Source organism: Phoxinus phoxinus (assembly GCF_949152265.1).
Source record: "Phoxinus phoxinus genome assembly, chromosome: 20".
NCBI lineage: Eukaryota > Metazoa > Chordata > Actinopteri > Cypriniformes > Leuciscidae > Phoxinus > Phoxinus phoxinus.
In genome coordinates this window covers 21,008,505-21,292,975 of record NC_136895.1, presented here as the reverse complement: position 1 = coordinate 21,292,975, position 284,471 = coordinate 21,008,505, and the positions used below count along the sequence as shown (strand labels likewise).

Here is a 284,471-nt window from a genome sequence, read left to right as displayed (position 1 = left end):
TTATACCACATTTAGATAGAGAAAATATATATTTTTCTTAATACAGAAATGAAACAAAGATTTGATCAATTATTATTTTATTTTATTTTTTCGACGGCCTTTTCATTAGGCTGCTAAACCAAAAAACAAATACGCGTCTGTTGCTGTAGTCTACTAAACGGGCGGGGTCTTCGGGGTTTTCATGTTCAGTGCTTCACACACACAGTCGATGTTATTCCAGATATGCGTTTATAATGAACGATTTGAGCCAATCGGACGTAATCGTTTGGCTCGGTTTGGATTAGATTCTTATGAAAGTGGGATTTTTCTGTTTTCTTCTTTTTATCAGTCAGTTGACGTCGTCATGAGGAGTTTAAATATCTGCTCGGCGAAATGTTGAGGAATACTGTTGGCAGATTAGCTTGCTTTTACCTGTTCCTGCAAGGATTGAAAGGTATATTATTGTTATTTGTAACCGACATGTATCCAATTTCTTGTTTAATTTTCTTTCTCTGCAACAGTCTCAAATGACCTTAAGATAGCCATTGAAGCTTTTAGAGTTTTAATGGATTAAAAAAGTTAGGCTAATAACTGTATTTTATTGACAAAGTATCTTACTTTGTCTTGTGTAGGCTATATATATTTTTTTTTTGTCTTTATATTTTAATTTTTCATATGGTCATGTTACAACATGACCAACCTATGGGGCATGTTGTCACATTTCTCTTCTATTCTTTAGGGGTAAATCAAGAAAAAGTATACACTGCTGTATTAATGAAACAAAACCACATAATTGTACTAGACGTGTGAAATTAATGATGGAAAAAATAAATAATCTGAATCCTAAGTGAATTTACACGAACTGAGAAAGTAAAAAAGTGTTAGGTTGTGCCCGCTCTCCAGTACGTCTGTAAATTATGTTATTAAAAATACCCCTGAGTTTCTCCTATTTGTGTTTTAGGAGTGTTTGGCGCGGGTACAGAAGAAGTGAAGTCAGTGACTGAGGGAGATTCTGTCACTCTAAACACTGATGTTAAAGTACAGAAAGATGAACAGATACTGTGGACGTTTGGACTTAAAGAGACTCGAATAGCTGAAATTCACAGACAGAACATCTATATAGATGACACTGATATGATATTTGAGAAAATACTCCAGATGGACAATCAAACTGGATCTCTGACCCTCAGAAACACCAGAACTGAACACACTGGACTTTATAAACTAACCGTCATCAGCAACATCAGAGAAACTTCATACAAGAGATTCAATGTTACTGTCTATGGTGAGCAAATTGAAGTGTTGCATATTATAAATGTATATCTGAGTCAGACTTACTACCTATGATCAAATTAAACATTACTGAGGACATTTAAAACAAAAATGTCAACTACCTATTAGTTTACATTAGTTTCTAGTATACATTACTTTAATTACAGAACAAATTGACATTTACGGTTACTAATGTTATTTTTGTTTTCCAGCTCCTCTTCCCATTCCCGTCATAATCAGAGACCCTTCAAACTGTTCATCATCATCATCATCATCATCATGTTCACTGGTGTGTTCAGTGGTGAATGTGGGTCATGTGACTCTCTCCTGGTACGTAGGAATCAGTGTATTGTCCAGCATCAGTGTGTCTGATCTCAGCATCAGTCTCTCTCTACCTCTGGAGGTGGAATATCAGGATAACAACACTTACAGCTGTGTGATCAACAATCCCATCAGCAACCAGACCACACATCTGGACAACATCACTCAACTCTGTCACACATGTGCATTTAACAAAGGTAAATCAATAGTAATTAGTGTCTAATTACTAATTACTAATTTTTAGTAATTTTTTTGAGTTTCATCAAATATCACAGATTAAACATGTTCTGCTTCTGTCCAAATGGCATTGGTATGATATGAGTTAAGTTAATGACCCCTTTCTGTTTTAGAATCTCCAAGTGGACGTGAAGTCCTGGCTGCATGTATTTCTGCTGCACTTCTACTTGCACTCGCTGGTTTGATGTACTTTCTCTACAGGAAACACAAAAGAACGGCACAAAAAGGTTTGATTTTCCTTCAGATTCTATAGCAGTAAGAATTGTATTAACGTTTTTGCATGAAGTGTTTATAGTTTATATTAAAAATTGAGAAATTAACCGTCTCCTACCCTAACTCTTTAAGAAATTGTTTTGAACCATGTACACATACAGTAGAGACAGCTCAGTCAGAAGAAGACGAAGTACAATATGCTGAAACAGGATTTTTTCAACAAAATGGACAAAACAAGGTATGATTTTCATGAAACAACATCTGTTTGCATGTCCATCCTGATATTTGACCAAGAAATTGGATGCTTAAAGGTTTAGTCCACCCAAAACATAAAAATCATCATTTATTCACCTTCATGTCATTCCAAACCAGTTTGACTTCCGCCTGTCGAACAAATATGATCATTTTCAAAAAGTATCCAGGTTACTCATTTCAGTTTAATTAAAGTGACTGAGAATGGGTGCTGTCAAGCTGTAAACTGGCAACAAAAAAAACACCCTAAAAGTATATAATTTTTTGATAGTCCAAGTCTTTTAACGTCAATACAATATCTTTGTGAGGAACAGACCCACGTTTGTCTAAAATTGTCTCTATTTCTTAAAATGTTTTATATAGGAGATTACACTGTAATACTGTTAGGAGTGTAATTATTTAATAAACAAAATATTTAACACATTTAATTTGAACTTTAATGGGGAAACATGAGGCCATAGATATTTTCTTCTCTGCATGTAAAAACACCACAGTGACAGATACTTGGCTTTTTTTTGTTGTTGTCATGTTGAAATTAATGTCTTTAACTTAATGACATGTCTCGTATGCCTGCTAGAGCTTGTTCAGGGATTTGTTTTTTGTCTGGTTTTTGGACTGCATGCTCTGATTCACCATCTCTGTGCTGTTTCTTGCTATTTTTAATGTGTGTTAATCTCACAGATGTTCACCTGAAGAGTTTCATAGTTTGTCGCATTTGTCTTGCAGAAAGCTAATGAGACAGAGGAAACGATATACTCCAGCATCATCACATGAGACACTGATGTATTTCAACAGAATGCTTTTGTCTGGATTTGTCAGCTTTAAAACAGTGGGTTGAGAAGAAGAATTCAGAATGACATCCATATAGTAGTTTTTATCATATCTTTGGTGAAATAACTAGTCAGTCTGACCCAGAAGAGGAAGATCGAAGAGCTCAACTGAATGAATTTGACTGATGTTATGTTTTGTATATGCAAATATTCCTCTAACGAACACATGTTTGCTAGCACCGCAAGAGTCATAGTGAGTACAAAAACAAGCTAAACCTTACTTTAAACCCATTGACCAAAAATGTTAAAATAAAATAAAAATTATAATAATTTAGGTACTCAACATTCACATTTACATAACATTTTGGGCCCTATTTTAACGATCTGAAACGCAAGTATCAAACGCGAAACGCAAGTAACTTTGTGGGCAGATCCCGGGCGCTGTTGCTATTATACCGGCGGGATAAATGACTCTTGTGCCCGACGCAAATCTAAAATGTGTTGGTCTGAAGTAGCTTCATTATTCATAGGTGTGGTTTGGGCGTAACGTGAAATAAACCAATCAGAGCGTCCTCTCACATTTCCTTTAAGAGCATGCGCGCTTGTTCCATGGCGGATTGCTATTATAATGGCGGATTTGCCAGGCGCACACCAGGAGCGGTTCACAGCCGAGGAGACCGACGTTCTCGTCAGGGCCGTAAAATGGGGATGGGAGAAACCAACCCAAATTAGCTTTGGTTAAACAGGCCTATAAATAAATTGGATACCGGAGGCGGCACAAACTTTTACGGATGCGGCCGTCTAGTAATTCTCTAAGCAGGAAAAACCCAACCCTTGCTGTATTTGCAGTAATTATTACCTATCTGTCCTGTATCATAGCTCAGCAAGTCATTACATGTCCCATCATTTCATTTCACTATCATTTCACACGCAGGCTAAAGTCTGGCATGCCTCTTTATATTTGCAGTATTTTAAAGTTATGGGGATATGTTGCACTTAATTTAATAAACAGTTTTATTGTACAAGTATGCTGCATTTCCAAATTTGTTCATTTCTATGCAAAGTCTTGAGGGAAAACATTATATTTATCTAACAACTCCTAGAACTTCTGTTTTTGTTTTTTTAGGAAATAAAGGTGTGGTCTCTGCATTTTAATGACGAGATCTAGTCATAATCTCAAATTAAAGCACTAGTAGTTCTTCAGCATGTGCATATGTTACTGTAGACTGTACTCCTTGAGGTGTGTAATCTTATGTAGGCTACAGTGCATTTGTACATTTAGATGAATTGCTTGCATTTTCTTTTTACAGGGGAACTCTTGAACAATTACAAGTTACTGCCACCTAGTGGCCACACTTCTGTAGTAGTGGGTAAATGTGTAATGAGTACAGTAGCCTACCGCCAGTGACGTTGTTTTGAACACAGTAAAATGCAAGCAAAATCTATACGCACAATTCAAATAATAAAAAATATGGTCATCTTTGTTATAGCTTGGTTTGAAAATTAAACACACTAGAGAATCTAGGTTGAAAGTTCGAGTCCCATTGTGACAGCGAATATGCTTACTGTCATTTTGCAAACAAAAGTTTTTTTTCATAGACCCTAATATGTAAACCATAAATACAATTTACCTTACACCTTAAATAGAGTATTCAAAAGAAACATTATTTTAAAAAAAACTTTATTTAACACAAGCAAAACATAATTAGCCTATTTTTATAAATGATTTTACAGAAGTAAAAAATATTTCAGATTTACACGTTGATAACACTTTATGTAGCAATACTTTCCAAACTATTGTGTTATAATTGCTGCTTGTAAAGTCTTTCATGTGGTGCTCACATCCCCAATAGTATATGGCGTCTAGTAATACGCAGAGCTTACGTCTAGCTCCCCCTTGCTAGAGAAGCTGCTCATTGCAAAACAAATGGGAGGAGCTTACGTCCAGCTCCTGAGTGAATGTAGAGTGAATGTAATTCACGTCAAGAATGAATGTAATTTGAGCCTAATGGGTGAAGCTAGAATATCCGACCACACTCTAACCCAGGGGTGTCCAAACTCAGTCCTGGAGGGCCACTGTCCCGCAGAGTTTAGCTCCTGCCTGCCTCAACACACTTACCTGGAAGTTTCTAGTATGCCTAGTAAGACCTTGATTATCTGGTTCAGGAGGAGACGACGAGGGATATTGAGAAGCACCCTTGACTCTGCAGTGAGCACCACTTGGGATTATGGGTAGGGTTAGTGTGTTGTTGGATTGTCTAGCTTCACCCATTACATCCAACAAGGGGGAGCTGGACTTGACGTCAAGCTCCACCCAATTGGCTCACAGTCTATCAAGTCTTTGGCTTTGTCAGTCTCACAATACTGTTGTTCTGGTAATGAATTAAAAAGCACTCATTTCCTCTCACTGTGCGCTAATGGACTTGTACGTTTGTCAACCTGTCTGGATCTGACATGAAAAAAAAGTAGAGCGACAGCAGTCATGCCCAGCACAGCATACATCAGTGAAGGAATCACACTCTCAGAATGAACATATGACTGGACCGCTTCTGTGGAAAGAAAACACTAATATCAGCTCATGAGGAGTCTTCCTATTAAATGCATGCTGGTGAAAGTTATCTGATAAAGAAGATGAAAAATGTTCCTCTGAATACATTTTAAAATATTACTGGGAAAAAAGTAAACACTTATATCAACTGCAGGCAAACCTGAACAAAGCTGAGTGATGTTGTCCAGATGTTTGGTCTGGTTGCTGATGGGATTGTTGATCACACAGCTGTATGTGTTTTTATCCTGATATTCCACCTCCAGAGGTAGAGAGAGACTGATGTTGAGATCAGACACACTGATGCTGGACAATACACTGATTCCTGCGTACCAGGAGAGAGTCACATCACTCACATTCAACACTGAACACAGCAGTGAACATCTGGACTCCGATGATGATGATGATGAATAGTCTCTGGTGATGACAGGACCAGGCAGAGGAGCTGGAAAACAAAAATAACATTAGTTAATCGTAAATGTCCATTTGATCTGTGATAAACGAAAGAATATTGAATACTATTGTAAACTAATAAGCGGTGGCCATGTTTTGCCTTAAGGGTAGTGTAGGACATTTTTGAGAGGCTAGCAGCAAGTAAGCTTTGAAAGCTTGAGAGCCCTTAAAGGGTTAGTTCATCCAAAAATGAAAATTATGTAATTAATTACTTACCCTCATATTGTTCCAAACCTGTAAGACTTTCATTAATCTTCAGAACACAAATGAATATATTTTTGATGAAATCAGAGAGCTTTGTGTCTCCATTGACAGCTACAATGTCACTTTGACACTTCAAAAAGTTCATAAATAGATCGTAAAACTAATCCATATGAATTGAGCGGTTTAGTCCAAATTTTCTGAAGAGACTCGATCACTTTATATGACAAAAATATGATTTAGGCTTTTATTCACAATTAAGCATTGATCAGCGAACAGACAGAAGATCAACCGAACCTGCTTGACGCGCGAGAACAAACCTCATTCTTGCGTAAGCTCAAACATGCTGCATAACACGAGAATGAACCTCATTGCTTCTCACACGTCAAGCAAACATGATTGAGCTTCCATTTACCACAACTGATGTGTGAGTTGATGAATATGAATATGTGAACAAAAGCCTGAATTAAATCTTTTCATATTGATATTGAGTTAAAGCGTTAAAGCGATCATGTCTCTTCAGAAAATCTGGACTAAATTGCTCAATTCATATGGATTAGTTTTACGATCTCTTTACTAATTTTTTGAAGCGTCAAAGTGGTAGTTGCATAGCTGTCAATGGAGGGACAGAAAGCTCTCAGATTTCATCAAAAAAAAAAAAATTTGTTCTGAAGATGAACGAAAGTCTTACATGTTTGAAACGACATGAGGGTGAGAAATGAATGACATAATTTTCATTTTTGAGTGAACTATCTCTGTAATAGCGCTCTCCAAAGCCACACCTCCTTCAAAACACACGAACACACACAGCCAGAGAGTCAGCAAAGCGTCACGAGACACGGCGTTAAATTACCTCGTGTCTCAAAGCACATAACATTACAATATTAATAAACAATTTGTACCACTTCTGCTGATTCATTTCAGCATTGACAGTGTTGACAGGCAGGTAGGACATCCTATTATTGCATTTGAATAAACTTTTTTTTATTCTGAAAAAATCCACAGAAGATAGGCTATGTAGATAGATATGTACATTATTATTTTAAAATTTAGACCACTTCTATTTTTGATTGTTATCAGGATGGGAAGGGAGTTTCAACCTGTATAACTAAAAGTACTTACGAAAACAGTGCCTATACCCTACCTTTAAATTTCACCATAAGTTTAATTTGATCATAGGTAGTAAGTCTGACGTAGATATACATTAATAATATGAAACACTTCAATTTGCTCACCATAGACAGTAACATTGAATCTCTTGTATGAAGCTCCTCTGCTGATGACGGTTAGTTTATAAAGTCCAGTGTGTTCAGTTCTGATGTTTCTGATGGCCAGAGATCCAGTTTGATTGTCTATCTGGAGTATTTTCTCAAATATCATATCAGTGCCATCTATATAGATGTTTTGTCTGTGTATTTCAGCAATACGAGTGTCATTGGGTCCAAACATCCACAGTATATGATCATCTTTCTGTACTTTAACATCAGTGTTTAGAGTGACAGAATCTCCCTCAGTCACTGATACTGACTTCACTTCTTCTGTACCCGCGCCATACACACCTAAACACATTGAATTATATATTTATCTGAACCCACAGATCTGGAAGTTAACCCTTAAAATGTTAATATTGAGCTTATTTGCAATTTAACAGTTTAGCACAGTGATATGACAGGATATGGTTTCTTTCAATGTCTTTTTCCGCTGTTCATTGTTGGCCCGTTATTCTCTATAACGATCTGATGAGTTTTATTCAGTGATTTCAAATTAACCAGTATGCAATATTATATTATGGCACAAATCTGTAAAATTAATATTGAATAATTTTATGTGGTGACAGCTATCAATGCTAATTGATGCTTGGCAACCTCTAAAAAGATTAACAAATCTAAAAAAAAAATATTAGAAAATGACGAATCAAATAAATAAGTAGCAATACGCATCTTACCTTCCACACAAATGAAGAGCAAGAGTAAACAGCACATGTATGTGAGCATCTTAGAAAAGTGGCTGTGTTACTGTGGTTTCACTTCACAAACAGAGCATGTGCTGAAGATTCAGCCAACGCTCACTGTTATGAGGAAGTAGCAGAGTTGACCAAAATGAACTTCAGTTTCTTTCTGAAGTCCAAAACACATTGTTTTTTAGCATCTTCTTGGTTGTTTAAATATAGTTCCATGTACCAATAACCTACATGTTTACATGTCCGTCTCATCAGGTTACTGGTGCTCTTTTTGAAAACCTTTCTCATGCAGTTTAGTCTAAGTTATTTATTTTATTATTTGAATTCAAAAAGTGTGAAAAAGGCATCAGATGAATTTTTGTTGCTAAGCAAAACAACATCAATGTTGGTATTTTGGGTTGAGGTTTATTCGTGAGACGTTTGTAAGTGCGTGCAAAGGCCGAAGAACATCACCAGCATTGTGGTTACAGCTCTCTTATACCTTCCGTTCACAATACCACTTTCCACTCCATGCAATAGAGACCTCTAAGCTCTGTCTATAGTACTTACAGGATCCACTGATTTCATTACTGTAATACTGAGGAGTTTGATTAATTTCAATGACACGAATCTTTTGAATTTGTTCATCAAAAAGATTTGTTCAGTGACTCGTTTAATGTCACTTTCTACATGTCATATCGTGGCAGTAAGTCAGAGCAATTGGCTTTTTGCCCGTTTCTTTACCAGGGTATTGATAAGATAGTGCTCGTGATTAAAAACCATAGCTTCGAAGCTCTTATCTTGTTTTTAGATATTTAAGTCTTAAAAATACTTTTTTTTAAGTCGCTGTTTTAAGTCTTTTGACACCGTGGAGCACAATTTCAGCTTTACGTCAATTTGGTTTTGGCCCAACTTTTACAAATATGATCCACACATTTTAATAATAATATCTCAAGTAGTGTTTCTTTATCGGGCGGTACATCCTCTCGTTTCGTTATCCAAAGAGGCATTAGACAGGGGTGACCTATTTCCCCGTTTTTATTTTTATTTAGTATCTGAATTCTGAAACTTTACATCTTTACACCGTACATTGCTCTCAAATCTCAAATAAAGGTATTGAGATAGGTGAGTTAGGGATTATGCAATGATTGCAGGTTGTGAGTTTGCAGTGACTATGAACATGAGTGCGTGTGTGTTTGTACTAAAAATGTATTAGAAACAGAGGTGGAAAGTCCAGGGGTCAGAAAGTAAAAGTCCTGCCATATGTTTATTCCCCATGAACTCAGTCAGCTGATTTCACTAATCAGTTATATCTCCTGGCTGAAAAACTGTGCTAATTAGCAAATCCAGGTGATTGGAACAAAATACTGAGGAGGACTTTTACTTTCTGAACCTGGACTTTCCACCTCTGATTAGAAATAGTTATTTTTGCTGACAGATGAACACAGTGTCAGGGTTCATAAACATGGAAAATGTCATATATGTATATATTATGTTATAATTTGATATTATTTTATAGTAGCCTATATATGTTTAATTTGTGGACACAGTCGTCAATGAAAGACTGTAAATATTAGGGGTGATTAATCTGTCTGATTTCCCGATTCGATTCGATTACGATTATTGAAGTCCCGATTCGATTACAGTCGATTTTCGATTATTAACGATTCTCGATTATTGATTTTCCATTTCACAACAGTAAATTCACTACAGTAAAAATCACAACAATAACAAATTATAACAAACTTCAACATATTCTGAATCTCTATTAACATAAAATACGGATGTCCACGCATCACATGTTACAGCTACCCTACCCGCTTTCTTCAGTGATTCCATGACTTCGGTTTTGGTCTTGTTGTAGAGTGTGGGGATCGCTGTGTCTGTAAAATATCTCCGAGATGGGACGTTGTATCTCGGCTCCAAAGTGTGCAACATAGCGCGGAAGCCCTGGTTCTCAACGACTGGATACAAATCCTTGGCAATAAAAGTTGCTATTGATTATGTAATGCGCTTTGCCCTTTCCGAGCCGGGTGGAAGCTTTGACAATATTGTTTCCACGCTTCAGAGTTCCGTCTTTTGCGTTCCGTCAATATTACGTTATTATCGATTTTCAACAACAACAACAACAAAAAAAACTTTTTTTAAAGTTTTTTTTTTTTTTTTTTTTTGAAAATCGATTTTTGGCATTTGTGAATCGATTCAGAATCGTCCACGTCCGCATCGCGATGCATCTAAGAATCGATTTTTTTCCCCACCCCTAGTAAATATGTACTTCGTGTTTATATTGTGATTTCTCGAAGTGATGCTCTGTCATTTATTGACATGTGGAATTGTGTTTGAACCGTTTTGAATGGTTGTAAAATAAAAATAAAAAAACACTCTCATGATTGAAGCAGCAGCAGCTCCGTGTCCTGTGTTAATACATATATCTCCCCTCATCAGGCGGTGAGGGAACTACTAAACAAGAAAATAATTAAACCAAGGATGATACATAAACATCAGGGCCCGTATCCCTAAAGAATTTTTGTGCAAAAAGTGGCTCCTAGCGGCCAAATTCTAAGAAAATTCTCAGAGTCATGACGTTTTCTTAGAATTTCCCCTAAAAGTGACACGAAAATCCCAGTTAATATAAAAGCTATTCCTCAAGATTCCTAGTGCTTAAAAGGGCTCCTAAGGCGAGATCTGCTAAGAGCAGGGAAGAGGACTTTTAGTGGCTTAGGAGTTCCCCTAAGCAGCTGCACAAAATGGCCAACAGAGGCAGGAGAGATGTCCTGCAAACACTGGACAATCACAGACATTGATAAAAGCTGAGCCGTGGACCCTCGTTAAGACCACACTGAGTTGTAACGTTGCAATTTCTACTTCATTAAGGACAGCCCCTTGAGATAGGCCATCTTGTTTTCAATGGGGTCCATATGGGAGTGAAAGTACAAAATATGCCAGCTAGGATATTAATATGAGCAAATAAGACACGAATCATTATTTGAACAGGGTGTAATGAGCTTAGGTTTTCACATATTTTAGATTCTAATGTTATAGGCTATAACCCCTACAGCTTACTATTCATTTTCCAGATATTTTCTTGAATGTGAAATATTATTTACAATTACAGTCTGCATAAGATTAGAGTGTATAATTATGTTTATTGATTTGAGGGTACATCCTTTGCTCATTATCACCAAAAGTTCATTTTCATCAAACTTGTAGGATCAACCAATCACGGCTTTTGAAATGATGACTCATACCTAGCAACGGGGTCAACCACACCTCCTCACTAAGATAGGATTTTCCATCCATTCCTTGCTCAGAGTTCACTGAAAATGTTCTGGAATCACTTCTAAGCTAAAACTCCTGGCAAGGAATTTTTAGGTTAAGTTAGGAGCTCTCTGAGAGGATTCTCAGAATCTTTAGGGATACGGGCCCTGATATAAAGCAAACACTAGTTGAAACATAATACAATAATAAAAAGGCAATCAAACATAATATAAATTATAGTAATGTATGATATATAAATGCACACTAAATTATATAAAAAGAGGGTATTAAATGCAAAATAAAATAACAATACTTGTTTTGGATTTTCCAATTCATTTTATATATTTTAATTTAGTAAATATGTTAAACATCTTTAAAGCATATTGAATCAATATAAACAGTAACATTGAATGAATCTGATGTTTCTGATGGTCAGAGATCCAGTGTGACTGTCCATCTCTGTTTTTAAATTTCACATTACTGTTATATGAATATTAATGAGGAGTGATGATCAGTGACTGGTGTCAGATCTGCAGACGGTAGATGATCTCTGTGTATTCTGACATGCTTTCCTGATCTACAAACACACACACACATGGAGATTTTCAGTGTTTTTAACATTAATATGTGATATTTCATCAGGTGACATTTCACACTGATATATTTTCTATTCTATAATAAGCATAATTTTAATTGTAGAACTATCAAAAATGTTCAACATTCAATTTAGGCTCAAGTTGTAAAACCAATTTGCATAAAAATTTTGTTTTTGTTTTTGTCTTGTCAGTTAGTAATATAGTAATACTTGCCCTCTGGTTTTTCTCGGTTGCATTTCTTGCAGCAACAGTAAAACACACACGCAGAAATTAACAGTAGCGTCACACAAACTACTGTTATAATTAATATAAAACTAAATGAAGTCTCTGTAATAAAGAAAGAGAAAATGGTCAATCCTTTCAGTCACATTTATAAAGAAAATATGTTGAAAATGTTGCTGCTGCCGTACCTGTACATATGTGACAGAGTTGTGTGATATCCAGATGTGTGGTCTGGTTGCTGATGGGATTGTTGAGCACACAGCTGTATGAATCATCCAGACACTGAATCTCCAGAGGTAGAGAGAGACTGATGCTGAGATCAGACACACTGATGCTGGACAATACACTGATTCCTGCGTACCAGGAGAGAGTCACATGACTCACATTCAACACTGAACACAGCAGTGAACATCTGGACTCTGATGATGAAGATGCATAGTAGATGACAGGAACAGGTAGAGGAGCTGGAAAACAAAAATAACATTAATAACAGTAAATGTCAATTTTATCTGTAATTAATATATATACGTTAGTCCTCCTACTCATTTGCAGGGTCCGCTTCATTGGAATTATCCACACATATTTTACGCCGGATACCCTTTCTGATGCAACCCAGCACTAAGAGTGGACACTAACATTCACTCCAATTTTATATTGTGAATATCTAAATCAGAGCAAACAAGAACATGCCAATTCCACACAGAAATGACTCCTGGCTCAGCCACGGCTTGAACCCCCTGAGCCACCGTGCCGCCAATTAGACAAATATGAACTGTTTGGTAAACTAATTTTAACTAATGTAAACTAATAGGCAGTGGACATTTTTGTTTTAAATGTTCTGAATCAGGTTTCATGTGATCAGCAGTTAAGTCTGTCTGACTCACATTTACATAAATAAAATGAAACACTTAAATTTACTTACTGTAGACGGTAACATTGAATCTCTTGTATGAAGTCCCTTTGTTGCTGAGAATCTGTAGTTTATAAAGTCCAGCGTGTTCAGATCTGATGTTTCTGATGGTCAGAGATCCAGTTTGATTCTCCATCTGGAGTGTCTCACTGAATCTCTCAATATTGAATAATTTGATATTCTGGTTAAATATTTCAGCTATTCGAGTGTCTTCAGGTCCAAACATCCACAGTATCTGATCATCTCTCTGTATTTCAGTAACATCAGTGTTTAGAGTGACAGAATCTCCCTCAGTCACTGACACTGACTTCACTTCATCAGTACCAGCAACAGACACTCCTGAAACAGATTCAATATCTTACCCACAGACCTGAATTCCTTAAAAATGTAATATTGAGTATATTTAACTGATTAGCATAGTGATATGACATGTTTTTTTGTTGTTGTTTTTTTGATCTGTTTCTGTTCATTATTGACCCATTAACTTCTTTATAATGATCCAAGAAGTTTTATTCAGTGATTTAAAATTAACCAGTATGCAATAATAGGCCTATGTTTTTAGGCGTAGCCTATATCAGTAAAATTGATACTGGATAGTTTGAGCTGGTGACAGCCATTAACAACCATTTGACAGTTGACATGACAACCTCTAAAAAGATTAACAAATTTCAAAAAAAATTAGATATAAATAGCAATCTTACCTTCCACAAAAATGAAGAGCAAGATTAAACAATATGTGAGCATCTTAGAAAAGTGGCTGTAACTGTGGTTTCAGTTCACAAACAGAGCATGTGCTGAAGGTTCAGCCTGTTATGAGGAAGTAGCAGAGTTGACTAAAATGGACATCACTTCCTTTCTGAAGTCCAAAACACATTGGTTTTTACTTAGCATCTTGGTTGTTTAAATATAGTTTGCTATATGCTCTTTTTTAAAGGGATAGTTCACTTTAAAATTAAAATTCTGTCATCATTTACTCACCCTCAAGTTGTTTCAAACCTGTATTAATTTATTTCTTCTGCTGAACACAAAGAAAGATATTTTGAAGAATGTCAGTAACCAAACAGTAGTCTGTACCCATTGACTTCCATAGTATTTTTTTTTCCTACTATGTAAGTCAATGGGTACAGACTACTGTTTGGTTACTGACATTCTTCAAAATATCTTTCTTTGTGTTCAGCAGAAGAAATAAATTAATACAGGTTTGAAACAACTTGAGGGTGAGTAAATGATGACAGAATTTTAATTTTAAAGTGAACTATCCCTTTAAATATCTTTTTCTCATGTTCTAAAAATACGATTCACACTTTAGTCCGAGAGATTCATATTTGAATCATAATTATTCGTAGGTTGTAATATAGAAATGCTATATTTGACACACCAAAAAATATTTAAAAAATGGCATCAGATGTATTTGTGTTGCTAACACAACAACATTATTGGCATTGTGGACAGAAGAAGGTTCGTGAGAGGTTTGTAAGTATGTGCAAACGCAGAAGAACATCACCAGCATTCATTGTGGTTACAGCTCATATCTTCCGCCCACAAGACCACTTTCCACTTCATGCAAACAATGTTTAGAGACTTCTTAGCTCTCTATACTATAGTGCTTAAATATGAAACACTGATTTATTTACTGTAGTAGCCTACTGACTGTTTTTTTTCTTCTTCTTCTAATTTTACTGATATGAATCTGTTTGTGTGGAAAAAAAGATTTGTTCACTGATTTGTTTAGTGTCACTTTCTGCAGGTTATATCGTTACACCAGTAGATGGCAGTAAGTCAGTGATATGGCTTTTTACCAGTTTCTTTACCAGGGTGTTGATAAGATAGTATTCGAATATAGTAAAAATCCAGGTAAATTTAGGCTATATGCTTTTTGTTTTGACGTCTATGTAAGCCACAACTTCCGTCTAATCTCTGAGGAAGAAGCACGTGATTGTGAATGCTGTAGTGCAAGTTTCAGGCAAACCTAATAGTGTCTAGTTTGGTGCACTAAATGAGGCAGATTAACTATATGTGGTGTTGTCGCCCTAATGCCAGGGCGTTGCTATGCAATTGCTAAGGTGTTCGATTGGTTTTGACATGTTTTTCGGTTGCTATAGGATGTTCTGGATAATTGCTGGGTTATGGAGTTGTAACTTGTATTTTACACAATTTGCAAGTTGTCACGTTGCAAGTTTTATAGCGAGTGGATTAATTTCTTCTGAAATGTATACATTAACATTTCAGGGAAAATATACTTGTTGGTTAATTTATTTGAAATAATTAGCAAAAACCATGACACGTTAAAAAAAATTAAAGAAAGAAAGACGCTACAAAATTAGAGGAAAATGATTCTAAGATAATGTAAAGATGTGTAAATATAATAAGCTGTATGGTTGGGTTTGTTTATTCACAAACACTGTACATTGTGCATTAATAAATTACCAAATTAAACATACATTTAACATGTATACAACACAAATTATGTACAAAAAAAACATATTTACAAATATAAAAACAGAGTGAGTTTTTTTTTTTTTATCTCTGTAAATAGACAATTTCGATAATGTGCCCTTATTTTGTTCTATTTCTGATGACATGATCTATATAGTCCCTAAAGGGTTAGTTCATCCAAAAATTAAAATGATCCCAGAATTGACTCACTCTCAAGCCATCCGTGTCTATGACTTTCTTCTTTCAGCCAAACACAATCGGAGTTATATTAAAAAAATATCCTGTCTCTTCTGAGCTTTATAATAGGAGTGAGTGGTACCTTGGATTTTGAAGCCCAAAAAAGCACATCCATCCAATATAAAAGGGGGGGGGGGGTTAATAAAATACTTCTTAAGTAGCTTATTATATATTATTCTATAGCTCATATTCACCTAGGATGGCTTGAGGGTAAGTAAATATGGGATAATTTTCATTTTTGGGTGAACTACCCTTAAACTTTGTAACATTCACACCCTCCAATGTTGAAAATTTGGATTGATGACTTCGGTCTTCTGCGTCAGCCTGGACTGCAGCTCTGCTCATATTCCTGCAGGATCTTCACCACATCATTGTGGCCGAACTGCATGGCGTCATCCCGAGGAATATTTCCCCACCTGAATTAGAGATACGGGGTTAATTATGACCAGATGGAAGAAGATGAAGGTAAACGTATAAAGAAACGGGGATCTGTACCGGTCTTTCACAAAAGGGTTGACTTTGCAGGCCTGCGTCAGAAATATCACAACCTCCACGTGACCTAAAACAGAACAGACACAAGCCAAATTGATTTTTATAATGAAATAAACTGTATTTGGCACTAAAAGATGCTTTAATGTTTACAGAAAATGATTCTACCTTCTGCAGCAGCGACATGGAGAGGTGTGCGAGAGTCATAGTCCTTTAACTCCATATTCATGGATGAAAGGGAAAACCTGATGGAGGAAAAGAGAGACTAGTACTGTAAGTAATCTACATATCAGTAGCACTCAAATTTTGAGGCAAAGCGAAGACATTGTGAACTGTATAAAATGACCTTCTCAGAGCCGAGACATCTCCACTGTGGGCTGCAAACATCAGATTCACCACCGACTTGTTCTACAACACAGATTTGATGCGTTCGTTACTGGAACTAATAAGCCGACTAAAAACAATTTCCACAATGTTTTGGTGTTTAATGTTATAGTTCATGTGGTTGGTTTGAAAGCTGTTTTTCAAGTGTAAGGTTTACCAAGTCGTCACCAGACTGTCTGCGAGGGTCTTGCTTCTTCACAAAGTGCCTCAGATTGTCGTAGTTGTGGAAGTTGAACAAAGACACCAGTTCCTAAATACAGAAGGGTTACAAAATGAGTTATTTATACTAAATGTATGGTCTAGAATTAAAAAGAGGGTGATAAACCAACAGGACGATGACAGAAACACCTGACAGAAGTGGATTCCACGGACGCTGTTTCCGATTTTGTCCACTGGGGGCGACCAGCACATGATGCCCATCACGTTCGGCACCACCAGAAGAACTGAACCCGACACACCGGACTTCGCAGGTAATCCAACCTGACACGTATCAAAAACTTTAGATATACAAAGATGGTACGCTGCAACTGGCAATATAAGCAACTGGGTGCCGCCTTTTTTGAGATTTCAGGATTTTCCCCATTCAAATAATAATAATAATAATACATTTTATTTAAAAAGGCGCCTTTCTGACACTCAAGGTCACCGTACAGGCATACATAAAAGTTACAATAAACAAATAATAAAGTTATACCAAAAATAGATTAAAATCAATTTCAAATCAAGTATAATTACAGATGAGTGGGTGCTACAACGAATAGGCTTGTTTAAACAGAAATGTTTTGAGTCCAGTTTTGAAATGAGGGAAAGAATCCATGTTTTTGAGATGAAGTGGAAGGGAATTCCAAAGGCGGGGAGCAGAGCGGCTGAATGCTCTGCTCCCCATTGTGGCGAGACGGGCAGGTGGGACAGACAGGTGTAATGTGGATGAAGATCTGAGAAAACGAGATGGAGTGGAAACATGTAGGAGATCTGATAAATACGGGGGAGAGAGGTTGTGGATGGCTTTGAATGTCAGTAAGAGGACCTTGAACTGGATACGGAACTGAATAGGGAGCCAGTGAAGCTGCTGGAGGACTGGAGTGATGTGATGGATGAAGGGGGTTCGGGTAATGATTCGGGCAGCTGAATTTTGGACTAGTTGAAGTTTACGGAGGGATTTGTGAGGGAGGCCCAAAAGAAGTGTATTGCAGTAGTCTAGGCGGGAGGTGACAAGGCTATGGACCAGGATGGCAGTAGTGTGGGGGGTGAGGGAAGGGCGAAGACGATTAATGTTGCGTAAGTGGAAGTAGGCTGACCGAGTGATGTTATTGATATGTGGTTGAAATGATAGTGTGCTGTCAAGGATGACACCCAGACTCTTAACCTGAGGGGAAGGTGTGACGGAGGAATTATCAATTTTGATGGAGAAACTGTTAGTTTTGGCTAATGTGGATTTGGTACCAATGAGGAGAACCTCGGTTTTATCACTATTAAGTTTAAGGAAGTTGAGGGTAAGCCAGGATTTTATTTCTGCAATGCAATCAGTGAGGGTAGTGAGTGGAAGAGTGGACGTGGGCTTTGTGGTGAGGTAGAGCTGGATGTCATCCGCGTAGCAGTGAAAATTAACATTGAATTTACGGAGAATATTTCCAAGGGGAAGAAGGTAGATAATAAAAAGAAGGGGCCCCAGGACAGAGCCCTGGGGCACACCTTTAGTGACGGGAGAGGAAGTGGATTTGAATGACTTAAGCTGAATGAACTGAGTGCGGCCAGAGAGGTAGGATGTGAGCCAGTTTAGTGAAGTGTGGGTAATACCAATGGATGACAATCTTTTGAGGAGGGTGGTATGACAAATGGTGTCAAAGGCCGCACTCAGGTCAAGGAGGATGAGGATCGTGAGTAGTCCAGAGTCAGCTGCCATGAGAAGGTCATTGGTGATTTTTATTAGTGCTGTTTCTGTGCTGTGGAGTGGGCGGAAACCAGACTGGAACTGTTCATAGAGATTGTTGTGAGAAAGGTGAGAATGTATTTGAGTTGCAACTACTTTTTCAAGAATTTTGGAAATGTAGGGTAAGTTGGATATAGGACGGAAGTTGTTGAATATGGAAGGGTCAGCACCAGGCTTTTTCAGGATAGGTGTAATGACAGCAGTTTTTAAGGATGTGGGGACAGTTCCAGTGGTAAGAGATGAGTGAATGATGGCAGAGATGATAGGGAGCAGAGAAGGGAGGCAGGATTTGACAAGATGTGTAGGTAGAGGGTCTAGTTGACATGTGGACGATTTGGATTTCTGGATGAGTTCGGTGAGTTCTGAGAGAGAGGGCAGGTGAAAAGAAGAGAGTGTGTGTATGGGTGGATGGGGGTCAGAAAAGCTGTGTAGATGGTGTGTAGTGTAGTCAAGGTGTTGGTGAATATTGTAAATTTTAGCATTAAAGAATGACATGATGGAATTACAGAAGTATGTTGTGTACAAATGGGGAGGCAAAGAATCCTGTGGTTGGGTGTTTTTGTTTAAAATATTGAAAAGTGACTTTGAGTTTCCATGATTAGCAGTAATTAAACTGGAATAGTACTGAGTTTTAGTGGTGGCTATGGAATCCTTATACTGCAAAATGTGGTTATTGTATAGTTCTTTATGTATGGTGAGACCAGATTTCCTATACAGTCTTTCCAGTTGTCGTACTTCTGCTTTCATAAGGCGAAGATCAGCGGTGAACCAGGGGGCGGAAACAGTGAATGAAACAGGACGAGTTTTCAACGGAGCGAGGGAATTGAGAATGTTTAAAAGTCCAGTATTGTAATGAGAAACAAAATCATCAGGGGTGAAGAGATTGTGGATGTTTGGGATTGGAGACGAGTCAATAGTTGTAGTTAGAGTAGCTGGGTTAATGTTTTTTATATTGCGAAAAGTGATATGACGTGATGTCTTGGTGGTTGAGAGGGTAAGTTCAGCTGTAAATGTGATGAGAAAATGATCCGTTATGGGAAGATCATCAACTGTAATGTTGATGGGAGTGACTCCAGAGCAACAGATCAGGTCTAAAGTGTGGCCTTTGGAGTGTGTAGGACAAGTTATATGCTGAAGGAAACCAAAACTGTCCAGGCAGGAGGTGAAGTCTTTGGTGAGAGGCAAATTGGGTTTGTCCATATGGATATTGAAATCGCCCATCAGTATTATATTTGATGATAAAGTGGATAAATAAGTAAGAAAAACAGCAAAGTCATCTACAAAGTTACAGTTAGGTTTAGGTGGGCGGTAAACAGTGGCGATAATGGTTGGAATTTGACCAGAAAGTTCACAGACCATATGCTCAAACGAGCTAGAGACAGGTGTGGATACTGGTGAGACTTTCCACTTCTCGCGGTAAAACATCGCGAGACCACCTCCCCGACCGGTACCACGGGGTTGCGATTTGTAAACAAATCCGGATGGTGCAGTTTCATTGAGTAGTGAAAAGTCATTAGGTTGTTGCCAGGTCTCAGTTAAACAAATAAAATCTAACTCACGGTCAGTGATAAGGTCCCGGATGATATGTCCCTTATTTGACAGAGAGCGAACATTAAGAAGAGCGCACTTGTGTGGAGTTTTGTCAGAGCTGAAAATGTTAGCCGACCGGCTTAGGCGGGCTAACACGTTGTGGTTGACAGCGCGGCTGACATAGCGCGGCTGACAGCGCGGTGGACGTCGAGAGCTGGACCAGATGGTCTTTATGGCTGTAGAGCTGTTAGAGTTAAGATTCCGACGGGAACCTCTGTGGTTGTATCTCCGCCGAGGATGGTAGATGATATCCGGGTGGAATCGGAGTACAGCTGGCGGGGTGCCAAGCGAGTGACGTCGGAGCTGGATCAGGTCAGTAACAGTGTACTGGTATAAACCCATCACTGGCAGGTGAACGGATAACAAGAGGAGCCAGACACAAACGAACCATAAAAACAGTTGTAGCAGCATCTTAGGTTCAAAATCCGTACAAAATTGGATAATAGTTCAAAGTTTTCCGAAACGAGCAGCGGCAGTAGGGAGTCTTGCCAGCGTTCGCTCGAGCGGAAGGAGAACACTGATTCCTGGAGTATACATAGGACTTGGTCTTGGACGCCCGTAATACCTGCCCGGAGGCATTGCAAAAATGGCTGCAGAGTGAGCAGACTTTTCTTGAAAAGGACTTTGCATGTATTGAGATGTAAAGAGAAACAACAATTGTTACCCCACAAAATGTTTTTTTTTTTTCAAATTTTCTACTAGAACCTAGTAAAAATCTTTAATGTCAGATTGTTTAGATGTTCTTTGAAGCCCTCTTGCATATAACATGTACACACACACACACACACACACACACACACACACACACAGACACATAGGTCTATATATATTGTCAGTAACAAGGTAATCATAGCAACAGTAGGCAGTTTGAGCACTTGGGTCATAATCGGACAGGATATTTTCAAAACATAAATACTGTAATACTGTAATTATCGCTTAATTTTACTTAATTTGTGTCTTACATACCAAATATATCATAAATCATTTATTTTAAAAAATCTCTAAAATAGTTAACGCTAGGCTTATATAGCTATAAACTGAAACCATAAAATTTCTATTAAAATTTTGTAAAATTAAATAAAATAAACTATTAAACTTATTACGTTTCTAATTGTCAAAAGCAACATTTCTCATTTTCATTTAACTTGATTTAGTAAAATAACTAAAACTGAAATTAAAAAAATGCATAGACATATTAAAAAAATAACTACTAATAAAAATGGCAAAAATAAACTCAAATATTAAAATTGTATGAATTTTAAATATTAATAAAAACTATAATAGTATCTAAATGACACTAAAACAACACTGGTTGACACTTACTAACTGAACCTCAAAAGATTGTGCACTTAAATTTACTTCTAAATAAGCAACTCTTTAATTTAAAAAAATATATATTTTCTGATGAATAGATTGAAAGTCATATTATTTGCACTCTGACTAGTTCTGAATGTACTCACGTGGAAGGCGAACTGTCCCGAGTAGTCGTACATCCCGCAGGAGTGCATGAGGCTGAGTGTGTTTCGTACGGCTTCTGTGCTCAAAACTCTCTCTCCTGTGATTGGACAGATGCCGCCGTTAGCCAGTGTGGCGGCCATCACACTGCCGGACTCGCACGTGACCTCTATTGAGCACAACTGTGAGGGACAGAGAGGAAATTCAGTCGGCACCGTCAGTGATTAACATTTGAATAATTTAACGGATTAAAACAGGTGAAGAATCACCTGACCAACCTGGAAATAAAAGTCCAGTGCGTCAATCATATCCGCCCCATCCGGAAAACACTGTACAGAAGGACATCACAGTTGTATTTGCGAACAATCAACAACATCCTGCTAGTTTGCTCATATAAAACTATGTTCGCTGAAGTACAAACCTTTTTTTCTTTAAGGTAGTATCCTATTGCGTAGTTTCTGTCTCCTGTCTCCTTCTCTGACTGGAATCTGTCCAAGCGAAAATCAAACGTAAGTCAATAGGAATTAAATTGCGTGTAAAACGAGTGTAAAACGCCAAAGCGAAAGACATACGTTGCGTTGCTGAAGCCCACATACTCCCTGCCTGTCATTTTCTTCACAAACTCCATCACCTGGTGAGGAAATGCAACAAAAAATTATTTTCTTTATAGAGACACTATTAGCAAACAGCCAAATAAAGAGTCTGGAATCACATCTGCTCCGTTTTTGGGATAAAGGCATCATCTATATCCAAAAAGCAATATTTTCGAGGAATAACGACTTTGATAAATACCGTAACTAATTTCATGCTTTTCATTAAAAAAACCTACTGTATGACTTTATAATATAGCTGAAAAGTTGTATGCACTACTTTTGGTGCTTTGGAGATTAATAGCCAAATAAACATTGTTCCATTTAAAGGAACACTCCACTTTTTTTGGAAATAGGCTCATTTTCCAACTCCCTTTAGCATAGCTTAGCATAGATCATTGAATCTGATTAGACCGTTAGCATCTCGCTCAAAAAAATGACCAAAGAGTTTCAAAAATTTTTTTCATATTTAAAACTTGACTCTTCTGTAGTTACATCGTGTACTAAGACCGACGGAAAATTAAAAGTTGCAATTTTCTAGGCCAATATGACTAGGAACTATAGTCAAGTCAGGTCAAGTCAAGAATATTTGTATAGCGCTTTTCACAATACAGATTGTATCAAAGCAGCTTCACATTATTAAATTAAAATAATAATAAAACGTCCATGTTTGGTAATGCTAATCAATAGTATTATTTATTGATTAATTAAATTGAATATCCCCAACTGAGCAAGCCAAAGGCAACAGTGGCAAGGAAACGAAAAACTCCATCAGGTGACCTAATGGAAAAAAAAAAAAAAAAATACTCTCATTCCTGTGTAATAACTCTCATTACTGTGTAATAGCCCAACTTTTCATTTTCTGTCTGTCTTCATACACGCTGTAACTACAGAAGAGTCAAGTTTTAAATAGGAAAAATATCGAAACTCTTTGGTCATTTTTTTGAGCGAGATGCTAACGGTCTAATCAGATTCAATGATCTATGCTAATATGCTAAAAGTGCTACCGCCAGACCTGGAGATCGGCTGAATGGATTCGAAAACGGTAAAACTCAACCGTTTAATTCTAGGGAAGTTGGAAAATGAGCCTATTTCCAAAAAAAGTGGAGTGTTCCTTTAAGGCAATTTTTTCTATAAAACACATTTTGTTATACAGCTTAAAATGCTCTTCACATCTTCAATTAAATAATAGAAGTGTCTAAAAAATAAAACATGTACACCTCTTCTGTGAAAGTTTGAGGACAAAAAAAAAAATTTGTCCAATCATAGGATCTCCTACCTGCTAGTCAGCGTATGTATTTACATATTTTTTAAATGAAATTTGAAATGCCAGCATCCAACAACTTACATAGTCAAACTTCTCCGCTTTGTTGACACCTGGCTGGAGAGAAGGAGAAGAGGAACAGTAAATTTCACCGACGTGAGGCTTTTGCCTATTCTAGCTTGTAATGGAGAACCTAGGAAGCACAGATCACATACATTTGGTCTAAAGGGCACTTTTAATAGCCTGGATTCAGTCCAGACCAGTAATAGTCCTGCTCATAGCTTCACCACAAAACAACACATGTAGCAGATGCACCGCCGCGTCTGTCCACACAGATCTGGAATTCTGGGTCAGAGGTCTGTTAGCTCAAATGAATTATGGCCTGGCAAGCATGTCAGTGTATATCAGTGTTTGTTTTGGAGTTGCAAGCAGAGTTGATTATCGGACAAGTAAATAGTGCAAACACAAACCTACTTGACACTAAACTCCACAGTGAAAGTGCAGGTTTATGTTTACCTTGATAAGTGAACTGATGACAATCGCTCCAGCGTTGACCATGGGATTGTGAGGTTTATCTAAGAACAGAAAACCAGCATCAGCTCACAGATTATTTCATTTAATATGGATTCATATGAATAAGTTACACTTCATTTTAAGGTGTCCATGTTAAAGTGTACAAAGTAATATCAATTAAGTAAATGTACTTACTATAGGGTTAGGGTTATGATTAGGGTGTGTTTTAGATTAGTTGCATATAATTAAGCACAATGTATAGTAATTACTATAGTAACTACATGTAATGTGTGCAACAAAGACACTGTAAAATAAAGTGTCACCAAATGTATTATATGAATATTATATATAGAGTAATATTAAAGGGGTGGTTGAGTATGATTTCACTTTGCTAACTTTAGTTAGTGTGCAATGTTGCTGTTTGAGCATAAACAACATCTGCAAAGTTACAACGCTCAAAGTTCAAAGCAAAGGGAGATATTTGCTTTTAAAGAAATCGTTTTTTAAGGACTACAACAAACGGCTGGTAGGGACTACACGACATTCCTCACGGGTTAGTGACATCACCAACCCTAAAATTTACATAAGCCCCGCCCCCGGTAAGATGCAGTCCATGTTGAGAAGAGGAAAAGTTGTTGTAGTCGAGCACATTTGTGAGTCAGCTCAAACTTTAGCATCCATCTTTTCACATGCAACAGAAAGTCACTCTGTGTGCATCTCACAACAGTTCCTATACGAGCGATTTATAGATTACCGTGACAGAATATCCTAATTGAAGATAGTTAACTCGACATCATCAACATAAATTCATCAACTAACCATTCAGAGACGTCCTGTTGCATTCTACATGTTGTCACTTCTTCTTGAGTCTCTCCATCTTTGTCTGACTCCGTTTAAACATAAAAGGCAGAACAGTTTCTGTCATTTTAGTGTGTCTGCATGAGGTAATCGGAGCTGCTAACACACACAAGCTCTTGAAGCTCCGCCCTCTGTGTCAGGAACAGCAGCTCATTTGCATTTAAAGTGCTAGACACAAAACGGTGCGTTTTTGCTAACCCTCAAAAAGTGACAACTTTAACATGCTATATAAAATATCTGTGAAGTATTTTGAGCTAAAACTTTACACACACACACCGGGGACATCGGAGATTTATTTTACATCTTGTGAAAAGGGCATTTTACCACCCCTTTAAGCAACTACATGTACTTACTATAGGGTTAGGGTAGGATTAGGGTTTGGTTGAGGTTTAGTTGCAGGTAATTATTTTTATTCTTACTACAGTGAGTACATGTAAGAACACTGTAAAATAAATTGTTACCAAAAAAATTAATAACTTAAGACATTTTTAGGAACAAATCTATTGTGAATATGTCCATTGTGTATATGTATTTGTGTGTGGTGTGTCCATTATGTTGACAGCCGATTTAAAACCTTGTGAATAAATGAACACTGTAAAATAAACTGTTACTGGAATTTGTAAGTTTTTTGTTATGGGCAGTGTTGGGTAAGTTACTCTAAAAAGGTAATGATGATACTTTACTATAAGGTTTCATTTGTTAACATTAGTATTATTAACCAACATGTACAAACAATGAGCAATACATTTGTTACAGTATTTATGAATCCTTGTTAATGTTAATTAATAAAAAATAGTCGTTCATTGTTTGTACATGTTAGTTCACAGTGCATTAACTAATGTTAACAAATACAACTTTGGGGTTTAGTAATGTATTAGTAAACATTGAAATGAACATTAACTAAGATTAATAAATGTTGTAGAAGTATTCTTCATTCATGTCAACTAATGAAACCTTATTGAAAAGTGTTACAAAATAATTAATTACAAGCTACTAATTACATCTTTGAAAGTGTAATTAGATTACTTTGCTACTTGTGTCAGGGTTCCGCCCTGGCAGCCATGTCTGTTTTGTCTTTGTTTCAAGTTTCTATGTTTGTCTTGTGTTTGAGCACATGGCTCTGTCTTTGTTTGTGTTTGCCATGTGCTCCTCTTCTCCCACCTCCTTGTTTCCAGTTACCACGCCCCCTTGTTTAGTCCGTCTTGTCCTTGTTTCACTAATTGTGCTCACCTGATCCTCATGTGCTCTGCTCCTTTTATATTGTGCCCCTTTCCCTCATGTCTTTGCTGGTTCGTTTTGTGCGTGGTCTGAGTTCATTGTGTGCATACGGTTGTCACAGAATCTGTCAGTCAGTGCTAGATTTAGTTTTCCTTGTTTGATTGTTTCTGCTTTGTTAAATTCTAGTTTCTTTGTTCCTGTGTTTTTAGTCTAGTTCTAATCCTTACTTGCTTCTAGTTCCCTCAAGCCTTGTTTTTGACTTATCTTTAAGTGATCTTTATTTCTTTTTCTCTAGTTCTCTGGAAGGTTACAGTATTGTTTGCAGTATAGTAAGTACCAGTTACTTATTTTGAGAATTTTTTTATTTTATTTACTTTATTTTCCCTTTTTGCTACCTCCAGTTATTATTTAGTCTGTTTTGTTTTTCTAGTCAGTTGTCAGTTTTGTCCTTCCCTGGTCAACGAGACCCCTATCCTGGCGAGCCACTCTAGTGCGGTTTCATTTCACCTATGCCAAGCCTCTGGTTCCTTGAGCTGCTGTCAAGTTTCCACTGTTGCCGAAGAGCCTGGAGTTGTCTCATCCGTAACCTGCCTGTTCTCCAGCTGTGCCCTCGACCTACCTGTTCTCCAGCTGTGCCCTGCCTTATTGTTTGGACTGTTCCTGCCTGTGTCTTGTCTGTCAATAAATATCACTCCCTGTTCATTCTGTGCCTGGGTCCTCCCTTCTCTGAATCCTGACAACTTTCTCTTTAAAAATGATTGATTAATTACTTTCTAAGTCCCATATCAACCTCAACCAGTTGAACAACACAAGTACATGAAACTGCTCTTAATTCTTTCAAATAAATAATATAAAATTGCATAAATTATTCTTGAACTGACCAAAACATTTAAAGGGAGATCACATTAAAATCTTAAATTTTTATGTTAAATCCACTGTTATTTTATTTAGAATTTTTTGTATTTAATGCAATTACATCAGAAGTAACTGTGATCAAATTCCAAAACAAATTAAGGGTGTATTCACACCAGGAAAGTCCGATAGTTCACTTGCTTTGGTCCGGACCAAATAATTTTTTTTGTTTTTTTGTTTGGTACGGTTCGCTTTCACACTGCTCTTTTTGCAAGTGAACCAAAATGTGTAAACAAAACCACACGTGTGCTAAGGTCGTCCATTCATTGGACAAGGATTCTCAAGTAGGGAAATCAGGAAGTGCAACAAAAAAAGGCTCGGAGATATAAAAAATATAAAAATTAATTAAAAATAAATTTGGAGATATTTCGTAGGCTACTGCAATATTTGTTATTTTACTGTCTCGTTATTTCGAAATAATATGTGTGCGTGCATCTGTAAATCCGGTGACGCGTGTATTGATTTTTATTAATAAACAAGTGTTTTCTCTAAAAGTGTCGACTCGGCTGCAAAGATGAAGTTGACGATCGCCATCTCCGTGAGAACGCGCTTATAGAGAGAAATGCACATAAATAGGCTAAGCCTAATAATGGATTACATAATCAGAGAGTAGCCTTTTTCTTTTTTCGTTTTGAATTATTTCGTTTAAAGACATTTCAAGCTTTGTGTATTTGATGTATTTGTCATGTCTGTGTGAGGCATACACTGAGATTCGTTAAGTTAGGATGTGCTCAGTTCACGTGCAATGCAAGTGAGCGCGCGGGCGCCTCCGTTATATTTGTTTCGTTGGCCTATTCATTAAATACAGGCAATTGGTTGATGAAAAATGTATTAAAATTAAGATACAATTTATACAAAACGAAATTCACTTTAAAGAAAGGCTTTCTATAACAACTTCAACTTCAACGGTCAAAATCATGTCTGACCCGCTCCATGTCTCATATTGCGCATCCTATCTCGGTCGTGCTGTTCACTTTTCATTAATCAACATAAATTAACAAATATGAAACGCGCTTTTTTAAATGGCTACAACAGTATATTAGGCCTACATATCCTACTCTCTATTTGTACAAATTTCTGCACATTAATTTAATTCTGAATTTTGCACACACAAGTTGAAAGGCATTTGTTCAAATCAAGTTCACGGATAATTGTGCGTGCATTTATTAGCCTAATCATTATGATACTAAAATCCTAACAAATAGGCAAATATGTACAAAAAAATCAGATGAGTTCTCTCGAAAAATCTCTCGTTCACGTTTATTGTATTAAAAGTGATTCGTTCAGCGTTCGGCGAAAATATGAACGCGTTCAGTGAACGCGTTCATGCACAACACTGCCAATGATGCACACACGACGCGCAGAATGACGCGCAACAGTATTGTGTGGCCAGACAGCGCGCCGGAATGGAATTCTCTTTCGCACTTGAATGAACAATATTGGGTCGATATTGATATTGGGCCGATATTGGGTCGGTTCATGTTCACATCGTAAACGAACCGTACCAGAGTTCGTTTGGAACCGTACCGAGACCACCTCTTCAGCTGGGTCTCGGTTCGATTGTTTGGTCCGCACCAGAGTTCGATTGCTGTATTCACACCTGCCCAAAAGGTCCGCACCAAGGGGGGAAACGAACTAGAGTTCGATTCAATCGAACCAAACAAGGCAGGTGTGAATACACCCTAAGAATAATCCCTTATTTTACAGTAAATTACAGTAATTGTAATGCATTACACCCAACGCTCCTCTATTTTCGGTAGCCTATGTGTGTATATCTATTGCATTTTGCTCGACATCAAGAACATCTGTAGGTTGTTTATGATAATCTATGACATTTCCTCACCCACCGTCTTCATCCAGAGAGAGTTTGTTGAATTTGAATCCGCTGGGCTCCTTCCCCACGTAGTGGTGCACTCTCTCCGTGCCGTGCTCGTGTACAGCGATGGCGTATTCCAGCGGCTTCACGCACGACTGCAAGCAGAACGGCACCTTTGTGTCTCCCACTGAGTGCCTGATATTCAAAGAGTTGATTTGAAAATCATCACTTCATATTATAGAACAGTTGAGGGAGCTTTTTCTATTTACCTTTGACCATCCACTGTGCAGAGAGAGACGCCCCAAAGATCAGGACTAAACTTGGTGAGATGGGGAATGTATTTTGTTACCTAAAAAAGATTCTAAGTGAGTCCCAACTATACAAATAAATGAGGAAAAATTATAAAACAAAAATACAGTTCTTACATATCCATCATGTTGCAGTTTTGATGTGTGGTAAATATGATTGATGATGCCAACAAATGCCTCAAATTCAGGAATGATAAATTTCCGTCTGAAAGCGAGACTCAGCAGAACGATGTTTCCACCCGCACACCTGACACAATGTTGGAGATGTTAGAAACTAGAACTTCATCCGGATAAATATTCCTCTTTATGCAGGAAATTCGCAGATATTTTTTGTCTAACTATGCCGGAAAGAAAATGTACTCACTTTCGGAACAGCTCACGGTCCATCATGACTTCACCGGCGGATTCCCGGATAGCTTCGCGAATCTTTTCCATGCAGTCGCGCAATCTAGGGTCAGAGGTCAGAAGGCCGGTGCTTTTCACTGCCTGTTAGATGGGAAAAATATGGTTCTATCCTTGAATTTGTAGTGCAAACTTTAATTAAACAGTAATGTTTAGAAAGATTACTCTAATTATACAATAATCAAACAAATCAAACATGTTTCAACTTTAAAAAGAAGTATGTTTTTGTGCTTGATTTAAAACATTAAGTTTAATTAACTTTAGTTTAGTTCGATATTTAAGACATATCTATAACAAAGTTCATCAAATGTCATTTAAACTAGGTACTGGGGTGTATACTGACCTTCTGTATAAATTATTACACAACCCATGACACCAGTACCACACTAGATAATAGTGTGTGAGTTTTACCTCAGCCCTCCCATGACCGAATCAGATTTCAGAGGGAAAATGTAAAGGGTGTTGGTGGTAACTGAGCTCATAACATACAACTGAGTCAATGTGTGGGGCAACTCCCAGCTGTTGCCCATATACAGTGATGTTCAGTTTGCAGACTTTAACAACTGCTAGTGCAAAAAAAAGTCTTGTAAATAATATTTATTGTATAGTGTGTATATAAATTAAAGAACTTACAGCAATGAAATTAGATACAGGAACTTTCTCTGCTCCCTCAGTTATAGTATAGAAAAGCAAGTCCTCCAGTCCAGAGAATATGCTTTTATTGGTCATATTTCTGCTTTAATGAAAAAAGATTAGGCCTCCACACACACTAACACCAAACAATTGTAGCCTACTTTTTCTATTTTTTTAAATCAAACATTTTTACAGCTATACATTTTTTTTTTATATATGATATTATTATTATGACTCACGTTTTCGATTTTGGTTTATCCACTGATACAGGAGCAGTAAATTCGCGGGCTGCGTGAAAAGTTAAATTGAACGATCTCCTCGCCACATTCTGACACGCTGAGCTGCTTTTTGACACTTCCTTCGCCAGTAAGCCAATAACTCCAACGTTAGGCAGTCTTAGGGTCCTGAAAGAAATCATTTTCCTGTATCGCATAAGAAATAAATTACAATTTGAAGCGTAAATATGGGTATTTAGACTAGTCCAGGTCGCAAATAACGGTCACTCTGGAGATCCCCCTCTCTCGCGTGCGGCTGGTTTGTTTTTGAGTCGCGTCAACAGGTGCGCGTGGAATCCGGTGAGCGCCAGAAGCACTTTATCAACACTGACGTTTCATAAAAGTTCACCGTCACAGATAACTTTCACTTTTAAATCATCGAGGGGCGAAGTGATCGCATGTCATGATACTGAGACAGCACTTTTTGAGATGTTTATAAGCGTAAATTAATGTATTCTACAACAGTCGTTGCAAACGATATACTGAGGTAAAAAAAGAAGCTCCGTAACTCGTCTTCTGACAACTGTTACCCTAGTAGAAAATATAACAATACATTAAATAATATAAATGTATAAGATTTGAAGTAGCCTAAATGTAGCATACAATTTAAAAAAATTAAAAAAAATTACAATAGCATTGTAGAAGAACGATGACGTGAGCAAATTCAAACGATAGGCTAGCCTACTACTAATGTTCTCGCGCTCGACGTTTGATCATTTTAGCCAGATTCGCTTCAGGGATAACAGTTTAATGATTTATTCGTCATGGGACTGTTTAATGAATAATAAATGTTCATGGCTCGTAAGAAATATTTGTTGATCAATTAAATGGTCCACTCACCTGACAGTATATCATTTGACCAACTGAACAAAAACATCTAGCCTATTTTAACTAACCGCCAAACCATGCTGATTTAAGCTGTCCTTTCTGGGAAGAAAGTGGTTCACAGATGACAATACACAGAAAATATTCTTATAAGATTTATTAAATTATATTTATACAGTTATGTTACCTATTCCATTAAAATATCCATAATTTGGCAAGTCAAGCAAACCAGTAGGCCTATGACAGTTTCATACAAATATATAATGCCAAAAGTCAGTCAGTGGCTCTCTATCAACACATCTACAGTAGGCTATATGACCAACAGGCACAAATTTGTGATGCATATTCAAGGCAAGTTCGGGCAAATGTAACTTATTTGGTAAGAACATGCCAATGAGAAATATTATAAATGGCTTGATGTGGAAAGACCACAGGTCAAAGGTTTGGAAAAATTCATATTTATTACAGGGAATTAAATATATATATATATATATTCCAAACTTTTGACCGGCAGTGTATATACTTTGTATAATTGTTTATAAATATACAAAATTAGACCCCAAAATAGAGTGTCTTCCAGTGTATCAGAAGGGAACCAAAGGTAAGAGTTAAAAGTATCCAGCCTAAAATTACCTTTAACCACACTCTAAATCTAGGCACTTTTTGCTGGCTTTGGCATCACCAGCTTAAGCGCAATATCTACAAAGCAAGCAGGCATATAAGACAAGGGGATCCACAGGAGCTTGGCATCCCAGCCGGCACTGTAGCGTGTTCTTGGGTGGGCGGCCAGCAGGGCGTGTTCCATGCAGTTGGTTACTTTACTGAGGTCAGAGTCGCATATGGTGTTCATGATCAGCCTCTGGATATTGATGTCTGGAGAGACAAAGAGCATCTAAATGGACTATGTTTGAAGAAATGGAGAAAATGGTAATCGTTCGCATAAATAACCTACATTTATCCAAGTATTTGTCTCCGTAACTCTCTTTCACTTCAGGGGTCAGTTGATCCCAGAGGCGGTGAAGTTCCCTCTCGATGGGCTCCAAGCTGGTCACCTGCGTCTTGAAGAAACCAGGTTCGATGATGCACACGTTGACCCCAAAATTCTGGATGTCCCTTCTGAAATGACATGAAAAAAGTTTCCTGAAGGTAGTGGTGATGTCAAAGGTCGAAACAGACACATAAAACTATTTGTTTTTATCTCAGACCTTTCATTGGCTATCGTTCTATCCAAAGGTGCAATTTCAGCTTATGCGCAAAAATGGAATATCGCATAAAACATTTGTGAATAAAGTACCATTTCATGTGTTCAAGAGAACAAAATCGTCACTTCCTGGGAAATTGGCGCAAAATATCTTTAATGAAAAACGCATTGTACCCGACCATTTTGATGACAGACTTTGGCTCAGGCATTTCAGAATGACCAAACCAAAATTTGAGATGCTTTGCGATGAAATTGGTCCGATGTCATATTATTTTTTGTTCTAGATTGAAGGATTTATTCAGCAAATATGTTTCCATCGTAGTTTATGTGCATGTCTTCTTATCAGATAAAAAAATGTCCCACCTTAATTGAGTTTAGAATGCGCATCTTGGCTTTTCCATCTAGACTTTTTTTATGTGATATTCCAAAATTTGCATACAAATAGGTAGATGAAACATAGCTTTTGAAGTGTGATACCTTAGACAGTCAGAGAAGCTCTCCACCGCGAACTTCGAGATGCAATATCCGCCGCCATTAGCTGCCACTCTACCCAACACTGACGCCACGTTCACCACTCTTCCACGGGCCTTTTTCACAAGAGGGAAGAAGTTCATGGTCACCTCGATCACGCCAAACATGTTGACTTTGAGCGTGCCTTCAAAGTCTTCGATTTTCATCCACTCAGATGGTCCCATTGGAAGAGCACGTCCGGCGTTGTTCACCAAACCCCAAAGTCCTGGAAAGTTAAGAACAAAGATGTCAAACTTGTTTCTAAAACCTTTATTTCATAGTCTCACCTGAAACACACCTTTATCTCCAACTTCGCTTTTGGTCCATTCCACAGCCTTCTGAATGCTGGCCGTGCTGGTCACGTCCAAGATGCAGGTCTTCAGGAAAGGTCCCGTCGCCCTCTTCAGATCATCCGCGCCCTTTTCCGTGAGACACCCGGCTAGGACGCGGAAACCACGTTTGTCCAGGCGTTTACACAGTAGGTGTCCGAATCCAGAGTCACAACCGGTCACAAAGACGTGCTTCTCTGAGACCTTGGAAATCTCAAGGTTGTCCCGGTAGAACCACACCAGAACCCACAGCACCACAAACGCACTCAAGCCGCACGTCCATGAACAATCGTTACTGCGAGCACACAAGTATAAACAAAATGCATCAAAAATTTCATCATATTCTTTATAGTTCTGTTGGTTTATTTGCTTGTGTTTTGATACTAGTGTAATCAGACACGTACTTACCTCAAGAACTCAAACATCGCTTTTGCCTCCTGAGTGATTCTGTGAAGATGTTTTGTAAACAATTGCTTTTTGGGAGAATGCCAGTGACGTAAAAGACAAAAAACACAACATTGCAGGTGTAATTAGTGCAGGAAGCGTCAGGGTGCAATTCCTTTAATCACCACAAGTGCCACTATAATCAAACAAAGAACATGCAGTTCAAAATGCTATTGTAAACTTAACATATGGGAACTTCTCAAATACTCTACGTTTCTAAAATGTTCTGAATATTTTATTAGTATCAAATATGGCTTATTTGTTTGTACAAATCCTCATCACATCCCCATCCTCTTCTTCAACTTCAGTTGATTTGGTTGCTTGTATAAAGCGTAAAATCAACGCATGTAAATCTGGTAAAACGTTTCCACAAATCAGTTTGAGCTGATTAACTATACTTAAAAAAACTGCATTCTTTTAATTCATCCCACAACAGCTCATAAATAGCAAGACTTGTATGCTAAAATGACGTAACATGGTTTTTGGAGGCTTATTGAACGTTATTGACTCGTGACTCAACACGTTTTTCAGAGCACATGAGAAATCTTGAGCTAAGGCTCTTATGAAACAAAGGGAGACTTTGGAATCGGCGTAGAGGTTTAGAGAACGCTGAGATCGATTGTGTATGAAAAAAAAAAAGGAAAATCCAGCAACACAGAAGCACTTTAAGCTTCTCACAATGCAAAACCTATTAGCTTCAAGGACTAATTAGCAAAGAGAAAGGTTGAGGATTCATCGGTGTGCTATGACACAACCGAGAGGACAAAACCAACCAAAGAAAAGACTTAAGCTTCTATACACATTATGCTTTGAGAAATGTATGCCAATTAATTATCAAACAAACAGGGCTTTTATCAAAGGCTCAGTTAATGGCAATTATAAATGTGCCTTCTGGTATTTAATGCACACAATATTTTACAATATGATATATTCCTCAGATGATAATGACATTGCTAAAAAAAAACTTAATTATTAACTAAAACTTCTAAACCAGTAATATCATAGCCAAAAATAAAGTGAAGTCCCATATAGAAATGACTGTTTTTACATAAATTACATAATTTACTCCAATTAGCCTGATTAATAATTCAAAATGAATTGTTCTTTAGTGAAAATGTTTAGTCTGTAATTTTAAGAGAATATTAAGCCAATTATTTAGCTTTTTCTCTAAACTAATATTTAATTCACACTGTAAAACATTTTTATTTATCACAACTTAAATTCAACATTAGAATAAGAAATTATGTGTTGTTTCAACTTAATAAAGTATGTGTTTGTGCTTGACTTAAAATATTATGTTTGGTTAACTTTAGTTTAGTTAGATATGCAAGTTATCTAAAATTTTAAGCTGTTAACTAATTGCAGTAAAAAAAAATATAGTGGCTAATTCACATATTATTGTTAAAAAAACATAAATTGAAGAAACAAATAAGTAACTCTGCTATCAGTTATAAGTAATCAATTATCAGACTTACCTTTTCCCTTCTTGGCTCTGGAGCTGCAGGTCCCGAACGCGTTTGGTGAGTGACCTGAAGTGGGTCTGCGCCTGAGATTTATCCCTAAAGCTGATCCTCTAAGACAGGGCCACAATTTCTAATCTCCAATCTCAGTGTATTGCTGTTTGGCCATTTTTGTGTGCTTGTGTAAATGTGATCCCTAAATAGTTGTTCTGGGAGGAACTTTTAAGGAGAATCATGCCAATTCAAATTATATTTAGGTTGATCGAATTAGTTTTTGGGTGGTTGACAGGGAATTTCAAGCATTGACAGGAGCGTCCAATGATGTGACATTTTTGTCTGCAACAGATTTTAACTATTTCTATTTTTGGTCATACTATTAGAGATTATGTTTTTATGACCTTTTATCAGTTAAAGGGATAGTACACACAAAAATTAAAACTGTCATCAAACCTGTACGAGTTTCTTTCTTCTGTTGAACACAAAGGAAGATATTTTGAAGAATGTTAGTAACCAAACCGTTGCTGGTCCCCATTGACTTCCATATTATGGGAGATTTTTTTTTTAAACTTTATATGCCTATAAATCACTGTAAAAGTTGAATTGAAGCCTCAACACAATCAGAAACTCAAGATGAAATCATATCATAAGGAGTCCCATGGGGCAAATATGTGAAATCTGGCATGTTGTGGACTTAAAACAGCAACACTTTGTTTTACATTTTACTTTTTCTCCTTACATAAATAAAGTTAATCCTATGAGGCTGAGATACCTTATTGTAGAAATGTGGATTATGTAAAATCACACTGCATGCCCCGCTTAAAATGGGTTAATAAAAACGAGCAAACCGTGAAATCCCACAAAAACGTATAAAATCTATTTTAGCTCCCTGTTACGTCCATAAAAGAACAGGGCAAGTGTGTAATCCTGGTACTTTACGTTCCTTACTGAGGCAGAATGGAAAACACTTGCCAAAAATTTGGAGTGAAAAACAGGGAAGCGAATCTGAACAGGTGAACCCCAGAACTTGCGGATAAAATGTGACCTTAAATGCAATAACATGCTCCACGCAACAGTTATAGAACAACAGGTATTTGTTTTTATTACGCAAGCATATTGATATTACATAAAACGAAAATAAAAAATGAACCAAATTCTAAATAAACAGCTATTCCAGCAGTTCTTTACTAGAATAAATTAGTCACGAATGTCTCAAACAGAGTCCAAGTTTCTCCAACAGTTGGAGGAAAAGCCTTTGAGTTTCAGTCCATCCGCTCACGAGGACGCGGGCTGAACCGGGCCTTTATGCACGTACTCTAGAGCTGTCGCGATCGTCCGCATGTCCATCTCGATACTTCTCGCCCAGTTCTCCACGTCTCCGATCTCCTGTAAAAGAAGAATCGGTCATGAAACCTGCAAATTTCACTTCTGAGAAACTGACTAAATTGTGAAAAGCATGAATCGCTATATAAAAAAAGCCTGTTTACTTTTAAGGCCTGGTTGAAGTTCTCCACCATGCTGATCCACTGGGCCGTCTGCTTGGAGAACTGACTGGCCTGAACCTGCAGCGTCTTCACCTCATGGTCCAGCTTGCGCTGATTGACGTAGGCCTGCGCCACCCTGAGCAGAGATTCTTAGATATTACAATTTATTACATTTATTGTTGTTTGGAGAAAATCTGCAGGCGAAATCCAGTCACTTCAAAAGGAATGTGCGCGATCGGAAGTTTCAACAGAAATCGGCGCGCTGACCAACAAAAAGCTGATTGGTTTGAAAGTCACTTCTGTGTGAGCCGTGCTTCATACATCTCTACGCTTGTTACATGAAATTTATAAATGTGAAAGATTTATTTTGGTGCATTCACTCTATGTCGTAATTATGACTTGTAAAAAATTGTTTAGTCATTGTAGAACTCGTAATTGCAACTGAGGTCTGACATGTACCACCTGAACGCTGCAGATTAATTGATAATGTTGCCATAAAAATGCATAATTATGAGTCTGATGATGTGAACCATAGATAAATATACATAGGAAATACATAGGTCACTTTTCCGCTGGAACTATACTCGTGTACGGCCGTTACCGGGAAGCAAGTGATTATACTTCATAAAGTTATAAATATTTTTATTTTTATTACAAAAACGCATCGCTTCGCTTCAGAAGGCCTTTATTAACCCTCCAGAGCCGAATGGATTATTTTGGGTGAACTATCCCTTTAAGAGAATTTACCAACATCTTGCTCTGACGAAAGTGACGTGAACGCATCTGACGTCGTTAACATTAGTTCCCACCTCGTAACTTCCCCACTAACGTTACATGAACGCACCAAAAATACACATTTTCATTCCAGCTCCGTAAAGTCGGCTGTTGCGAGAACAATACTTTGTTGCATCCAACCGTGCGTTTTTAAGCTGCTTTTGCAGTTTCGTCATAACATCAGCACAAAGACTTGGATTATTATGACCGCAGTGATCACATGAACTGACCGTAATAATCATGTGCATTAAATAACACCTTTACAAACATATAAAATGTATCGGACTCACCCCACATTTAGATGATCCACCAGGGCTTCTGTTAAACATGTTGCAGCTGTTATGGCCTCTCGTCTTCGTCTCTCTGTACAGTATACAAGTGTTTTATCACTTGACCAAGTACTGCATGACACACTTAACGTATAGGTTTTTTTCCTTTTTTTAAACAAAGTGATAGCTTTTTTTATTTTAGCAAAGTTTTATTATGTATTTCTTTATTTTACAACACTTGTTTCTGTAACAATTTAGCAGCTATATATTGTTGTGTACTTATTTCTATATTGTTTAGACGTATTTTAATGCAATTTAAAGCAACTAAAAGTGTTTAAATCTATAAAATTAAACTTGCATTTTTAGATTATAGCCTACTCCATCCATGATATACCGGTAGTATAAATAAGGTTTAAAATAAAAGCAAATTTCAGCGACTAGATGAATTCAGGATAGAATTTGCGGATCAAGTGAACAATACCAATTAACGCCATATTTTCTTAAATACATTACAATAAAACAGACAAGTATACATTTGAGTTATAGCCTACCAAAGGGCCTGTAAACTGAAGCACATACCTTGCAACTCTTTCCTTTCGTTTTGTTTCGTTTGGTGTTCTTTTAATATGCGGGAAAGCATTTTGGCTATTTAATGTAATAGAAAATGATAAATGTTGATTGAATAAAGTCAATATTCTCTCAATGTTTTGGCAATCATTGGACTCACATGACAAGCAGGTCCGAGTGAAAACATACGGAAAGCGCGGAGGGACATAAAAATACATGCGAGTATTTTAAAACGACATTTCAAAATAAAAGTTTCTTTACACTATTTTTTTTTATTTATTTTTTTATCACAGAGACCCAACAGCTCACCGACTCGCGTTGACTGTTATATGAGTGATAAAAACGTATATGATTTTATTTATGTATTTAATTCATGAAATGTGTACATCATTCATTTTGTTTTTTAACGAACATATATGTCCATGCTTGTTACCGCCAGTTTCTAGGGGGTAGGACAAAAACAAAGAAAAACAAAACGAAAAAAATGTGTTTGTTTTTTGTTTTTATTATCTTGGACTTTTATTTTGAATGGTTGCTAGGACGCCGCCTTTTTCAAATAAGACTACAACTCCCATAATCCTTCACTCACACGTAAACATTAACCCAGATGATACTACAGCTGGAGCTTCTGAAGCGATTCACATCATGAAATGACACAAAAGAGACCCCGAGGTCCCGGTTCGGTTCGGCGGAACGCACTGATTTAAACCCCTTGACATGAGTTTAAGAGACCGAAGCGACACGTGCTTTTCATTTGACATGCGTTTACACAGCTAACGAGATGATGTGGCCTGTAGGTTAGCTGTCAAGCTAAAGGAAAAGCCCATCAGCTGTTCGCATTGCATTGAAATAAAATGATGTAGCCGGACTTGAACCCGAGGAAAGGGACAGACATTAGCGACAGGATGAAGAAGTCACGCAGTGTCGGAGCTTCTTCCTCGCTCAATGGACTCGGAAAACAAGGTGTGTTTTATTGAAGTGTGTTCATTCATGACATGATGGGAGCTTTTACTGCTTTAACTGTCGATAAAAGATGAATGCTTGTTTCAGTATTACAGTTTTTACTAAACTAATTTTAGAGGTTTGTATACATTATGAGATAGAAAGTAGGTGACTTTGAAAATGGATTATCTGTCTGTCTATCTATCTATCTGTCTATCAATCAATCTGTCTCAATCAATCATACTGTCACTATCCATCTATCCATCTATCTATCATACTGTCTGTCTTGTCTATCGATATAACTCGTATATCTATAGGCTATAGCTAAATATCTATATATAGAGATGGATCAATACATAAATATGTTGATAAATAAATTATACATATGTGTATTTGTCTGATAGATATAAGAATATATTACACAGTAGTCAACATTTGAAGTGGATCAAAAAAGTGAATCAAAGTTGTCCTAAGACAAGAATGGGGATTGTTCAAAATTCATGTATAACTTTGATGAAAGGTTTTGATCCACTTCAAATGTTGACTACTGTATATAAAAAAGTATAATTTTCTTTAGGTGTGGTAATAATTTATTCCTGCCTCATACCTTTAAATACATCTAATTGTTTTTCTGTGGGAGTGTCCTATGACTTATCTTTTGCATTCACAGGCCTTGTGCTCATTATTTCATATCTTAAGTACCATTCATAACATATTTTACGATTATATTATTCATCATCATACCCAAACATGTGGCATAATAGATTATGCACTTTAAAAATCTGTTTCACAAATGCAAACTGCTTCATATGTTTGGGACGTGAGAGTATATTGTGAGCCAGACTAAAATAGTTCCCATTCAAGACAATGTCTAGCCTTTAATCTCACTGTCCCTCTGGGAATGGCTGTTGTGTCAAAAAGACTTGCGCAAAAGTAGGAGAAAGGGTAAAGATCTTAGTCAACTTGTTCATTTCCAGTAAACTCTTGTGCTGAGGCAGAATAAGACAGTGCTGTCGGAGGAAGCGCAGTGTTCAGGCGCTGACTCCAGTCTTCATGTTTGCAGATGGCGAGTCCCGACGGAAGAGGAAGATGGCGGAGATCACGCAGGCCCTGAGCGTGTCGCCCGCGGATGTGCCCGCTCTGAGGCGCATGGCCATCAGTGAAGGAGGTCTTCTGACCGATGAGATCCGCCGGCAGGTGTGGCCCAGACTGCTCAACGTGTCTGTAGACAACATACCTGAGCAACTAGGTAAGACCGATCACTTGGGACACCCGAGGGAATTCACTTTCCGAAAGCCTTGCAGATGTAAACCAAGTTTTCATTCTTCAGAGACGGTCGATCGAGACAACAACAAGGACTTCAACCAAGTGCTTCTGGACGTCCAGAGATCCCTCAGACGCTTCCCTCCAGGTGAGCTGAAGAGCAGCGCGGCTTCTTCTGGATCTGGAGCTGGTCTCTGTACATGTCTAACGCCGCTGTAATGTGTTTAATGGACGCAGGGATGCCAGACGAGCAGCGGGAGGGACTTCAGGAGGAGCTGACTGATATTATTCTGCGGGTGCTCGTGAAAAACCCTCAGCTGCACTATTATCAGGGTTACCATGACATTGTGGTGACCTTCCTGCTGGTGCTCGGGGAACGACTCGCCACTGCCCTGGTGGAGAAACTCTCCACTCACCATCTCAGGTGGGCCAGGAACAGAAAAGAAACGAGTCCAGAACATACATATATATATATATATAATATTTTATTTATTTTTTGCCAATTGTTTTGTATTTTGAAATTGTTCAATATAATTAAGTGCAATTCCCTCCAACAAAAAATGAATTCTCAAAACTGTAATGTGAAAAATGTATTATTATTTATTCTTAAATATGGTCTACACATATTTTGTTAAATGTAATTTAAATATATTCATTGTTGTTTAAACGTTACATTATTTATACATGTTTTATGTTAAAGATTAAGTGCAATTCTCTCTTTGATAATGAAAAATCTCATTTCATCACTGTAATGAAAAAAAAAGTATTATCATTATTAAATATAAGTGAATCATATTCATTATTATTTCAATGTTAACATATTTATTTTACTATTTAATTATTAATTATTTGTACTTTTATTTCTGTTAAAGATGATCAAGCTTAATTCCCTCCTACAAAAACAATCTCTTTCTCAGTGAAAAAATTATTAATATATTATTATTTAAACTTTAAAATATGAATATACATATTTTATTTATACATGTCTTGAATGTGCCCTAATTTATGCTGAAAATACAGGGAATTAAATATTTAATTCAGTTGCTGTATTATAGTAAGGTAAAACATCTTCTTAAAACAACTTTTTTGAGTAACACTTTACGAGGTTTATTAGTTAACATTAGTTCATGTATTAACTACCATGAACTAACAATAAGCAATACATTTGTTACAGTATTTATTAATCTTTGTTAATAAAAATATAATTGTTCATTGTTTGTTGATGTTAGTTCACAGTGCATTAACCAATGTTAACAAATACAACCTTTGCTTTTAATAATGTGTATTAGCAAAGATTACTAAATACTGTAGAAGTAATGTTCATTCTTCGTTCATGTTGCCTAAACGAGTTAACTAATGAAACCTGATTATAAAGTGTTACCTTTTTTTGTTTTAATGTCTAAGTAGATATTGTTCATGCATCTAACTTGCATTTCAGGGACTTTATGGACCCCACTATGGACAACACCAAACACATCTTGAACTACCTGATGCCCATCATCGAGAGAGTGAACCCTGAAGTGTACGACTTCATGCAGCAGTGAGTATACAGTAACGCCCCTTTATGTTTGCTTTGTGTGTTTGCTTTGTGTGTTTGTGTTGGAGCACAATGGTTTGATTGATCCCGTTTGGTCATCGTTATGTAACGTGTGAAAGGATGATATTCACATGGGTGGTTTGAGATAAGCATCTTCATTTTCTCAACAGAGCTGAAGTGGGCACCATCTTCGCCCTCAGCTGGCTCATCACCTGGTTCGGACACGTGCTGTCAGATTTCCGCCATGTGGTCCGGTTGTACGACTTCTTCCTGGCCTGCCATCCCCTCATGCCTATATACTTTGCTGCTGTGGTACGTTTGCGTTTGTTTGACTCTTTGTCATCATGAACACCATCTTCCGAGTCTCTGGTTTCTGATATTCAGCAGAAGTGGGTCAGCAGTTTCACTGCCACCGCATTAGCAGCTATTTTTAGGCCGTGTTGTTGAGTCTGAATAAATAATTGACACATTCTCTCATGTCGTGACTTTTTGTCTGTTGAACAATAAAGTAGTGTTCTGAATCTGCAGTCTACCTAAACTTACAAACATGGAGTTTTGATGTATGGTAACTAGATACTAATAGACTATAGAGTAGTTTTAAAAAGAAAAACTATATATATTTTGCATTAGAAAAAAGTAAGCCTATTCTCTGGACCATTAAGATTTTGTGCATTGTGACATTAATTTGATTATTATTATTTTGTTTTCCACCTAATTGTTAGTAGCCTACTGTAATGTTAAATGCATTTTTTTTTTTTTATGTAAAGGGAAGAAATTCTCATCATTACCGTGACATAAAACAGGATATTATTTAATATTTTAAAAAGCATTGGCATTACCATAACATTTAACAAGATATATACGTGTATATATATATATAATTTAAATCATTGTCAATAGCATAATGCAAAATAAAATCATTGTTGTTTAATATTTTTAAAAAATCATTGTGATTATGTAACATAAAATGAAGTATTATTTAATATTTAAAAAAAGATTTATAACCAGAATACAAAAAAATCTCAATTACCTTGCCATACAGTTGGATATTAATTAATATTTATAATAAATCTAAGTCATTACCATAATGCAATTAGATATTATAAAAAAAAAAAAAAAATTACCATAATGAAAAAATAATTATTGTAATTACCATGACATACAATTAGATATATTTTTAAAATATATTTTAAATCCAATAGTCATTACCATAATGTCATTTTAGCCTATATATATATATATATATATATATATATATATATATATATATATTTATATATAATTTTATATAAAATGCAAAAATCTCATTGTCATTACCATTACATAAAATGGGATATTATTTAATATATTACCATAATAAACAATTATTAGAAAAAAAATAGAAACTTATTTCTCATTATTGTATCTATCACATATTGTATTGTATTTAATATAGTCAAAATCTAATTTTTATTATCGTAATTGAAAAAAAAATATTCTTATGAATTTTTTTTTAGAGTATATTAATACTACCATTAAAACCCAGGCTGTAAGATCTAATAGAAATCCAAACACACAACAGCAAAGAAACTGGATCACATTTATTGGTCGTCCTTGTGTCCTGTGTAAATCTCCTGGTATCTAGCGTTGTTTTCTTCCTGCAGATCGTGCTGCATCGAGAAGAGGAGGTGCTGGACTGTGAGTGTGACATGGCCATGATGCACCATCTCCTGTCCCGTATCCCTCAGGACCTGCCGTACGAGACTCTGATCAGCCGCGCGGGAGATCTGTTCGTTCAGTTCCCTCCGTCTGAGCTGGCCAGAGAGCGCAGTCAGCAGTGAGTCTATCAGCCTTGCTCTGAAGGCCTTTCTCACAGCAACAAATATCTCACAACCCATTCTCTCTGTCCAGAACCGCCGTCTCCACCTTCAAAGACTTTGAGTTGGCGTCGACGCAGCAGCGCCCGGACACGGTTCTCCGGCAGAGGCGGATGGAGCAGCAGAAGCGCACACTGGAGGCCCAGCGCAGCACCGTAGCGGTCGTGCAGTCCACGGGACGCCGCTTCATGAGGCTAGCGGTCATGGGTTTGACCGTGGCGTTGGGGGCCGCAGCTTTAGCCGTGGTAAACTCTGCCCTGGAATGGGCGCCTAAGCTAGACTTACTCTTCCCGTGAAGGAGCCAATCCACAGCACAGAACAATAGCGTCTCAATTTGAGGATTGAATGTTTGTTATTTCGCCTTTTTTTTTTTTTTTTTTTTTTTAGTATTTCTATGAGTCAGACTAATGAATAAAATATTGTGCGTATGGTTATTCTAATTTAACAAGTTTTTTTCCCTAGAGTCTGAAATGAAAGGAAAATGTTTCCTGGATCCACAAGAACGTCAATCATTGTGTCGAGATAAATGTACAGTAGAGGTATGTAACACTCCACGGCTCATTCATGAAACACGATCTGTGCACATTTTTGTGTAAATCATCTGTAGAAACAGTTTTTTTTTGTGAGGATTTTTACATAAGAATGCTTTTACGAATAATTGAAATTCATGTGCAAAAGCAGCATTCAAGTACATTGTTCATAATTTATGTAAATTGTCAAATTAAATTGAAAACTATTTTGTAATTAGTTTTCTTTTTCAAAATTCCTATACATTGTTCGTAAAACAATTATGTCAATTGTAACATTGAATTGAAGACAACAATTTTGTAATACGTTTTTCATTTTTCGAAAGTTCATATACACTGATCGTAAACCAATTTTTAATCGAATGCAGTAATTTAGTAATAATAGTTTGTTTTTGTTGAAAAAAATGATATACATTTGAAATTCATCTAAAAACAATCAAAATGTACATTGATTGTCAAGCTATTTTTACTTAAATTGTCTCATTCAATTCAATGTGAAAATTTACATAAGAATACCTTGACAAACATTGAATTGAATGTAACAATTTAGTAATCATAGTTTCTGTTTTTGTTTTAAAATTCATGTACAAAATATTATTTATGTATACATAACGTTTTTATGAAAATTTTCAGACTAAATTCACTGCAACAATTTACTTAAGAATTGTTTTATGAACTATGTATATAATAGTTTAGGGGGGTTTTTGTTCTGAAATTAATGCACAAAAAAGCATTCATGTACATTATTTTCACACTACAATTAATGCAACAGTTTATGTAAAAATGCTTTTATGAACCATGTACATAACAATAGTTTAAGAGATTTATTTTTTATTTTTTTATTCATCTACAAAAACATTCACATTTGTCAAACTATTTTTCTGTAAAATGTCAGTGAACTGAATACAAGAGTCTACGCAATTATGCTTTTATGAATGTTGTACAAGTCCTTTGTAAAACCATCCATTTTGCGGCAATTTACAGTTTGCTTTTATGAGCAATGTATGTAAAGTTTTTGTTTTGAAATTCATGTACAAACACAACATTCAAACAAAAAACGGTTGATATACATTGTTTGTAAAGTAATTCTAATGTAAATTTACCTAAAAATGACATTACAAATGATCTATGCAGAAATGTGCTTTACTTGTGTTTCATGATTGAGCTGCTATGTGTTTTATTTAAAAAAATATATATATATATCGAGACCAAAATATTTTAGAGCCCCTGTTCATAGAATTAGCCATTTATTTGGTTCAGGGCCCCTTATTGGCAGGAATCGAATTAGTTTTGTGTACGTAAAATCTTAGTTAAGAAGCAATTATAAAACAGCAGTGAATGAAGAGTCATTTTATTATGTTCACAATTTCTATGTTAATGTTTTTGAAGTTAATTTTTTCACTACATTTCAGTTTTTTCTTCTCCAAATCACCTTAATTGCAGTATTTTTTTTGTGATAAGTGCTAATCTTGGTACATAACGTACAGTTTTCATGAATCTCAGAGCTGGAATTGAAACCACTTTTTAAGTAACTTCAACTGATCAACAAACTTGAGATATTCTGGAGTGTGTAAATGATAAACGTGAAATACTTAAAGTAGTTTCTGTAATTGAACTCCAGGTAAGTGTTGAATCATGGCACATTGTTATTTTTATTGTTTAAAAGCTGTTCACAACTGATCGTTTCCGATTAACAACATCTAAGCTTAGAGTAACATCCAAGTGGATATTTTCCATTTTTCTTATATTGCTGAATCATGATTTATTAAAATAACATACTGCCATCCACACAATACTAAAGTTTATGACAACATAATCACTGCTTTGATTTTGCATTAATTTTGCACTAAAGAACATGCTTCTTTCTTATTTGATTGCACTTTGAGAGATTGTTATAAGTTGTCTCTGGTTCGCTTAAGTTAATGTCTCACATTTGACCATGTTGCTAAATATGTTTCAATAAAAGGAAAAGGAAAACGATATGTGTAAAAGAGATTTGTTCATTTGGATAAATTCAACACATTAAGAAGTTATTTAAAGGTAATTTATTCAAAAAATCATTTGAATTGGCTCCATTTTTTGTATACCAACTTTATTGAATCTATTGTAAACAAAAGAGAACAGAATGATAATGCTTCGACATGTTTTTAAAAAAATAGGAGTATGAGGAAAAACCTGTATTCTGAAAATTATATTACAATTTTATTTAAATTTTTAATTATGATATATCAATAATAATGACAATTGAGTTTTTTTTTTTTATGTATAATTTGATTACAATCCACTCCATTTTATGCATTTGTTGTGCATTTAAGTTAATCTTCAGTGTGTTGTTTTTTTCTTCATCATGCCATATTGCATATTCTACTATGATTTTACAACAAAAAATCTTTGGATTATAAACAAAAATCACCTCATACAAAAATCACCTCATACAAAAATCAAGATACAACAATAATACAATAAGTCTTTTCTCTTACAATAGCATTGCACAAAGTCCCAGAGCATTATGTCGCCAGAAAATAGTAGTGATTAAAGACAGTTTAAAGCATTTTAAAAAAAGTCACTTTTTTTTTTATCCTACAAAGGCTCAGATACTTTTAATTTTGTAAACACGTTCTGAATCTTTAGTCCTGGAACATATCGGTGAATCTGATTGATGTGCCAGTGATCTGACTAGAGAAAGAGAACGTTTTAAAGGTACAACCACAACTGTCACATTAACCTCACCTGGGTTATTTTAAGGATTTTCGGAAGTGTTGTGTTACTGTAGCGCAGGTTTTTGCTCGTTGAAGAAACAGCGTTCAGATATACCGCCAGTGTTCAGTGGCAGTTCTGGCACTGCGGATGGCAGAGGACTCCGTTGACTCGACATTTGCAACCACCCGATGTGTCTCCGGTACCCTGAGGAGTCAAAAGCAGGTCTAGGTTAACTGTCTGATGCTTGTGAATCACTGAACGAAGGAATCATGTAGTTTAGTGTCCGACCTTTGGTCCCCATCGGGCTTGTTTAGTCACCCAGCAGATCTCAGTTTTACACATCAGACAACAGATCCAGTCACAGCCGTCTTTCTTCTGGACGATCACCTGACATTTTGGACAGTTCATCGCCTCGCCGTTCTTCAGGAGTTGCTGGAATGGAAACCGGTTGACAGGTAATGAACATTTTAACGTTAATTCTTTTTCAAAAATCTGAAACATGCAGCACAACCAATGTAGTCTGATTCCTAAACAAATTACTTTAATGAATTGGCTCTTTACAGTGATTCAAACACATTCAGCACAACAAATTTATTTTTTAAATTTCATGGCCTAATGGTTAGAGAGTCAGACTGGTAACCCAAAGGTTGCAGGCTTGATTCTCAATACCAGCAGAAAATGACTGAAGTGCACTTGAGAAAGGTACTTAACCCCAATCCCCAGGTGCCACAGTAAAATGGCTGCCCACTGTTCCGGGTGTGTGTTCACGCCACGATTTGCAGTGTGTGTGTATGCTCACATTTCACTTTCACACACAGTGTGACCAATGTAGTCTGATTCCTGAATAAATAACTCTTATCTGCACTTTTTAGTGAATCAAACATTGCTTGTGCTGTGGATGTGTTTGATTCACTAAAAAGATACGATTCATGAGAGTCATTTGTTCAGGAATCAGACTACATTGGTCACACTGAGTGTTTGATTCTCTAAAAGGAGCAAATTCATAAGTAATTTATTCAGGAATCAGAATACATTGGTTGTGCTGAATGTGTTTGATTCACTGAAATAGATGTTTCTTTAGAGTCACTCATTCAGAAATCAGACATCGCCACTTTTTAGTGAATCAAACACATATAGCACGACCAATGTAGTCTGATATATAAAAAATATTAATAGATAATTCTTGTACATTTATTTGTCAATAAAAGCCTTAATTCAATCTGTTCATCATATAAAGCGATCATGTCTCTTTAGAAAATTTTGGACTAAATCGCTCAATTCATATGGATTAGTTTTACGATCTCTTTATGAACTTTTTGAAGAATCAAATTGTCACTTGCGTAGCTGTCAATGGAGGGACAGAAAGCTCTCAGATTTCATCAAAAAGATCTTCATTTCTGTTCCGAAAATGAACATAAATCTTACAGGTTTGGAACGACATTGAGGGTGAGGTATAATGACAGAAATTTCCTTTTTGGCCGTACTATCCCTTTAAGGAAATTCTTAACGATTCCAATCCCTAGTGGGCGCTGTTTCAATAACTTCAATATGACAAATATTAACAAAAACCGTTCAAAACAAATGAGTTTTCCACCCACATCCAGCATCTGCGTGGTCTGCCGGGCTGCGTCATCATTCTGCGCTCGTATACGCAGGTCGTCCTGGTACTCCTGGCAGTTCATTTCCTTGTGAATAGCCTTGAAAAAACACACACAGTCTTTTAGGTCACCATAACACGCACCTAAAAACTGGAATTGAACCAAACAAACTTGATGGTCACCCAACTTAGACGGTAAACGGTTATATTATCAAAAAAAACTATATGAACATAAAAACAATATAAAAGGAACTTGGGATGTTTTAAATAGCCTAATCAAACAAGGATCCTCAAAGTTGACACATCCTGATCACTTTATTGATGAAAACGGTGAAGATTACAATGAGTAATGTAGCAAATAAGTTCAACATTTTTTTTTGTAAATGTTGGCCCTAAGTTGGCTGCTGATATTCCAGGAAGTGGGGTCGAAAAATCAACTATTGAACGGAATCCCTTGTCATTTTTCCTCTCAGCTACAAATGAGCAGGAGGTGACAAACACTGTGTGGAAATGTAAAAGTAAGTCCTCCACTGACTGTCATGATATCAGCATGACATTGATTAAAAAAAGTTATATTAAATATTGCAAAACCCTTAACTTATATTTGTAATTTGTCATTCCAGACTGGCTGTTTTCCAAGTAAAATGAAAATTGCTAAAGTAATTCCACTTTTCAAAAATGATAATAAACACGCTTTTACTAATTACAGACCAATCTCTCTCTTGCCCCAATTCTCAAAAATTGTAGAGAAACTCTTCAATTCTCGACTTGAAGAATTTCTCGAGAAACATCATGTAATTAATGATGGTCAGTATGGCTTTAGGTCAAAAAGAACTACCTCAATGGCAATAACTGAAGCCATTGAAGAAGTCACTAACGCATTGGAGCAAAATAAGTATGCAGTTGGTATCTTTATTGATCTAAAAAAAAAGCCTTTGACACTATTGATCACTCAATTCTATTAAAAAAGATGGAAAGGTATGGAATTAGAGGGCTGGCTGGAGATTGGTTAAAAAGTTACTTAACAGGAAGGTCACAGTTTGTTAAAATGGGTCAGTATTTATCAGATACTCTTGGCATTCTTTGTGGTGTCCCCCAGGGGTCAGTATTGGGGCCAAAACTGTTCAATGTGTATATAAATTATATGTTTGATGCATCCAAGGTACTTAAATTAATTTTATTTGCAGACGACACAAATATATTTTACAGTAGTGACGATTATAATGAGCTCGTAAACACGGTAAACCGGGAACTAAAGATAATAAAAAAGTGGATGGATGCAAATAAATTATCCCTGAATATAAATAAAACTAAGGTAATGATGTTTGGTAATTGCAAAAAAATGTATGAACAGAGAATAAGTATTGATGGTATCCAAATTGAAATAGTGAATGAGAATACATTTTTAGGAGTAATAATTGATAGTAAATTGTCATGGAAACCCCATGTCAGATATATAAAAACAAAAATCTCTAAAAGCCTATCAATTATAAATAAAGCAAAATTATACCTTGATGGAAATGCACTCCGTACTTTATATTGTACTCTGGTATTACCGTATTTTACTTATTGTGTTGAAGTGTGGGGAAATACTTATCAGAACACAACAAACCCTTTGATTATATTGCAGAAAGAGCTGTTAGAATCATTCACAAGGTTGGTTTTATAGAACATACAATCTGTTTACCCAGTCAAAGTTGCTAAAATTTGATGATCTTGTACAATATAATACTTCAATAGTCTTATACAAAGCATTTAAGAAATTATTATCCCCTAACTTACAACGTTTTTTTAAAACTTCAGTACAAACTCATAATTTGAGAGGTTTTGGACATTTTTCAATACCGAGAGCCCAAACCACACGTAAATGTCACTGTGTGTCTGTATGCGGAGTGAAACTCTGGAACAAACTGGACTTGCTACTAAAGCAATGCCAAACTATTCATAAATTCAAACTGTTATATAAACATTGGGTCTGGTTAAAATATAGAGATGAGGGTCTTTAATTTAGATTGCTGTTGTATTCTGTCTCATAGTGTGAATATGTGTTCAGTGTTTCCCTACCATCGTTGGTATATTGTCCATTACATTTGTTGGCATTGTTTATTTCTATTGCATTGTTGTTATCTGTCTCATAGTGTTAACATGTGTTCAGTGTCTCTTACCATCGTTGGTATATTGTCTATTACCACTGTTGGTATATTGTCTATTACCATTGTTGGTATATTGTCTATTATCATCGTTGGATATTGTCCGTTAACCGTGGTTTGGATTGTACTCCTATTACATTGTTGGTAACAACTGCTGTTATAAAAAACTAATCTGTTATTGTGGTAACGCCACCGTGATATATTATTTGTAAATAATCTGAGAGCACAGTAAATATGAAGCCTAAATATCAATTACAAATGGTGACGCTGGGGTGGGATTAAATAAGTTGTCTTCTTCCCACTCCCTTTCAGGCAGAATTTGATTGTTATATTTGAATACTATATATTCTTTTGTTTTTTTATTGCTTATTGTTTTTTTGATATGATTTTTACCATATTGTCTACCTTTATTTTAAAAAAAATTTGTGCTATTGCCTGGAATAAACGATTAATAAAAAAAATAAACTTCAGACATTTTGTATTCATACTCCGTGATACATCAATATATAAAAAACTATTAAACTATAATTTTGTTAATATTTTCTTAGGATACGGGATATTTCTTACTCCATTTAATTCATATAATTTTATTTCAGAGATCTCAGTTCTGTTTATTATTATTATTATTACTATTTAATTCAAACAAAGAGCAAGTTGTAGTCTGTCTTACCGTACAAGTTCTTTGAGGCCGTGAAAGGATTTGTCGTCCCTCCGGCGGGTTTTGGTCAATTTGAAATGGGAGAAAAATGTCTCCTCTTGTGATTTTATCAATAATAAAAAAGGAAGGAAAAACTTCGCCGATGAAGGGAGGAGATCCTCAGGCCTCCTGGCTGGCTCGCCAAAACTGTCGTGGAAATTCTTATTACGAATACAACCTACTTAATCTGACTTCTTCACCACGAACAATTTAAACAACTTCCGGTTGTTAAAATAATAACGACAGTATCTCAAGGTCATTCCCTGAATTCTTGCAATACAATAGAATACTTCCCTGAAGTAAGGTCTAAGCTACTATCACTACCTCAATCACACATAGATGTTCTGTTGTCTTTTGAGCGTAGAATCTTTAGTACTTCTATTACTACCTCAATCACACATAGATGTTCTGTTGTCTTTTGAGCGTAGAATCTTTAGTACTTCTATTACTACCTCAATCACACATAGATGTTCTGTTGTTGTCTTTTGAGCGTATAATCTATTTCTCAGCTGCGCAGTATATACCTGACAAGATTCCCAAGTTGCTCTTTGTAGAAATTAAGTTTTATTCACGGCCGAGAGATCATTGGTCACAACAACCAAGTGAGTCTCCTGAATAGAAAGATACATGTACATTTATATCATACAGTTGAGTAAAAATCAATGTCACTCAAGTCTTCTTCATTGTGATTGGTTCTGGTGATTGGTTTGTAATGATCTAAGCTAATCATACGACTGTTAATTCTACTGTGTCTGGTACTTTTTGGTTAAGTATATATGGCCTTTGACCTAAGCATCCTTAGTCTGCATTTCTCTGTACATTTAATGTTGAAAATACACATTACATAAAATATTTCTATCACAATGTTCACCTTGCAGAGGAGGCAGTTCGTCTCATTGCAGATGTCACACGTGAATTCGTTGACGTCATCTTCGAAGATGCACCAGCCGGCGCAGTCGGGCGTTTTGCAGTGGTAACTGTTCTCACTGCGCGACTCTGCGATGTTCAGCCTCAGTTCCAGAAACTTCTGGTACTCGTCCTGAGAGAGAAGCTGGTGGGAAAACAGTAGAGTTTGGTGTGTTTATTAAGTCTACAACATTAAGTCAAGGTTAAATGATACTGCATTTATGATCTTACTGATTTGATTTCTCGATCTTGAAGTATGCAGTTACAGGAATAAGCATCATCTCTATATGGACACGCCACCTCAGCATCGGTGCAGTTCAGAACAGTTTCCTTCAGACACTCTCTGTAGGATAAACAGAAGTTGTATTTTAGACTATGTATCACTGGCACTTCCTGTTTACAGTACCAAATGAACTGTCTTAAATGACCTGCAGAAGCTATGCAGGCACTCTCTCAGCACGGCGCCCTCTCCAGGCATGATGGTGCAAAAGCAGATGGTGCAATCCAGTGGATCCGTGTTCCCCACCAGACTCTGGGAATCTGTCTCCAGGAGTTCTTGGAAATTCCTCTTTCGTTCTTCTATCAGAGACTATGAATGGACACAGCCACATGTGTTATGTTTGTGTTATGTTTTTTTATGTGTTATTTCAAAATGCTAAAATATTTATTTTAGAATTAGTAGCATAATGTGGACCTAATGCTAAAAGACGCTATCCTAAGATAAGAATTTATCCTGTGAAAAAGAGTAAATTAAATTATTATTTTTATGTGTGATTAATAAGTAATGAATAATAATTCATACATTTAATAATTTAGATTTTATATATGTATTCATTAATAAAAATATATGTATTCTTTAAAATCCTGAAAGAGTTTATTTGTCTTCTTATGAATGTGTCGTTATATAATTACATATAGCATTTTATCCTATTGGTAAATATAAAAGCCCAATTGTGAAACAACTGATCCATGATAAAAAAGATACAATAGCAATCCTCTTTTTGATTATTTTATTTTTTATTCAGGACTGTATAAAATTAAATTGCTTCAATTTGCTTCATTAGTTTGCTTTAATGAATAAAACAGTCTTTTTTATCATTTAGTCAACAACAAAATGAAAAATGCTTTTTGTGATGCAAAGTAAACAGAAAATAATCCACTTAAACACTTTCAAACCAGTGAATTACACAACATTGTTTGGAAAGGAAAAGAGTTTGAAAACTCTCTAAATGTTCCTTGTTTTCACTTTCCATTGATCCATTGATCTCTGTCTACTGTAAAGCTTTGTAGATGCAGGCATCTTAGGTACTTTCAGAGTTTGTTCCCCAGATGTAAACCTGGTGTATTTGGAGTGGTTTTGCCTGTAGTCCAGTATGTTGTGTCCTCTCATCTAACCTGCTCGTACTGCAGACTGGCGAGTTCCTCCTGCTGGAGTCTCCTGGTTTCTGTCTGGTCCGGCTGGTACAGGTCCGGCACTGTATAGTTCTCAGGTCTCGCTGTGCTGCACATCTCGCACCCCGGACGTGTGGGTCTATTCAGGAATGTGCACCCGGGACATGACCAACCAACCTATAAAACCAAACACAATGATTATAATTACGAGATGCATCGGAAGCTAGAGCAACAGAATGATAGGGTCATGTAATGATAGGTAGAGCGACATAATGATAGATAGACAGAATGGTAGAGCAACAAAACGATAGAGCGACAGATTGATAAGAGTAAAAAAAAAGATTGATTGTGCGATGGATGGATAGAGAGTGACAGAATGACAGACAGACAGACAGACAGACAGACAGACAGACAGACAGATAGATAGATAGATAGACAGATAGATAGATAGATAGATAGATAGATAGATAGATAGATAGATAGATAGATAGATAGATAGATAGATAGATAGATAGATAGATAGATAGATGGAGCGACAGAAAGATAGATAGATAGATAGATAGATAGATAGATAGATAGATAGATAGATAGATAGATAGATAGATGGATGGAGCGACAGAAAGATAGATAGATAGATAGATAGATAGATAGATAGATAGATAGATAGATAGATAGATAGATAGATAGATAGATAGATAGATAGATAGATAGATAGATAGATAGATAGATAGATAGATAGATGGACAGACAGACAGACGGACGAACGGACGGACGGATGGACGGATGGATGGATGGAGCGACAGAATGATAGATAGATAGATAGATCGATAGATAGATAGATAGATAGATAGATAGATAGATAGATAGATAGATAGACAGATAGATAGATAGACAGATAGATAGATAGATAGATAGATAGATAGATAGATAGATAGATAGACAGATAGATAGATAGACAGATAGATAGATAGATAGATAGATAGATAGATAGATAGATAGATAGATAGATAGATAGATAGATAGATAGATAGATGGAGCGACAGAAAGATAGATAGATAGATAGATAGATAGATAGATAGATAGATAGATAGATAGATAGATAGATAGATAGATAGATAGATAGATAGATAGATAGATAGATAGATGGATGGATGGAGCGACAGAATGATAGATAGATAGATAGATAGATAGATAGATAGATAGATAGATAGATAGATAGATAGATAGATAGATAGATAGATAGATAGATAGTGACAGACAGACAGATGGATGGATGGATAGATACCTGAGGTTTAGGAGGTAGAGGAGGAGGAGGAAGATCGACTCCTCTGGCGAGCAGCTCTGGTGAGCGTTGAGGTCGGGGGCCGATGTTCTCTATTATATCTATTAAGAAAGACATGCGGTTCAGTAAACTTATGTTTCATATACAAGCTGTTTATTTTTTATTTTTTTAAATATAGTCTCGATACCATCAATCCGTCTGTCCTGTTTCTCTTTTCTCTCTTGTTCGCGGCTCAGTTGGGCAGTCTGTGCTGAACGGATGAAGAGGAAGGCCGAATCGTCATGGTTACGGACTCCATAATTATACAGGGTGTCTTTGTCCTGGGCGAGACGCTTCCCGATCACCCAGCGCTGGAGGGCCGGGTGGAAGCCGTAGTCATGATTGATCTGGAACACAAACATATCTATACATTTAGCATATCTATTATTTTGGGTTTGGGTTTCAAAGAAGAGTTTTCCTTCTCACGGTCCATCACTAACACTCTTCACCTTCTCTTTGAGCTCTGAGACGGTCATGTAGACTGGAACCAGCACTGTTATTGGGATGTGAGCGTCTGATACGGCATCCGCCACTCCTACTCTCAGTCTGTCGCCACACAAAGCCAAACACAACCATGGTTACGTATGCTCAGCGACAAGTGTTTCTCGTGTGATGGAACCGGTCTGACGGCATACCTGATGCTGTCTTTAGAGTACGCATCTGGGTTTATTTTGACACACACGGGGAGTTTCAGGTCCAGAAGTCGATCCAGGTGTTTAGTGGCTTCATCTTTGTCTCTGGAGTTGATGGCATCACTCAGCAGTTGAGCGGCGTCCTCCGCTGCCATGGTAACATAAGGAATGATGCTGTGTCAAAATATGACTTATGATATTTACATTTACTGCATAATATATTTACTAACACTCACCTTCTTCTATATTTCCAGAGGCATCTAGGGCAGCCATGCTTTAATCTTGAAAGCTTGTTAAAAAAAGAAGAAATAAGTTTAGGTAACAATTACCGGTATTTTAAATAGTTATTACAATTAAATGCATGTATGAATATTTTTTTTTTTTTTATAATATATGCATATATATATATAATTGTATATGTCCAAAAAAAAAAAAAAATCACACACAATAATATCATGGTTTAGACTTCAGAGAAAACAAATTATTAGATTGTTTTTATTTATTGAACAATAACACAACAGTGGTACTGTTATCTCACAGCGACAAGTACAACTAAAAATTAGCTTACAATCTTTAGTACATATATACATATACTAAAAAAAGTTTTAAATAATTCAAATATTAAAATAAATATACTTATATTTTTAAATAAATTAAATATTTATTTATTAATATAAAAATATATTGTTTTTGTCATATCGTATCATATTATAAAAATCATGTCCAAAAAACTGACAAAAATGGTTTTAATTTAAATAGTTAATATATTTAAATAAATATTTAAACATTTTTAAATAAAATATTAATAAATATTAATCAAATGAATTGTAGATATTGTATTATATTAACAATACATTTTAATTTTAGACTAAAATAGTTTTAAATAGTTAATTTATATAAATATATTTTAATATTTTAAAATAAAAAAAATTGTTTAAATATTAATAAAAACATTTTAAATATATTAAATTATATGAAAATTGTAATACGTTTTAGTTTCAGGCTAAAACAAATTGAATAGTTAATAGTTTTACAAATATTAACAAAATATATACTATACTATAAAATATAAAATATATACTGTATATTATATTACATTAAAATATATATTACAGTATGTCCAAAAAACAAGCAATATTTGTAGATATTGGATCACAAAAAACTACTGTTCTTATACCATGGTATTTTTATATGCTCTGCACTGTAAAAAGTGGTAACCTGCAACTGTTACATTAAAGAGCTATTTCTAACTGATTTAATCGATAACATTTAGGTTTGCTGGTATACATTTATCTTGGTTCAGTGATGTTAAATCATATTTTTGTTAGTTAATTTAGATGTTTCCGTGTGGTACCATATTCATATACCTATTTTATTTAATTACATTATATTACATGCCTATATTCCAGAATACAGTAGTGCTTTTTTTATTGACACTTTGCACCAGTGGAAATTCAGTCCATTAAAGTAGTTAACAATTGGCAATGCATATCCACCATGGTACTTTATTCGTACATGTTCAAAAAACATGGCAGCGCCAAGGTACTATTTGTTAGTGTAATTTATAAATAGAAATAAGTAAATACGAATACAACTCTTTTAGCATGTCTAAGAAATGGCATAAAAAGTGCATTATGTATTTTCTACACTATCTGTAAAAATTGACAACCGTAAACAACCGCAAACATAAAACATGCGCTCGTTCAGCACAACTGCAGCGACAGTAAAACAAATAGACGAAAAAAAACTTACCAACCATAGGACAATTGTAATAAAACACTCTTCGTATCGTTTCTGTGTGCTTTTAACTAGACGCTGTTAATTAAAACCTCCGTGGTATTATCAAAACAGGGGGAATTTAGAGGAATGAAAAGTGAAACGAAGTTGCTTCAGGAAGTTCCAGTCAGCGTTGTGGGAAAGTCTCGAGAGGTTGTGCAACTCCATCAGACACGGAAGACACTCTAGTTCACTGTAGTATTTATGTTGTAAATGTAGGCTATAAAATAAAATAATAATACAATTAATTAAAATAATTATAGTTTTAACGAATAATTGCGAATATAAAAATACAAAGAACTGAAATTAAAGTCCTCGTGAAATCAAAATGAAAGTTTTTTTACTTTTAGTATGAATTTTATCTAACGTTATAAGCTAAACAAAATATTAGTAGCTGAAAAAGCTGAATTGAAATGGGGGAAAAAATAGTCCTAACAAAAAGGTTAGCAGTAAATGTGACTGCTTTCGTTTAAATACTGTTGTAAAAATATCTTCTTCTTTTTTTATAGATTTGTGTTTTCCCCCCAACATTTGTTGACTTTTATCGAGGTGTTCTCGCGAGATTTGACAGCGTGCATGGCGCTCCGCGTGCTGTGAATGAAGGACAAACACAGCCTATAGTTCTGTGAGTTTATCTGTTTTTAGACCTCTAAACAGTTGTTTGATTGCATAATTCAATGTAAATTGTTTTGTTTTTTGCGGTTGGAGGCTCTTTAAATCTGTAGTTTAAGTATTTTTTGGAGTTTGTAGCCAATACAGACCTTGCACGTGACCTGGAAGAAACTGATCTTCCCAATAATGCGTATTACTTTAAAATAATTCACCTTTATAAAGATTATTGTGGCAGTACTATGATACAATGATTGTTTTAGATGGTAATACCATGTTGCATTCTCATATATCTGGTTGTTATTGAATAATTACCGTATTAATTTAGCATGGTTGAATATGCAACTATATTTATATAAACAGACATCTCTGTGACATCTTCTGCCATTGACATACCTTGATTCTTGTAGTAATCAGTACTGAAAATGCATCGATCTTAATGAGTTTATATCTTTTCTTAATTCTAGCACACCATCTGAAAGGATTTCTGTCAAACTACAAGTTATGGAGGAACCCTCAAAGTTTGAGCGATATGTTTACAAAAATGCTTCAGTTTATCATTATATGAAAATATCTCTGTAAGTGTCATGAGACAGGTCAGTTTTGATCTGGTTATTTTTATTGCAGTCTTTAGATGGTGAACATAAAATGGTCGAAACATAACATTTTTCTTTTCGTTATTTTTAGGGTTTTGGCAAATGGAAAAATAAATATTTCTTCTGCAGATTTCAAACAAATGATCATTCGTGGACTTAAAGAACTTTACGGAGAGGTGAGAAATCTGAAATAATATTATTTAGTTTGTTAAATTTTAATACTTTGCTAAAATTCATAATTATTTTCATACAAAATATGCTAAAGGTACAAACCCAACTCCAAGGACAAATATTTTGGATAAGCAGTGAATGCATAATATATTGGGAATTGATCATTTAATTATAAATGATTCCAAATAAATAAAATAACAAAAAATTACTTAAATTCTATAATAAATGCAGTGAATTTTTATTTTCAGATGGAGACTATTTACACCCCGAATAAAATAGTTTAAAGATGTTTTATTTATAATAAAACATAGAACTTATTTTTCTTTGTTGTATAAATATGTGCTGTAGTCAGTAGTCTCTTTTGACATGATCCTGCTTTCTGGCTGTTTCTGATGCATAATCATATTTCTTCTGTATGGCAGATTGGAGCTTCTATTCCATTTGATCTGCTGAAGTTTGATGAGAACCAATTGACCGGCATACTACGAGTGTACAACAGGTAAGTCACGCTCCTAGTACAAATCTCGAACATTTAGGCCAAATTGTTTAAGCATGGTTTAATTGAAGTGCAGAGCTGTTTATAAACTTAGGGTATGCCTCTGGGCTTGAGTTTGGGACCGTTTAAATTACGATTTATTTATTTTTTGTTGGAATAAGTATCTGAAACACAGAACAAACAGTTTTTTTCTGAAATGAATAAACACTTATGGATTTGTTCCACCCATTTTGTGTATCTAATGATGATCATTCTTATGCTGTTGTTTCTTAATCTCAGTGGCCTGGTAAAATTGTGGAGTGCATTAACGTTACTGGGATCATATCAAAATGAGGCATGTGCATTCAGAGTCACACAGGTAAGTTTTTCCCAGTATTACGTCTGAAGCTGATTCAACATTTACTTAAGCCCTGAATCTGCATTCTTTTAATTCACACTGGATTTCAGTAAAGAGCTTGTTGGTCAATTGTATCTGCCAGGAATGACTCGACATAATTTTAATGTGGCTATTGGCAGTCTGTCAGCCAAACTGTGTGTACTTTGCAATTTGCGTCAGAAAGGCGGCGGCTGTTTATCTCGTTTTAGATACTGAAACCCATTTAACTTCTAATCCATGTCATAGACATCTGTTTTGAATGCAACTCTAATGTTCTTTTTATTTATCATTGCAGGTGTCGCCATTTTTGTTAGCACTGTCTGGGAATAGCCGTGAGCTGCAGTTTGAAAACCAGTTGACATTGTGAGGTGGGCCTACCAAAAAAATACCTTGAAAAAAAAAATGACGTTCTTTCTTAGAAGAAGTATTTTCAACAGAAATATGTACCATATTGTCAACTCCGCACTGACAGTTCCTGCATCCCTCACAGTGGGGCACAGGTCGCTTTACATCGGTGAACGGGCCTCGCTTAGCAAAACATTCAGCGCCAGAGACGTCGCACTTTTTGCTGAGCTGACAGGGGACACAAATCCTCTCCACCTCGACCCAGAGTACGCCAAAACGACCTCTTTTGAGACCCCCATTGTGCACGGAGTGCTGATTAACGGTCTGATCTCAGCAGTTATTGGGACAAAGTTGCCCGGTAAAGGCTGCGTGTTCCTCTACCAGGAAATACGCTTTCCGGCGCCCCTCTACATCGGAGAGGAGGTTGAGGCGGAAGCGGAGGTTAAAAAGATCAAAATGTCCTTTGCTTTTATTTCTGTTTCCTGCGCTGTCAAAGACAAAGTGGTCATGGAGGGAGAAGTCATAGTGATGATGCCGCAGAATGGAGAGCAATTGTGAGGAATGCTGCCGTTCAGTTTTTGTGTTTATGTTCCAAATATGCTGCCAGAAATGAAATGTTCTTTCTTGCTTATTTTTGTTCTTTTGAAATGTGACGCTCACTCAAAGATTTAATATTCATTGCTTTTGTTCTCTGAGGTGCAGTTTAAATAAACTGTATGAGATAATAACTTGTCTTGACTGGTGCGGGTAAAATCTAGCTGTTTCCAACCTCAACAAGGAGATTATTTTCAGATCCTTTCAAATAGTTATTTCTAATAGTAATTTGAAAGTAGTATGGTTAACATAATAGTTTTACAATTACATTAAATTAACCAGCAAATGTCAACTTTTCTTTCAAACTAAATCTCCTGTAATGCATCCACAGTGTAACTTCAGGTTATTCACCACAAGATCTTCAAATAACTATCTTAGTTCTCAATACTTACGTTTTCCCCTTTCTCTCTCTTGTGTTCAATGGAAAACTTGTTTATATTTAATGTGTTCAAAAAGTAACATTTATTTTGTACATTGGGCAAATTGAAGATATATTTTTTTTATAAATAAAACTATATGTAGCATGTTCAAGATGGGAGAAAAAAAAATCAGGATGCTTTGCCAAAAATTTATTAAAATAAACATTGAGAATTCATTCATATTGAGTCACATGTTACTCCGACTGGTCACATGATTATTTTTTGTCAACATTTACCCTCAACGCTAGCCGCTTCGCAAAGATGCAAAGCTTGTGTTACAAACTCCAAGCAAAACTGCATAGCAACAGCCATATAAATGAAGTTTAAAATAGATTATTTGTTACTTTGAAAAGTTTAATTTTATACCGAGATTCACAAGAAACGATATGATTGAATTTAGCCGTGAGCCTTATGTGGTTTCCTGTTTGAGTGCACTAACATGGCGTCACTCACTGTGTCTCTTTCTTTTCAATGTTATTGTCAGAAAAATACAACAGAATATAACTGTAAATAAGTGATTCATTTCTGTATTTTACAAACGGGCAGGCTTAAAAGATCATTTTGGTGAATATAAACAAAAATGCGGCGTCACTCACTTTCACTCGAGAGTGCGCACTAGAGTGGACGAGCTCCTCTCAGCTAGAACATCTACGTCACATTTTACTGGCAGTTTCTGATTCGTTTCTCCCACGTTGTCACAAGCACAGTCAGAGTGAACCGTCAAGTCCTTTTACCGACAGAGGCGGGCTCTCGGTTAAACCGAACCCTGTCGAACCGGGGCTGTTTGGTGTTGTTTTGATCCGGGATGGCGTTCATGGAGCAGCAGCCGCAGCCGTTGTCCGGGAGGAAGCCGCCGCTGGACGACACCGTGCCGCTGAGCGCCGTGATCGAGGCCAGCCAGAGTTTACAGTCGCACACGGTAAACAGAACCACCCGGAGGGTCTCGGGGTCATTAAAACCTTTCATATCGATTATAAATGCGCATTGAAATGCCAGCAGATCAGATTTAATGGGGCTTCAGCGTCGATTATGACGTTCAACGTTGTTGATTCTCGATTATTTGTCGATAAGGATCAAATTAATCGCATTTAGGATAAAAAATGACTTGTAACGTTAGTTTAATATAAATTTCTATTGTCAGTTCAGACTTGAACACTTAATGTACATTTTATGAAAGGTACAAATTTAGAAAATGTTTTAAAAAAAATCTGAATGAAGAAATAGGAAATGTCTGCTTTATAACAAACCTTTTGATTTTAAACATTGAAAGATGTAACGTTAAGTTAGTAAACTAATATCAACTTTGAATTAATTGATAAAAAATCAAATATGCTAAACATAATGAAGTTTCAAAGAAAAGTGATATAGCTTGTTCATTTTTTTAATAAGATTAAGAGGGTCATTTTTATTTTAAAAAAAATTATTGGGGTTTTGAAGTAAACAATTTACAAGCATTTTCCAAACAGATCCCATCTATGCTGCAGATCTCATGTGACATTTTAAACGGTCTGGCTCTGTAGTTGTGGTTTTACGGGCGGAATTGAAAAAAGGGTCATTTGCATTTGAGCCGCACATAATTTCCTTGTGCTGCGAAACCGAAGCCACAAGACACGAGTATTTCCTTTCTCATCCATTCATCTATTCACTTCTCATGATCCATCATATGAAAGTGCAATCTAGTAATCCACTTTCGGTTCTGAAAACTTTACAACCAGTTAAATGTCTTGTTTTAAAAAAAAGACAATTATTTTAGTTTAGTTGAACTGAAAAAATACAGAATACATTAACAGCTTCACCTAAATCATCAGTTAATATGATTGATTAAATATGTGTATTGCTATTTAGTTTATCTAAACATGGCACAGTGTTGATGATTTGTAGTAATACATGAATTCTGTGGAAAGTGTTGCAGTGCATTCTGGAAACTGAGTACCTTTGCTCTTGTTTTAGTCCTATGGAAACTATCAGGTGACATTTTTAAAGGAGAGTCAAACATTAATGAGTATAAGCATCTGGACCTCACCGTAAACGCCAGGGTCACCGTGAGGTTGTTGCAGGGTTTTTGGAGACTTGGTTACGTTTTTCTTTTCACTTCCTGTTTTGACATTTCCTCACAATTCTTTCATGAAAACCACAAATCTATGACGACATGATTTTGGTCTCTTGAATTCCCAATGTTGTGAAGAAATAACAAAACAAAGATGGACTTGTTTAGGTTGGTTTCTAGTCAGGCTAAACTGGTTTGCTGATGTTAAAGATGATTTGGGGGCTGAAGACCAGCTAAGCCAGTTTTTCAGCAGGGTCTTGCTGTTGTATTTTTTTATTTTAATGTATATTTCCTAGTTTGGATTCAGTCATCATTGGTTTTTCTCTATTAACAGGAGTATATCATTCGTGTCCAAAGGGGCGTTTCCACAGACAACAGTTGGACGGTGAGTTTAGACTATCTATCTATCTATCCATGGCATCTATCATGTTTGTTATGGTCACAATGACTGATGTAGTCTTCATTTTTTTCGCAGGTCATCCGGCGATACAGCGACTTTGACATGCTGAATAATAGTTTACTGGTAAGTGCACTGTTAGAACAAGCCTGTGTTGAAAAAGGATCCTTTCCCCCTAAACGTGTTTGACGTCTGCTGCTTCCAAAGAAATACTCTTTCATCAGTGAAAGAGTAAGTATGAGTCAACCTCTCTGTGTTCATAGATTTCCGGGCTAAACCTGCCACTTCCCCCTAAGAAGCTGATAGGAAACATGGACCGAGAGTTTATAGCCGAGCGTCAGAAGGGTCTTCAGGCCTATCTGAACCACATCACGCGTCACCATGTCCTCTCCAGCTGTGAGCTGGTCAAAAAGTTTCTTGACACTAACACTTACTCTGCAAACTACACAGGTAATACAACCAGGGTGTATTTTAAGACTAGATGGGATTTTATGCATCAAATTTATTCTAAAACTCCCCCGTTTCTTATTTTTCAGAAATAGCCTTACAGCAGGTGTCCATGTTCTTCAGATCCGATCCAAAATGGGAGGTTATTGAGCCGTTAAAAGACATTGGTGAGTAAAGCTGTACAGCTGTTCGGTTAAATGCTGACCATTTCCGTCCAATTTTGTTTTATACTATATTAACGTAATATTTAATAAATTGTTTATTAATTACAATTTGAGTTGCTTTTATATTGACCATGAAAGATCAACGTCGTCAGCCTTGAGGTGCATCACAACTATAAAAGTTAATGATTCAAGTTTTATTGATTTGTTTCTCATGATGACGCGCTGTTTATATTCGCATCCCAGCGTCAGGCCCAGCAAATCACGTTGACACATTGATAGTTCCTGACAACTTGATGGATTTCAGAGGCTCATGGGACGTTTTTTATCTTCTTAAAACAGTTACATAGCCGAGACACATTTGAGAAGAAACTTACTGTTTGGTTTCTATCAGAGGGAGATTCATTAATAAAGTGTTAACAATTAGTCATTAGAACATGCTCGGGTCATTTAACTGCAAAATGAAAAGGAAAGAAAATTTAGTTAATTTGGAAATTTCATGAAAATTTTGTTTTGTTTTCTGCAAATTGTCATTATCGTAATGCAATAAATCTCATTGTCATTACTGTAATGCAAAAAAAAAAAATGGTTTCATTTAAAAAATACATTTGTAAAGTGTAGTTGTTAAATTAATGCTTGTTTGTTACTGTATTACGGTCCTGACTGAGAATGGATTTTTTTTAATGTTACGGCAATGAAAATTAAAAAATTTAATTTGTTATGAAACAATTGTCACAATGCAAAAATTGCAATGGTATTACTAAATTTTTATATGATTTAAAAAACTTTTTTTTTTTAAATTTTGGGGTGAGATTTCTATTTATTGATATCAATATTTATATTTATTCAATCACTTAATGTCTGTCTTTTTATAGGCTGGCGGTTGAGAAAGAGGTACTTCTTGGTCAAAGACAAAGATCAACCCAAAGAGAAACAAGTATTAAGTTGGGTAAGTTTCATCTTGACCCATACAAACACAATCAAAAACTTTTTTTTGTTATATTCTTGCTCTGTTGATCCAGTTCTTTGACCCTCAACTAGTTTAATTCCCATTATTATGTAACCCTGATGCAGTACATCTTGTTTGTTGTACTCAACACCACTTTGTTTGGCTGCACAAAGAACTTAACTAACTTACTAATCCCTCTTGACGTATTTGTTTTCATTCTCTTCTATAATTAGCCAGAGCATTGTGTGACCCTTGCACTCACCGTAATACGTTTCTTTACCAATTGCAGGTCGATTTGGGTCCAGATAAGTTCCTGTCCGACAAAGATCTCCAGTCTGCAATGAAGCTGCTTCCAACATTTTCTGTAAGTTTTTAAAATTGGGTTGTGGGATTACCGGCGTTGATATATTGTTGCGCAATTGTTGTGAGAGTGTTGTTATGGTGTTGCTAGGAAGTTCTGGTGGTTTTTAGGGCCTAAAATAAATTTACGACTATTCAGATTGAAAATCAATTTAGTATAAATTAGGGCCGGGACTCGATTAAAAAAATTAATCTAATTAATTAGAGGCTTTGTAATTAATTAATCGAAATTAATCGCATTTTAATCGCATATAAATATTTGACCTGAGAACAGTGAGAAGTAATTTTTTTTCACATGGATTTTTAGTATACCATTGAATAATGACTGAATACATAAGCTTAAGCAACAAAATATTGTTTATTTTTGTTTAACCAAGTCCAGCAGACCAGTGCTATTTTTGCCATTAAGTGTAACGTTAGCAATAGCCGTTCCGAATTCCTTGTTGCACAGCTTGCACACAACCATGCTCTTATAGGTTGTAAATAGTTTTTTCTTTGACACTGGTGGCTCATCCGATTTTGGTGTGTTATCCTCCTCGTCCGTCTCTCCCCCAATTTCACACAATAGATGTAAATAGAACGTTTTTTAAAGCTAGGTAGCAACTGCTCACGCTGTTTAGTCCTGGATGCGCGCGCGACCGACCGACAGCGCAGGCAGTTGCTAGGCGATAAGTTGAGCTTCCAATCAAATAAAAGTAAACGCCTGGCATTGGCCAATCCACTGTTTTACCCGTTTACGGACACAGGATTGGATGTACACAACCATGAAGAAAACAAAGTAACAGTAGACGGAAACGGTTTAATTTGAAACCAGGAAATTCTACTTTAGAAGTACATTTTCACAAAAAAACGGGACAATTCGTGTCCCGGGAAAGAATATACATTTTCCGGGACTGTCGCTCAAAAAAGAGAACAATCCCTGGAAAACCGGGACGGGTGGCAACGCTAGAAGTTATCGTTTAAATACTGTCTATGGAAGTTGTGAACGCTAGTTGGTGCTCCAGTATAATCGGTACGCCTAAACTCATCCAGTGAGAAACGTTCCGCGGTGCAAAAATAAATGCGATTAAAATTGCGTTAAAAAGTTTAACGCGTTATTTTTTGTGTAATTAATTAATCTTAATTAACGCGTTAAAGTCCCGGCCCTAGTATAAATATAATATTTTTTTTTTTTTTTTATCCATCAAAACATTGTTGCAGTGTGATGATCTTTTAGTAATTAATTGACAATAGATGTTATTTTATATAGACCGTTACACAATATTTCCCTGCAATTATCGTAATGCAAAACAAATAGGAATATAATTAATTTCACTTTTGTTTGTATTTAATTGCATAGCTGTTAAGGAGAGCCGACACACTGTAGGGAATGAACTAAAAGAGCCTGTCTTTGTGTACAGACCTGAATGTTTGGATGTTTTGTGTGCGAACACTGTCATGTGCTCTCGTTTTTTCTGCTTCCTCAAGTTCAGCAGCCGTACAGCCAGATTAAACCGATCACTGCAAGCCCATCTTTACAAAAGACTCCATTAAAGTCATGTGTAGACACCCGAACACAGTTCCATTTTCTTTTTAGTACATCGTTGTTGTGTAAACGAACCCTTATCTTTTATTTGTTTCCAGTTAGTAATTTAAGTGCTTTAACTTAAAGGGCATATTGCAGGTTTTTTTTTTTTTCAGAATTAATATATAACCTTGTATGAAAATACCATATGAAGAGTAAATGCATGATTAAAAATTGTTTTGCCAGACATAAGGGCACAAATTTAGTAGAAAACGTGACAGTTTCCTTGACCGTGTTGAAAAAGCGCTTTTTTTTCACCACCGCGTCATATTACGTCAGAATGGGGAGTCGTTTGCCGGGCGAACAGTAGGCTGGTATTATGTTGAAGCGGTCGTGATTCAGTGTGTTTTCGGTGGTTATTGTATTTCAATTAATAATTATCGTGATAAATGACTGTGAATTATGGCCTGTCAGAACATCGAGTCCACAGGTTTCCGAACAAGAAAAAGGATGGTGCTTTCTTCCGTGTTTTGTGCAGGGTAAGAGATGGGACTTCGCTTCTGCGTCTGCTTTGAAAAACGCGGTAGTGTGTAGCGTTCACTATAGACTGCATGATTATAATCCCGGCGATATGATGAGTTAACGTTACGTTATATGATGACGGCGATATGTGCACACTGTCCCGGCTCCTTCATCGGGTCGCCCGGTCCGCCGTCAGCATGTGGGTCGGCCACCGGTGGGAAACATGACGGTCACGGATCCGTCAGAGATCACTTATTGTACATTTGTTTTACAAAATGTGCCTTGTCTTAATTTATTTCTTTAACGTATCCTCCATAAACTTGTAATGTCTTGCAAGTCTGCAGCCGACACTTATTATTATTATAATATAATACAATGTTCATTTTCAATCTGTACTCCGAATTTTAATGTTTGTGTTGGCTGTTTCTACATATAAAAATTTTATACAGTAAGAAAGTTGTGATTGTGATTATTTTTTTATTCATTATCACCAAGTGGGGCCATTCAAAACCTTTAAAATGTCCCTCTTTCTCTGGAAACTGTCTCCTAATGGCTGACATACACGTGCAGGTAAGGGTCTAAATACTAGCTTTGCTATTGCCTGACACATAATTACAATATTGTGATCTGAGCATAGTGTTATACATATCGTCGGCTAACGTGAATACATCTATAAGCTAACACTGTTCTCTCATCGAGACCCGACTCCTGCCCTGTTCTCCTTACACCACAGCTCAATGCGTCTCCTCTGACCGTTGTTTTGTCTAATCCTGACCTGTCTACTCTCTTGGCTTCATATGAGGCTCATAATTATATGGCTGAGGTCCGTCATACGAGTAAACATTTAGGCTACAATTTCCACAGCGTCCGAACTGTCATTGCGATCCATTGCTTTCCTATTGTTTACTTTGACCGCGCTCCCCCATGCTACGTCACTTCCGGTTTGGCGGTTTTCAAATGCGGAAGTAAAATTTTCTCACAAAAACGACTCCAGAAGCCTAAATAGCGTTTTATAAGTATATGTTTATATTTAAATCTAGTTCCTACATTATTGTTCTATACATTGGCGCACTGGGTACTCTAACCTGCAATATGCCCTTTAAGCTTTTTTCAGTTAGTTTCCAAGGCAAAATTTCGACGTTTTTCACTTAATATTTATAAGACTTCCGTTCATCTTCGAAACACAAATGAAGATGTTTTTTTTTTCTGTGCCTCCATTGAAAGTCTATTCACCCAAAACTCTGACGGTTCAAACCGTTTATAAAGAGGTCCTAAAAGAAATCCATATGAATGGAGCAGTTTAATCCAAGTCATCTGAACAGACACTTTATATGATGCTTTATATGATGAACAGATTTAATTTAAGCTTTTATTGACATATAAACATTGATTAACGCTCATACATATAGAGCACATCAGATATGGAAAACGGAAACTCAAACGTACTTGCGTGCCTTGCAAGAACGAACCTCATTGGTTCTCAAGCTTGACCTTCTGTTTACATATAAGTGCTCTATGTATGTTCGCTGACCAATGTTTGCATGTGAATAAAAGCCTAAATTAAGTCTGTTTATCAATCCACAGTTTCAGTTTTGGGTGAATAGACTTTCAATGGAGATAAAAAATCTTGTTTTTTTTTAAACAACTTCATTTGTGTTCCGAAGATGAACTAAACTCGTATGGGTTTGGAACGACGTGCGAGTGAATAATTGATAACCGAATTTTCATTTTTGAGTGAACTATCCCTTTAATGGTTACTTCAAGGCAAACCGTCAGTCAGATGGAGGTGGACGTCTCATCATGATGTCTGCATTCCAGATGAGCAGATTAAAGCAATCCAACTGAGAAACACGGTAATGAGGAATGCATGACAAGGTCATTTCTGGCCACGAGGCTCATGGGAAAACATGCAGGAAATCTGAATTCTAGCGTCCAGAATATCATAGCAATCGTTGTAGAAAAAGTCTTCTCTTCTTTGCAAACAATCTCAAGAAGTTCCTGATGCCAAAGATCCGACTTTGTTGGTCCGGTCAACAAAGCTGCGATGCCAGCTGTATATCTAACAATCTCACTCTTACAACCAGTTTAACCAATCAACGCTCATTGGGTTATCTTCATTTTTATGAAGCCAACCTCCTTTTGTCTGCCACAATTAATTCCTTATCTTTCTGGCTTCTCTTTAATAGTGGCATTCCACCAATTGGTCTATTTATTTTTATCATCAAGAGAATATATTAAAAAACCGTATATCAAGAAAGTTTACATAACATGTACATCAAAAAGAACAACTTAATAGTGTGGGTCATAGTGACCTGATGGCAAAGTGAGGCCTAATGTTTCTTCTTTCATACAGTTTCCAGGCTTTTCTACAAACAAATTGAATATGTCTAATAAAAATATACTATATATTACCTAGCAACCAACAGAACACCTTTTGCCAACCGAATAGCAACACCCTGATAACTCATCCTATAATTGTGTCAGTGACTTTTGCATGGACAAAAACACTCAAAGAACAAGTTTACTTAGAAGTGTTTATATGTTTCTGACTTTTGTGGGGTTTTTTGTCCGTAGCATTCAAACATCTCCGCCGTCAGTTTCGCCACTAGCAGTGAATCGTCTGCACTAGTTATTAGAGTTTTCAGTGAGAAAGGAACGCTTAGGGATCACATTTGCAAGGTTTGTTTTCTTCTTGACTTGTCAAAAAAAAAAAAATCTGATTATAACTTTTAACATATTTCAATATCTTTTTAATTCTTCCTTGAATTTTGCCGGTCCTCCAGGTGAAGCCCAAAGAACCCTTTCTTAAGAAGTACTGCAATCCCAAAAAGATCCAGGGTTTGGAGCTGCAGCAAATCCGAACATACGGAAGACAGATCCTCGAGGTCGGTTACGACATGTTCAAAGATATTTTTTAGTTTTTGAAAGAAATGAATACTTTTATTCATCAAGGACAATTTAAATAGTTCAAAAGTGACAGTAAAGGCCATTTAAAATGTCACAGAATATTTCTAATGTTTTGTTTTTTACTTTCTATTTATTAAAGAATATCTTTCCACAAAAATATGAAGTAGCACAACTGTTTTCAACATTGATAATAATCAGAAATGGTTTTTTTTTTTAGCAGAAAATCAGCATATTAGAATGATTTCTGAAGGAATAATCACAGGAATGAATTACATTTTACAATATTCCAATAGAAAACAGTTCTTTTAAATTGTAATATTCCACAATATTACTGTTTTTACTGTATTTTTTATCAAATAAATGCAGCCTTGTTGAGCAGAAGAGACTTCTTTCAAAAACAATATTACCAACCCCAAACATTTGATTGATAGTATATCATTCGAGTTTGCTAACTATTATTTTACGTCAAACTTTAACATTGTTTTTTCAATGCAGTATTTCCAAAAGTAAATATTTCTATATATGTTTTATTCCAGGCACTAAAATTTCTATATATGTTTTATTCCAGGCACTAAAATTTCTCCATGACAAGGGTTTTCCGTACGGGCATCTTCATGCATCCAATGTCCTGATCGAGGAGAACACGTGTAAATTGTTGGATATTGAGAATTCATTATTGGGACTGCCATCATATTACAGACCCTATGTAACACAGTTCAGGAAAATTAATGTAAGATACCTTTATCATTATTATACTAAAATTATAAAATAATCTATTATAAAATTGCTAAATATTTATTTTAAATCTTATTAATAATGTTAATATTTAACTTTTTATTAAATAATTGCTAAATATCATTATTTAACTCATTCATTATTTTATATATTAATATTAATACGGTAATTAAACTGCTTGATGTTGAAAAGCTGATGTTTTTCCTTTTATCAGACAACAGAAAGCATAGACATCTACTCATTTGGACACTTGCTTTATGAAATGACGTATGGCCGCCCACCTGATGCCGTGCCTGTAGATCAGTATCCTCCGGCCCAGATCCCATCTGTAGGTCAGTATGATCTTCTGTTCAGCTTTATGAATGTTCTCTGGAGTATGACCAATCAGCCCACATGTAGTCAGCAGAATTGACCGTTCGCAAAACCCCGCCCTCGACCGGTTCTCGTCCAATCCTAGCTCAGCAACTGTAACTAAGGAGAAGGACCTCCGTCAAACATTGCGATTTCAGCAAGATAGTGAAACGATGCGCCTATGGCAGTGAGGTCTGCACGGGCTTAAAACTTGCTGTATTTTATGATTGCTTGCAACAATAATAAAAAAATAGGCTACATGTACAAACACCGTTTCACTACGGCACTGCGGCCCCTCATCAGTCAGCAAACAAGAGAGAAAAAGCACGGACTTACTAATTACGAAACTTTGATGTGGTTGAACAGGAACACAGTCACAAATTCATCTGGAACTCAAACATTAAACTTCAAAACAAAGTTCGCGGAGTTGCACAACTATTTACACAAATATATCCTTCTCAGTAGGCTACGAGTTATGAATGAAGAGAACAGCACAGAGAGTTGATGGTTTCAGCGCGTCCTCTGATTGCAGTGTTGTGACTGAAATAGCGCGCGCGGCGGCGGGAGCACATGCGCAAAACAGTTTTGTAAAATTATAGGCTATATGATCAAATAAAAATGATTGATATATAATTTTACAAAACTGTTTTTTGCATGTGCTCCCGTGCGCTATTCTGTCTATACTTTCTGTCGTGCTCTGGAGGATATGTCTGCTGCATTACTCCAAAACCAATCACTTAATGTATGGAGCTCAACCCAGCCATGTGTCTGGTTCTCAATTGTTTGACGGGCGTAGTAACAATAACTAAGGGGCGTGGCTTTTGCGAACGGTCAATTGTTTTTATTTAAAGTACCCCTAGGCTATTATGCTTTTCATTGAGTGTGAAATATAGCTGTTTGTGAATGGAAAAGGTCTGCAAAGATTCAAAGATCAAAGTGCACAATAAATAAATTATTATCTCCCAAAAGAAAGAACCTAATCTGGACACGTTGCATGCACTTTACAAGAATGAGGACTCTAGCTCAAATTAATACAGTAAAACCAACACCATCGTTACTGTTCGTATTCAGATCCAGAGCTGAAATTCATATATGGTAATGGTCTTTTGGTTTCCGACGCGTGTTGTGAGCAGTAGACCAATCACAACAGACTGGGCCATCTGACCAATCAGCAGACTACTCCAAGACAAAATTAGGAACCTTCAAAATAGCATAATAGGGGCAGTTTAAACTAGACTCTCATTGTAAACTGAAAGCACAAATTAAAGTAGCCATTCGTATTAGCCGAAAGTATTTCATATATGTGCAAGCAAGCAGGCACATAGTAGCACTGATCAGATTACTGTCTGAATGTGTGGAGAGCATGGATGTTGTATGTATAATAGGCTAAGTCAGTCAGTAAATTAGTTGTAGTTAATTTAATAAGTTGAACTTGCCATTTCAAGCTACAAAACATTAGCCGTTGTACAGTTTTATGCAATAGTTAACCACCTACAGCAGGAATCCCAAAGTGTGTTCGTAAAACGTTTGTAGTTAATGGTTTTAAGTAATACGTTACCTTTTTGTTTTCCATTTTCCCACAGTCTCAGTACTTCAGTCCATCCTGTCCACAGAAGCTTGCAAAACGGGAATGCCAACCGTTTCCCAACTACTACAAACACCGTGAGTTGCGATATTCAGGCCTGCTTGTGCTCAGAATATATTTTCGTTTATCTTTACATTTTTATACATAACATTTTTATTGTTTTTATAATATTATATAATTTAAATTATATTTTGAATAAAACTGTTGGCATAATTGTCATGAGTTAATGTTTATTGCTTAATATTGTTTTATTTTGTGTAATATCATTAAAATAATGTCAAATTACAATGGTGCAAAAAATTGATTTTGTGATTTCATTTTCTTTATACAACATACTATTTATTTATTTTCTGTTGATTTTTTTGGCTAAAATATGACCCGGACTTGTTCTTGACGAGTTTTGTGAGATTCATCCTATCATGAGTACAAAACATTAAGTCTTCATTTTATAACTATGTCACAATATTGTGAATCTAAAGCATGTGAAAGTCAAGTAGTAATTGTGAATTTTGACATTGTTTAAAACTGATTGAAGCACAAACGGTTTGACTCTCGTTCTAACAGGTTATTCAATGACGTGCTGCTGTTTAACTCGGAGAAACCCCAGTTTAAGGTAAACAAAGCAAACTGAAGTAAAAAATAAACGTATTTTTTAACCCTTGTGCATCAATTTAAAAAAAGTTACACATAGGTCCATAGTGGAGAAAAATGTCCATGTCAAAAAACGGTCATAAAAATGTTAAGCATAGGAGCACACACCTAAGTTTTGTCTCATTTTAAAGAAGACCCTTGGCAGATTATTGCTGTAAAAGTAAATAAAAATTGTAAAAAGTAAAACAAAGAAAAAGTTATATAGGTTTAAGTTTATTAAAATGATTTATGAACATTATTTTATATAAAATGTATATTTAATGAAACATGTTGAGCTCTAAAACGGCTAGAAAATCAAAGGCATAAATCTAAACAAGCTGTGTTCCAAATTTGAGGTTGATATCTCAAAAAATTAGCTTTCAGTTTGTTTGGGCGCAGTAACAGATTTTCCCCGTTGGATGCCAGCAAAACTCCACTGGGACACAGTGATTGGATTTGTTATTTGCAGTAGAGTTTTTCTCTTAAATATTACAAACACTTTTTTTTTTTTTATTATACGCATACAAACCACACTCTGACATCCATACCAACACACCCACACAATTATCGTTGCATGATTTATCCAATTTGCTCTATAATATGCCAAAGCAGAAAACAGGAATAAAGCGAGTAATTGCTTTATAGGCCAAACCTGAGAAAATGGCACCATCTGGTAAAAATGTTTTTTACAAATTAAAAAATGTAAGCCTTGCCAACAGAATGAAAGCCCCATAACAAAGATTGCATAATTTTATAGTTACATAGCCCTGGGATTAAAAATTGCTGTTTTAATGGGTTTCAATGCAGACATTATTGTCCAAAAGGTGCTGAGAGGAAGTATTTTGTGTACCTAGTGCAGATTAGATTATTTTTAAAGGAAATGGGGGTGAAATAGTAAAATTCCAATAAAAATAAACACCTGTGCCAAATTTGCTGGCAAAGTGATTTAAAAAAAAATAAAAATGTCCATAAGGATGCACAAGGGTTTTACAACACTTTTTTTTCTCTCTCTTTCCAAACTCCAGATCAGCTCCAAATTAAAAGAGGCTCTGAAATCGTCTAAAGAATGCTTAGAGAGGCGTCTAGTGGAGGAACAGAGGACGGTTAGTGCATTGCTTTGTTCACTTTTGGTCTCTTGTGCAGCAAATGTTCGGCTTGCTTCAGGAATGTTACGCCACAGTGTCGCAAACGCAAATCTTGTCATTTCAATCTAGAAAAGTTGAATAAAATGTAATACTGTCCTCATTTTCACCAACCCTGATATCTGACACAACAGGGAAATCCTTTCAACTTTTCTTCGAAAGTTTATGTAACCGAAACCTTGTGTGTTTTCAGATCCACCAGCACAAGCGGTTGACGCGAGCGCAGTCGCACCATGGCTCAGAGGAGGAGAAGCGCAAGAGGAAGATGTTGGCCAGAAAGGTACATGAGTTTAAACACTTTACCATAATTAGGATTCACACTTAACATCCACACTGTGATATCCTGAACGTAATGGTTCTTAAAACCAAAACGCCTATTTTGGTTCCAGAAATCAAGACAGTCGACTTATGAAAATGAGGAGGATCTCTCTGTCAAATACAATAACAACTCTGGTAGGTTTCAGTTATTATCAAACTTTCCTTTATTAATAAACAACTATAATTTAATTTTAAAATGTACGTTTTCAGCATTCAGGGTTCCAGAAGTATTTTTTTCCATAGGTATTTTGGGAAAGTCTTCAGGGTCAGTCCATCTCAAATGGACCAGTAGAGGTTGCTTGAGCATTTTAAATGTTCTTCTATTTGTGGTTAAACCAATTCAAATAAAAGTAAAATATAAATACAATTCTGTAGCTAGTCTCAAGTAAAAAAAACTGGTGTTTTTTTTGTTTTGTTTAGTTTTTTTGCAAAAACAATATATAGACGTAAAAAAATAAAATTTAAAAATGGTCAAGCAGTCACATTTACAATTTCTGGACCACTTGAGATGGATTTACTCTTCAGTAAGAAGTAATAAACCATGAACCAAACCAACCTGCACCAAGATAAATCACAATATTATAAACTTTAGTCGTCTTCAAATACTTTTTTGTTTTGAATAAAAGACTGTATACTTAATGTCTAACTCGCCCAGTAATTAAACAGTTTTTTAAATAATTAAGTGCACATGACACTCACTCACAAGAAAAAAAAGTACGAATTACAAGATATAAACTCACTCAATGAATTTTTCTCGCAATTCTAACTTTTTTCCCTTGCAATTCTGACTTTTTTTCTCGCAATTGCGAGTTTATATCTCACAATTCTGACTTTTTCCTTGAAACTACGAATTTGAGAAATTGAGAAAAAAGTCAGTATTGCGAGATACAATTACACAATTACCTTTTTTATTTTTTTATTCAGTGGCGGAAAAAAGCTTCCATAGACTTGTGACTTTTATTAAATCAAATACCGTTGCTAACAACCTTGGCGAGGTTTATCATTATTAAATCTGATTTTGAATGGCTTTTATTAACTACCAGTACCCTTCTGTTGAACTTAATTACTACCTGATCCAAGATACAGCTGTCAATGTATAAATCTACAGTAAAGAACACAGTAAAAAATATTTTTAATGGTCTTCTAGCAGGTTCTGGGGCGAGTTCACCTCCAACCTGCCCGTCCTCACCTACTCCTCTACCAGGTACGTCCCTTTTATAACTCTGTTCATCCTCCATCATTATGTAAACTTCATCAGAAGAGTTTGTTTTTCCTGGTTTGTGCATTTATCCAAACATTCCTCTACAGTATGTCCAATCAAAACAATCAAAGTTTTCCCAATAAATCAAAAGTAATTCTGAATTTATACATTTGTTGCATGATGTGGTAAAATGTTTTCAATTGTAACTCACAGGCGCATTAACATCTCCCGTTTTTCTATCAAATTGAGATAAATTATGACCTAATCTCCCTAGTTTCCATGATCAATCGCCAAATTCCTCATGAAATCGGTTGCAATCTCCATTCATCTTACCAAATCATAATCATCCGATGTGTCATCTCGTTCTGATATGATCAGTAATTTGTGTGTGCCTCTCTCTCTCTGTCTCTCTCTCTGTCTCTCTCTATCTCTCTCTCTGTCTCTGTCTCTCTCTCTCTCTCTCTCTCTCTCTCTCTCTCTCTCACATGCTGTCTTCAAAACTAGAGCATGCGCCATTTTGAACGTGTGTGGGGTAAAGTAATTCAATAATAATAATCATCTATTTCCACTATAAAGTTGCAGCTCACCCTCCCTCAGTAGTACATTCCGATTCACCACAGCAAAACTGCTACTCATTAATATTAAATGAGGCCTGTTCAGCAAGTTTCCAGCCTACTGAGAAGGGTTAATGCAACTTTAAAAGTTCACAATCTGCAATTGTCTATTTAGGCACAAAATTGGGCTTTTCTGAGGGTAAATTCTCTTTCTAACAACAAGCACTTTTTGTGGATTGTGAGGTTTTTTCTTATATATGCAATTTTTATATTATACTAGTTTTTAAGATACAATTTTTTTAGATGATCTTTTGAATAAAGAATTAAAAAAATTGTGGTCTTAAAGCAACTGCAACTGAGCCCAACCTTGCATCTTGCTTATTGGTTCAGAAGGCATGAGTCATGCTGTCAGTCACTTATTTCCAAGAAGGTGATTGGTCAGTAAATGATCACAGTATTGACAAATCAGCATTAAGTTATTTAAAGTCAACATGAAATGGACATTTTCTTTCTAATCCTCATATTTGCAAGTATTACATAATTAATAATTATATTTAAAATTATATTGTCATCACAATATATTGTATACTATATTTTCTTTACTACATAAACTTTTAGGCTTTATTTTTGTGTGAACTATACCTTTAATGTTTTTTTTATTAATATGTAAATATATATTTTTTTAATGAAATAACACTCTAAGTAGGAAACTAGAACTGTCGATGTCTAAATGAGTAAGTCATTGGCTGTGTCCGAAAAACTGATAAATGCTGCCTTCGGAGGACGCATTCCAAGTCAACCGATAATTTTTTTTTATATTACTTTCATGTTGACTTTAAATGTTGCCTTTTGTGGTAAGTGTATCATTCTGAATGGCTGTTGTACCTTATTTGCTTCCTGCTTACATACCGCAGACGATTCTGAGTATGTATCTTACTTAAAAACGGCCGATCTTGATGGACTGTTTTCTGATTCCACAGGAGCACCTCCAGCACCTCCTCTTCCTCCCCCCGCTGCTCCTCCTCCTCCTCCTCCCCCTCCTCCTGGGAGTGAACCCGTCCCTCCGTCCCTCTCACCTCCCGGTGGCAACGGCGTGGGCCGGGGTGCCCTCCTCAGCTCCATCCAATCCTTCAACAAAGGCAAACTGAAAAAATCAGATACTGTCAACCACAGCGGCCCACGTTTGTGAAAAAACAAAAAAAACACTCATTTTTGTTTTAGTGCAATTCATCCACTTTCATCAATTCATCAAAAGTTTTTTAGCAACTTGCGTTTAACAGTGAAGAGTGACTGTTTGTATCTGAACTTCTTCAATGTTTGTTTTATTCACATTAAATTCCAATGGAGCCCTGCATCTTTTTAAGCTGCTCAGTGTAACCTAAACAATTCTGCTTGGACCAGCTGTCATATAAAAAAAAAAATGGACATGCGCACTCATTCGGGCGAAAAAATTGACCACCTACATTTTAAAGTACTGACTTCTGAAGACACAAGTTGGTGGAGAATGCGGGCAGCACATTTACTTTGAATGGAAATGTAATTGGACCAATTTTACTATTGGTTCATAAAATGAGTGATGTTTGATTCTGATATTTTAATTCCAGTTTGTTTATGGTTCATTTTGGAGGGTTTGGAATGATGTTTTTTAAGCATTTGCCACATTTACCATTGTGCCTACAAAAGCTGAGAGCGTTCTTTGTTCTCTTTGTTTTTTTTCCTGCGGAAATATTGAGCTACATTGTTCTAATTTTCTTTCAGAAGAAAGTAATATTCGTATTCCTGTTCTGCAAGATCACAATCAACATGTTGCACAAATAGCAGCATTTAAACGATACGTTTATCATTTATGCCCCCTTAACGACACCGTCGCTGTACCAGAAAAACAATGGCTTTGATTTACCCACTGACATGATTATATAATGGCCATTGTTATGTCACTTACGCCATCTACTCCTATTGGTTGTCTGATCTGGTGGTAAATGGAAGAGATTTCTTGTCTTGCACACAATGAGGGAGAAAGTAACTTCTATAAATCATGTTCATCACAGGATCCTCTTGAAAACCAGATTGATGTGTAATCTAGAACGATGTACAATACGATGCGCAATATTTAATCTTTTGCTCTTGTAACAGTGAACTCATTTGTACATAGATTCATACAGACACTGAAACCATTATAGCTAAATATCGTAATACATATTCCTAGCTTTGTTATTACCGTGGGGGAAAGAATTTAAAAATGTTTTCATTTTCGCTACAGCACTTTACCACTGAATATTTAGCAGTGGTCTTGAGAAGAAATGTTCTAAAGTTTACAAAGAGATTTATGTATGTCCAAGAACAGAAGAGGAATCAATGTGGTAATGAAGACATTTGCCACTGATATTTGCCTCTGTACAGTTGCCACAAATGTTGTTAAAAGCACTGGAGGTGAACTTCCTCAAATTGCTGAAAAAAATTGTTTTCCCTGTTGTAAAAAAATTGTATTGGCAATATTTTAAAAAAATGGTCTTGTGCTTTTAGTTGTGAACATTGAAGTAAAGACAATGGAACAGATCTTGTGTGGTTTAATTCCTTCTAACTAATATAAACTAGTAAATAACTTAAGTATAGGTAGACATAGTAAATAATATATTAGAAATTATTAAATTATTAAAATCTAACAGCTACATGCAATCAACAGCTACATACGCATGTAAATGTATGTATATACATACACATTTTATTTTTTTAATATTTTAATTGATATACTTAATTAATTTCCTAATTTATTATTGATATATTGTGCATTCATTTAGAATTGTAAATATTGTAAATGTAAACATTTCAGATATTTTTTCTCAATATGTACAAATTGCATGGTGTAAAATTATACTGTAAATGTAGTTGATAGAAATTCTAGTTAATATTATTACTAAGAGCTATAAAAAAATATTTTATTTAATATATTTTTTATATATTTTAACCTCGAACTGTTTATTAATTAACTGTTTATTGTAACACTATCATGGAAAATATTTCAAATACTTTTTCTCATAATATAATACTATATACATTTAGTTAATATTTTCACAGAATTTTAGATATAATAGTTACTAGTTTGTAATGATCATATTAACAATCATTTTAAAATATGACATTATATTTCAAACATTTTAATGTAATTTATGCATGTTTAATATCCTCAAAAAAATTTACCCTATTATTTTGACATATTGTGGACATCTGGCAACTATTAAAACTTTAGCCTTCTCTCAGCATGACTATGTCCCATCTTTCAACATACATGACAACTGCGTGATTTTAACCTCTTTCAAAAAAAAAAAAAAAAGTAGTGAAGCAATTGATTTAGAAATAATCGATTTTTGTTTTCTATAAAAAGATTTTTCTCTTGCCCTTGGACGCGCAATGACAGCCTGAATGAAGCTTCCGTTGATGTCATGAGTCAGCTACACTGATTGGTCGCTGTCACTGTGTTTCCTGTTCTGATTTTACAACGCGCTCTCTGATTGGCCGAATCTTCTAGCATGACAGCCCCGCCTCCAGACAGAGGACAGTGAAACATGGCGTCTCTGAGGTGTTTTCTGCGCTCGGGGAAGGTATTTATGTGGAAATATTGAATCTTAGCAACATATTACGTTTGTATTTATACGAGGACAGTATTAAGACTGATATTGGCTGTGTTTGTTTCTCAGAATGCCGCTTCTGCTGCTTTGCGGAGGGAGTTTCACAGGACTCAGCCGGCTGCGGTGCAGGTCAGTGATGCTGCTGCTTCTCTCACCTTCAACAGATGCTGTGTCACAGTGAACACAAAACCGCCGAGAAGAGGCTTTCAAATGTGTTGATTATTAGTACGTTGGGTCAGCCGATTATTGGTCACTGTTAAGAACACTAAGAATGAAGAATACTGTTAAGAACATGTCAAGAATACTAACAAAAACACCATGGTAGTAGTAGCATGTTTTGGGTGTGTAGGCTACTACGCAATACAATATTTTTTGGACATTTAGCATATTTGAATGGAAATTATTTGCTAATGTATCATGTTAATGTAAGTTTGTCCTTGTGTACCATAGTAAAGCCATTTTATATATCTGCCAGCACTACCATGGTAATACCTTGGTGTATTGGAAATTTGCCATGTTTTGATTGACACTCCTTGAAAATATACCATGGTGATACCATATTTTTTCCATATGTACCATGGTAAAGCCATGTTTTTTTTGTTTTATATATATGTACCTTTGGTGTTTTGTTCATTTTTATCATGTTTTAATGGACATTTTTTGGCTATATACCATGGTAAAGCTATATATTTTCACTATTTATCATGCTAAAGCCATGTTGTTATTTTTTATAGATTTGTATCATACGAATACTATGGTGTTTTGTATATTTGCGTAGTTTTTTTTTACATGCGCATCAGGGTATTGTTTTATAGGAATTGTATAATAACGTGATTTTTCTTTTTTTTACATTCACCATGATTTATGGACGTCATCTACCACGTTTTTTTGCCATGTGTTTTTTATTTTTTTACCATGCTTTTCTTTGCAGTGCTTTGGCGTACCATGTAAATCTCATAGTAAATTATACAATATTTATTCAGTGTCATGTTTTATATCAATTCTATGCTATTATCATCTAATAAATGTTTAATATTGCATTATATTGTTTGAAAACATTCTGTTATGCATTTTACAATTAATACACTTGATTATTTTGTCAATTATTTCAAAACTATCATGGAAATATTTAACATACTTCTAATATTTTTTTTATTTTATATACATGTACAGATCTTGTGGTTATACTGTAAATATTGTTAATAAGAAATTATAGTTAGTTTTTTTTTTTACTAAGTTAATGTTAATTTATAATAATTATATATTGCCAATTGTTTTACAACATTAATGATTATAATTAATAACTGATATTTCAGATCATGTTTTCAGCATAATTAAATAGATATCTGATATTTATTTTGAGCTTATTGACCCTATTTGATGGCATAACATGGTAAGTTAAAACAAGTAAAACTGGTCAGGTCTCATTTTTCATTCATAAAAACCGCATCATTCTTGTATCTTAATTTTTTTAAGCAACTGATTTAGAAATTGATTTTGGTTTCTATAAAAAGATTCTTCTCTTGCCCTTGGACCCCGTTGTTTTTCTGTATATACCATGGGAAAGCGTTAAATTCCAATATTCAAATTGTTTTGCTTGTATCAGGAAAGCCATGGTGTTTTTGTTTATTCACTATGTTTTACATAGTGTTACAATGTATGTTATGTTTTATGGGAATTTTATGTTTGTTTTTTATGAGTACCATGTAAAACTCATAGTAAATGAATACGATAATTATTCAGAACCATGTTTTACCATGTGATATATGTACAATTACTGCATTTTCTGTTGGAAAACGTTCTGTATGCATTAACACGCTCTTGATTTTTGCAGGTAACGGTCCGAGATGCTCTCAACCAGGCCATGGATGAGGAGCTGGAGAGGGATGAGCGGGTTTTCCTCCTCGGAGAGGAAGTCGCACAGTATGACGGCGCATATAAGGTGAAATAAGATGAACATATTTTTGTGCTATTTTGGCTATCAATAGCGCCAAAGAATCGCTTAGGCCCTGTTTGCACCTGGTATTAAGAAGCATTTTCGCCGATTGGATGATGCTAAATACAAGTGTAAACGGGGTCTGAAACGTTTTGAGCTTGTCCACTTTCAACCACTTCCAGAGGTAGTCGAAAAACACAAGACCATCTACTGTCTGCCGACTGAATTAATGCGGAAACATTATGGAAATCCCTCTAGCCAGACGGGATTTAAAATTTGTCGGCTGAGACCCAATTTTAGTTTGAAGACAAAAAAATGCACCAAGCACAATTTTCTCTCACCATTCCTGATCTCTAACACAAACTCAAAGCTGCAGCTCTCTGTATGTTTCTCTGTATTCTACGATCGTGTTAATATGAAGTTGCTTGAGCTTATTTTATCCATTAGATCAAAAAGAACTGAAAAAACCCATACATTTACCCGCCCATAGAAATCATGACTGAAGTGGTTGAAAGTGGACAAAAGAGACGGATTAAAACACCAGGTGTAAACAGGGTCTGAAACGGTTTGAGCTTGACCACTTTTAACCACTTTTAGAGGCCTTAAAGTTGCTTGTATTGGGTTGCAGATTAGCAGAGGCCTTTGGAAGAAGTACGGAGACAAACGCATCATTGACACACCCATTACAGAGGTGAGAATGATGACATGCTTACGTTTTCGTGTGTTCTTCTTAATTATTGTTTAATGAATCTTCCTCCTTTATCCATGCAGATGGGTTTTGCTGGCATCGCCGTTGGTGCTGCCATGGTGAGTTTTTCCTGAAACGATGATGATAAATTAATCTAAAAGCCACGTTCCCAAACTAACCAGCCACATCCTCTTTCAGGCGGGTTTGAGGCCAATTTGCGAGTTCATGACCTTCAACTTCTCCATGCAAGCCATCGACCAGGTCATCAACTCGGCTGCTAAGACGTACTACATGTCTGCTGGCTTTCAGTCCGTCCCGATCGTGTTCCGCGGACCCAACGGCGCTTCGGCCGGCGTGGCGGCTCAGCATTCCCAGTGCTTTGCCGCCTGGTACGGACACTGTCCCGGTCTGAAGGTGGTCAGTCCCTGGAGCGCTGAAGACGCCAAGGGCCTCCTGAAATCAGCCATCCGAGACGACAACCCTGGTGAGTTCCTCACACGATGAGACTGATGTTCAGGATGTACCGTAGATGTCGCTCTGACGGTCACGTCGTGTCTCTTGCAGTGGTGTTTTTGGAGAATGAGCTGATGTACGGCGTGGCGTTTGACATGTCCGAAGAATCTCAGTCCAAAGACTTCCTCATCCCTATTGGAAAAGCAAAGGTTGAAAGACCAGGTGGGTTTAATATGCACACACACACACACAAGATGAGTAATTATATCACATATACTCTTTCACAACTAAAGTTGACCAAAAGAGAAATATGTAATCAATTTGAGATATTAAATAAAATATTATTGAATAAAATTAATATAAACGTATTGTTGTTTTAATTAAAAATTGAGATTGTAACTACCCTGTCACAACTAAAGTTGACCAAAAGAGAAATAATTCATAAATGTGCCAATATTTTAATATTTACTGAAACAATTACATATTTATTAATGATTTCTATTTTGGTTCACTTCAGTTGTGACAGGGTAGTTACTATCTCTATTTTTAATAATAATAACAATAGGTTTATATTAATATTATTAAATAATATTTTATTTTATGATATTGTTTCAGTAAATATGATTATAAAATTAAATCTTAATACTATTGAATGTTTCATTTTTTTATAATATTAAACATTTTCAGTGGATACTAAAATATTGAGATTAAAATGTTTTTTTGGTCCACTTCAGTTGTGACAGGATAATTTACATATAATAATAACACAACATTTTTATTATTATTAAATATAAATGAATTACCCTGTCACACCTAAAGATAAATATTTTAAATAGTTGAATATGAATGTATAATTTATATTTTAATTTTCTTACTCTAATATTTAGAATAGTATTTATCTTTTTCTATCCCTTGAAAAATCTATAAGTGCCACTGTTAATCGCTCTTATTTGAACAAAAATCAATCACAACTGTAGAGTCATTGGTCTGAGTGGATGTGCATATTAATATTGGTGGTGTGCTGTAGGAAATCACATCACTGTGGTGTCCCATTCCCGGATGGTCACCCTGTGTCTCGACGCTGCCGCTGTCTTGGCCAAGGAGGGTATCGAATGTGAGGTATGACATCATCATTTCAGCCTGGAATGGTTTTCAACACCATTTCCTCACATTTGATTGATTCAATATACACCGTTTTTAAGGAAAAGTGATTCAAAACGCATTTGATTCATAGTCAGTGAATCAACAATGTTTTTTTTTTTTGGGCAGTCATGCAAATTATAATGAAAGAAATTATACGAAAATCACACACACGCATACATTTTTTTTTCAATTTGCTCACATTTTACATTAATTTCTATAAGCTTACTGAATAGTAGTTTGAAGTGTCTGTTTTCGTCTGTAGGTGATCAACATGCGCTCCATCCGGCCTCTCGACACAGACACCATTGAGACGAGCATAATGAAAACCAATCATCTCATCACCGTGGAGGGCGGCTGGCCTCAGTTTGGAGTCGGGGCGGAGGTTCTTGCCGGGATCATGGAGAGTAAATATAACATTAATGCTCATTTGAAGTCAGATGCTATGTTCAAAATGAAATACTAGCGCACTACTTGCTGTATTTTGCTCAGATTGTACTGTATACTGGTTTATTTTATATTTTAGAATGCAATAAAATGTATTATGTTCTTTCAAAACTAGTCAGGAGCTTGTCATTACAAACACACCCAGAGTTGTGTGTTCTTCAGCACGTAGATTTATTTTTTTTCCTTTTTTTAATTCAAGGTCCTGCCTTCAATTTCCTCGACGCCCCTGCGGTCCGAGTCACGGGTGTAGATATTCCAATGCCGTACGCCAAGATTTTGGAGGACAACAGCATACCGCAAATCAAGGACATCATCTTCTCCATCAAAAAGACTTTGAACGTTTAACATATCTCCATTTCAGGACACATTAAATATTAAATACATGTTCCCTACCGTTTCTGCATCAATGTTTGAGGAAATGGATGTTATTTTCATCTTTCTGTTACATGGTTCTTCCCTCATTGGCGCTATATTAAAATTATTTACTATAATGAGGTTGTCATGACAGTGAGGTTTATTATGGCTATAAACATCCAACAACCATGTGTATTATGCTGTAAATTCTACTGTAAGCTAAAATAAACCTTTATCACAATGGGTTGTAAGAAAGATTGGGAAGTTCTCAAACAAATAAATGGTTAGATTTTAGATGAAGTTTTGGGTTTATTTCTGTGGAATGTTTAAGTAACATAAAGATGTAGGGCTTGCCATATAAAATAAAAATGAACAACTGCGAAAAAATAAACGCATAAATATTAAGTATTGGTAGTACATTTCACTTTTCAGGGCCATATTGAACTTGCACTGGAACAGATCTGCAGACTGAAGTGTTTTGGATGATGGTCTGAATGTATGAGAAAGAAAGGGCGTGTGTGTGTGTGTGGTGGGCAGGGCTTCTGTCGTGGGTGTGTCATATCCGCTAATCCCACATTGATGTCCCTGTCCTGTTCTCTGTGACTCCACAATATAAACATTACCGTTATTTTACTGCTTTCACTCGAGCAGAACGAGTCGCTTTTTAACATAAGGGTTTCAAAATGCTCCCGTATTTAGGAAAAGTCACGAAAAACCACACAGGGACGTAAATTAACGCTATCCTTGTTTAAACCCCTTATCCTCCATATTCCTGATGCTTGGGACGAAAGGAAACAACTGAAGTACACCCGACGAGGAGACTTAAATCCTAAAATTTAACGTATTTTCAACGAGGTAATGTGATAACTGAGCATTTGTATTTGTATCGATTGTAGATTATATTTTTATCTTGTATCATTTAATACGGTCTATAAATTAAACGCGTGCTGCATCATCTCGTGATTGCGTTAATATTGATAGGTCGCTGTTTTTCGTAGCTGATTTATATGATATAGTGTTTATATCTGAGACTTTGCTACAATATGTGGTGGGATGCAGGGAAACCCTCGGTGCCCTTCATATGCTGCGTCATTCTTTTCACGATACGTTTCCATGGTAATCTAATCGATATTGCACTTGAATATGCCTGAACTGAAATATATAAACTATATGTCTTTAGTTTCAGTGAAGTGTTTACACCCCATAAAGACTGCAGAGAGCGTCATTCGTCACCAGCATTGAAGAGGAACAGTTGGCCACATGGAGAATGGAGACTGGGCACACATGGTAAATATAAACGTATAATAACGCAGCGGTTCTCAAAACAATACTGCGACAACATTGTTTACTCATGTATAAATGTAAAAAAAAAAAAAAAAAAAGTATGTATGAAATCATTTTATGATGCGCTTTGCAGCACAATTATTTTCTTTCTGCAGTTGCAAGAGTGTTTTGGGTGGTTGCTAGGGTGTTGCTAGGGTATTCATTAATTTCAATTTGCTCACCGCTCCCATTAGAAAGAGCCCACTCCTATATTATTATCCTGTAAGCATTTTCAGTTAATATTTTCATGGCCCTGTTCTAGCATTACTATGGTTAGGTTAGGATACTTTGCTATGCAGTTCTAGAGTGTTTTGCATTGTTTCTAGGGTGTCGGTGGCGATGCCAACATTGTTTACTGAACAAATGTAAACAATATGCAAAACAAGAAATAATTTTTTTATGCAAAAATATTTTCTGATGCGCTTTGCTATGCAGTTGCAAGACTGTTTTCGGTGGTTGATAGGGTAGTTCTTAGGGCATTGCTATGGTGTTCCAGGTGGTTGCTAAGCTGTTATGGTTAGTGATGGGCGCTTTCGAAACGCTTTGTGAAGCTTCGAAACATCTGTGAATCATTTGTTTCGAATCAGTGATTCGGAGTGCGTATCAAACTGCCAAAGCTGCATGATTTCAGTAAGAAAGAAAAGAACGTTGTTTTTAACTCTTATACATTATCCAATTTGTTTGTTGTTTTTATGCTTGTTTTGAACGCTGAGTTTTCGCTGTATTTACACTGTTCTGACCAGCAGGGATCACCAGCGTGTGGCGTTTGGAGCACTTCGAAACAGGGAAGTTTCTCCCATCACTTGCTAGGGTGTTCTGGGTAGTTAGGCAGTTGACTGAGCATTACTAAACGGATGCTTACCGCCCTAAGAATAAGATCTCCAGTGGCTCAAAAAGGAAAAGAAAACAGGCTGTGAGGGTCGGCCATTTTGTCTTATCCCAGTGGTCCATTTTGTCTGAGACCAAGGTTTTATGAAGAACAGGGTTGAATCCGAAAACCTCTCATGTGGTTACCATACTACGGTACTTGTGTGAAACTCAGTTTACCATACTATAGTTACCATAGAAACCATTGTTCCTAAGGATTTTGTCAATGCAGCTCAATACAGCAAATGTTGTTTTCAAGCCTTATAGGTCAACCTGCTTTACAAGAAAAACCAAGCTGGGTGACATTTTGCTGGGGACCAGCATGGATTGGATGGTCCAGCAACTAGAACAGAACCAAATCAATGGATCTGCATGACCGTTTTTGGTCTATGTTAGTCTTTTCATATCAGTTCAAAAACCAAATGACATTCTCAGCAGGTACAACATACATCTTTTAATACTTTGAACATCTACAATTTATGTTCTTTGTTGTAGATAATGGATACAGTTAAGCTAGTTGCTAAGCTGTTGGTTAGCGGTTGCTAGGGTGTTCTGTGTAGTTGCTAGACAGTTGCAAGGGCGTTACTAAACAAGTGCTTACCACCTTAAAGGGATACTCCACCGTTTTTTCATATTAAACTATGTTATTCCCTTAACTAAGACGAGTTGATACATACCTCTCTCGTCTCAGTGCGTGCACTAAATCGCTCTGTCTTGCGGCGAAACTTTGTTAGCACTTAGCTTTGCCCAGTTCATTCAATAGGGGCCAAGCAGAGAAGCTACCAAACACCTCCACGTTTTCCCTGTTTAAATACAGTTACTCGAGTAGTGTAACTCGACCTAGGACGGTGACACAAAACAAATCAATGTTTGGGGGGGATCAATGGTTGGGGGGGGGGGGGGGGGGGGGGTCAATGTTTGGGGGGGGGGGGGGATAATCACGATTATTTTGGTCAGTATTGAAATCACGATTATTTCACATGACTTTGGGAACATGTTGTATTTATTAAAAAGAATAATCACGATTATTTTGGTGAGTATTGAAATCACGATTATTTCACATGACTTTGGGAACATGTTGTATTTATTAAAAAGACACCTTTCAACAATTCTTTTAAAAAAAATCTAAATTTTTTCATTTATTGTACTTTTTGAACTAGGCTATTAAAATAAATAATATAACAGATAATACTTCAAGTATTTTAATAATTCCCACAGGTCTACCACTTATAATGCGGGAAATTCAAAAACATTGATTCACTTTAGCAAGTAGATTGTATGAGTAGCCTAAATGAATCCACAGAGATTATAAAATCAAATCAATCATTTAAAAACTTTCTCCAAGACGCAGTTTCACAAACCGCGTGAGTGTTCAGCGGTGCTGCGTCTTCTCTCTCTATAGCCCCTTTCACACAGCGCGTTGATCCCAGGAAATTGCCAGAACGCCATCTGTGTGAACGCAAACACGACCCGGGATCGATGCCGGGATAGGGACCTAGTAATATTGTTGGTATCAGTCCCGGAACGCTCGCTGTGTGAACAAAAGCCGTAATCAATGCCGTGTCGTAGTGATGACGCTGAAACCGGGATCGTTCGCCAGCTTGTGAAACAGTACACGCACTAGTTTATGAGCGAATCAGAGAAAGAAATACACAAGCTTGGTTTCTCGAGAGAGAAATCGCAGCTCATAAGCAAACTTAAGACGCTGCTGAGACATTACATGTCACATCGATGTCACGTGTCTTTACGGGATGTGTGTGAACGCACTCTCTGATTCCGGAAAATCACTGGCAGTGTGAATGAACCAAAATCAAATGAACCCGGGTCAAATGCCGGGTCACTTTATCCGTGTATTTTCCGGAATCTCTGTGTGAAAGGGGCTTTTGTCTCTCAAAATGGGTTGGACAAGGCAAGCGTCGAAACCACACTCGCGTTTTTAGGAGTCGGGACATGACGGAATTGTCACTTGCACAATCTGGCCAGCATTGCATCGTAACTAAAGTTGATAATTTTCTCTTCTTTTTAAGTCTTATCAGTTTAAACATTCAAGCTGAGGGAGGTTATGGCTTCGGGAGGGGCGGATGTGCGCGTGTCATTCAGAACACAAGACAAAATAAGAGTGTTCTTGCACAACAGAACATGGCAACATAATCCATTTTTACTCGATTGTACTGGTGATCGTTGGGAGACGAAATCAAAATCAAAATTCAATTAATTGCACAGCCCTAGATGAAACCAGCAAATATTGTTTTCAAGGCTGGGCCCCAACCAAGTCTCTCTTGGTCAACCAGCTTTGCAATGAAAAACCAAGCCGGTTTAAGTTTAGCTGGAAAACAGCATGAGTTTGATGGTCCACCAACAAGAGCAGCACCAAATCAATGGCAATGTATGGACTAAATTCATCTTACTTGTGTATTTAGCAGGAAATGGTTGAGTGTTTGTTGTATCAGTACAAGTACCATCTTGACATTCTCAGAAGGTACTAAATGCATCTTTAATGCTTTGAACATCTACCATTTATGTTATTCTTTGTTATAGATGATGGATACGGTTACCCTAAATGTTGGTGGCCATTTGTACACCACATCGCTGTCCACCCTCCAGCGTTATCCAGACTCTATGTTGGGCGCCATGTTCCGAGGCGATTTTCCTACCACACGAGATGCCCAGGGCAACTATTTCATAGATCGAGATGGTCCACTATTCCGTTATGTCTTGAACTTTTTACGAACCTCAAAATTGACTCTACCATGTGACTTCAAAGAAACAGAGCTGCTCCGGAAGGAAGCGGACTTCTACCAGATAGAGCCCTTGATCCAGAGTTTAGGTGACACTAAACCCCTCTACCCGGTGGACACCTTTGAGCAAGTGGTAGAACTGTCAAGTACTCGTAAGCTCTCCAAGTACTCGAACCCGGTGGCAGTCATCATCACCCAACTCACCATCACCACCAAAGTTCACGCACTGCTTGAAGGCATCTCCAACAGCTTCACCAGATGGAATAAACATATGATGGACACCAGAGACTTTCAAGTGTCCTTTACCTTTGGACCATGTGACTACCACCAAGAGGTGTCCCTTCGCGTGCATCTGGTGGAGTACATCTCCAAGCAAGGCTTCACTATTCGCAACACACGAGTTCATCACATGAGTGAACGCGCCAATGAGAACACGGTAGAACATCATTGGACTTTCTGTAGAGTTGCGCAGAAGGTTGAGGATTGATTGATGATGCATTAATGTCTTGTTGAACATAACAGTAATTGCAATAATTTTGAGATTGCCAATTGAGCAATTACAAGTTTAATGAAGACGTGAAAAAAAATTATACTAGTTGCGACTCAAAATTATGGCAATTTCGAAATTACTTGAACACACCACATCTCCACAGCAGTTCCTGGTTGAGATAACCAAAAATGAACGCGATGAAAATGTTTTCTGTAGTACGAAATTCGTGCAAACTAGTCCTATTTCACCCCACCCACTTCAGAAGTTTATGGACAAAAGGAACCTGAAAAATTTGTGAAAAGTACTCCAAATCTATTTATACAACTCTTAAATGTAACATGTTTACATATATTGCATCAGTGTTAAATATACAGTATTCAATTTCTATTTACAATATTTCCGCAGATATTTTGTCCTGTGATTGAGTCTATAAACTGTAAATGGTTTGCATGATTCTGTGGTATCTACACTATTAGTATTTAGACATATTTCCTCCCTTGAGATACAGACAAATGATTTGTACATGCCTGTCCCCCCACTTAATACTCTTATGGCCAGCTTCTGGACCAGGCCAAATTTTGGAATTCCAACGTCCCATTTAAAATTAATTTTAGCCTCAAAATGCATGTAAGACTCAGGCAAGCATCGCTGAAGCTGAGAGCATCTTTTAAACGGTTTGAAAACCCAGATTAAATTGAAAGAGTTCATTCATGTGTGTAATGAATTTGACCTGCACATTAAAAACAGTAGTTTCATCATACATTGTGTGTTTCTGTTTGGTAGTAGATGTCTTCGTATAACATTTCATTAAAAGAATATTTTGTTTTTATTAATGAAATTTAATTAATTATTTTAATGTAATATATGTAAGTGAATTTTGGTGCCACTCTTTCAAATGCAATAACTTTAAGTTATTGTGTTATTATAAGTTAAGTTATTATAACTTTATATTATTAATTCTTTAAGTAGGATTATGTCTGATTTTGAAATATTCGATTTTGCTGTTTTGTGGGGTTGATGGGAGTGGCTTTTACCTTATTTTATGTTAAGATTGACAAAAGTATTTTACAAGGTGTTGATCTTATGCGTTATGCATCAATCATTTTTTTATAAATTGTTTTTTTTTTTTACATTGAAGTATATTAGTCATAATCCTGAATTTTTAAATATGTTTCTTTGTAAATTTGTCATTTAAATCTGCAGTGTGTGGGCTATTTCTATGCCACTAGTGGCGCCAAATGTAATTGCAGTCTGTTTGAGCGGTGTTACATAGCAACACTGACTCAACCAATGATGCATGTTCAAGGCGGTGTCTACATGTTTGTCCAACCAATGATAGGCAAACTTGTTTAAAAACAGGTGTGTTCGACTTGAAGCGGCGCTGGGCAGACCGATCGGTGTATGACATAAAAGTACAGAGAGAGCAATTTGAAAGCATACGGAGCCATCTGCTCTCGAATCGCTCTTGAGCACACTGCAGTTTTAGCATTGAAACTTATCAACAGTATCAGTAGTTAAAGGGATAGTTGACCCAACTGTTAAAACTTGGTCATCATTTACTCACCTTCATGTTGTTCCAAACCTATATGAGTTTCTTCTGTTGAATACAAAAGATGATATTTTGAAGAATGTTGGTAACCAGACAGTTGACGGTAGCCATTGACTTAGTATTTTTTTCCAAAGAAAGCCAATGGCTATTGTCAACTGTCTGGTAAACAACGTTCTAAAAAATATCTTATTTTGTTCTTATGAACAGCACATTCCAGGACCCAGTTTATGTCCGTAACAGTGGACATTTTTTCTGTCGAACTGTCCAACACATCAGATAAGGATGCTAGGACAACTGACAGACACCTTAATCACAGGAAGGACAGGACTTCTCATTCGTCCACTGGCAGTTTCTGCCCAATATCCATCATGAGACTAATCCTTAAAGCAGGGGTCGGCAACAGGCGGCCCGCGGGCCAAAACTGGCCCGCCAGCAATATTTTCTGGCCCGCCGGATTATTTTGGAAATCCGTTTTTTTTTTTTTTTTTTTTTTTTTTTTTTTAGGCTACTATAACGGTTTACAAATAGGCCCCGTGTATCAGTGATGCGCGGGTTGATCCAAAATGAGCGAGTGCCTGCGGTCACCCGCGGTTACGAGTCATCCAAAAATATTTTTAATGATATTCGGGTCGCGGTCGGTCGGGTCGTTTGAAATAAAGATGCCAATTAAACCTTTGTAATATAGTACTAGACCCAATTTTCTATGAAATACATAGGTCTACACTTTATTGGCTGAATAACATGGCGCGAGGATGACGCACGAGCTCAGTCTGCAGATAGAGATAAAAAAGTGGGAAATCCTTATTTTTTTCCCTTCTCTTCGCGGAGGACATCTAGTTCAGTCCGGACAATTTATGTTTGATTGAATGAGTATTCGTTCTGCTGGGACATTTGGTTTCTGGGGTTTAAATGTGTGTGGAATTGAGTTAAGGTATGCAATGTTTGTTTGATCTATATCGGAGCGCGGCCGCGCCTCCAGCGCTGAATATCTGTGTGTTGCCCGACGGGGTATAAACCTTATATATCTGTCAATACACGTTGTTGAACCTGGGTATTGTGGACTTTTCGTTAATGTATAATTATTTTAAGTTTATACATGTATGATTGATCGTTTATTTTGTTGATTTAAGGGGTTTATTAACCAAAAGTAAGCTAGTCACTGTCTGTAATCACCCCAGTAGGTATCAGATCCGCCCCGTTACCTTATGTTTTGCGTGACGTAGCCTACTTTTCCCTTACTCTTTTAGTGTAAGGTAAATTGTTACATGTTGAGCGCGTATACTTTTGAATAAGAGCTGGAAGTGGAAGCGGGTTGGGTACAATATTTTCTTTCTTTTGTTTGCGGTCCGAGTTGCGGGCGGGTTAGTTGAAAACGTCGGTCGGGTACGGGTTGTTTATACATTGACCCGCGCAACACTGCCGTGTAGCCTATCATTCGTTCAATCGTTTTTTTCCCCAAATTAAAATAAAAAATAAAAAAATGAAAAACGACTTGTTTTTGAGATTTGAGATTCTGAAAACGAGATCTAAATTTTTAAAGCAGGTGAACACAGAGTGTATTTTAAGCGGTTGCTGAATTGAACCTTGTGGGAGCGGGACGGAAAAAAACAGTCCCGCGCAGACCTCCTTAAACCTTAGGTGTGTAACGTTAGCCTATGTGTGTCCCGAGTAAATAATAATTTAAAAAAAGGAATAAAGTTAAAAAGTTGGACTAAATCAGATATATGTAGCCTACAACAACATGTCCAACAATCGATTTAAATAGTAGCCTACATGGGGTTTAATTTATCGTTAATAAGATGTATCCGCGTCATTTTCTCGTGTGGTTCAATGGTCCAGTGGTAGAACTTTCGTCAAGTGTGTAAAAGGTTTTGGGTTCTAATCTGCATTCGTATAGTTTTTTTTTCTTCTTCTTCATCAAAACCGATTATGCTCATCAGTGGTTGTAGCCTATATCAAGTAGTAGGGACACGTTTGTGTGCATTATATTTTGTGATTTCACCGTAACGAATAGGCCTATTCCTTGTAGCTGGCCCGCCATCTACTGGATAAAAAAAATATTGGCCCGCGGCCAAAGTTACTTGCCGACCCCTGCCTTAAAGGATAATTCCGGTATTTAACACCTTGAGTCTATATTGTAGTTTGTTTTGGATGAACAAGAGTGGTGGACAACATTTTTTTGACAATGGTTCCTCTCTCGAGTTTTTGACTATAAAAGAATTGGCCATGGACCCATTTAACATTGGAGTCAATGTGCATGTCCGAAAATGTCATTAAAACTGCCAATAATGTTCGTTTACAAAACTGTTAAACTCACCGAGTGATTAGTGGTGTTCGTTGATGTTCCAGAAACAAAAAGTGTTGCGAAATACAGTTTCTGTCGTGTTTTATTCGTCATTTTGTAAGTTACAGGGTTGTGAAGTGTCTGAAAAAATAGTTCCACTATAGCAAAATAAACGGATTGGAATCATATATTGCGACGATATATTGTTTATAATCATCAACGAACACCACTAACCACTCGGTGAGTTTAACAGTTTTGTAAACGAACATTATTGGCAGTTTTAATGACATTTTCGGACATGCACATTGACTCCAATGTTAAATGGGTCCATGGCCAATTCTTTTATAGTCAAAAACTCGAGAGAGGAACCATTGTCAAAAAAATGTTGTCCACCACTCTTGTTCATCCAAAACAAACTACAATATAGACTCAATGTGTTAAATACCGGAATTATCCTTTAAGGTCTGAGCCAATCCCCTCCTTGAACTGCCACCTTAACGTGGTGGAGGGGTTTGAGTACCCGAATGACCCTAGGAGCTATGTTGTCCGGGGCTATATGCCCCTGGTAGGGTCTCCCAAGGCAAACAGGTCCTAGGCGACGGGTCAGACTAAGAGCGGTTCAAAACCCCTTTATGAAGAAAAATACATCGAGGACCGTGACGTCGCCCGGTATGGCGCAGCCGGGGTCCCACCCTGGAGCCAGGCCCGGGGTTGGGGCTCGTATGCGAGCGCCTGGTGGCCGGGCCTACCCCCACGGGGTCCGGCCGGGCTCAGCCCGAAGGAGCGACGTGGGGCCGCCTTCCCGTGGGCTCACCACCTGCAGGAGGGGCCGTAAGGGGCCGGTGCTTAGAGGATCGGGCGGCAGTCGAAGGCGGGGGCCTCGACAACCCGACCCCTGGACACGGAAACTAGCTCTAGGGACGTGGAACGTCACCTCGCTGGTGGGGAAGGAGCCTGAGATCGTGCGTGAGGTTGAGAGGTTCCAGCTAGAGATAGTTGGAATCACCTCTACGCACGGCTTAGGCTCTGGAACCACACTCCTTGAGAGAGGATGGACTCTTCACCACTCTGGAGTTGCCCATGGTGAGAGGCGGCGGGCTGGTGTGGGTTTGCTTATAGCCCCCCAGCTCAGCCCCCATGTGTTGGAGTTTACCCCGGTGAACGAGAGGGTCGTTTCCCTGCGCCTACGGGTTGGGGATAGGTCTCTCACTGTTGTGTGTGCCTACGGGCCAAACGGCAGTGCAGAGTACCCGGCCTTCTTGGAGTCTCTGGGAGGGGTGCTGGAAAGTGCTCCGACTGGGGACTCCGTCGTTCTACTGGGGGACTTCAACGCCCACGTGGGCAACGACAGTGTTACCTGGAGGGGCGTGATTGGGATGAACGGCCCCCCTGATCTGAACCCGAGCGGTGTTCAGTTATTGGACTTCTGTGCTAGTCACAGTTTGTCCATAACGAACACCATGTTCAAGCATAAGGGTGTCCATCAGTACACGTGGCACCAGGACACCCTAGGCCGTAGGTCGATGATCGACTTTGTGGTCGTTTCATCTGACCTGCGGCCGTATGTCTTGGACACTCGGGTAAAGAGAGGGGCGGAGCTGTCAACTGATCACCACCTGGTGGTGAGTTGGATCCGATGGCGGAAGAGGAAGCTGGACAGACTTGGCAGACCCAAGCGTACTGTAAGGGTCTGCTGGGAACGTTTGGCCGAGTCTCCTGTCAGAGAGATCTTCAACTCCCACCTCCGGCGGAGCTTCGACCGGATCCCGAGGGAGGCTGGAGATATTGAGTCAGAGTGGACCATGTTCTCCACCTCCATTGTCGAAGCGGCCGCTCGGAGCTGTGGCCGTAAGGTCTCCGGTGCCTGTCGAGGCGGCAATCCCCGAACCCGGTGGTGGACACCGGAAGTAAGGGATGCCGTCAAGCTGAAGAAGGAGTCCTATCTGGCCTGGTTGGCTTGTGGGACTCCTGAGGCAGCTGACGGGTACCGGCAGGCCAAGCGAACTGCAGCCCGGGTGGTTGTGGAGGCAAAAACTCGGGCCTGGGAGGAGTTCGGTGAGGCCATGGAAAAGGACTATCGGCTGGCCTCGAAGAGATTCTGGCAAACCGTCCGACGACTCAGGAGAGGGAAGCAGTGCCCCACCAACGCTGTTTACAGTGGAGGTGGGCAGCTGTTGACCTCGACTGGGGATGTTGTCGGACGGTGGAAGGAATACTTCGAGGATCTCCTCAATCCTGCTGTCACGTCTTCCATGGAGGAAGCAGAGGCTGAGGTCTCAGAGGTGGACTCGTCCATCACCCAAGCTGAAGTCACCGGGGTAGTCAAAAAACTCCTCGGTGGCAAGGCACCGGGGGTGGATGAGATCCGCCCTGAGTACCTCAAGTCTCTGGATGTTGCGGGGCTGTCTTGGCTGACACGCCTCTGCAGCATCGCGTGGCAGTCGGGGACAGTGCCTCTGGGATGGCAGACCGGGGTGGTGGTCCCTCTTTTTAAGAAGGGGGACCGGAGGGTGTGTTCCAACTACAGGGGGATCACACTTCTCAGCCTCCCCGGGAAAGTCTATGCCAGGGTACTGGAGAGGAGAATACGGCCGATAGTAGAACCTCGGATTCAGGAGGAACAGTGCGGTTTTCGTCCGGGCCGTGGAACACTGGACCAGCTCTATACCCTCTACAGGGTGCTGGAGGGTTCATGGGAGTTTGCCCAACCAATCCACATGTGCTTTGTGGATTTGGAGAAGGCATTCGACTGTGTCCCTCGTGGCGGCCTGTGGAGGGTGCTCCGGGAGTATGGGGTCCGGGGTCCTTTGCTAAGGGCTGTCCGGTCCCTGTACGATCGAAGCAGGAGCTTGGTTCGCATTGCCGGCAGTAAGTCAGACTTCTTCCCGGTGCATGTTGGACTCCGGCAGGGCTGCCCTTTGTCGCCGGTTCTGTTCATAATTTTTATGGACAGAATTTCTAGGCGCAGCCAGGGGCCGGAGGGTGTCTGGTTTGGGAACAACACGATTTCGTCTCTGCTCTTTGCAGATGATGTTGTCGTGTTGGCCCCATCAGACCAGGACCTTCAGCATGCACTGGGACGGTTTGCAGCCGAGTGTGAAGCGGCTGGGATGAGAATCAGCACCTCCAAATCCGAGGCCATGGTCCTCAGTCGGAAAAAGGTGGCTTGCCTACTTCAGGTTGGTGGAGAGTTCCTGCCTCAAGTGGAGGAGTTCAAGTATCTTGGGGTCTTGTTCACGAGTGAGGGAAGGATGGAACGGGAGATTGACAGACGGATCGGTGCAGCTTCAGCAGTAATGCGGTCGATGTACCGGTCTGTCGTGGTGAAGAAAGAGCTGAGCCGCAAGGCGAAGCTCTCGATTTACCGGTCAATCTACGTTCCTACTCTCACCTATGGTCATGAGCTTTGGGTCATGACCGAAAGGACAAGATCCCGGATACAGGCGGCCGAAATGAGCTTTCTCCGCAGGGTGGCTGGGCGATCCCTTAGAGATAGGGTGAGGAGCTCGGTCACTCGGGAGGAGCTCAGAGTAGAGCCGCTGCTCCTCCACATCGAGAGGGGTCAGCTGAGGTGGCTCGGGCATCTGTTCCGGATGCCTCCTGGACGCCTTCCCTGGAAGGTGTTCCAGGCACGTCCCACCGGGAGGAGACCACGGGGAAGACCTAGGACACGCTGGAGAGACTATGTCTCTCGGCTGGCCTGGGAACGCCTCGGTGTCCCCCCGGAAGAGCTAGAGGAAGTGGCTAGGGAAAGGGAAGTCTGGGCATCTCTGCTTAGACTGCTGCCCCCGCGACCCGGCCCCGGATAAGCGGAAGAAGATGGATGGATGGATGGATGGTCTGAGCCAATCACCATAAAAATTCTTTAGGACTTTTTGGATGCAAGAGCCGTGGCTGAAATGAAGGGAAGCCACAATGATCAATCCAAATCCATTCAACTATGCTGTAAACTACAAATATCCATTTCATACTTATTCAGAGAAACCAGTATTCTCAGTGACAGCTATTTGTAGAGCAACATCTTACAGCAAATAAACAAATGAATGTATGACAGGTCAATCTTTTTACATCTTGTTTAGACTATTTGTTAAGAATATTGCCAAAGGTATTCAGGTGTTGGTTTGGAAAGTGAGAAATGCATCAGTAAACCGTTAAAGACTTCCAACTGTGTACTTAATGCAAATGAGTTCCACAGGGGAAAGAAGGGTGGGTCACACTGTGTGTGTCCCCTCTGAGGCCAGCAGCCAATCACAGCACTGGAATGGAGAAGAACCAAATTACAATCTCCTCATCGGAAAGGGATAAAGGTACCCTTGAAACAGATTGTCAGGGTAAGAAAACACAGGATCCAGTTGTGAATGCAAGTTAACATTTTTTTGTAAGCAAGAGAAATAAGCAAGGCAGATGTAGTCATGCAGGACTAGCAGCAGGCCTTGGCAGCAGGGAGATTGCAATGGGCTGAATTTGATGTCTGCCGATCAATGAAGTCAGTGAATATCCAGAAACAGCAGGGCAGCCAGTAACCCAGACTCAAGCAGGAAGAAAACACACATGAACAGAAGATTTGAGAGAATTCTGATGGATCAGAACTGCAAGACGTGAACACGAGAAATGATCAGACAACGAACACAGCCAACACTGACAATAATGAGCTGCAGGTGCGGCTGGTCTGATTAGCTCTTCAGCGCAGTTGGTAGCTAGGCAACGCTGACGAGCAATCAGACCAGTGACTGGAACACAACAAAAGCCCCTTTCACACAGAGATTCCGGAAAATACACGGATAAAGTGACCCGGGATTTGACCCGGGTTCGTTTGAAAATGGTTCATTCACACTGCCAGTGATTTGCCGGAATCAGAGAGCGCGTTCACACACAACCCGGGTATGTCCCGGATAGACGCGTGACGTTATGATGTGACGTATAAGGTGGCGAACGATCTCAGCTTCGGCGCGGATTGCAAGGAGCTCTCGGGTCTCTGCTTCAGTCCAGTTTGCAGACATCTTTTCGTTCTTTCTTGTATCGATGACGAACACAAACTTTCTTCTAACAGAGTAACAGAGTCGCACGATAACTAACGTTACGTCATTGCGAAGGCTCGTGCATCATCACTACGACACACCCCTTACGGCATTTGTCCTGGCTTGTGTTCACACAGCGCGCGTTCCGGGTCTGAACACGGCAATGTTACTAGGTCCCCAACCCGGCATCGATCCCGGCATTAAACCCGGGTCGTGTTTGCGTTCACACAGAAGGCGTTCCGGCAATTTGCCGGCAATTTGCCGGGTTCAAAGTGCTGTGTGAATGGGGCTAAGGACATGTCAGAAGCCCCTTTCACACAGAGATTCCGGAAAATACACGGATAAAGTGACCCGGGATTTGACCCGGGTTCGTTTGAAAATGGTTCATTCACACTGCCAGTGATTTGCCGGAATCAGAGAGCGCGTTCACACACAACCCGGGTATGTCCCGGATAGACGCGTGACGTTATGATGTGACGTATAAGGTACGCACGCTCGATCATTTTTTTTCGGATTCGGTCGTACACTAACGCATCACGTACCGTTCCACAAAGCTGGCGAACGATCTCAGCTTCGGCGCGGATTGCAAGGAGCTCTCGGGTCTCTGCTTCAGTCCAGTTTGCAGACATCTTTTCGTTCTTTCTTGTATCGATGACGAACACAAACTTTCTTCTAACAGAGTAACAGAGTCGCACGATAACTGTCATTGCGAAGGCTCGTGCATCATCACTACGACACACCCCTTACGGCATTTGTCCTGGCTTTTGTTCACACAGCGCGCGTTCCGGGTCTGAACACGGCAATGTTACTAGGTCCTCAACCCGGCATCGATCCCGGCATTAAACCCGGGTCGTGTTTGCGTTCACACAGAAGGCGTTCCGGCAATTTGCCGGCAATTTGCCGGGTTCAAAGTGCTGTGTGAATGGGGCTAGAATAGAGCATCACAGTCCCGCCCACAGCCCGAGAGAGCTCTGGTGCCGGAAGTAAATTTCCCATTCATTTCTCCCATTGACTTTTGGAAAAATCCGTATCTAAAGAGTTTTAGAGCATGTCTGAGGATAACCAGCTATGGCTGAACTCATAAGCATACAACATATCATTTCGAGTAAAAAAACGAAGAGAAAATCCAAAAAAAGGCAAAGGTACAAGACTGTGTACATATTTTCATTTCCGAGCGAAGGAACTACTCGCCCCATAACCCACCGCGCCTCACTGAAGTCGACTGAAGCCAACCGCAAAAGAGCCTTTTGAGTGAATTTTATATAGTAAGTGTGTAGTTAATAGCAGTTATTTCAGTAATAATCGTGTAAATAAAAATAATAATATATTGTGTGTGTGTGAAAGCGGTTAACGATAGCGTTAGCAACATGGTGCAGCTCAGTCATCAACACACGTGTGTTCAGTCAGTGTGTAACGTTAGTTTGTGTGTTTATTTCAAAGCCCTTTGTGACACAGGACACTCTGCTGACAGGACAGGTTGAGGTCCATGCTCATTTTCATGATGTTATAGTTCATCCTTAATTGTAATAACATTTAATGTATTTTCTTAATATCCACAACAAGTGAAAATGAAAAAGTGATGGTCAGCAAACCAGAAAGTGCACAGCGCCACCGGTCTGATGCATGGACCGCTGCATGGTCTGCTCTTGGACCGTCATATTCAGTTTATTAACTTGCCATGAATTATTACACAAATGTTCAGTAAATGCATGAAGAAGTATGCCTAGGCTTAATATTGTTTTGACAGTGGCATCATAAAATGCTTGATATGACTCATACCATATGAAGGCTACAGTAGCCTATCTAAAGTGAACGATAAGTAAGGGATAATGTAAAGGTCGTTATAGCGAATACAACTCGCGAAAGGCTGATTATGAGCCCGAAGCGGAGCCTGAAGGGAGTTGTATTCGCTATAACAACCAACTCGCTATACATTATCCCGCTTATTACATGGCTACCTACCAAATAAATAAATAATTTGACACAAAATATTAATTTAAAAAGGAATGTATTGATTTAAAAACTATTTATATGGCTTCCGCTAAAGAAAACAGTCCGTTCAGTCTCTACCAGAGAATGTAGATGGGCTCTGGTCTCTACTGTTAGAATCCTGCTTCCATGGCAACGCTCTGACCTTCGCGGGGTTTACACGACATCCACCAATCAGATGCATCACTGTGGGATTGTGGGATTGTTTAGGATTGTGGGTAATGAAGTACTTATCCAAGACATCGCGAATAAAAGGCATTTATCTCAAATCAAGGTTAGTGCCCCATGAACTTTTGGCGTTTATATGAGCATATACAATCGCTTAGTACAGCCGTTGCTGGTTTTAAGTCTACCATGTATGGTTACGTTTTTATGGCTTATACCCCAAATGTCTATGGAGAAATTGTATTGAATTTTTACTTCCGGCACCGGCTGTGGGCGGGACTGTGATGCTCTATGATCACACAGACCCATGAACTGTGTCACAGACACTACTTGTTCTGAGTCTCAGGCCTGTGAAGACTTTTGACAGAAAGAGATCAACCAAGTTCTGAGTGAGACATAACTGCACTTCTGTTCTGACCCTACGGTTCGTCCAGAGAGACAACAAAAGATTCTATGATCTGGGTCTACAGCTTGTGAGCCAGACCACATTCTGAACCTCCAGTCTGTGAGGAAATATACATTAACAAACACTACGTTCAAAGTCTTCGTCCAGCGAGACAGTAAAGACTACAACACGTCCCAAGTCTCCATGCCAGAGAGACAGAAGCGGAGTAACCAAGTTCTACGTGTCTCAAACAGAGAGGCAGAAGACAAACAGACATTTGCAACAAGGTTAAGCTCAGAAGAGCGAACCTCAACTTCAAGGTTACTTCGTCTGCGTGTTCCAGATTGTTAAGGAACTCTGCACAAACTTCAAGGCCTCATCTGCATGTTCCAGATTTTAGGAACCTTTGGTGCTCCAGGAGATCAGCATCTTTATATTCAAGGCTGTTGAAACGCATTCCAGCTCCTTTCCCCACTGCATTGTTACCCAGCAAATCCAGTGGAAGACGTCACCGCCATCGGACTGCTCACTCGACCATCTGGAACGTAAATATCACTTGAACAAACCTCTTTCCAGAGACCTTGGCATTGCTATAGACCTTATGTAGCTCCGCCCCTTTTAAGTGCTGTGCTTATTGTCTTTTGTCTTCCGGTCTGTATTTTCACAGAGATCTTGCGTATTTATGAATGAACGAGTCGTTTTAAAATCTTCCCGGTCTACTGACATTTGTTAAGATATCTGATTTAAACATAACAATCCTCATGATAACTTTCGTTAACTTTACATTAAGTAAATCCACTTCAAAAGCTAATTACTTCTGGACAATGATGCCATCGAGATACAGAACGACCGCAAAAACGGAAGTTCAAAGACAATATTCTAAAGATGGCGCACCCTCGTTTCTCTGGCGCATAAGGTCTATAATATCAGTATATTTTATTTTTTTTTTTTTTTTTAAACAGAGGTTAGAGGTAACAGCTGATGGTAGTTAATAACAAATAATCCTTAATTTGCATAAGGTCACCTTTTCACCTTATTAGTTTCAGAGAAACAAAAGTTTATCTTTCCACTAGATAACGTGAAACCTCCATAGCCACACTCAACTTAATCACTTGTATTGTATGCGCCTCATGGACTTTATTCCTTTACGCTATTCATTTAGTAGTTGTTAGTTATTATTGTTTATCTTTTTGTTAATAAAATATATTTTATTACACTGCGTCTTCCTTGAACTGATAATACAGAAGAGGCTCTACAAGTTTATAATCTCACCAATCTTTCAGATAAATCAGCTGACCAACTCCCTCCAGTTTACATTTATTCTAAATGATTGAACAGTCTCCTGTTGGGAGTGTAAGACCTTGACTGGTGCCCGAACTAAGAGAGCAGGGGAAGTGGTGATCTAATGTACTCATAACCACATCTTAAGTGACATGCAATCTAAAAATCACCACGTCAGCGGTGACGTGAGTTACAATCACTACATAAGTAGTGTCTCTGGGTGGGCAAAAGTAACTCGCTACAAACAGAAGAAAGAAACTCATACAGATTTGGGACAACTTGATGGTGAGTAATTGATGACGACAATTTTCATTTTTGAGTGAACTATCCCTTTAAATGATGTTGACTATAACCACTAAACAATCTGGTAACTGGCTCATAAGATCTAGCCTATGCTATGGCCTCTTGCATCATGGTTCAGCATTACTGGAATAGCTGGCGTGGCCAATCAGCACTGACAGCTTTTGTTAGCTAGCATTTGACGTTGTGGTTTTATTTACAAATCTAAAAAAGTTATTTCTACAAATAATGTGAGTGTGTACAAGTTTGGCTATACTTGTGAGGGCCAAATGTCCTCACTTATATAGTGAAATATTATGACAACTGACTAGTGAGGACATTTTATTGGTCCTCACTAGTTAAAAAAGGATTATAAATTGGCCAAACTATGTTTTTATTTAAATTGAGTGTTTTACACATTGTTTCTGTGATGGGTAGGTATGGGGTAGGGGCTGGGTTTATGGGATAGAATGTACAGTATAAAAATAGTTGGAATGTCCATATAAAACGTGTGTGTGTGTTTGTGTGTGCGCGCTTGTGTGAACGTGTGCAGGTGTGAGGGCATGTTGCTAGTTCTATTTTGGTGTTGTCTAATATCTTGTGTCTATATGCTGTAGTAATTTGTTTTTCTGAAGAAAAGGTAAGTGGTGTTTGCTTGTGTAAAAATCACCGGTACTATGTTAGGATGGTTGCCATGCCATGATGTTGCAATGTAGTTTTATTATATTACTATATAAAAATGAGCTGTTGCTAAGGTGCTCTGGATGGTAGGTGGTTGCTCACTAATCAGTCAAAATAGCCAATAACCATGTCTCTAATATATTCCAGTCTCTTGATATGGCCTGAGTTCTAACTTCAATTCAAGTCTACATGATTTTTTTTGTCCATTTTATCGCATGCTTCCCTCAACAAACCACATGATTTGAATAATTCAGTCACTGGTTGTTGTGCACGCTTTTGAAACACTGCTTTGTGAAGCTTCGAAATCTTTGCGAATCATTTGTTTCAAAACAGTGATTCGGAGCATGTATCAAACTGCCAAATTGAAATATTTTGAATATTTTGAAATCTACCAGTCTGCAGAGCACCGCCTCAAGTTCGAACACATCTTAAATCAAAGACTTTAGAGCCGTGTCCCATTTCAGAGATGGCATCCTTCAAACGAAAAGGCACAGACTTCAAAAGCCACACCTTCGAAGGCTACAAAGGTCAAAACGAGCGTTGTTAAATGGGACGGTCTAGCTTACGGAGGATTGTTCTTGTTGCCTAGCAACTGTGACAGCTGCTGTTGCCGAGCAGCAGTAACGTTTGTACTGGACTTATATTTTGTAAACAAAACCAAAGTAAGTTCACCGTGGTCAATTTCTGTACATAATAAAGAGTATAACCTATATAAAATCAATTGTTCAACATTTGAACAGCTTTTGAAAATACTGGAAAATACATTTGAAACGTTTTTTTTATTTTTTTTATTTTTTTTACATTTGTATTTATCATAATGTTGTAGTTAAACCCCAATACTTGCATTTTAAAAGTGTATTCAAGCAATTTCTCTTCAAAAAATCATGTACACTGATTTCTGGGGTAGGGATTTCCTTCTGCGATCCATCTGATTCACCACATTTGAAGGAGCCTTCGAATTGGGACAGCCTTCGAAGCTGTCTTCGAAGGAGCCTCTGAATTGAGACGCGGGTAAAAAAAAAAAAAGACAATGCACTCGTATTACTATGAATGGGAGAAAGGACAAGATGCACTATGGTGGAATAAGTCCTGCCTTCCTAGTAAAAGAGCCAGTATCAAATTGATAAAGTATGCAGCAAAGACTGCAGCTGCCATTAGTATCTCCGGTTGCTATAGAAACAGTCCGTTTTCTGAGACATCTTAATACTGCGCATCTGCGCTTGGTGAACAGTTTTGGAGAATTTGGTGTTTCCCCATTCAAAGCGATGAAAGCGAAAGCTACTGAAAAACCGGTAGCTGCCTGAGAGGTGTTTCAAAGATGGCCACAGAGTGAAATGGCTTCCCTTAAAGGGACTTTGCTTAAATCTGCAGTGGTCAGGTGGTACAACGGTCACATGGTACAACGGCCACATGGTACAAGTCGTAGCTCTCACAAAATGTTGTATTTACACGTTGTAATTACAAGACAGCTATAATTCACCTGTGCTTCCAGTATGCCCTCCCAACCTCCCTCTTCAGACCTCTGCCAGTTTCTTTTTCCAGTCGCCACTGTCTCCTGTCAGCCCCTCGGTTCCTCCTCTACCATTCCACTGTTGTGTGGATCCACCTTGGGTCAGCCGCTTAACAGCGCCGTCTGGATGTTTGGATCCCTCTGGCCTCGCCTCCAGCCACTGTTCCAATCACTCCAGTCATCCAGACTCATCGCCTTGGCTCCTCCCTCCCTCGGCTCCACCAGGGACCATTGGCCAAACCACTCCACTGGTCTCCCTCGACTCCCCCGCTCCATCTTGGTCGGACATCGCCTTGCCTGGGTTACGGACTTGCGAGGCGTCTGGCTTTGCCCTCCCTTCGGCTCCACCTCGGCCCCCTCAGTCAGTCCGGCTTCACCTCAGCCCTCCTCTGGTTCCATCTCGGGGGATCGTCGCCATGGACCCATTGCGGCCTCCGAAGCCTGCGGTCTCGTGCCTGTCCATCGCCTCTCCGTCTGCGCTCTGGGCCCCTTCTCCACCGGCTCAGTCTCCATCCGTCATCCCCATGGCCTCATCGAGGAGATTTGCTCCTGGCTTCCCCTGGCTCCTCCCACCCTCCACTCCACTCCACACATGGAAAGTTGTCATTGCCCTGGACTGTTTTTGTTTTTTTCCTCAGCTCTCTTCCTTCTTTCTTTCTTTCTTTCTTTCTTTCTTTCCTTCTTTCTTTCTCCCTTTCTTTCTCTGCTTCCCTGCCTCCTTCCCTGCTTCCCTGCCTACTTCCCTCCTTCCTTCCCTGCCTCCCTGCTTCCCTGCCTCCTTCCCTCCTTCCTTCCCTCCATCCCTGCCTCCCTCTCTCCTTCCCTCCCTCCCTGCTTCCCTCCCTCCTTCCCTGCCTCCTTCCCTCCCTGCTTCCCTACCTCCTTCCCTCCATCCCTCCCTCCCTGCCTCCCTCCTTCCCTGCTTCCCTCCATCCCTCCCTCCCTGCCTGCCTGCCTCCCTCCTTCCCTCCTTCCCTCCCTCCCTCCCTCCCTGCCTGCCTGCCTGCCTCCCTCCTTCCCTGCTTCCCTCCCTCCCTGCCTGCCTGCCTGCCTCCCTCCTTCCCTGCTTCCCTACCTCCTTCCCTGCTTCCCTACCTCCTTCCCTCCCTGCCTGCCTGCCTCCCTCCTTCCCTGCTTCCCTCCCTGCCTGCCTGCCTCCCTCCTTCCCTGCTTCCCTCCCTGCCTGCCTGCCTCCCTCCTTTCCTGCTTCCCTCCCTCCTTCCCTGCTTCCCTCCCTGCTTCCCTCCCTCCCTCCCTCCCTGCTTCCCTCCCTCCCTCCCTCCCTCCTTCCCTGCTTCCCTGCCTCCCTCCCTCCCTGCTTCCCTGCCTGCTTCCCTGCCTCCCTGCCTGCTTCCCTGCCTCTCTGCCTGCTTCCCTGCCTCCTTCCCTGCTTCCCTGCCTCCCTCCCTCCCTGCTTCCCTGCCTGCTTCCCTGCCTCCCTCCCTGCTTCCCTGCCTCCCTGCCTGCTTCCCTGCCTCCATCCCTGCTTCCCTGCTTCCCTCCCTCCCTCCCTCCTTCCCTGCTTCCCTGCCTCCCTCCCTCCCTGCTTCCCTGCCTCCCTGCCTGCTTCCCTGCCTCCCTGCCTGCTTCCCTGCCTCCCTGCCTGCTTCCCTGCCTCCCTCCCTGCCTCCATCCCTGCTTCCCTCCCTGCCTCCATCCCTGCCTCCCTCCCTGCTTCCCTGCCTCCTTCCCTGCTTCCCTGCCTCCCTCCTTCCCTCCCTGCCTCCCTGCCTCCCTGCCTCCCTCTCTCCCTCCCTGCCTCCCTGCCTCCCTCCCTGCCTCCCTGCCTCCCTCCCTGCCTCCCTCCCTGCCTCCCTCCCTGCTTCCCTGCCTCTCTCCCTGCTTCCCTGCCTCTCTCCCTGCTTCCCTGCCTCTCTCTCTCCCTCCCTCCTTCACTCCTTCCCTCCTTCCATCCCTCCTTCCTTCCTTCCTTCCTCCTTTCCCTCCCTCCCTCCTTTCTTCCCTCCCTCCTTTCTTCCCTCCGTCCCTCCCTATTTCCCTCCTTCCCTTCCTTCCCTCCCTCCCTCCTTCCTTCCTTCCTTCATTCCCTTCCTCCCTCCCTCCGTCCTTCCCTCCCTCCTTCCTTCCTTCCTTCCTTCTTTCCCTCCCTCCCTCCCTCCTTCCTTCCCTCCCTCCCTCCTTCCTTCCTTCCTTCCTTCCTTCCTTCCCTCCCTCCCTCCCTCCCTCCCTCCTTCCCTCCCTCCCTCCCTCCTTCCTTCCTTCCTTCCTTCCTTCCTTCCCTCCCTCATTCCTTTCCTCTGTCCCTCCCTCTCTCTCTCTCTCCCTCTCTCTCTCCCTCCCTCTCTCCCTCCCTCTCTCTCTCCCTCCCTCTCTCTCTCTCTCCCTCCCTCATTCCTTCTCTCCCTCCCTCATTCCTTCCCTCCCTCCCTCATTCCTTCCCTCCCTCCCTCATTCCTTCCCTCCCTCCCTCATTCCTTCCCCTCCTTCCCTTCCCCTCCTCCCTCCTTCCCTTCCCCTCTCCCTCCCTCCCTCCTTCCCTTCCCTTCCCCTCTCCCTCCCTCCTTCCTTCCTTCCCTCCCTCCCTCCTTCCCTTCCCCTCTCCCTCCCTCCTTCCCTTCCCTTCCCCTCTCCCTCCCTCCTTCCCCTCCCTCCTTCCCTTCCCCTCTCCCTCCCTCCTTCCTTCCCTCACTCACTCCCTCCCTCCTTCCCCTCCCTCCTTCCCTTCCCCTCTCCCTCCCTCCTTCCCTTCCCTTCCTCCCAACATTTATAATGTTACAAAAGATTATATTTCAAATAAATGCTGTTCTTTTTAACTTTCTATTCATCAAAGAATCCTGATTTTTTTTTAATCAAATTTGCATATTAGGCTGGATTAATGCCTCTTGAATGCGCGCGCATCCAGTATTGTTTGTATACAAGAAACACGTCTATACAGTAAAAACAATCTTTGTTGAATTAATTACCTGTTATCACTGTAAAGCTGTTTTGAAACAATCTGCATTGTAAAAAGCGCTATTTAAATAAAGGTGACTTGAATTGACTTGTCTTCCTCAATTGCCTGTGACCTAGTTTCTCTGTGTTTGATTAGTCATTATGTTCACCTGTCATCTCATTCATTATCTCATTGTTCCTTTTGTTTGTTCCATGCATTTAAACTTTGAGTTCTCCTTCATTCTCTGTCCATTCTTGTCAGTGTTATGTTGTGTATGTATAAATGCTATTATACTGATTATCCTTTGTCTTTTTGGTGTTTATGTTGTTACAACCAACCCATTACATTTTACAGTTAAGAATCATTACATAAATTACAACATGGCATGGACGCACCTTGATTTCTTTGAACCCATGAACCAGTGTCTATATTTCATCTACCTGATCTTGGATCAGTTTTATGCATGTACTGTATAGAAAGGAATAGTTGTGGTTAGTCTCTTATCAGCCTGATTAATTGAGCTTTCCATAAAACAAACAAAACAATTTAATAAAACAACAATATTATACAGACAATTCATATTTAATGGTGTTGTATGACTTATTTACACTTTAAAACATTTGCAATTGAATTTTTTTTATTTGTGTATTAATGCATGTTGAGTTTCCACTGCATTAAATCCTTCTGACCTGCAGGCGTCACAACAGTGAATAATTTTGTTTAGCAATTGGTTTAATTAATTCAAAGTTTCAAAAAGCTTTGTTTCTCCCATCACTAGTGCACCCTCCCAAAGACGTCTTGACATTATTGGCCAACTCTTGCAACAGAGCCAACACCATCAAGGTTTATTCTTCCGAAATATAAAGGTCATTAAAAATTAAACAAATGTGTAGCAGCCAATGTATTTTTAAAATGTTTTTGTGAATTTATGTTCTTTGTTCATTTGGGTACATTATGTAATGATCTTTACTGCAGAACATGTTGTCCTAATTTCTGTGTTGGCTGTCAATGGCCAGTAGGCCTACACCAAATCATAAAATGGCCGCCATCAGGATGCTTGGGTAAATGTCCCTCCACACACCGAAGTGAAAATGTAGGAAAAAGTGCTATACATGGCTGTTAGGATATATAAACATCAGGGTCATTGTAGTGAAATCATCTAATAAAGCCACTTGGATAATCAATATAATTGCTTAAGCGATAAAAACATATCCATTTAAGAAACATGCTACATGATAAATGTGACCAGTGAAACAAATATTGGTGGTTGTATAATCTTGTATCTATAGTATAGACTCGATATTTTCACTTTCCAACCCCAAATTGATGCATACGGAAACAATATGGCAATCCTGCCATTAGCGTTGCTGTTCATTATCAATGAAAAAAAAATTCCTAGCAGTCTAATTTCTGAGGATAAACAATGATACGCAATACTAGCTATTTTTTGTACAGGTCTACAAATATCATCAGAGAGGATAATTTGTCATGTTTTACACATAGGTCTCTAAAAATGTTTGCGAAAAGGTTTCATCGTGTATGCTGGGAAGTTTGAGAGCCACCATGCTAACATGACGTCATACAGCCACATCTCTGAGAAATCGGAGTAGATTATAAAAAAGTTATTTGTTCTTTTCGAAGTACGAAGCTGTACATTCTGACAATCATTATTGCATGTTCTTCGGGCCCATTTTTGGGGGAAGGTTCCTGCCCACCCATCCCCCACTGCTAAACTAAAATCCTAAAGGACTGTTTGTGATTTTTTTTTTTTAAATCAATAAATCAGTGGTCCGACAGTTGTCCTTATGTTTTATTTACATATACCTTCACCATTGTCTACAACAACATGAACTTATTATTTTTCACATAAAAATAAAAACACATTTTTTACATTGGCTAGCTATTTTCCATTTTGGGGGATGGGCTCCTGCTCACCCATCCCCCACAGCTAAACCAAAAACCTCTAGGACTTTATTATTAATATTATGTTTAATGTTAAATTAATCAGAGGTCCGTAGTCAGTTTTTCCTCAAACATTTTATACATATTCCTAACCATTGTCCACAACAACATACATTTTTTTTCTTTTGCACTTAATATAAACAATTTTTTAACCTTAGCTAGCTATTTTCGCGATTGGCTCCGCCCCTTCTTCCAGCCAGCCACTCCGAAACTCTCACCCTCAGAAGCTCTGAGAGCCATTTTTGTTTCATGGCAGAGAGCACGGCAGCTCTCGTTTCAATGCTCTCAGAAGGGACTCGGTAAAAGGTAAGACTCCTTATTTAAAAATTATCTATTTATTCGGAGAAGGAAGCGTGGTGTTACAACAGTATGACATTTACTTCAAGCAGCTAGGTTTGCCATAAAGACTCCGTATATGGCATATGCTCAACTACATTTTAGCCAGGATTTTTTCGTATTAGTTTTTCACAAGTAGACACCCAAAGTGGGTCTGAAAAACGTCTGTTGTTTTTGAGACGTTTTTATTCAGCGTAATTGCAAGGTAATATTAAACCGGTAAGTATTAGACGAATGTTTATCTCCCTTTTTATCCAGATGAAGGTTCCTCTATTGTGTGTTGCATCGCCATTTGAAATGTTATTGAATGTAATTCTGAATTATTGACGTTTACTGCTACAAACCCCGGGTTTCGCTGTATCATTTCGCCTCTTAAATATCATTCGATCTGTTTTAACGCTTTGGCTGCTAAGGAAGATAAATATAGCGAGTAAAGACCGGATCTGTGTATTTTCGAATGCGCTTGGTTACGTCAAACCTAGTGAAGTATCGCAGTTTAGGGGCGCTGTGCGATCTAGCTACTAGAAAGATGTGTGTGTATTCAAGCATGTGTTGTGAATTTAAACACAGACAAAGAGGTAAACTATAGATCCAATTACAAATAAGTCATAAAAGATAAGGCACAATCTGTTTTCCAGTTAAACTGTGTAAATTGTTATAAATTGTGGGACCTGTTGCGATTTAGGCAAATTAATTTTCTAGTAAATAAAATAAATTTGGTAAAAATACAGATTTATAGTTTCCCCCCCATGTTTTGGCACAATTAGAGACCAGTCATAACATATGTTGCGAAGACGTTGTTAAAGAGCGCAGTATAGCATTGTTGTAATTATTCTGAATTTAACTGAGCATTTTAAAAGAGTGGATTCGCTTTCTGTAAAAATTCAACCTTTTTAAGGTCTTTTAAAAGACTATTCACACAATGTGCACTCTTTAATGTTATCTCTGTGAAATTGTCACACTGTAAGCAGTCGCTAGTGGGAAATTGTTTTACTGTTACGAAGCATCTCGCACCATGAGCAGTGTTAAGCTTGGTATACCTAATTTTTCGCGTTCTGCTCCAACTTTCAAAGTATACTCCTTGGTCATGAGCGTAGTTGAAATATGCGTACACACTATATAGGCCTATTTTATATAGGCACTCAAATCACTCGCAAATGTGGCAAAAAATTTGGTTTTTCGCATAGACTGTGTGTACGGATGTCCTCGGACCCAACTGATGACGAAATTACGTCATGTGGACCGCCGCAGAAATCGAACGGCCAAAGTATACTTTGGTTTTTAAAGGTGAACTATGCAGGGTTTTTAAAGGTGAACTATGCAGGTTTTTTACCTTAACTGAACAGCTTCGGAGTCATTGGAATGGTTATATTACTTTTTTCGGGTTGAATGGTGGTCGTCTCACAACACCCCGCCTGTGAGCGGAAAAACCACCCTTGCAACTTTGGGCCGGCGGGCCGCGTCAGGCAGTATCGCGTGATATCAGGTCTCGCGATGTAACGAATTGCTTTACGGCAAAAAAAAATCTGCTAAAATTCTGTCATTATTGCACTCTCTCACGCTGTCCAAACCCGAATTAAAAAGACGTTGTAAAGAATGTCCCGTCTGCTTTGATCTACTAGCCTCTGAGAGTCGCCAACGAGTTTTTCGACAGTGTTGTCAAATATTTATTCCGAAGCTGTAGGGGGAGCTCTATAGAGAAACCTAAGAGCAAAAAGCGAGAATACAGCGAAGAAATTCCCGAAACTGCATAGCCCTGCTTTAAGCAGCATGGTGAACCAATGTCAGTTTAAAACAAAGGACTGATCCCATGAATTTGGGGGTTGGGTAAGCATAAGCCTATAGGGATGTGCGCCTGGATGTACGACTAATTTCATTAACGTTTAACAGAAATTTTGCAACCGAGTAGTCTAACCCCGCCTCCCGGAATGCATTAAATTAGAAATGGACTACTTAATCTACGAGCAGTCAAATCTCACACTGAATGCCGATTTAAAAAAAAAACTCAAGCCATCCTAGGTGGATATGATTTTCTTCTTTCATCCAAACAATCGGAGTTATAAAGTATCCTGGCTCGGGTTAGAGGTCACTCTTCTACCGGAACTAGACTTGCGTACGGCCTTTACCGGAAGCCAGTGATTATAGTGCTTTCAGGAAACAATACATCCCAGTGTGCATCGCAACTACATTGGCTAAAGAGTGTGTAGCATAATGTTGTCAAACATATCGCTATTTCAATATGTATCGATATCTGAAACGGTTTCAATACTCCTTTTCTGCAGTATCGATACACAAATACCAGCTGCGTGTTCTCACTATCTTTTCTCTGACGGCGATGCACACCCATTCCTCTCCCTCACTCGTCTCATCCACTCTGGTTGAATAGTGCTTGTTGCACATAATTTTAGTCATTCCTGCAGGTTTGGTGCACACACCAAAAGCGCCAGCACCACTGATCTAAGAAGCACTCTCAAACAGCACGCGAGTACCAAACTGACTTCTTTTTCGTGGCTTATTACGATTAAACAATCAATTTTCAAAATGCCCGCCTTGCCGAGTATTCAGGTAAATACAGTTCGTTTTGAAATGTTAATCGTTGAGAGAAAATGCATATTGTGTAACAGTATATTGGATCCATGCCTAAGGTCTTAAAGTGACAGCAGCCTAACAATCCTGCTGTTGTCTGTCATGTTAATCAAAGAACAAAAGACAAAGAGAAAATCACTCGCTGCTCTTGTTTGAATACCTTTTGTAACTTTAATTGTAAGCATTAATCTCTAGATATTTAATTTTTACAGTGAAAACTATCCAGTTATTTTACACTTGATAACTTTCACTTCTGTGGTATTTCTTACCTGAATACTACTGTAAGACCTACCTTTAAGCTACGTTTGTTTAATTTTTATCGGGGTTTTTTTGCTTTTATTTGCAATTTATTGTCTGTCTTTTTTTTTGTAAATGTAGGCTAGTTCTACGGTTTAATTAAAAAAATATGGTTCATAAGCTGTGTGCAAGCTAAACAAATTTACTCAAATTATCAAGGCAGTTTACCCCGTGGTATCAAATTTTATTGAGTATAGATATTTTTCAAGGTATCATATCAAAGTTGGAAATTCCTGTATCGTGGCAACACTAGTGTAGCATTCTGTTGCACATATTGTGTACATTTGTTCAACATCTTTAAATGTGTGATTTTATGAACGTGCTCAATACATTTGTTTATTAAATATTATGAAAATATCTGCTGAACAACATTATTTGTTTTTGAGGTATTTTGCAGGTTAGCAAACCTTTTATAAATTACTTCTGGGTGAAAGTGCACTGCAAACACCGAATACCATGTACTCTTATGATATGGGTTCTAGTTTTATTTTTCAATGCACAACGGATTAGCCTAAGTTAGATCGTTTGCAATGCAAAAGAACATGTCATGTGTAATCTCTTAAATACACAACAAAGTTTGTTCTTGTATGCAATGCAATGCAAAAGCTCATATGTTAGGCTATGTCTCATCTCTTGAACGCTCTATGGAATAAGTTAGATCTTGTATGCAATGCAATGAAATGAAACAGAGCATTTTTACAACAAGATTACAACAAGAGACCAGAAATATACTTTACGTAGACACGATTGTTTGGCTAAACATATTGCAAGTGTGTGGTCCGCTTGAAAACCTAAAAAGCACTGTTGTTGATGTGGTGGTATGAAATCCTGTACATAAGGGCCGATAGATTAAACTGTATACATTTTTAATTTTTCAGATAACCAACCTAGTTATAAACATCAATTTCAATTTGCTTGGCATGTTTCTTTTCATACGGTTGTTCCACCCTGACAATAATAAACCCGAAAGAGAAAATTGACTGAAGAAAGCACTCTTAGCGCTAATGTCTGCTGTAACACCCCTAGTGGTATTGCTGGTATAGGGCATACTTGTGCTACTAAGGCTGCGTTTACACTTGGCATTAAAATGCGATCACCGTGATACGATCAAGAAGATCAGATCATAAGTCAATCAGGACACAAGTGGCTTCTGTATCTGGATAACAGATCGGATCTCGCATACCCGCGAAAAAAAAAAAAAGGATGGCTAGCTCTGGTGCCAAGTCGACCTGAAGTGGTGGGTCTTTCTTTTTCAGTCGGGGTAAATTTTACAAATCTCGCAAAATGACGAGGATAAAGAGGCTGCAAGTACTAATATTGTGGATAGATGCCGTAATGGAAACGATATAGAGAGAACGTATAAAGGCCCTTTCACACTGGACGCGATTTTGACGCACGAATAATTCGCGCGATGGTTTTATTTTTTGATCAGCTGTTGTGCAATGAGTGCTTCCACACCGAACGCGAATGTGTTGCGGCGAAAAAACTACTTTTATTTTTACTTTTGCTGCGACAGAAAAGGCTTCAGCCAATCACATACAGTGGATTGTTTATTTGATTGCATGTAAACGTATCCCTGATGATTTTAAGAGGACAGCTCACCTCAGCAGACTGCCAGACGCTGCTCCAGACCGATTAGTTTCTGAAGTTTGTGGTTTGTCTCATCCGATGCGGTGCCACTGTCTGAACGAGCTCCTGAAATTGTCCCACAGACGTCCGAAAGTAACTGCGTGCGGAACCGGCCATGATGAAGTTATGTGCAAGATTAGCATAGCTACTCTCCTTCAGACTCTCTGTTCTTTAAGATTGGGTGCACCCAAAACCTTTTCTGTCTTTTAAAGAAAATGAAAAGCTCGTCTTCACTGGATGATGAAGTATCCATGTTTTCTCAGCTGTCGGCACGAAAGTTTTAGAGTGTTGAAGCTCTGAACGTCGCAAATTCGCGTCGCGGCTGATGTGAATGGTTTTGACACAAACTATTCGCATGCGAACTATTCACTTTTTCGTTTCGCCTTTTCGTTACGTGTCCAGTGTGAAAGGGCCTTCAGTCCGAGAACGTTGCCAGCTGTGTTGGGAAAAATGCGCATTCTTTACAGAAAATGAATGGTTCTGCAACTTTCAGGTGCCAACTGCGAAGGCAAACATGTCAGTTTATTTGCGATGTAGCCTACATGTACTTCGCACTCGACTGTATCGCAAAATCACACAGCTCTCAATTCCTGGAGAGAGGAGGTGGAATAATGACAGTAGGCGGGGTTTTGTGTGACGTCCACCTGTGAATGCAGACACGTTGGCTGGATTGCGATTGCATTTACATTACACTGAGATCCGATCACAATGCATCCGCGACTACCTCCGAACCTGGACACGCTGATCGGATAACATTCCGATCAGAAGCACGTTTACACTCGTCTTTTCAATGTATGTGGACAACATCCCGGATACAGATCGCATGTTAATGCCAAGTGTAAACGCAGCCCAAAGGCCATTGCACACTGAGTCCGAAATTCGCATCCGACATTTTCGCACGTTAAAAAATAAATACGATCTCACGTTATGTCAATCACACTTGCACACTGCCTCCGAAACTTTCGCCCGTCATAAAAAAAATCGAAACTGGTTAGATTTTCTGCGTTTTTCGCATCCGTAACAAGCAGTTTGAATGGTGTTTGATCACGAATACGAAAAAACGCATATGAAAATTTCAGACTCAGTGTGCAATGGCCTTTACTGTGCTCTGACATAGGCCTATTTCAGAATTTAAACATGTTCAAAGCAACAACTAGCCTAACATGAGTAGATAGAAAGTGTTTGCATACTTTCTAGTTTCCTGAAGCGTTTAGTTCCAATACTAATAAAATACAGCTGCCTCTAATGTGCAGCTAATCCTGAAGACTTTAATTACGGTAGTGTTTTCAGGTGTGTTTGATTAGGGTTGGAGCAAAACCCAAAAGGACAATGGTCTTCAGGACCGGATTTCAATAGCCCTGATTCGTCAGGCAATTCACAAACTTATTCACCACAAAACATTTTTGGATTAGAAACAATGCATTCCTATCAAGCTATTCACACCCACTATGAAGCTTTGTTTGATGAAAGACTACAGTATGATTATTTTACATATTAACAAAAACCTCACTGATTAGTAAATTCTAGCTATTTATTTGTGCTCATACCCTGATAGTTCACTTATGCCAATAAGACATCTATTCGATTTGTGCATGCATTTGTAAAATGTCATTTTAGAGTGTCGGTTATCTACAATAGTGTTTTCACCAAATATCAGTTGTACGCTTCCATTTACATTTGAAAATCGAATGGAGTAGGTGAAAACGACTGTGTCTTTGTTTGAGCTGGTACTACATTGGTTATTTACACCTAAAATTAACATCTGTCTGGTGGATGAGGCGACATGCAAGTGTAAACAGGATCCAAAACATTTTGTGATCTGATCAACCATGGCAGAAACATCATTAACTTCCTTTGCATAGGCCTAAACTTTCGAGAATGAGAGTGGTTGAAAATGAAAACATTGTACTGAACTGCAAAGAAAACAGACCAACCAATGGGATATGAACTAGCTTATTGGCCAATGTTATCCATTTTAAAATGGTTTGGTTTATTAATTAACTGTGACGGCACTGAGCTATATAATGTCTGTTGAATAATCCAACGTTTTTCTCTGGGTAAATTTTAAATGGTTGCCAAAACAAAATTAAATCTGTACAAAATACAGTAGGGCTCAACAATAAGGACTGACCGGGGTCTGCGTGAACGACACTCAACTAGTTTTTTAACCTTGTGAATAGTAATGGGCGATATAAACGATATGCGATATAAACGATACAAAATTGGCCTACGATAGAGATTTTAATCCTATTGCTCTATCGCGATAATGCATGTTGATGACGCAATCTACCCGCGAAATTTAGAGCCACGAGCTGCAAGCGGCTGAAACACATCATATTCGTCGTCATCTTGAGTAAACATGGCTGAAAGCGAAACGGAGGAGCTGGTGAAAAAGATCGGTGCAACATCCATTATTTGGACTTGGTTTCGGATTTAAGCCGTCCGACGAGCAGCAGCAAACTATACAGAGTGCGTGGGGCAACAGTTCGGTAACACACACGACTAATCTGTTCTACCACCTCAAACCGAAACATGTCACTGAATACCAGCGCGTATTCACAAAATAGTGGTGTAAACACAACATCTCTGTGTGTGCCCGATTTTAAGATTCGTTGTTGTGTTGCTTTTTAACTGAGAAGACATCCGTTTTTCTGCTCTTTGCATCTTTTGTGTCCTTTAAAAAAAATAGCCAAACTAAAACTACATTTGAAGTGCCTTCTGCACTGGTCTGCACTTTTTACTGTCTATGGCATGGCACTACTGTAAATAAACTTTTATACTTGAAGCATTTTCTTTAGTTGACGTATACAGGTGAAACGCGAAAAATTAGAATATCATGCAAAAGTAAAAGGTGAAACTAATATTTTATATAGACTCATTACATGCAAAGTGAGATATTACAAGGCTTTATTTGTTATAATTTTGATGATCATGGCTTACAGCTTTATGAAAACCTTTTCACAATATTCTAAGTTTTGAATTTGGGGTTTTTATAAGCTGCTAGCCATAATATTTAAACATTAGTTTCTTTAAACAAACATTAATATTTAAACAAAGTCTCTGCGGCTAGTGTACTTGCCTTTTATTTATCTGCAACATTATGTTGTATAATTACAGTTTTGCACAATAAATGTTCTCAAAACTACATATACACCGTTTCTTTCTTTAAAAAATTGTTTGGCTTTCCTTAGGGTCTGTGTAACCTGTTCTGAAATGGTTTTATTATAATTTATATATCGTGATGTATATCGTTATCGCAAGAGGCTGCAATTTATATCGCAATATGGATTTTAGGCCATATCGCCCATCCCTACTTGTGAATTTAAATATTGAAGACGACGCGAAAGAGAACTGATTTTTCTATCGGTGTGAAGTTTTGTGTGCACACATCCAAAGGGAGGCCCGGAAAGGCGTGTTTTAGACAATGCGGAAATACTGAATTGAGTTATTTCACTTCTAATTCACACAAAATTGTATTCATATGCTATACCTGTCTTTGCGAGTATCCTTGGAAACTCAGTTGGATGTGTCTTCAATAAACATAAACCGTTTCGAAAAAATGCTTGTGTACCAGCGTAATATTCCTGCTGTGTTTAAATGTTAATCAAACAACAAAAGAAAAGAAAAAAAGTGAGAAAAAAAAGAAAATCATTCACTACTCTTTGACTAAATAACTTTTGTAACTTTAAGTAGGATTAATGTATACTTAATAGGGCTGCCCCATAATAGTCGATTAAACGTTAGTCAACAATAAGCTTAGTTAATCCAAATTTAGTCAACAATAAGCTTAGTTAATCCAAATTTTATTAGTCGCTGATAAAAAAGTCACGCTGTCCGTGAGGGATATACTTTAAGTAGCAACTTTACATGTCTGCTCGCTCTAACGTTAACTGATAAATGTGCGCGATTATTAGGCTCATATCTAAGTGTGCGGAGTGTGAAAGCTGGGTCCACTTTTATTGGTGTAAAGTCACAATAACAAGAAAACATTGTGCCTTTGTAAAATAAAGAAAACTAACGGGATGCGCTTTTTGCTGTCTCTGTCTCCATGAACTGGAGCGCGTCTCAAAAATGAACCGAAACTCAGTGTATTAGCTACTTCCCTCACCGATGTAAAAAATGTATAGTAAACTTGAAATATCAACTTTTAAACGAACCAATTCAAATTGAAAGGAAATTCTCTCTGCTTATGTAATCTGTATGAAAGGTGCATTTCTCTATAAAGGTGCGTTCAGTAGGCTACTGTGGAGAAGGCTATAAATGACACACCCAAAATAAAAAGGTTGCTGCTTATAAGTCATTCTGAATAGAAACATAACCAACATATATTTAGAATGCCAACACTTGAGTTTACAGTTCAAGACTCAGAATTACTCCAACTGTTATAGTATGGAGATGTATAAGCTCAAACATAAAAATATTAAGAATATCATTTTTGAATGTGTAAAAATATTTGGTGGATGTTGTATAACAACTTATAACCACAATTAAAGTAAAGCCACAAGTCTGCTCATGCTTAATTTCAAATCTGAGGATTATATCTCTAAAACTATTAATTTTATGAAGCATTTTATAAGACCATGTCATGGGAGTTTTTAGAGAAGGCTGATGAGATGCTAATATTTAATTGCCCTGTAAATAGAGGTTGACCGATTAATCGGTTTTGCCGATATATCGGTGCCGATTGTTGATTGGTAGAACTAGGCTATCGTTTATCCGCAAAAATCCACACCGATAGTTTTTCCGGGTTGTGTCCGTTGCTGAAGCGGCTGAGAAGGGTGCGTTATCATAATGGCATTATACAGAGCGAGACCGGCCTCTAGAGGCCAAATAAAAAATACCACTTGCGGAATCGTTCATTGTAACGCGTGAGGCTGCACGAAAATCACAAGCTGCACGGAGAGCACTGACACTTCTGATGCACGTTTAAAACACAGACAGAGAATCGGTATGAATACAGAACACCACAGTCCATGTTGCCATATCATTAAGTAGCCTAAGTAATTTGTTGACTATATGCTGCATTAGCAGAGAAAGAACAGCAGTATCTTTGCCGTCAAGGCTGAGAGGACTAACTTTAGTAGCGACTACCTCAAGCAGTTAAAACAATGTGACAAAAACACACGCAAACCTGACCCAAATGTTTGATGTTGCAATTGTTTACCATCTATTTGCTTTAGTTTATATCCAGCTGGTCACCTTTATGCATTCATTAGCTGGCAAAGTTGCATATTTAAATCTGGTGATGTGATTGCTTTCTCAACATTGATATGTTCATGTAGCCGACAGATACGTAAACGCATCAGAAACGCATTTAATTTCAGTTCCTTTTTTTTGTCCCTACAATACTGTTATTTTGATTAGATAATCATCAACTGTTCTAAAATAGAAGCAAAATGAGAGATTATAAATGTAATATAGGCCTACATTTATGTAATTTTAATGCTCTGGCCTTTGCAGATAGGCATATTTAAAGATGGCAATCCTTAAGTATGACTCGTTGGATTTATATGAAATGGTAACACTTTACAATAAGACTCCATTTTTAGCATTAACTGAGGTTAATAAATGTTGTAGTATTGTTCATTGTTAGTTTAATTAACTTAATAAACATTTACGAATACATTTTAAATTGAGTTTAAATTTTTATTTTGTTAAATTACCTTAGTTGAGTGTACTATGAACTAACATGAATGATCAAGGTACAATTATATTGCTCAAATATTGATACATGGTGTAAAAATGTATATTGCATAGTTCATGAAAGCTTGCTAATACCTCATTGTAAACAAATGGGACTTGAGTTTGTTTCTACGTTATAGCTAAAGAGACACATTTTAATGTTTAAATTTTCTTTATAATTCGTTCTGTAGAACTTCTCATTTTAATAAATTCATATTTATATATTTAGCACATTTCAGTTTAGTGATTGTTTTAATCCAGTATCCATTTTAAAAAATATCGGTTGATTAATCGGTTATTGGCATGTGCGGTCAAACCTAAATATAGGTAACGGAAAAAATTCACTATCGGTCGACGTCTACCTGTAAACACCTACTTGCAGTCTAATGTCTGCCGAGTTGAACTGCTCCATTCATGTTCTATTGTTCTTAGTCAACGAACCTTTCACACCTCTGCCGGTGTGAGACTTCATCTCCATTATTCTTTTGTTTGTATACAGCCATTATTAGCCTTTATTCTGGCATTACATGGCTTGCCCATCTTCACCACTTTCATCCCACTATACTTTAATCTAGCCTACCTATTATCTGAAGTCTTTTTATATAAAAAAAATATATATATTCTTGGGAAATTAATAATGAAATGGACTAGCTCCTGTTGCAACAGGTGCAACTACAATTAATATCAAGCTACATAACACAATTTAAAAGATTAATATTACACTTTTAATCAACTCACTTTAATCCACGATTGAGTGTTCGATTTAACTTCTGATTGCGATCTAATGTGGATTTTAGTCGCATAATGATGATGAAATATGTTATTTAGCATTTTATTTGGAGCTAATCGCTACACCTGCTTAGCATGTATACTGTAAAAAAAAAAAAAAAAATCATATGAAAATAGCCTAAATCGCATGAAAATCACACACAAATCATATACTATTGTAATCGTGTATTCATTAGCTTCTTGTTTCACGTGTAGACATGTTTAATTGGGTTTGTTCTTCACGGAGTCCTGAATGAGGAAGTGTACCAGAATCCAGAAAGGTGGGAATAATGGCCACATAAGATGATTGACGGCTCCAGATCAAATAAGCACTCTGAGTCGGAACTGATGCAAACAAGGAACAGGAGAGACAGTCTGAATGCTCTTTTAGCTCTTCAGGTTGCATGGGTGCGCAGTGGGAAATGAATAGAAATTATATTCTTTGACAAAATATTTAGCAAACATGTGAGAATAAAACAATTTCTCCAAAATATGCACACTAAGAGGACTAACGGCCCTAACGGACACTGTCTAGTGCATCTAAACACAAATAAACCGGAGCAGATGTGACTTAATTAAAATGTGTGTTGATATTCTATTCAAAATATTTAACAAAAATTACAGATTGACTATTTTGCACTCCTGACATAAATTATGAAATTGTCACTGCAACCTAGTTTTATCGATCTTTGTACGTTAAGTAGTGACTAAAGTTCAAATAAGAGAGGAAGTGACTCATATTGGTGTCAGAATTAGCCAATAGTTATTGGTTTAAAACGGTATTGGGCAAAAAAAAAAAAATATATATATATATAGGCCTATATCTTGTCGGTGCATCCCTAGTATGAACGCTTTTGTCCTTTTTCTTGAGTCACTGCTACTACGCAATCCAGCATTTTGGCGGCAGCCATTTTGTAATTGGACTGCTGTTGTCTTTGTACCCCTTTCCCACCCAAATATTATTTGATTTTCTCTTTGGAAGTTGCGTAATGTATATGTGATGTGGTCTGGGAAAACCCTTCGGATATTGCGCTGGAACCTTTTCAGTAAGGTCTTAAAATAGGTCTAAGACACGAAACGAGCGGTTTGTGTGAGAAAACGAACGGTATTTATATCGTTTTTACCTCTTGTAACACAGCCACGACCAAGTGATCTGAGGGCGCGAGCGCGTGTGTGACGTGTGCGCAGACTGGTGCATAGATGTATACACTTGATTTCGCCTTGGCTACGGCAGTTCATTGGAACGAATGTCTTTAATTTGAAATCTAGTGTATACATCTATGCACCAGTCTGCGTACACGTCACACAGAAGGAAGTGACCGCGCCCTCAGATCACTTGGACTTGGCTGTGTATAAGAGGTAAAAACGATAAAAATACCGTTCGTTTTCTCACACAAACCGCTCGTTTTGTGTCTTAGGCCATCAATGTGTACTTACGATGGGGAATTGTTTAATTTGGACGATGGGGAATTGTTTTAATTTGGACTCTGTGTATGCTCTTTGAGACAATGACCATAGACCTGCATGATATGACTGTCAGACAAGAACGGTTTGACCTAAAAATATCAAAATTGAAACTACTGCAGAAAAAAAAGACACCTACATCGTAGATGCCCTTGAGGTAAGCTAAAACATACCAAAATTTAATTTCAAAGTGAACTATCCCTTTAAGGCTGATTTATACTTCTGCGTCGAACCTACGCCGGAGCCTCTACGCTGTTGGTTTTAATTCTGCGTCGTTGTCCGCGTTGACGCGCAATTACACATGCAGAGAACATGGTGTGACGTGAGAGCGGCATAGCTTGTCGGACATAGCGACAGTAACTAAGGGGGGCGGGTCTTTGCGAACGGTCAATTCCTTTCCTGAAAATCATAGCGATCAGCCGATTTCAGATAACCATTTATAACTTTACACAGATAACTTTTGTTAGCGACAAACGATTAAAGAAATAAAAACAGATTTGGAAAGTGCTTGAAGCCAGCTTTAATATGGTATCAAAACCTGTAATAGGTAAAATTTCACCATGTGATTGGTTTTTCCAGATCGCATCACATATTTATATAACAGTACTTTTTGTTATATTATTCTTGCATAAAAAAAGTGGGTAACGCTTTAGATTACAGCCCGGAAAGTACTGCGTAATTAAGACGAATTTACAGCGTAACTTTCTGTAATTATAGTGTACCTATGAAGTACTTGCATGCAAGTATAAGGGAACAATATGTAAAGTTTGGGGAATACATGGGTAACAACCAGAAGAATTAAATTTATACTGTAAGTATTATAGAACTAATGGGTACTTATTCTACTATCAAGGTTTCCGAGTCAGTGATATTAGATTGTGTGTATGTATTTTTATTGTATTTACTCTGAATAAGAGGGTAACAAGCACCACTTTAATTTACGGCCCGCAATGTCACACTTACCCTGCAACTACATGGAACAAGAGGGTAACAAGCACCACTACATGGAACAAGAATATCTTTCACCAATATTTAAGCAAAAGTTGCAATTGTTTTAGTTTTCAGTGCACTTTTGTTAAAAACATTACTGTATAAATGCATAGATATGTACCCTGTAATTTTTAAAAAGCCTATAGTATTGGTAAACCCATTATTTCAAAAAGGTACGCAGTGTATGTTCTTGCTAAATTGGTCCCAAATGTGATTGTTGTATCATAATAGTAGAATAAGGACCCATTAGTTCTATAATACTTACAGTATTTTTTTATTCTTCTGGTTGTTACCCATTTATTCCCCAAACTTTACATGTTGTTCCCTTACACATAAGTACTTTATAGGTACACTATAATTACAGAAAGGTACTCTGTTAAGTAAGGGTTAATGCCCGACGAGGTGTCCATTGTCAGGTTTTAATGGACGACGGCATTAAAACCTGACAATGGACACCTCGAAGGGCATTAACCTGCTTATACCATGGTCACTTGCCAAATAACACATTTTTAAAACATTAGTTTATATTTTAATTAGTTTTACAATCGAAATCTAAAGTTACAAACAATAACTTGGTTTCCTTGGTTACGCCTGACAGTTTATTTAGGTATCCTCTATCACTTTTTAACGGACACCCTGCAGCCAATCAGAATCGAGTATTCACCCAGACCATGGTATAAATGGCTTTAATTACACAGTACTTTCCGGGCTGTAATCTAAAGCGTTACCAAAACGTGCAATTTGTTTGTACAGTAAAATATTAAGTTTGTGCTTGTAGATATATGTAATGTAACATTGTACTCCTCAAATTGTACTCCTTTAGAATGCATCAAAAAACATCTGGCTTTATCTGCTTCCTATCACTGTTTCTATTGTAGTGCTATTTGACTGTTGATTCTCCATCTTCTCGGTTGGCAGTAGGGCTGTCACTTGTTGCTCGAAAATCGATTGCACAATCGATCGGACCAACCAACACAAGTTTCGAAAATGAAAATAGGGTATCGATTTTAACGGCTTTCAGGACACAGAATGCGCGGCGCTGGCCGCTGGGTTCAGCGTTGCGCTTCTGATAAAACGCAATTTGCGCGATTGAACTTTGACTGCGGCGTGCGCACCGCTTGGTCGACCCAGCAACAAAACGTCTCGCGCTATCTGTAGCCTATTGAATGGCTCAGCCATTGAACCGCACAGTCCAATGGCATAGGTCTGACCAATTGTTGGTGTGTTTTGGAGGTAAAAACAAAAGAGCTGCTTTCACAAAACAGAATGTCTCGCAAGCCATTGAAATGAATGGGTCTCATAGCGCCGCGAATGCCGTGCCCTGTCTGAAAGGCACTTTCTCTCAGAGCGCGTCCAGCTCGTCACGATGCGAACGCGCATCACACAGCAACTGCAGGTTCTGATAAACACACATAACAGCAAATTATAGCCTACTTCTGCATAAGGTGTCGCCAGTATTTAGAAAATTTCAAGCATAGGCTACAGATAGCTTACAGACTCGGGCTACAGGCTACGTAGGTGAAATTTGTTTGACATTTCTAATCGTGAAAACAGCCATGTAAAGCCTGCAGTAATGTTTTTCATTGATGTTATGGCAGTCCACTCTGCTTTTCGAGAATGCTACACTCCTGTTGGTAATTGTACACGAAATTTCATGCCAATAAATCATCAGAAATATTGTGCGTCTCAAGCGCCCTCTTTACGTTCGTCCTAATGCCTGTTAATTGTCCGTGGATTGGCCTATATTTGGCGTTGAAAATGGAAACGTCTTTAGACATGGAAAATCGATTTTACAATCGATTCAATGAACACTTATGTCTCAAATCGAAAAGGATTTTTTCACAAAAGTGACAGCCCTAGTTGGCAGACCAGTTAAATATGTTCAGGAGTGAATCTGGTCTTTATTTTAGATGTGGATTTATTTGAACCTTTGTAAATGGCTCTTTATTGTCTGTTACTCATTAAATGTGGTCTTGTCCGAGCACTTTACCCTGTAATTTTCAGTATGGAGCGGGTCATTCGGTTTGGTGCGCACACAGGGCTCAATGCTAAGGATTTTTTCTACTGTCTTTTCGGGCCTATAAAACAAGCCTAGTAGGGCTGGGTATCGATTCAAATTTCAAGAATCGATTCCGATTCTCAAGATCTTGAATCGATTATCATTATTCGAATCGATCCGATCTTATATTTTTTAAATCAAAAGTTTTAACTGTTCATGAAGAATCAAGTGTTTGTATTAAATAACATTCACAAACATACATTAATGTTGTAAAAATTCAACGTGTTTTATTTGACTTGACTGTCCTTTTATTTAATCCAAAACTGCGTTCATATTTAAAAGGCCTTTTAAACTAGATGCAACCGCACACGATACCACTTTAGGGGCCGTTCACATATCGCGTTTTATGCGCGTGCAAATTCAGTGAGAAGCACTTCAATGCATCTCAACAGGTCATGTGACAAAAACCAGCGGCCTTTCTGTAACAACATGGAAAGCTCGGCCGAACAGCTGATCATAGCTGTACAGGGCGACTTTTTATTTCTCATCTCAATGAATATATCTAGTAGTAAAGCTAATGCCAGGGCTAGAAATCAATAAATGTTTTGATGATACTTCCTCGTCATCATGGAGAGCGCCGTTTGCACTGCTTTCTCCTTTCCACAAGCGCGTGCTTTCCCGTTGCGTCTGCCGTTGCTATGCAACCATGAACAGAGGCGCGCCTGGAAAACAAATTTGCACGCACAAAACACGCGCTATGTGAACGGCTCTTTCCTCCTTTCAGAGAAACCGCATTAGCAGCGCCGCCGGTCGCCATGTCTCAGTGTGTTTATGGGGAAAATGTAGGCCTGTTATTAAATCGATCCTCTGAGTTACGGATCGATCTTTAGAAATTAATATGAAAATCGATTCAGAATTGGTGAATCGATTTTTTTCAACACAGCCCTAAAGCCTAGTATTGTTCTCGTTATTTTTGATACATGGTAGGGCTGCTTGATTATGGAAAAAATCATAATCCCGATTATTTTGGTCAGTATTGAAATCACGATTATGTAACACGATTATTTCACATGACTTTGGGAACGTGTTGCATTTATTAAAAAGACACCTTTAAACAATTCTTTAAAAAAAAATCGAAATTTGAACATTTAGTTACGGAGCCACTCCTTAGTTGCCCTGGCTGTGTGTTTCGGGTCGTTGTCATGCTGGAAGACCCAGCCACGACCCATCTTCAATGCTCTTACTTAGGGAAGGAGGTTGTTGGCCAAGATCTCGCAATACATGGCCCCAACCATCCTCCCCTCAATACGGTGCAGTCGTCCTGTCCCCTTTTCAGAAAAGCATCCCCAAAGAATGATGTTTCCACCTCCATGCTTCACAGTTGGAATGGTGTTCTTGGGGTTGTACTCATCCTTCTTCCTCCAAACACGGCGAGTGGAGTTTAGACCAAAAAGCTCAATTTTTTTCTCATCAGACCACATGACCTTCTCCCATTCCTCCTCTGGATCATCCAGATGGCCATTGGCAAACTTCAGACGGCCCTGGATATGCGCTGGCTTGAGCACGGGGACCTTGCGTGCGCTGCAGGATTTTAATCCATGACAGAGTAGTCTCTTACTAATGGTTTTCTTTGAGACTGTGGTCCCAGCTCTCTTCAGGTCATTGACCAGGTCCTGCCGTGTAGTTCTGGGCTGATCCCTCACATTCCTCATGAACATTGATGCCCCACGAGGTGAGATCTTGCATTGTGCCCCAGACCGAGGGAGATTGACCGCCATCTTGAACTTCTTCCATTTTCTAATAATTGCGCCAACAGTTGTTGCCTTCTCACCAAGCTGCTTGCCTATTGTCCTGTAGCCCATCCCAGTTGTGCAGGTCTACAATTTTATCCCTGATGTCCTTACACAGCTCTCTGGTCTTGGCCATTGTGGAGAGGTTGGAGTCTGTATGATTAAGTGTGTGGACAGGTGTCTTTTATACAGGTAACAAGGTCAAACAGGTGCAGTTAATACAGGTAATGAGTGGAGAACAGGAGGGCTTCTTAAAGAAAAACTAATAGTAATCTGTGAGAGCTGGAATTCTTACTGGTTGGTAGGTGATCAAATACTTTTGTCATGCAATAAAATGCAAATTCATTATTTAAAAATAATACAATGTGATTTTCTGGATTTTTGTTTTAGATTCCGTCTCTCACAGTTGAAGAGTACCTATGATAAAAATTACAGACCTCTACATGCTTTGTAAGTGGGAAAACTTGCAAAATCGGCAGTGTATCAAATACTTGTTCTCCCCACTGTATATTGGTATCACACTTAAGTTGTATATGTTCTGTTCACCAGAGGGCAGTTTATCAGTCAATGTCAATAGGCAGGCAATGATGTTTTCAGAAGAAAAACACTGTCACAACTTTTTTTATATATTAAAAATCAGACCCTGGATTAAACACAAACAGTATGCTTTCGACAGGTCTTATCCACTGTTCTTATCAAAAATAAATAAATTGCGGCCATCGTTTTGGTATACAAAATAGGTGCTAACCAGGGCGCTAACGTCACCTATAGGAGCCCAAATAACTAATAATAGCATTGCTAATGAGTTCGCAATTCACACCAGGCGTGAAAAAGCCTCGGAATCTGAATTGAAAACAACGTTTACAAGCAAACACGTTTACAAAAAATAATGCCCATAACCGGTTCAAATATTAAAGGCTTCCTAATATTCAATCGAATATCTTTTTTTTAATTTTTTTTATTCGAATAACGAAGTTTGGAGTCAAAGCCCTAATTCGATATCACGATGCGTTGCATCCTCACTTTTCAATATAACTGCTAGGGCTGGGAGAAAAATCGATTCACATAACTATCGTGATTTTTTTTTTTTTTTTTTTTTTTTTTTTTTTTTTTTTACAATTTTAAAGTAATTTTATATTCCAGAATCAATATTAATACAAATTAAATTGCTTTATTTTTGTCCTTGCTTATAGGTGAGGTTGACAGAAGTTAGGCACTTTTGTTGATTACAAAAATAGGGTTTGCAAAGACTAGTCTACTTTAATGCTCTGCCATGACACTTTTTAAGCTTGATGTTGACTCGTCACAAGCAATGAATCATTGTATAGCCTAGTAGGTTTGTGAATCTTTAGGGACCTTACGATCCGATACTTGATCTACTTTATATTCTTAATAATACATCTTATTAGTAAAACTTATTAGTAAAATCATTTTAATTTACAAGCATTTTGAGATGAAAGTAGCTACATTTAACCACACAGCCGCATGAAAAACTGTCCAAACTGAAAACCAGGATGTTGTATCTAGTTGAGTCATGGCACTGTTTAGACCCAAAATAGCCAATGAAAAAACAGTGTTTTACCAAACTACATCAGTCAAGACTGAGTTGGATGTTTTAGAGGGAGTAGTTTAAATCTAGGTATACATCTATAAAGATACAATCCTAAATACTTGTCTGAAACGTCTGCTGATAGTTATGTTATGGCCAACCCAGTTGAACTTCTAGTGTTTTAATAAAACACACTTAATCTTTTATGTGCAGAAACTGCTAAACATTTTGTTGCTGTTTTACAAAAGAATGTTAACTGTTCTTTGTTTGAGTAGCCCAACATATCAACATATGGCATATTGTGTTTGTGATGGTACTGCAGTTGGGAAACCTGTTTGAAAACAGTCATGTATTTTTGCTAATCCATTTGGTGCTAATTTTTGCATAATTTATACTTCACCTTTAAAATGTACACTACCTTTTAAACGTTTTTTTCATACTAGTTACTATAAACTGTAATTCATGTGCATCTATAAATCATCACCATATCCTTTTCATATTCACAGACACCTGAAGTCCTTATGCATACCAGCTGTGAAGGTGCACCATGAATTTTGAAGAGCAGGGCATGGGGAGGGTAGTCCATTCCTGGGCCAGATTTGCCCCAGCTGGACACACTGCCCTCGAAGAGGCCCTGAGGGTCTTTAACCCCATGTCCAAGGATCTGTCGAACACTGAGAGACAAATGATGTCCTTTCTTCAAGAGCTGAGGAAAGAAGGAGCCAAGCCTGTGATTTTGAGGAGCAAAGATGTGTATGGATACACGTCTTGCACCACAGAGCCAATCTCTTCCAAGATTGGCAGCAAGGTTCAGAAGGTACAGAAACCTTGCAAGAAGCGAGGACGGAAAGGTTTGAGCAAGACCAAGGATGTGAATTACTCGATGCTCAGTAGAGCAGCAAAGGACATTCTCCAAAACCAACCCAAGATTCTGCTTACCAATCTCTCTGTGGACCGTCTTAAGCAGAATGTCGCAACGGCAATGCTAGATAAACATTCTGTTCAAGCGCAACAGTGCCTCAAGCTAACAAACATAAAGGGGTTGAGCGGAGGCCACACGGCAAGGTTGCAAATTCACTTTGGTGCTGATTCGAAAAGCGCACCCAGTTTTGCTGTGGGACGGCCGCCGGATCGCTCTGGAATTCCGTACTCTCTCACAGAAAATGGCAGTCAGACATCAAACGTAGTTGCCTTGGACAACAAACGCGTTTTGTCATGTCCGTTCAAAGTAGATGATGCCCTTATTGGAGACTCTGCCCCAGTAGTCTGTCAAAATGGGTTTGGTCTTAAAGATGGTAGCATTTATAAGAACATTGAAATGGTATCAGGTAAACCTGATGTGATGACCAGTGGTTTAGACAATGGTTCAGTGAGGAGACTCCATTTTCAAAGCTTCAACTGGTCCCAGTCGACACTGACCAATGGACAGGACGTTTCTAGACTGAATGGCAATGGTCTCGAGTGGAAGGTTATAAAAGTCGACGATTCTGTCACAGACGAGGAGGTGAGGAGGAAGGCACAGAAAATCTTGCAAGTGAACTTGTCGCCTGTGATACAGATCCATCCCCTTCTTGACTCTGTATAGACTTTTGCTGGGGATTTGTTTTTGTTTCCTCTTTTGTTAAGTTTTCTTGTTTTGCAGATTTGTGTTTTTTTGCGAAACAAACCCTAGGTTAACTCTGGATGGGAGCATTACAGTTACCTCCAAATTTTGCAATTATCGTCAAGTAGTTACTGACATCATAATCCAAAGATGGGATGCTTTTTTTCCTGCTCTCACAGTATTTTGTTTCCCTGACACATCCCAACCTACTTCTTTTTTTTCTTTTTTTTATCTGACTTCTGAAGGATTGGACTGATGAACAAACCCTTATTTATGACTATGCAGTTCCCAGAATGCTCCTTTTGTTGGAATATTGTGGGCATGGACTGCCGTCTTACTGGATCATGGGAACAGACTGAATTTGTAGAGTGATTTATTACATGCTACTGCTTGAAAAGACAATGATAGCCTAAACTAAGTTGGTCTTTATGATTTTCTACATCCTTCGATCCTGTTGATGTCAATGTTGCCCAGGTTTTTTTTTTTGACATCACCAGTTTTGTAATATGTTAGTCTGCCGGCATAGACTGCATATGATATTTTTGTTTAGATTCTAACATGTTCAATTTGGGGGCACTTTTTTGAATATTAATTTAATTTCAGGGCAAAATAAATGGCCTTATTCTTTGAGAAGAGTGAAAAATAACTGAATCTTTGTACTCTTTCCTTCTCAATGTACTTGTTTCATTCTGCAATCCACTACTCATAAATTCCTCAAATTTTTTCTTTTAATGTGCCAACCCTGGTATTTCATTTCTTTAAAGTTTTGTTGGTGCCATGAACACAAGGAGTTGAAAAAAAATTGCTTCATTTTCGGAGTTCTCAGCATCCTGTCAAGCAGTGGACTTGCCCTGTCCATTGACTGAACGTACCTCAAACACTTGAATAGGATAATGTTGTTGTCCTTAATCCTGTAGTTGATTATGTATATCGTTCATTCCATACATCCAGGAGTTGGTTGGTCCATGTTTCTGTTTGTTAAATTGTTGCCATCTTGATTGCCTTCTACACGTTTAACCAGATTCTGGAAATTAAAAAAAACTGATCTTCAATACAGTGGTCTTGATCCAGCACTAATTAAAGCGACTTCTAATAGTATCTTATTGAAGAAGGCAAAATGCATTCAGGTTGTCCATTTAAGTCTTGCTCAAGATATTTGATTAATGTCAATTTTCTGTCTCACCAGGTTTCATTTGTTGAGGATGTTCATGATTTATGTGCATAGAGCAAGGCACAACGGGATGGAAATGTACTTCTTATGCACAAGAGGAGGAAGAGATGCGTGAGATTGAAGTTAGCATTCAGCAACGCCTAAGACCTTTGCTTTATTATAAAGTTTTTTTTCCCCCCAAGCTAAAGTAGATTATGGCAATGCAGCAGTTAATTGGTGCCACAAGGCAATCGTTTAAAATTTGTTCGAGATTTGAGTTAACCAACAATTGGTCCTGTTAAAAATCTGTCATCCACGGTGCAAAATACAAGCAGAATTTATTTTCCTGTTATTCCGTTTTTATTTCCATCCAGTTGAATCTGTGACACTCAAAAGCTGTAAATGTCAGTGTTGTATCTTTAGTTACTGTTATCGAGTTGTGAATTAAAATATGTTTGAGAAATGTTTGGTGTGGATTACTGGGGTCTCGGTGTGTCCTTTTTTTTTAAATGGACAGGCAATATAAAATAAAAAATGTAGTAATTTTGATATCCCCATTAGCTGTTTTATCAGGCTTGGTCATGGTTGTATAATGTCATGGGCAATGAAAAAGGAAACGAGTAGTTCCTGTCCTAAAAGCTGATATCTAATATACACACCAGAAAGCTTCACAAATTGAAATTTATATTACTACACAAAGTTGCTTGGCAACCGTAAATACTTAATGTTTGTTTAATGAATTTGGCAGATGTTAGTTGGCTGATGAATTGCTTATTCTGATTATTACTATTAGTATATTTAATTATCTTGTTTAACGTTGTTGTGTTTTGCCGTATTGATGTTACTGCCACAACAAAGGGGGTTTAGGTACACTTTCATGCCAAAAAGCACTGGAATTTAGTGAATCCATTAAAGGGCACCTATTATGACATTTAAAATGTTCCTAATGTTGTTGTGGGAGTCCCCAACAACAGTTTTACATGCATGCAATGACAAAAAACACTTTTGTTTTCGTATAATATTTATTTTTACCTGATTTGCTCACCGACTCCCAAATGATTCGTTCAACGACTCGTTTTTCAAACCCCTCCTTTGCGCGACGCTAATCTGCGTTGATTGGTCAGATGACCCAGCAGTGTTTACAGAGATAATACTTATTTTTAACACGGAGTGCAATGATGCTTTTATCAATTAAATTGTATTATAATAATGATTATAGTCCACTGCTTTATAGTTTGTAGTAAAAAACGAAAAATAAGTTAAAGAATGTAATGTTATGTTAGCGAGCATAGCCCAGAGTTCATATTGTAAAAGCACAATCAGTCTTTGTTTGCATTAGCCCGATGCATAAACATAACGTTTTTACAAAAAAAAAATGCAGTTACGTTACTACGAGGTATTACTCTATTCTTTAGACAACTCCGAAAACAACGACAAACACTTCACATATCTCAATACAATTGCCATTGAAGACCTAGAAGCTAAACGGTGCTTACACAACAAACAAAATAATTATTAAGCATGCTACATAAAATTTAAAAGCAAAAATGATTAATAACACTTACAGGTTGTGATACGGATGAGGAAGCTGATGCAAATACACTTGGAACTGAACCTTCCTTCAATATCATCCGGCTCGCGAATCCAAGTTTGATTGCATTTAAAAAGCAATCGTCTTCAAAATGGCGCGAGCAAAGCACAAGGCTCGGACTACACTTCTGTGGTATAGTTGTATATATGAATTGTAGCCACTTAGTCTTCAAATGCTCCTCCTTGGGCAGATGAAAAAAGTTTGCTTTTGAGCCGCACTTCAGAACACAGCGTCTCGTCGCCATGATGTTTCCCTGCTGGCCTTGGAGCGCAATACGTGGGCGTATCGTATTCAAATAACTTGACAAGTTGACGTCATCTAGTCAGAGAAAAAGCTTCGGTCTTCTAACGATTCATAAAAATGACTCAGAGTCGACTCTCACTTTTGAAAGACAATAACTTTATATACGGTGCACTTTCATATTTCAAACTTTGCAGGATGTTTTTGTTCACTTAGATCTATGTTACACACTACATGAAAGGTACATTTCAAAATTCCATAATAGGTGCCCTTTAAAATATGTATTTTACAATAAATCTCAAACATCAAGTTGCAATTTAATTGTGTTAGATTAACCATCTTATCCTTCCCAGTGCTTTTTTCCCAGGATGTTTTTGTCCTTTGGTCCAACCATTTTCCAGCCTTGTAAAAGAGAAGCAGCCCTAAAACATGATGCTCCTACCACCATTCTTCTCACAAAATCAGCCAACGTAGTGCTTGCCATCAAAGCATGAACGTTTTGAAAAGTCTGGTCTCATCACACCATTAAGTGTTTGTTTAACATTTCAGTATCTCATATTTTTCAGCTTAAATGACGTTGAATCTTTCACGTGCCATTGGGCAAATTCCACCCATGATGCGATATCTTTCTACAAAGGCTTTCTTCTACATTTGTGAAATACGTAGGGCATGTGTTGCCTTGTGTATTATTTCAACCATCTGTCATGGAGGACCACAGTTTCTCTTAAGTTGCCATAGGCCACTTGGTGGCCTCTATTTCACTGGCTTTTCTGGTCTTGGCATGTGAATTTGGAGAAATGCCAGTCCTGCCAGATTAAAATAAAGCTGCAAGAAGCAATAATTGGAATTCACTGTAGGGTATTTAAAGCCATATTTTTTTTAGATGTAACAAATGAAGGTTTGTAAAAGAGAAGATGCAAATAGTTCCATGTTTATCATTGTGGCAAAGAATATAAGACGCAAAAGGAATGATTTGATTAACACCAATAATTTTTGAGGCCAAGTTGTTTGGAATGAGAATAATATGAATTGCTGTCTCAGTATCAAACACTGAATAAACAGCTCTGGAAAAGCATAAGAGCCCCATACAGCAACCTAGTGTTGGGCTGACACTATGTAGTTTCTCTTGATTTACTATTTACATGTGTTTTTAGTAAAATGAACATAAATTCAAGCAGCTCGGCTTGTTTGATGGCTGGTGGTCTTCAATCTTCCTCTTGATCACATTCCTGAGGTTTTCAGTAGGGTTCAGGGGCCTCATTTATAACTTGCGTACGGACAAAACATGCCCTGAAAGGCGTACGCCACTTCCGACGCATAAGTTGTGATTTATAAAAACAAACTTGACTGGAAATTTTGCGCACCTGCACGCAAACTCTGACCCATGCGTACGAACATTTTGGAGACGGAGCAGTTTGGCGACACCGATGGTGAGCTGGAGTTAATGGCTTTTTGGTCTCTTTTAGACAGAAAGTTTAAAGAAAAGTATTCATATGCAAGATAATACAAGTATAATTTCACTCACCAAGCATCACATGAAGCAAACATCCATCCCTTCTTAAATTTCCGTGCTAGTGAGCGCGTTAGGCCGTTTAGTGAAGCTGACTGCTGTAGCATAGCCTATATCTACGGCAGATCTTCTTCATTACGAGTCCTAATCATAAATACAGTGTGCATGTTCACAATAACAGTTTAAATAAATAAAATAATGTTTAAACTATGTTTTACATCTGATATAAACATTTAAATTAAATATGCCATCCAATTAAATCCCAAATATGCCATTAATGGAGTTAAACTCTTAAATTACAAACGGCAAAATCCCTCTCAAGATCTCAGCTGAGGAGGATTAAACACCAGCACTACCAGCTTCCCTTATTACTACCCAGATAGACTTTAAGTTCTTATTGAGAATTAACAAAGGTTTAGATGGTGTTGTTTTATTAAATATCACCATTATGGTGATCAGTGTTTCTTTTAGTTGGCCAGTTTGACTCTTGGCTTTTGCTATGAGTTTGTGGTCTTTGTAACAATGTTTACCAAAACACATAATTTGTTGCAAAGAAAGTTGGAAACAAAAATGATCAGGTGATATAGTTTTCAGCATCGAAAGGTAGAATAACTCTTATCCCAGGCCAAAAGTGGTTGTGTTATTAATCAGACATTCTGAAATTACATTTTAAGTACATTGTAGAAATAATTTTGAAGAAACCCCACATACATCAAGAATCAGCACATGAATAAAAAAAATGGTGACATGCTGCAATGCATGCTGGGAGCCAAGCGTTTTATACTATGATGATTCCCAGCATGCATTGCGGCATGTCACCATTGTCGAGATTCATATGCTGAATTAGAATTTTTTTTTTTCTTAATGTATTAAACAAATTAAATTCAGAATGTCTGATCTATTGCAAGAAAATATTGTTGGATAAAATCTATTAATAAAATAATCACTTTTGGTCAGATAAAATATTAGAGACAGGAATAAAGTAAATCTGGTTAGTAATAAGTGAAGTTGGTAATGCTGTTTATAGAGTTGTTTAATCCTCTTCTGCTGAGATCTTGAGAGATTTAAAAGGAGACGCATGTGCGCACAATCTTCTGCTGACGGGTTTATAAAGGGAATTTTGAGTATTGAATTGGTTTGAATTTTGAGTTTGAGGGAATTTTGAGTTTGAATTGGTACGCACGGTTTTATAAGTATGAATATTTTTTACCAGACGCTTTCGGCGCACGTATGCTTTCAGTAAGGATCCTACGCACAGTTTTATAAATGAGACCCCTGGTCTGGAGTTTGGGCTGGCCATGACAGGGTCTTGATCTGGTGGACCTCCATCCACATCTTGATTGACCTGGCTGTGTGGATTAGAGCTTTATCCTGTGGGGAAAACGAATCCTTCGAGTTGGGGAACATTGTCACAGCAGAAGGAAGTCATTTTTCTTTCAGGATAACCTTTTATGTGGCTCGAGTCATACATCCTTCACAAAGACGGATCTGCCCGATTCCAGCCTTACTGAAAACCCCCAGATCATCACCAGTTCTCTACCAAGTTTCACTATGCTCCATGCCACATAGGCCGATCAAGGTGTGGATGGAGAACCACCAGGTCAAAACCCTGTCATGGCCGGCCCAAACTCCAGACCTGAACCCCACTGAAGAGGGATCGAGGTCCAAGCTATCAAACAAAGCCGAGCTGCTTGGATTTTTGTGCCAGGAGTGGCATAAAGTCGCCCAACAGCAATGTGACCGACTGATAGAGAGCATGCCAAGACGCATGAAAGCTGTGATTGGAAATCAGTGTTATTCCACCAAATTTTGATTTCTGAACTCTTCCTAATTGAAAACGTTAGTATTGTGTTGTTTTCTTTGCAATTCGAGGTCTGAAAACATGACATTTTTGTTGTTTTCTGCAAAAAAAAAAGCTCCAAATGACAAAAAATGTATTTCAACTTTGGAACAAATGTTGTCAGTAGTTTCTATAATAAAACAAAAATGTTAATTTTACTCAAACATATGAATAGTAAATCCAGAGAAAATTTTGCAGTGGTCTCATTTTTTCCAGAGCTGTATATCTACTTACAGACTGTGCATGAAACGCATGATAGCGTCTCACTTTGATAGAATGTTTTTGGCTCATTTTATCCAGGCCTCTGAAACCAAGAAACTGGAACTTTCTTGGGTGTACCAAAGCTTATGAAAATAACTCATTCCATTTAAGTTTCAGCCATAATAGTAGCCATACCCTCTACTTATTTGTAGTCCGGTTCAATCTTCCTGCTCTGGTGTCATTCCAATCGGGAAACTAGCGTTAGACGACTATTTTCCCAAACCAGTTAAGCGAGAACCTCACTCCACAGCGGATTTCATTGGTAAACTCGATCAAGCAATCGCCCGTCAATAAAAGTTCAGTCTTAATGGATGGATCAGCACAGTAATGCGATAGCTGATAGATATATCAGGAGGTGTACCAATGCTGTATTAGGGTTAACGTTTGGGTTTAGGTTAGAGGTTTACTGATTGAATTGACCAATTAAATCTTTTGAATTGGTTGTGGGGCAGGGTTTGTGCTTAACTCCTTATCAAGCGCCCCCCTTTTTTTGAATATACATGAAAATGCACATTCCGAACTTAAATGGTTGTAATTCAAGAATGCTTTGGAGTATAGATGTAAGATTGGTCTTGTTTTTAAAAAGACATTTGGCAGATTTTTGTAGAAGAGAAATAAATTAAGAAAGTTAAACAGAAAAAAAGTTATAGAAGTTTGAGTTTATGAAAATGTACAACGTTAAAAATTTAATTATTCATATTTTATATAAAATATATATTTTCAAAACCTGGAGGACTCTAAAAATGCAAAAAAATCAAAGGCAAAAATCTGAACAAGTTGTGTTTAAAATTTTAGGTTGATATCTCAAAAAATAAGCTTTCAGTGAGATTTTGTTTGGGCGCAGTACCAAACTTTTTCACTAGTTGACATTACTGCCCATATAAGGGCGCCTCCATTTCCATATGTTGTTTGAGGGATCTGAACCATTATTTTTACAATTTTCATACAATTTATGAAGTAGAAATCCTATTCAGAAGTAGTGTTGGAAGTTTGGCAGATTTTTAAATGAATTCAACCTCTAAGAAACACAAAAAGAACACGTATGTGCATTATAGCTCGCTGCCACGAATGGTGAATCACAAATGGTAAATCTATAATTTTTTTATTTATATTTAAAACATTTTCAGACCTTTTTTTCTAAAACAATTGAATGGATGCTATCTTTTGAACTCTTGGCATGAAAATAAACTGAGGTTTCTACCATTCTTTCATGATTTTTCATGTTCATCACTATTTCAAAATAAAGGTCTGAACACGCCTTAGGAGTATGAAAATATTCTTGTTGCAAATTGATAAATTACGGCTCCTCTGTAATGTATTTTAAAAATCAGTCACCACAAATGAAAACTAGAGATTTTAAGCTTTCAAATGACATATAGTTTGTCAAGATTGGTCTAGGTTTAGTATAGGATATTACTGTTTAAAATATATAATGGCCGCGGGCCCGCCGGCGGGCCGGCGCCAATATAAAGGGTTAACTGGTTTCGGAAAAATAATTGCGATTTTTTCACAGAAGTAGGTTTTGCTAAAAAAAAAATGTATCTATAAGCACTTGCATTCCCACTTGGTGTGCTACGAGTTTTCTGTCTCAAGGACTTATTGTTTGGACTCAAAGATGTGTTTTGGGCTAGACAGATAATAATAATAAAAATCCTGGGTTTAAACACCTCATCCTTGAAGCTCTAAAAATAACAGTTCAACACTCACACAATAAATTCGTAGGGACTGAACCAAATCCACCAAACCAACACAAGGCCAATCCTAAACTTCTGGTCTCATTGCCACATTATTTACTTGGCATTTGAGGAACTCTGTTTGGCATGACATAACTACAGATTGCTGAATTATTGAAAGGAGTGCAACTTCTTTGGAGCTGATGTACGCCTCTCTTGGTGGCTCCCGAAGGCCCCAGGGATGTCTGTTCTGGGCATGTGGTTTTGGTGGACAGCCAATTCTGGCCACATTCATAGAAACTGATGGCAAAACGTAAGAACGGTTAGACAATGTAACAACAAATGCAGTTTAGCTATTTACAGAAAATTCTGTAACACTTTATTTTACAGTGTCCTTGTTGCATATGTGACATGTACTTGCCATAGTAATAACAGTAAATTATGCATTATTACATGCAATTAACCCTCAATCAAATCCTAATCCTACCCTAACCCTATAGTAAGTACATATAGTTGCTTAATAGTACTCAGTACTTCAATATATAATTACACTGTAACAATGACACCTTAAAATAAAGTGTAACCGAAAATTATTTTATGTTGTTTTGAAAACAATACTGATCGTCATTTGCATGATTTTGTAGATGCGAGTAGGATTTTTAAAACTTCTTTGCTCAATGTGGTGCTCGGACCTCTATATAACTCTTCTTTTGCCATTTTGTTGATATTTGCTCGCTGAACAACAGGTTTCTGTATTTTGATTTATCTTACTCAAAGTTAGTTCCAGCAAGCTGCATTTCTTCTCCACTACCTGGCCACCTCTCCACGTTTACTTTAAAATGTGTTAGCTTTCACAGACAAACACCACATGCCACCTTGACTACGTTAAAGTCTCCTCCTTTCATACATTTCAAAGCAAACACAATGAAAGGTGTGACATGACAGATTTGTGTGTGACCCAGAAGCCTCTCTGTCTAGAGTGGGGATGGGTGTCGCTGCTTTGTTGCGGAAGAGCGCGATGAAAATGGGGGGATGGGAAATGAGTGGAACTGGAAGAATGGTGGAGGAAAAGCCCAGCTATGAATACACTGCAGTCCTCATTAGCCCCTGGGTCCTAAAGCCCTCGGGATATTTCCCAAATCACAGAAATTAGTAAAGAAAATTTACCTCAGAATAGTCACTGTTGTATGATCTTTTTGAAGTTGTTTATCACCACAGTCCGTTCAAAACTGTATATAGCTGTTAGGTCTGTTTTTGCTTGCCAAAAATAGCTTCCTGTCTGAGGCCTAACACACTTACTGCCAATGATTGATGTACCAAATGATTACTTCAGTATTTGCAAGGCAGTGCTGCATTGATATTAATCAAACATATTATCCTTGCAATTAATCAAACACTATGTATTTTTTGTTTAAAATTAGGATTAATTCAGCTTGAACTGCTTAACATGCACACCCGTTTTAAACTATATTTTGTACGTCATTTTTGTCTAAGTGCATTATTTATTTTGAGACTGTTATACGTAAAAATAAAATAAATAAAAAATAGAGATTGGTCTACTTTCTTAAATTCAAATACACACTCGGTTGTGATTCGTCGTTGCTTTCTAGCATCTGCCAAAACCGCAACATAAAATTTGAATTCAATTAAAGCCCAAAATGTACACTTATCTAAGTTCAAAACGCTGAACATTTTAACTTGTTTTGCCATTAAAAAACCTGAAATCCCACTCTAAAATCAAAACCTTTCCAATCCAATGCAGGCATAAATAAGGGATGTTGTCTTCCCATCAAGTAGTATGAACAGGTGGTCGTTTTCCTCTGGGGAATTTTCACTCTTCTCCCTCCTGCGTTATGCTTCAGTTGTCTGCAATATGACTGAACAAGACAAAAATACCCTTCTATTATGTCAACAAGACCTTTGGGATTGTGCATTGTAGTTGGAGACATTAATGAGACCCCAGGTTTTAGTCCCTGGACAGTTGATTTCCTTTACGATTGACCAAGTAGAGAACCCTCTCAAAAACAACAGGTAAACTAACAAATGAACCCAGTGTTTTTCACAGATGTCTTTATTGAACTGAAAGCACCACGGTAGGCTGATGTTGTCTAGGACATAATTAGGGTCTTTTATTTTTAGGTTCAACCATATAGAAAAGTGTTGTGGCAACTTCCTCCAGCCAGGTAGTCTGTAGTAGTTGACCGATAGCGGGTAAACAAAGGGAGAGGAGGTTGCTCCAAACGCTGCTGTTTGTGCTAGTCGAGGAGGTTGGGTGTGTCTGTAGCGGCTGACTCCTGAAACAAACAAATATAGATAAGGATAACTCATCTACAAATGTGTTTGACCAGTAGAAATGGTCAATAATTGCAAGTTGTTAACATTACAAGCACATAAGTTTTTTTATATTTACCCCAAATGGTTCTGCAAATGCCCTGTAGCCGCTGTATAAAGGGTTTGGGATGGATACTAAAGCAGGGTTTCCACCACCTTTTGTGGAAGCACCGTCTTCATCATCATTCTGTTGAACGATAAATAATACATTACACTCATTTATCGTCAACCAGAATCAACATTGGCTTTGCTTTTCAGAGATGATGAGAATTGAGGGATTTGAAATGTTGTGAAAGCAACACGGAGATGTCATTTTTATTACTCAACAGGTGTCAATGCTGATAGATAGATAGATAGATAGATAGATAGATAGATAGATAGATAGATAGATAGATAGAACACAGACAGACAGTTTTATGTCGCTAGAAAACGAATAGAATTAGAGTCCGACATTTAGGTCAAGTTTGTACAACGTTAAAGTGTCTTTATCAAGTCAAGATAAATATCTGAAGCTCCATTACGCCAACTTACCTTGAAGTACTGGAAGCGAAAGGCATCATTCTTGTGCTTGAGAACATAGTATGCGAGCCCAGCGACAATCCCAACAATGGCGATGACAATCAGCACAGTGGCCACTGCGACACCGCTGGACTGTGAGATCGGAAGGACTGCTGGCACCTGAAAATTAGATTGTAAATGCCACTGTATGTAACACCATTAACGACTTTTATAATTAAAAAATATTGATTGAGAATTTATTTGTGAGGTCTAGATTTTGACAAAGCTATGCATGGCTGTCTACTACTATGACTACTAGAGACAGTACCCATTGCAGAACCATCTTTCCTGTAGCTCAAACAGTAGAGCGTTGGCGTTTGCAACGCCAAGGTCATGGATTTAATTCCCAGGGAAAGCAAGAACTGATAAGAATGTAAAATCGTGTCCCTTGAAAATGCAATGTAAGTCTCTTTGGATAAAAGCGTCCACCAAATGCAGAAATGTAAATGTATACTGCTAATACTATGGCAAACAGAATGTTGACTTGATATTTTGAGATAACATTTAGGAATGGACGAACGGACAGACAGATGGATGGATGGATGGATGGATAGATGGATGGATGGATGGAAGGAAGGAAGGATGGGTGGGTGGTGGGTTATGGATGGATAGATGGATGGATGGATGGATGGGTGGGTGGTTGGATCGGTGGATGGCTGGATGGATGGATGGATGGATGGATAGAGGGACGGGCGGCTGGATGGATGGCTGGGTGGGTGGATGAATAGAAGGACGGACGGATTGAATAGAGGAACGGACGGATGGATGGGTGGCAGGATGGATGGATGAATAGAGGAACGGATGGATGGATGGGTGGGTGGATGGATGGATACTTGGGTGGATTGATGAAAAGTGCAAAACATAACTGCTGCTGCAATCTAAACCATTGGTGTTAATGCAATTTTCCATGATCCTCTAAATGAATTCTGCCTGTACATCCATAAAGCAAAGCAGTTCTCCAATATGCTCCATTGTACTCTACAAAAGTGGCCACTTACTGGAACAGGTGGAGCTCTCAAAGGCCCATCAATGACATGGATCAGACCATTGATGGCTGGAATGTTCCAGTCCAATATAACCTTCTTATTCACCAGTTTTTGGGGTTGAGAGTTCTGTGGAAACCAATAAAACATACAGATTGCTTGACATTGTCTAGAAAGTGATCCCTAAGCGGTGTAAAGCTGCGTGGGTTTGTTTACCTCAGCCTGACTGGTGGAATTGGAGGGAATCGTTACAATGAGGTCGGACCCCAGGTGAGACGGGATTACAGTGTTGTGCTTCATGTCCTCGTAGTAGTGAAGACTATTGATGCTCGATATATGATACTGCAAATCCCTCCATGATAAAGTCTGAAAGAGGACACAAGCTGAATCAAGGCCAGCAGAGAAAGAGTGTATCCAAATGGTTCCTCCTTTCTTTGTTCGTTTTCTCCCTCTTAGTTTTCTCTGACTCATCCACACTTAAAAATGTTCTTATGAGAATTCTTTTTAGCTTATATAAATAATCACCTTGTTTGCAGAGAAACCGCCGTTATGAGGTACAAAAACTGTAATGTTTAATGATGTGTCGGACAAGGACTTCAGCAGGTTCTTGCCCTCCTCTCCATCCTCGGCGTACTTCAGTAAAGTCTGTAGAAGGAAACCGACAGGAAACATGACTCCATTGTTATGAAATTACAGGAATGTTCCTTGTCGAAAAATTACTTAATTTCTATTGGCAGCAATTGAGTGACAAAAAAATCGATTCGATCGAAGTTGTTTTTCACAGCTTAATTTTTCCTTTTTTTTAACCAAAATTATAAAAAATAAAAAAATGTTTTCCGCTTTCCATCCTGTTAGTCTTTTGCTTTTAATTAGAAAAGCCAGTTCCTTGATGACATCATCCTCCAGGAAGTGGCATTATTTTGGAAGGGAAACAACAGCACAAACATCTCTAAGTTTTAGCAATGGATTCAATGAATTCTGTGATGTTTTGTTCGCTGGATTCCAAAAACATTCATCCTATTTGATCAAATTCCTCTGACTAATTTGAGCTCTTTATTTCCCTCCTTTTAATTTTCTTGACATTGGGTAATTAATCAACAGATTTAATTAAAATTATATGTTATAAGGAACAAGGAACCAGGAACATGTTTCTGAATTTTGGGGTCAGTAATATTTTTTTATGTTTTATGCTCACCAAGTTTGCATTTATTTGATACAAATTACAGTAAAATATTATTCCTGTGATGAAAGCTGTATTTTCAGCATCATTACTCCAGTCTTCAGTGTCACATGATCCTTCAGAAATCATTCTAATATGCCGATTTGATGCTCAAAAACATTTCTTATTATTATAAATGTTGAAAACAGATGTGCTGCTGCATCATTTTTGTGAAAACCATGATACTTTTTTTCCAATATTCTTTGATGAACAAAGTTCCAAATAACATAATATATTTGAAATATATCAACTTTTATAATATTCTTAATGTCTTTACCATCTCTTTTGATAAATTTAATGCGTCCTTGCTGAATAAATGTACAATTGAATGCGTCCTTGCTGAATAAATGTACAAATTTCAGTCAGAAAACCCTAAACTTTTGAACAGTAGTATAAATACTTGAGTTTACGGTAATGCACAGTACAAGTTTACTGTAAACATTGTAAACGCGACATTGGTTTCTGTAGTTTGAGGTCACTTACTGTGTAAAACACTGAAAAATTGGAAGTGGAGGCAACAACCGAGGCCAAGTCTCCATTACAGAATTCTCCGTTTCCAACGTATCCAGGTCCACATTCACAAGACACCTCTGAATAAGAGAAAAATGGCCGTCATTTCACATCAAGACTGTTTAGATCGTATAAAATGTTAAATTACATTTTAAATTAGAAGCATTTCCTGACCCTTCATCCTGTAGCAGTACGCATCGTACGGCCAACTGGCGTTGACTGGCTCTTTGTACAACACAATACCGACATGATTGTCTCCACATTTAGCAGAGGGAAACCGGATCGGATAGCCCACTTTCTTCCCGTCAATCCATCCTGCCACACATAGATGCATTCCCAACTGGAACAATAAGAAAAGCTTGATTTTATAATGGAAATTATCCAGCCATTACTCCAGTTTTCACTGTCACAGGATCCTTCAGAAATCATACTAATATGATTTGGGGCTCAAGAAACATTTGTCATTATCAATCATTATCAATGTTTGAATGTGATGCATTTTCCATTGATCTTTGATTAATGGAAAGTACAAAAAAAAGCTTTATTTTATAATAAACTAACAGTTGAGATTTTATGAGATTTATTTTGAAAATCAATTGACTAGTGATGAAGAAAAACATCATCCAAGACGTTTTGGATAAAGCTGTGTAAAGCTGCATCACATTTACCGTAGCTTGGCGAAATTACACGAGCGAAATTCAATTTCAATAGGAATCTGTGTGTTCAGGAGTTTCGCAGGAGGACGAAATGGTTCCCCATGCAGTTTTCGCTTATATTCAAGTTGGTCATGTGAAGTCACCGCACCAGCCAACAGAAAGCTGCTCGGTTTGAAAGTGACATTGATGTGTGAGCCTTGATTCATACATTGACAATAGACCTTTTTTGGCAGCGATATTTTTTGGCACCTTAAGCTCAAAAGCTGTTGCTGTTACGACACCGTAAATGCAGGATGTGTGCAGTCTTAAGTCGGGGTCAAATGTCACCTGTTGCGCATCAGACAGCTGCGAGAACGTAGCAAGAGTGGCTCCCTCAGCCTTACAAGCTTCCTGTGCTCGGATGAAATCCAGTTTATACTTCCCCTCAGAAGAGCGCAGGTGGAAAACACCTGCAGTTTTTGCTGAAACGAAGAACGAAAGCCTTTGTTTCTAAGGTAAGACACTACAGGAAAAAGCATTGTTTCATGCACTGGTCAATTTTGAGATTTTGGGCTATTTGGACAATTTTCAGATAAGTGGAATTAAAACATTTATTACACTTTATCTACTTGTGTCTGTAGATTTCAATTACAATACACATCTTTAAAAGCCGCGAGTCAGAAATCTCCACCTCAGCAACTTACATACACCAAACATTGTGTCTTGCCTTAAATACTTGTTTTCTTGTAAACATTTTTTTATTTATTTTTTAAAATCGTACTGTGGAAATGAAGGTCTTTGCACATCGCTTTGGGGTCGCAGTCACCGTTGTCCTCCAGACAGCGGTCAACAGGGGGCACCACTTTCTCCAAACACTGGATTCCGTTTCCCACGTACCCCGCGAGACATTCGCAGCGCCTCTCGTTCTGCCACAAGGTAAATGTTACACATTCCGTTTAACTTTAACACCTTTTACCAAATAACAACAATGAAAAGCGAAAGTTCCACGTACAGGTCCGGTGAAAATGCATTCTGCGAAATCGCTGCAGCCACCGTTGGCCTCCTCTACACATCGGTTGATGGGCACGCAGATGTGTCCGTCTCCAGAGTATCCAGTCTGACAGGAACAGTTAACGTTGATACCGGTCTGCAAACAGTCTGCTTCTTCGTGGCAGCCTCCGTTATATTCACTGCAAAAATCCGGAGCTAAAAAAAAAAAGTCAAAATGTAGGATCAAATTTTATTTTAACCATTGGGAAGCATCCACAATACGACTACGAATGTGTACACTTCTTGTTTTCCATTACAAATACCTGAAAATTCTCAAATCAAGATACATTTACTTGAGAAGGAAAATGATGGAAAGGAAATAAAGGAACATTTTTATATCTTTTTTTCATAAAACAAGACTTAAGACTTTATATCTTAAGTGAGTTTATGACAATAGGACATGTGAATTCAGAATAGACATCTTACAGTCAGTTAGTCCAAAGACCCGTTCACACCAAGGACGTTAACTATAAAAATAATGATAAAGATATTGTTTTAAATATAAAAGAATAGCAGAGTCCATAATACTTTGAAGAGCATTGGCATTTAAAGCGGCAGACAACATAACTGGAGCACGCGCTTAGAATAAACAGAATGATATTGTTTTTATAGTTATCGTTCTTGTTCTTAATACAACAGATGTGATTCAAAACCCACCTGTGCAGTTGATGCCATCTCCTCCATAGGGCGGTACACATTCGCACTGATTATTAGGGAGGCATACTGCGTTGAGATCACATGCGGGAGAGCAGACCGGCTTGACTTCTGTTAAATAACAGGTAAAAGAGAGTGTTGGTTAAAAATGCTTTAAAAAAAATAAAAATAAACTTGATAGAAAACCAGAAAATGTACATTTCAATTTATGAATTGCTGCAAAAAATCACTGCAAAAAAAAAAAAAATCTAAATCAGGATTTTGTCTTGTTCCTCTTCGGTTGGACAGTCGACGCCACATCAAGACCGACGAATAGGAATCTCGCTAGAGAGGTAATCTACTTCGAGTGAAACTAAAACAAGCCAATGCACATTGGCGTGCAATCATTTGCATCAGCTGTTCGGCCTCGCAGCACGGGTATATAATGAGCAGCTATAACGAGCAACGAGTGGTGATTGCACTTCAGCTTTTTGCTTCGGAGCCAAGCACTTACCTGGTGACACGGGATGGTCACAATCGCTGCCTCGTGTGTCTGGGCATTGAACACGCTGAGGCAGCTTTTGTGGATGAGTCATGTACCCACTGTGGGAAGATGACCATTGCAGAGCTGCAGTCGAGACTCTCGTTCCTGGAAAGGGGCGGAGTCCCCGTGCCTCTGCCTCGATCCAATCCTCCTCAGAGGGTTGCTTCGGGCAGCAGTGTGGGAGACCTGAGGATCACGGTGAGTGCGCTTCCTTCGGGAAACCAACCCCTAGGAACCCTCATCCCTCTCACGCTCCGCAGCCAGTTGAGCTACCAACCGAACGTGCTGGGCCATCCTCGAGATGTGTACCAGTCGTTTCCTTTGGTGCCCCCCACAATGATCAGATGTCGAACGCTGCATCGGAGGGTGGGTCAGACCTCTCCGCGGACGATGACTCGGCGCCGCTGCCTCCTTCGGGTGTGCCAGTGGTGCCCGAGTTGGACCCATAGATGTTGGCCATGCTTTCCCAGTCCGCCAACAGGATCGTGCTCGTGTGGAACCCTCTACCGTGTCCCGAGCCCTCAAGGCCTTTCTTACCGGAGGTGCATGAGGAGCTCACAGGGACGTGGACAGCACCTTTTACTGCCAGAAACTGTCCCGGTGGCTCCTCCTCCCTCACCACCCTTGATAGTGGGGCGGCTAAGGGGTACACGCGAATGCCACCAGTGGAGCGGGCCGTTGCTATGCAACTGTGCCCTAACTCCACTTGGCGCGGAGAACCGTGTCTCCCTTACCGGGCCTTTAAGTACTCGTCGGGACTAACTGACAAGGCTTACAAGGACTGTGGGGAAGCCGCCTCTGCCATGCACGCTATGGCGTTGCTGCAGGTCCATCAGGCCAAGGCACAGAAGGACCTGCAAGAGGGTGGTCATGTTCTCCAGGAACTTCGTTTCACGACGGACCTCGCGCTTCGTGTGACGAAGGTGACCGCGCGCTCTGTGGGTCGTGCGATGTCCAGGAGCGCCATCTCTGGCTGTGTCTGGCTGACATGAGGGAGACAGACAAACTCAAGTTCCTTAACTCCCCCATGTCCCAGACCGGCCTCTTCGGCGACACAGTTAGAGAACTTCGCCCAGCAGTTCTCGGCTGTACAAAAGCAGACAGAGGCCATTAAACACATCCAGCTGTGGTCAGCTGCTGCCTCTACACCGCCCGCGGCCCCTCAGTCTGCTATTCGCCAGGGGCTTCCGCAGCAGCCTCCACCTAAACAGCGTTGGGGCCCAGGCGCAGGCAGGCCGCCCTGCCCGTTCAGACCCCAGCCAAGAAGGGCGGCAAAGCCAGAGGCAAGTGGCCCTAGGACGGGCGACCCAGTGATGGAAGGGACTGCTCTCCAGGAGACTGTGACCGCATCGCTCCCTCTCCCTGAAGAGGGCTGGGTGGAAAATCCTTTGTTCACGAGCTATCATGAGCTTTGCTTCTGGGAGAATGGTGACTCCACCCACAGGCGGTTCAGTTGATCTGGAGAGACTTCAGGGAGGCTCAGGTAGACCTGTTTGCCTCTTCAGAGACCTCCCACTGCCAGCTGTTTTACTCCGACCGAGGGAACACTCGGCACGGATGCACTGGCACACAGCTGGCCCCGGGGCCACCGCAAATATGTGTTTCCCCCAGTGAGCCTACTTGCATAGACCCTATGCAACGTCAGAGAGGATGAGGAGCAGGTCCTTCTGGTGGCTCCCTATTGGCCCACCCGGACTTGGTTCCCAGAACTCATGCCCCTCGTGACAGTCCCTGCCTGGTCTCCTAGAGCTGGTCTCCTCCCGAGTTCTCACCCTAAACGGGTAGAAGCACTGAGAGGCCCCGCTCTGTTGGCTTGCTGCACCCTACTGTGCACCCTTATTGCTCCGGAGTGAAAAACCTGTCGAGTCCTCCAAACACTCTCGGCCAGGAAATGGCGGAGCGTCCGGTGCCAGGCCTTTATCCACTGAATCCTTGAGAACCGGATCTAGGCTGGGTCCAATATGTGTGACCCTACGGGGATCCCATATGTGTGTATTCTCCATGGCTGCTCCTAACGGAAGCCGTGTCTTTCCCTTGGGCTAAGTCACCCACTACTCAAATGCAATACAACCCTCAGGTTAGTCCATATGTGTATCCCCACATAACTCCTTTGAAGAATGTGGCTTCCGCATCGTTCCCCTCCCTCAGATCGGGCACGCTTTCCCAGTATTATCCAATAATCTCACTGTATGGGTATCATGGAACAACGGTGACAGATACACTCTGTGTAAGCCCTCTCCTATCGTCCTTCCAGAAAAGAAGGTGTAGAGGCGTACACAGGGTGCTGGAGCGGGTGCAGCAGCTGTGGGCCTTTGGTATGGATTCCTATTCGTCGGTCTCGACGTGGTGTCGACTGACCGACCGAAGAGGAAAGTCTCGGTTACATATGGTAACCCTCGTTCCCTGAGGGAGGGAACGGAGACGCCACATCTGGCTTTTTCAGGCTTGGCACCACCAGCTGCTCGTTATATACCCACGCTGCGAGGCTGAACAGCTGATGCAAATGATTGCACGCCAATGTGCATTGGCTTGTTTTAGTTTCACTCGAAGTAGATTACCTCTCTAGCGAGATTCCTATTCCTATTCAGAAATGTGTTTATTTTCTAGTTTTTTAGTATAAACATCACAAAATCTGGTTTCATTTAATATAGTCAAAATGTATTATAATTTTATAAAAGTAAATTTGTCTGGGTCAAAATACTTTAAGTACCTAAAATATTGAATATTTTTTGTTTGCAGAATAGACTTCCATTGTAAGTGTGTAATTGTATGAAGCACATAAAGTGACATGGTGATGGAAAAAAATATGAGATGGGGAAAGCAAACACAAAGTTTGTAGGGGGAACGCAAACATTTTGCTTGCGAATGCAAAGTCTCTTGGGGGAATGCAAATATTTTGCTAGCGAACACAAAGTTTCTCAAGGGAATGCATAACATTTGTAAGAAAAAGCAAAACATTGAAATTTTTCAACCCATCTCATATTTTTTTCCTCCACCATGTCCCTTTTAGGGGCTCCCTTTAGGGGCACCATGTTGATATCTGTCAACAATTTATTTATTTTCAGTGTTGAACAAGTCAAAAACATTTTCTGTGGTAATCTACCCAGATTTGATCTCTTATTTAACCCCAAACATATCTTAATAATCCAATACAGTTTTCCATGTGAAGCCTGCTCTTACCGATTTTTGATTCACAGGATTTACCAGTCCACCCCTCTTGACAGAAACAATTGCCATCACCATCCAGACCGTCATCACACTTGCCATTGCTGGTGCAGTTACATGCTGTGAGAAAAAAATTATAAATTATGAACTATAGCTGTTAACACAAAGTAGAGTAGTACAACTCTAAAAATACATTTCAATATAAAAAAGTCATCAGTCTCCAGTACCTCGTGAGTTTAGAAAATGTACGTTTATTTTTCTTACCTTTTTGGAAAATTCTAAAATTTTCTTCTCTAAAGCATAAACCTCTTTATGCTTCACCTCACCCTAACCCTAACCCTGACCCCTATATTTTTTGTGAGATTAATGCAAAAAATATAACAAAGTACAAAAACTATTCAAAATGTTTGAAAACTGACAATAATTTCAATCAAAAAGGTACCAGCCAACTTGTCAATAGCTCAATTTTATCTCCTTCCAAAAGCCAATTTCTACCTACAGTTCTGTTAATTTTGGACCCTCTAGTAGTACTCTGCGTAATTATTCTTACAGTTCGGTTGTCTGATTTGCCTGTTCACTTAGTCTTCACTAATGCTTGTGCATATTGCATAAGGAATTGAACTGTTTAGGAATAGTTGGTTTTAAAAACAAGGCTTAATGGGTTACCTGTGCAGTTCGGCCCAAAGTGATTCTTTTCACACAGCTCACAGCCTGTGCCAACAAATCCTACGTGACATTTACACGTTCCTGTGCCGGTGCGCCCGTCATCGCAGTCTCCATGCTCTCCACACGGCGCCTCGAGACCACCGGGACACACTAAACCACAAACCAACACAAAGTTTTACACCTACTGGCTGCATCATTTCATGCAACATTTGTTCAATTCTTACCTTGACAGTCTCTTCCGAAGTGGTTTTTACAGCACTTTGCATCCCACGTAATTTTCGTACATATCCGATTACAGCCAAGCCAATCTCTGTAGGAGTTGTATCCGTAACCGTACGAGTACAAACCGTAATAACTGGGCCGTCTGTACATGTAAGGTGAATAGGGTCGTCTACATATGCTAGTTCTGTTCTGTAAGAAGAGATCAGTCTGGATCAATGCATGCTACTTTGTATAAGCATAAGTCAATATAGTGCTGACTGCTGAAGTTTTGTTAATGCAACCAAACCAAAAAATATAAAAAAGTAAATAAAACATCATTAAACCAAAAAAGAACAAAAAGTAGGTCAATAAAGTGCTGACTGTTTAAGTTTTGCAAAAGCAACAGGACAGAAAAAATAACAAAAATTAAGTCAATAAAGTGTTGACTGCTAAAGTTTTGTAAATGCAACAAAACCAAAAAATAACAAAAAGTAAGTCAATAAAGTGCTGACTGCTGAAGTTATGTATAACGCAGCAGAACCACAAATCAACAAGAAATGATGAGATACACTCACTGTGTCCTCTGATCCGATGGGACAACGGGGTTGCACACCGCAAGAACCGCAAAGTCCCTGAAAACAAACAATGTTATAACAACGTTAGGATGGCCCATGTGTTTTAATGTTCAAATCACTTTGAAGTAGGGCTGTAAACGATTAATCACGATTAATCGAATCCAAAATAAAAGTTTGTGTTTACATAATATATGTGTGTGTATTGTGTATAATTATTTTGTATATATAAATACACACACATGCATTAGAAAAATGTGTTATTTATATATAAAATAGTTCTATTTATATATAATATAAATCATATAAAAACATGTGTGTGTATTTATATATACAAAATAATTATACACAATACACACACATATATTATGTAAACACAAACTTTTCTTTTGGATTCGATTAAACGCGATTAATCGTTTACAGCCCTACTTTAAAGCAAGTTTGTTGTATCAGATAGTAGCTTTTTTCCAATTGTGCTTTACTTTTTATTTTGTGCCATTTTTGGTGATATAAATAATCTCACTTAAATATCTAAGAGCATAAACATTATCTTAGTCTCAAATCAACAACAAGTTTTGTACCTTTATCTCTATGTTTGTGAAGTCATCGCAGCGAGCGCCAATGCTCGGCGGCTCCAGAAGCTGATCAATCCCATGAGCGATTCCTGAACTGAACTGCATGTTTCGCGCTACGATTCTGGCATTGTTTCCATTGATTAGGATGTCGCCCTGAAAATGAGACGTGAGCACATTTACATTCAAATGTCTAACAATAAAACGCCAATGAATGAAACACTTCAAATTAATTCACAATGGATGTAGTTTCCAATCTCATATTTCAGACTTTTTTTTTTATCAGGATGTGCTACGTAAATTGGCTTATGTCAAGTTTTAAATGTTCGACAAAGAGAAATTTAAAAGATAAAAATATGTACTAATATTTCTAATAATAAATATTTTGTTCCACAAACGCTCATTCCAGAAACAATTCCAGGTAAATTTTGTAATTACTTTAAAAAGACGAATATTTATTAATATACATTTTCAAATATTTAGTTCCACAATCACTCAGAGAATAATGTTGAAAATGTTTTTTTTAAATAAAATAAATCACTATAAAACCATTTATTTCTACAAATATTCATTCTAGAGATTAAATGTTGAAAAAAAGCTTATTGCAAATCTAAACATCAATATAAAAATAATAAATAAATCATTAACATTTTTACAAACAAGAAGGATATAACGAATTCTTTGCTCATTATTCCTCATCTAAATACTTACAGTTAAATCTTTGTTGCATCTAAAGGTGAGCTCTGATCCGATCAATGTTTCCATGCTTTTCTCAGCAGTAAGAGCAACAGCAACTACCTGAAAACATACAACCAAAACAGTTGTGTGACCCTTAAAAGAAAGTACTATGGCAGTACCATGGTACAGTGACGCTATCAAATGGTAACCATGGTACTTTGATATATAACTTGATTTCATTAAATGTTTTTTTTATAAAATTCATTTAGGTTTGAGTCTCATTTACCCTCTGGTCGCGGACTATGTGAGCTTTGAGGTAGGCTTGTAGTTTATCACGATGGTCTTCACTGTACAGCCATGTCTTTCTATCCTCGGGGAGTCTGTTAAAAACGTCATCCGTTGGCCAGAACATGGTGAATGGGTAAAAGGGTTGATGTTGCACCACATGCATCAAATCCGCATCCTGTTTAGATGAAGACATGACAGGCATGACGTTTTTGGAAGACGTTTGTAAGAATAATGCATCTGGATTGATAACCAAAAAATCTGAATCTACAGCAAAAATATTACCTGCAGGAGCTTGCTGAAGACTTTGAAGCCATATTGTTCAGCAGCTGCTGTAATGCTCAACTGCAACATAAATTGAGTTTCACTTTGTGGAATGATATTTTTATTAAATATTTTATACTTAGCCATTAGTTGAGTTACATACAGTAATGTTGATATCTGCCTTGCCCGTTAGTTCGTACGGAAAGAGGACCTTGTCTATAAAATGTATGACTCCGTTGGAGCATTCAACGTCACTGGTGATGATCTTTGTATTGTCATTGATGTACACAACACCCTGAGAGACAAAGGCATATGGTTAAGATAAGGGGAAATGATTTGCAGAGACATTTTTTCACCTCTGTAGGGGAAATTGTTATAATCACCTAATTAAATTAATCTGTGTTGTCTTTTATATGTAAAATTATTAGATGTATTAATTTCAAATAATCAATCAGAATACTATAGGCTGTTGCCAATCAAATTTGATCAACCTCCACAAAAGTCATCTTTACACTACAAACATGGCATTTGCCGTTTTCTTAATGATGCCTAATTATTTTCAAAGGTGAAATTGTGTTTTGTGAATTTGGAAGACATTTTTGTGGCATTTTTTCCCTAAGCCACTGTTAATTTCCAACCTTAATTCAGAGAAAAATTAAATATTGAAAATATAGAGTGTTTGAAACTTCAGGTACTCACATCTCTGACGCTGAAGCGTAATTTATATCCGCTACTGGTGACAACTTCTTTAACAGATTTGAGGTCTGATTCACGCAATTTTTCACAACTGACAATGTGGTAACGCAGCAGGTCTGACGTGTGACTTGAATTCATCCATGCTTCAACCTGTGGATTCTGTCATGACAAGAAATTATATGAAATAACAACAGAAAAGAGGTTAATCCTTTTTGATTTGTGCAAATGTACAATGGTGTACACTATTTCAAAAGAAAAAAAGTGCCTTCGCAATCTTGCATGCATTTAACTTTTAACACAACTTCGAAAAACAACATTTATTATGTAACGCCTACTTTTTTACTATCCAATCAATACCGATATATTAAAAAGTCTCAGATTAGGTAAGCAAAATTCTTAGCACAGGAGATGAACTGACTTATAATGTTATAATATTATTGTGTGATGCAGATTGTGGGAGTGCAGCATACCGAAACATTAGTGACATAATCTGCATGAGGAGCAAACAGAGTGAAAGGTCCTTGACTGTACAAATCTCGGACTCTCGTTGCCTATAAAATACACATATTTCACATTATTATTGTAAAAATATATCAAATAAATAAAGAAATTAGCTAGTTTAAACATGCACTTACACCAAAACTTCTTCGCAACCATGCTGCCTCAGGAATGCGAAGAAGCTCCTGCAATAAATTCAGAGATTCATTTTAAAAGCAGAAGTTGTTGTTTATCATGTTTGGTCAATCATTATATTTAACCTAAAATTCATCTTAAATGATACTAACTCTACTGACAGTCCCTGCACACTTAAAACCATCTCCTATGTAGCCAAAATAGCATGTGCAATTGCGTTCCCCATCACCGATGTATCTGCAAAGAGCATTAATACTGCAGTCGCCATTATTCTGTAATAAAACAAAATAAAAATGATTGCATACAAAAATACCTTAGAGATATATAGGTGTATATATACCTTATTAAAATATTTTGCCATAATACTGTCTTTGAAATCTGTTACCTTCCGACAAGGATTAACTGCCAAACATCTATGACCAAGGGAAGTAAAACCAGGCTTGCATGCACATGCAACCTGTAACAAATGTAATGCACAATATTTTAATGTTTACTTCTTAACGTTAATACTTGTTGTTAGGCATTAACTAAAATTGGTGACACAAACCCTGTTTGGTCCAATTTTCATGCATAAAGCATTTTTGTCACATCCTCCATTGTCCACTAAGCAGGCGTCCATTTCTGTAGTGAAAACACAATTACACAAGTTTAAAAAAGTAAATACTTGCAGACAATGCAAAACTGATAATTGAGCCCAATACAGAGCCCTGAGGCACACCTTAAGCACATAACGGGTCTAACCCTCTGCACAACAACAACAACACTATAGGAATCAGAAAAGTTTTAAATGCTAAACAAAAATAAAAATGTTGCACAGATGCATTGATGCACACATCAAATCTAAAACACAAATTTCATTGGATCCATGCTACCCATTTGGATATTAAAGAAAGTGAATCACTCTTTTACCGAGACACACAACCCCATCACCAACGAAGCCGGCTTTACATGTACAGCTCCTTTCACCGGGCGATGTTTTTGTGCAGTGTGCATTTGTGGAACACCCTCCATTTTCTGTGGCACATGGGTAAAATTCTGTGGAAGGCGTATGCAAAGCATTTACAATAAGACCAGGAATGTGTATTAAGAAAGTAAACAGGGTGAATATTGATTTCACTGTCACTGAGAAACAAAAACTTCAATGACAAATTTAGCAATGAAACAGACAAACCTTTGCAAAAAGTCCCGTTACCCTTATAACCAGCGGTGCAGGAACAAGTTGGAGGAGTCCCTGAATCTCCTGAGATACAGCTGGCAGAATAATATTTTACCATAAACACTGATGAATGTGTTAGAAATATAAAGTGCCTTATAGGTATATTTTACATACTTACTTAGCATTGACATCACAAACTCCACCACAGGCATCATCAACTACCGCTGCAAAATACACATTTTTATGACGTCAAGTGCATTAAGGTAAGAAACATGCAATCTGACACAAAATGTTGCCATTTGACCTTAATACTGACCAACAGAGCAATTCACTCCCTTCCAACCTTTGAAACAAATGCATTGCCCATTTCCTTCCATACCGTCCAAACATTTGCCATGTTCACAGTGACATTCTGCCGAACAAAAAACATTGCTTTACAAGGGTTTGTTCAAAACATTTTGAACAACACTAACAGAATGCCAATATCGTAGAATGGAAAATTGCTCATAGATGTTACCAGACTTGCAGTCTTTTCCGTATCTCCCAGGTTCACACATCTCACAGCTCGTTCCATGGAAGCCCTCTTTACAGAGACACTTCCCACTGCCGGACAGCCCGTCCTGGCATTGACCATTGTTGGAGCACCAGTTATCCACAGTCCCAGGACATTTGGAGCAATCATGCCCGAAGTATCCTGGACAGCAGGAGTGGTCCTGGAAAGAAAAGTTATTATGAGGTCTGAATCTGAATCATCTTTGAATCTGAATTTAAAGGTGTAAACCCGACCAGTCCAGCACACAATACTCCGGTCCAAAAAGCATTTCTAGCTCCGTAATCTTGATTTAACACATTGTATTGTTCCGAAATGTGTCCAAACAGAAGTATAGCTTGCATATTCAGTGTTGCCACAAGTGGGCGCTGTAGAAGAGACTATTATAAACTCTTCTTCTATGGTTAGTTTTTTTCTTTCAGGTCAATGAATGTCAAGACAAAGCAACAGTTTGAAGTCAGTTAAAGTTTGTTAAACTGTCTTAAAAAAATTATTTTGTCATCATTCGCCCTGATGTCATTCCAAACTTATAAGACTCAACTTCAAAACACAAATGATTACATTTTTAATGAAATCTACAATGTTTCTGTCCCTCCATTGAAAGTCCAGGTAACCAAAACTTAGAAGATCTAAAAATGTCAAAGTCATCGTAAAACAAATCCAAATGAATCAAGCACTTTCATTCAAGTCTTATGAGGAGATACATTTGCTTTATATGATGAACAGATTTAATCAAGACTTTTATTTACAGAAACCTCTCAGATTTCATTAAAAATATCTTAACTTGTGTTTCGGAGATGAACCAAAGTCTTATGGGTTTGGGGGGTAAATGATGACAGAATTGTCATTTTTGGGTGAACTAATCCTTGCACCGTCCTCATTGAAATCAATGGATCTGTAGCGTAAACTCAAGTATAAGTGCCTTCAAGTAGATAGGCTGTGCACCACAATCAGTGATGTCTGAGTTTGCATACTTGTTCAGTAAGCTTCTGACCTTAGAAAATGAAGTACCTTTGTTGTTCTCAAACACTCAATGTGACAGCCCGGCACCATTATTCTCTTTCTTCGAACTCTTGTCCTGTATTTACAGTTTGACTTCATATTTTGAGGGTACTTTGGCTGTATCTGAAGAAACGATGAGAAGAACGAATCATAAACGTCCCTTTACTTTTACCATTATGAATAACATGAAAGTTAAGAACAAACTAAAACAACAATGAACCCATCTTACAGGTTTGGCATCAAAGAGGCATTTTGGTGAAGCATTACAATCTCCACAGCGGCCCTGCAAAGAAAGCAAACGTTCCTTAACTTTGTTCGTTACGCCACTTCGAGAAAGTAACCTCAGAAGTACCAACAGAAACTTACAGAAATTTTTAAAATCACGTCATTACTGCAGTGGTTCTTGTGAAGGTCTAAGACACGTGGGATCCCGAACACTGTGCCATGCCTCGTCTCAATAAAGCTTCCGTTTATGGGAACGTCATTGGCCATCGTCTGGAGTTTAGGAATAGTTAATCACAACTATTTTCATCTAAGCACTGTATAGGACATGAGTTGTTGCCAGTTGTGCAGTACCTGATTTTCAGTGTCCACATAAAACATGATCTGAGTGCCATTTCCCAAAAACGTGTTTTTGAAGAGTCCATCGCCCAAGTGTTCAGGAAAGAGTTGCTCGCTTATAATTACATGATATCTTACAATGTCTTTGCTCTGTTGAAAAGAGACAATTTTGTCAACATTATGACTGTTATGATCAAACATTGTTTCAAAAAGTTTAACTCACCAGTTGTGTAGTGTTTGTTTTATTCAGGTACTCTTGTATGGCACTGTCATACGGGATAAAAATGGTGTAATCTCTAGTTGGGATACTGTTTTCCAAGTCGTAAAGCTAAAAAAGTAGAAACAACTATGCTTATGTAACAAAATCAGTATTCAGTTATTATGTTACTCTTTTTGAAAATATAGAGTAAGTTGTATCTCTGGGTAAATGGCAGAAACTCACCAGTGCCGCCTGCCTGAAAAGGCTGAATGCTGGCGTGTTGTTTAGGAACTTCATCAAAGTGGGAGGTGGTGGAGGAAGATCAGATAGTGCGGGTCGAAGAACCTTGCGTGAAAAAGAGATTTGTGAATAATAGGGCCTATTTTAGAAGAAAATCTGAGTGATCCTGGTAAAAAATTTGGCACCACAAAGCTAGTTTGCCAAGGTTCTGTTAAGGTGTTCTAAAAAAATGTAGGGTGTTGCTTTGATGTTGCTAGGGTGTTGCTATGCAGTTGATAAGGTGTTCTAAATGTTTTCAGGTTAATTCTATGCAGTTGCTAAGGTGTTTTGAGTGTGTTTAAGGGATTGCTATGTTGTTGCTAGGGTGATTTAGGTACAGTAGTTGCTAGGGCATTGCTATGCAGTAGCTAATGTGTTCTACATGTTTTTAGCCCATTGCTAGGGTGTTGCTATGCAGTTATTCTGATCTCTAGATATATCTTGGGTCCCTCCTTTCATGTAAGTCCATAGGGAAATCCCATTTCTTTTTCTTTTGGTTTGGTATTTTAAAAACCAGACACCATCTTTGCAAAGTTTAATTACCGTGTCAATAATGTGAATGCACCCATTTATTGCCTTGAGGTCTGGGACAAGAATGGTAGCATTGCCGATCATGAGCTCCTAGGGACACAAGGGTGAACAGGTCAGTGAAAGATGACCAATTTAAGGCTGTAATTAATCCGAGGGGTGGCGTTTGTGTGACAGTTACCCTGCCGTTGCTTTGCACCTCCCATTTAGTCTTCCATATAGTCTGGACTGTTTTACCAACTTGCTGCAGTAAGTCTTCCGAGGTGTAGATCCCCTCTAAAAAATGAACTCTAGACAGAAATCGCACATAGACAATTATCTCATGGTATTTATTCTCTTCTGCAAACCTCATAAATCCGTTCTCAATGTCAATCCAAACACGTACTGTAGAAGGTGAGGCAGCCTGTAATAATCAAACCAAAAGGACTCCTCTGAATCGCTGAGGTTCTTGAAAGCAACTTTAGATGGAACCAAAGCCGTGACCCTGCTGTCACTCTCAATCACTTTGTGCCTCTGCAGATAAACACAAAAATGTTGAAGAATAATATTTGTGTAATAAATAATCCTTTTTCTCTTTCAATCATGTCACTATAATTTTTTGTAAACAGACTCATTGACAATTTACTCGGGTAAAGATCTACTTACTTGAAGGAAGCGATTGAAATGATAAAACACAGAATTTCCATCTAGCTCCTGAAAAAAAAACATGGGTTAACCAAAAAAATGGGTTACACTTTATTTTAGTCTTTGTTACAGTGTAATTATATATTTAAGTACTGAGTAATATTACTTAACAACATGTTTACTATAGGGTTAGGGTAGTATTAGGGTTGAGTTGAGGTTTAGTTGCATGTAATTCTGCATAATTTACTGTTATTACTACGGTGAGTACATGTAAGAATACTGTAAAATAAATTGTTACCAAAAAAATTAATAACTTAAGACATTTTGATCCAAATCAGTTATTAGGAACAGATCTATTGTGAATATGTCCATTGTGTTTATGTATTTGTGTGTGTCCATGATGTTGACAGCCGATTTAAAACCTTGTGATTAAATGAATGCGTCATCTTACCATAAGTATGTTTCCATAACACGTGAGTCCGTCACCTTCGTATTCGCTTGGGCATGTGCATTCACGTGTTCCAGGACTCTTCAATTTACATGTGGCCTGGAAACATTATGGGGCAGTTACGCAACATTACATACTAGCATAAAGGAGTTTTAGCCTTACATTTATCCTCATTTTGAAAGTTTATTATGTTGTACATAACTCTGCAAGGATGAAATACACACCAGAGAATGGCAGCCTCCGTTATCTGACAAACAGGGGTTGACGATTTTACAGACGATGCCATCTCCCATGTAGCCTTTCTTGCAGCTACATTCACTCTGAAAAGAAAAATAAGTTAAGCAAAACTCAGGTCTGGGTGCGCAATGGTCATTTTTTCTGGTATTAATTTCTTAAAGTTCCTTTGGAGAATTGCAAACTTGCATAAGTCAGACAATAGTTGTCAAACAATAAGGAGTACAGAGCTATAAAATAATTGTGGATAGCAGCTCAGAGCATTTAAAATTCAAAGAATTTGATGAGAAATAGATGAGTTCATGTTGAGATCTCTGACTTGATTGCAGACTTTGGCATTTGAAACATTGTTGAGATGTCTAGCCCTTGCATTATGTTAAATTTATGGGTACGATTGTTGTTCCAGGTCAAATTGACCCTAATTGGATTGAATACAATTCACAAAAAATTACACTATGAAAAAAAAAAAAAATGTCAGGTAAAAATAGTAAAATTCTAACATCAATACTTCTTAAACATTACAAAAAAGTTAACATAAGAACTTTTTTTCACAAAGTGTGAATATTATAAATTATATTATACATTTTTGTGGGCTTTTCTGAAGCTTAAAAAGTAAAGCATGGGTTCGATTCCCAGCCAAATTTACAACACAATTATATTTCTTCGAACTGCCAAATGCAAAAAATGTAAATCTAAATATCCTCAGAGGGTAGTTGAGTAACTGACAAAACAGTTTGTCAAACATTTGCATGTCAAATTGACCCTCTAACGTCCTAATCGCTATAGAAATTTCGTACACACATTCCAAGACTGTTGAAATGTTCATGACCCATTGAACATTTCAAGAAAACTTCCAAGAAAAAAACATCTAAGGATAACCTGTATTTCTAACATCTCAAAAATGTGTTCTGGGCAAACTGACCCGGACTAGAGACTGATTGAAGTACTAGAGAAGACACGTAGATGCAAAATACTTTCAATTAGAGCTCCATTTAATCTCAATATTATGTAGGAGAGACAATTGATATATTTAACTGTATCCTCACAGGTTATTTACTAATCCAGGTTATGGTGTCAGGATCATTACCTGTCCTGGCGCAGTCGGGGAGCAGTCTGCACTTTCATGACATCCACCACGACTCTCCAGCAGGCAGTTATTGATCTCCACACACAAACTCCCATCACCGGTCCATCCTTCCACACAAACACAGTTCACCTTTCCAGCATCGTACGTACACATGGCCTATTAAACACACACACACACACACACAAAATAAAGATTTAAACCGACTTAAATACCTGAACATTGTCATATTGCGCATGATTCAGCAAGCGTGTAGTATAATAACAATACAAAAGTTGTCTTTCATACTATTTCTGCTGGTTTTCATAGCATTTCCTATCCTTCTGCTGATGTAACTAAGGCTGGTGGGAGATATTACATCTACAAACTACTTTCTAAGTAGCGACACATTTCACACTGTAGGAGTTGCTATGAAAGCCCATTTCCGCCACATAAGACAAATGTCGAAATTAGGACATCCAAAAAAAAAAATCCCTTTTTTTGGCTCATCTCCAATCTCTTTCTAAAATTATTTATTAACCTTCTTGGCTTCTTTTTAATGGTGGAACACTGCCAATTAGTTTATACCATTATTTAAATAGTCTCTTCACTCTTATAGCTAAACAATTTTCACAAAGGGCCAGAAGTTTCTTAGCTTTGCTCATATTGCCCTCAGACTATTCTACTAAAATGTAATATATTTCTAATGAAATTACTAATACGTTCTAGCGAATATGTTAATCCTATAATGAAATGTCCGATTCATTCTATTGACATGAAAATTCGGTTCCTTCTGTTTTTGTGCCAGCAAAATACAGCTCTGATCTGCTCAGAATTATCAGTTTTTTGTTTGTTTTGATTTTACACATTTATCCTTAAGTAACTTCAGTGTAGTTATCTACTTTTTGTTTTACTCTTACAACAGAAGTGCAAAAATTCAACCCTGGCCAATGCTGGAAATAATTTTCATGTGTCAGTTTGAGACAAAGGGTGACTGAATCGATGCAACTTCTGAATTCTGATGTTCTAGTAAAAACAGGGCAGACATCACTTTAGATTTGTTCTACATCTGAGGGCTCGAGGCAAACCGCTGGAAAAGGGAAATACATGTGTCTCACATTGACGTCGCAGCCTCCTCTCTCAGGCTGGAGGCAGAGATTGGTTTCAGTGCAGGTGTAACCGTCTCCTTCGTATCCAGGCAGACAAACACACCTACAGCACAATGTGCGATAGATCAATAACAGATGCAAAGACAGAGGCCGATTAACAAGTCGGCACGGTACAAAAGTTCAACACAAAGACACTGACACTGCTAAGATGATTGCTTCAATGGGCAGTGCAGAGTAAAAGTATGGGGTTGTAAAAAAAATATATAAAAAAATAACGTTTGCCAAAATATTGGCCAAAATTTTTGTCAAAAAAATAAATAAAAATCTGACAATAAAATAAAATGATGGGAATTGCAGGGTAAAAGTATTTGATTGAAAAAACAATCAAATATCAAAAAAAGTTATAGAATTAAATGATTCAATATTATTAAATATGATTAAATATGATTAAATATGATTAAATATGATTAAATATTATTAAATATTATTAAATTAAATCACCCTGACTGTAAAATGTTTTAATTAAATTAAATTATGTGCATTGCAGAGTAAAAGTATTTGATTGTAAAACAATCAAACGTGGAAAAAATGTGTCTAAAATAAAATAAAACAAACCTGACTGTAAAAAATTAATAAATAAAACAAAATGATGGACATTGCATGTTAAAAGTATTTGATTGTAAAACAATCAAACATAAAAAATGGCCTGCAATTAAATTCAATTAAATAAAACAACCCTGACTATTTAAAAAATCGAATAAAATACAATAAAATAAGCATCCGGGCAGTCTATAATGATCTACACATCATGCTCAAGCGACACTAACATGGTTTGTCCATTGTTGTAGACACATTTGGCGTGAAGGTGGCAGTGCTCAAGGACGCCGTCTGAATTGCAAGGGGTGGCGGTCTGGTCACAAAGGTCCCCTGAAAACCCCTCCAGACAGGATCCTTTCCTACACAGCCCCATACTGCCAGGCCTGCTATCACAGACGCCATGGACACAGCGGCAATCTACAGGACCGAACAGAGCGCAAGGAGAGGAGAAGGTCACGACCGCTGGTACTGTATCAGCGGCGGGTCACGGTTTGGACAAAGAGACAGGACTAGGTACTTTAAACATTAAAAATCATATATATAACTTCACCTTCATCACAGTTCTCTCCATGTTTGTTGGGGTCTGAGCAGAGGTGACACCCTACGCCCTTAAACGCTGGTTCACACTTACAGGAGCCGTTTCCATAGATGCCGTCAAAACACTACGGACGGAGACATGACAAATAAACAGCAACACTTTCTTCAGCTGAAGTCGAGTTCATAGTGTGTTCATACTAACATACTTACAATCCCTTTATCATAACACGGGTGCTGGAAACCTCCGATACACGGCTTACAGTCCGGCCCATAGAAACCACTGCAACACTGCGGCGTCTGCAAACAAGATGGCAAAACATCTCAGATTATTCATTATAAATAATTCAGAATATTTATTGATCAATGCATTTGAAGGAACCGAGACCTTGTTTGCATACCATCTGAGTAATGTTGCAGTATTTGGCACAGCCTTCCTCGAGGAACGAGTACGACCATCGGCGATCAGGAAGTGGCTCGCAGCCTTTAAGATGACCCGTCTATCAAGGGGGAAAAAAATGGATAAATGCAGCTTTTGTTTGAATAAATGATGGTCAACACTCTTGTCAGTGGTGCTCATGTTCTGATTCTCTTCATTTGTAATTCTAATGTTGAAAACCCATTCATTTCAAATGTCTTTTAACAATTGCGTATTGATTAAAGATGTCTGATTTAGTTAATAATAACTGAAATTAGAATTACCAGCTCAACACTTCCAGGTGGACATTGTGTCTCATAAAGATGGCTACACCCGACACAGGAACCCTAAGGAGAGAAGAAGAAAAAAAAAGATAGAATTCATAGAAAATCTTTATTTACCATAATAAATTAATTAATTGTATTTGACAAACAAACAATAAATAAATAAGTAAATATTATTATTCATATTATTATTAATTTAAAATATATATATTTACAGGTGAAACTCAAAAAATTCGAATATCGTGCAAAAGTTCATTTGTTTCAGTAATTCAACTTAAAAGGTGAAACTAATATATTATATAGACTCATTACATGCAAAGTGAGGTATTTCAAGCCTTTATTTGTGATCATTTTGATGATTATTTGATGATAACCTAAATTCAAAATTAGGTTTTCATAAGCTGTAATGACTCTATATAATATATAAGTTTCACCTTTTAAGTTGAATTACTGAAATAAATGAACTTTTGCACCATGTTCTAATTTTTCAAGTTTCACCTGTATATATATATATGTAATTAATCAATCTCAGAGTTTTTGCAATTCCATTTGGAAACTTGGCCATGCAAGTACACTGTGAAAAACATTTAAAATGATTATTATTAAAATTAAATAAAGTTAAGTTTGTCTATTAAAGTTGAAGATTAAATATTGTGACCAGTTCATGCAGAAGCCAGAATTATAATTTTAGGATGACTATAATAACCTATAATTTTATTGACTTTTTATTTGCTTAATATTTAGTGCTTTGTCCTAGAGAAGATTCTGGTGCTGATCATTTGTTTTACTGGCCACACATACAATAATTATGTCATCACACATTAACAAAAAGATCCCGATAAAGAGGCACCTACAAATGTGATCCTGCTCCCATTAATGTCACAACGATGGGGCATTATGGGAACTATGGAGGAAGGTACAAGAACTCCATCGATCAGGTGAATGATTCCATTGGCCGAGACAATGTCTTTTGTTTCGAGAAGTATTCCTTTATCACCCAAAAAGACTCTTCCCTGTGGATTGATGGAGAGAATGTAAAAACAACAGTCCCATTATTTTCGATTTGTTCTTATTACACTGCCACTAAGTCACTAGATTTTTGTATTGTGCACAGAATGAGGCCCAACACATTTGCCCCAAATCTTATAAAAAGATCTCATTGCCATCAGGAGCTACAGCCAATGCAATCAATGAAGGACAGTCACTCACATCCTCAGAGGCATTGATCCTTAAGTTCTCATTGGCCATGGTCGTAATCTCAGACATGCTGGCGAGCTGGTCCACAGTGATCTAAGTAAAAGATATATGACATGATATATGTTATTGATATCCATTGCATAGCTATGGAACTGGCCAAACTGTTTAAAAACTCAAGCATACATTTAGTATTATATAAGTCACTGACCCAAATAGTCAACTAAATACTGCACTTACTGACTAGTTTAAAGACTAATTAACATCAAATTTGGAGATTTTAGTGTACCGTATGTCTGTTAGCTTTAAGGCTATATACATTCTGACATTGACACATAGTGCACTGAAATTGACATTGACCTTTTAGCAGTTGTAAAAAGGTCCAAAAGTATGGCTGTCTAAATGGTAAACCCCTGTTCTGCCAAAGATCTAACATTTGTTCATAGTGTTTATTTTGAGTCTCGAAGCAACCCTACTCTTAACCTTGGAGGCAGCGAATACTAATCTCGCAAGAGCTTCGCAGAACTAGATATCACCCAAAAATACACCGAAATCATCTACTGCTCAGGGGCGAACACATTTTTGTCCAATTAAATGCTGTTTAAAATAGGACAAATAACTTGCAAATGACTAGCATTAGCATGGAGCAAATCATGGTTTTGCAGACTGTGACAAACTAAACATTATAAATACCTTTAAAAAGATAATATGTGCTCCCACAAAAAAAACTGCATTCGTCAGACCATTTCAGGGGTTCTCCAAAGTGATGTACATAAATGCCCCATTTTAACGTCAAAATAACTGTGGGAAACCATTTATTGCATTCCAGAGGTCAAAGAGAGACTTACAGCGGCCAGGGAGAACATATGGTGTTTCAGAAGCGTCTGAAGCTTTGGTTTGGCCTTTATAACAAAGAGATGAAAAATCAGTGTTACGAACGAATAGATGAACATCCTATGGATTTGATTAAACCAATGAGTAAAACTGGGATCCAAATAACTTGATTATACATATCCAGCTTCATAAGATGCAGAAAACACATATGGGCAGCTCACATCGTTCAGCATGTACATAAGACTTCCGTCTCTGAATTTGTCGATGGCTTTGTTGGTTGGAACAAGCACTGTAAGAGGACCTGAACCTCTGATGGGTAACAGTGCTCCACAATTCTGCAGCAGAAAGAGACAAACTATTTTGAAGGCTTGGGTTCAGTTGAGAAATGCAGGAAGCGAGCCCGATAGGAGATCACTCACATCAACCAGAGACAGGAATCGATTGAACCTTTCATCCTCTCTGAAAATCTCCCCGATGGTCTTGGAGGAGAACTTGAGGTTGCAGAGAAGAACGTCTACATTAATGGGTGTTGCTGTTGGTGCTGTGTGTCATTCATCAGATATTTCTAGATCAGATGGTTGTGAAATAGTAAGAATGACTTTACCTCCATGTTGTTGTTTGAGGATTCGATATGAGTAAGAGTAAAGGGCTTGTCAATAATATGAATTATTCCGTTGGAAGCTGGGATGTCGCTCTCAAGTATAGTAAACAACACGTCTGGATCTCTCATCAGGATGAAGTGCTGCAGACACATGCAAAAATCAACCGACAGACCAGACCAGACTAGACTAGACTAGACAGACAGACAGACAGACAGACAGATAGATAGATAGATAGATAGATAGATAGATAGATAGATAGATAGATAGATAGATAGATAGATAGATAGATAGATAGATAGATAGATAGATAGATAGATAGATAGATAGATAGATAGATAGATAGATAGATAGATAGATAGATGGATAGATAGATAGACAGACAGATAGACATAGATATAGATATAGATAGACAGACAGATAGATATAGATAGACAGACAGACAGACAGATAGATATAGATAGATAGATAGACAGACAGACAGACAGACAGACATGCAGACATAGATATAGATAGATAGACAGACAGATACAGACAGACAGACAGACAGACAGACAGACAGACAGACAGACAGACAGACAGATAGATATAGATAGATAGACAGACAGACAGGCAGACAGATGTAGACAGACAGATATAGATAGATAGATAGATAGATAGATAGATAGATAGATAGATAGATAGATAGATAGATAGATAGATAGATAGACAGACAGACAGACAGACAGACATACAGACATAGATATAGATATAGACAGACAGACAGACAGACAGACAGACATACAGACATAGATATAGATATAGATAGACAGACAGACAGATATAGACAGATAGATAGATAGATAGATAGATAGATAGATAGATAGATAGATAGATAGATAGATAGATAGACAGACAGACAGACATACAGATATAGATTGATAGATAGACAGACAGATAGATAGACAGACAGACAGACAGATAGACAGACAGACAGATAGACAGACAGACAGAGTAGGTAGATAGACAGACAGACAGACAGACAGACAGATAGACAGATAGATAGATAGATAGATAGATAGATAGATAGATAGATAGATAGATAGATAGATAGATAGATAGATAGATAGATAGATAGATAGAGACAGAAATATATAGATTGATAGACTATCAGACAGATAGATAGACAGACAGATATAGACAGACAGACAGATAGATAGATAGATAGATAGATAGATAGATAGATGGATGGATGGATGGATGGATGGATGGATGGATGGATGGATGGATGGATGGATGGATGGATGGATGGATGGATGGATGGATGGATGGATGGATGAATGGATGGATGGATGGATGGATGGATGGATGGATGGATAGATAGATGATAGATAGATAGATAGATAGATAGATAGATAGATAGATAGATAGATAGATAGATAGATAGATAGATAGATAGATAGATAGATAGAGACAGAAATATATAGATTGATAGATAGACAGACAGATATAGATAGACAGACAGATATAGATAGACAGACAGAGTAGACAGACAGACAGACAGACAGATAGATAGATAGATAGATAGATAGATAGATAGATAGATAGATAGATAGATAGATAGATAGATAGATAGATAGATAGATAGATAGATAGATAGATAGATAGATGATACCTTATTTGTTTTAAATCTGATCTTTTCTCCTCCGTACATCCACATGTCTTTCCCCTCCAGATCACTGTAAAGTTTCTGTCCAAGAATGAGGTGATTTTTACACACTGCATTCAGGATGTTGCTGGAAGATTTTCCTACAAGTGTCTGCTGGAGACAAGCAGGAAGTTGTCAGAAAAAAAACAGGAAGCATTATGAGGACATGAAACACAAACTGTTTGTTTGTGTGTTTTTCAGTGTGCTTCAACCCACTTGGAATGGATTCTGCCCCACAGGAATGAACGCCGTGAACGGGCCGTGTTGGCTCAGAGTGAACTCGCACGCTTGCTCTGAAAGCCAGAACACACTGTAAGCACATCTAACACGGCTTTCAAACAGACTGAAGTGTTCACTCAAAGTTGCATGTTATAAAAAAAAACCCCAGAAAAGTGGGTTTGGTGATCTCAAAGGACCCACCAAAGAAGCGAATGCTTCCAGTGAGGTTTCCTGCCTGACTGCCCTCTCTGTCCAGCTCCAGAACTCTTTCCATGAGGTTACCATAGCAACGTCTGCCATCGCCAATCTGCTGAGCGGTGCAGCGGCATCTGAAAGAATGAAACGTCTCGGTTTATACCCCGGCCTTCGGCAAGCATCTGAGACAAACATCTCAGCTATTTATGACGCGACAGAATCACTCATTACCACGGTTCTCTTTACACTGGAAATAATGTGGCATACAAACGTTGTCACCAATAATATTAGAAAACATCAATGAAAACAATTCACTACATTACTACACAGATTTGTGTTAAAGTTGCCATGCATAAATGATTCACCCAAAGAGGGAGCCGTTGAGCAGTTCATGCAATGTCTATATAATATTTTCATAACATTCAGGGAAGAGTCGTTCAGATTTTCAGGCTTGATGAATTTTTTTAATAATTAGCACTTTTAAAGGCATTAAAACACAATTTATGTATTTTTAAATATATTATATATTTTTGTTAAGAAAAATAAGCATGTTTAAGAACCATTTAGACGTTGTTTTTTTGCATTTTGACATTATTTAAACTTACATTTAAGCAATTAAAAATTAGATTTAAAATAAAATTATTTATTAATCTCAAATCATGATTCCTTTAATTTAACAATATTACACTATTTTTAACTAAATCATCCAGATGCATCACGGCAATGAGAAATGTGATCTAAAATGTCTTGAAAAATGTGAAAAATACTGTGAACTAAAAAATGTGCTTAATAATTGAATATGTTTTTGCTTCTGATTTTGGGTGAAATGTGACCTGAACATGTTTTGGAAAGGTTTCGTGAGATTCTCTCAGTGAATAGTGTGTATTATTATTGTGAGGGAAGCACCGGGACAGACCTGGGAGAGCCGTTGGAGTTCACCTCGCAGCGAGCGCTGCTGTGGCATGAGCCCTGCGTACAGACAGGCTTTGGCTTGCAACCCTTGGACGGGTCAGGTGACTCTGATCCGGGCAAACACACACACTTCGACTGGAGAGGAAACGCACACACATCTCAAATAACAAACAACACTGAATTCCACATTAGCTTCAGACTCAAATTCCATCCCACAATGTATTTGAGATGTGTGTGCTCACCTTCCCTGGGCCTGTAAATTCACAAAGGGTGGACTCCACAGAACAGCCTCCGTTATTAGTGTCGCAGGGGTTGATGGGAACGCAGTGTTCTCCGTCACCCTTGAATCCCTCTTCACACTCGCATTGAAACTTCCCACCGCTAAATGAACATTTAGCGTTCACGTCACATATTCCTGGCAAACACATACCTGGAACAGGGTAGAAGAGATAGGGACTAGCCTCTTTTGTATTTAAAGGTACACTATGTAACTTTTGACCCTCTAGCCTAGTGGTTAAAAAAATATTGCATTTTGCGGAAGAACATTGTTTTGGTTGTGCTTCGGCTCTGCGTGACGGAAAGGATCTCAAGCTGACTAGCTGAAGACGTTACTGTAGCTTTACCTATTAATATACACGGTACTTCCTTGAAAATAAATTCCAGCACAGCGCTACAACCATAATGAAACGACCCTTCACAATAGATAATGCTTCACAATGAACTCTGTTAGAGAGCTACACATGGCAATTTATCTGTTAAAAACTAACCTACTCATCTGTTGAGTAATAAAAACAGCATCTATGCGTCGCTTTTATAACATTTCAAATCCCTCAGGTCTCGCCATATCTGAAAAGCCAAGCCAATGTTGATTCTTGTTTTACGGCGAGCTCTGTCGCGTTCTCTTCTTGCCAGCAGACTCTCTTCTGTTCGCCGTTTGTTTAAAACGGGTGTTTCTCTGGAGGTTTGAGGTTTAACAGCCCCCATGTCAACCTTTCCCGCTTGTTGTGACAACTAACCTCTGCCACTTCCACATCATACACACGCCAAAGTAGCCGGAGCAACTTTTCTTTATTTACAGATATGACGAGAAACGCACGGGCGAGTGACGTGCTGTATGTACGCCATTTCCCGCAAAAAAACATCCCGACAGTTCATAAATATAAACACTTATAATAGGCTCACCATAGTTAATCAGGGTAAGACAAAAACACGTCTGGGAAGAAGGACTGATGATGTATTATTTACATTTTGTTAATTTTGAACAAAAAAAAGTTACACGGTGTACTTTTAAAATGAGAGGAAAATTAACCTAACTTTACAAAACATGACATAAAACGCTACATGTATTTATTGTTTAACATGTAGCTAAACATCATGGACAGGGATGTACCTATACACGCTTGTCCGATCTTTTTGTATCCCTTCAGACATTCGCACGCGGCGCCTGTGTCGTCTCCCTTACAATACGAGTAGGCCGGGCAGCTTGGACAATATGAAGAAACTGCAGAGCAAAAGAAAAGTGTGATTTAACAAAATCAACATAATGATATTTAACAGAAGTAATTGTATATATTCAGTGAGAAATGGGTGGAATAACTTAAATGACCTTTATCGCACTTTGGTCCTACATATGGCGGCTGACAGTAACATTCGCCATTCCCTCCGGGTCCTGAGTCACACTTTCCATGCACACAGCTGCACTCTACAACAGTTTTACAGTTAGACCGTTTTATCTTCAAAAATGGTGATTATTAACGTATGCGATCAGAAGTTACTGTCATACAAATAACAGACCTGAACGGCAGTGGTCTCCATAGGCATTCTTATTCAAACAGTTCTGGCATGCAAAACCTGTATATCCCTCCTGTAAAAGTGTTGTTGATGATGAGGATTATTATTATTAGTTACAAAGAGCCCTGAACAAGACATATTTAAAAAAAAATCAGCAAAAAAAAACATGTTTTACTGAATGACCTAACATTTAAAAGCATACCTCTAATTTATTATAAATTGTCTGTTTAGTTATATTTAGTGTACATTTAGATGTCCGGAGGGGATATTTGTTTTTAACAACCCTACAAGTTCAAATGCATGTGGAAAATGTTTTAGATTTTTTAAAATATTATAAATGTGAGGGGGAAACAAACACTAAATGTAATTAAGGTATTTATTTGACAAAAAAAAGGCAAATTACAGCTAAAGGTTTTATTTTTCTATTCAAGATAAAATGCCCAAGAAAAACAATCACACAGGAAAAGCATACATTGACCAAAGCATAATCAGTTATTAATATATCGTTGGTTCTCTTTTGTTTTTGCATGTGTTCATAACTTCTTTGTATGACAGCCTGGCCAAAAATGCATGGCCAATCACAACTAAACAATATTCTTATAAAATCTTTAATAATATATAATATATATATAAGGGTGAAGATACATTTTTCTACATTTCTACATTTTTCTAGGCTGGATATCACTTATGGCCTCTACTAATAGTGCTTGTTTATTTATTTATATATTTCAACCAAATTTTAAGCTAAAATTAACATAAAATTTAAGTTTTTAAATAGATAGATAGATAGATAGATAGATAGATAGATAGATAGATAGATAGATAGATAGATAGATAGATAGATAGATAGAGCTATCTACTATTACATTTTTTAAAAGTAATTTACTATAAATTATTATTATATTATTATTTTTATTGTTATACTATTTTTTTTTATTATATTATTTGAACTAGCAACATAACTCAGTTTATTAAAGTAAATAAATAAATAAATATACCAAAAAATAAACTATTGAATTAATATAACAATTCATATAACATAACTTTGTTGCGAAACAAAAAGGTAACTGTAATTTTCGATACATTTATATTATTATTATTACGTTTATGTTATTACTTACCCTCGCAAGACTTATTTAAATAAAATTGAAATAAATAAATAAATAAAGCATTTATTTTAACATAAAAATTGTCAAATTTACATTAAAATCAAGTTAAAAGAACGTAACTCAGATGCACTTACATCACAAACACAGGTGCCATTTCCTGATTTTCCAGAATTACATGTACCATAACCATTACACATCTTTTCTGACCAGCTAGGGCAAGCTGGAGAAACACACAGGACTGGTTAGGAAATTCATCACATAGTAGATACTATCTTATACCCAAAGCAACTTACAGTAACTTTGAACTTGCAGTTCTTTGTGATACCAGCTCAGTCAGACATTTAACCATTAAGTATATCACTGTTCTTGACTAGTATAGTTCAGAAGAAACTGATAGTATATGGTGGCCCTAAAAAATGTAAAGACTTATATACGGTATATATTACATATACTTGTATATTTCATATAAAGCAATGACATTCATATCTTAAGTGTTTTTTGGGGTGATTGTAACTCACGCAAGCACAGTGGCCCCCAGAAGCCCGGACAGCACTGTTGGACTGTCGTAACCCCCTGACAGGTATGAGCGCACCCTTGCTGCTCTACCTGGCGATCCCCGATTTCCACCACATAACTGAAACAGGACAATAACACATTAGGCACAAACATACTGAGCGAACGGAAAGGAAAAGGCTGGATAATCGCACACCTGCAGGATTCGGGGCTCTTGGTGATCTTCCTGAACCCTCGCGGGCAGACGACGGCAGCGGCGGCAGCGCAGGACGTGCAGGGAGTTTTGTTCAGGATTGTAATGGGCGAATCACAGCGATTAGAGGCGGCCTGGAACGACAGAAACCCAAATGCGAAAAATTTACAAGAATGCCAGACCGGTACACAAATCACGCAAAGGTTAATTGAACAAAACGTAAGAGTTTTACGAGAAAATCTAATCTTTCAATGCAAATCCTCACAGTCAATTTGAAAAATATTACTTAAGATTTTTTTTATGTTTTTCGCTTTCATTGATTACCATTGTTTTTAATAATACATTTGTTCTTTTGTATATTAGCCAGTGATTACTTTCCAATAAAACTGGCCCATATATATATATTATATATATTTATAATTATAATTCTTGGGACACATTTTCTACAATGTATGTTGGCCACTTTTGGTTTACACCCAGATTAGACTTTTTCCGGGTGTGCCACATTTTTTTTAAAAGGTAGCCCACATTTGTTCACTATGTGCAAGCCATTTACATAGTATTTCAAAAAATACTATGTTATTACCTTAGTAGTACATGTCCAAAAAAGTATTATAAATTTAATTATACCAGCCTTATAACAATGAATGGGTCAGTAGTACCATGTTACAGTGATCAGTAAAAAAAATAAAAAATAAAAGTGAACCCTGCACCATGACAATATCACTTTTTTAGTGGATGAACCATGGTATTCAAGGAAGTGCCGTGGCGTACCATGTAAATACTATAATACTTGGTACTACCATGATCCAAAAACAAAAATACCATAGTACTATTTTAAAAGTGCATTTTCATATAGTGTAGTATTTACATGACCATTCAAAGAATACCATGGCATTACCATGGTACAGCTTTTAACAAATCATTTAAATAGTTACTTAAAGACTGTAGACTTCACTTAATAATACTATGGTACTTTGATTAATACTATTATAGATAGTATGATAGACAGCTTCGGGGTCTATCATAATATCTATCATATTAATCAAAGTACCATAGTATTATCATCTGGCATCAGCAAAGTACCATGGTATTGCCACTTTTTACAAGGCGTTTTCATATTATTTCAAAGAATACCACAGTATCAGCACAGAACTGTACATGTCTAAAAAGTATTATAAATTATACCACCCTTACAAATGTATAATGGTTCAGTGATCAATTACAAAAAAAAAGCAACTTACTTGAATCTGTATAGTCCACAGTACCGTGAGTCCCACAATGAAAAGATAAGACATGTCTACTTCCTCAAAGCCAGAAAAACTCCTGAAAAGTTGTCAGATAAACATGTAACGCAAACAGAAAAGCCTCTCCCGAGACCGGCCACAATCTCCAGTCACAGGACACAACTGGATATCTCGACTTCAAACATCTCCAGAAAAACCTCTTCAGACCTTTTTGCTCATGTGCTTTCAAGGATTTGCATGTCGAGCAGCTTGACACAGAGTGAGAGAGGTTTGATATGACCACACAGCGGCTTCAAGCAAGAGTTAGGGTGAGAAAAACATCTTTTCCTGACAGGAAAATCACCGGATTTCCTCCACTGCATCGCTTCCATGTTGGTTTGGGAAGTCCATGTTTGTCAGCTGACAAGATTGCAGGGTTCAGCAGAATTTGAAAACGGTACATTGAGCATTAGCACATTTTTCTTTATCTCACGGGGTCACATAGACATTTAGTGCCAGCAGAGCTAGGGTTAGAGTTAAGGTCGCCTTGTTATTTAAAGTGAGAAACCTAGTGAGAGAACAAGATATTTAAACAGCAACATTTGTGCATTTAGCAGCACGTTTATCTAAAATATTTTATCAGTTGCTGTTTTCTGTGGGATTTGAACCCGTGACCTTGGAGTCTTTAGCGCATTGCTCTACCATTTGACCTACTGGATTGGTAAAATATTATTTTAAAAATCAAAAACTTTTTTACCCCTTATTCTATTTCACTTTAAGAGTCTTTTTAGACTTTTATTTCAGTGCACTTGTTGAAAAAAGAATAAAAATGTACTTTAAAAAGTAACATTCTATTAGATTGCAGAAGATTGAAATTGGAAAGCAGACATTCAATATAGTTAAAAACAGCAGCGTTCACTCTGCGGCTCTGCTGTGTCATCAGTTTGAGAGTTCCTGCTATTGTGTCTGTCTGCTGAATAGTGATACTATTGGCAGAGATAAAAATGTTCACTTTGAAAAGAAAACAAAATTATGAGCAGGTCAGGTTAAAAGTGGTCATTATTTATTTTTTACAAGTTTGTTAACCCAATTCTCTTGAGAGTTTTTGTGCCACATAAGTAAGAATATTTGCGAAATATTAAACTGTCATGTAACGCATCCTGCATTGACTAGTCTTTTTAAGAAGAGGTGTGCTATTACTTTTCTAAGTGATTGGACAGTTGAGCCATACAGACCAGAATATTATAAAGACTTGAGGTTGGGCTCTTTGTCAGTATGCAACCACCCAGAACACTCTAGCAAATGCATAATACTGTGCTAATAACAGTCAAAACATCTTAGAAATGTATATAAAACCCCTAAAAACTAATAAGGACACATTTGCAACCACATAGTAACGCCCTGGCAACCACCTACAATGGCTTAGCAACTGCTTAGCTTTGCACTGAAAACCACAGAGAAAGCCTTAGCAAATGCATAACAATCCATGAAAAAACACTCAGGAGTCAGAACACATTGGCAACTGCATGGCTGGCAACACCCTAGTAACCGTATAGCAATGCACTAAAATCAACTCTGAACACCATGAAAACCTACAAGTGCTCAGAAATGAACTAAAAACCACAATGAAATTAGTAACTGAGTAGCAATGCACTAAAATCAACTCTGAACACCCTGAGAAACAAGTGCTCAGCAATGAACTAAAAAACCACAATGAAATTAGGAACTGAATATTACATGAAAAACCATTGCTACAGTTGCAAAGCAACACCCTAATTTCAAAGAAACGCACTAAAACAAGTAAAACACACTTGCTACCAAATACAGTAGTAAGTACAATGCCTTAGCAAATGCTCAGCAATTTACTAAAAACCACAGATATACCGCATAGCAACACCCAAACCATATACAGCAGCAATGCACTAAAATCCACCCTGAAAACCCACCAAAAAGTGCTCAGCAATGAATTAAAAACCATAATGAAATTAGGAACTCAATGCATGTAAAAACACTTAGAACACCTTGGCAACTGCATATAGGGCTGGGTATTGACACAAATTTGTACCATCGTTTCGATTCATTTGGATATAGTATATCAGATGGCAAATTTTCTCAAGGAAAAATTCTCAACTAATGCTGCAAACTATGCTATAATAATAAAGTTATAATACTAACTTTATAATTACCTTAAATATACTATAATTCGGTTTTTGCAATGGTGTCTGTCAAAAACAATTACCGATTTCAGAACAGAAAAAAATATGTAGCCTAAAGAATATGTAAGTTCATATTTAGCAAGTTGCCTTTTCTAGCTTTGTTCTTGGTCGCTGAATGACTTTTCTGAAATAACATTGTTAATCTGTTTTATTGAAATTTGAGCGATTACATGAGACATGAAACGGAATTCGGTAGGTTTTACTCTATCTTTCAACATACCTCTGCTCTGGTGTTCATTCATATGTCGTGTAGTAAAGAGATGATCAGTTCACGTCACTCACACGCTTTGCTCGATGTGATGCGGCAACACCGAGCTTTCGCGCCAGAATAAAGAGCGCCAAAACGGAATTCGTTTTTTAATTTTTTAATTTCGTAATAAAATGTAGGCTACAGAATGTGAAATCTGAGACTTTATTTCATATCATATTGCGATTTATTGGATGCCGGCAGTCGCTCTACAAAAACAACAGACAATCGATTGTGAGATTTAAGAATCGATACAGTTCATAAAAATGAGAGTAGATTAAAATAAAAATCGATTTTTTTTTTTTACCCAGCCCTACTGCATAGCAACACCTAGTTAGCAACCACATAGCAAAACCAATACCCTAGTAACTGCATAGAAATAGATAGATTAAAATAGAGAAATCAATCTTTTAACCCAGCCCTACTGCACAGCAACACCCTAGTTAGTAACCGGATAGCAATACACAAGTAACTGCATAGAAATGCGCTAAAACTACTGAGAACACACTTGCAATCACATACAATGCCTTAGCAACTACTCAACAATGAACTATAAACCACACCAAAAACTTTACCAACTGCATAGCATTCTATGATAAATCACTCAGAATACTTTAGCAACTGCATAGCAACATCCCAGTAACCCATAGAAATGCGCTAAAAACTCCTGAGAATAGACTTGCAACCTCAACGCCCTGGCAACCAGCTATACAATATCTAACTAACACTATCTTGGCAGTAGCATACTAAAAGCAACTCGGCACACTCCAACAAATCATACAACATACAACCATAGCAACCACGCACAACACCTTAGCAGCTACATAGCAATATTCTAAAATATAGCTTTAGAGAATATCTTAGCGATCGTTTAGCAATGCATGAAAAACCACAGAGCAACACCCCGGCAACCACCTACAATGCCTCACCATCTACATAGCAAAGCACAGACCACCTTAGCAACCATAAAGCACTGCCCTGACAAACACCCACCAACTGCACAGCAATGTAGAGTACAAAGCAATGTAACACTAGTAGCAGATCCTAGAACACCACCATAGCAACCACTAACAATTTCTTAGCAGCCGCAATGCAAACCAGAACATCCTAGCAACCGCATAGAAATGCCCTGGCAACCTCTGAGCAACCATATGGGTAATTACAATTTATCTACGTGTATTTATAAAAAGATATGAAAACCATTTTCAATTAATTCTCAGCTCATTAGAGGCGCTTCACTTATGATTGCGGGTTAAGTTAAAATCATCTCAGCTCCACAGCAACAAACATAACATACAGAAAACATTACAATGTTATTGAAGTTGCAAGGCTAGTTCAAACTGCCACAAAGCAAGTGCTACAAACTCAATGGCCCATATTTAACAACCTGAACATCCAGCATTTCACAGAAACAAAGTATACAGTGAGTCCAGCAATGACCTTCACCCGGGCCAAAGGCATAACAGGAAGTGATGGGGTCAGAGCGACAATGCCCAGCGCTGGACACCTCAGCAGCACAGAGCAAATGTTTCCTGCCATCAAATGTTTTAATGATAACACAGGGTTGTAAATTACAGCGCTGACAAGCTGCGTCAGTTTCCCCGAAGCGTGGTTGTGTGCGTGACCCTATGTGCGCGTCGGTTGTGGTCAAACAGGCCGTGAATGTTTCAGCAACAGGCCCCGTGCCACTGGGTTTCAAAGCAGGATCTAATATCGCTGACTATCAGTCTTCGAGGGAACAACACGGGCTGGAGAGAGGAGAAGAGGTTTTTTCTGTTTGCTCAACCAGGCCTTTGGTTAGTCACGCGACACACACTTTAGTTTTCGCTTGTCCATATCTTTCTAACATTCATACAGATACAGCCTTAAAGATGTGAAAGTATTTAACAAGCAGATTTACCTAGCATTTCAAAGAATTTATGAATTCAATTGCTTATTTTCTTAAATATAAAACCAATTTTAAAAAGGGCATTAAATATATCTGAACAAAATGTTGACATTTTCCTTCAGAAAAGCATAGAGCTAAAAACTAAAACCAGACAAAAACATAAAAAAAAACATGCAAAGTTACAAACTCTTCGGTAATAATGTTTTGGTATTTTAGTCCTAAAATAATATTTAAGTCAAATTTCGGCTTTAAAAAAATATAGCTTATTTTCAGGACCAATTCACTATTAACTACGACTTTTTTCCTAATTACTGTTTATTAATAGTTAGTAAGGTAGTTGTTAACTTTAGGTATTGTGTAGGATTAATGGATGTAGAATATGATCATGCAGAAAAAGGCATAAGACTCTAAACTAAAGTGTTACCATTATATATTAGGGGTGGGGGAAAAAATCGATTCTTAGATGCATCGCGATGCGGACGTGGACGATTCTAAATCGATTCACAAATGCCAAAAATCGATTTAAAAACATAAATAAAAAAAAATAAAAAATTTTTTAAAAATCGATAATAACGTAATATTGACGGAACGCAAAAGTCGGAACTCTGAAGCGTGGAAACAATATTGTCAAAGCTTCCACCCGGCTCGGAAAGGGCAAATCGCATTACATAATCAATAGCAACTTTTATTGCCAAGGATTTGCATCCAGTCGTTGAGAACCAGGGCTTTCGCGCTATGTTGCACACTTTGGAGCCGAGATACAACGTCCCATCTCGGAGATATTTTACAGACACAGCGATCCCCACACTCTACAACAAGACCAAAACCGAAGTCATGGAATCACTGAAGAAAGCGGGTAGGATAGCTGTAACATGTGATGCGTGGACATCCGTATTTTATGTTAATAGAGATTCAGAATATGTTGAAGTTTGTTATAATTTGTTATTGTTGTGATTTTTACTGTAGTGAATTTACTGTTGTAAAATGGAAAATCAATAATCGAGAATCGAGAATCGTTAATAATCGAAAATCGACTGTAATCGAATCGGGACTTCAATAATCGTAATCGAATCGAATCGGGAAATCAGACCGATTAACCACCCCTATTATATATATATATATACAGTAAATATTGTGACTATTTTATTTTATAACAATTAAGCCCAATTTTACTCCCATATTACTACCATAATTATATACAGGGTGGGGGATTGGACCGAAATCTTATTTCATGGTTTAAATTTTTTTATTTCATGATAACAATATATATCTCGATATAGCTATTTTTATTATTAAAAATAAGAACAAAGAAGCAACTTACAAACAGTAGGATAAATACAACTGAGCAAAGATACAAAATTAAATAAACTTTACGTTTTTTCGCTACTGTAGGTAGTAACACGTATTAGGAAATAGGCCTACTACAGAAATTGAATAATCAAGTGTATAATGAAAATTGTAGGCTATTATTAAAAGTGCATAGCCTTCACTGTATAAATCAAATATGAACTGATTCTTATTAAATATACAAGTGATTCAGTGGTTTTCTCTTTGTCTTTTGTTGTTTGATTAACATTAATGAGACTGACAGCAGTTTATTATGCTGCTTTCCCTTTAAGACCGAATGCTCGGATGCAATTTACTGCACGCATTGGTTTTCTCCCAACTGTTCATGCTAATTTAAGACATAGCCGACTATGTTTACGTGAATACTCCACACAACGGCATTTTGACATTATTGTGCATCTATCTGACCATTCAAGCGCAATAAGACGTGACAGAGAACTGAATTCACAATCAAAGAAGATTTCTGCGTGCGCGCTTCATGTGCGTGTCAGTCAGCGCGAGCACCAACCGCTTTGTTGCGTTCTTTTTCACAGCTTATTGCGCTTAAAAACTATAACTCAACATCAAGCACGTCCCACTATTTTCTCGTTCATACATGTTTCATCACCCTTACGTGTGACTTAACTTTAAATAGTACTGTGCTACGCAAATATATGTATACATATATGTATAATATATGAAATACCCAATAACAAAATATATAAACAAACTTTTTACATAAAAAAATATTATATTAATTATTATTTTTATAAATTCTTCACAGCCTGAATAAATCTCTCCAGAGGTTTTTCCATATTGAACTGTTTTTTCTCTTTTTTGGAGCCATTTTAGAATTTCATTTTGTGGATGAAATAAAATATTTGGATATTTAATCAAGAATAAAAGCAATAATAAAAAAGAAAACCCATTTACATTTACTCACATTTATTTAAAATAAAAATGAAAAGTGCATGATCAGTCTGAAATCCCATGGTCAATAATCTCATGAAGCTCAAAGAGCTCAGTAAACGTGCTTAGTGGTCTTCCGTTTGAATATCTGTACAAATAAATCCGCGGATTCATCTCGGGAATACTTTCTAAAAAAGGAATAACACTTTAAAACTGCATTTATGTAAAAGAAAAAGAAAAAAAGACTATACATCTTTTCGTTCTTTAAGAGCCATCTATCGGAAAATCATTTTGTTGCCATGGAACAACAAATTTACTTGAAAAATCTAAATAACACTGTAGCACAAAACTGTATAACAGACATTTCACATTTTATGATGCATGGCCGATTGTACACAGCAGCAGATAAATATGCCTAAAAAGCAAAGCAAAGTTTGAAGCCTGAGACGATAAATATTACACTCGTGTGGACTCTACAATACAGTTTCCCAGGATGCATTGTGTCAAAACAGTAAAAAAAAAAAAAAGGTTCGTAAAAACACATGTTCTTCATACAACACTGCGCATTTTCCGAGATTTATCCCGTTAGCTCCACCGGCAGCTCTCGGCTACACAGCGCCTCCCACTGGCGAGCCAGGATCGATATCAACCGCTCTCTGCTGTCCGCCCCCGGTACGAAAATACACCACTGCACCTCGCCCTCGGCTCCTCCGACCCCCTGCGTCCGGTCGCCCTTCCCGTCGGCGTCCGCAAAGTGGTCCATGGTAAGGTGGCACAAAAGATCCGGCCCAGGAATGTCGTCGAAAACCAGCGTGAGGGCTTGTGGGTAAGTCTGGTAGCCCATTAGCACGCGGTCCAGGTCGCGGATCCGCCGGGCGTCCGTGAGGCGGTACTTGTCTCTTTGCGGTGGCTCTTTCGCGAATTCAGGTAGCGGGTAACTGATGTGGTCTTCGTCCAGGAGGAAGACGTCCGTGCTGGTGAGTATAAGAGTCTTGGGTTGTAGGACAGCCTGGTTCTGGCTGGTTTGGCCCGGAATGACGTGGACCTGGAACACCAGTACGTACAAAAGGATGTTGAAGGAGTGAGACTGCGCCTGCGGGGTCTTTCTCTCCGCCACGATGAAGGTGAGGTCTCCGATTTCTTCCTCATTTGGGTATACGAACTTCACCTTGCTGGAGTGGACCAGCTCGTAGTTCACCATTTTACCTGATTTATGAGGGAGTAAAATATCATCGGTAAACATTCAGTCAAAAGGATGAGCAACATATTGGATTTTTACGCGATATATTCTAGACATCCAAGCCGTCAAACCTGTGCTTTTGTTTCCAAACTGCGAGTAGAAATCCAGCTCAGAAGGTTCAGGAGAGGGAACTTTCTCCAGCAGGGACAAAACCATCATCAGCTGCTGCAGGAAGCGATGCGTGCCGTAACCGTCACGGGTCAGACAGGAAATGATGTGATCAGCCGAGGGCCCTTTGAAGAAGGAAAGATTAAACTCTTTAAACTTACGTAACTGTTTTTACTCTTAAGTTTCATCGCAAATAAATTAGTGTTGCTTGCAAAACTGTTGTACACACACTTTTAATCGTAAAACACACATAAATGGCACTTGCACCTGTTAAAAAGCAAAGATTACATAGAATTTTCCCTAGAGATAAACAGCAATGTGAAATGGTTTATTAGCAGTTCCTTGTTGCACAGATGAACCAAATGCACTTACATGTATTGGTACATCTTTTGATTAAGCTGATCTTTACAATTGGTGTCGGCTTGATAAATATGTCATCTAATCCCGTGCATTTGGAGAGAAAATTGTATGTGTGGTGATCTTGGTCGCAACAAACTCACCGACGACTCGGAAGTACTGATCAAACAAGCCCACGTTGACGCTCTGCAGGTCCTTCAGTTTGAGGGTGAAGCAGAAGGAGATGAGGAAATCTGTGTCCTTACGCTCGGATGGTTGCCAGGTCCACATCACTGCAAGATCAATGTAATGAATCAATTTTAATGTTCTAGAGACTGATTACTAGAACAGAATACAAAAATATATATGTTAGGAACCAAATAGAATAGTGTGTGTGAGAAAATCAAATACAACAGAACAGAATGCTTATATAAGATAGAATACATCTGTGAAAAGATAATACAATATAATATAAAAAAACTAAAATAAAATCACAGAATGTATCTGAAGAATAATTGAAACGACGGAATACATTAGAATTTAATAGAATTAAATAGCAGAGAATATATCTGAAGAACGGAATACATAACATAATAGAACTAAATAAAATAAAATAGTACAGAAATAATTCTGAAGAACAGAATACAACAGACCTGGGGCCTCATTTATAACCCTTGCGTACGCACAAAACCGGCCCTGAGAGAGGCGTACGCCACTTCCGACGCATAAGTTGTGATTTATAAAAACAAACTTGACGGGAAAATGTGCGCACCTGCACGCAAACTCTGACCCATGCGTACGAACGTTTTGGAGACGGAGCAGTTTGGCCACACCGATGGTGAGCTGGAGTTAAATGTCTTTTTAGGTCACTTTTAGACAGAAAATCAAAATAAAATTATACATAGCCTATAGGCTACAGAAAGATAATACAAATATTATTTCACTAACCTAGCCTATCACTTGAAGCAAATATCCACACCTTAAATGTCCGCGCCAGCGAGCGCGTTGGGCCGTTTAGTGAAACTGACGCATATCTAACGGCAGATGAAGTAAAACTGTAAATCTTCATTATGAGTCCTAATCATAAATAGGCTACAGTGCATGTTCACAATAACAGTTTAAATAAAAGAATGATTTAAACTATGTTTTACTTCTGATATAAACATTTAGATTAAATATGCGCATTGGAGTTAAACACTTAAACTTCATGACATTTACTGAAAAGTAAAAAAAAAAAATATATATTTATATTCAATAAATAGCCTATAAATATTTGTTGTGGATGTGATGCTTTTGAACTCTTTTCCTTTGGCATGCTGTGTTTTAATGTTTTAACTAGATAATGCTTATCATGATAATAGCAGATTATGCAAATATAATGCACAACAAGGTCTATCTGTTTCCATTACAAATATAAATAAATTAAAAACACTATTTGGCCAGTGGAAAAGATTGAGAAAAACTTTATCTGAAATGCATTTTACACTATTTGATTTATTTAATCAAAAACAATGCAAGGATAGGCTACTACCGGTAAATTATTTGTATTAATGTAATATGTGACGGCACATCCGTATTTCATATTTTCCTAATGTCTTGTACCGTTAAACATGTTATCAGGTGGATGAATAATCAAATGCAAATGATATGCAGATGAGGATATGCATAGTAAAACTAGGCGTTGTAAGCTCCATATATGGTTATTTCGGGGAGGAGACGCATATGCACACAATCTTCCGCTGACTGGGATTTATAAAGTGAATCCTGCGCAGGTTCTGGCGTACGCACGGTTTTATAAATCGGAATATTTTTTTGCGTACGCCATTTTTGGCTTTCGGGCGCACGTACACTTTTAGTAAGGATCCTACGCACAGTTTTATAAATGAGGCCCCTGAAGAGAATATAATAGGAGAATACAATTGAAGAACAGAATACAATAGAACGAATTAGAATAAAATAGCGCAGAATATCTAGAGGTCAGAATAAAATAGAACAGAATACAACAGAACTGAATAGAATAAAATAAAATATCTGATGAACAGAATAGAATAAAATAGCCGAGAATATACCCTAAAAAACAGAATACAACAGAACTAAATAGAATAAAATAACAGAATATCTGGAGAACAGAATACAATAGAACTGAATAGAATAAAATAGCCAAGAATATATGAAGAACAGAAAACAATAGCACAGATTCATTACATTAAAACAAACAATATATCAGAACAACTATATCTGAAAACAGATTGAAATTTAAAGAAGGAAGTAGCACAAAATAGAATGTATCTGAAGAACAGAATACATCAGAATTAAATTAATTTGCATAACAGAAAAAAATGAATAGAAAAGAACAATAGAACTGAATAAATCAGAAGAACAGAATATAATCTAACTGAATGTATCAGATGAACAATAGAACTGAATATACTTGAAAATCAGATTATAATAGAATTGTCATTGTAAATGTAAAGTAAGGTTTTGCTCACTTGATTGGTTGGTGAGCGAGGACGCCGTGTCGTCCAGGATGAAGTAGATGGCTTTGGTGGACAGCAGGACACAGGCTGTTGTCTCCACATCAGGAGATCTGTAGAAGAGCACCGACGTCCACAAGATGTGTTTCAGCTCCTCATTCTCCACCTGCATGCCGTCAGCAAGATAAACACCTCTTTGTCACATAATACAGCAGTTTATTTATTGTTACTTAGACAAGCGTAACAATTGCTCAAACTTATGGTCTGGGTTTTGTTTCTTCCATTCAGTTTGTGCAAACGAACATCATCATGCTAATCATGTCGCAAAGTTCAAATGTTAAGAGTGTTTGTTTACGGTTTAAATTCAGCCTAGAATATCCTGTAAAAACAGTGCACTGATTGCATATGATATTTGAGAATGAGTGGAAAATAGTTCAGATAGTCGCCTTTTGAAAACAAGGGCAGCTGGCCAAATGTAACAGAGTCAAAGTAAATAAACAAATTCACGAGAGCCAAGAGCACACACAGGAAGAGAGGGAGGACAAAACAAGGAATATACAGCGTGAGGACGACAATAAAACCCAAGGGATTGCGAAGGAAACTACCATAGGGAAATTTCTACAACAAAACATCCAGGAAATTTCCTCCTATTAGATCCGAAAGTGTGAAATGAGCGAACGACTTGCCTCAGCAATATTGTCGTGGAAGAAGTGAACAAGCTGGTCTCCCTTGAGAGATGAGATGAGGAGTAATGAAGAGGAGAGTGAGAGGTGCGAGGGACATAGGTTGTCCTCCATCAGCTGCTGAATGAGAGATTTGGCTGGATACAGCAGAGACAGGGTCAGGTGGGGCCTTGGAACTTCCTGAGGGACGCTGGGAAAAAAGCAGTGCAGTGTATCTACTGTGAAAACAACTAAGAACCATTAATGTTTTACTAATTAACAAATGCTGCCTTAGGAAAAGTGAGTAGTCATTTAGTAGATGCTCTTCTGCATTACTGTTATCCATTAAAATGAAGCATTTCAAAGGTTTGGTGCTTTATCTGTAAAGTTAGGATTAGGGATATGATTGAGCTGGGATTACTTTTCTAGTCAAAAGAACATCTGGTTTAGAGTTACATAATTCTTTGTGAAAAAATTATGTTACTTGCACTTTTGGCATCCTTGTAATTTATGCTTGGTCATGACATAAGTTGAAAGTTGCACATATACAGTAAAGTTAGAAAACAAGTTTATCACACTAATCTCATGTATAACCGCTATGACTAGGATTTCAAAACATTATGAATAATGGTATAATGCTATTTCCCAACCCATTTCACCAGTAAAGTTAGGATTAGGGTTTAGGGATAGGTATAAGGTTAGAGTTATTGTCCTTTCTTTTCTAGAAACTTCTTTTTAAGAGTTTCCAACATAATTCTAATGCTAACAGCTATGGATATAATACGAGCAATCGCACAAATAAATACAACTGAACAAAGATACGATTAAAATAAACAGTGTTTTAAGATTTCCAAAAAGGCGCACAAGAGAACTCAGTTCAGTATCGTGCACTATTTAGCATGAGAGGCGGTTTTTTTGTGCTCGTTTTGGACGTGTGCGCAACACAGAAAACAGTGCACAAGTCTTCTTGCGCTTGAATGGTTTAAAGTCATATTAAATGCACACAAAGGAATCGATAAGAGGAATCACATTTTTTATTTTATAGCAAGTATCTGATTCCTGACCTTAAGTAACCGATTCCAGAATTGGAATCGATTATTGATTCCCAATCCTAGGAATATTCTCGCTGAAAGTGTCTTGCCAAAAGGCACAAATGTCGAAAACCTTTGCAGAGCAAACTTTCAGTTGCATTACAGACTACAGCTTAGGTCTGGGGCTAAAATGACATCCATGCTAACATAGCTTTAGAAATACTAATAACAAATGAGCTCCTTTACCTGCTGGTAGGTATTCTTTTGGTGGTTGTAGCCGGGGCAGGATAACTGTGCACTCTCAAGTGTCCTTTCTTGGTGCGCTGCAGGGCGATGGTCTTAATTTCCCGCAGATTGGATCGAAGCCGCATGAACTCTCTCAGGAAGGTAAACTTGTCTTGTGGAAGGGCAAAAACAATAGTCAGATGCTCGTGACCCGCCATCAGTTCTACAACGTGGTTATCATAGAAACGGCGAGAGTTTGAGACGGCCCTACATGAACAACAGCTCTGCTTTGGGTCAAGTAGCGTGAACGAGAGCGGGATACGGGTTACTTTTGAGCAGCTCCGCATCACACTCGCTTCCGAAGAGTCCCGGGACGACAGAGCGACAAAGTCCACCTTGAGAATGCAGAGGTGCCGAGAAGTAAGGAAGAGGATCATGGGATTGGAGGTTTGTTCCTGATCACTTTCAAACAGGCTGATTTGGGATAAAACGTCTGAGTTCTTTGGAAATTGTGGGTTGTTTGTGACATTTTTGTCGGAGGTAGATGGGTCTAGATTAAGGAAATGGATCAAGTGTCCACCTTTTACGCTGTCATCGCTTTCCTCAAAGTCCCAAGAGTTCAGAAACTGTCGGATGAACACCTGAGAGTTAGAGGAGTTCAAAATTTGCTCTTTAGTTTGGTCCACATGAGGACTAACGCAAGAATGCATCTCCTTCAGACTTTGGGCATCTGAGAAAAAGAACCATCTCGTATTGCTTGACTTCACCTTCAAAGAGACACAAATCTCTGGAATATCAAACTGAAAGGTCTCAATGTTCGTGTACGGCACAACCAAGTCTATCTCAAGGCTCTCCGCTAGTTCTTCCAAGTTACTCGCAGGTTCTTCTGACCGTGTGTGGAAAACCACAAGCGAGCTGTCCGTTGCCACCAAACAACATGGGCACCGACTCAAACCTTCTCCAACACTGATGCAAAGAGACCAAGCCACCATTTTTACATGATCATCTGCAGATTCTCTGTTCACATCATCCGATCCCTTTTCCTGAACAGTAGATGAGGAGGAACAACCCATGATCTTGTTGGTATCATCTAGAGTCATCTCAAAGTACCCATCCCCAGAGTGAGGGCTGCCTTGGTCCGTGCCCTCCAGAGAAGTGGTTTTGCAAGGTATCGGGGTTGATTCGGTTCTATTAGCCTGGCTGATGTGAGCAGAGAGTTGGTTGGTAAACTCCTGGTTGGTTGAAGTGTAGGACAGTAAAGTGGGATGCACGAAGAGATTCGAAAGACTTGTGGTCCAAGGTTTCCACTCCTCTTCACAACAACAGGGGCTAAAGAGAAATTAAACAACTTGTTTTAGTTTTGAAATCTTCAATGTACAGCCATAACCACTCAACCTTTAAGGACTTCAAAGCAGAACCTGATTTCACCGAGGGTAACATGTTCCTGGAACAACATTCCAATCAACCAATCATATTTAAGGGACAAGTTTAAAGTTCAAGTCAAGTTTAGGCTTACAAATGCATTAGGCGCGTCAACATCAGTGTTATTCACCTATAATTTCCCTCTGATTTTAGGGATAACTTGTGGGTAGGGTTAGGTTTAGGACAACATTTTCTGACAGAAATGTGTTGACCCAGGAACGTGTATAACTCTGCAAAATCTGGACCAAGTAACAACCCTGTACTTACTTTTCAGGGACTAATTATATATATATATATATATATATATATATATATATATATATATATATATATATATATATATATATATATATATATATATATATATATATGCAAATATATCAGATAACATTTTCACTCTTACACCCAATCAGAAGTAGTAAGGCCAGAAACACACTCTAAGCAATTACACAAACAAAAAACAAAGTTTGGTAAAAGCATTGCCACCACTCAGTCTTTGTTGTAACGTGTTCTTCCATTTAACAAACCTTAGAAGTCTATCAAGGGATAAAGTTATGTTTAAATTTATCTTCAAACTGTTGATCTGCAGTGACAAAAGCTGACCTGGGCTGTGTCCCAATTCAAAGGCTGCACGCTTCGAAGGACTCAGACTTCAAAGACCACGAAGGTCGGACTGAGCTTTGTTAAATGGGACTGTCTAGTCTACGGAGGACTGTGACAGCTGTCGTTGAGTGACTAACGTTTGAACTAGACTTTTTTGAAAGTTATATTAAACTGTCTGAAAATTAAACAGGGCTCAAAAACTGAATATTTTCACCATGGTCCATTTCAGTTTATAATAAAGAGAGTATAAACTATACATAATCATATCTTAGTAAGATAAGTCAACATTTGACCCGCTTCAAATTATTATTATTTTTTTTTTTCATTTGTGTTATTAGATATTTGAGTAAGTTGAAACCCAATACACACGTTTAAAAGTGTAATTCGTCAATTTATCTAAAAAAAAAAAAAAAAAAAACTGTTGTCACTGGCTTGTAATGAATTCTGGGGTGGGCAAGGCCGTGACAAAAGACGCAATTGGAGACCGCATTTGAACTGCATGGTAGGGCTTGGTATGGTTCGGCGCGGCACGGTTCGGTTCGGTTCGCTTTTGTGGTACAAATCGGCACACAGAATACAATGGCGCTAGTAGTGACGATTCTGTCTGACCAATCAGTGATCTGCAGTGTTTTCACGTCACATTTTAGTATCGGTACGGTACGCTTGGAACCTCAACAGAGGTGGTACCATTTAAAGCGAGCCGTACCGTACCATGCAGTGGAAAAGCGCCAAAGCGTGCCATACCTTCTTGCATTGCGTTATGTATTGCACTCTGAAACATTTCGGGATGCAATTAAGCTTGAAATCAAGCTTGCGTTTGCGTAGAGTATGTTTCGGGCATAGCAGGAACAAAACAGAAGTTTATAAGAACTGACCTGCTCTCAAAGGTGACCTCCGAAGAAAAACTGGAATCAACTTGAGTTTTCACCTGCAAAAAAGGACTTGTTTTTGCTGGCACCACAATATTAATTAATTAATTGAGCTATTACACAAACCCACCTGTGGGATGACCTCACAGGCTGAGCTGTAAACATCATAGCATCTTTGGGTAAGTGTAGAATCCACAGGAGTTAATATCTCTTTGGTAATAAAAGCTTTTTCTATACAAGTAGTTATATCTGAAAGGGAGAAAGCAAAAAGTTATTCTTCAGTCACGTAAGTTTTATTCACACAGCAAACAAATTCGATGAAGTGATGATGAACATGGATAGTGATGATTTGATTTGTTTGTTCAGTCAATATATGGTGTATCATCATTGGTTGATACGGTAATGATGCAAGTGTCAGGATGATGCCATGAGACTTTCACATACAACATTTGACAGCAGCTGTCCACAGATTGAAGAAAAAATCGTATGATTTGGAGTTAGATACCAAATACCAAAATCAAACAAAAGTAAAAACATTTAAATCACACACACAAAAAAAGTAAACTTATTCTAGACTACAATATTAATTTATTAATATATACATGTTTAAATCACATTTTATAGGAGTGCATAACACTGAATATTTAGAAGTCGTCTGCAGAAACGGAAAGTATCAAAATCACCCGAGGCTGTTGCTTAGTAACTAACACTCCAGAGACAAATATGGAGATCATATGCTTTATCAATCAGGCCCAATCGGTATTAGAGCAACAACTGCAAATTAACCACCACAGAAACTCAACGTTTAGACTAGCTTGACACTGCAAAGCGAAGAAAATGGATGACCATTTTATTGATTTAAAGCAAAGTTATGAGAAAAATGTGGGAGGAATGCTGATAAAATTTGATTTATTTTTTCTGCAGTGCAGAAATTGGCACACCAAATCTCCAAAACCTAATTATGACCGGCAGAGCTGCAATAAGTCAGTCTGCAGGAGTAACTGAACAGAAATGTAAATGAAATAACAATTTAGATCACTTGTGCAAAGAAATAACAATTTAGCAGTTTCAGATTGATCATTTACAATCATTACGTAATGAAGAAACCGTGTAAAATGGAGATTAATAACAAACAGCTGAAATATTAAAAAGTATAATAATGTTGTAGGAGATTTGTGATGCCAAAACAGAGAAATAATATCTCATGATGTCCAACGTCAGTTTTACATCATGTCAAGCAATCAGAGGGACGTTTTTTTTTAGTTTTAAAGGTGAAGTGTGTAATTTTTGAATGTCAATACTATAGTATCTCCTATTACATCTTTATATGCAGTCAAAACAACTTTGGGCTGGGACCACTTGTTAATCCGACCAATGACAGATGGGAGCGTTTGAGAAACCAGTTTGAAATGACACACTTCACTTTTAACTCTATGTTTGTGTTTCCCCCCCTCGTCCCAGCAGCGCGATACATACATGATTACCTTGACTGGAGCAAGTGGAACGGGACAGAGAGGGGGAGGAAGAGGAGGGTGGCGCGACGAGAGAGGACGAGGAGGACTGCGGCCTGCCGGCGGCCTGCCCCGGGACATCACTCACCTGACAACAATAACATCAGGCTTCTCTTTAGCGAAAAGCACAACCAAGACCAATGGAGGTCAATGTAAAGGGTGCGAGGAATCAAACGTCTTAACGTTTTACAACATGTCCAAACCAGAACGACAAGCGATATATATCGCATTCATGTTAATCGGAGTTTTTGAGCAGCTCCAGCCACACAGAAATCTCACAGGTCCAAATCCTGCTCCATATCAAACATCAAATATATTCTGATCGAATGTGAATTTAACGCGACAATTCGCTTTCAATGTGAACAAAACGTCATGCCTGGTTAGGACACTTTGTTAGGATGAAAGATTCAGCACACAAAAACACGAAGGTCTCAGAGTAATACTGAGTTCATGTTATTTCGGAAATACCGTAATTAAACTATTTTTACGGTTTAATTTTATAAAAGCTCTTGATTTTATGTGACGACATATAAAAACAACCAAAACTGCAGCCGCTCAACAGAAAACATGCTATTTTATTATAGACAAATTTCCCTGATGTACTTTCTAAGTGCTTCAATTTAAAGGGGGGGTACAATGGTGTTTCATGTATTCAGAGTTGTTTACAGTGTTAAAGAGATGGATTCTCATGCTAATAATGGCCAAAGTTTGAAAAGTTATTTTGAACGAATAACAGAGAATTTCTGTGCTGAAAATCATACTTCCGGGTTGCCACACGTTTCGGCTGGTTTTTTTCTATCGTAGATCTAATGACGTAGACCAGAGTGGAACTCCTTATATGAGCATTGCTCTCGGAAAAGCGCGTTCACGCACACGTCGACCAGAGGAGAGAAAGACCGCGCTCATCGACGCATAGACATCATATATCTCTATATAATATCTATGCATCGACGCGCTACTACCAGAAATCATCATCAGCAGCGCTAAATAGGAATGGTTGATGTCAAGAATGTCTCCAAAAAAGTGTGTTTTGGGATGTGAGGGAAAGTTTACCTTGTTCAGCTTCCCAAAGAACCCAGTGTTACTGGAACAGTGGATGCAGCTTGTATTTCCGGGACAGCAAAGGAGTGTGGTAAGTGCGGTTTTGTGTTCTGGTCATTTCAGTGACGAATGTTTTATTAACAAGGTCGTCGCTGGATTTGCAAACCGGTTGCAATTAAAACCTGGCGCGGTCCCAGTGATAAAACACCCCATTCATGTCAGTACAACGGTATCACGCGCTCCCGCTTGACTCTATAGCTCCGCCCACGCCCAGAATCAAGGACCTCGGCTTTTTCCGGATAGAATCGGAAAGCTGTATTTTTATTTTATAAATATGATGAAACTAAAGACTTTTTGGAGATATGAAGGACGCACTATTACTCTATAGGTACTCAAGATTAACATGAGATTGACTGAAACTAAGTATTTTACCCCCCCTTTAAAAGAAAACTAATTTAATATTTAAATTGTTTAAAACAATATTATTTAAAATTATATTTAATACAATTATTTTAAACAAAATAAATCCTGAGACACAGAACTGCCAATTCTTTACAAACTGAACTGAGCTCTAATGTAATTTTAATGTCATTAAAATTACGGTAATTCCGAGACATGAGCGCAACACAATATTACAGCAGCATATGCAAAAGCAGATGCATTGACAATAACCACATTGATTTCATGTCTTTATAATATAGCAGGACTGCAGAGATGATATCCAGTCACTATCAGAGTCTGGCCACGCGGTGGCGCCACAACTCGTGTCTTTCTCTTCACTGGATCATTTGTGTTATTATGCAATAGATGCTGCTGACACAAAAATGCATCAATGCGAGCCAGACACTGAATCATCTTTTTCTTGAATTCTCATGACTGGATATCAAGGTTTAGCCCGATAAAAAGATTGTTTGAGAATAATAATGCGTCACACTCAGCCTTACACAGTAATTACATCAGGAAACCCTTGATCTGACAGATGAAACAGTGGTTTGCATAAGAGCCTATTACATAACCGTTTAATTTAGGAGAGCTTTTGGTTTCCCTTTTTAACCATCTTTCAATGTTTTTTTGTGTTAAAAAAAAAAAAAAAAATCCTACTGAACAACATCAAAACAATCTATTAATAATAATAGTAATAGTAATAATAATTTTACAATTATAATGAGGATAATAACGACAGCATTATTTATTATTATTATTAAAAAGTACTAAAAAATTAATTTTCCTACTAAACAAAACTAAAGCAAAACAGTCTAATAAATATCAAAATAATAATAAGGTAAATAGTAATAAATTATAATGTTATAATTATTATTATAATTAAAAAAGTACTAAAAGGAATATCACTACTAAACAAAATCAAAAAATCAAAACAGTCTAATAAATGTTAAAATAATAATAATGTTAAATAATAATGTAATATAATAAAATGAATAATAAAAAAATATTATTATCATCATGAAATAGTATTACAATTATTTTTCCTATTAAATAAAAGCAAAACAGTCTTATAATAAATGTTAAAATAATATTAATGTTAAATAATAATGTGTAAAACAATGAATAAAGCAAAACAGTAATAATAAATGTTAATAATAATAAAATAAATGTTATAATAATAATAAATTATTATTATTATGATCATGAAATAGTACTTTTCCTACTAAACAAAAGCAAAACATTTAAATAATAATTAACATTAAAAGTAAATAATAATAATAATAATCTCTTTCATTTATATTTGCATACAAAACAAGTATAAAATACCTTTTTGTCATTGTTTGCCATTCGGTCTTTGGCCACTTTGGCTTTCTGAATGGCTTTCAGCACCTCCACGGTGTCGAGCTCTTTCTCTGTGGTGGGCGTACCGTCCAAACACACCTGCGGGACAAACGGGGATTACATTTCTCCATCCTTTAAAAACAAACTCAGAAAAATGGTCTGAAAACCACCTCATTTATGTAATATGACACTCTTCCATCAAAGCGTAACAATGCTGCGAACTGATGAGAGGCTCCATACCTCAGAGGCCCTGTCGCAGAACTGAGCCAGAACTTTAGTCCTGTAATCTGGGATGATGCACATGGGGTTTTCCGCCAGAGTCAGTTTCTCCAGACAGGGAAGGGTGCTGATGTGTTTCATTTCATCCAGCTACGCAAAACAGAAGAGAGAGAGAATTATATCGAGCAAATTACTGCGTCAACAAAACGACATTACAAGTTTACATTTACTACCTGTGCTAATTTGTTCCTGCTTAAGTCCAAGTTAACCAAGGAGTAAAGTTTACTGAGACCGGAGAGCGTCTCCAGCTGATTCCCAGCCAGATTCAAAGTCTTGACATTCCCCAGTTTAGTGTGAACGCACTCCAGGACGGTGAGTTTGTTGAAGGACAGATCCAGATGAACCAGGTTGTACAAATGCTGCATTGAAAAATGTAGAAATAAATACATTGCCTTATGAAAAGCAAACTTTTTTTGCATATTAAGACATTATTTTGAGACAACACACCTGGAGGTTTTCCACGAGAGACAACTCATTATGGCTGAGGTCAAGAAACTCCACTTCAGGAATCAGTTTCTATGGGGAAAAAAAGACCAGGAAAAGCACAACTTTTATAATCAACGAGGAAAGACCTTGTATTTATTTCATATACGGTAAGCTAACTCACCACCGAGTCATCGATGCAGCGTATGAAGTTTCGGCTCATGTCCAGAGTGGTGAGCATCTTCCAGGTGGGAATGATGGCTGTCACGGGACAGTCCGTATCCACACCCTCAGGTTCCCACTGCGCAAATTCAGACGCTTCGGGAACTAAGATTTCCTGTCCAAGGAGAAGCGTACACTGTCATTCGTGAAAAGCCAGTGAAAAGGTTGAGAAGCTTGTTGGTTAAGACATTTTTACAAACGCAAAACAATTCAAGCAAAAACTAAAAACGTTGCAACCTTTTAACGTAGGGGCTGGCGATATGACCAAATTCTTATTTCATGATGTGAGAAATTTTATTTAATGATAACGAATAATGATATAATTATTTGTGTTATTTTATCGAATTTCTGTTGTTAAAAAAATAAGAGAAAAAGAAGCAAATTACAAACAATATGACAAATACAATATAACAAAAATATGAATTAAACAAATTATGTGTTTCAGGTACAACAGGTTTATTTAAAGGGTTAGGGTTAGTTCACCCAAAAATGAAAATTCTGTCAGCAATTGTTCCAACATGAGGGTGAGTAGGCTCACTATTGGCCGACGCTGGTCATATGATGCGTGTGACGTGCAACACAGAAGCGCTGCGCAGATATACTACGTAAACACACTCGTGAATATAATGAATAGTGGAATAAACTCGTTAGTTTTGTTTGTTTTTTGCGCACAAAAAGTATTCTCGTCACTTGATAAACATATGGTTGAGCCACTGTAGTCACTTGGACTATCGCCATACCGCCCAGCTCTATTTTAACGGACCCTAAAACGATCAATTTTTGTTAATAGAGAAGCTCTACTCCTGCATAAACACAACAACCGAAGCATGTAAAGTACCGTCATACTGCCGGCGGAGAGGTGTATGCTGAGCGTGGCCAGCGTGGGCTTGAGGGAAGACAGACCTTTTATCTGTCCGGCATCGCAGTTACTGATCTGAAAATAAAATATATTTTTAAAAAAAAGTGTTAGAAACATTGTCCATCGCAGACCCTCGATTCAACACAAAATGCCAACGTGAGTGTCTTCACCTCGATCTGGAGCAGCGCTTTAAAGATGGACAGGTCAAAGGGAAGGCTCTGCTCCTCGATGTTACTCGTCCCCACCGTTTTTTTCATTCCAGGGACCTACGTTTGAAGATTTTATGCATAGCTTTTAGTTATTCTTGTAATGTGCAAAAACCAATACGGCGATTTGATACATTTATAGAGTTAGATCGATTTGTAACATCGTTTTTTTCTTTAACTTAACTTGATGCTCAAAATGACAAGTGTGCAGCACACCTCCTGAAAAGTGAAGCAAAATAATTTCGATCGCCCCCTGGTGGCTGGCTGCAGTATAGGTCATAAGCCCCGCCCTCTCCATATGATCAAATGGGGCGCGAGCCAAACTAAAAAAATCTGATTACACATCAAATATGTTTTTTTTTGTCATTTTAGGTTCTTATCAAACTGGCATATGTTCAAGTGTCTGTTCTTCCAATAAGTTTTAGTTAGTTATTTGATGCTATAAAACTGCGGTGTAACGTCATGATTGACAGCTGTGTTTGCTATTGAGTGTGGGCGGGACCTTGATGCCGCGCGCTCCACTACTGTGCAGAATCAGGCTCTGAATGACATATCGGCAATTACTATTTCTGGAATATTTTGGCTTAATTTTTGGAAGTGAAATAATGAAGTAATCAGTGAAAGGAAGCAGAGACGTGCCATCCATCTTTTTTTATAGTCTAGACTCTATGGTCATGCATGATTAGGACACGCTGTTAGTAAAGATTCAGCACACATAGAATTATATGGCATTTATAAACACTGTAATTACAATTTTTTTATCTAATTTTAATCTTTTCCTCACTTTTCCTAGTTGAAAATGATCAAAATAACCCAAACTGCAGTGGTTCAACAGTTCAAGCTAGTCAGAAAAGTTATATTATTATTATTTATATTATTTTATTAATTTAAATTATATATATATATTTTTTTTTATCATTTAAAATAATAAATCAATGAATGAGTCAACAAGGCACTGAAACATGTAGGTAATATACATCTTCATAAAAAGATGGATATCTTTAATATGCATTTATACCCGGCACAATCAAAGAGTAAACTAAAAATATGAACAATCATTTAAGCATAAACATAATACAAATAATTATCTGTATTGGAGATTTAATAACATATGCATGTATAAAATTGAATCAATAACAATAATAAATGTGTGTATATATAACATTTATATTACATATTAATGCATAATTGCATAATTATTTATCGATTTAAAAAAATGACTAATATCAGCCGACTCAGTAAAGTGACAGACTCAGACCTTGAGGTACTTGAGGCGGCAGGTGAAGTCCAGGATGTGCCCGAGGTCGGCCTTGGCATCTCCATTGGCACAGGTGGGCTTGGCGAGCTTCAGCTGCTGCGTGACGGCGTACAGCTGGAGGGGTCTGAGAAAAAACACCTCGCCCGCTGCCAACAACTGCTCACCTGGAGAAGAGACAACCGACACATTTAATAGAGAATACTGGACCGCATACATGATGATAAAACTGATCGTATTATGTATTATGCAAAGAAGCAGGCAAAAAAAGGAATAATAATATTGATGAACATGAAAATATCTTAAAATGGGATTTGCAGAACATGCAAAAATATTTTATCAGCAACTATGCACATATTGTCTTTTTTTTGCATTTTCATCATCATCAGTAGAAAATATGTAATATGATAATAAAGAGGTTTTAGTTTTTCCAATTAAAAAGCTTTTTTTTTTCTTCTAGAACAGGTTGCAAGACTATAGATGTCGAATGCAAAAGTCTCATTTGGAGCTTTATTATGAAATGACATATTTTCTGCCAAATATATCGCTTATCAGTCAATGATAAGAATGTAATAACTGGCAATTGATATAAAGTAACAGACCGTTATGAAAGAGCTCTTCAGCCAGGGCAGCAGCGATTCCATTGATTTCCTGAAAATAAGGACGTTTTTGTCAATACTGGAAATCTAATGTCACGTCATTGAGCTTTAATGACCGGCATGTGCTTCTCCAACTCATTTCCTGACAGATCTCGCTGGAGGAATGCAGAAACCACTTCAATTTCCTCATTACAGTTTTTTCCTTCTTCTAAATTTTCTGAGAAAATGCCTTGAAACACTTTTATGTGCACAAAAAAGGGTTATTATAGTTAACTAAAAAAAAAAAAGTACAAATGTTTTTTTACATTAAATAAAATGAACGGTATCTGAAATTTAAAAAAAATTAAAAACCTTAAACTTACTTTATTTCAGCTGTTTTCCAAGGCAACATTATTAATTTTCATTTAGTTTGATATTCTAAATTGATATACTAAAACAACATAAAATAAAACTGAAATAAAAATTATATTAATTAAAGTTAATTATTAAACTATTACTTAAACTATTAATTAAAAGGCTAATAAAATGAAAAAACACAACAAGATTAATAAAACTTAAACTAAAATTAAAAACGAAAACAGAAAATGTAAAAATAAAACCTATTTTAAAATATTAATAACACTATAATAATAGACAAAACTCAAAATTATGAGATACAAACTCAGAACTGCAAGATGTTTCGCAATTCTGACTTTTTTTCTCTCTCAGAATTCAACATGCAATAGTGTGGGGGAAACCATTTTTTTGGGTGAGATATAAACTTTTTTTTTTTTTTTCATTCCATAAAGGAAGACTAGCTTCCATAGAACGATGCTAAAAATAACTCCGGCACAAATCCAACAAAAGCATTTCTCCTCCAAAACAACTCCGGTCCGGTCATATGCCTCTCCCAGACAAAAGCCGTTCAGAGATCAATCTCAATACCACTACTGTCCGCGGGTTAACATCGCTTACGGCCAGATAACAAGCCCGGCTGTTCTGAGAACCATTTATACGTCTGAGACGAGAGAATGCAGAGATTCATCTTTACTGGATGTGAAGGCAACAGAGCAAGGGTTGCATCCAATTGTTTTGAAAGGATTACACACTCCAGTTAATATTTAACCGGCATGTGACAGATATGAAGCACAGGAATCTTGTTTAATCACATTATCTCTCGCTTCTTACCAAACACAAAGCACATAAAAACTTACATATAAGTGGAAATGCAAGAAGTTAGACAGGACTTTGGGAGTCGCCGCAGGGAATCTGCTGAGGAGTGTTTGGAGATAAACTTCCAGCTCCTTTTGTCGCTTCTCAACGAGGCTTTTGGAGTTTTTGCCGATGATCTTCTTGGGCGGCAGCAGATGTTTATCAATCTTCTTCTCTACAGTGAGCTGAAGTCAACAACATTTAATCAGTTTTATCAGTCACTCCCTGAACACAATGTCAATATCTGAGGTCTGATCTATGGTTAGGAACGTGACTGCGGAACTCACTTTTTCGTGCAAATCGTGAAAGTCGCTGTATCGATGTTTGACAGTCCAACTGTGATCTCCAACCTTCACCTCTATAATGTAAACCTGAGGGGTTGAGAAAATACATTTGTATTAGTTTTGCATAAAATGAAATTGCAAACACTGCAAACCAACCAACGCCTCTCCAGTTTGTCAAAGATTCATATATAACTCATATTGTGTTTTATGCAAATGAGCAATTCCTTAAAGTGGCCTTTGACACTGTATGAACCGCTATTTTTATAAATTATCAACATGCCTATAAACAATTTAACATAGGATTCCTCTAAACATTGATAAATTATTCCTACAATCATATAATGACCTCTTATGCAAATCATCAAATGTTTATTATAAAAAAAACATCCGCTCTTATGCAACACACATTGTGTTCATAAACGCCTTGTTGCATTTTATACGTTACACAAATCCTATTTTAATCTAATGTAAACTAAATATACCTATATCCAACAAAACTAACAATATAAATCATTTTCACTTATTTTATTCGCAAATCGTAATCATAAACATGAATATGCACTGAACAGCCGACCCAAATAAAACCCGTCAGACTGACCGTGTAATTCTCCACCAGCTCGGATCCCACGATGCGGACGCGTTTCTCCGGGCTTTGCTCTGACAGATGCGGCGCGTCCATCTTCACTTCAGCGCAAGTTTAAGCGCGGCGCGATGAAAACTGCAAGCCTAGCTGTCATGTAGCGCCTCCATCTTTGTTGTGGTTTAACCCGAATCAAAGCTCCTCCTACTTGTATTTCTCACAGGCCGCGGCGCTCACACACAGAGAGAGCTTTATCGCCCCCTATCGCATGAGGCTGTTACTACTAAAACTATGCATTACATCGTCAGCAGAACTCAAATCATAAATATCATATCAATACTATGACTCCAGTGATCTTTAGGGTGAATTCAATGAGATTCCCCTATTTACTTTACGATGTACCCACTGACATATAAAGTCATGTGCTAATCTTTAATACATATAATGAACAATACATTTATGTTTATTTGTAGCTTATTTTATATCAGAGTAAAGTAATATTATGATAGATATTAATGTCAAACACTGTACATAAAGCATAAAACATACGGTCATGACTAGTGTTTCAATAACAAACCCCCAAACCCTGCAATTTCATTATGAACCCCTAGGGGTTTCAGAGACAAGGAATAGATTGTAACCAATAATACATAAAGAAACATACAATCTAAATAAATAATCATAAAGAACTCCTATAGTATAAATTGTCAGAACTCTGTTACAATTCTGTTAATCGGATAATTTGATTGATTCTTTATATTTATGTATATACATCATTTTATTTCAAAAAATGGTTTTTAAAAGTATTATTTTTAATACCAGTAATATAAAATATAACAATATACAATTTATAATATAACAGTAGCTATTAATAGTTTATCTACCTTTATGTCAAGAAAGAAAACGAACACAATCACTGTTGCACACATTTTTTTATTATTAATAAAACTTATTATGACATAGGCCTATATGAATACATTTTATTTAAAGCCTTTACTTATTAAAGGTATTCAGCTCATATAGAAATCCAGCAACAAAGAAGGGCTGGTAAGGCTAAGTTGACAGAGATCCCAACTATTTTTTGTTGGGAAAATGTGTTTGGTTAAAAAAATGTGTTAGCTGGGATGGTTTACTCACCACAAGTTAAAATATAAACTGATACTTCCTATCTTTCTCCATCTGTATATCTTTTGTCTTTTTTGTCTGTCTGTCTATCTAGTTAAAATAAACTAATATATACTTCATAATATCTATCTATCTATCTATCTATCTATCTATCTATCTATCTATCTATCTATCTATCTATAAACTAATATACTGCTATCTCCGTTTCATTCATCCATCCGGCTGTCTGTCTTTTCATCCTGGAGTTCATTCACTCACTCGTGTAATCACTGATGCATTGAATGCATTCACTCGTTCATTTATTTATTTATTCATGTCAGGCTGAAGGCAACCATCTTTTTCTCGGTTCGTCGAGCTCGATGTGGGTTTAATACGGAAAATCAGTGCTTTAATCCTCCACTAACGTTTAAGGAAGTGCCTTTTCCTCATCTTTGTTTGTTATTCAAAGGTTTGACGAGGCTAGTCGAATGGAAGAAGAAAAGTGTGTTTGTATGCGCCGTTAGGTCATAAACTATAAGCATTTTAGTGATTGTCCCTACTACAAAATAGTAATTGTTCAGGCGGTTCACTCATTTTAGACTCTCGTCTCGATTAAACAATAAATGCCACATCGATGGAAAATCTTAGTCATATGGATAAATAAACAGAAAATGTGTTCATATGCATATAGTGCATTTCACAACCTAATAAGGAAAACGAGAGTCCGTTTTCGTGTATAGCCTAAAAGAGAACCGAGAAACAAACATAACGACTAAAAAGAGAACAACTCGTTCATACGACAGCCATTAGTTTGTTGTCCTCACATCTTTCACATACACCACGTATTTCTTTGTCGTTATGACGTTCCTCAACTGATCTACGTGCAGATTAGCGTTCTTGTCCATATATGAAAAAGACGCGGATTGACAGCAAAAAAACTGATCCTGGAACAGTAGCTGCGAAGACGCCCAGAGAAGGAACAAACCATTCCGATCGCGGAGGGGGAAGATTTTCGGAATACGAAATAACTGCGTTGTCGGCGCTCTTCACGTCAAAAATAGATGTTGTTGTAAAATATTTAAAATATAAGTATACATTAGCATATATATGATGTTGTTAGATACAATTATAGGCATATTTGAAATACTTTACCTCAAGAAAGAATGAAACGCCCCTATGCCTTCGATGGGGTTTGAAGCGCCCCAGCACTATAAATATCACACCAGACGCTGATTTCTGTAGATGTCAACTGTCATTTCGAGACAAGCGCTAGTCAGGTACGAGCAGAAAGCGTAGTTTGTTGGCATTTAACCAAAAGTAAAACAAACTACAAACATATTTTTTACACTCTTTAGACATTTAAACAACGAATTTGCATTTAATCTGAGGCAAAAAAAGACACTGGTTACTCGGAAAAGCTGAGGAGGGGTGTGACTGATCTCAGATCAGAGCCACACGCGAGTCAAGCTGCCTATACAGAGGGCACTGCGCCAGGCTATGTGCCATCTAAAGCCAGTGACAAAGAAAAAATCGGAAAAGATAGTAAAAAGGTAGACGACTGAGGGGGTGAATCGTGTAGAAAGGCACGAGTAACCAAAACCCCTAATCAAGGAGAAGAAACAGCCTTTGTTGCCCTCCAGATTATGTGAGAGCGCCCTACAGCTGATGCTAGACACTGAGAAAATGTGTGGAAGGGGCATGATATGCCAATGGGAGGTCTACGGCAACAGACCTTCCATCAAGGAGACGGAAAAACACAAGAGCGAGTCGAGGAGAAGCAATGGAGGTGGTAAACACAAGTGGCACAAATGGGGAAGGAGGCCAGGAAGAAAGGCGCACTGTCCAGAAATGCGCAGAAATCGTGCGAGACCGTCTCGGTGGTCAACCACTGTGGTCTCATTGCGTCCTGCCAATGTTCAAGGCAACCGAGCACCTGGCATGAGGGCACCCAGGAACACCAACCAGTTCCTCATGCATGAGAAATATCAGATGATGCATATGCGATCGGACTCAGTTGGCATAGACAGCGGGTCCGACTGCGAAATGGACTTTGCGGATATGGACTCGTACCTTGGTGTGCTGGAAAACGCTAGAGGCGCACTGTTGGACAGTCCAGATCTGACTTCACCACCCACATTTTACGCACGTCAGATGAAGCAATGCCAGCCGTTTCCCTTCTTCGGCTTCGATCAAGAGGAAAGCATGCAGTATTTCCCATCAGAAGACGACGTGATGCAAAGCGAAGGCTTCATGCAAAGGGACTTCAAAGAATTCTGTGACACTGTGGCACCATGTATTTAGACACCTGCCACAGGTAACACGTTTACATCATCACTACGGTGGTTTCTGAACTGTTTTTCACAACTAAATCTGTCGATTGCAATGTGACAAGACGTTGTTTTGTTTGTTTGTTCTGTGATGTATTACGACTGGTCTGTTTTGGGGGGGGGGGGAGAAAAGGGTCCAAAGTAGGAGTGAGACCAGCCAGCCAATCACCATCAAGATCATTTGATCACTCATGACAAACATAGCAGCGGTTTGTACTGCAAAACTGAACCCATGTGAATGTTTTTTCATAATAAATCGTCATTTTGCTACACATTGTCTATATTTTTTTATTCAATGTTTATATTTTGGATACGGTTTGCTCAATGAATAACAACCTGCAAATATCAGAATGACTTGTCAAAGATAATTATTCACAACCTTTGCATCATTTACAGTTGCATTGTTGAAACCGAACAACATTTTACAGAATGGCATTATCCACATATTTTGGGGTCACGAAAGGAGACGCATGACAGAAATAGGATGCCTGCGTAACATTTAAGAATACTTTCCAGAATACACACACAAACACACACCCTTCTTACACATCAGTGCTGGCTCTTGAAGATCTGACACAAGAACAATAGCAATGCTCATGAGACAAGGTGTGTGTGCAAAAGTGCCTCTATATAACCGTATAATCTGCGTCACTAATTGGGTCTCCGTTCTGAAGCACACAATGAGACCTTTTATCATCTTTAGTCTTGTGTATGATGTGTTAATAAGGGAATTTAAAGCCCTGCTGGTCAATAAAAATGCAAAAAGGTTCAATAAAAAGGCTCAGATGAAATCTTTCTCATGAATAGACCCCGAGTGTTTTGATCAACAGCGGTTCAGCCCCTTTCCTGCACCGCTTGCCAACTGCATGTCAGATAATTGTGGTGCAACTTCTTCCAGCCAAACCTGCAGGATTGTGTGTTCAATCCCCCGACTCCATTTCTTGCCGTTTAACTGCCGATAAAAGAAATAAACACTTCACTAAGATGGGAAAAGAGACTTTCAAATGGATTTTAGGAGTGTTTCTGGGTAGTTGACATGGCAGGAGTGTCTTGAATCTAAAACCATTTTTAAATCAATTATTTGACTTGCAATTTTTATGACGTCATCATTTGAAAGAATACATAATATTTCTTAATAAAATAAAAAGCAGTTATATTTTGCATAAAGGGAATTGAGGATCATAAAGAGTTTTTTTATATATATTTTGTTATTTTCATGACAAATTATCTCATTCTCATCATCGCATTTTGGATGTTGTAATTTTGCTTTTTTTTGTGTGAAATTTAATTGAAATTAAAAATAAATATGCCTAAAATGCTTTTATTTCAATTTGCATAAATAAAAGACAGTATAAGAAATACTATATGAAAATATATATAAAAAATTATGTTTCACTAGTATCCATTACTTTATCCATTAAAGTAATGAGAATTTGAGGAAATGTGCTTAAACGTCATGAAAATAATGCAAAAAAATTATAATAACGGTCCTAAAACAGGCTGCATTTTCCTTTCCAAAATATAAACGCAAAACAGAACTTTTTTTGTGACGAAATGTGGCATGGGCATGTTTTTGACAGGTTTCCACAGATTTACTCAATAAAAATGGAAATTTGGTGAGCAGTTACATCTAAAAATGCACGCTTAAACATTAATATCAATTTGAATCTAAACCTTGATGAAAGAAAACTTTCTCAGAGCATAAAATAAAACGTTTAAATCTATTGTTCTATTCAAACACTATTCTTCAAATTGCATTTTAGATATTGTTCCTGCCTGGATGCTCAAGGAGGTTTTTAGTACTATTGGGCCGAGTTTACTAACGTTTTTTAATTTTTGTCTTAGTTCAGGTTCTGTCCCGGATGCGTTCAAACATGCCGTGGTCAGACCCCTGATTAAAAAACCTAATCTCGATCCTAATGTTTTGTCGAATTTTAGACCAGTCTCACATCTGTCTCTTATATCGAAGGTATTAGAAAAACTTGTTTTTAATCAATTACAAGATTTTTTACAACAGAATTTTATTTTTGAGAAATTTCAATCCGGTTTTAGATCACGTCATAGCACTGAGTCTGCACTGTTAGTGCTTTTAGACTTATCGGCAGCTTTTGACACTGTGGACCATTCAATTCTTCTTGCACGTCTTGAGCACTGTGTAGGCATTAAAGGCTCTGCACTTAAATGGTTCACTACCTATTTAACAAATAGGAGTTTCTCTGTCAGTATAGGAGATTACTCATCATCATCTGCTCCCCTTTATTGTGGCGTGCCTCAAGGTTCAATTCTGGGCCCCACACTGTTTTCTTTATATATGTTGCCACTAGGGGCTATAATAAATGAGCATAATTTTTCATTTCACTGTTATGCAGATGATCTGCAGATTTATCTACCTATGAAATCAAACGATAGTATCGCATTAAACCGCTTGCAAAATTGCATTAACCATATCAAGCAGTGGCTTTCTCAAAATTTCCTTACGCTAAATGAGGACAAGACTGAATGTATTGTTTTCAATACAAAATTCGGATCAGTAAAATCGAACTTAAGTTTGGGAGCTTTTACTTCATGCGTTAAGCAATCTGTGAGAAATCTGGGCGTGTTTTTTGACTGCAGCATGAAATTTGAAAAACAGATTAGCAATGTGGTAAAAATGGGTTTTTTCCAACTCCGTCTGTTGAGTAAAGTGAAGCCTTTTCTTAGCAGCTGCGATTTGGAAAAAGCGGTGCATGCTTTTATTAGTTCGAGGCTTTATTATTGCAATGCTCTTTATGTCGGTCTGAGTCAAACATCCCTTTCACGCCTGCAACTTGTACAAAATGCTGCTGCACGCTTTTTAACAAGTACACCTAGAAGAGCACATATTACTACAGTCTTATTTACTCTGCACTGGCTTCCAGTGCGTTTTAGAATTGATTTTAAGATTTTATTGTTTGTTTTTAAAGCTCTGAATGGGCTGCGGTCTTCGGATCAACGCATTTTACAGGTTCCTAAGTCGAGGTATACAAAGTGGGGTGACAGGGCCTTTGCTGTAGCTGGCCCTAAACTTTGGAACAAGCTCCCACCTGATATGAGTACTATAACAAATGTTGTCCTTTTTAAAGCAAAACTTAAAACTTATTTGTTTAAAAAGGCTTTTTCTACGCAGTAGTTGTGTAACATTTATGCTTCATGTTCTCTTTTTTTTTTACATTTCCTTTTCTTTGAATGTTGTGTTGGATGTTGCGATATTTACACCATGTGAAGCACTTTGGACACCTGGTGGCTGCGGTAAAGTGCTATAGAAATAAAGCTTGATTTGATTTGATTTGAAACACACGCACATTAACCAACTTCGAGATTAAAAATGCCTTATGCCAGGAACAAGATTTCAGGGGCGTACATGTGTTGAATGAGGCAACGCTGCCCTTTGACCAGAGCTTAAGGTGTTCAGATCAAGTGTGTCTTGTGGTTCATCAAGGTTTGCTGGGGAGTTAATCAGTAAACAAAGTTGTTTAACAACAAACTCATTTTGTAAAATAACTATGATATAACATTTAGATAAGTGTTAGAAAGGACGCTCCCACACTGCAAAGGACAAGTGACATGCCTCGGCAGTGTCTTGCATAATCTTTATAATTTGTGTATAATTGTTATGACCTCATATGGTTTTATGACCTCATACTGATTCAGAAACTAGATGGAATACTACTTTTAAAAGTTACCGGTAATAAAAAAGGTCATTCTTTGAGGCCATAAACATTCTGTCAATGCCATTTTAGATAACCGTTCTGAAAAGGAAGTATAGAATTCTGATATTGAAATCAAATTGAAACTCTGAAATAAGGAAGATTCTGATCTGATTCGGAGGATGTTGATCATGTGATAATGAGGGTATAGGAGGAGGGGAAGGACAGGATAACGACTGCTAACAGTCGAGCTAGAACTTTAGTAAACATACGTGATGTCAAACCTGGCCCTCCATGCATGCCTTGTTCTCCTTTTCTTTATCTTTCATAAAAGTACGGTATTCATATATAGTGAAATACCTAATAAAGTCAACAATGCCCCTATAAATCCTGCTTCTCTATTGTGCAAGATTTCTGACATTATGTAAAAAAAGCCTTTGTAAACTTAGGAAACTTTGTAAAAAACTTATAACCACTTATTTTTTAAGTGCCCCTATTATGCTATTTGAAAGGTTCCTAATTTAGTTAAGGTCTCCTACAAAAGGTTTACATGGATCAAAGGGAAAAAAAACACTTACATATTTTTTCATAATATACATTGCAGCATGCACCTCACGTCTGAAAACGGTTAGTTGTCTCTAAACCCCTCCTCCCGAAAGCCTACTCTGCTCTGATTGGTCAAATGGCCCAGTCTTTTGTGATTGATCAACTCTTCTCTGAATGGCCAGATGGCCCAGTCTGTTGTGATTGGTCTAGTCTTCTCTGATTGGCCAGATGGCCCAGTCTGTTGTGATTGGTCTACTCTTCTCTGATTGGTCAGATGGCCCAGTCTGTTGTGATTGGTCTACTCTTCTTTGATTGGTCAGATGACCCAGTCTGTTGTGATTGGTCTAGTCTTCTCTGATTGGCCAGATGGCCCAGTCTGTTGTGATTGGTCAACTCTTCTCTGATTGGCCAGATGGCCCAGTCTGTTGTGATTGGTCAACTCTTCTCTGATTGGCCAGATGGCCCAGTCTGTTGTGATTGGTCTACTCTTCTCTGATTGGTCAGATGGCCCAGTCTGTTGTGATTGGTCGACCGCTTACAGCAGGAGTCGGAAACAAAATGCCATACATATCTGAATTTCAGCTCCGGATCTTCCTCAGCAATTGTACACAGTGAACAGTAACAATGGCATCAGATTTTCCATATCAATTCCAGCTTAAGTTCTCCTCCTTTTGAAATGCAGCAAAGTGGATTCGTAGCGTCTTCTCGATATGTTGACAACACAAATCAAACTCTTTCCGGCCTCAGCTACAACTACAGAGTTTGAGAACGGGTCAAAGTAGATGTTGTTCATGGGCAAGCCAATGAAAACCATAGGCTGGCATTATTAAAAAATGTTTTATATTATTATGTAGGAATGTAACAGGAACTGAGACTGGAATTGCTGAAGACTCATTTCGGCAGTTCAGAATCAATTCTTTCTTTTAGACAATAACTTGTCTTTGATCTTTAAAACTTTGCAGAACTTTCACAAACAGCTTTACACACTGCATCATTCGCTTCCAGTTCTGTTAGCTATACAAAAACAGTCCTTTATGCTGCTTAATATTGCAAAATGGTATTTGTTATCATATTCTTTAATCCATTGTCATAATTATAAACATACTGGTTTGTAGTGCAAATACTTTTTGTAGTGCAAATATTTACTGCACTTTGCTTATCTCATTGAAATCTATATCCTTTTATCTGACATTTGTCACTGGCAAAATATATAGTTTGTGTTTAAAATAATTGGGGCAAAAAACATTAAAAGCAAAATAAGCCACTGATGCCAAGCAAATCCTTATTAATTGTACTTTGGTTGCTAATATTAATTACAGATCATTCTATCAGTGGTTTAGACAGAGGAATGCAAAAAAATATGTACAGGCAAATACTTCAGTGAAAAGTGAAAAACTTTACATGGATTCTTACATCCAAAATAAATGTGCGCTAGACCTTTAAATGTCCAAGAGCCTGATTGCAGTTGAGGGCTGGTGTGGATGTGTGTGTTTTGTGGGGGATGGGTTCCTCTCAAAGGCCTTTGCTATAGAAACAAATCTGTGACCCATGTTGAAAACTTTAGGTGCAAGTGGCGCACAATTATGCCCACTGAAAAAAATTATCTTCTTACTTAGTATTTTGTCTCGTTTTTCAATTGCACTCATCTAAAAAAGATGTCCTGTCTTGAGAATTACTTAAGAAATAAGTCTTGTTTTCTGAAAAAATTAATAACTAATTAGACTGAAAATATACTAGAAAATCCTTTTTTTGCAGTGTCCTCTTCTTATGACATGTCATGACATGCACGACCAAAAGGCATGTCAGCTTGACTCACAACTGTTTGACCTGCTGAGCAAGTTATCAATACTTTACACAACTAGCATGTTGTCAGGTTGTGGAGTGTTTTTAAACCACACCAAAATGTGTCAGCCTGAAACATCCTGTGTGCACAAATAACTTTAGTAAGAAGGTTAGCAAGTTTAGCAGTAGCTAGACTTATTTTCTGAGTAAATTACTATATGGTTGTGTAGAGATGAAAAGTTGTTGATTTTAGCAATAAGGTACATATGGATACAGTGTAGCTAGCAACTCATTTAGCTGTGATTATGATCACAATGTAGCATAGCCTCAAATGCTATAGTGCTAACTGCTAAACATGTATCTTGAATGCACTGTTGTCACACTATATAGAAGTGTCTGTCAAATACATGTATGTAGCTGTAAATGTGAATTATTTTAGCTCAACAACATCCACGCATCCCAAGATCTGATTTTCTAAAATAGCAACAAAAGCAGCATTGAGCAAACAGCAGATAAGGTGAAGGCACGACCCACAGACTGTGAATGCGAGTCCGTTCCCTTCCCCCGCTGCTAAAGGCGCTGGGAGCAGGATTATTCAGCGAGATAATTATATAAGAGAGCACTCAATCCCAATCGACTCTCTCCCTCCCGCTGACTAGCTCTCTTCCTCTCGCACGTAGCTTAATCTCCTAACAGGCCCAAAGGCTGCACTTCATGTTTTACGCCCCCTCCCTTTCCCTCTATATCCTCTCCTCTCCTTCACAGACGTCTCGAACAATAAAGGGCCTCCTACATCCAATACAGAGCAAATCATGCACCACAAACGGCCCCGTTTCATGCAGATGATCCATCTCTGTCGGCCTGGACTGGTTTGAGCACTGGGGTTTGATCAACGGGACTGTTTTTGTCAAAATGCAGCAGCTCTTGAAAGCAAAATGTGGTTTTCATAGTCAAAGAAGAAGAAATTGTTGACCTTTGGGCATTCTCTCTTAAATATTAGAGTAATGGTTTAGGATGAATACTGATTAAGAAATATATGACTTCTTATAACGCATATATCCAAGAACATATCCTTTATACATTACAACTGACTGGTTTTCCTGATGCATTATTATTTATACACTCCAAGAAAAAAATCTGTGGAAAAACATCCTGTCAGAAAATTACCACCTATAGTACTTCATGGACATTTCCTTCAACCTTTAAACCCAGTGCAATGCGCAAATACCGATAAAACACCTGTGAAAAAAATCAATACGGAAAATTCCTTCATTATAACTGCTGGCTTGTATTTTTTACAAACATTTTTAGAATGTATACTATTATAGTATTTTTTTATTTTATTTTTATTAGCTTTCACTTCTATATTTTCATTTTAATTGTAGTAGCCTAAACTTGTTAAATGTGTTTATCATTTTATTACTTTTTTATTTCAGTTTTAGTAATATTAACTAAACTTTATTTCAGTTAGGCAACATTTCTAACTTTCTTTAAGTTCAAGTTTTTCCTTTTTAAACTATTTTATTTTATTTAAATAGAATTTTTTATTTAATTTCAGTTACCGAAACAATTACTTTAACAATCAGTAACAAAACCTTGAAGGCAACGCTGCCATTTTGGATTCTCCCTCTGTGATTCTCTACCCAGCTGCAGTTACAGTTGACGTCATATTATGGATATTCTGATTCTCACTTCTATAAATGAACCGCTATGATTCCAAGGAAACAATCTGACGGCATGAATGGAATGTTAGGTGAATCCTCAATATTTTCAGGTGTTTTCCTAAAAACAGTGTTAAACGAAGCATAACTGGTTCTCAAATTTAGTTTGATTTACTCTAAACCATCTAGATATATAATTGTAGTGCACATTACTGCTCACTAACTGGTTTTAAAGATGTTTGTGTGGTTCCTGGATATTTTAGGCACTTTCTAAATGACTCATCTGTATTTTTTTCCACAGGAAACAGATGCTTTATGATGATCATCCTAATTATTTAAAGTCAGACAAAAGAGTAAAAATTATGATGGTGTCTGCACAGTAAATTGGCATAAATAAGTGCAATTGGCAATAAGTGCTCACAAATCAGCTGGTTATAACGTGTACAGTAAAAGTTTATAACCGACACATAACCAATTACTGAAACTTTAAAGTAACATTTTCAGCATTTCTGTTAGTGTGCAACAAGTTCCACCGCACAGCGACACACCCCTTAACTAACTATAAGCCCTGAGTAAATAAACCTCAGCTTGCTGCAACAAGCATATAGGAATGCTGCTAATTTTAGTGCCAGTCGACACCATCCACTTTCCCTCTTTTTACACATTTCCCCCATATTTCATTTTTGTGCCAAAACGGTTCGTGTAAAACTAAGGAAGGTTGAGAGAGATATTTTGATTTCTCTCAGTGCAAAAACAGACTGTGTACATTCTTGCTGTCACACACTAACATGATTAGCTACAGCAACAGCCAATCAGAGAGCAAGTAGCCTTTGAAATGGCCGTTGAAGATATTACCCCCATCCTATCATGGAAGACGCCGATGTTATCTGAGCCCCTACGCTGGTTGTGAACAGTAATAGTTATAGATCCAAACAAGTCCTCTTTGAGAAGTTGGTGGGCAGGACGGGGTGGGATTTGAGGAACAGAGGGAGGAAAAAACACACAAGACCTTAAAGTATGGAAAAGTACAGACTTTTGAGAGTTTTTTCCTCAGAGTAAATGCATGGGGGATCATTGCAAAGTATTGCGCAATAGCATCTGTTGCTGCAGACTGCAGCTAACATCAATACTCTCATTCCAGCAAGGCTAAAGCTAACATTTTAGGGGTTTTACCTGTAAGAAATTCAGACATCTACTTAATTGCATGTTTATATAAAACAAAGTCCAAAGCAGCTCAATGTATGTGTACAACCTCTCAGTTTACACTTGCAGGCATGTGTGTGTCATTTGGGGGAAGGGCTGTTATTCTAGTCAGGCGCAGGCTAGTCATGTGACTTTTTGAGCTGGCTAGCGCACTGTAACCGTGGAAGTTATTCACACTATGATTGGAATTTACAAAGTAAAGTGTAAATATTTCAAACCATTGTGCATTCTGGTTCCTTCCCACTCAGAAATAAGCCTCCCTTTGTAATAAAAACCTCCAACATTCATTCATCTGAGTCAAACAGCTTGCTAATCTTTTCTAACAGAAGTTAACTGGAGTGAAAACAAGAAAGAGACTTTAAAATGAACTTGACTGTGTTAAATTAACGTTTAAATGGAGAATGAATAGGCTAACAGTTGTTGGTTTACCACCCCTTCATTCACATATTAGCATTTACAGTTAGCAACCCAGCCTGGGACTATAAATGTGAGATCAGATCTTAAAACTATAGAACCAAAAAAAGAGTTTTACAGCCTGATGTAATTGGAGAATGATTCTTACACAAAGAACTGTATTTGCTAGCTCTTTAGAAAACCATCTATTGCTGCTTTAAAGGACACAGAAACCAAAATGCTAATCAGAGGAACCTGTATGTGACATCAAGAATCATATAGCAACTCAAGAACCTTATATTTTCATACAGTCATGAATGATTTTTCAAATCATGTGTTTTGTTGAGAGATGTGCGACTTTATAACGGGTTGAAAAATATTCCCACAAACATACACTGAAGAAAGTACACAAAAAAATCAAGCACTAATTAGACACCAGAAAATCTGACTTTTTGTGGGCTCTTTTGAAACACACTGGCGACATGCTAACTAGCACATTCAACATCTTAGCATTAACAACATGCTAAAAATCACTCAAACATCGGTAACACTTACACAGGTCCCATTCGCTAGCATTAGTTAATTCATTAACATAAAATAACAAGGAGCAGTATATTTGTAGCATTTATTAACAATAAGTAAACTCTGGATCTTAAAGTGTTAGTAAATTGAGATTATCATTAACTAAGATTAATAATACAAAAATTAACCATGGTTTTACTACAAAAAAAACATGGTTATTGTAGTTAAACCATGGTTTTGCTTCACTAACCATAGTTTAACCATGCTATTTGTAGTAAAACTGTGGATAAACAAATGGTAAACAGTCTGCCAAAAAAACATTGTTACTACAATAAAACCATGGTTAGTTTTTGTAAGTATTACTCATTCTTTCAGTGTATTTAACTAATGATAATAACATGAACGTTTTTTGTAATGTGTTACCAAAACATCTTGGCGTCATGACAGTACCACTTTATTTTCTCTAGAAAGTCCCCAAGTTAATACGCGTTATAAAGATTGATGGCCCAAAAAAAAGGACATATTAGTTCTTTAGCAAAACAAAATGGCAGTTTCGGGGGACTTATGTCACTGCAGAACAGCTGCTCCATTCCTTCATGAGCCATAGACACCAGCTGTGATGTCACAGTGAAATTGGAAACCGCAGCGTCCTGTTTATGCTCCGAATACAGTGTTCATGTCTATAGTTCAGACCTACGGATGTGCAGCTATGCCTATAGAGAGCAAAACCACTGTCAATCAAACGCAAAATCAATGGAACAATGATATTCGTGAATACACACACACACTAGCTGGACAGAGCCAAACGGTTCCTCTAGATTTATTAAGGGTTTCATCAGCAGACGAAAATAACAGTGTGAGATGTTTGCACTTGAACGTTTCATTCTTGGCCTTCGCACAGACTGACGTTAAACACCTTCCAGTGCCAAGTGACCTGAACTTGTGTAACTAAAGAGTGTCACATGCTATAATTCACCCACAAACACTATTCTAATTTAAATTAACTGCAATAAAGCAAAAAAAAAAAAAAAAAGTGACCGTTTACAACACCTATAGTTATATATATATATATATATATATATATATATATTACTTGTACACATATGCAAATTTTAACTCAAATTATTACAATTAAATAATCCTTTAATCAAATAAAGAAATCTTAAAGGCCCTTTTGCACAAGTTAGTGGAAACTGCTTGAGTCTGCAGATAAGGGTAAGAACAACACTAGGGGTCAAATATCACTATCATTACCCAAAATGGTAACTAGGACAAGGCCGAAGAGTTTTCTCAACCACCTTCACACATACAAACACGCCTTTTCCCCACATGTAAAATGCAGCTGATGAACAATACATCCTGAGAAACTAGATGCAAGAATGCCTTTAACCACAAAAAAAAAGTTTCCTATCATTTCATTAAATATTTGTATGATCTTCTGGGCCAGAGCGTACTAAATGATCTTGCGGCACGAGCAAACATGAAAAGCACAAAAGTTGGTTTTTGACAAAACAACTCTGTGGTTTGGAGAAAGTGAGTGAGGAATGAAAACAAACACTGAAGCCTGCTGTACTAGTCATGAAAGTATCATCACACCACCCTCTAGTGGTGCAAACCAACATTTATTCAATGGAAATCATGTTTCAATCATACAAAGGGAATATGCATTAGATGCTGTTATTTTGAAGAATAAATTACAGCTATTAAACAGAATAAGAATGGGTGCAACAATGTCTCTGAAAACCTGTTTTCCGTAAGAATTGTTCAGGTCTTCAGCGACGGCCTCTGGCGTCTTTTGGCATCTCTGTGTTTCTTGCGACACTCCTGTTGGGGGGGGGGAAACAGCTGTAACTTCATGTCATAAATAAAAAACGCTCAATAAATATCAGAACTTTCAAATGTCAAACAACCATTTCAAAATATGGTAAACTAGGAGTCCACAATCTTTTTCAAGCTAAGAGACTGCGCATAAAATGTTGCATTTTAATAATATGCACATATTATTAATAATAACAATATGTACATACTATATTTTAATGCATTTTAAAGTTGGAAGTGAAATTTATATGTTATATTATCCACTTTTTTCCCCATATAAATCACTTATACAAATCAAGTACATCTCTGAGTGACGTCCTCTTCTCTTCCCAGGCTTCCCTCTGATCTCCAAGTTTTCCGCTTCTACAGAACATTCCCGGCCCCTCTGATGATAAAAATGTACAAAAAGTTTCATATGCAGATCATTTTAAAGGCACAAAAGGTACATAAATATTAAAAAACATAAAAACCCATTTTAATTTAACCACACACACACGTTATGGTTTGTTTATGTATTATGAACATCTTAAGTTGTCAAGATGATAAATGAACCCTTTAATAATGAAAAAGTTGAAATCTCACCTTTTAACCGTTCATCATCTTGATAGAAAAAGAAAAACCTCTTTTTTGATGGTGTTGGTTCCCTGCACAAAATATGAATGAAGGTTCAACACTTTAATCGAAAATATAGATTTTTTAAATATAAATATACTGTATGAAAAACGTAGCTTTTTTTCTTGTGTGATTAAAAAACCCTGAAAGAGAGCGAGATCTTGTATATGTGTACTTCGTTTAATGTTTAAGTTTTTGATGTTGAAGTTCTACAAGGCACATATTTGAAAAGATTAACAAATAGATTAAAATTTAAATCATAATATAATTACTCTGTGATTTTGCTGGAAGCGGATTGGTCCTCCTCGACCTCGTCCACGCCTTCCTCGTCTGAACTGCTGTCCTGGAAACGAGGGTCCACTTGCCAAGAGAACTTGGCTCCTTTTAACGTCTCTATTTTGTACTCGTCTGATTGGCCAAAAAATATAGTCATTTTATACTTGAACATGAAACTGTTAAATGTTGTATAAATGTCAAAGTGATTCCAGAACAATAAAATAAAAAGAAGCTGCATAAATAAACAAACGGCAATACTGACCGAAAACGATTGATAAACCAAAGGTGAAAACCAATATCCAATAAACTACGGTAGCTATAATAATAAAAAAATATGAATTTGATGTAAATGGTCAATGCACCTGTCTTAGTGGTCGTCTCCGCAGCGGCGTTCTCGCCAAAGAAGGAAAACTTGAATCCGCCTGATGTGTCTTCATAGGCTTCAACATTAGAAGTGAAGGAAACTTCCATTGGCGTCATTATATCTTCAGTCTCTTCTGTCTCTTTGTCCCATGAAACCGTCTCCTTCTCTTCCTGGTTTTCTTTGGACATCCCGAAGACCTCTTTCAAATCCCCCGCCACCTCAAAGTAAATGTCCTTAGACACCTCAGGGAGTTTTTCAGCCTCTTCACGTTTCTTTCGTCGAGCCGCTTTGCTGTACACACCAAAAACGCAAATGTTGAATAACGCCATGAGGAGCAAAGTTAACTAAAATAGAGTTCATAATATAATACCTTTCTTTCTTCGGCTGCTCGATCTTGGACTCAAAAGCGGCGTGTTCCTCTTGTGTCGGGTCGTAATGCAGGCTCGAAACATCTCTGCAAAGACAAACAAGGTACATAAACTCTTTTTTTAAAAACATATGAAGAAAAAAAGATGTGTGCGGAAAGAACATCTGAATACAAAGTCATACTTGAATGTCTTGGTCTTTTTGGTGTTTTGCGGCTGTATGCTTGTGTTTAAAATGCTCTGGAGGATGTCTAGACTTTTCTTTTTCTCTTCAAGAAGTTGTTTTTCTGCATCTTTTTCTGGAGCCACGTCATCTGAAGTTTAAAAGATTGAAACCGTTGAATAATTCTTGCATCAACCACGTTTAGGTCCAAGAACAGACTCAAATAAATCACAAGTTACCTTTTTCTTCAGTCTCATCGTCGCTTTCCAGAAATCTCGAATCGATCTGGAATCTCGAATCTGTTCCGAATCTAGCCTGCAGCTTCATAAGCTGAAAACAAATGAAGAAAGATGAATGAGAATTCAAACGAACTAAACAAAATCTCTATCCTGAAAGAGTCTTAATCCAAACCTTCTGTCCAGCTTTGCCCTCAAACTGAGGCTTTATCTGGAAACGATCATCCTCAGCACCATCATCCTCATCTTCACTGTTGAACAGCTTGTTGCAACCTGGCTTTTTGTTCTCCTGGTAGAATTATGATGAAGAAAAAAAACCCACAAGAGCATGAAGAACAACTCAACTTCAACTTCTAATTTCTAATAGAAGTTCAACTTGTAATTCCAATCTTGGTCCATATTTGCCTTTTCTTTTGATGTGGACGCTTGATGATCATCGGGTTCAGAATCGTCCTCAAAAAGGCTTTTTTTCTGGCTTGATGGTTGCTCTTCTGGTTTGTTTGTGGTTTTGTCCTCTTCTTCATCAGAATCAAACACAATGTGTTTGCCTTTGTTCTCTTCCACCTTGTCCTGAAAAAGATCATGTTAGAGTAAGTGGCACTAAAAGACAAGTTAGATTTTCAAAGAAAATGACTTTAAAATTAGGGATGCAATGATATTAATATTCAGGTCAGACTAAAATGTATGAAATCAATGAACAAAAAAGTACAAAAGCTAAATCTGCACACTACTGAAGCTTGAAAAACACAATTAAAATGATCTATTTATTATGTTTCCGTCACACAACTTCCCAGTCAAACAATGTTTGTAAGCGGATGAAGGTCATGTGATCGAAAAATCTTATTTTTTTTTACAATTATTATTATGTTTCACAAGCTTTAATACGGAGCAGAAATTCTCGTTTTTCTTCTGTATAATTTATGAATAATGTAAAATAAGAAATGGCCAATATTAAAATGACATACTATTTTGTCACTTGTGTGAATAAATTAAAATAAAAGACTAATTTTAAATTTTACATGTGAATTTAGACATCACAACATTTTAATGTACAATATGAAAAATGAAAAAGAGAGAGGGGGGATTTGGTATCGGGAAAGGTCCGTGACCCGGAGGTGCTGCCCACGAGGCTATCTGCTAAATTTAAAAACAATTAAAATCTCAAATAGACCAATAACCAATATGGTACAGATGCATAGTGAATTCCTAAAAATGGAGCCTTTTCTTCATATAAACCATATTCAGATGATGTAGAGTAGAGAGTCTACAAGCTGTATGGACTAGTTTTATACAATAGTTCTACTCACCACGCTGGAAAGAGCCCCCTGAATGAGTTTCTTCTGCTGTTCGGTCTCTTTCTGTCGTTGCTCCAGCGCCGCAAGACGTTTCTGGTTGTCCTTCTGTTGTTTCTGAGCGTCTATGACAGTTGAGTGAACAACTGTTGGATGCGACTCAACTTTCTCCTGAACTTTCTTTGAATCGACTGGTTTGGAATCCTTTGGCTGAGGTCTGGACTTCTCCTCATCATCACTAGTCTTCGATTCCTCACTAGAAGAGTCACTACTGGAAGATCTGGAGATCTTCGTCTGCTTGGGTTTGATTGGGGTGTTTGAGTTCGAGCTAACAGTCTTCAGTTTGCTTCTTATCGATTGTGTCGCTGAGGACGTTTTGGAAGTGAGGACTTCATAACTATCTTCATTATCTTCTTCCTCGCTGCTTTCTGAGTCACTACTGGAAGATCTGGAGATCTTCGTCTGCTTGGGTTTGATTGGGGTGTTTGAGTTGTTAGAGCTAACAGTCTTCAGTTTGGTTTCAGGGATGGTACCCACCGACTGTGTCGCTGGAGACGTTTTAAAGGTGACGACTTCAGCACTTTCGCCGCCTTCTTCGCTGGTTTCCGATTCTTCACTAGAAGAATCATCTTCTGATGATTGGTTCACAAGTTTCTTTGAGGTTGATTGTACCTTTAAATTGGACAGCTTCTGTTGAGATGGACGGGTTGAAGACTGTGGTTGACTTTTATCTTCTAAAACGCTTCGTTCTTTCAAATTCAGGTCTTGTTTGAGTCTTTTAGGAGATTCACAGTCAATACTCTGAGTGACTCTTTTCAAGATGGGCTCTGGACCTCCAAAGAGATCCTTTGTTCCAATGAAAGCTGGAAGAGATACTTTGGTCACCTCATTCTTACTTTCTTTGTCAGGGGTATAGCCTTTAAAAAGCGAAGCTAGAATATCTTCAGGGTTAATACCTTTTCTTTTGAGTGGTGCACTTGGGGTCTTGATTTCTTCTTTGGGTTCTTCTACACATTCATCTTCCGAAATCACCTCTGTGTTTTTAGCTAGCTGCTCCAAGTCTGCTAGGGAGAGCTCTAAGTGGCAGCAATTCCCCATCATGGCTTCATATTCAGAATCTATGCTAACATCATCATCAGATACCTCGTCGCTACCACCGTCAGATTCAGACGAAGATTTGTTTTTACTAGATTTTGTTGGGGAATCTTGGTCAACTTGTGTTTTTTGGGTCTTTCTCTGGGTTAGTATTTCATCGGTGTCCGCTGAATCGTAATCCTCATCCTCTTTTGAGGTAGTTAGTAGCGATTTTGCGCCATCTTGTTCCGCTGTGCCCCAGAAAGCATTAGGTTTAACAACAAAATCATCTCCCACCACCTCCAGGTTGTCATCGTCATCCTCTACAGAGGTTTGTTTTGGGTTCCTCGAATGTTCTTGAGAAACCAACATCCTGATTTCGTCTTCAGAGTCAGCATCACTGTTCAAAACACAAACTGGCCTTTTAACAACAGGTCTTTGTTTTCCTGAGAGTCCGTTTTGTTGGATCACCGTTTTGTTCTCGTTTCCAATGGCAGCCGCATTAATTCTATTGCCCTGAGCCACATCGCTAAGAAATGAACTCAAGTCTACTTTAGATCTTTTGGGACACGGTTTCTGCTTTGGAAACTCTCCTCTCCGTTTCTTACTGATTTCATCATCTCCACCTTCCATCTCCCATGTCAGCTTGGACACTGATGTGACGTCGTCCGCAGTCTCCAGTCTCTTGATGTTATGGCAGTGTTTGGATGGATCATATTTGAAGATGTACTCAAGAGTTAAGGGAAGATTATGAACTATTCGAAACTATGACATTTTGTTCTGCATTATGATCCCAGATCTACAACTTTGAAAAAAAATGACACTGCACTAAAAACAACAACAACAACTTGAACAGACAAGAAAAAGTGAAGATGACATAAAAAATAAAAATAAATCACTTTTCAATGCAAAAATGTAGCTTGGAAATTGCAGCTGCTGTTTATAGATTATGGACTTCAAAAGAAGATTTTAGCAACCAAAACAAACAACAAGCAAAAGGGCACTTCTACACATGCAAGCATATCTGCAGTTTTACCAATAGAATAGTAACACAAAGGATATCTTGCTTTTTCCTTTACATTTGAGATTCAGGACAGGAAGGACCCTCCCAAATTTACTCACAACCCAATCCTGGAAGAGAGGAGAAACACAAAACCAATGTTAAATCAGCATCGGGCCATTTTTACAACTTGACGAATGTTCCTAGCTAAAGAATATTATGGACACAGACCGTATGCCCAGGAATTTCTGTCCCTGGAACAGCAGCTTTCATGTGGAAGTTTTCAACACCGGCTGCTTTAAGTGAGTCTACTAATTTCTCCTGAGGGATGATCTTTGGGCTATTGGTCTTTTCAACCATTTGCTGTCGTTCTTCAGCAAGTCTGACAAAAAAAGAAGAAGTAGATTTAAAGTCTATGATTGGATCATTATTGCATTGATTAGGCCTACTATGTTTCTAGCATGTTTTATGTTTGGCAACAGTTTTTCCAACCCTAAGTGACGGAGTGCATACCTTTTAATTTCTTAAACAACCATGTAGGAAGACACATCATGGCCATATTCCAGGATGACAATGTCCAGATTCATCAGGCTCAAATTGTGAAAGAATGGTTTGAAGGGAGCATGAAGAATAATTTTCACACATGAAATGGCAGACCTCAAGTCCAGACCTTAAATGTTGTGATGTTATTTCCATCAACAGGTGCATCAGTTTTTGGTCAAGATCTTGTATTTACAATGCAAGAGTCAAGCACTCTGTAAAGTTTACTCCAGCACATCCCAAAGACCTTCAATGAATTTAAGGTTTAGACTCAATTCATGTGTGAAAGTGATTCTTCATGCTCCCTTCTAAACCATTCTTTAACAAATTGAGCCTGATGCATCTTGACATTGTCATCCTGGAATATGGCCATGATGTGTCTTCCCACATGGTTGTTTAAGTAATGAAAAGCTACACATTTATAGTTAGAAGAGCTGTTGCCAAACATATAACATGCCAGAAACTGCTATATGATCCAAACATAGACTCTTAAGCATCTGCCTATTTAAATCCAAACAGCCGCACACACACACACTTACGTATGTAGAAAACTTTCCTTTGCCAGCTGAATGAGCAAAGTTCCACCTTTCCATGTGGATTTATTTAAGACACCTATACCTGTATAAAAAAACAAATACACTCATTGAATTACTGCATGATACAGCAACACTCTTTAAGTAAAATTGAAATGTTAAATAAATGCATGTACATCTTTTGTATTCAGCATCTGTGATGTTTATGTTGATGTAGCCAAATGTCTTCAGAGGAGATCCTGCAAACAGATCACAAAGATAATGCACAAATCCTGAATAATATTGAACGGGTACCCAGTGAATGTAAAACATTTTTTTATTTTTTTCAAAATCAGTTAAGTTGGTTTTCATCAGAATTCCTACCTTGCTCATCTTTCCTTCTGATAATTTCCACATCTGACACATCCCCAAATTTTCCAAATCTGTCTTTGAGGTCCTTCTCAGACACCGTGTGGCCGAGACCTCCGATGTACAATCGCTTCATGGCCAGTTGTCACGCAACCAAACCCTTCTGTATATCATCAAAACACACATAACTAAACATACAGAAGTCTCCATCCCAGGCAGACTTTAAAAGACACATGCATAGTATACAGTAGTTACAATCTACAAGACTTGACAGTAACAAAGCTGGATTCAATTTAATATAACCATTGTGGGAAAAAACTCAAATGTGCGGCTTGCAGAGCATGCTGGGAGGCAAAAGAACTACCTGGAGCATTTTTTTGTCAGGAACAATGAACAGCTTTACTGCACACAATTTCAAGTATCACAAAATGTTACAAATAATAATTGTTGCTCAAGGAGGCAACTTGGTTATTCTTCCCACTTTAAAGATTCTATAATTTCAATTATTCAATATATATTTTTTTATTTAATATCCATCTTGCAAGGGTATAACTTAGTAATAGAACTAAATGTATATCAGTATAAAATTTACTATTTGCCTTGTACACAAACGTAAGCAAATTTTCTTTCAATAAAAAGAAAATATTTGAACAGCATTGCAAAAAAATACAACTACAACAATTTTTAAATGATGTAAATTATGTTTAAAAACATGAGACACATGGACATATGATTATTACAGAAGTACAAACTGTATGATATGATCTTAATTTCCCCAATGCCATACTTTAACATACATAGTTAAAAGAGTTCCTAAAATATTCCCCGAGGTAGAATATAGTATTAATGTAAACTCAAAACACACTTACGATCATGCCAAAGATTCACATGTACATTCTGATGTTACACTGTAACTGTTCCGCTGTGACACCATGGACGTGTCTTTGGTTCCGTTTGGGAATGTAACGCAACGTAATGGAAAGTTCCATTTGCAAAATATACTCACCGAATAAAGATGATCAGTATTAGACAAATGTCCAATTTCTCCTATACAAAATGAATTATACGCAGTAATAAATGGGTTTATAACAAATTACCTTCATAATAATGCTATTTAGATGAACATACAAATGTTTTAGGCTGTTTTTGGACATGGTTTACCCATCCAGTTCTCATTTGGTATGTTCCGCGTTGACGCGGGATATAGTTGAATCCGTCAGAATCATAAAGTCGAGCTGTTTACCTTCAGGAGTATATTAAAGTAAGTTTATTCCTTTAAACATTCGGTTTTAAGATTGATACACGTTCTACACGAGGTATGAAGTCCATATAGGCTAAGGCATAACAAAGAGATTTGTACCATAACTTTTTATTTTAATATTATTGTTTTTACGTCAGTGAAATCTCTTCTGATTGATGGTTAACGTTATGTTTTATTGTCAAATCGATCTCCTGTCATCTGATTTACAACAAAACATCGTTATGAAACTATAAAGGTTTATAATTAACATAACGTTATATAGTTGTTGGAGTATTTGTCCGGATTTGTAATTAAATAAAAACGTTTTTGACTTGAACTGCTGTGAACTGACTTCCGTATGTTTTGTTGAAATCTGTTATTAATATTAATTAGATCAAATACATTTAAAGGTTTGTGTCTTTAGGTGATTAATTATAACCTTTGCATCATATTAAAAATACTGCCAAGCAAATGTTTACTTCATGTTGTTATTATATAAATTATGACGTTATTGTGTATATATATCATCCAATTACTCTCTCTTTCTCTCTATCTATGTATTTTCATAAATTGCTTTTTAGTAGATTGAGGAAGATCATGGAGCAGAAATATGAGGAAGAGATCCAGATGCTCCAGCAGGAAATTGAAATGCTGGAGGCTGAACAGGAGGAGACTTTACGGACCATTTTCATAAAGCATGGAGATCGACTACAAGAGGAACTGTTAGCACCTTTCGTTGTATTTTGTTCAGTGTCATATAGCAGCGTAAACTGTAAAATGGACTGAAAATAAACACCCTGTCTGCTTGTGGTGTCAAATCTTTGTAGGAGAACCTCAATGAAAATGGTTCACTTGAGGATTGGACTAAATTAATTACATTGAAGTTTCAACACTTTTCTTTTTTCTCTTTCAGAAAGTCAGTTTGTGAGGAAAGAGGAGGTGGAGGAGCACATAAACGCGCTCTTTCAAAACTCCACACGGAAGTCAGAGAACTTGAGAAAGACCTCAGACGACAGACGGAAATAAACGGGATTGCTCTCAATGAGTGTTTTGTGAAGACGTTACACAAAAGTGAGATTAACTTCTCAGCCGTGCAGTCATATTTAGACATTTTGCTCTTAAATACAAAATAATTTGTATAATTTTTAATTTATAAAAAAGCAATTAAGTGTTATTAACTTCTGTTGTCTCTTCAGGTGAAAGAAAACTTGTACAGCAGCTCAGACTTGCAGGTCACTGCAGTGTACTGTTGTTCCAGGTTGAATTTGCTGTGACTGAGATTCAGGTACAAAGAAATCACTAAGTATTTATGCCTGCACTTAATAGTATTAACACAAGTATTATTTATTAAAATTAATATACCCTTTCAAAATGCATGTAAAATGAATAACTCTTCACAAAGCAGGGTATTTGAAATCCTCCGGTCAGATGAGTGTATAATAATTGCATACTTTATGACTTGAGACATGCACAGCCCTGCATTCGTTTGAAAATCCTTAGTGATAATTTGTTTAATATTTTTGGGGGGGTTTTTTGCAACAAGGCTCTGGCCGTAACACTTACAAAGTACATTTGAAAATGCTGTAGATCAGTTACTATTTGGTATTATTCTCTAATTATTAGTGGTGCTTCCTAAAGCTCATACTTATGGTTAAAGCCAAGGTACCTAAACCCTAATCATAAGTATTTCACATGTCTGTATGATGCCTCAAATCATGTGGCTTGTTGAGAAGTGAGGTAAGTGATCAGCATCATAACGTTTTGTATTGGCAAGCACCATTAAATGTATCTTCATAAAACGTGGTTAAGTACTGAGATTCTCACATAACACCTACAAACATTTAAACTCCATCCACTTCATGTTTAGATTATTACAACCAGTGATGAAGTCTGTACCTTTTTCTTTTCTTTTACTCAACACTAGAGGGCAGCTTGCCTCCATTTTGATCATGATTTTATTTCAACATCAGAGATTTATGCAGTAGGTCTTAAAATGTCTCTTATGGATTAGACTCAGCATTTAAAGTTTTAGTAGTTCTTCTTGCTTGCTTCTCTGAAATCTTCATTACAAGCATACATGCATCTCCTTGGAGCAAACATTTACACTGGTGCATTAAATCATTTAGAACAGAATTGTTGGTTGGTGATTGATGGCAATCTTAAAAATTGTGATTTTAAACTGGCAGCATTTTAAGATTAAGATCTAGATTTATCTCTGAAGATGGTGGTTTTATTTTTGTATGAACATCTAAATATGAGTCTCAGTAAAATTTAAGTTTTATTTAAATTTCATCCTTACCATGAGAATAGTGGAGAATAATCTTGACCCGTTGTTTAAAGCATAAAAGGATGTGAAAGCAGATTCGTGTTACAGTCTTCACAACAAAAAATATTTTTCCGGGAGAGAGTCACGGAAATCCCAATAGCCCTCAGTCTCATGACAGGTAAATGAATAAATGCGTAAATGCAGACCAAGTGAAGGCTAAAGAGATTATTTATGATCTTGTTTAACTCTCAGTATCTCTTTACAGGAGGATGATGCTCTTCTCAGGAGAGTTACAGAGCTCAATATTGTTGTGGATGGCGTTGAATTCAAAGATTTCTCTGCGTTTGTGTCCAGGTAAAGTGATGATTAGTAAATGCTTAAAGACACAATGTGTATATACGATTTTTGGATTAAAATATCCGCAATTTTAACCAGTGACGTCATAACGACCTAGATCACTGCAGTGTGCAACAAGTAGAATAACGTAACAACTGTCAACACACTCAAATTTATTTTTAGTATGATTGTTTTGACCAAGTAAAACAGCGATTTTAATTTCGTCAAATAAAGTGACTGCATGAGTAGAAATTCAGCGGTTTTATTTATGTGAATTTCTAGTTCACAAGAAGGAAGTGGAAACCGGCAAATGTTAAATGTAACTTCAATCGTAAAATAAACGTAAAACAACTAAACGAAAGGAGCAGCCGACAGCGCCATCTAAGCGTAATTAAAGCTCCGGAGCTCCTCCATGAGTCTCGAGACCAGTGTGTCGCTCTGGTTCCACTGGCCTCGTTCCGCTCCCACGGATCTCTGCCCCGCCCTGCTTCATACCTTTGTAACGTTAATAAAACTTTACTCAGATTGGTTTACATCGGCTGTTGAGGTGAAGATGACAACTCCCATGATTCCACGCTCATTCATGGTGTCATCAAGCTACGCTCTTGTTATTGATTTTAATAAGCAAACCTCTAGTGGCAAAACCTACATATTGTGCCTTTAATATCTTTGGTGTGTTTGTATCTTACTTAATGTCATTTATATATAACATTTGTTTTTAAAGGTAAGCGGATCCCATGGATAATTTTTACCCTTCACACAATGTTGGATCTTGCTTGTTTGCATGATTGAATCAACAGAAATCCCATTTGGAGAAAATCCAAGTTGCATAATAGGTTACACAACATAAAACCTACAGTGTAAGTAAACATCAGACAAGTGAATTCCCAGACATCATAGAAGAGCGTTCTGCTTTATGTTAGTCTTGTAAAAAGATACAAATCCAAACAAAACTCCATACAAGGGAAATAAATGTATCCAGGTGGCTCATTAGCAGGATGCTGAGTGAACACTGACCAGCTGTTGTTAACACAATGTGGGACAGTTACCACAGAGATCTGATTTTCTCATTTAGGACTGATTGACAAGTGTTGCACGATCAGGTTTGGTCCCGCCTCCGGCAGATTGACTGACGGCGATGTACTCTTGAGAATCTTACATATGAGGCAGCATTCGAGCAAAATGCCACATAACCATAAATATATTCCATCGTTAGACAAATCAGGGCGTTGTTTATGTGTTTGAGGGGTTTTTGTTATACTTGCAGCTGAAGGATTTGTTTATACGTGGTCCAGACCAAATTAACAAATAAACATCTCTGGTCATTAGGCATGTGGTCCGTATGTGTGGTAGCTGCATCTTTCTTCCATTATGGAAGATTTCATTTTATTCTGTTCTGTTTTATTGTATTCTGTTCTGTTGAACTTTCTTCTTTGTTCTGTTCTGTATTGTTGTGTTCTGCTGATTCCTTTGTGTTCTATTCTTCTAAATTCTATTCTGTTTTGTTATATTCTATATAATGTTTAATGTTCTGTTGTATTTTATTGTAGTATGTTCTATTCTCTTTTTTTGATTGATTTTTTTGATGTTTTTCTGCTCAGTTTTGATCTGTTCTATTCTCTGCTCTGTATTCTATTGCATTCTGTTGTGTTCTATTCTCTTTATGCTCTGTTATGATCTTTTCTGCTCTTTTCAGTTCTATTTTATTTTTCCTGTCCTGCTTTGTTCTATTCTATTGTCTTATGTTGCTGTATTATTTTATGTTCTTTTCTCTTATGCTCTGCTGAATTCTGTTCTTCTGTATTATATTTTATGTTCTGTTCCATTCAATTCCCTTCTTTTCTGTTCTGTTCTGTTCTGTTTATGTGGTAAAGCTCCTACAGGGCAGCTTCAAGGCAGGATTAGTTTTTTATGTTGGTGGAGTAATCTCTCTTTCTAAACTGTAGTCGGCTATTCTGCTGGTGCTGTAATGAGGTTCAGTCATTTGAGTTCAGAAGAAAGCTGCACCCAACATAATGATGTGTGGATTTAATGTTTAAAAGTGCTATGTTGACGGTCCGTAACATGTCCCACTCATTAAACTGTCAGCAAATGGCACCAGCAAGTCAATGACAGCCAGCAGCACCCCACAGTGTGTGTACTGTAAAAAGTGAACATGTGGACCACCTCTGGACTGTGTGAGGCAGGACAGTCTGTACAGACGACTCCACCAAAGACCTGAAAGTGATTGATGTCCTTTGTAATTTAGTTGGTTTATCTGTTGTTGGGTTTTTAGTGTTAAACATCACTGTGGTCTGAAGTACGGTTCTGTCTTCTATTATTACTTGGACGATTACAGCGCAACACTTGCCATTAAAGTAACACCCTTTGATGTTTATGTATCCAGCCTTTCACAGAGAATACAGCTGGGATAATTAAAAGGTTAAGTTATTTAGATGATGTGTTGTACAGCATACTTACAAAATACTTGAAAAGAGAGCTGAGGTTTGAACCTGCAGCTTCCAATAGTCACCTTTATTTATATAGGCAACATTCATGTTTGTGGTCAACTTTAATAACAAGTTTATCCTTTCGAGTCTTATCTGTAGATTCATGTTACTTGGTAGTTGTTAATTTAAAGCCTTTTTTTTTTTTTTACCAACAACCCTCTGGTTACAACTGTAGATCCCTTTATCTTCATAGTATTATTTGATAAAAATGCATTGCACTTAAACATTTGAATTCGCTATGAATTTAATTCCATTTCAGAGTTTTGTTTTCTAAAGACACGACTATAGGATCTCCTACAGTTGTTCCACTTGGTCACACAATTTTTTTTTTGTTATTATTATTTTTTGTGTGGCTGAGATGACAAATTACAGTTTGAAGTAATGCTGCTGTTTTGGCGGCGGTTTGTTTGGGTCCTTTTCTAAAGTGCAGCCAGCTTCCTGGTCGCTGAATGTACATCTGGATCATATTGTCTGGTCTGAGAGTCTGTCCTGGCATGAAACAGTCGGAAAAATACTGGAGATAATGATTCTCGCATAAGTCTGAGCTGTCTGCGTCTCAGGAAGACGCATTTTATAACCATTATGGCCCATGTAAACTAAAGAAGAATTTTTTGAGCACTCTTGTGGTCAGGTACATAAGTGGATTCAGGCATGTCTGTGGAGAGAGGTTTAGAGCGCTTAAACCTTAATTTTTTTTGTATTATTACTGTATCCTCTATAGCTGTGTTTGCTATTGTTGTTTATTCCATCGTTGATGTTTTGATTCAACTGCGTTAAGTGTGAAGTTTGGAATGAAGCACGACCTCACTGATAAACATTATAAATTTGCTAATTTGGTACCTATACAACTAATGTATTACGTATTCTTGTACTTAGTACAAGGTTTCATGGCAAAGGGCCTTGGCAGGAAAATGAGAAAAACTAAAGGGACAACTTTAGAGAAATTATCCAAAGGAGCCAAACATTGATTTGCCGTTAATTGGTCTGTAGAGTGATTCTGGCATTCAGTATGTTTAGTCTGTCGAACTTAAAAGGTTAGCATTCTAGGAAAGCTTACTTTTTTTTTTTCCAGATTCAAGGTCCCCAATAAACAAATCTTAAATCGCATATGATGGAAATTGGCCATGGTACAAAATGAGATCTGCTGGCGAGGGTGATTTGTCTGTGGTTTCTTTTGACCAGTGTTAGATGTCAATCAAACCAGTTGTCTGATTAATGTTTATAAACTTTTAGCTAACCCAGATCCAAAAAGTTTAAGGCGTATATTAATTGTCTGGTTTTTAGATATTCCCAGGGAGCTTTTTCTCTAACTCTTGCCATTAAGCTGCTGTCTTTTACTCTTGGAGTGGATCCATTTAGTTTTGAGAGACTTACCATTTTTCCATCACTCATTACAACATCAGCTTTTCACAGACAAGACTCGAGAGTCATGGAAAGTTGTGTCCTGTGCCACAGTTTTTGGGCCCCTGGTAAATCTATGGAAAATCTCAAAATGTCTCGTAACGTCATCCTGTGAAGGGGATTAAACACAAATACACAGTTTATCCGTCTATATTGTATGCTAAACTTTACATCAAGGAGGTATTTTTCCTGTCAAGTTTTTCATCAAATTGTTAAAGACAGTCTAAATCTTTAATTAGAACGTATAATTTACCAAAGTGAGCATTACAATGATGGACGTTCTGGGGTATTAATGTTACAATACTGTCTTGTTTGCAGAATGGAGGACACAAAAGATCTTCTCTTGTTCTTCAGGACCTTGAGGACGTTCTCTGAGAGATGTGAGGAAAGGCGTCAAACGTTTCAGCACTTTCAGGTAACCAGCAATAGAAGCAGTGAATAAGTTGCTCAATCAACTAGGGATGGACACCAATACGAAATGACAGCAATGTTTGATCATGAAAGTAATTCAAAACTCCAGTGAAAGCTTGTTTGCTGCACAAACTTGTCAAAAGGAAACTCAATTTAAATGTATCTGGTTGTGGGGTCAATTTTCCGATTGATTGCGGCATAAGTATTTTAGACTTTTGGTGCTGTTATGCAGATAATATAATTTGTATTAATAAAAGTTTGTATTAAATTTAAGTATTTACCTTTTTTTTTGGACTACACTGTAATTGCAGACAGGGTTCCTACGCAGTTTGGAAAAGTATGGAATTTGATTTGAGTAATTTCAAGGTCTGGGTAAATATGGAAAAAAGAAAACTATAGAAAAATAGTTGTTTCCAGCCCCTATTCTTTTTTTCTAAAATATAAAATTAAAATTTCTAAAAGATAAAGTGTTTTCGCAGAAAAGTTTAGTAATCCTTTAGTGATTGTCAAACATGACTGAATGAATTCAAGGCACACATTTTCAATATGCAAAACTGTTTGTCTTTACCATAAGCAGGTCTTTTAAACTTCTCAACATCAAACCACATTTAAAGTATCAAACCGATGTATCAGAGGTTATTATATGCAGTGCAGGTTATTAATTGTTTAGGGTTCTTTTCATTATGTAAGCGCATGTTATCACTTCGAGAAAGCCAATTGAAAAAACGGATGACTGTATTATATACCAAATATAATGCTGAAAATTTCTCAAGGGAAAATGTACCCTGGGTATAAATCATAATAATATAGAAAAATATGATTATTTGCATCATTATCTATACAATACAATTACCTGATTTCTTAGATTTATTTACCTCCTTTGAGGAAAATATATCAAAGACTCTACCTGGAATGACAAAGTTCTCCACTTTTATTTTTCTTCTTGTAATGTTTTCTTTTGTAGTTGGACTTACTCTGCTGTCTCTAATGTGTACATGTATATATATCATAAGACTTTCGTAAGAATTATAAAGATTGCTGAGTTTGCTGAATTCCAGATTGGGAACAAATTCCAAGACTCGATGGCAGTGAAAGTTTGGGAATGAAGCCTCTGAGGCAGTATGAAAAACATTCCATTATTTGCTGGGACCATTGTGCTATAATGGCTGCCAATTTGGCAAGTAAAATGGAACAATATTACCCCACTTTTTCCAGAACTTTCTGTGTGCACAATCTTTGGGTTTGATTGGTTTGAAGCTCGCAGACAGTTTTTTTTTTTTTTTTTTTTTTGCTTTAACTGCAGTCTGGCATAGCTGTTTAAAAGATTAAAGCAAACTAGTCACAAGTTTTTAGAAAAAAAGTGTATTTGAACAACTAAAGTGAACATATGTTGATTTCATACAATGTTTTACTGTACAGTCTATTCATGTTTAATTCACACATAGGTAGTAATTACAAATTTAGCATATAAATAATATTCAAACAATTATTGAAAAGGTCAGTTGAGAAAGACCAGCGTCTTGGAACTTGGTATGGGTTCCTCGCCCCCTAATTAACTTAGCAGGCATCTTAATTTCAGCCAAAGTAAGACTTTTTAACAGTACTACTAGAAAGTGTCAGAAATTCACAGAGTTCTGAGGAATACTAGAAGCTTGACTGCTGCTTTTCATGATCTCGCATTTTACTAAGCAGTAGCCTCCAGTGGTTATTTACAAGGGATATAAAGTTATTCTTTCAAAGACTTGAGTTTCAGGTTCATCTACAAAGTCAATAGCAAGAGGAAATCTAAGTGTTTGGGCAGCTGTTACATAATTAGATATATAGTACAGATTCTCATGGTATTAACCTTTTGTACACTCAATTGTGCACAGGCACCAGGAGATTGAATGACTTTTCCTTCTCGGTTTTAGTCATCATCATTGGCTATCCAAGGACTTCTCGCAGCGTTGTACCTTTGATTCTGTTTTCATTGGTATCGCCCAATTGGCAGAGACTGCAGGCATATGAAACTGTTGGGGTACTGGCTGAGGATGACAGGATTTCCATCCATACGGATCTCGTTCATGTTGGGGCGGATGTAGTAAGTGTCGTTACTTTTGCAGAAGGTGTCCACAGTCACAGATGAAATGTTATTGTTCTGTAAACAAAGCGACAGAAAAGGCAACAGTTCTTTCAAGACATTGTGTGTTTTTTTATATTTACGTTATATACATTTTTTAGTGATTTGTGTGCAGAAGACTTGTTAGTATGCAAAACATGTTCAACTTTATTACCTGAAGGTGAAGTGTGCGGACAGTCTCTGGAATGAGAGGAACGGCCTCCAGTTCATTGTGAGCAAGATACAGATGTATCAATTTGTTTAATTTCTGGAAGCAAAGAAGATCAAATGTTTTGTTCAGAAGTTGAGTGCAAAATGGTAAAACTAACAGATAAATTAGTTTATCCCTTTAAGGAGGACATTTCAGAATATTTAGAAAAGTGGCAAACACAAAAAAACAAAAGGTTGTATGTTGGTAGGTTTCAAACAGGAAGTTGACTGGGTAGTTTGGAACAGTGTTGAACATGTAATTGAAATAGGCGTCTGTAATTCGTGGCTCTTTACCTTGAAAGCATTTGCCTTGACTCCTTTGGTTTTCAGCTTGTTGTGATTAGCGTTAAATGAGATTAATTTTGTTGGTAGCATTGGTAGCTTGACCAGCTGGTTTTCGCCTAGCGAGAGTTCTTCTAGCATGGTGAGCTTAGCAAACGCACCATCTTCAATCTCAGAAATGATGTTTCCAGTGAAGTCGATTCTCTTTAGAGTCACTACAGTAGATGAATGGAAAAGTATTAAATAATAAATTGAGTGTTAAGCATCTCGTTAGACACATAGAAAATTTGACTCTGAAATTAGACTGCGTACATTAGACTGAAATTAGAAATTAGACTGCGTACATATACTGCAATTTTTGCTTTTTAAAATCTTTTTTAAAAAATTGTCCTGTCGAAAGTCACCCTATTAATGAGGGTATAATTAGCATCCACTATGCTTATCCTTTATATGTAACAAATTATCTTCAAAACTTAGAGGATAATAGAGGATTGCACAAGTCTGTTTGTTAGCAAAGGTTGTTTTTTGGTGATTTTGGTTTATGGGCTGATATTATAGTGTTTTGATAGCCTTTGATTCATGGGGTCCCCAAAAGCGCTTTAAACACTGACTGCTCCCTTTAGCTAACTTTTTTTATACCCATGGTGCACTGCTGCAAACAGAGAAGTTTACCACAGGTCCAAGTTTTTGTCAATACACATTCTTTGCAGAACATTGTGGTTCAGAAATGTGATCGATGTCTCTATGCAACGGAAGAGTTTGCAATCTCTTGCGATCACATATGCGGTTCATATATCATGTCCCTTAACATTTGGAAATCTTTTGGATGAAATGGACTAATTTCTGAAAAGCAGCTGTTTGTCTTCTGCTCTCCTTGAGGGTAATCCCTTATCCTGTCCAGAAGAATTGTATTTGTTCTCCCATTAGTAAAAGGCTTTTAAGGAGAATGCCAGAGCAAGTCAAGTCAGGAAGAACTCACCGATATCTCCGAAATCTTTGGCTGTTATCTTTTTTATCTTGTTGTACCGAGCGTAGAGGTAGTTTGTCTCCTTGGGCAGAGCAGGCACTGATGTCATATCTGGGTCGACCTCCTCACAGTAGACAGATCCAGTTAGACACACACACAGTAGACAAGTTGGAAGGTCTGGAACATGTACAAGTTTTTATTCAAAACAGGCAAGTTAATGAAACTGGATGGGCAAACACACATTGCTTCTTTCCTTTACCACTTCCCACCCTCACAGACATAGCTCATGAACAAATAAACCTACATTAAGGGCTCTTGTGAGCTACATGTGGTCTTTTCAAAAGAGCCCATTACTCATTCCTTTCAGACAGTTGACCAGGATTCAGTCGTTCATTACCTGAAGCGTCTCCCCCAGGCGCCATTGGACTGGAGTCATCTGGGGTGTCGGCTGCCGCTCTCTGTAAAATGGCTTTATTGGTTAGTACATTTGGTTGTTTGACAGATTCCACATTCAGGTTAAACAGCAATAGTTAATGTCTTTAGATAATAAATGTTTTTAGGAGCTTCCCAGCCTTTGCGTTTGATGTTCAAGGAAAAGTTTGCTCCAAATTTGTTTTGTTGTCATATCATTCCAAACCTGTATATCTTTCTTCTGTAGAACACAAAAGGAGAAAGTCCTGTGCATTCAGTTACAATGAAGAGTAACTGTACTTCATGCTTCGAAAAACCATAAGTCCATATGACTTTATTCCAAGTCTTCTGAAGCCCTTTTGATAGCTTATGTTATTTACTGACAATATTCTTCTCCAGTGAACCATTGCAACCAGATTATTGAGTCGATGAGTACTCGAAAACGTGGATACTTTTCCAAGTGCCAAAGATAGCTAGGACAAATATCAAGATTTTTTTGAAAAATGACTTGATTTTGGTTCTTTCCATCATGGAAAGCTCTTGTATAGCTTCAGAAAACTTGGGATATTGCACGTCATGAATGGAATACTTATACAACCATTTTAAGGCACATTCGCATCATTTTTTAATCGTGGAAACTTTAATCCCTCTTTTTTTATGATTGCATGAAAAACAGTAGTTTTTTGTCTTTTATAGGCTAAAAAAAGTCACATGGGTTGTTAATAACACGAGGGTAGCATCTTTTAACAAGATCACAATTCTCCCACCATTATGAAAAGACAACTAAACTAAATAACATGTAATTTGTTAATTGCTGCAGACTATTTAAAAAATATTTATTTAGAATGAATTATAAATAAAAAAAATTGGTTTGATGAATGATTCAATGACTTACTCATAAAGACTTCACTTGTTTCATTACTGGATGAATCAGTGTTTTTGAACGAATCTCGACAAAACAAATTTTTTAAAGGGCACTTGTCGCCACCTACTGATGTAACGGTGTTTTTATTTATACAATCTTTTTGAAGTATCAAGTTACTTTCAAAAGGTGAGTTACTCTTTTTTTGATCACTACGTTGACATCAGTGTTCAAATACGAACTATAAAACATTTGAATGATTGTAAACCTTGTCGAAGGTTTAATAGACAGCCTAATTGTTGTCATGTTGGAATAAGATTGCGTGGGTGTTTGAATTGAGATTGCAATCTTTTAATGATTAACTGTGCAGCTCTACATGAGGCGAAGTAAATGATGACTACTTAATTTTGGGTAAACCTCTCCTTTTACATTCTGTTCATGAAAAACTGTTGTCTCCTTTGGATTTTTGGACGATGCTCTTGGATACGAGTGTCTGTCTGGACCTGTTTGCCCTCAGGCGCCTGTTAAATCACCCTGACAGTGTCTGACCCCATGAGTTAGCGTGAAGCTGTGGGTGGGAGAATTTGAGCCTGAAGGAACTCCTCCAGAACAGATTGCTGACTAATCAGAAAGCTTCCACACAGTGCCGGGCAGCTGTTGAGACCATCTCTGATTCGAAGCGAACTCTCAGCTAATCATTTTATTTATTTTAACAAAACTTACTGGTTTCAAAACCATCAGTGTGCGGAAGCAATCTGACTTAATAGTGGACATTTAACAGATGAATCCATGTAAATGTGTGGTATAATTTACTTAAATCTAAATAAAAAACCATGTTAAAAGTGACTTAGCTTAATGGAAAGGTGAATAAAAGTGTTATTTTAAATTATTAGTTACATAGTAGAATATCAATTAATATTTTATATTAATAATAGATTTTTGAAAGTCCATTACAGTGCTGTAAATTCATTCATAATCTTAATTAGTGATCTGTTGTATAAATACATTGTTAGTTTATTAGGGATAATTGTATATTAATTTTATTTTTATATCATGTTATATTATGTTCTCATTTTTATATATAGCTCAAGAATGTGTGTGTGTATATATACAGTGGTCTATTAATCAGTTGTATAAATATATTGGGCAGCTTAAAACACTTATTATAGGTGAAACATTTGTTGTAGCTAATATTTATTTATATATAATTAATTTATATTTCATATATCGCATTACATTTAAATGTGTGCTATATGACTTAAATGTATAATGGTTCAGTGGGAACAAGCAAACTCATTTAAACTGAACCAATAAAATGCATATATAAATTGGACAAATAGTAGACAAAAGCAAAACCCATCTCTAAATATTCAGTTTTGTCAGCCTATGCAGAAGATAACGATTAATCATCAAATAAAAACACACAGTTTACCTTATTCCTCTGTGCTCTTATATCGATTCCCTCAGTAAGTGCTACATCCTCCAGTCTGTGGTGCCTGTGATTGTGGTAGTGTGCACCAGATGCTGAGAGCACCCATGATGCCAATATGACTGCTGAAATAAGCATTCTCAGCCTTGTCCCCATTGTATCTGAAGCCTGGGATGTGTTCTGCCACGTTAAAGAGCAGAAGCGTAGTGTTTGGCTATTTTCTTGGTGCCTGTGAGTAAAATGTGATCTGTCAAATCAGGATTTTAAGCCCCACCACAGGCTGCCAGAGGAGATCCTTAAGTGGGAGTTTATGGAACAGACCTTAACCCTTCGCATTCCCATCTGTGCTGATCAGACCACTGTGTTGCCTGCAGGGTTTGGCCATGTTTGTGGTCTGCTGGAAAGAAGAAAAAAAAACTTTGTAAAAGAGAGCAGAAGGCAACGAGGAATGTTAGTTTTTACTTTGGAGATTTGTAGCTCGGAATTTTATGTATGCTGATCTCTAGGAATATTGAGGCTTGTTTGGCTCTTCTTACCTCTGTACCTAATCTTTACATTTCTCAGATAAGCAAGAAAATGGGAGGACAATGGTAACACAAAAATGTGTCAGGACATTAAGATAGATCAGTTCTAAATTTCCGAATTCTTTGATTATGGTTGTGCATTCTTGATAGCTTTGCTACATTGTTCATTTTTATTTTGCTTGATGTTGGATCTTAAGACTTCTAGTCTTGATAGCATTTTACAGTCAATTTGTCAGAAGAAAAAAAAAAAGAGTAGCTTAATTAGTTTAGCAGGAATTTGCTATGCGTCTCAACTGTGATTCAATATTTTCAGTCTGTTTTGCGTAATTTACAGGTTTGCCTAAATACATTTAATTAAAAACATTAAATAGATTAGAGAAACAGAGAAACCTCTATAAAACAGACACTTGAAGATCAAGGTGAAGAAAAACATGTTTAATAGGAAACATGTTTACACCTTAAGACAAGACGAAAGGCGCCTCTGCCCTTCGAAATAAACATACCGGTATATGGAAATTGAGAGAAAGAGATGGAAGTTGAGAAGGAATAACATTACAGGTGTGTTAGTAATTATACCAACCTGTAAAAGTTTACTGTACTGGGAAAGGGGCCAAATACTTAGAAATGTTTTCACAGTGCTGATCCTCTGTGGGACATTTCTCCGTCAGGGTGGTTTTTTCACCACATGACTTGATTTGGAGGATTCAAAATATTTAAACGTAACCCCTCCACACTAAGAACTGGAGTGTAAGATTGTGCAAAACTAGATATTTTCATTATTGATTGGTCAGTTGGTTGTGAACAGTAGTCGGTCATGGAAGCTCTGTATAATTAGTAGAGAAATTTACCAATAATTTATTTGACCAATGATTTTGATTAATAATTATTTTTTATATTTACACTTTTAATCAGTTATCATTTTATCTACCAATAAATGCCACCATCTGGTGAGACTTTAAAGTATATAGCTCCCAAAAATGGCATTACAGGTGGGGCTAAAAGTATTGTCAGTTGCATACATTTTCGGTTTCTTTGCTGCTTCAGTATTTGTATAGGCTATTATTTTTTCACATGCTTCTATAGTTATGTTTACATGGACACTTTTTGTTTCAATCAGAATTAAATCATTCTGATTAATGAATCTGAACATAGTGTTTACATGAATGCTGAGGTGATCGGGTTGATTTGATTATGTTACAAACTTAAAATCGGAATTGACCTTTTGACATGCACACACTGCACGAATATACATGAGTTCCCGCTGTCTGCACATACTAGCATCCTACCATTGCTTCTTTTCTTTGACTTAATTATCTATTACGGGTCCTGATTAGGAGACAACGAGTACATGAAGCTTTACATGCTGCTCATATTTATCAAGCAGTAAAAAGTTTCCACGGTCAAAACAAAGCATCTGTGGATGAGAGTCCGAAGCAAGGACTGGTGGTCCGTTGTCCTGCACCACTTCACTGACGATGAATGAAAGGAGAATTTAAAATGACACTACAGTCACGACACTTCAACAACAACAGCTCGTTCTGTGCGTCATACGCCATTACGGCATTTCTACGTCGTTGCACATGCACCAAACTTTCCAGTTTCAGTTTTCAATCTACATATTACAACCACTTTCAAACCGAATGAAATTTAAATTGGATTTAGCCAATTCATTCCTATTGACGTGGTTACATGTGACTTTTTTTATTCTGACTGTGCTACTAATATGGTTACAAACGGATTATTAGGGTCCTTGTAAACGCAGCTTATGGTATACTGGAAAACAATGATAAGCATTTCATAAGTTTAAAGGCTTTTATTAGCAAAAACATGAAATAGTATATGCATATAGTCGATATTTATAGTGTTAACTCCTCTTCATAACCTCTGCAATTCGCTCGGGCATGCTGGATATTAGCTTCTGGGCCAAATCCTGACTAATGGCAATCCAATCAGTCGGCTCTTATAATCCAGTCAGAATGATAGAGTGATTTTACCGGATTAGTACTTGTTCTCACACTTTCCCGTGAGCTGATGATATGATTAGTGAAATTATGTTTGGTCAATGCTGGTCATTTTGTGCCAGGGTCGAAAAACAGTGAAATTATTTTTCAAGTATTTTTGTAATAATTATTGTGTATCAATATAAACAATTATTCTAAATGCATCTGATCTGTATTGTTTTCCTTTTTTTTTTGCTTAATGCTGGATGGATCTTACACTTTTTAGCTTCAAAAGCAAGCAGAAAAAGACTAGCTTTGTTGTTTATTATATTTACATGTGTTGCAGCGCAATGCACTAATGTAGATACATGCTTTTTACTGTGTTAATGGAGAGAAAAGTGACATTGTGCAAAACAAAGTAAACTTTGAATCAGAACTTTCCGTAAATAGCTATTATGATTTTGGCCACATGTTATGCTGATTAAGATGCGTCAAAGCATACATGCAGAAAACCAAATAGAACGTTCAAGCAGCAAGGAATGGAATGTTCAAAGTTACTATATGTATAATAATTAATATAATAATTATTTATACTAATAATAATTATTAGTATAATAATATTTAAATCATAATGAATAGTGAATTCATTATGAATAATGAATAGTTTATAGTTCATAGTTTGTTGAAATCAATGTCGATAGGCTTGTTGCCCCCAGGCATTTTTGTTTTTTCATATTTTTTTAGTTCTGAGTCATCTTCATCATCCTTCCTTTGGTTTCCGAAAAATATCATCATCAGCCTTGGGAAACATCTGTAAGCATAGTTGTCCAGTGGTCCTCTTAGTTTATTGTTGTCGAGCTGAATGAAGGTCAGCATGTTAGGGTTGCCAAGGTCCAGTGATGGATACATTAGAGAGATATTCAGATCTGCAAAGAGACTAAGTCATTTTAGCATATGTCGTTATTAGAATGATAAAAGGGGAGAACACTGCAGTGGAGCAGTTCAATCAATTTCTAATGTGTTTTTAGAATAGCATTTTTTTTTTTGTAAAGTAAGGGTATGACTATCATTTCTTGAAGAGACCATCATGCTTTATTCTACATTTGTACCATTAGATTTTAAAGTCATTGTGATTTAGATACAGATGTTCCAATGTCCTGGGAACAAAAAATGGTTTGGAGAGCTGGTTATGGCCCAAATGGAGCTCCATCAGTTTGGACAAGTTGAAGGCAATGTATTTGAGTTTATTGTGTGACATGCGTAGGGACAAGAGATTGGGAGTCTTCATAAAGTAGCCCTCGGGTATGGTGGATATTAAGTTGTTTTCCAGCGATATCTGCTGAATCGATTCTGGAAGGTCTGTTGGCATGGACTTGAGCTTATTGTTGCACATGTTGATTTGCATGAGGCTCTTCGTGCCAGATAGGATATTTCCTTTAATACCTGCATCTGTTGCTGCACAAATCCAGCACTGTAAGTTTTGTAAGCTCTCGTGTAGCTTAAGCCGGTATCTTTGATATTTTATTGAAGCCCAAATTAAGTCTTTTAAGAGCTTTTGGCAAAGGAGAAGGAACGTCTTCCAGATTATTATGCTCAAGGTGTAACTGAATGAGTTCTTTGAGTATATTGAAGACATCTTTATCCACCTTAGATGACTGGAGCTTATTGTAGCTGAGGTTGATTTCCCTCAGGGACGTGGCGTTAATGAAAGGCTTTGAAGTTATCTCTTCTATGTCGTTATGCTGAATGTACAAGTGGCGGACGTGTCTTGGGATGTTGGGAATCGCCTTGAGTTTTCAGTGGTCGCAATACATTGCAAATGAATAGGATGAGGGACAGAAACACTCGCTTATTTGGGCATCGTAATCAGGTTGTTGAGTTACAGATTGTCGAGGAACTTCAGGCGAAGAGTTGTCATCTATGTCGTAGTCGATAAAGTCAATATCTTGAGAAAGTACCAGAGCTCCAGAGAGCAAATACAGACACAATGTTTTCAAGATCCGTGATGATGTCATGGTTTAGTTTGCTTTTCCCTGCGCTCTGTTTGGAACGGTCACAAAAAAATAATTGTATTTTGAAAATTTTAAAAAGGTTATTAGGACTTTGATTGTACTGAAATTATCAATATAATAATGATCATCATCAATAATAAGTTACAATAATATTTAAGTGTGCTAGGCTCCACAAAAAATAGAAATATGAATAGAAATAGAAAGTGACACATAAAATAGACCACAATGAGATTTTGAGTTAAACAAGAACTGAGTTTTTATTCACTTTTTTGGTCTACTTAAAGCGGTTTGGTACTTTTCCAGAAGACTAAACAGCCCTAATTGCACATACTTTGGGCAATATGACATTTTTCTGTAAATGTTGATATTTGTTTAGTGTTCTCTTCTGTTGTGATGTCTGGGATGAATTATCTCAGCAGGGTTTTTACTGTGCGTGTTGAAGGTAAAGTCTATGACTCAGTTGTTGACTGACCTAGTATTAATTGGCATTTATGTTTTAAAACTTCTAAACACAACCATTTTGGAAAGGCAAACACTCCCTTGTAATATAGGAAAGAACTCTTCTTGGATTATTGTTTATATTTGATGTAATATTCTCCTACACTAAAAATATCTAGTTTGGTCATAGTGCTAATATGAGCTGGCAAAGCAGCTAGATAAAGTGATCCAAAAAATACAGTGAGTAGTTAATCTAATTTAACTACTGTAACTGCTCAGTACGACAGTCTCTCTCAAGTCATTTTCTTGTCTTCTGCAGAACTTTGACGTGTTGGCTATGATTTTAATGTTGTTCAGTTAAATAATGACATACTCTTTAAATTTGAAGCTCTTTTTCATTAATCAATCATAGAAATATTTTTCATAGTTGAAAACCGCATATGGAGGAATGTTTCAATTTGAATTGGCCCTTTAACTTGTTTGTCTTGATAAGCTAATTTTTAAAATTCAGAAAATATCTGTTTTTCTATGTATAATTCCTTAACTGCTGATACTAAATTTTAGATATAAAAAGGTTTTCGAAGCATTGCCATTAAATCTTGTGACCTGACTTTTGCATGTGGGATGCTAAAATGTAAGAGGAATAGGAATATACCTCTTTTTATTGTCATGCTCAAAAGCAAATATTTTTGGAGACATCAATGTGATTGATGTATATGTTTGCAAAAAATCTCACACAAATTAGTACAGAATGATTTCATTACTAAGCAGTATATATTGTACTATCTTTTAAAATCATGATATCATACCTGTGGGGTCGGTTTTCTCTCTGTGGGAGGCCGAGTGAAATCGTGAACAACGAGTGCCCAAGATGAAACACAGCAGCCCCTTCAGCTTGAACGATGTTGCCTAAAGCGGGGAAATGTGTTTTCTCCTGGGGCGAGCGTGAAAGATTACCTCTGTGGTTTCCCCCACAGCAGCATTAGACGTGTTGGGAGAGATTGTGATCTGCCTCTTTTCCGTGGAAATGACTCTGGGAGCGTTTGGTTGCATGTGTTCGGTGACCTCAGTAAAGCCTCGTGGTCTCATCTGATTCTTCTTTTCCCCTTTTGTTGAGTTGAGGTGAGGTTGAAGTTTCCAGACATAGTTCTGGAAGGAATGGCCTAGTATCCAGTCCACATTGTTGCATGTGGACAGTAAAACATTTAACCCACAAAATTAAGGCCAGTCTCATAACAGGTGTTGCACTAGTGCAGCTAATGTTATGCAAAAAGATTTAAAGCTATTGAAGGGAGTGGATTCTGGATTCCAGAGATGAAATATGGACTCGTTTTGTTTGAGAAAGGTCTTCAACATATGTTAAGACATATATCTGTTCTATAGCTCACCATGACAACTATAGGTCACAAGGGTCATTGGAACCAACAGTTTAAGTGACCAGTTTAAGAGAAAGAACATGTTATCTGGATGTTTTGGGAAGAGTCTCCTGTTTATCGTTAGAGCCTGACCAAATCCAACCTTGAAGAAGGTGTGTGTGTGTGTGTGTGTGTGTGTGTGTGTGTGTGTGTGTGTGTGTGTGTGTGTGTGTGTGTGTGTGTGTGTGTGTGTGTGTGTGTGTGTGTGTGTGTGTGTGTGTGTGTGTGTGTGTGTGTGTGTGTGTGTGTGTCAGCATTCTTGGTTTCAGGTTAAGGAACAAGTGGCATTATTGGCGATTATTAGAGACTTGTTTTCTTCAACATGTTGTCAGTCTTGTGACGACGGAGGGACACTCGTAACTAACTCAGGGTCCTGGTGGCAGCCGTACACACTATGGAGATGTGTTACTGCCTATCAGTCCATGTGTGGAAATGTTCTATGTTTATCGATTTCTTAGCCAATCAGAATCATTCAACCTGAAGTAATGACACAGCTTAGACCTTGGTGAAGGGTATAACTGATGTGATCTTTGTAAAGGGCGGCCTACGAACTCATTGTGTGTCTTGAAGCTGAATTCTGCTTGATGAAACTGCAAACTATCTTCAGTCTAATTTATTATAATTCCGACTCTTGTCTTAAATTGACTGCACTTCTAACTCCTGGTGTTTATTAATCATATCTGGTCCTTGGGTCTTTAACTGAAAATTCCCTAACACTATATACTAATATAATACTAATCATATTTTTATTATATTATATTTTATTAGAACTAAATGTATACTATTCTATATATGTACAGTAAATTAAAACAAAGTTTTGTTTAGTGAGAAGGAAGATTACAGTTGGCAAATTTAAATGCCTAAAATGCATTGTAACAATTAAGTGGGTTCAATTTAATTGGTTTAGACATTTCTAGCTCACTATATGGAGGCCTTTTTCCAGTGCTTGTACTGTATCAGAGTAAAACCACAGACGGTCTCTCATGACCCGTCTACAGAGTTTCGTTTTTTTTTTTGTTTTTCAGTTTTTTCAGAGTTGGCTAGACAGACCCCTCAGCACTCATTCTGTCAACTGGAAGATTTGTTTTTGCTGCTGCCCACATGGCAGACGCTGAGAAGTCTCCGCAGCATGAATGCTACTGCGGGTTGAAAAAAAAAAACCCCGTCAAGATTGTGATCCCAAGAGGTTCTTTTGGGGCATTTTTTGTAAGGAAGGGGGTGAAAACTTGGCAAGCCATATTTGTTGGTCTTTGATAAACTTCAGCCTGGCTTTTTTTATGGTGGATATGTGACGTTACAATAATATTTAGGCTTGGGAAAGATGAGCAGTTGCTTGCAATCTGCACATGAGCAATGCTCTTTAATAATATTAACATTAAGAGGACTATTGCTTCTGGGGAACATGCAAATGCCCATATGCTTTGCATTTTAATTCTCATACTTCGTCCTTTCACAACTGGGAAACACGAATGGACGTTTGTAGTCCCATTTGAATTTTGAATGCGATATGCTTCTATACTCATTTATCACGATGACAGTTAGTTTATTGTACAGTGCTACTTAAAGACCAATTAGATGACCAATTATTTATATTCAAAGTAAGCTTATAAAGTTAGGGGAGTGAAGAAAGAGACTGTTTATTGTCTTAGGTTTGACATTGTGAATATGGAATAGTTTTTCCAGTTAGATAAAAGTTTAACTGTTGACCAACACAAAAGTCTTGGTGTGAATACCATTGGTCTGCAATTTGAATCTTTTTTTCTTTTCTTTTTTTAAACCAATGAATCCACAAACGTGTGTCTGAACAAAACAGTGTTTTAGAGACTTTATGGAAAATGTTCCGGGAAGGGAAGTGGTCTGGTGGCTCTCTTGAAAGGAGCTGATAAAAACAAGCTGGGTGGTTGTTTTCTGTCTTAGTTCAAAGGTATTTACTCTGGAGGGAAATTGGATGGGGGACATTATGAGGTGTGTGCTGTGCAAGAAAGATTTAAACTAGACCTAGAATCAGTTCTTCATAGCTCTGCTCTCCAATTTTACACAAGTTGACTTATTTGGATTCGCAAGAGTTCAACCTTATGTTCTGTTTGTGATCCAAGAGACCCCAAGGCCATTTAATGGCTAAAAAAAATCCCTGAAATTAACCAGATGCATAAAAGTATATTAATATCTAATCATTTCAGATATTGAATAATGATTGGTTCGTGATACAAGTGGAAAAAATACTGTGCAGGATTGTTCACATATAAGGGTTTACACTGAATATGAGAAGGAAACATATTGGTGTATCTTTAAACAATTTTATTTCTATGTCCGAATCCCTCAGGTGTTTTCTGGGGCTCAAAGATCCTAAATGATCCAAACCTGTTGTGAGTTTTTTTGGAGACGCCGGTATGCAAGACGTGGCAGAAGCAGATCAGGCCAACCTGAAGATTTTTTCCATATGTTTCCTGAATAGAGCCTCTCTCTCTAGCCACCACCCCTCTGTGTTGTTTTTCCCCCCATTTAACCCGTTCAGACCCAAATTATATTACAGGGACACAAAATAAGCTGATTGATCGAAATATAGCTGTTTTGCTGTAGTAAACAATGAGACCCACTATCCACAAATTTTACAATAGCCAACATATTAAATAATATACATTTTGTAAAATGACTTTATCACTCCACTTGTCTGTGCATCAGAGGTGGGGATTTTGTTTTACACTGTTACACCAGTAGGTGGCAGCAAGTGATTGTCTTTATGAGTGAGTTGTACAGTTACAATTGAGCTACAGCGGATGTTTGTGTAATCAAGCTACAGCTTTAATCTCTCTTTAATCTCAGTGCGGAATAGAATAACTGATAAGGACTGGTAGGATACTACCACTTGGGTCTTTTGGAGCAATGCACAAACCAGAGTCCAATTGTAGTCTGAAGTGTATAGACATTCTATGCGAAGCCAAGCTGCAATCGCATTAACCAGGACTGGTACAATTTCTGTGGGACTAAAGTATTTATAGGTTTCCATGCTTCATTACGATGAATTTGCCCCCCCTGGAATGCATCAATCATAACAACAGCATCCAGTTAACCAAAAATGGGGAAAAAGTGAAGTGAAAGTGACATGTGAAAGCCAAGTATGGTAACCCATAATTGGAATTTGTCCTCTGCATTTAACCCATCCAAGTTAGTGCACAGACATTAGAAGTAGTGAGTAGTGAACAGACACACACTGCAAACCGTGGACACACACACTGCAAACCAGTGCAGAGCAGTGGGCAGCCATTTTTGCTGTGGTCATTACCTGACGGTATTAAGAATTGAACCTGCAACCTTCGGATTACCAGTCTGACTCTCTAACCATTAGGCCACGATTACACCAAAGGATGAGTAAATCTTGTAGCAGTAAAATAGTAAAATAGCAGTAACGCAGCATTCAGTTAACCATAAATGGGGAACAAGTTTTCAGTGTGCAAGAATATGCTTTGGAAGGGCTGTTACTTGGAAAGTTCAAATTTATTTGAATGGCATACAATACTGTAATAATGAATTCACCTGATTTAAAAAAAATATGACTATTGCCTATTAAACACAAAGTCCTCTATCCGCATGGATAGCAACTACTGTACTTATGTCCTGAAGAACAGGTCCAATCCTACAGTGAAGTCTCCATCTGCTGGTATTTTGTTTTATTGCAGGACAGATGTACACATTCTGAATCCAACGAGATTTACTCTTTCATTTTTCTTTATTTTTCTACAGAAACAACAATATCTGAATAGGAAACAAAAAACAGCACCACTGACTAAAAAAACACTGGTTGCAATTACAGTTTAACTTTTGTGTAAACTGCAACCAACCAGGTGGTCCATACAGATACATTTTTCAGTATTTCTGTGACCTGACAATAATGTCCTAGTCCAATATTTTGGAGAAAACACTGGCAATGAATAAAATGTTATATAATGAACATTTAGCATGCAATATAATTTTTTTGTTATCACTAAAACTATTAATACGCACCAATGAGTAATGCCCATTCTCTAAAATACAAGTTAAACAATGAACAAACTGGCCTTGTGAATTTTTTACATTTTTCTTTGAGTCTAGACAGTTGTTCTTTTTAAGCTAAAACTTATTTGTTGACCTTCAATACACAAGGGACACATTTACTTAGCACCTGATCTTAAAAAAACTGTTCTCTGGCTTTTATAAAGTCGAAAAGATTTCAATGTAAACATTAACTATGAAAAACTATGTAACTATTGCACACATTGTAGTTGATTCTATCTTTACTGGAATTCAAAGTCTTCGTAATCCTCTCTAAATTCAAGTAATGAGTCTGTAGCCTCTGCGGATGCTCTTGGATTTTGGACAAGTTATGTTCTGTACATCACCATGAGGACATGAAATGATAATTTATAAAATTAGAATGAAGTTCATGACTAGCTATAATTCTGCCCTCCAGTGGCAAGATGGTACACGTTGGTACCGTTTCGCTCACTTTCTGTTGTTACCCAGTTGCACCGAGTTGTGGCTGGATACGCACCGAAAAGTGGGTGGCTGAATCTCCCAGTATTTCACTGGGTTTGCATATAAACTGATCCTAGTGTAGAGGGTTTTCTTAACCCGGGTTCTCGAAGGGCAAAAGTCATTTACTCCAACGTAAGTGATGCTGTTTGAGTGTAAGTACATCACCTAAAAGAAGAAACAAAGTGGATCAGATCTCTAGTCTGTACACATCATGTCTAATTCATGTTTATATTGCATGTGTATTTGTGTTTTACCTGCAAATATTTCAGGTTGTTTAAGCCTGGAGGAACTTTCTTCAGTTTATTGTTGTCCAAATGAATTTCTCTGACTTTGGGAATGCCAGCCAAACTTCCGTTCTCCACATACTTGATTTGATTGAAGTCAAGCCACAACCTGTGAAAGACACGTTAATGTTGTGTTCTGTTTTTATCCACACGAGGGAGTTGGTTTACCTTACCTCTGTAGACTTTTTAATCTCAAAAAATCCTCTGACTCCACTTTGGCGATCTTGTTGTAGTCCAAGTGAAGTTCAGTAAGGGAAGATGGGAGATCTGTGGTGTTTAGATGAATAAAAATCTATATTAGTCAAATTAGTCAAATTTGTAAGCACTTTGTCTTTCGAGACCCCTGTCATCTTTTAGACTTTCTTTCAGGTGTGATAGTCTCTTGACTTTTATAATTCTTACCTTTAGGAACAGCTGTAAGCTTTGCTTCAGCTATTCTCAAGTAGAGAGTCGCCATGTCGTCAAAAGCTCCGGCTTCAATCCCGCTGTTTGCAATTGGATTTGCACTCAGTTCTAGAGATGCAAGAAAAGGGAACATCTTGTGTTTTTTCTTTTTTTCTTCTAAATAAGCATTAAGTTACATATATGCATTTGGCAGAAAAATGTGATACAAAGACTCGTGGATCACACCTTGTTGGGTTTGAACCAGCAACCTTTTGGTTGCCAGCCCTATTTTTAACTACATTACCACAGTGTCATCATAATTCTCAGTTGTTTCTGCCAAATTTATTTAAATTAAATCTGTGAATGCAATCTTAATGTAGACATTATGGAGGCAGAGTTTTTTTTAACTGTACATTACCTGAGAACCATGGAGGTCAGTTGATTGAAGTGAGCTTGTTGTGTCAGATACAAATAGTGTAAGATCATGTATCTGATTATATAACAAGACTTAATGATATCATGATGGAAAAAACACAGGGGAATGGAATCGGGAAATTATGCGAGTCATAACAGCTCAACGTGTTGAAGCAAGTGTACTAACTGCTTAAGCATGACTCTGACCAGTCATGCTTTAAGAACATCACTTAGGAGACCTACCTAAAACATTTAAGCCTTGCATTCCCCTAAATGCTCCTTTTGGAAGTCTGCTGATCTTGTTGTCATGCAGTCGCAATGCCTGAATATTCTTGGGAAGATTCTCGGGGACTTGTGTCAGCAAGTTGTATGACAGGTGGAGAATATTGAGTTTGTCCATGTTGCGAAAGGCCTTTGGGTGAATTTTTGATATCTGGTTGTTGAGCAGAAACAGGGCCTGCAAATACAGAAGGAGAAATAATAAAGGTACAGTGTCCGTGGCTCTAGATAGTCATTACCATTATTGATCACAATTCACTTTTAAAAATACATTTTTGTGAAATTTTGGAAAGCTAAATAGAACTTTGTGTTGTTGTTTTCAAGATCTGGGCTGTTTCTGGCTGTATCTTTTTAATGCCCTTGCTAGTTTATTCCCCTTCTTGCTTTCTTGCACAGCAAGAACTTTAACCATTTTACCACTAATCATGAGCAAATATTTACCACAAGTATGAAACTGTCCACAGTAGATGTGAATATCAATAACACTCAAATATGTGTCCAGAATTCCACATAATTCTGCTACCACTGCATGTCTCCAGATGTCCTTGTGTAAACCCAGTATATAAACACAACTCTTAAAATGCACTAAAAGCATTTAAGGGGGAGAGTTTACGACATACATAGAGATTATCCAAGCCTTTGAAATCGTCTTCCTTGATTTCCGTGATGTCATTGTTTTGGAGATCGACGAGCAACGTGTTTGCAGGAATGTCCTTTGGCACCTTGGTCAGACCTGTGAAGACAACAGAGATGTGAGATTTTATAGACTAGAATGTAGAGATGTTCAAAGCTGCACATTTTAGTGGGTTGCTTGAAAGACTAGTTGACAAATGAGTCTTAAAGAAACCCTATATAATTATTACCCCGATCAGTTGCGTTTCTGAAATGTGATCTTGCATTCAATAACGGCTTGATGGGCTTGATGGAACACAATGGAACATACCAGAGTTATGCATCTTTTTAAATGACAGGCGGCTTTATGTGTGTGCTCCTGGGATAAGCGCACAGAAGACCGTCTCTTAGAGAGCGCGAGGACTATTGAATTCTTTAAAATCACTTGAATGTTTAAATTGACAAGTCGTGCATATAAAAAACTTTAGTAAAGTATTGTATCGCACCGTGCAGCTCGCTTGTATAGATGATGTGGTGCTGTGAAGCCATGCACGCATTTTGAAAGAGAGAGAAGACGCGGTAGCGTTGAATCACTCTCGCTGTTTGTGAAATTATGTCTTGCACAAAGTTTTCAAATTACTGATTTAATCTGATAATCTGTGTAGATTTATTTGCTTATTCAACCAACAAACTAATTGAATAAATGTTTGTGGAAATTTCCTGCATTATAAGTGCGAAACCTGCGGGAATGAGTAATATTATATGCAATCCCACGGCGAAATTCGAGTAGTATAATGCAGTGCTTACCCTGATCTGAGCACTGGAGAACTTTCTTTGAGCACCGACACCCTTCGGGACAGTCCGAAACAACGTTATCATCATAATCGTTGTAATCGTCGTCATCATCGTCGTCATCATCATCATAATCACCCGCATCTTGTTGCATGATGTCATGATGCTTGACGAAATCCATGACATTGATAGGCATGTATGGTTTTGCGTGACATAACGTCAGTAGGGTGAGTAGTAAAAGTACCTTCATGGTGCAGCTTTTGTTTGGATCTTTAGTCATGAATGGCTAGCCCTGTGAACATGAACACAAGCAGTTGTTTAACCTGCACTTTGTCAAATTGAACATGTTACATTGCTTTGTATTATAACACATAGAATTGTTTTACAGAATGAAATAGAAAATCGTGTGAATTGGATCGCAAGGATCCTGATTGGTTTATTAGTTAGCATCACAATGAAATGAGCCAATGGAAACTGATCACAGGTTAAAGAGGCATTCTTATTGAATGACTTTCATTGCACTTTACTGTAAAATACAGATGCTCCTGAAATATCACAACTCTCAATATTTTTGTGGTGATTTGATTTATTTTGTTTTTGCTTTTCTTTACCTGCACAAATTTTGAACCAGATTCAATTCAGTAGCATTAATGAAATAATTGTGAGGAGAAAATGTTAATGATTGCTGTAATTGTTTGTGTAAGAAGTTAAAATGAACTAGCTGTACTTAAAACAATTGTTAATGGAGAAATCTTGTTTATGGAAGCCTTAGTCATCATTGTATGAGAAGGTGGCTCACAGTTTATAGACGTTTAAGAGTTGTTAATGGTGCCCTTTTTTCTGACATGACATTTAATGGTAAATCTAACTCATGATTTGGTTTTTGATTTTTGCAAAAAAAAATTATTTCAATCAAGCTGTTAAGAATTCACCTGCTGTCAGTAATAAATATTACAACTTTAATATTTATGCTTTAAAACAATTTAAAATACCTGCTTAGAGAAATATGCATTGTTATTAGACCGCTCAGCATCACGAATGATGAAGAATTTATCTGTAAATGTTTCACCACAGCACTTTTAAATTAATTTATACTCTCCCAATTAATATAATTAAATGTTGTCTGATTTATTTAGCTGTTCGTTTGAATTCATATGTCTACTTTTCTAAGAAATAGAGCTTCACACAAACTTACTATGGTGGAATCAATTATCTCAAGTCTAGGGACAGATGAAGACAACATACCTGATGAATCTGTGTAATCCTCGTTCAAGTAAGCCTCCAGGGATGAGATTAATATTGTCGTCTGGATTTGTTGAGACACAGGTCCTTAAATGCAGCATGCACGAAAGCCCGAAAGGTGGAGATCACGCTCGTCAAAGCATGAGATCCTTGAATGAATGGGGATGGAAAAGATACTGCTGGTTCAAGGAGCAGATTCGGAATAAGGGGTAGGAACTGCACGCAGCTCTGCTGGATGCTTAACTAGCACTGAACACTCATTGTTACCAGCCGTATGTTTCTCATCAGCACTTGAAACTTGGCCAATTTTGTGTGCCTAAATCTTCAATGGCCAGTCTGGGATACTCTCATTCTTTACATTGCCAATGGGTGGTCTCTCCTTATCTGACTTTTGACGTATTGAAATATTTCAGAGTGCACAAATTATTGCATATTGCATAATTTGTAGGGCTATTTCTGGGATTCTAGTTTTAGATCAAACACTATTTTTTGTAATGACTGACTGATAGTGATATTCTATTGATAAAATAGCTTTTATATACACTTTATATTGGAAAATAAAAATACATAACATTAAACTCAAATTGTTAGACATTTGCAAATCTTTCTGCTTGACCCAAATCAGACCATGTAGAATGATTTCAATTTACAATTTGGCATCAATGTACTAATAAAATCATTGACTTTAGTCAAGTAAATGCATGTTTCGCATTTCGTGAATAAATCATTCTTCGAATGAATGTTCATGGGACAAAATATGGTAAGTCACAATCCATGGGGGACCTTTAATCTAAAACAAAATTTTGGATAATAACTTTTCCAGACTTTACAGTGCTGTTTGCTTACAGCAGCACAAAACGCGACCCCTCTCTATTCACAGGGCAGTACTGGTGGCGCCACATATGCTTGGGTTTGGCTGGGGGTTTTGAGATGATGGAAGTTCCTATGTCTCATGGTTTCTCCGTTCATTCTCCCGGGTCTCACTGGCCAGCATTCCTTCCGAAATGATAACCAACCTCAAACCAATAAAGGTTTGTGGTATGTCGAGCTGGTGCCGTAAATTAAAAGGATGTAGATACTATTACAGACACAACATGAGGGTGAACTGGTTCAGGAAAGGTAGAAATTTGAACTGGTTCAGGAAAGGTAGAAATTTGTAGATGTGCTTAGATTATTCAGAAAGTACCAGTAATTTCCCTCAACCATTTTCAAATTCTTTTGTCTATCACACCCTCAATCTTATTTGTTGTAATGTTGTGACGTGCAGAACCATGTTGGAAATGTCTCGACCTTGCAAACACTTGCGCAGCCTTGAGATATATTGGCAGTTTTCCACAGCTTTGCTTGTCCCCTAAATATAGAGCAAGATTTAACTGTACCCAGACGTGAGTCAGCTGTTGATTATTTACCCCCCCCCCCCCCCCCCCCCCCCCCCCCCCCAAATAAAAGTAAATAAAAGCCATGTGACTAATATGTGAGTCATTGAATCATGTATAACTTCATGGAAACTTCTGAGATGATCCCCCTTCCAGGCATTTTTTTTTTGTTTATTCTTTCCTCTCATTTTAGTTGTAGTCTGAAATCAGTGAAACCCCAATTCAACCTCAGAGGCATTTTTTTCAGTAATCGTCCACATTTCACTGGCTATGATGTAGTGAGAACTCGGAATCTTAGAAGGAGCGGAAGACTATGATGTCATAGTCAGATCATTTACAGGGGTCATTAATGTGCTTCAGTCTGCAGCGATTCCATTAGCACAGAACTTCTGTTGAACGTTTATAGATCGCAGATGTTTCATACTGAGATATTTTAGCAAAGAAGTACAATAGACATTTTAGGAAATATTTTTATGTGATAGCTTAATTCATCTCACACTTTTGGATACAATTAATGAAAAATACATAGGAAATGTGTTTTTATTGAAGCTGTATTGATTTTCCCACTGAATTCTAAACTAAGCAAATATAAATCTGTGCTCACTTAAATGACTTGAATCATGTAGGTATCTTTCAATTATGCATCACGGTTCTCTCAGTAGTAAACGTCCTTATTGATCCCGTCTTAGTTGAAAAATGCATTATGTGTGCAGGTTTATTTTGGCTGCCTTCTTTTATAAACAAAAAAAAAGCCATGCATCCTGTTTTTCTTCACTACGACAGACAAGCGTAATACTGTTATGACAAGAATAAGATACATCTCAACATAGAATACAAAGTTATACTCTGCTACTTTTTTCCTCTTCGAGCATTGTACAGTTGATCCATGCATCCTACAAAGACACGTCTAGACAGGCGCGAACAACGGCAGCATTCTGCCATGATTCTCCAGGCTGTGATCATGTCTCATCTTATCTTGACTAATAAATGGAAGCTTATAAAAACCTAATAAAACAAGACAGAAAATAAACATGCCAAACAGAGATTCAATGCAAGAATTTTCTCTGTCAGCAATTTTTGGAGTAAAAAGAAAAGGTTATATTTTCATGATAATTGTACGTTTCACAGGAATCAAATTAGTTTTATGTTTACGGCCTTTAGTGGTTTATAATAACAGTGGACAAGATTACAGTTACTTAATCCTCTGAGGCTTTAAAACAACACTTGAGTAGGAGCGGACACAGGAGAAAGCCGTGGGTGGGATTTTCCGTGGGTCAAGGAAATTGTTCTCGAGGCGAAGGGCAACTAGATGAGAGTCATCGTCATCCAAGGGGTCGCAGATGGCGTCTTCTGAAACATGCCTGTTGGATGAAAAATTTGACAATCTCAAAGTTCTCCTTATGTTGCAAAGAATCACTTTGGCAATATGTCTGGAATAATATATTTTTTTTATATCTTACATAAATGTATCTTGTTTTTGTTGTGTATGTATGTATGTGTCCCAGGAAATTGTGACAAACTAGACTTGCAGGAGGCTAGCACTATACCTTATTTTGTTGTTGTTAAGTCGTAGGAAATGTAAAGTTGTCATCTCATTAATTCCCATTGGAATAGACGTAAGCTGGTTATGGTCTAGACAGAGTTCAGTCATAGTGTTGAAGGTGCCAAAAAATGACTCTGGCTCCACAGCGTCACCGTCCAGCTTGTTGTAAGAGAGGTAGAGGTACTCAAGGCCAGGCTCCATGTGTGCGAACACGTATCCTGGAATGCGTTCGATCTGATTCCCGACCAAAACCAGATGAACCAGTGACTTTGGCAGGAAGGATGGAACCAGGTAGAAGTTGTTGTGCGAGAGATCTATAGATTCCAGGTTCCTTTTAGATAGAAAAGTAGAATTAGTGTTCATGCGTTTAAAAAAAAAAACAGAAACGTTTTTTCACTTCTAGATACTTTTCCATTTTTCAGTTCTTCCAAAGGACTATTGCACGAAACTCTTTCGCCACTTTAGCATGCAATATTTCAGTGCAAAAGTGTATTAAATAACCACCCACAATTCAGTGTAACCAGAGGCTAAAATGTTCTATTTATTTTGAAAATTAGGCTTATAATAGAACAAATGTAACCGCATTTGCCTAAATATTGGTTTGATTGTTAACCTTGTTGAAGACACGCACCTGTGATTGATCCAGGAGAAAGGTGCAATACTTGACTCATCTAATTTATTATGTCGTAGCACAACTACGTTGATGTTTGTGGTGTGGTTGAATGCTGTTTCAGAGATGTCTTCAATCAGATTGTTTTCAAGGTACAACTCCTAAACGTCAAAGAGAATATAAAGTAACTTATACAGTTTGCTTCATTGAATAAATAAACAGAAGCAGTTGTTACTTGACAATGCAATTAAGGTTGACTTGAGCAGCTTTCAATTACTCTGTGGTAAAGTTTTGGTTTTGGTTTGCCATAATTGCTGTTTTAGTGCCACTGGTTTCCCACAGGTACTGTAGAACCAAGGCTGATTTGTAGCCCACAAATTTGTGTGCAATTAAATGAAGTCGTGGTTTCTATATATCTTGATGTTCCTTGATTGCAGAATAGTTCTCCATTTTCAAAACTTACCAGTAGAGATGCAGGTAGGCCCTGAGGAATGGTACGGAAATGGTTTCTGCTTAGCCGAAGGTAAGTCAGCTCTTTGAGGGGCTTAAAGGCCTGTGGATTCACATGACCTTCACTGAGCAAGTTCCCTTCCATTTCCAAAGTAACCAGACTGCTGAGACCTTCCAGGAATTATGAAGCAATTTGTGAAAATATTGTGTTTTCTTTGTACAACATTAGGTAAGGAACATGTCATGCTAGTATTAGCTGATTAACTGTCAGTGTTTTTGTATAGATGTTCTAATTATGCTAACCTTTATACATGGCAATTTTGTGCAACTGTTTTACCTTCAAAGCTGTTTTCCTCAAGTTCTTTTAGATTGTTCTCATTTATCTTAAGCTCCTGGAGTGTTGGTGGGAGCTCAGAGGGAATTTGTTCCAGAAGGTTTCCATCCATATACAGGCGAGACAGGAATTTAAGACCCTTGAAAGAAAGTTACATAAAAATCACGTCATTAATCTTTAGGTGCGAAAAAAAAAGGTCATATACAATATACTTTGGAAATCCTTCAGTGAAAGTTTTCCACTTTGGTTTTCTCGCAATGCTTTGGATACTTATTAGTTATGCTGACGTGTATGTTTTTGTTTGCCACATATGTTTTCATGGTTATCAATCCCTAAGCTAACTAAACAACCAGTTGTTTGGACTCCATATGCCATATCGCTATCATATACTGTATTTCTGATTGTAACACCAAGCTTTCTGATGAATTGACACACTCTGGGTATATACGAAACACACCACATATGTATATATACTATATAGTATATACAAACTTCACTATTTGTTTCAGATGATGGGCATATTTCTACTGGTTAGAACCCAGTGAAAATATGAAAAGACTAGCGTAGCATACCCTCTGTTGTTTCACTTGAACATGTGCCATGGAATTTTGTTTTTATTTGAAAGGCTGTGCAAAAAAAGCATGGCTACAAGTGTCAAGTACAAGTGGGTATAGTGTTTGTATAAGAGCAAGATTTGTGAAACTTCTGTAAAAGCCATATGGTTATGAACAGAGCAAAATATTGGAGAAAAGTGTAGTTCAGTTCTGTCAGGTTTGCAAGTGGTACTGTTTTTGCACGGCTTTAAACCGTTATGGAAGAAACATTTGCTTCTCTAATTCAACTAAAGTTCAGCTGGAAGACATGAAGAAATGTTCATATGAATTTCTGAACAAGAGGCAGCAATGGAAAGGAACATTATCTCAATTGCCAGAATGCTGTACTTTTAAAAAATTCCAACAACTTTATGCCTTGCAGATTGTCAAAATCACATTATTGGCAACAGACAAGGCTTTTTTGGTCTGATGCAACTAAATGGCGTGAACGTACAATATTTGCACAATTCTTTGCACCACATCTCTTCAGTCTTGTAACAAATGTGTGGCGTTAACATGTGAAACTTAAATGTTTTGTCATCCAAACAATTGCAAATATGACTAGGCAAGAAATTTGCAGTTAGATTATTTCAGAGGTCAAAATGTTTTTCTCACCAAAAGAAAAAGATTGTGTTTATTGCTGATGCAGTAAACGTGTATTTTTAACTTACTTTAAAAGCTTGTGGGTCTATGCCAGAGGACAAGATCTTGTTTTTCGTCAAGTCAATCCATTCTAGGTTGGGAATGCCATTGAATGCTCCAGCAGGGATGGTTTTGATTTCATTGCCTGTAATTTCATAATGAATGACAAGTTATCAAAATCAGCCTCACTGGGATCTGTATACATGGACTGTGTAAACACTGGCATATGTGCTGATTTAATTTCTTGCATGTATCGTAGGTAATGATCTAAGTTGAATTTCAGTGCCTGTATCTCGTTACGACCTGTAAAGGTGTTATGCGGAGATGTGGCCTTCCTCACCCTGTAGGCTGAGTGATTTGAGCTCAGGAATGGACAGTGGAGGAATACCCGTCAGTTTAGCACTTTCACAGGAGATAGTGACATCAGAGATTGAACAACCTTGTGGCAGCAATGTGGTTACCATCTCAGACTCCTCCTCGACTACTTCCGGTTCCTCTTCGCCTGGTTCAGTGTCCTCCTCATCTGGTTCGGTTGACTCTTGGAGACCTAAGAGAGGAGGACCTGCTGCTCGCGTTGGTGCCACGGGTGGCATTTGAAAAACGTCTCCCCTCAACCAGACCACGTCCTCGTCTTCAGTGGCCTCGTCCCCATTGAGTCCTTCCTGGGCACGTTCGGCTGCTTCCTCCAGAGCTCTCATCATCTCTTTTTGCTCCATCTCTAGCCGACGAGCCCTGTCCTCCTCGGCCTTCCGCTGTTCTTCCATCCTTCTCTTCCTCTCCTCTGCCGCCGCTCTCTCCTCTTCCTCCTCTCGTAGCCTCCTTTGCTCCTCCTCTTTTTCTCTGGCATCTTTGGCTTCTTTTAACTTTCTCTGTCTCTCGGCTTCCTCTTTCTTCTGCTTCTTTCTCTGCTTGCGATCAGCATCTTTTTTGCGAATGCGTTCTTGTTCATCCTTTTTTTGTCTGTCTTTCTGGCTTTGTGATATATAGGGCTCGGCGAGATCGTTGGGAACGGGAGAGTCGCCTGAATACTCCGGGGCGTCGACAACTGAGACCGTTGCAATAGTTCATTTATAAGACAAGGAAAGATCAAACACAACCATTAATATATAAAATATGCTGGCAGGCAGTGATAATGCCATGCTTTATCCAAACCTGGGTCAATGCAAATTGGGCAGCATTCTCCGATTCGTTGAAATTTACGTTGGCACCGTAGGGCCGGACACAGTATTTGGTCGCAGACCACCTCACCGCTGGAACACAAGCAATTCACGCATGGCTTCGGCGACCACACCGTTTTATCATACATGGTGATGCCTCGAAATACACAGTGCTCTGATTTTCCTGGAATAATTATATAAACAAGAAAGAAACTTAGAAATGTGATTGATTGCCAAATGTTGCAGTGAAATAATTGCAAAAGAATCAGTTAAAAACAATTAATCTCTTTAGCCTGGAAATCCAGACCTAAATCTGAAAGATTTATGGTCTGGTGTCGATTAATGAAAATCGGCCAGCTCAAGGGGCGGCACCAAGCATGCATTTAAAAATCTCACAGCACGCAATTGGCTAACTCTACGACCAATCACAACAATACATGGGGTGACGTATCACTAAGCCCCATACGCTTAGCTACCAAAAGAGCTAACTGGTAGATAAGACTCTTGCCGTATCCGGTCGGCAAAACAGCAAAAACATCCTTTTGCAAATAAACGATTCGAGCGCCGTCTTCTGTTCCTCTTTTAGAGAAAAAGCCAACTCCAAATCTTTCAATGTAGCGTCCAAAGCCATTTCAAACAACTAGTGGTCATCCATAGCCATCTTGCAATGTTTACTAATGACTTCAACGTCGCAGCGCTGTCGTCATCTCGCCTCTGGCCTGCCTATATCAGATAACCCGATGTGATTGGTGCAGCTCAGATAGAAGGGCATATTTAATGAGCATTACTACTCGACACCAGAGCTACTCGCTGAGCAAATTCAAATTGTGCTCTCGCGAGAACTCTGGATTTCCAGGGTAGAATCTCTTATGAATCAGTCTGATTCATTTTAATTTTTGGTTTTCCTAGGGTACTTTGAAAATGCTCAAGGCATCAACTTTAATCATGTTGATTTGATTAATTATTTATTTAAAATGTGATTAATAAAAATATAATTCACTTAAAAAATTGCAGTGATTGGCAACAGAAGCCACATTATGCATGTACAGGGCTGTTAGACGATTTTGGATGCTAACATGCCTGTTAAAGCCCATCTGGCCCAATGTTTTCATCCAATGCATATAATCTGGCTGTAGAATGGCTATACATGTAGGTGAAACTCGAAAAATTTGAATATTTTGCACAAGTTTTGCACATTTATTTCAGTAATTCAACTTAAAAGGTAAAATTAATATATTATATAGACTCATTACATGCAAAGTGAGATATTTCAAGGCTTCATTTGTTATCATTTTGATGATTATGTCTTATAGCTATGAAAACCTTTTCACAATATTCTAATTTTGAATTTGGGGTTTTCATAAGCTGTAAGCCATAATCATAAAAATTATAACAAATAAAGACTTAAATATTATATCTCACTTTGCATGTAATGAGTCTATATATATTAATTTCACCTTTTAAGGTGAATTACTAAAATAAATGAACTTTTGCAAAATATTCAAATTTTTCGAGTTTCGAGTTTCACCTACATGTATAGCCATTCTACAGCCAGATTATATGCATGTGCAATATATGCAAAGATAGCAGATGGCTATCTACATTCTCATGTACAGAGATCTTTGCAGTTTAAAATGGTGCACACATGCTAGCAATACAGTAGTAAAATGTGTCTACTGGGAAGTAGTTTTTTTTTTTTTCTGTTGTTTTAATGGAGTCTTACTGACCACATTTGCACTGTTTTCTGTCACATGTTGCCAGTGTATAATCATGTGGTCAGTGTTCAGTCCTGACTATTACCACCCTGGGCAAAATGGTCATGTACTAAACCATGTAAACTAACCACTCTGTTCCAAAACCCTATAGGACAATTTGAAGACTCTCAATGTATTCTTTTTTTTTTTTTTTTTTATGGCTTTTTTTTAACCTGTCAAAGGAACGGAGATGCATTCATCACAACATTAACTATATCTAAAAAATAACCATATTTCACTGTTTAAACGTGGTCACCTGGTTACTTTTATTCGCTTACCATAAACTTGCCGCTATTTCATAATTTTCCCATGGTACTGTAGCGAAGTTTATGGTTTGTTTATGAACAGTAAAAGTTGCCATCAGCTATTGTCAAAGTTAAGTTATACACAGTACATCTGTATATAAGAAAAACAACTGTCTTAATTATCTAATTTAAATGGCAAGTAGTTTATAGCTTGACAAACTACAGTCTCAAAGTAGCTTTCCCAACACTGACCTGCAGTCGCTTCGAAGTTTGGCTTTGACTCTTTTGTGTTCTTGTGAGATTCAATAAAAATAGATCCATCTTGTCCATTGCTTTCTGGCAATCTTCCCTGCTGCAAGGTGGTAATAGACGTCTGTTTTCTTGCTCGTTTTGGTCCAACACCTCGTCTTCTACCTCGTGCCAAGGGATGACTCTGATCTTTTGCGAGGCTGAAGGTCATACAGACGAAGAGTGACAGTGCCAGAATCAGTTTTAGCCTCATGGCTGAAACCTGTGGGATAAAACACAGAGGCATCTCAGCCCTACGTGTTCCTCATATAACTCTGTTAATGTATACTGTCTGCGTTCACATTTCCATAATGATAAGTTACGGCATCACAGGTGATCCAGCCTCTTAACAGTTTGACCCTGGAAAGCCAGACAGCTTTGAAGGAATAGTTGGCCTGTAACACCTTTACTGTAAAAGAGTAAAACTGTTATTTAGGTTTGCGATGAGTGGTGTTTAGAGAACTGCAAGGGGTTTTAAGTATTATGTTCAAATGTAACAAGCATAGCACAGATATTAAGTAAGAACAGACTTGGTCTCGATGAAACTCTCAGGTTGTAGTTATGGGAAGTACGACTCGTTTACGCAAATTGGTTCTTTCGATAAATTTGTATAAATTATGTCATCACGTTAGTGGCTCCAGATATTCCAATGTGCCATATTCAATTATCTAAAACGTTCCAGTGAAGCCATATGTGCGCACATATTGCTATTTATTATGATTTGCGAGTTTTATTAATAGTTTGGTCAATTCAATCAGTTCAGTTTGTTGCAGCCTCAATTCAGCTCATGAAAATAGTCTTTTAGAACCTAATTAGGATTTGCATGAAATACACACACACACACACACGTATATATATAGAGAGAGAGGGTATTTGCTAGTACATTTCACAAATAATTACAAAGAAATAACTAACAATTTTTTCAGTATATATATATGTATGTGTGTGTATATTATGTGGAATGGTTACGGAAACGTTACGCTGTAACGTTATAAGCAGAATGGTTATTAGTTTAAGTTTAAATTAAAATTATTTGAGTAATGGAAACTTTTTACACTTTAAACCGAGTAGCAATTTCAGCATGGCGAACAAATTTTTAGTTTAAAATGGATTATTTCAGTGATTGCGTCATTTCAAAAGACTAAAACTACCATTTTATTAGTGATTATGGTTATGGTTATGGGTTTTTTTAACACTTGCATGTCTCAAAGTTCGAAGTGCTTGCAGAAGAAAAGCCGAGGCAGAAAAGGAAAAGATGACAACACAGATTATTACCCAGACTTACAGTAATGGGAAACACGAATAAAAGCAACAGCTGAGCACTGCTGATATGTGTGCAGAGGGCGTCTACAAACGTCAATCCGACCCTCAGGCAAAGTCATACGGTTAGCATTAAATCAGAGCTGCGGTGAGATGGAGGAAAAAAAGAAATGTAGACGAGGGGGAAAAGTGTTTTAATTAAGCTCTTTAGGATGACCAGGCTCAGATGGAAAAAAATCAATAAAACTTACAGCTTAGACAGAGAACGAAAGGGGCGAAATATACTGCCATGAGTAAAAACATCCTGGAGGGGCGTGCATAATACTGGGTCCCCCTCTCTCTCGGCGCTGTAATGAAAACCAGGTACAGTAAAACTATACGTTTTTTTACAGTCCTGCAGCTGTCTTTGTGCTTCAGCGATGAGACAGACCTATTTCACAAGACGGTTGTCGTCACTCCAGATGCTTTCAATGTTTAGTGGAGATGTTCCAAACTACATGCAAAGAAAAGTTTTCATCTATACACCCATATAAATGTGACATGCTCCCCGCAGACGGAAGAAGAAAACAATTAGTGTTGCACAAAAAGTGTTTTACGACATTACTGAGGGTGAGAGCTGAAAGAGAGGAGAGAGTCGTTTGTACGTTACCACTGGTTTCGGGCGGTTTTGTGAGGCCAAATATTTCCGCTCTTTTCCCCAAAAGCTGTGGGATTTGCCAGCAACGCAAGAAGTGTGTGTGCGTCTGCTCCGCAGCAAGAAGGCTGATAAATGTCAAAAACAGACAGGGGCTGCTCTAGCGTTTAGTCGGGACTCGCTCGGGCAGAACTTCTCCAGTTCTGTCTCTGCAAGATTCAGCAAAATGAGGGTCGTGACAAGATACTGCCTCTCTCAGGCGAAAGAACTTGGTGATTTTGTGTGTCCTAATTACTAGGCAAGCACGGGTACTGTGCTCAAACAGAGAGGTGGCATCTGGCTTGTCATTACCACCTCTGTAAAAGCATTGTGTGAGTGCAGAAAATGGGGTAAACATTTTAGCTTGAGTGAGCTGATCAAGGGGTGTCTGGACTGGTTTTCAGGCGTCTTTGGACGGGTTTTCAAGCTGTATTGGTCGACCCCCTACTGCCCTGTGAGACCGTCCCATCTCACGTTTCAGAGGGTGGGAACACTGAGCTGAAAACAAAGCTCTCAACTTTCCTTCCAGTTTTGTACACGAAGGGTCGTGGTCAAGTTGTGTGCTATAATTAGATTGGAGCTCAAACATTTCCCTGTAAATCACATCTAATGTCCATTATTTCATGTATATGCCTCAAAAGAAGGATATATTGAGACAATTAGTATCTTTAGAATGTATGATTGCAAGATTAATATGGCTGTGATTCACACAAGGCTGTTATCAAATATTAGACCAAATTTGGCCAGATTGTTTGTATATCTTTTGTCTGCCAATTAAAATATTTCCAAGGGAAGCTAATCAAGCTTTGCGTGTCACTAACTAACTGTTGTATAATAAGATTAATGAATATAAAATGTATTTGGCAGACTGTGTTCTGGACTGCTTAGTGTAGTTGCACTGTTAGAAGTATTAAACTCTCACAACAGGTTCACCATTGTTCTTTATAAATCATTTTAGTCGTTTTTCACAACATTTTATATTCAAGATCTTTTGACTTTAAACAAATATAATGCAATTTTAGGCTGTAAAGGTTTTTTATTTTCTCTGTAGGCAAATAGTTATATCTAAATATATCTTAAGAAATTATTTTTGTCATTATTTTACTAATTTATCACAATAACATTTAAAATCTTTTAACATTAAACAAAGATAATGCAACTTTATACAGTAAAAATGCTGTTCGTTTGCTGTGACTTAAAGATTAGGTAGACAAATAAATAACATATTTTGTACACATCTTGTGTAGTTTAATAGCAATTCATTGTGAAGATGATGCCTGAAGATTTGGAAAAACAGACAGCTGATTAATTTTGATCTGATGTTTATGAATTAAACAGTTGACATTTATGAAAAAGGTTGTGAAAAAACTCTTTATGCTTCGACATTTTTGTAAAGAACTTTGAATGAACTCCGTATAGCCTTTAATGAGTGGAAATTACACCGTACTTATTTTTTCAGGTCAAGTGCTAACAAACTAGCAGATAGATTTTAACAAAGAGCAGAGTTTGAGACATTATGCCAGAGCTTTCAGAATAAAACAATCTTCAGAAATACATAGCAGTTAGGATTTTTTTTTTTTTTTTTTTTGATCTCATGAGAATCTAAATTGAAAACGTATCCAAAACGTATCCATTGAAGCTGATATCACTCACCTTGCAACATCTCATCCAAAAGATTAGGGTTATAAGGGATCTAAGAGTTGTAAAAGTATGTGGGATCATTGTTGAACAATATACAAATGTGCTTTTACAGTATAGTCTTCGTAGATCCTACGTAGATGAGTTTTAACAGATGTAGATCAAAAGAGTGTTTAACTGTAGTGTGAAATTAACGGTGTAAGATGTTTCAGCGCTTTAGGATGTTTTGACTTGCCATCAGGTAATGGCCGGAGATTTGTGACTCAACCAACTGGAATGAACAGCTGCGACTGTTCACTGTCCGTAACAACTCTGCACGTACTTTCTTTATACATGTTTCTGGTCTTAATTGTGAATTATTCATTGGCTTACATGATTTCAAAGGAAAACGTCTTTAAAGGGGTGGTATAATGTCCTTTTCACAAGATGTAAAATAAGTCTTTAATGTCCCCAGAGTGTGTATGAAATACCCCACAGATATTTTTATATAGCATGTTAAAATTGTCACTTTTTGAGGGTGAGCAAAAACGCATAGTTTATAACTTTTAACAAAAAATATCTCCTTTTGCCTTGAACTTTCAGCGTTGTAACTTTGCAGATGTTGTTTATGCTCAAACAGAAACATTACACACTAAAGTTAGAAAAGTGAAATCATACTCATCCATACCTTTAATACTTTTTAATCGAAATAAAGTCAGTTGCTCCACCTCTGAAATGGCTTCTGATTTCAGCTTACGTCAACAAGTAATCTTATTTTTCAATTCCATCCCTTGAAAATATATATCCTACAGAAACCACTTTTCGGCATCAAGTCCCTCCCTTCATGTTCTTTCAATATCCTGTTTCATCATGGAAGTAAAATGGTTTGTGAATGCTACTTCATGTTGGATTCCTCATGCATTGCCACACTTACTGGTCACATCTTAAGTTATGAGGGTTGGACGTTCTTCTAGTTCTGTTTGGATGTTGACTCAACCAACATGGCGCTCTTTCCTTGAAGCAGCTCACTCGAGGATGTTGAATTTAGGATGTCTTTTAAAAAATCCCTCTTTCCACAAGAGAATTCCATTGGTGAGAATGGTCTGTATAATGTCACGGACCATTTGAAAAGTACTTTGAGACCCAGAAGACTCTTTCACACACATGCCTAGCACCATGATAATGTCTGTCAAAAGGTTGGACTGTATTTTTTACATTCAGACGTCTTTTTCCACTGTGGTAATGTCGGTTTGCTTTAGCATCTGGTTCACTATATTTCCTTATGGAACTTTTAACATAATGGAATATTTTACGTTGCGCCAGAGAGCTTAAGTACTCAGCAGTGGCATGTGTGTAGTCAGCGGTTTCATGTTTCTTTCCTTTTAGCTGGGTACCTCAAAATCGCCCTTGAGGCACTCAGATTAACGTTTCAGTTTTGGGTCATCCACTCTTAACAAACCTTGGTGGAAATTAAATAATGTTTTGTGTTTCTGAAACTAAACCTGCTGAAAATTCACTTGCAAGAATCTCACAATGAAGTTATCAGATGGAATCCCAAAATTTCAGATTTTCTGATTTCTCAGCTCAATTCTTTTTAAACATTTATTGGGTAGAAGATCCCAAACATCCAGTAAGTATTGGCTTCTGAACAAGCCCAGAGACTCAGGTTGTTCTGTCTGGTGTTTTAATAACTGTTGACAGGGATCCGTGGGGAGTATAACATGTCGTTCCAGGATCAGACAATAGAGGCATAGAGTTCAAATAATGGTTGGGTTGTTTAAAGGATGCTAAATTAATGGCTTAGTTCAAGGAAGCCTTGAAGCCTTTTGGTCAGACCTGTGTCACATTTACCGAAAACCAGTGATGTCTTTTTTAATAATTGTTTAACTTTTTAAGTTGACAACTAGACTGAAATTTCTTCATGAAGTTATTAAAGGGCACCTATTATGACATTTAAAATGTTCCTAATGTTGTTTAGGGAGTCACCAACAACAGTTTTACGTGCATGCAATGTCAAAAAACACTTTTGTTTTCGTATAATATGCATTTATTTTTACCTGATTTGCTCACCGACTCCCAAATGATTCGTTCAACGACTCGTTTTTCCAAACCCCTCCTTTGCGCGACGCTAATCTGCGATTGGTCAGATGACCCAGCAGTGTTTACAGAGATAATACTAATTGTTTAACACGGAGTACAATGATGCTTTTATCAATTAAATCGTGTTATAATAATGATTATAGTCCACTGCTTTGTAGTTTGTAGTAAAAAACTAAAAATAAGATAAAGAATTTAATGTTACGTTAGCGAGCATAGCCCAGAGTTCATATTGTAAAAGCACAATCAGTCTTTGTTTGCATTAGCCCGATGCATAAACATAACGTTTTTACAAAAAAAAAAAAAAAATGCAGTTACGTTACTCTATTCATTAAGACAACTCCGAAAACAACGCCAAACACTTCACATATCTCAATACGCCATTGAAGACCTAGAAGCTAAACGGTGCTTACACAACAAACAAAATAATTATTAAGACATAAAAGCAACAATTATTAATAACACTTACAGGTTGTGATACGGAGGAGGAAGCTGATGCAAATACACTTGGAACTGAACCTTCCTTCAATATCAGCCGGCTCGCGAATCCAAGTTTGATTGCATTTTAAAAAGCAATCGTCTTCAAAATGGTGCGAACAAAGCAAAAGGCTCGGACTATACTTCTGTGGTATAGTTATATGAATTGTAGCCACTTAGTCTTCAAATGCTCCTCCTTGGGCAGATGGAAAAAAGTTGGCTTTTGAGTCGCACTTCAGAACATAGCGTCTCGTCGCCATGATGTTTTCCCTGGGCTTGGAGAGCAATAAGTGGGCGTGTCATATTCAAATAACTTGACAAGTTGACGTCATCTAGTCAGAGAAAAAGCTTCGGTCTTCTAACGATTCATAAAAATGACTCAGAGTCGACTCTAACTTTTGAAAGACAATAACTTTATATACGGTGCACTTTCATATTTCAAACTTTGCAGGATGTTTTTGTTCACTTAGATCTATGTTACACACTACATGAAAGGTAAATTTCAAAATTCCATAATAGGTGCCCTTTAAAATATTTATGGGGAGGTAAAAGTCTTGGCAAATTCAATGATGATATTCTAGTTAAACGCTAGTTTACCAAATAGATTCAAAATCTTTAATGTAAGAAATAAAATTTATAAGAAAAGATTTGTAAAAGCATACACCAATTTGTAAGTTTAAAAAAAGATTTGCATAATTTTAATGTTTTCCATAAGTTCTGTTAAATCTTTAACTCTTAATATTTTAACTAAATAAATTAGATATTCTTCCAGATTGTTTTTTGCACACTTGTTGGTTTTAAAGTTTGTTATCAGTGATTTGCAAAGAAAGGGTGCAATGAATTACATAACTCATTGATGACCAAAGTCAATGTGTACGTGTAAAAATAAACATTTGCAAAAATTGTAAATAGCTCGCTTTGAGAACGTAACAGTGTTTAGTCTCTTCACAGTCTTCACAATCACAAATCTAGACAGGTTTCAAGATACTTGTTAGAGAAAGTCTTAGTGTTTACCAGAGGAAACATCAAGTTAATGGTGTAACTGACAGCATTTCCCAACTGTGTAATGTGGGAAAAAATTCTGGAAAGTGTTGATGTCTAATGGGAAAGTCTGATGGATTTGTTTAAGGGATTTGTGATGCTCATGTCGGTTTGTGCGCTAGGCTGGTTATGGGAATTATCATGTGTTTTTAATTAGCTAGTTGAAATACGGCCAAATTGAGGGGTTACATTTAAGAGCAGTTTAATTAGACGTCTTAATTACTTATTAAAGCAGTTTCTCCATTTGCTTTAATACATAATTAAGTGTAAGTAAGCCTAAAATTTCTAACTGTATTTAGTGGTTTCTGCAAAAGACAGAGAGAGATGGAAACATATTTCTTCATTTATTTTATTATTTACTGTCAGCATTAAATGGTTCTGTGTATTCGATTTTCTCTTCTGTGGTTCAAAGTCCTGAAGGCATGACTATTAAATATCTTCAACTAACTCTATTTATTAAAAAACACTTGGAATATTAAAGGGATAGTTAACCTAAAAAGACATTTTTTATTATTTGCTCACCCTCATTTAATTCAAAACATGTATAACTCTTTTTTTAATTGAGTACGATCTTTGCAATGCATCAGTGGATCCAGTTTACAAAACTGGTCTAAATGATTTGTTAATGAATTAGGCAGATTCGGTTCTCAAGTTACTGTCTCAATGATCCAGTCACAACAGTTAACAGCTCCCAGCAGTGAAAAACCCTGTGGTTTTTTTCGAACAAAAGGATGATGCAGGGCTTGACCTTAACTTGTTTGCTCACCATCCACTGTGGCTAGTGGTTTTCCAAAGTTACTAGCCACTCCTCTCCCTATGGAGGATCCCTTTACCACTCTACAGATAAAGCAGTGTGGGAAATTCGCGTATCTTCCCCGTAGTGATAAAATAAAATACAATTCTGTCTCAAATTTATAGGCAGGACAAGTAGTTTTAGGCTTGGTTTGTAGAAAATTACAAACATGCGCACATATATTCAAACGCACATAACTATAGAATTAATTCTTGATGCGCACGTGAGCGCCATCAGTGTTTATCACAGGTTCACGTTTAAAGTCTGTGTAGAGAGAACGGTGTCGTCTTAGCGGCCCCTAATTTAATAACAAATTATCCTTTCGACGGAAGTGAATCAATCAAAACTAACTTTAGCTGGAAAATAACATTATTCAAGAACCGCTATAAAGCCAAAACAATCTGTTACCTTAAATTATACGTTTATCTCTGTAAAGCAGCTTTGAAACAATCTACATTGTTAAAAGCGCTATATAAATGAAGATGACTTGACTTAGCATTTTCACTGGCCACTTATATATCGGTACCATGAGGAAAACTCCCATTTTTTATGTTATCTCATAATTTGGCAGCAGGTATATTAGGCTACTGTCACTTTAAGACCTGACGTACGGATCCATTATACTGTTACACATCCGTTTTCTTTCTCAACTGTTCACATAAAACATAACTGATTGTGTTTATGTGAATACTTGCGAAGTCTGGCATTTTTACATTATTATTTGTGTATTTGACTGTTTAAGCGCAATCAAGCAGCGAAAAATAACTCAATTTAGAGGCGGGTTTGTGTGTCACCAGCTCTCGGAGAGAGAGCGAAAAAGCAGAGCTGGTATTGTGTATCTGAGGAAAATAAGTATTGGAAGCGTTTCATATTTCAGGATCGATATGTATTGAAAAAGCAATATTTTTGACAGCACTACATTGCACTTAGTTTATTTTTTCAGATGCCTTTTTAAAAGACTACAATTGAAAATTTGTATATGTTATATAATATTCAACCCGCCCAAGTGGCTAGTACGCCACTGCTGAAATCCAGCCGCATTTGGCGAGTTGGCGGGTGTTAATGTCAAGCCCTAGTCCTATATTTGAATATTTAATTAAACAGTAGTCTGAAAATTTACATTTTGTGTTGCAAACAAGCAAGAAAAAAGGCCAAACTGGTTTGGGGGGTAAATAATGACAGTTTTGGTCGATCTATTTCTTTAAAAAATCAACATTTTGTCCTCAATGCAGAAAGTCTCAGACTGTGACATGATGTAATCTTGCCTTGTTAAGGAGCAAATGGCGTAATTCAATTTATAATTACGTAATCCTTTAATATGTAAATTCCTTTGTATTTTGTTGATTTGTTCGGATCCGTTTTGTTATCGGCCAGTGTTTTGGAACCAGGTTGCTGTGGGTCAGATGGAATCTGTCAGGACTTCTAATTCCTTTAACACATGAGCGTTTGTTTTGGCAGGACAAGTACCCAGACGTGGTCAGCCTTCCAGAGGGATGCAGATCGGAGCTCATGATTATACGAAGTCCTCAACTTCCCGGGTAGGTTGCATCAGCTGAGAAAATTGAATGGAAACTGCAGTCCGTAACTTTAGCTGTTTGCCTTCCGTTGGCGGCACATGTGGCATCAAGCGACTACAAGGTTCATGTACATTTATATGGTTACCATGACTGATATCTCCAGATTACATGCTTGAAATATGGTAAATAATGGCTTTATGTTTTTCAGGATCTCCATGACCATATTCTGGAAGATTGATGTGTCTAAGGAAGGAGTGGTAAAACCAACACTTGAGCTCTTGCTGAAAATGCCAGATCAGGGTAAGACGAGTGAAATATAGATTAAGGGACAATTTTGTGTCAGGGTTGACTATCTGAATTGATACTATTCTGCTTAAACAGATTAAAAGTCCTCACTGGGCATATTTACTAGTCTAAAACTAGCCATTTTGATTACCAAGATGTCTCCAATAAGCTTTTTTAACTTGCATTTTTGGAATAAAAAAGAAAATTCTCATGGACAACGGTCAAATAAATATTTCTGCAGTTGTTATACAAAATTATTTGACTACTATATGGTGCAGTGGATCAGAATCAACCATGTTCTTATTTTATACTTGTACAATTCATAATTCCTATAAAAATGTTTTATTTTGTTTTCATCTGAACAGCTCGAGAGTTGGACACCAAAAAAGTGATGGAAAACGGCTCGGATTACTTTCAGAGCCTGCTGCGGATTCTCGGGGTGGAAGCGTCAATTGAGGCCTTGATAAGAACCGTGTGTTTGTGAGAAGTCATAAAACAAGCCAACATTCCTGTAATCAGAACTTCATATCTAATCATTTTATTTGATATAAACACCTGTACAATCACCCGTTAGGTACTACATATTGATGCCATCTGTAAGTGTCAATCATTTTTACTCATGATATGCCCACACTGTATGGAAATATACATCATTAGACAAGAGCTAGAAAAATAAATAATTTTAAATACAAAATGTCTGACAGCAAAATCCACTTTGTATTTTCAAATAGTTAAATTTTAACATTAGATTCCATCACAGAAACTGTGATATTCCTTTCTCTTCTTGCTTATTAACAGAATTAATGTCCATTCCTACCTACATAGTGATTACAGATCTTTATTTCATTAGAATAACGCAATATCATCACCTCAGACTCATATCTCTGGTTCATTGGTTCATAAGAGGGAAGATGGTGTTAAAACTAAGGCAAAAACAGCAATGTCTGGTGTGAAGAAACTGCACTTAATCATACATCATAACACATTAAAACTGAGCAACATGACAGTCAAACAAATGCCATTGGTTGGACAACGAAAGTGTGTTCGCTCACAGGTAAGGCGTATAATACTTCTCTTGACACCAGTTCACATTAAGACAAAAGGGAGTGTCAACACAGTTTGGCAATGTTGAATGTTCATCCATGTAAAACTCAAAACACTATTCACCTGATGAGAACTGCATTGGTGGCTTTGAGTTGATCAAGCCGACGCAGTCAACATCACAGTAAAAGAGGTAAACGGAAGCATGAGTATCAGTCACACCACAGTATTTTGTAACAGTAATATTTCCCATGACAAGAAAATGGCAACCTTGAGGTGCCATCTTTAGTGTTGAAGTCGCACAGTAAAATTTGCATAAACCGTCATTGATTTTTCGGTAAAAGGCGCTAAACTTGCACACAATGTTAAATCAACACTGCCATTTCTGTGGCACAATATACTGCTATTCTGAAAAACTGCTGGATCAACTCCTGTATAGTGCTAACAATAACTGCCATGCTGTCCATCTCTGGCCGACTTATGAAATTCGTCTTGCTCTGCAAACAATTACAGCCAATAAAACTCAAGCCAAACGTAGTTATAGTAGCGTTTAAGCTGTTGGGAATTCATTCCTGTAGTTGTTTTCAAAACAGATGACTAAGTGTATTAATGTCGAACTTAGCAGTTGTAGATGGACAGGCACAGTTGATTTTGCTTTTTTACAGCAGTTTTTCTCGGGAGGGGGGGGGGAAGAAAAATGGCGTTTGAGATGACAGACTAGCTTTAAAGAAGTAGTTTATCCAAAAAAGAAAATTCAATCATCATTTACACACCTTCATGTCGGTATATTCAGGTTTTTTCACATATTTGAAGGTCCAATAAAAAGCACCATAAATGTAGTCCATACAACTTAAATTTTAAGTGTGTTCTTCACTCAAAACTGAAGTAGTTATTCACGGATGATCTTGCGTTCATTCACTTACTACTACATGCTCAACACCCAGCAGCGTTTTGTCCAATTCGGACAAAATGCCTGGTTAGAATGAACTGCCGAGCTACATAAAAATGATTCAGCCATTTTGATTAGATTAGCAATTACATGAGGGTGAGTAAACAATGGCTAAATGTTTATGTAGTGCAAACTATTCTTTAATAAGACACTTCGATTTGTATATGGCGGTAGACGGTTATGCCAGGCAAGCGTGCGTTATAAAAATACACTTTCATTAGAGAGTAATATCATTAGACTTATCTTCAAATTCATAAAATCTAATTATGGATAGTGACAGTGTTAGCGCAACCTCATTCGCTAGCATGCAACAGGTCTGTGCTTGTCAGTATAACTTCTGCTACTGTAGCTCGCCGTGGGTCAGTGGTTTCAGGAGCTCTAGGGATGTAGTCTTGCTAAAAACTCAAGAACTTGTCTGCTTTTGAACTCCAAACTGCCTGTACAGCGACTGCTGACACGGCCAAGTTGATGCATGGTAAAACGTTCATTAGGGAAAATCGCTGTAAGCCACTTTTTGGCACTTGGAAACCACAGTAGCGCTGCTGCGTGAGAGAAACACCCAACAGCACTGCACAAAAACACACACGCACACACAACCTCCTTGTCCTCCTTTTTATAGCCAATGACTGACTCGTTCAGGTATTCTGTGCTTTAGGAGACCAGCCCCAGTGAGAACATCACCCTCTAAAAATAAAAACAAAAGGTCGTCCCAGCAACAGCCCACAGATGCCGCCTTCGCTGCCAACTTCACGTCGCAGAACATGCTGGGAGGGCAAACAGCTAGACAGACTAGCAAACAAAAATAACAAAACTATATCACTATTTCAATTTCACTTCTACGCATTTCCCAAGCAGCACTTGTGGAGGTGTCTCATACAGCATGGAAGAGCAGCGTGCACTCCTGCCTTTCCTTATATAGGCTGGAGGGGGGCGGAGCTTGCGTGCTCCGCAGGTAGTAGTTGACGATTTTGGTGTCCAGCTTGTACTGGTGAGGGATGCCTTCGTACGGTTTGGGGTCCAGATCCAGGATGGAAACGGAATACGTAAAACGAGGCTTCTCCAAATTCAACTGGTGTCTGTAAACGCAAAGCAAATGGAAGGTAAAATGGCCGCAAACGTCGAGGTGAATCTTTAATTAAAAAAGTGAAAACAAACTTACTCCTCGTCTTCTTCGCAAGGTGCAAACGTGATCATGATTGAGCAGTCTTTGGCGGTCATTGCAACTCTATACTGGTGAACCTGGAAAGATGCAAGGAGAAATTAAAATCTGTATTGTACCTCAGAATGAATCTCACTTTGAATTTTGTCCTAAAATATTATTTACAATACTATTCGTTTTATATACAAATATACCTGTATTTTAATTCAATACCAAAAAATCTTTTTTTTTTAAATGCCCAATTTTGTGGGAAAATACAACCTGTGAATTTCTTATGAGATTCACACCTAAACTTGGAAGCATCACATGTTCACAGTCTTACCTTCCCAACAGCATATTCTACAGAGCCGTCATCCTCAGTGGGACAGTTTTTAACTGTGTCCATGAAACTCTCATTATAAGGCCCATCTATCTGCAGTCGGTTTCTGTGGATATAAACAAGTGTTGATGAGATGTTTAAGTGCTTTTAAGCATGTTTATTCATAAAGATGATGTGGCTTTGCATGGAATTCACCAATGACCACACTGCACAGGACCACCATGTGGCCACAGTGCCTCATTACTAGATAAAGTACCACATCCACACAGTCTTTTGCACCACCTAGTGTTTTCAATATGTCTTCCAGGAGACCGCAATAAGACTTAAAATTGTTTGAAAATAAAGTATATTAATACTTCTATTAGTGAAACTTATATACTAACATTTTTACATAAAATGATGCCAGTACAGGTGAACACTGCACAGATAAGGTATGGCCTTAAATATCCGCCCAATAGAAACTTTGCTCAGCAAGAACAAACCGTTGTTGCACTGGAATATTGATCTGATAGATCAGTAACGAAGCACTCAATATCCCAGCTTAAACATTCACCTTTCTTTCGGGAACTCCTCTAGATACTGCTCTACACGTTTGTACAGAGGGTAGATTCCTTCGATATCCAGGTTATCCAGCATCTGCACTTGGAGGATTTTTGAAAGGACGCTGTCTTTAGGGAGGCCATGGTTACCTGTGAAGATATGAAAATGAGCTCAACATGTACTCCTGGACTTGCATAACAGATTTACGATTACCGTCATGTATATATGCAGCAATAATCCGCCCCTTAATGTGTCTTTTAAAATGCACAATACGTTTCGTTCCAGTTATATTGTGACTCAACAGTAAAGTGATTTCTATTGGAACTAATATAACAATATTTTGGCCAAACAAACCATCATTTGCCCGTCCAAATATTCATTAGTTAGCAGTTGGTAAAGGCCTCACCGTTGCGGAGCAGGTCTCTTGGGAAGGGACTGGCTTCACAGTGCGGCCTGCTTTCGGACAGGTGCATCTTCCTGGGCTCCCCCGAGCGATTCGAGTCCCCGCCGCTGAGCAGGGAGGAGCAGATCACCTGAATGAACTCGTTGAGGACGGCTTTGCCAGGCTGGTGGCCGTTATAAAGGCCGTTACTATGGGGGAAATAAGGCCAAAGGTGCTGAATGAGATCATTCAAGTCGGGTTGCTGCTTGGCGTCGTCTTTACAGCTAAATATCAACTCTCCGCCCTGAAAAAAAGATAGGAGAAACAATTCATTAAAGCAACTTTTCTTTAATAACAGTTTCTAATGAATCAAACCAATATACAATCAGTAGCTATATTTAATGATATTCTTTCTTTCTTTCTTTTTAACCACGCTTAAATTCTAAACCAGCTGGTTTGCTGGTCTTAGGTGGTTTAAGCTAGTCACACATCCGGACCTATATATGATTATCAGCAAGCTTAATCTAAAACAACTTGTCTCTCAGCCAAATCTGGTTAAGACCAGTAAACCAGTTTAAGCTGTTTTTAGAAGTATCGGTACTACTTCCAAGTTCCACCATAACTTAAGATTTACTCAGTAATTAAAACTGAGACCTACTGCAAATCAGTATGCATGACATCATCGCTGACTGTTACTTTTCGAATGCTGAACATTCTATAAATGGAATGCTGAACATTCTATAAAATGGAAGTCGAAGAAAAGTTTTAAAACTTAGACTTCGGCCCCAAACACCAGACGCTGCGTTTTTTATGTTGCTAGGCAACCACCGAAACAGCTGCCCTGTCAGTCAAGTAACCGTCAAATCAGCCTTTTATAAATTTGATTTAGTTTCTGTTAACAATGTGGTAGTTACGCTCCGTGAAGTCGTTAGCTCCTGGTAACCCGCGAGAGCACCACAAGTTTATCCTCCATCATCGCACTCTCCAGGCGTTCAAAGCAACTGTATCTTTCATCACTACAACAGAAGGCCCGCCTCTCCATTCATTCGATTGGACAGTGGAAAAAAAACGTGATGACGTCGGGCGCTTTTTCCGCTCGGAGTTGATTTTTTTTTTTTTAACTGCAAAAACACGACGTGCAGCAGGCGGTAAAACGCGAGGCGCATAAACAGCTCGCAGAACGCTCACTGCCTTAGGAAAACATTTGAAAAAATCTACTTCATATTGTCGGAAGTTTTTGTCTAATGAAATTTCTTGGAAAGATATTTTTGCAGTGTTTCACCAGCAGAACAATCCAAAAACAAATTAAATAACAATTTAACCCACCGAAGAGATTCCCGTTAAAAATCAAAAATGGCACTGATGTGAATAAGGTCTATAGACAGCAGGCTGAAATTAGCTACAAAAAGTTTGTTTGGAGACGTTAAACGGTTCGAGAATTAATCAATTACGGAAGTTTATATTTACCTTAAAGATTTTCAAGTTGTTTTGTGGTTCCTCTAACAGATTCTTCAATGCAACGTACATTCGCTGTTTGCTCCTGGAATACAAGTTATTCAATAACATTCAGGTTAGTAAAATAAGACACATTTTTTCAAACAATGAAGGAAAGAGTAGGGAGAAAAAAAATGATTTGCCATGACAAGAATTAACATGTTAAGGGATTATATGGATTGTCACATCTGATTCTAAACCTTCTGTTTTCCTTAGCGTCAAGTAGCATTATAAAGGCTTCATGCATGATAGGTTATAGGACTGGTTTCACAGTGGAAAGGTGAGTCACAAAAAAAAAAGGTGGTTTCTCAGTGGAAAATTCTGTTTTAACAAAGGTCAGTTGGCTTGGTGAATCTCTTTGCCACAGTCAGTTAGATTTGTTAACAATGCTGGCTAAAGGTCGTACCATCAGCGAAAGATATAAATCCAGCTCTGATTTCCTGACTGAAGCGGTGACTCACCCTGAAAAGAGATCCAGGGGGCAATATCTGCTCAATCGCTTCCACTTCCCATTGGCTAACTGTAAGAGAATAATGTTAGGAATTTTACTGTAATCTTTGCTAACAGTTTCCATCAAGTACACCAACTTCAGTGACAGTCACTTGATACACTCTCCAGTTTCCGTGTTGCCTCTACTTTGGGACTGAAACTGATTTTTGTACATCTTCTGCGGCCAAACCCCCAAAGGACTGATTGTATGATAGCGCACAGCACAAACAGACAGCAGGATGTTTACACTACACTGAACCATCCTCTTTTTCTTTTCTTTATTTTGTTAAAGCAGAAGTTCACGTTTAGAAATCTGGCTTCACTTTAATGAACCATGACTTACTTTCGTAACGACGAGGCCTTTGTAAGATTCTTAATTAGTACTTACCTTGTAATGCTGATGCATGCAGAATCTGCAAACTTTGCGTTTGCATTCCTTAGTTATGTGTCTTGAAAAGGGTAGAAATCCACATTTTGGCTAGAGGGGAAAAAGGTAAAATATGTAGTTATATCTCTGCATCTCGATGAAGTTACACAATGAAGTTTTGTAATCAAGCTTAATGCGCAGAAGGTTTTGTTGTTTTTCTGAACACACAAACAAGCCTTTCAGATCGGATTGACGCCACCTTCCCCTGCTTGTTTGACTGACCATGTGATTAAATTCCACACAAATAGTTTCAATGAGTCATTCAGCTACTGTGGTTTACTTCCCCAGGAACGGGCGTTTATAATAAACTGACCCCTAAAAAAATAGTTCTTGTTTTATTTGTAATTCGAAGCTTTCAATTTAAAACAGAGCGTCTCCACCCTAATGGCATGAAGATATAGAAAACCCCATCAACAACTGTCAGCAAGTTCAATGACCGGACGCGATAAGACATGCGTCACTAAATCAACACATTAAAGGCGAGGTTTTTGGCACACTTTTACGTCTCGAAATGCGGGTATAAAAATGATACCAGTGTCATTTTGAGTGCAAATCCCCCCTTGAAGTAAACACAAACATAACGGTAGTGACGTGTTGTGGCTATGCCCAGCTGAAAGTGGAGCTCACCTTGATTTCGACGCATATCGGAGGTCTGTGGTCTCTGAGGTGGTGGAGGGGGAGTTGGGTCAGGTTAGGAAGGCATAAACCACACCCGCTGAATGTGTCCATGACCTTGTCACAGCGCAGTTCTGCATGAAGGAAAGATCACAACACTGTTACGCAACATCAAATCCAGTCTACAAAAGTGACTGCATCTCGCATGCATAATGTTTGCAATGAAGAACAAACTAAATTTTTTAGTGGGTGAAACTCCGGAAAACATACAAGTTGTTTGAACCAAAAGTTTGAAAATTATGCTTATTTTAGGACATTGTCCACATTGCAATTAAGCATATTTTTCTCTAAATTGTCATTACCGTAATGTACCAAAATGTTTTACTTTGAAGTATAGTGTAATGCCCAATAATCTCGAAGGATTTTGCCATTAAAATACAACAAATACTAACATAAAGTACGAATACTACACTGTTGGTTTTAGTGGGGCATTACAGCAACGACATTTTTGTGGAAATGTGATAAGAATGTGTTCTGGATGCGTACCAGGTCGTTCTTGTTGGACCTTCAGCGACAGCTGTCTCACAAAGTCCAGCGGTAGTTTGACAACCTCCTGTAAACAATCAAACCATTATTTTCATCTTATTCGCTAGGTCACGGCTTATGTTAACGCAACATGATGTATTAATGTACACAAACTTCTTGAACTGTAACTTACTCCACTGTGAATGTATTTCTCCCCCAACAAAGGCTTCATGACATATTTACTATAATCCACAATGTTGAGGATGTGTCGAAAAGCTTGTTCTGCGGTCTGTTAGGAAAGAAGGACAAATGAGCTGATACTACACTGTATGACATGCAAACGTTGCAGATGCCCTTTGAACCAAAAGAGACACTTTACGTACAATGCAGTACAGTACATGAAAAAAACACACAACTATTGTAAACTCAAATGTGACTATTTACAAGTTTTACAAACAATTTATCATCACATTTATATTGTACGAAAAGGCAATACTACGATGGCCGAGAGAGCTCAACGTACTGCAACTGAATGAGTATTTGCAGCACATTTCTGTATTTGGTTGAGTTGTGAGTATTCGCAGTGTGTTTCTGTATTTGGTTGCGTTGTGAGTATTCACAGTGTTTCTATATTCGGTTGCGTTGTGAGTATTCAGTGTTTTTCTATATTTGGTTGCGTTGTGAGTATTCAGTGTGTTTCTGTATTTGGTTGAGTTGTGAGTATAAGTAGTGTGTTTCTATATTTGGTTGCGTTGTGAGTATTCGCAGTGTGTTTCTGTATTTGGTTGAGTTGTGAGTATTTGCAGTGTGTTTCTATATTTGGTTGAGTTGTGAGTATACGTAGTGTGTTTCTATATTTGGTTGCGTTGTGAGTATTCATAGTGTGTTTCTGTATTTGGTTGCGTTGTGAGTATTCGCAGTGTGTTTCTGTATTTGGTTGAGTTGTGAGTATTTGCAGTGTGTTTCTATATTTGGTTGAGTTGTGAGTATACGTAGTGTGTTTCTATATTTGGTTGCGTTGTGAGTATTCGCAGTGTGTTTCTGTATTTGGTTGAGTTGTGAGTATTTGCAGTGTGTTTCTATATTTGGTTGAGTTGTGAGTATTTGCAGTGTGTTTCTATATTTGGTTGAGTTGTGAGTATACGTAGTGTGTTTCTATATTTGGTTGCGTTGTGAGTATTCATAGTGTGTTTCTGTATTTGGTTGTGTTGTGAGTATTTTCAGTGTGTTTCTGTATTTGGTTGAGTTGTGAGTATTTGCAGTGTGTTTCTATATTTGGTTGAGTTGTGAGTATTTGCAGTGTGTTTCTATATTTGGTTGAGTTGTGAGTATACGTAGTGTGTTTCTATATTTGGTTGCGTTGTGAGTATTCATAGTGTGTTTCTGTATTTGGTTGTGTTGTGAGTATTTTCAGTGTGTTTCTGTATTTGGTTGAGTTGTGAGTATTCAGCGTGTTTCTGTATTTGGTTGCGTTGTGAGTATACGTAGTGTGTTTCTATATTTGGTTGCGTTGTGAGTATTCACAGTGTGTTTCTGTATTTGGTTGAGTTGTGAGTATACGTAGTGTGTTTCTGTATTTGGTTGCGTTGTGAATATTCAGTGTGTTTCTGTATTTGGTTGAGTTGGCATTTCTGTATTCGATTGCGTTGTGAGTATTTGCAGCACGTGTTGTCAAACTGATGACAATGTTTTCTTCATTTGCTGGTGTTTTTACTATTGGCATGTGTTTCAATGCATCGAGCTCTCTCAGCCACCATACTATTCTGCTTTATGGTGCATGTTTGGGAAGTACTATTGTTTAGTAATATCAATTTGGGGAAGTGTTACCTGTCGTGTATGTGCGGAGTCTTCAGAGGGAAACTTTAACAGACGGAGAACTCGACAGTGCTGTAGGAGAAGTAACGTGTTTGAAAACAAATTTTGCATTCAACTCATTTCACACAGACTTTGACCACTGTAAGTATCCTAGTGAACAAACGGTCTTATTAGGTTGAAAAAAACAAGGGAATCCTATGAAACAGGTTTGCCTGTGAGTGACTGTGCTTGTGTAAACAACAAATACTCCATCCACTCATTACGTTTTTGCACTTGTACATAAAGGTCCACAAAGTCAAAGATGACATCATCGCATTGACGATAAACTAACTCACTGGCTGGAGGTTTGTTTTATGGACTGATGTAACTGATGGCCACTTAAACGCAAATGCAGTTTCTAAACACACTTGCTCAACAACGTTACAAAACCTACTTCTGCCTCACAAAATGTCAGACTTAAAAAGCTAATGTTCATGAAGAAATTATGTATAACTCACTTCAAAATTAAAAGAAAAATACATTTTAGTCAAATTTTCATAACAGTAGAGTACAATTTCTTAAATTGTCATCAACGTAATAAAAAACTATATTCTCATAACTGTAATACAATGAAAATAATCCTATCCAGACACAATCCTTTTTTGGAATAATGAGTATTATTAAAATGAGTATGAATCAAAATCTCATTACAGCAATGATAATTTCTTCTATTCTAATGAGAATTTTTGATTGTATTTAATTGTCATGAAATTAATGTCATAAGAACATATTCATGAACCAAGCCATTGTCAGAAATTTACCCCAAAAAGTTGTTTAAACCACACATCTTATTTCAATGTGCCACTGAGATGCCTTAAAAATCTTAATAATCTCACTCAACCTTTCAGACAAGATGATGCGGTTTATCTCCTATTCCAAGAATTTAAAACCGGCCAGCTAACGTGACAAAAAACCCACAAGAGTGTGTGGGAACATGAAAGAATGTCTGTAAACAGCAAATAGATATGGACAAGCCCTTGCAGGACTCCAGGAGTACTTGGAAATCTGCATCAAAGCGTCACCCGTTTTCTCCACACCCAGTTTGACATGATTGCAATACATATTGGCCAATGTTGTATCGGGCTGCTGCCTTTGATTGGATACACACTCTTGTGTTGTAATCTGTAATACAAATCCAACCAGTGTATGACTCCCGAAGGTTTGATCCAGTGTTTTTTTCCTTTATTTATCGTATGAGACGCACAAATGAGCTGGAAAATCAGGCAAAGGTTAAGCTGTTCCCGTTTTACAGGAACATATCCTTGATCTTAACAAAACAGGGCCTTGATATTGCAATCCTGGTGCAAAAAGGAGTCAACTACATGCTGAATGGAACTGATAAACGAATCTTTTACATAGTTTCCATAACTTTTTCATTAGTCATATTAAGACAAATCTCAAATGCAGTTGATTTTATTCATTTCAATCCGTTGTCCAAATAAAGAGGGTTCTGGTTGTTACATGCAATAACCCAAGTAGCCTAATATCTTACTTAAAACAATATAACATTGCTGAAAATTCATGTGGCGAGATCTTTTTAATCTTTAAATGTACTTTGGCCAATGCCTAAACACATAAAAGTGATCAACATCAACGTTCCCACCCATCCTAATCAATATTCATACCCATCATCCTGGTTTAAAATCGGTCTAGACCCTCATTATCTTTCACTTTAAACTGTTAAAGGTTTCCTATCTGAACTTTGAATCATGAATGGGGGAAATATTAATTGCATATTATCTCATCTCAAATACTTCCCATTTAAGAGCCATGCCAGATGCACAAAAGCACCCTCACACTACAAGATCACCACTGGCCATTCCTTCAACCGGCCACAGCATTATGTGTCCTACATTAAATGTGCCACTGTATTGGGTTTAATAAACTTTATATCCCATAAAGTGGGTGTGTCATGGATAACACATTGTGTCACATGTTATACATTCACTTTATCAATGAATCCTGATTTAGCCTGCTAGGTGGCTTTAGCTTTAAACCCCTGACAAGACCCCTTTAAGATAAAGAAAGAGTTAATTTCCGTCTAATGGTGGTGTAAAAGTGGTAAACTTAAAGTCTAGGTCCTTTCCAGACAGTTTGACTTGATCTTCCATTGACTGAATAAGAATTGATCGAGTTTTTATGAATCTTGGCTAAGCTAAAAGCTAGTAACTATTGAACACCAACCTGCAAGTGAGACACGACCAGGCTTTTGTTCCCCTCCCCGTGATATTTCCAGTCGTTTTCGTCCATTTTATCCAGTTCCATAACCCAGAATAACCGTAAACTGATGGAGTTTTGGCGCAGATGTGATACTCTGGGCGAGATGATCGGGGTCAGGCGCAAAACTTCTGGTGGATCCGCGTCTGACACACCGACGGGTGTAGCGCTACTACCGCTTTCGTGAGGACACGCCTCCTCTGCGCTCTCATTGGCCAGACGCATAGGTTGAGGGTTTTTCATTGGCCAAAAGTGTTTGACATTGTTATATGCATGCGCTGATTGGATGCTAAAAATGACAATCAAATGTTCGCCCGCTTCTGAATGCAATTTATGGACTGTCTATAAAATGATGTAATGAACGCATGACTTTTTTCTTTCCCTTTTCTGTTTGAAACAGAAAAACAAGAGAAAAATAACACAAAAAAAATACCTAATTGATAAAAAAAAAAAAAAAAAAAAAAAAAAAACTAAAACAATGATATGAGACACTTTTGAAGGTTGAGGTTTGTGTATTCATACCA

The 284,471-nt window shown here is 37.6% G+C and overlaps 23 protein-coding genes across 38 annotated transcripts; 9 read left to right on the top strand and 14 right to left on the bottom strand.

The window, feature by feature from the left end:
* The first annotated feature begins 172 nt into the window (after window positions 1-172).
* Window positions 173-4,071, top strand: LOC306988425 (uncharacterized protein). Its single transcript, XM_079593419.1, has 6 exons — window positions 173-433; window positions 941-1,264; window positions 1,464-1,769; window positions 1,923-2,036; window positions 2,184-2,260; window positions 3,001-4,071. The coding sequence occupies exons 1-6, from the start codon at window positions 373-375 to the stop codon at window positions 3,046-3,048; spliced, it is 930 nt and encodes a 309-aa protein (XP_079449545.1). The 5' UTR covers window positions 173-372; the 3' UTR covers window positions 3,049-4,071.
* Window positions 4,072-4,715: 644 nt separating this feature from the next.
* On the bottom strand, window positions 4,716-8,275 carry LOC306988434 (CD48 antigen-like). Its single transcript, XM_079593436.1, has 4 exons — window positions 8,189-8,275; window positions 7,479-7,802; window positions 5,753-6,034; window positions 4,716-5,593 (listed from the first exon to the last, which is right to left on the bottom strand). The coding sequence occupies exons 1-4, from the start codon at window positions 8,235-8,237 to the stop codon at window positions 5,439-5,441; spliced, it is 810 nt and encodes a 269-aa protein (XP_079449562.1). The 5' UTR covers window positions 8,238-8,275; the 3' UTR covers window positions 4,716-5,438.
* Window positions 8,276-11,760: 3,485 nt separating this feature from the next.
* Window positions 11,761-13,959, bottom strand: LOC306988433 (CD48 antigen-like). The gene is made up of 5 exons (XM_079593435.1): window positions 13,870-13,959; window positions 13,181-13,507; window positions 12,447-12,722; window positions 12,250-12,363; window positions 11,761-12,017 (listed from the first exon to the last, which is right to left on the bottom strand). The coding sequence occupies exons 1-5, from the start codon at window positions 13,910-13,912 to the stop codon at window positions 11,965-11,967; spliced, it is 813 nt and encodes a 270-aa protein (XP_079449561.1). The 5' UTR covers window positions 13,913-13,959; the 3' UTR covers window positions 11,761-11,964.
* Window positions 13,960-15,405: 1,446 nt separating this feature from the next.
* gls2b (glutaminase 2b (liver, mitochondrial)) lies at window positions 15,406-30,783 on the bottom strand. Of its 4 annotated transcripts, none has more exons than XM_079593333.1 (18): window positions 30,443-30,783; window positions 30,204-30,306; window positions 29,533-29,654; window positions 29,286-29,415; window positions 29,130-29,209; window positions 28,892-29,055; window positions 24,060-24,118; window positions 23,628-23,660; window positions 22,262-22,320; window positions 22,111-22,177; window positions 21,968-22,018; window positions 21,695-21,871; window positions 17,063-17,194; window positions 16,872-16,964; window positions 16,677-16,738; window positions 16,499-16,575; window positions 16,337-16,400; window positions 15,406-16,257 (listed from the first exon to the last, which is right to left on the bottom strand). In XM_079593333.1, the coding sequence occupies exons 1-18, from the start codon at window positions 30,634-30,636 to the stop codon at window positions 16,161-16,163; spliced, it is 1,764 nt and encodes a 587-aa protein (XP_079449459.1). In that variant the 5' UTR covers window positions 30,637-30,783; the 3' UTR covers window positions 15,406-16,160. The 4 variants fall into 4 exon arrangements, with proteins under 4 accessions (XP_079449459.1, XP_079449460.1, XP_079449461.1 ...); XM_079593334.1 differs by having other exon boundaries at window positions 30,204-30,303; XM_079593335.1 differs by lacking the exons at window positions 29,130-29,209; window positions 29,286-29,415; window positions 29,533-29,654; window positions 30,204-30,306; window positions 30,443-30,783 and having other exon boundaries at window positions 28,888-29,034.
* A 663-nt stretch (window positions 30,784-31,446) lies between these two features.
* On the bottom strand, window positions 31,447-35,353 carry rdh5 (retinol dehydrogenase 5 (11-cis/9-cis)). Its single transcript, XM_079593407.1, has 6 exons — window positions 35,263-35,353; window positions 33,752-33,816; window positions 33,313-33,638; window positions 32,982-33,240; window positions 32,256-32,419; window positions 31,447-32,176 (listed from the first exon to the last, which is right to left on the bottom strand). Exons 2-6 carry the CDS (start codon window positions 33,766-33,768, stop codon window positions 31,956-31,958), a joined length of 987 nt encoding a protein of 328 aa, XP_079449533.1. The 5' UTR covers window positions 33,769-33,816; window positions 35,263-35,353; the 3' UTR covers window positions 31,447-31,955.
* Window positions 35,354-36,278: 925 nt separating this feature from the next.
* Window positions 36,279-38,553, bottom strand: bloc1s1 (biogenesis of lysosomal organelles complex-1, subunit 1). 2 transcript variants are annotated; one of them, XM_079593445.1, is made up of 5 exons: window positions 38,502-38,553; window positions 38,351-38,426; window positions 37,793-37,865; window positions 36,732-36,864; window positions 36,323-36,630 (listed from the first exon to the last, which is right to left on the bottom strand). In XM_079593445.1, the coding sequence occupies exons 2-5, from the start codon at window positions 38,409-38,411 to the stop codon at window positions 36,520-36,522; spliced, it is 378 nt and encodes a 125-aa protein (XP_079449571.1). In that variant the 5' UTR covers window positions 38,412-38,426; window positions 38,502-38,553; the 3' UTR covers window positions 36,323-36,519. The 2 variants fall into 2 exon arrangements, with proteins under 2 accessions (XP_079449570.1, XP_079449571.1); XM_079593444.1 differs by having other exon boundaries at window positions 36,279-36,630; window positions 38,351-38,538.
* A 367-nt stretch (window positions 38,554-38,920) lies between these two features.
* On the top strand, window positions 38,921-46,443 carry tbc1d20 (TBC1 domain family, member 20). Its single transcript, XM_079593386.1, has 8 exons — window positions 38,921-39,301; window positions 40,344-40,529; window positions 40,611-40,691; window positions 40,781-40,967; window positions 41,982-42,083; window positions 42,251-42,392; window positions 43,724-43,896; window positions 43,971-46,443. Exons 1-8 carry the CDS (start codon window positions 39,244-39,246, stop codon window positions 44,230-44,232), a joined length of 1,191 nt encoding a protein of 396 aa, XP_079449512.1. The 5' UTR covers window positions 38,921-39,243; the 3' UTR covers window positions 44,233-46,443.
* A 52-nt stretch (window positions 46,444-46,495) lies between these two features.
* On the bottom strand, window positions 46,496-61,945 carry rbck1 (RanBP-type and C3HC4-type zinc finger containing 1). 3 transcript variants are annotated; one of them, XM_079593352.1, is made up of 13 exons: window positions 57,611-57,751; window positions 56,095-56,147; window positions 55,862-56,006; window positions 55,676-55,772; window positions 55,375-55,573; window positions 55,191-55,288; window positions 53,909-54,082; window positions 52,942-53,102; window positions 52,745-52,856; window positions 52,479-52,658; window positions 48,762-48,860; window positions 47,452-47,595; window positions 46,496-47,367 (listed from the first exon to the last, which is right to left on the bottom strand). In XM_079593352.1, exons 2-13 carry the CDS (start codon window positions 56,129-56,131, stop codon window positions 47,287-47,289), a joined length of 1,527 nt encoding a protein of 508 aa, XP_079449478.1. In that variant the 5' UTR covers window positions 56,132-56,147; window positions 57,611-57,751; the 3' UTR covers window positions 46,496-47,286. The 3 variants fall into 3 exon arrangements, with proteins under 3 accessions (XP_079449478.1, XP_079449480.1, XP_079449479.1); XM_079593354.1 differs by lacking the exon at window positions 57,611-57,751 and adding an exon at window positions 61,837-61,945 and having other exon boundaries at window positions 46,500-47,367; XM_079593353.1 differs by having other exon boundaries at window positions 46,500-47,367; window positions 57,615-57,753.
* On the top strand, window positions 57,573-61,467 carry rpp14 (ribonuclease P/MRP 14 subunit; the record flags this gene model as incomplete). Of its 3 annotated transcripts, XM_079593440.1 has the most annotated exons (8): window positions 57,573-57,787; window positions 58,144-58,259; window positions 58,711-58,821; window positions 58,931-59,015; window positions 59,433-59,509; window positions 59,786-59,864; window positions 60,178-60,250; window positions 60,373-61,467. In XM_079593440.1, the coding sequence occupies 7 exons, from the start codon at window positions 57,725-57,727 to the stop codon at window positions 60,247-60,249; spliced, it is 603 nt and encodes a 200-aa protein (XP_079449566.1). In that variant the 3' UTR covers window position 60,250; window positions 60,373-61,467. The 3 variants fall into 3 exon arrangements, with proteins under 3 accessions (XP_079449566.1, XP_079449565.1, XP_079449567.1); XM_079593439.1 differs by having other exon boundaries at window positions 57,725-57,787; window positions 60,178-61,424; XM_079593441.1 differs by lacking the exon at window positions 57,573-57,787 and adding an exon at window positions 57,948-58,076 and having other exon boundaries at window positions 60,178-61,424.
* On the top strand, window positions 60,324-60,785 carry LOC306988222 (hydroxyacyl-thioester dehydratase type 2, mitochondrial-like; the record flags this gene model as incomplete). Its single annotated transcript, XM_079593025.1, has 1 exon — window positions 60,324-60,785. One exon carries the CDS (start codon window positions 60,324-60,326, stop codon window positions 60,783-60,785), a length of 462 nt encoding a protein of 153 aa, XP_079449151.1.
* Window positions 61,425-79,606, top strand: pxk (PX domain containing serine/threonine kinase). Of its 4 annotated transcripts, none has more exons than XM_079593339.1 (19): window positions 61,425-62,159; window positions 63,622-63,672; window positions 63,763-63,810; window positions 63,948-64,134; window positions 64,221-64,298; window positions 65,168-65,241; window positions 65,531-65,605; window positions 70,202-70,306; window positions 70,411-70,512; window positions 71,103-71,264; window positions 71,484-71,601; window positions 73,204-73,282; window positions 73,770-73,818; window positions 74,861-74,938; window positions 75,171-75,257; window positions 75,367-75,430; window positions 76,443-76,499; window positions 77,001-77,028; window positions 78,031-79,606. In XM_079593339.1, the coding sequence occupies exons 1-18, from the start codon at window positions 62,046-62,048 to the stop codon at window positions 77,015-77,017; spliced, it is 1,545 nt and encodes a 514-aa protein (XP_079449465.1). In that variant the 5' UTR covers window positions 61,425-62,045; the 3' UTR covers window positions 77,018-77,028; window positions 78,031-79,606. The 4 variants fall into 4 exon arrangements, with proteins under 4 accessions (XP_079449465.1, XP_079449463.1, XP_079449466.1 ...); XM_079593340.1 differs by having other exon boundaries at window positions 61,841-62,159; window positions 76,446-76,499; window positions 78,031-78,803; XM_079593337.1 differs by lacking the exon at window positions 77,001-77,028 and having other exon boundaries at window positions 61,445-62,159.
* An 847-nt stretch (window positions 79,607-80,453) lies between these two features.
* Window positions 80,454-85,988, top strand: pdhb (pyruvate dehydrogenase E1 subunit beta). The gene is made up of 10 exons (XM_079593390.1): window positions 80,454-80,649; window positions 80,746-80,805; window positions 82,511-82,618; window positions 83,241-83,303; window positions 83,384-83,419; window positions 83,499-83,784; window positions 83,865-83,975; window positions 84,781-84,872; window positions 85,159-85,300; window positions 85,540-85,988. Exons 1-10 carry the CDS (start codon window positions 80,614-80,616, stop codon window positions 85,683-85,685), a joined length of 1,080 nt encoding a protein of 359 aa, XP_079449516.1. The 5' UTR covers window positions 80,454-80,613; the 3' UTR covers window positions 85,686-85,988.
* A 232-nt stretch (window positions 85,989-86,220) lies between these two features.
* Window positions 86,221-91,871, top strand: kctd6a (potassium channel tetramerization domain containing 6a). Its single transcript, XM_079593438.1, has 3 exons — window positions 86,221-86,549; window positions 86,875-86,981; window positions 90,423-91,871. Exons 2-3 carry the CDS (start codon window positions 86,955-86,957, stop codon window positions 91,107-91,109), a joined length of 714 nt encoding a protein of 237 aa, XP_079449564.1. The 5' UTR covers window positions 86,221-86,549; window positions 86,875-86,954; the 3' UTR covers window positions 91,110-91,871.
* A 19,412-nt stretch (window positions 91,872-111,283) lies between these two features.
* Window positions 111,284-133,411, top strand: ccdc71 (coiled-coil domain containing 71). Of its 2 annotated transcripts, XM_079593179.1 has the most exons (3): window positions 111,284-111,414; window positions 130,705-131,702; window positions 132,988-133,411. In XM_079593179.1, exons 2-3 carry the CDS (start codon window positions 130,746-130,748, stop codon window positions 133,024-133,026), a joined length of 996 nt encoding a protein of 331 aa, XP_079449305.1. In that variant the 5' UTR covers window positions 111,284-111,414; window positions 130,705-130,745; the 3' UTR covers window positions 133,027-133,411. The 2 variants fall into 2 exon arrangements, with proteins under 2 accessions (XP_079449305.1, XP_079449304.1); XM_079593178.1 differs by lacking the exon at window positions 132,988-133,411 and having other exon boundaries at window positions 111,291-111,414; window positions 130,705-132,433.
* An 8,715-nt stretch (window positions 133,412-142,126) lies between these two features.
* stab1 (stabilin 1) lies at window positions 142,127-178,848 on the bottom strand. 2 transcript variants are annotated; one of them, XM_079592210.1, is made up of 69 exons: window positions 178,756-178,848; window positions 175,097-175,227; window positions 174,906-175,021; window positions 174,522-174,607; window positions 173,282-173,351; window positions 173,094-173,189; window positions 172,878-172,988; window positions 171,730-171,917; window positions 171,492-171,622; window positions 170,582-170,709; window positions 170,378-170,454; window positions 170,129-170,272; window positions 168,480-168,617; window positions 168,295-168,366; window positions 168,097-168,210; window positions 167,890-167,943; window positions 167,057-167,137; window positions 166,702-166,860; window positions 165,848-165,910; window positions 165,547-165,645; window positions 165,359-165,445; window positions 165,162-165,273; window positions 164,842-165,028; window positions 164,024-164,117; window positions 162,930-163,085; window positions 161,833-161,928; window positions 161,612-161,707; window positions 161,182-161,229; window positions 160,922-161,049; window positions 160,718-160,826; window positions 160,552-160,629; window positions 159,973-160,074; window positions 159,754-159,858; window positions 159,546-159,680; window positions 159,336-159,464; window positions 159,199-159,252; window positions 158,979-159,092; window positions 157,935-158,130; window positions 157,734-157,829; window positions 157,596-157,641; window positions 157,433-157,512; window positions 157,171-157,296; window positions 156,809-156,882; window positions 156,647-156,718; window positions 156,414-156,533; window positions 156,264-156,311; window positions 156,099-156,179; window positions 155,632-155,787; window positions 155,096-155,227; window positions 154,954-155,013; window positions 154,670-154,846; window positions 154,417-154,503; window positions 153,715-153,861; window positions 153,137-153,193; window positions 152,585-152,771; window positions 152,361-152,510; window positions 151,710-151,814; window positions 148,010-148,117; window positions 147,315-147,508; window positions 147,084-147,228; window positions 146,651-146,784; window positions 145,842-146,007; window positions 145,641-145,747; window positions 144,464-144,583; window positions 144,155-144,304; window positions 143,954-144,067; window positions 142,929-143,075; window positions 142,477-142,584; window positions 142,127-142,360 (listed from the first exon to the last, which is right to left on the bottom strand). In XM_079592210.1, exons 1-69 carry the CDS (start codon window positions 178,771-178,773, stop codon window positions 142,322-142,324), a joined length of 7,635 nt encoding a protein of 2,544 aa, XP_079448336.1. In that variant the 5' UTR covers window positions 178,774-178,848; the 3' UTR covers window positions 142,127-142,321. The 2 variants fall into 2 exon arrangements, with proteins under 2 accessions (XP_079448336.1, XP_079448335.1); XM_079592209.1 differs by lacking the exon at window positions 178,756-178,848 and adding an exon at window positions 176,338-176,617.
* A 4,072-nt stretch (window positions 178,849-182,920) lies between these two features.
* nisch (nischarin) lies at window positions 182,921-202,304 on the bottom strand. Its single transcript, XM_079592211.1, has 21 exons — window positions 202,129-202,304; window positions 201,534-201,617; window positions 201,249-201,431; window positions 200,059-200,107; window positions 199,460-199,623; window positions 198,166-198,261; window positions 197,975-198,070; window positions 197,099-197,251; window positions 196,939-197,007; window positions 196,665-196,850; window positions 196,453-196,581; window positions 196,198-196,311; window positions 193,360-193,474; window positions 192,006-192,124; window positions 191,882-191,934; window positions 189,003-190,310; window positions 187,750-187,936; window positions 187,079-187,229; window positions 184,754-184,882; window positions 184,217-184,378; window positions 182,921-184,111 (listed from the first exon to the last, which is right to left on the bottom strand). Exons 1-21 carry the CDS (start codon window positions 202,207-202,209, stop codon window positions 183,483-183,485), a joined length of 4,257 nt encoding a protein of 1,418 aa, XP_079448337.1. The 5' UTR covers window positions 202,210-202,304; the 3' UTR covers window positions 182,921-183,482.
* A 14,579-nt stretch (window positions 202,305-216,883) lies between these two features.
* Window positions 216,884-224,877, bottom strand: nol8 (nucleolar protein 8). Its single transcript, XM_079593689.1, has 17 exons — window positions 224,804-224,877; window positions 223,950-224,097; window positions 223,763-223,825; window positions 223,593-223,671; window positions 222,745-222,895; window positions 222,576-222,644; window positions 220,455-222,239; window positions 219,553-219,717; window positions 219,323-219,436; window positions 219,151-219,241; window positions 218,933-219,062; window positions 218,754-218,837; window positions 218,382-218,674; window positions 218,016-218,151; window positions 217,714-217,775; window positions 217,434-217,516; window positions 216,884-217,137 (listed from the first exon to the last, which is right to left on the bottom strand). The coding sequence occupies exons 2-17, from the start codon at window positions 224,068-224,070 to the stop codon at window positions 217,078-217,080; spliced, it is 3,486 nt and encodes a 1,161-aa protein (XP_079449815.1). The 5' UTR covers window positions 224,071-224,097; window positions 224,804-224,877; the 3' UTR covers window positions 216,884-217,077.
* A 168-nt stretch (window positions 224,878-225,045) lies between these two features.
* On the top strand, window positions 225,046-272,441 carry cenpp (centromere protein P). Of its 2 annotated transcripts, none has more exons than XM_079593317.1 (9): window positions 225,046-225,195; window positions 225,756-225,896; window positions 226,088-226,245; window positions 226,371-226,459; window positions 227,706-227,794; window positions 231,985-232,081; window positions 271,593-271,672; window positions 271,860-271,951; window positions 272,302-272,441. In XM_079593317.1, exons 2-9 carry the CDS (start codon window positions 225,772-225,774, stop codon window positions 272,418-272,420), a joined length of 849 nt encoding a protein of 282 aa, XP_079449443.1. In that variant the 5' UTR covers window positions 225,046-225,195; window positions 225,756-225,771; the 3' UTR covers window positions 272,421-272,441. The 2 variants fall into 2 exon arrangements, with proteins under 2 accessions (XP_079449443.1, XP_079449444.1); XM_079593318.1 differs by having other exon boundaries at window positions 225,092-225,195; window positions 225,759-225,896.
* Window positions 233,428-244,332, bottom strand: ogna (osteoglycin, paralog a). Its single transcript, XM_079593319.1, has 8 exons — window positions 244,060-244,332; window positions 238,658-238,733; window positions 238,340-238,565; window positions 236,032-236,092; window positions 235,647-235,811; window positions 234,680-234,882; window positions 234,351-234,443; window positions 233,428-234,214 (listed from the first exon to the last, which is right to left on the bottom strand). The coding sequence occupies exons 3-8, from the start codon at window positions 238,490-238,492 to the stop codon at window positions 234,044-234,046; spliced, it is 846 nt and encodes a 281-aa protein (XP_079449445.1). The 5' UTR covers window positions 238,493-238,565; window positions 238,658-238,733; window positions 244,060-244,332; the 3' UTR covers window positions 233,428-234,043.
* On the bottom strand, window positions 241,473-242,815 carry omd (osteomodulin; the record flags this gene model as incomplete). Its single annotated transcript, XM_079593904.1, is given in 5 exon segments — window positions 241,473-241,726; window positions 241,917-242,251; window positions 242,253-242,299; window positions 242,303-242,596; window positions 242,600-242,815. Coding segments are annotated over 5 exon segments (1,146 nt in total).
* aspn (asporin (LRR class 1)) lies at window positions 248,144-253,435 on the bottom strand. 2 transcript variants are annotated; one of them, XM_079593314.1, is made up of 8 exons: window positions 253,188-253,435; window positions 251,958-252,234; window positions 251,159-251,271; window positions 250,503-250,716; window positions 249,864-249,974; window positions 249,635-249,728; window positions 249,432-249,570; window positions 248,144-249,342 (listed from the first exon to the last, which is right to left on the bottom strand). In XM_079593314.1, the coding sequence occupies exons 2-8, from the start codon at window positions 252,220-252,222 to the stop codon at window positions 249,145-249,147; spliced, it is 1,134 nt and encodes a 377-aa protein (XP_079449440.1). In that variant the 5' UTR covers window positions 252,223-252,234; window positions 253,188-253,435; the 3' UTR covers window positions 248,144-249,144. The 2 variants fall into 2 exon arrangements, with proteins under 2 accessions (XP_079449440.1, XP_079449441.1); XM_079593315.1 differs by lacking the exon at window positions 253,188-253,435 and adding an exon at window positions 252,554-252,675.
* Window positions 255,013-264,447, bottom strand: ecm2 (extracellular matrix protein 2, female organ and adipocyte specific). Its single transcript, XM_079593310.1, has 10 exons — window positions 264,086-264,447; window positions 262,141-262,399; window positions 259,885-260,073; window positions 259,073-259,777; window positions 258,762-258,877; window positions 257,501-257,636; window positions 257,177-257,334; window positions 256,735-256,874; window positions 256,108-256,434; window positions 255,013-255,921 (listed from the first exon to the last, which is right to left on the bottom strand). The coding sequence occupies exons 2-10, from the start codon at window positions 262,388-262,390 to the stop codon at window positions 255,753-255,755; spliced, it is 2,190 nt and encodes a 729-aa protein (XP_079449436.1). The 5' UTR covers window positions 262,391-262,399; window positions 264,086-264,447; the 3' UTR covers window positions 255,013-255,752.
* A 9-nt stretch (window positions 272,442-272,450) lies between the features above and the next one.
* Window positions 272,451-284,177, bottom strand: ippk (inositol 1,3,4,5,6-pentakisphosphate 2-kinase). Its single transcript, XM_079593313.1, has 13 exons — window positions 283,915-284,177; window positions 281,704-281,763; window positions 280,070-280,165; window positions 279,898-279,964; window positions 279,364-279,485; window positions 278,698-278,787; window positions 278,282-278,340; window positions 277,794-277,866; window positions 276,351-276,630; window positions 275,958-276,093; window positions 275,408-275,510; window positions 275,086-275,165; window positions 272,451-275,002 (listed from the first exon to the last, which is right to left on the bottom strand). Exons 1-13 carry the CDS (start codon window positions 284,170-284,172, stop codon window positions 274,798-274,800), a joined length of 1,629 nt encoding a protein of 542 aa, XP_079449439.1. The 5' UTR covers window positions 284,173-284,177; the 3' UTR covers window positions 272,451-274,797.
* Window positions 284,178-284,471: the final 294 nt, after the last annotated feature.

Excerpts from the sequence above, each read along its gene's own strand:
- rdh5 (XM_079593407.1), bottom strand. Across the intron at positions 33,241-33,312 it reads AAGCGAAGTTGGAGATAAAG|GACTTTGGGGTTTGGTGAAC; the intron begins GTGTGTTTCAGG and ends TTAACTTTCCAG. Across the intron at positions 32,420-32,981 it reads AGCTTCTCTGACTGTCTAAG|AAGGGACATCCAGAATTTTG; the intron begins GTATCACACTTC and ends ATGTCATTTCAG.
- stab1 (XM_079592209.1), bottom strand. The coding sequence starts at position 176,391 with ATGTCTTATCTTTTCATTGTGGGACTCACGGTACTGTGGACTATACAG. Across the intron at positions 170,273-170,377 it reads TGGGGCAGAATCCATTCCAA|ACACTTGTAGGAAAATCTTC; the intron begins GTGGGTTGAAGC and ends TGTCTCCAGCAG. Across the intron at positions 167,138-167,889 it reads ATATGTTCTCCCTGGCCGCT|ATCACTGTGGACCAGCTCGC; the intron begins GTAAGTCTCTCT and ends TCTTTTACTTAG.
- tbc1d20 (XM_079593386.1), top strand. The coding sequence starts at position 39,244 with ATGAAGAAGTCACGCAGTGTCGGAGCTTCTTCCTCGCTCAATGGACTC. Across the intron at positions 39,302-40,343 it reads CAATGGACTCGGAAAACAAG|ATGGCGAGTCCCGACGGAAG; the intron begins GTGTGTTTTATT and ends TCATGTTTGCAG. Across the intron at positions 40,968-41,981 it reads CTCTCCACTCACCATCTCAG|GGACTTTATGGACCCCACTA; the intron begins GTGGGCCAGGAA and ends CTTGCATTTCAG.
- LOC306988433 (XM_079593435.1), bottom strand. The coding sequence starts at position 13,912 with ATGCTCACATATTGTTTAATCTTGCTCTTCATTTTTGTGGAAG. Across the intron at positions 12,723-13,180 it reads ATTCAATGTTACCGTCTACA|CTCCTCTACCTGTTCCTGTC; the intron begins GTAAGTAAATTT and ends TTTGTTTTCCAG. Across the intron at positions 12,018-12,249 it reads CAACCGAGAAAAACCAGAGG|ATCAGGAAAGCATGTCAGAA; the intron begins GCAAGTATTACT and ends GTGTGTTTGTAG.
- rbck1 (XM_079593354.1), bottom strand. The coding sequence starts at position 56,131 with ATGGCTGCCCTAGATGCCTCTGGAAATATAGAAGAAG. Across the intron at positions 53,103-53,908 it reads CCAGTCTGCAGTACGAGCAG|TCTCTGATAGAAGAACGAAA; the intron begins GTTAGATGAGAG and ends GTCCATTCATAG. Across the intron at positions 48,861-52,478 it reads CGAACTGCCTCCTCTGCAAG|GCTATTCACAAGGAAATGAA; the intron begins GTGAACATTGTG and ends TGTTTTTTCAAG.
- nisch (XM_079592211.1), bottom strand. The coding sequence starts at position 202,209 with ATGGACGCGCCGCATCTGTCAGAGCAAAGCCCGGAGAAACGCGTCCGC. Across the intron at positions 191,935-192,005 it reads CCTGTGAGGTCATCCCACAG|GTGAAAACTCAAGTTGATTC; the intron begins GTGGGTTTGTGT and ends CCTTTTTTGCAG. Across the intron at positions 184,379-184,753 it reads TCAGTACTTCCGAGTCGTCG|GGCCCTCGGCTGATCACATC; the intron begins GTGAGTTTGTTG and ends CCTTCTTCAAAG.
- ippk (XM_079593313.1), bottom strand. The coding sequence starts at position 284,172 with ATGCGTCTGGCCAATGAGAGCGCAGAGGAGGCGTGTCCTCACGAAAGC. Across the intron at positions 281,764-283,914 it reads TGGTCGTGTCTCACTTGCAG|CACTGTCGAGTTCTCCGTCT; the intron begins GTTGGTGTTCAA and ends CTTCTCCTACAG. Across the intron at positions 275,166-275,407 it reads TAGAATATGCTGTTGGGAAG|GTTCACCAGTATAGAGTTGC; the intron begins GTAAGACTGTGA and ends GCATCTTTCCAG.
- pxk (XM_079593337.1), top strand. The coding sequence starts at position 62,046 with ATGGCGTTCATGGAGCAGCAGCCGCAGCCGTTGTCCGGGAGGAAGCCG. Across the intron at positions 64,299-65,167 it reads TGAGCCGTTAAAAGACATTG|GCTGGCGGTTGAGAAAGAGG; the intron begins GTGAGTAAAGCT and ends GTCTTTTTATAG. Across the intron at positions 70,307-70,410 it reads TTAGGGATCACATTTGCAAG|GTGAAGCCCAAAGAACCCTT; the intron begins GTTTGTTTTCTT and ends CCGGTCCTCCAG.
- pdhb (XM_079593390.1), top strand. The coding sequence starts at position 80,614 with ATGGCGTCTCTGAGGTGTTTTCTGCGCTCGGGGAAG. Across the intron at positions 82,619-83,240 it reads AGTATGACGGCGCATATAAG|ATTAGCAGAGGCCTTTGGAA; the intron begins GTGAAATAAGAT and ends ATTGGGTTGCAG. Across the intron at positions 83,976-84,780 it reads AGCAAAGGTTGAAAGACCAG|GAAATCACATCACTGTGGTG; the intron begins GTGGGTTTAATA and ends GGTGTGCTGTAG.
- ccdc71 (XM_079593178.1), top strand. The coding sequence starts at position 130,746 with ATGAATTTTGAAGAGCAGGGCATGGGGAGGGTAGTCCATTCCTGGGCC.
- ogna (XM_079593319.1), bottom strand. The coding sequence starts at position 238,492 with ATGGGGACAAGGCTGAGAATGCTTATTTCAGCAGTCATATTGGCATCA. Across the intron at positions 234,883-235,646 it reads CAAAGATTTCGGAGATATCG|TGACTCTAAAGAGAATCGAC; the intron begins GTGAGTTCTTCC and ends CATCTACTGTAG. Across the intron at positions 234,444-234,679 it reads TCAAGGCAAATGCTTTCAAG|AAATTAAACAAATTGATACA; the intron begins GTAAAGAGCCAC and ends CTTTGCTTCCAG.
- gls2b (XM_079593333.1), bottom strand. The coding sequence starts at position 30,636 with ATGCGATACAGGAAAATGATTTCTTTCAGGACCCTAAGACTGCCTAAC. Across the intron at positions 17,195-21,694 it reads CGGGACAGTTCGCCTTCCAC|GTTGGATTACCTGCGAAGTC; the intron begins GTGAGTACATTC and ends GATACGTGTCAG. Across the intron at positions 16,258-16,336 it reads AACCCTTTTGTGAAAGACCG|GTGGGGAAATATTCCTCGGG; the intron begins GTACAGATCCCC and ends TCTCTAATTCAG.
- LOC306988425 (XM_079593419.1), top strand. The coding sequence starts at position 373 with ATGTTGAGGAATACTGTTGGCAGATTAGCTTGCTTTTACCTGTTCCTG. Across the intron at positions 1,770-1,922 it reads CACATGTGCATTTAACAAAG|AATCTCCAAGTGGACGTGAA; the intron begins GTAAATCAATAG and ends TTTCTGTTTTAG. Across the intron at positions 2,261-3,000 it reads AACAAAATGGACAAAACAAG|AAAGCTAATGAGACAGAGGA; the intron begins GTATGATTTTCA and ends TTTGTCTTGCAG.
- bloc1s1 (XM_079593445.1), bottom strand. The coding sequence starts at position 38,411 with ATGCTTTCCCGCATATTAAAAGAACACCAAACGAAACAAAACGAAAGG. Across the intron at positions 37,866-38,350 it reads CGAAAGGAAAGAGTTGCAAG|AGAGACGAAGACGAGAGGCC; the intron begins GTATGTGCTTCA and ends TATACTGTACAG. Across the intron at positions 36,865-37,792 it reads GTGGATCATCTAAATGTGGG|GGTGGCGCAGGCCTACGTCA; the intron begins GTGAGTCCGATA and ends ATCTCTGCTCAG.
- nol8 (XM_079593689.1), bottom strand. The coding sequence starts at position 224,070 with ATGAAGCGATTGTACATCGGAGGTCTCGGCCACACGGTGTCTGAGAAG. Across the intron at positions 219,242-219,322 it reads AGGGCAAAGCTGGACAGAAG|CTTATGAAGCTGCAGGCTAG; the intron begins GTTTGGATTAAG and ends ATTTGTTTTCAG. Across the intron at positions 218,838-218,932 it reads AAAAAGACCAAGACATTCAA|AGATGTTTCGAGCCTGCATT; the intron begins GTATGACTTTGT and ends TTGTCTTTGCAG.
- cenpp (XM_079593317.1), top strand. The coding sequence starts at position 225,772 with ATGGAGCAGAAATATGAGGAAGAGATCCAGATGCTCCAGCAGGAAATT. Across the intron at positions 226,460-227,705 it reads TTGCTGTGACTGAGATTCAG|GAGGATGATGCTCTTCTCAG; the intron begins GTACAAAGAAAT and ends ATCTCTTTACAG. Across the intron at positions 271,952-272,301 it reads GCTGAAAATGCCAGATCAGG|CTCGAGAGTTGGACACCAAA; the intron begins GTAAGACGAGTG and ends TCATCTGAACAG.
- LOC306988434 (XM_079593436.1), bottom strand. The coding sequence starts at position 8,237 with ATGCTCACATACATGTGCTGTTTACTCTTGCTCTTCATTTGTGTGGAA. Across the intron at positions 7,803-8,188 it reads GCTCTTCATTTGTGTGGAAG|GTGTGTATGGCGCGGGTACA; the intron begins GTAAGATGCGTA and ends CAATGTGTTTAG. Across the intron at positions 5,594-5,752 it reads CATCACTCAGCTTTGTTCAG|AAGCGGTCCAGTCATATGTT; the intron begins GTTTGCCTGCAG and ends TTCTTTCCACAG.
- kctd6a (XM_079593438.1), top strand. The coding sequence starts at position 86,955 with ATGGAGAATGGAGACTGGGCACACATG. Across the intron at positions 86,982-90,422 it reads ATGGAGACTGGGCACACATG|ATGATGGATACGGTTACCCT; the intron begins GTAAATATAAAC and ends TCTTTGTTATAG.
- aspn (XM_079593314.1), bottom strand. The coding sequence starts at position 252,222 with ATGACTAAAGATCCAAACAAAAGCTGCACCATGAAGGTACTTTTACTA. Across the intron at positions 249,975-250,502 it reads GCAAGGCTTAAATGTTTTAG|AACTGAGTGCAAATCCAATT; the intron begins GTAGGTCTCCTA and ends TTGCATCTCTAG. Across the intron at positions 249,343-249,431 it reads ACAACCTGAAATATTTGCAG|GTGATGTACTTACACTCAAA; the intron begins GTAAAACACAAA and ends TTCTTCTTTTAG.
- ecm2 (XM_079593310.1), bottom strand. The coding sequence starts at position 262,390 with ATGAGGCTAAAACTGATTCTGGCACTGTCACTCTTCGTCTGTATGACC. Across the intron at positions 257,335-257,500 it reads TGAGGAAAACAGCTTTGAAG|GTCTCAGCAGTCTGGTTACT; the intron begins GTAAAACAGTTG and ends AATTCCTGGAAG. Across the intron at positions 255,922-256,107 it reads CTTAACAACAACAAAATAAG|GCATGTTTCAGAAGACGCCA; the intron begins GTATAGTGCTAG and ends TTCATCCAACAG.